General features: G+C 39.3%; 1 protein-coding gene and 2 long non-coding RNA genes across 3 annotated transcripts; all 3 read right to left on the bottom strand.

The window, feature by feature from the left end:
* Positions 1-30,104: 30,104 nt before the first annotated feature.
* LOC114016469 (uncharacterized) lies at positions 30,105-34,112 on the bottom strand. The gene is made up of 5 exons (XR_003560918.2): positions 34,022-34,112; positions 32,165-32,282; positions 31,312-31,497; positions 30,765-30,982; positions 30,105-30,253 (listed from the first exon to the last, which is right to left on the bottom strand). It is a non-coding gene; the product is annotated as an uncharacterized LOC114016469 (long non-coding RNA).
* Positions 34,113-35,702: 1,590 nt separating this feature from the next.
* LOC129736705 (uncharacterized) lies at positions 35,703-39,363 on the bottom strand. Its single transcript, XR_008733724.1, has 3 exons — positions 39,246-39,363; positions 37,652-37,682; positions 35,703-35,778 (listed from the first exon to the last, which is right to left on the bottom strand). It is a non-coding gene; the product is annotated as an uncharacterized LOC129736705 (long non-coding RNA).
* A 71,601-nt stretch (positions 39,364-110,964) lies between these two features.
* On the bottom strand, positions 110,965-264,131 carry ZNF804A (zinc finger protein 804A). The gene is made up of 4 exons (XM_055719457.1): positions 263,532-264,131; positions 146,328-146,471; positions 117,424-117,554; positions 110,965-115,028 (listed from the first exon to the last, which is right to left on the bottom strand). The coding sequence occupies exons 1-4, from the start codon at positions 263,640-263,642 to the stop codon at positions 111,740-111,742; spliced, it is 3,675 nt and encodes a 1,224-aa protein (XP_055575432.1). The 5' UTR covers positions 263,643-264,131; the 3' UTR covers positions 110,965-111,739.
* Between the last annotated feature and the right edge of the window lie 24,227 nt (positions 264,132-288,358).

Genomic DNA, 288,358 nt, shown 5'->3' with positions numbered 1-288,358 from the left:
ATTTCCTAAGATCATTATTCCATGATCATATGGGGACTACTTAATACTGTTATTCAGCATTGTGACAGTGATTTTGTAAAACCAAAAGGCAAAGGACAGATTACTCTTTGCTGTGTGACTTTTCAAAAATTAGATTCCTGAACACATTTAAGCTTGACAGCTCAGTGATCTATTCCTGTGCACAATCAGAGCAGTGACTGGATATGTGAAATAACAGAACAGGCTGCTAAAAATAATGCTTGGTGGTTTATCTTCTGAGGAGGGATTAACAGGCAAAAAGGCTTGCCATCCTCTTGTTTTTCTTTTCAAAACCACATCTGAATTATAAATGATTGCTTTCACAAGTTATATTCCTATAGTTAATTTACTTTAAAAATATGTACATATAACATATGATACAAAAGTGGTCTTATGTATGTATAATATACACAGATATCTATAACTAATCTTCATTTAACTAGCAGATTTTATTGGATGTTGTTTTACAATTCTGTTAAAATTTACATGATTTTTTTCATAAAGGTGTCTAATCACAGAACAGAAATGAGATTGTAATAACATTTGTGTTGCTCATTTTCTTGGTATTACAACACATTGCATTGGCTCCCAGTGACTTCTGACCTGGCTATAGACCCCAGCCTCATCAAGTTCCCTGGCCCATCCCGTGTGAGACTAACCATGGAACGTTACTTTCTGTATCAAGTTAGTTCACACTAAGAACCTGTGTGCATGCTGGAGGACAAGTCCTATCTTGTTGGCCATGTGTTTGTGATTTTTGGAGTATGAGTAATTATGTAGTGAAAACTGCACTGGAAGGAAGAAATGAGTGTGCTATTTCCAGAGTAAAGGCTCCTGTGGGATGTGCATAATGTGCAAAGTCATCTTGATGTATATGGCCCAACCATTCAGATAGGTCACTGAAAGGCCCTCAGGCAAGAGCAGCTGAAGAGTATTGCAAAATCTGCACCTTTTAATAACTGAAGTTCTGGACCAAAAATAATTTATTTTAAATTCATACCTTCCCAACCTGGAAAGCACATACTTAGCCAAGTTACTCTTTTATAGGGCCATGGTTACAAAACAATAGGGAAGAGAAGCATTACTACAAATGGAAATAGGCCTTATTACACGTGTTCTACAACTCCTCTGTTTGTGCAACTACTCTCATGACACCCTCATGCAGTACTTTTATGCCATGTTTTTATAGATTTGGAAAGCTGGGAAGTGCAAAGTTACAGTAAATTATTTGTCTGAGCTTCCAAAATGAATTGGAGAGTACTTGAATTACTGTCTGCTTTTTTAGATAGATGTAAGCTGCATAAGAACCCAAAACTTGTAGGCAGAAAAACAGTAAACAGATTTCCATGTTACACCTGTTTGCACCCACTTTCCAGATGATGTGTGAATCTGCATGTTGAAGTCAAGTTCCAGGAAGCAGAGCACCTTAAGTTTGCTATTTCAAATCTATTCTTACCATTTCCTTGAGAAGTCTATAAAGTATTTGTTTAGAGAATTTTTATCTTCCTCTTTCTTTCCTTCAGGAAAATTAGCAGGCCTTATGACAGGGCAAGAGAAATTTAACCTGCAAGCATCCAAACTATTCAGGGAGCAGTAATCTGAAAGAACTGTAGAAGCGGAGAAATTGCATGGGCTCAGAGGTTTTATAGCTTCTTCTTCCAAAGCAACGTGTGAGAAACGAGTGGATTTTACTGAGAGGGACGGAGTCCGGCTGATTTGGAATAAATAGCAGGGTGGATATGTCTGACACAAAAATGATTGGAGTACTAAATTGAAGGATATTAACTCTGATCAGAAGCTGCTTTATATGATTCCATCTTACTGAATGTACTTGGTGTGAGAAAACTGAACTAAGAGATGCAAAAGTGAGAGTAGCTGTTGCTGAGCAAGATGTGAAAATAAAGCAGATGAGCACAGGCAGGACAACTTTTGGAGGCTTCTGCTGGTTGTGACCTTCCCTACATGAAAGGTATCTGTTTACTTGACAGGTGAGGTAATTTCCTGGTGCTTTTGAATGGCTAAATGTGCTAGTAATGGAAGATTGTTTCCTGTATTTGTTTTTGTGATGGAATCCCTACTGCTGTAAAGGCTGATTTCTGAATCTTGCAGATTTTATCTTTATTGTTTTGTGACTCATGCAGATACATGCGTGCACACACACACACAAAAATCAGAAACCTTCTCCCTTGCCTCCTAGTAGTTTAAATGACCTAAAGATAGCAAGTGATCCTACTTAAACACAGTATGTGATGCTTTTAGGCTGAAGCCCAGTGAATTCAGGAAGAAAATCACCCCAGGAATGAATTGCTAAAGCTTGATGTGAATCAAAAATGAGTTCTTGGTAGGATGGGTGGAACAAGCAATGCTTGGTGAAAAGGACCATGCAATGAAAAGATAGCTGTACATTCCCAGAACAAGAAAACAAGCAAATTACTTGAAAAATGTATGCTAAATCGAAACAGAGTAGCATACATTGTCTAAGGGATTCTTTTTTTTTTACATATTGTGTAAATAGCTTAACTTGAAGCAGAATTTTGTACATGAGTGGACAGAAAATACCTTTAAATACTGAGGAGAAAACGTGCTTTCTACACTCAGACATTTCAGCATCACAGATAGCATGTATAATGTTAACTTAATGGTGATGACACTGGGTATGTTGTAGTATTCCATTTTATTTCCTCTCCATTGGTTTTGAATAAATGAGTGTGCTTTTATCTTCACCTAGAAAGCACAGCTTCTATTATACCTAGTTGACTTTCCCAACAACTTGCTGTTAGTTGCAATAGTAACTTAAAACCCAGCTGATTCTTTTAAGAATTTATTGCTAAACGTCAACAGTTAGGTTAAATAAATTTCTAGGAGAAGAACATCTCTAAATAAAGAAGTCTATCTCACACCACTTTAATAGGAAAACACAGAATAAATAACCCAATCAATAGAGATAAATCAGCAGTTCCCATTGAATGCAGCTCCAGCCAGTGACATCAGTTGGTTCTGTCTCTAGGTCTCTTTTCATTGCTTTACTAAAGATGTCACCAGAGCAAACCCTTGGTGACAATATGAATGAAGCTTCAGAAAATTCCTTCCAAGAGTACAAGAACTCCACCTTCCAAATGTCCTACATAACCTAAAAATTGTAGACAAAAAAGATCAATGGAATCTAAATTTTGAAACAAAAAGTTACAAAGAAGCTTGGGCAGGCGTAGTTGCCTTACTGCTGCTTTCTGTGTCTCAGACAAATGCAGGAATTTTGAAGGTTAAGTCATTTTCTAGTTATGGAAGGGTCTGGATCCTGCTTGTTTGTGTTTCTTACCACTGTAAGTGGTAACTCATGAATTACCACTCATAGAAAGTCATAGAAAGTACTGTAACTCATGAAAATATTAGAAACATTTAGCATTTTCCAAAGGTGAAAACTAAAAATTCAGTAGGCAGGTAGTTTTACAGAATCTACCATATTGTTTTTAGATACTGCAAAAGGAGAATTGTTTTCCTTATCCTACAATAAAATCCATCATGTTGCATTTTAGTGAGAGGTTTGTGTTTCGGTACGTTATTGCATGTAAAATGGGGAACGAATTTGCAAAAAGTGTGCAACTCTTACCTTTATGAAAGCGGTACTTTACTTTCTAATATGGTAGATGCCAACAAGGCCATGCTTCAGTTTACCTCAAGTAACCTGTTTGTAAGCCCAGCCATTGGCTATCCAGTTATTTGTGGCGTATGGGAAAGATTTAGTTCTGTTGCTCATCTGATATTCCTTAGAAGTAATACTGACTTCCTATATAGCATAATGCAGAGCAGATTTTGAATCTTAATTCCAGGACAATGGAGTTTTGGTACAACATAACGCTATACTGAGCTAATGGGTTCTACCAAAGCAGGCTATAACTCTTTTTAAAGAAAAATCATATATCTTACTAAAACATAAAGCGTGCATTAAAAAACAATGAAAATAACATATTAGTTTGCTCAGGGATGCTTAGATGTATGTAGCTCCAGGAAAACGGTAACAGTTGATTGAATGTAAAGGATCAAGTTAAGTTACTAGTTTAAAAAAGGTCTACGTCTCAATTACCTGGTTTTGTGATTAGCTGTAGGTTTCCAAAAGCATTAAGCCGCCACGTACCATATAAGGAAGGAACTGTGCAATTCATTCTTAATGTAAAAGTGTCAGAGAGAGACTAAGCATTTCACGAGAAAATTCTTTTCCATTTTGATTTTGAGCTGCTATCTTCAAAAGTCTCCAGTCTGATATCTCTTATGAAAGGAATTGGACCTGGTGGTGGATGGAGGTTTATCTGCACTTTAGATCTCAGTAAAACTTTAAATGGATTGTTGTTTTAAACTAACAGCTGTGGTAGCAACAGTATTTTCTAACAATTTAGAAGTGCCATGGAAGCATGTGCTTCAATGGGACAAAGTAATGAACGTCTTCCAGGTTTGGCTGATGACACACATATAAAACAGCCAGTGAATTGTTTGTATTGTAAGGGGTTTACATGAAACTAGGAGTTGAAGAATGTAATTTCCTTGTCTGTCTCTGTGTCTTTTGGGGTCAATAATACCAACTTCTTTTGAAAGTCTTAGCATTTGTCATCACCTTTGGTAAAGCCACGATTTTTCCCTTCAAAGGGTGTAAAATGCATTCTTGCACATTAAAGGCTGGGATATATGCCACTTTTGTCGAACAAAAATATTTAGAATAAATTCCCTAAATTTTTTGAACGCAATAAATATTGTTACCTTTTTTAATTGAATGGACTCCATACCAAGTAGGAAGTATGCTGGTATACTGCGATAGTGTTAGGAACGTGAAATGTGCATGTTTTCTTTGTGACTTTGAAAACATCCTCACTTAATATATATCCCATAACTTCTTACTCCATTATTGAGCTGAGAAAACCTAACATTTCACAGAGACTGAAAATATATTAGCTTATTTGCAGCTGTCATGCGTAATTTTGGGCTTTGTCTTTAATCTACAGAATAATCTGTTCTCCACTGCAGTCTGTAGAACTGTCTTTCCCTGAAATGAGACTGAAATCATGTTTTGTTGTAAAATTCACCTTGCTGCATCAGCTCAGAAAATTTGTCTGTGTTGATTTTTGAAATTTAGAAATTAATCTCTGGGACAAGCAATAATTAACTAGTATTAATAAAAGTGTGTGCGCGTGAGAAATCAATAAGGGAAGTTGGAAAATTTAAATACAGTAATTGCTCATACTTTTATTTAGACTCACTTTATCCGGAAATGTCAAGTAACTGTTTTTGAAACTTCTTCTGCCAGTGTATTACCTAGTAAAATCATAACCTGGGAATTCATTGGGTAAGTCAAAATAGCAGGCAAACCAAAGACAGGATTGGACACTACAGGTAAATGTGCAGGATAAAATCATTCTTTCTAGAACTCATTTTGGGCCAGGAACACTTCTGCCACGTATTAATGAATTTCATACAAGCTGACAAATGAATAACAGCCGCAGCAATGAATACATTTTTTTTTTTTCAGACTTCTGCCCACAGGAGGGAGGGAGAGAGAGAGAGAGAGAAAGAGAACAATTTTACTGGACATTTACAATGTTTTCTAGTTTAGCTGGCTACCTATGCTAGAGTTTTGGTTTGGTGTTGTTCACATTAAGTAGATATCTTCTGTCAAGTAGAGTTGATTTTTCTACATAACGAGGATGTAAAATGAAGTGATTATGACTTTAAGAGAACAATGGGATTATTTTAAATAGTCACAAGTTTTCTAAAGATATACAAAACTCTAAATTCATTTTGATATTCTAGTATGTTTTTAGGTATACTAACACAAAACAAAGAAAATAAACCAGATTTCTCTGAGATGGAATCTAACAACTTTCAGAGGTAAAGAGATAAGGCATAAAACCCATAGGATTACAGTCTTTACTACCAAAGAAAACAGAACTTCAAGATGAAAAGTAATGATTAAGATCTGATTATCTATTTTTAAATATACACAGGCAATAACAACTATCTGATTTAGCAGATAATTTCATATGAAGTCAAGCTCTCTCTAGGATTATTCAGAGATATTTGTTGTACTACCAAGATTTTAGACTTTATATTTTAAAAGTAAACTGTACAAAGTATGCATTACTAAATTAAAATAACAATCCAAAAACTTTTTTTTCATATAAATTATTCCACCCAGACCTCCATAGTTAACAGAGACAAGAACTCATGTCAGTAAAATGCTACTCCTCCAAAAGATTGACTCTTACCCCCAGGGTATACTTCTAACATCTCTCTCTGAAAATCCCACGAGATGATTAGTGGAGAAATAGCCATTGTTTGCTTGCACTTAGCATTTCTTTCATTTTGCAGCCCTTTACTATTGTTTCAAACTTACTTTCATCCAGAAGTGGATAAATGCGGAGTAATTAGATTTATCTTTTTATTCAGAAAAGTTTGGAAGTAATACTGGTGAAAGTATTTAGATACTACAAAGATTTTCTCTGTACAATCTTCTCTGCAGCCTGGCCACAAGTGCAGATATGTTACAGCACTGTAATTACATGATTGCTTCTTGAGGGGATGCAGTTTTAATTCTTTAAAAAACCAGTAGACTTCTCTTGTTAAGAGATGCTGTGACAATCTCCTTGTGCAAGATGAGTTCCTCCTGCAGCATCAGGAAAGGCTTGAGTTCAAGCCTGAGTTGCCTGTAGATCTTTTTGGCGTGCCTGGTGTCAGAGAGGTTGTTTGTGGGAAGTGTACCGTGGTATTGGTGAGGGCTGGTTTGACTGGCAATCTGTGCCAACACCTGGCTATAAAAGCCCCTGGTAACAGTTGAGCGTGTGTGTGTGACATCGCCATGCAGAGGTGTCTGGCACGGTGTAGAGCAGTGGGAGGCTGTGCGTTGGAGTCAAGTTTGTGCCAGCACCACTGGGGAGGGAGCGTGGGCTTCCTCAGGGCTCAGCTGGGCTGACAGGCCAAGCAGTGCTTGGGGCAGGTCCCAGTCACCCACACCTGCACATGTGTGCAAGTGTAGAGCTTTCTTTGATGCAGCCCATCTCCTACATAGCCCACTAAATACATGTCCGCTTGCTGTGTCGTGTTGTCCAGTGACCCTCTTTCCCCCCATTAAGGGAAAGAGGGAGGAAAAAAGCCAACCACAAAAGCAGTGCAAATTTTGTAGGACAGACTAGCAAAATTGTATTTAACCACCTGAGATGATTACGGATTATTCCAAAAAGCAATACTTATTCTCTCCTCTTAAAATGTTAGAATTGGGAGGCAGGCTGGAATCTGTGCCAAAATTTTAACAACAATGACTCTAGCTTATTTGCTTTCTTTTCCAAGTTAAGTGGTGGGTACCCTATGTAGTCCTTTCATGAGGTTTGTGTATACATACACATGTGTACATATATGTGTATATAAATGCACATAAAGGTTTGTCTACAGGGAGTGATAGGAATATGAACTCGTAAGTATGATAAGTTGGTATCTTCAGCACGCTGTTAATATACAGTGATTTTTGAAGTGTAGCAACATTTGTTTTAACAAGACACGAGCTGGTGTGCTACTTCGACCAGATACAGCTTTCTAACATACAGAAAGAACAGACATTTACAGATACCGGTCTTAATCTATAGTTAAATACATGTTAACCGAAAGACAAAACATAAATACGTTACACAGGATGAAGGAAGAGAAATAATAATTATTTATTGTTAGTTTAACATGGGTAGCATAAACGGAGAGAGATAAAGGGTATGCTCCAAGCTGCTCATTTGAAAATTAGAAGCACAGCCACTACGGTCATTAACCTAGACAGTTAGCCATGGTCTTATATTTAATGCATAATAGGTTTGTGATTATAAACTAAGATTTAGCGATGGCAGAAGTAAAGATATAACCTGCTACGCGTTCCTCTGTGTTCCTTGCTTTGTCGTTACTGGTTTTTATTTATTCCTAGTTCTACTTCTATGGCCTAATAAATGTGTTATTTTCAACAATATTTATCTTTCTTTGTTGTTTATTTTTTCTAAATATTTATAGTTATAGTCTCACTCAGTAGGCATTTAGCTAATCTATACAAATTAATCTCCTTTATAAATTATTCCTTTTAGCCCCTTGCCAGATTACAAGTAGCTGAATGCAAACTAAACGTTCTTCAAAGCTTATCAATCAGCAAACCAAGAAAAACAACTCGTCTTATTAAACTGTGGCAGCTTAAGCCAAAAGAATGGAAACAAGTTTTTCAAAAGAAATCATGAGAAGATTTGGCAAAGCCAAGCAATTGCCCGTTCCTGTGAGTGAAGTGCTGGAGTTGCTGCTGCTCATTTGGCCACATTTCAGTTCTGTTTGAGACCCAACCGTTAATTTGAACCAGGTTCACACAGATGAGCTGCCCTGTGGTGACTGGGAGCATTTTAAGCAGAAGATGCCCTTGTGCCCACAGAGCAGTAGATTAAGGTCCCCAGAAGCCCTGTATAGTAGCAAATGCTTAATACAGAGATGCATCTAACATTCATTGCTTCTTTGGTATTAGAGAATTGGTGGTGCTCTTCTGCCTGAGGGCAACCTGGAAGCTTTCTAATTATTGAGAGCCTTTGGATTTCATCGAAACAGAATCCATTTTGACGTGAACGCAATTACAGAATTCAAAAGCTTTTTTTACTCTTAGTTCTTTTGATCCTTTATCACAGCAGCAAAATGTGACTGAAAGGTGTTTGAGCTTTTTGAAGGGTTTTGTTGGGTTTTTGGGGGTGGTTGTTTGCTTGTTACTTTGGGGTTTCTTTTGTTGTTTTTTTCTTTTTTTTTTTTTTTTTTCTTTTTTTCTTTTTAATGGAAAGCTTTAGCATGTACACTTGGATTTTAAGTTTGGAGGTTTTTCTCGTTAAACAGATCTCCTGGGATAGAAGAAAAAAACCCCACCACAAATCCCTGAATTTTGCTTCAAATATCCACTGCAGGAGAAGATACATAACAGTAAGATTCACGCTTCATTTACTGACTATCAAGCTTACTTCTTGAGATTATCCCTTCTTAGAGTATTCGGGCTTAATTTGACTCAGTATCAGTTTAGCTGTGCTGTAAGTGCAAGAAAAGTTAAGCTGTTTCTTGATACTTAGGAGCAAGGGAGTAATGTCAATGATGTGGAAATAACATTTGTGGGCAAAACCTCTGAAATCAACAGGAGTATTCCTAAAAGCTTGTGTGGCTTTGGCTCAAACCTGTCTCTATAAGCCTGGGAGGAATTTTGCATGCACATCCATTTGCCCATGCAGATGTCTGTTCTGTATTCAGAATAAACAATCGCACACATCAGCAACTGTTTTCACTTGCAAATATGGGTTACTGTGCATATGGATTTTATAGGAACTTTATGGAAACAGACCCTGTAATAACCTAGTCAATAGCACCTCCTATTTCAGTGGTGGCATTCTGGAATGATCATTGCTGCCACAGTTGCCTAACAGTTGTGAAATTTTATTTCTGAAATTGCGTGTTTGTAGATTATCTAAAGTCAGTTTTGGGAATAGAGCAAGACAAACAAATAGGGGTTCAGTGATGAACATGATGTATGAGTTTAGAAGCTTAATGTGTTGTTAGGTTTGATAACTCCCAAGTTTAGGTATTTAGTAGGGTAATGTGAAACCTCCATATAACTTAGTCACCTACACTCTCAAGTTAACCAAATATGTAAGATATCACCAGGAGGACTTTATGGACACTGCTTTAAGATAGGTCTGTAAGACATCTAGTGGATCATCATTGCCTTTAGGAGTTCTTATCTTCCTCTAATTATCTAGAGGGCTCAAGGGACATGAATCCTACCTTTCATCTGGGAATGACCCTTATAATAGTAATTTCCTCTGCTACATTTCTCTGTATCAAATGGTTTTGTAACATCAGCATATGTTTCTATAGAAGTCTGGAATTTCCCTCTGCTAGAATGTGGGAAGTAGAAGGGAACAGAACAAGTAGGAGCACAAGAGAGACCTTACTTTGGCACGGCCTTTTGTTTTCCTTTGTTGCAATATAGGAAGAAGCTGAGCCTTGCAAAAAATGATTTGTTTTGGCATTGTCACTTGGAAGACAAATTTTGCCTTTTAGACATAGCAATAGGGAAGTCCTACACTACCAGAAGATCATTAGGAAGAAAGAGCAACTCTCCCCTGAACCAGCCTCCTCTAGGTCTCCTTCCATTACTCTGAGGTATTTGCTGTTTGCTGCTGGCCCATAAGACAGTTCGGGTGCTTTTGGTCACGCTTGGTCACTGATTCAGCTACGGTGAGCGGAGAATTGCTGCTACTGTGAGGCTTGAGAGCTTACAGCAGCGGCATGCCCACGCTGAGTGGTCATATTGCTTGCATTAGTGGATAGAGGCCAAGTGACAACTGAGTTCCAGTTGTTTAAAAGTATGTTTAGCTTGGATTCAAATCCATAAATATAAAACAAAATGGTGTTTTTTTTTCCTAAATCAGCTCACAGCTGCAGTGGTTGAATATCCCTGATCAGCATGCAGACATTACATCTTTCTTTGTCTGTTCAATGCCTTCTATCCATGAATCTGAACATAGAGGGGCTTTATATATCATTTACTCTCTCTGTTTGCTGGAAGCACAAAGACTGTGCTGCATTTGTCATACAGGTTGACAGAAAGCATATGGATATAGGTATTGTTTGTTGCAGGCAGACCTGTGCTGCTGATAGAACCCAAGAAAAATCTCTAGGCTGCTCCAGTTTTTCATACTAGCTGCGTTTGGCATTTAATGACAATCATAGCAATTTGGTTTTATTATGCAGACTAGAGAAGGATGTTTCATTCCATAATGTTTGGAATGGCTGCCTACTTATATTTAACATCTTGGGGACAGACTGAAAACCCTTATGCTCATCAGGTCTAGCCTAAAATTTGCAGAAAGCTAGTAGGTACTCTGCAGTGCAAAAAAAAAAAAAAGCACTCCAAGCAATTGCCTGGTACACAAGGCTCTCGGATGGCATGTCCCATTATAAAAGGCCTAGATATTTGCTGCTGTGAGTTAGCTGAATAGATGCAGGCTTTTGCCCCACCTATAAAATAGCCTAATTCATCTGGGGAAAGGGAGGCAGATAAGACAGAGAGGCAGATAACCTCAAATGATGTTGCAACTGCCACAAGATAGATGCCTGTGCAGCAGAAGAGAGCTTTGCATGCTCCCAAGGGGAAGAAAAGATCTTGGCTTGCAGCTTCCCCCTCCGCTCCATACAGGCTGCAGGGGCAGGGCACTGTATCACCCCCTGATCAGAGGGGTACGATGTGTCCTGGGAACGTGGGAAGCATGGGGCCCGTAGCCTGCTTTGGCTAAAGGTCAGGCTGGGCTGCTCTGTTCATGGAGCATGGAATGGGGGGAAGTTCGGGGGTCTCTGCTGCCATCCATTGTCAGCTACTGGAACGGGTCCTGCACTATGTTCAGATTTGAAAAAATTGGCAGCTGTGGCTAGAAAGGTGTTAGGGTGTTTTTTTTTCATTCCATTACCTGACCACGCCTATAGCTTAATGAAAAATTGAAAGTTGATTAAAAAAAAACACCAGGGAGGCTGGACATAGAAATTGCTGCAAACAGCAACACTAAGCGTCAGCCAGGTTCGCACTGAGGGTCTGGTGTGATGCTGCCTGGGAATGAACAGGCTTGGCTGGGCTAGTGTTCTTAGCTGTGTTAGTAAATGCTGTGTTAATCTTCCAGTCTTTGGCTAATTATTATATTTCAGCTTCTTTTTGCTGGTGACAGTAATCTTCAGAAAACCGTAAGCCTTTAGGTCAGATAACTTCCTTTAATTCCAAACGCACTTAAAACTCAGATAAAATTTCCACAGTCAAATTGCATACTCAGTTCAAATAAATGGATTGTCCCCTCACCAGTGTCTTCTACCCCTGTAATATTTTTTCATTCTCAAGTGCAGCAATCATTATGTGAAATACATATCGCTATGGTCTTGCTCTGAAAATAATTTACAAGACCACCTATAGTTTGATTTCTTTGCTATAGATTTCATAATGGCAGCGCTAAGGGGTAAAATATTTAAGAATGCAAAAACCCTTTGGCAAGTCCATTTTGACATTAATTCAAAATTGCCAGTAGTTTGATGGATACAAGGTTAAGAGGAACCTGGATCTCCAAGATACATCCTTTTGTTAGAGTTAAGAATGATATCAAGCTATTCCAGACTGATCTTAATTACATTCTGAACCCTTTCTGATAGGACTTCAACCAAACTTCGCCAACCACCCAGAAAACACTCTCTGATCATATCTGCAAACATGCTGTGCCAGATGGGAAGCCAACAACAGGAGGTGAAGAAGAGTTGTCCTGCATACCCCATACACGTCTGTCCCTTCGGTAGGACTGAAAAGAACAGGTAACAAACTCTAGCCATGAAAACTGCAACACAAACCTTGGAAATACTTACTCATGTTAGTGGTTCCTGTTGATGTAGGAAATCATGTTAAGGACTGTCAGAAACATCGGCATTCAGGAAAAACCCTGCCATTCTTCTACGTTTCATTCCATCCCAAAATGTTTGGGTAGGGCTTTTTCCCCTCCAGTTTTCTGTAGTTTTTCATTGCAGAAACTTTACGCAGTCTGAATAAAGAAATTAAATTATAGGAATCTTCTGAGGTAATGTTGAGTGCCTTGTAACATGACAATTTCTAACACGAAATGAAAGTGTCTAATATGATGTAAAAGCCCCAAGTATGTTATGCCATCTGCATCGTACTTGCAGACGTTTACCTTATTTGCCCCTGACTTTCAAAAGCATCCTAGAATTAAGCTCAAAACCTGGTTTGTCTCTCTTTCCCTCTTGTTTTCTGTAGAACAGTGACATTTTTCAGTGTTTCGTACATTCTGGATAGTTGACATTATGCAAGTTCTGGAAATCTGCAGATAAAGATCTTTCCTTTTAGTCCTTCCTTGTTATCTCTGGAATGGTTACTATACTGTAGATAATGAAGTAATTATATTGGATGTAAATTACGATGACAGTAATGATTTTGATAGTATCAACGATTTCACATTGGGAAGCTCAGAAGTTGTTCAGCCTGTGGACTTTAATAGATAGTCTGCGAAAGAATCCTTAGAACACATTAGCACCATCTGTGATAGAAAAAACGTTATAAACATTTTATACTCAGCAGCATATTCATGTTTTGAGTGTAATTGGGAAAATCTCACCAAAAGATACTATAAGAAATAAAAATGATGGCAGCATCCAAGCCTGTACATTTTCATTGACACAGTAATAGTTTTCTACAGTACAGTGAGGATAGCACAGAAGCTTAGCATTTCAGATTGTGACAATTTTTCATTCCCTCTTGCATTTTCTTCTGTGCATGCTTAGACAAAAAAGGCCAACACTTGATTAAAAGCATAAGCATGTTATTAATTGCATTGCCATATATACTCAGGGGTTATTTAAGGATTTTTGCCTCTCAAATTTGAGAATACTGATTTTTTTTTTGTTTTTTGGGTTTTTTTTTAATTATGATTTGAACAGATTAATTCCAGTAGTGCAATGGATTTGCCATACATATTTGGTTTGTTTCCAGTATAAATTGCTACTTATTTTAAGGTGCAGTGTTTTTGGATTGGTTTCATTGTATCAAGTACTAGATTATGGCAATATTATAGGAGTGCCTACATATGATGACATTAAATTTGCAGGTGTTTAACTCTAGCCTTTTCTGACTGCTTTTATACAATACAATTTGGCAAAAGAAAGAATCCCAAAACATTGTTTTTCTCATATATATGCTAGTTTTTTAAATGGTAAGCATTTAAAAAGTTTATTTTAACAAAAATGTAGTAGAAAAAACTTTGAAATATCTGTGCTTTTCGAGGTTTTAATATAACTACAGCATGAATTCTGTAACTAAGTTTTGTGTTCAAAACCCAGAGAGAAGCAGGGATTAGATACTGTATGAGAAATCGTTTTACATACATTTGATGTCATTGTTGACAATTCAAATTGGTATTTTAATTTTAGACACTGTATTTCAGTCTTCAAAAACATTAAAAACACAGAGGCAGCCTTGTTTTCCTTGTAATTCTGTTTCTTTAGCTTTTAGACGTGGTTTTCCTTCATCTTTCAAGCTGTTTCCAGCTCAGTAAAACTTACAGGAGTGGTAGTGTCCAATATCATACAGTAATATAAGAACATAAAGTTTTAAAATTTTGTGGAGTCTTTGTCTTGCAGTCTATATGATGTTGTCACGATACAAACATGGTGATGATATTTAGCTACATAAATTGTCAGGGCATTTGTTCAATGCTGAAGATGACTTCTTAAATTCTTAATGGATGGTTTGTGTAATTTGTGGTGTTTGTATCCAGTCAAGATGATTGTGTTCTTGGGGCTAAAAACTGTGAAAGCATGCAGCAAAACGATAATGAAGAGCTGACAGTTTAGTATTGGAACAGAAGTGGGGTATGTTTGCTATTGTATAAACACAACATGATGTGAAGATCATGCAGTGGCTTATAGTACTGTACATTTTAATAGCTTTTCTCAATGTGTATACAAAGAAATCACGAAGCTTTCCTTTCGAGGTAAATCTCTGCAATATAACTTCTAAGTCCACCTGCGCTTTGACTTTGTCCACTTTCAAGTCTTGTATAAAACTGAAAGGCAGAAGTACAGTAGGGGATTATTAAAAGGATATTTGGAGTTTAAGACTGGTTAAAATATTCACTAATGTTTGGGGCAAATTTTCTGTGTGTTTGAAATTTTCAACTGATGGTATAAAACAGAAGTCAGGGCTGTCTTAATAAACAGGGAACGAAATGCCTTTCAACTGGTATAACAAAAACAAGATTAACTTAATTATATAAGGAGATGTACTTTTGTTATGGTTTCACCCCAGCTGGTAATTAAGTGCCACGCAGCCTCTTGCTTACTTCTCCCTCGCCCAGGGCGGGGGACAGGAGAATCAGAAAGGAAATCCCAGACAAAATCAGGACAACTTTGGATCCTAGTAGTACAGGATGTACTGCACAAATTCATGTTCTGACGGACTGCTAGCCAAACTTCTGCAGTTCATCATTTGGAACTTAGGGAAAAGTGAAGAAAGCCTGAGTGTTATTTGCAGTTTACTATGGCTGTGACCCATGTATGTGCCACTGCCAAGAGAAAACTAGTGCAACTTTCACATGCCAGGCATGGTGTTTTCTGGCATAATCAGAGAAATACTGTAAAAGCCATTGGCGTGCTTTCAGTTAGATTACTGTAAGCAGTCACCTTAGCAATACATATCACTGGACTGGACTGGACGAACAAATGAGCTACTCCTCTGTTTACAGAAAGGACAGTCCATCTGTTGAAAAGATCTTTAAATAACTTTTCTAGGCTTGTTTATACCAACAAAATGAAACTTGAGGAACTACAACATCTTTCGATTATATCAGTGGAGAAAATACCAAGATTAGGCCATAATGATGTGGTTTAAAATACTTTCACAGAATTGAATGGATATAGATTAGCCATGAATAAATTTATACTTTCTATCGGTAGAAAGTTGCTGACTACCCAAAGACAAAACCTTTTTTTAAAAATAAAAAATAGGAGTCCTACACAGGCCTGTATGTAACATCAGTTATGCCTTTAGATCTGTACTGTGTGCGTTTTTGTTGTGTGCTGTGGCTTCCTTTGCAGTGCTTTGCTGTATTGCACCTCAAGCCTAGTCTAAATTTGTGCTTTGGAGGGTGGAGTCTTTTAGCACAGATACTTGGAAAAGCACGTGGTGTTGTGGCACCCGTGTGTTGCTTTGTAGCATCTTTGGGCATGAAGTGTAACCTGTACATCTGTATGTGGCGCCCTAGGGACCCTGGGACAAAGACATCTGGAGAAAGGTCATTGGCAGCAACTCTAGGAGGTGGTCTAGATTCCTCCATTGAGAAGAGTAAAGGGAAGGAAGGCCAGTACAGTACAGGGCTGGGAAAAAAAGGAATTAAGACAGCTGTTGGTAAGCCTTACAGTCAGTAAAAGAGTCCTGAAAAACCTGCTCACAGCAAAAGAGTACAAACCAGTTGTGTAAATGTTTCCATTCCAGCTCAGGACAGTGGACAGGCAGGCCCTGCTGAAGGGCAGCATGCTGATCCAAGAGCCCCACACAGCACCACCAGTGTTTTCTGTCTAAGTGGCAATTACCCTTCTTGAGTGTTGCTGTACCAAGGTTGTTTGCCAGTAATGGATATGGGTGTTTCTGGGCTGGGCATCAATCCTCCATCGATGGCGTGACTCCCAGGGTAGCCGTATTGCTGCTAAGATCGTTTTACTTGGACTAAATGAAGACCTATGATATTTGCATAGCTCAGTACCAACGTTCCTGTAGCTGCTGCGTGTGATGACAGATGTTTTTGCTGGCCTGAATTTGCCTTTTTCTTACATCCTTTGCCTTTAAAAGATCTAATAGCCCAGAGGCAAGCAGTCTCACAGCATTTGAGAATTGTGTGCCAGGTTCCGTACAGGTGAAATGAACGAATTAAAGATTACCTTCAGTTGCCTGTAATTACTTGTGTTTTGTTCGTCTCTGGTGACTCTGTACGAAGCAATGTACAAACACCCTGTTTGTACAAATCCAGCTGTTTCTCCCAAATTTACTTATGTGTTTATTCTGTCACTTCCAGATGCTTTTTCTTTAGCATCTTTTGGTGGTGGTGTTAGCTTTGATAGGCATTTTCAGCAATTTGACTGTAATTATTGCTGTCGTAGAACTATTTGTCAGGTGCTTTGTGTTTTAGTGAAACAGGAAGATTTAAGAGAGCACTGAGAATCACCTGCTTCCCTGAAATGCTTTCGGTATATTGTTTTCATGAGTGTCCAACCAATCTGTTCATCATGGATATGTGTCCCTTTAAAAGTGATAGCATTGCACACCAGACAAAATGCAGCAGCAGTGCAGCTCATGCTCCTGGGCTATTCCTTCAAAGGAGCTTGCTATAAAGAGAAATCGGAAACACCTGGCTGGCCTGTGAAAACACCTCAGGGATCTTGTGCTTCTGAGAAAGAAGGTGATTTATGTACTATTTAGAATGAGAAATCTACTGGATGTAGTACGTGTAGTCCTATTTGTCAGTGAATCTACAATTCAAACAGTGTTGACCTGCTTAAGGGCCAAACTGAGCTCTACAGTTATATCAAAGAACAGAGGAGTTGTGGATACTTTTAGGTGATTTTATTTTCACAGAACTGTTAGAAATTATAGTCTCTGATTCATCATAGGGAATACAAATACCACAATTATACAATTATCTGGTGATTTTTAAATTAAGCTTTGCAAATTTGAAGGCATCGTACCAATAAGATGCATTTAATCAGGCATGGAAATAGGCACCCCCGTAGGCTTTTGCCCATGTTGGCACTGCTTGCTGTAGTGTGTGCTTTATTTTATGATAGGGTGATGTTTTTCCTGCCCTTCCAGTCAGAGCAAGACTAGAGTTGCCTGTGAATTGTTTTAATCAACATCATTCTGAAATGAAATGATGTGCTTAAATGGTTCATAAAGACTGATCATCCACCAAAGATGCACTTGATACTGACTTTCTGCAAACATGTTTGAATAAGTAGTCAGTGACCGTGCAGAACAGGGTTTGATGATGAACTCTGCACAGAGTTACCTTTTTCTCATTCTACAATGATACCTGTCTCATTATTCACACTCAGAGATGGGTTTAATTTAAATGTTGAACCTGAAAAAAATGCACTGGGTGAAAATACTAACTGGGATTTGTTTTCCACTGCTTAACAAATGCTACAGATACTGGGTATTTGCTGTAGACTACCATCTTACTGGATTTTTTTTTTTCTCCCATCATTTTTATGTATGTTCATAGAACAGGTTTTATGAAGTGTCCCCACACCAGTTTCCTCTACTAAATTAAATGGTACCTTGCAAAAGTAACCTCTGTCTCTTTCTGAAATTAAAGCCATTGCCTATTACAGACATGATTGTTTTACAAGTAAGGTTGAAGAAAAGGAACTGCTCCCAGTGCCCAGCTGTTGTAGCACCTCCTGGACCTAAAACTAGGTAGTCAAAGGCATGTTTGTCTTAAGAAGATACGCTCCAGATTATGCACCAGTTACGTACGCAGCAATATGAGAGGACTGAATGAGCCAAAACCAGATTTTTCCCCATGCCTGGTCACCCAATGCCTGTTCGATCGATCTAAGCAGCGAGTATGTGAATTAAGTACAGAACCCAATTACAAACTCTATGTAACCTCTAATCCAAGATACAACTTTGGTCCAGAAACCAGAAATGTCAGTCATGATTTGAGCACTGAGATTGCATGTAACTGGGGTAGATGTCCGTGATTGATTGTAGCATTAGAGTGAGGACAGGATACAAGGACTGGAATCTGAAGGATGATTAAAGTGGACTGGTTATAAGGTATCTCTCTGACTCTTGCTTTTACCTTTTTAAAAACATGGAGGAAAATCATACCTCTTACATCACTTTAAGTATTTAATCAGTTTAGAATATCTTGCTGGAGCTCTGCCAGGTGTTACGAACTTGATGCGCCGCTTAGTCTAATTCTATGTCTTGTCTTATGTAAGGAAATCAGGTGAGATCACAAAATCTCTGAGCTTAAAATGTGTAAATTTATGTTACAAACCAGGAAGACAGTCTTGCTCTCAGTTTGATGCCTTGGTGGGCTTGGATTCAAAGTCGCAGTCAAGTTTTCAAAATATGTTACATTTTATATTAAATTGAAATGTTTGTTAGTGGAGAGAGGGAGGAATGCCTTGCTGGGCCATCACTAACTAATTTCCATAAAAATGAGTTGCTGGTACATACAATTTACTGCTTCATTCTAAGCAGAGAAGTTTTGAATGGTAGAAGTAGCTACAAGAGACAAAGATAAATGAGCCTTTTTCTTTGGAGAATGCTAGTACACTTTTATATGTTTTTAATGCATCCAAGTTCTACTATGAAATAGGCGTATTTTTCTAAACCAGTCAATAGGTGGTACTGAAGCAAAGCCGCTACAGTTATAGGAACTTGTGTTGCAAGTTCATCTGCACACAGGAAAATATATGTTTTGACTCTGAAAGATCCTGATGCACACTGGTAAAAGGACAGTGGGGCAGGAAAGTTACAAATGTCAGGGTGAGTTTAGATGCTAATGAAACTGAACTAGAACGCTGCAAGCTAGTCAGAGCAAACCGTCTCCTAATTTTTTTCCTATTAGGTGTCTTAAGGACTAGTTTTGTGCAATCCTGCTAAACTTTTAATTGAGTGGAGGGGGGACACACACAAAACGCTAACTTGGCTGCAAGAGAGGCTTCTGTTCTTGTGGGTCTGCTCCGGCTGTACCCAAAGCTCCTCTCTAGCCACTGCCACAGAGGGAGTTGCACATCTCTACTTTACTTTACTTTAGAATAGTGCTTCTCTCTTCATAGGCAAACAAGGCATAGCCCAAAGATATTTAGTGTGGAGCATCATCTCCTTGAGCTGAGCTTTCTCTTTTAGTGCATATTGGGGAAAAAAGGGACCTGAAATATGTGCAGTGTGTCCTTTTCTATTGTAGTCATAGAAGGATGCCTTAGTGATCTGAGGTGTGTGTGATTATGTAGGAAACCATTTTTGGTTGGCTCTGTCCTCAGTGTGATGGCTTAAGCTATTTCACACAGTAACCAATAGAAGGAAAGTATTTGATTGCACTGGTTTCCCTTTCTCCTGCTTATTACCAAATGGCCTGTCCCGAGTTTGGACGCAAGCCAAATTAAACAGTCTGTCATTTCCTTGGAATCAGATGAATCTGTATTTTGGCAGGCTTTACTTCTAAAAGATGAGTCTCTGTAGATGTACTGTGTCATTCATGGATCACCAAGCAAGAAGCTTGTCCGTATGCTCATCTCGACTTGTGCCACTGGAGGAGAACAGTCAAATACTCTGTGTACCTGCCCTCTCCCCTGCCCTCCTCACCCGGGGGACTTGGAAAGGAAAATACTTGCATCACCAGAAGGGTTGTGTCCTTGCAGCAACTGACCTTCTTCCTGTGAATGGGCTCTGTGAAAGAAGGGTTGTGCTGAATTTTCACTTTTGACTATTTTCTAAAATATGCAGAAGGCATTTTCTGTCGTCTGAAAATGCTTTTTCTAAGTTAATTCTAAAAGTGTAGTGTACCTGAAGGAAACTGTTAGTGGAAAAAAGTAAATCTGATTTACGCAAGTGAAACATTTGAAAATCAAGTTGTTATCAACACTCCATGTTTACTTACTCTTGCATAAAGGAAAAGCAAAGTCATGCAGTTAAATTAATGACTGTATTGGTGTCATCTTTTTCCCCAGCCCTGATGACCAATGATGCTGTTCTGTAAGAGGGTGCCATGTCTCTTTATGGCTTGGAAAATCAAACTGATTCTGTGGTGCTTCTGTAACTGAGAGATCTTGGTTTTCCAAATGTAATAACCCCTTTGGATCACAGCTCACTTATCCTGATGTTCATAAATTGTCAGAAATATTTTGCTTTTATGATACTCCTCGTGTGTCGGACTGTGGTTAATGTATTCCACTAGAGAGACCAAGTATACATGCAATTTAAAATTCTACAGTATTAGTGTGTCCAATAAGCACATTAGGCTGAATCTCTTTTCTCAGAAATTACTTTTCAGTTCAATATGAAGATGTTTGAAGTCTTGAACAACTATGAGCTTAAATAGTAACTTACTGCAGGCATGGAGTAGTACATCCACAGTGACAGAAACACAAAAATTATCAGTCTACCTACCTGACTCGAAGATTCTGAATTTTTATGCTGCTTTCTTTTAAACACTGTTGGATTGGGCGTTGTGTGCAGGCAGGACCTTTTGTCTGTTGCAGTGATCAGCAGAGAGACAAAACTAAGAGTCCAGGGGCAAGGCAGAGTACCAAAGCTTGCTGTGCTTAGGCTTGAACAAGTGTTATTCATAGCAGCACTATCAGTTATCTCAAACAAATGTCATGGGCCTACAGCCTCTTGTGTCTAGCCTCCAGTAAACATCTCCATCTGTCCATACCTTGAAAATGAAGGTGTGGGCAGCATGTCCTAACCCTCCTCTCCTAATGATGGGCACCAGCTATTGTCTGAGCTGGAGTAATTGCAGTCTGTGTAGATCTTGCTTAATCTACACAACACTGCTTTATAGTCAAGAGCACATTTTTTTAATTTCAAAATCTTGAGTAGATTTTCTTCAAGCGCTGTGGACAACAGCAGAAACCTTCTGCAACTGTCTAGATAGATGTTTCTGTAGATCTGTGGTGAGGATACAGCCTGTGATTTCCATTTGTTGATGAAAAATAAGAGTCCTCCTACAGCTCTTTTTAGGGTTTCTTACCATCCTGCCTTTCCTGTGTACGTGCCCCCTTTTTTCTACAACTTTTGCAATTGTGGCAAGTTCATGTATTTGTTGGCTTGTGATGGATGCACTTGTCTCCTACTTGTACTCAGGCTCAGGCTGACTAAGGAGCAGCGAGCCTCACATCCTTGCAGTGAACTTGGAAGCTGGAAAGCCCCTGGGTCACATATGAGGGAGTAAAGTTGCCTTGAAAAATACTTGGAAAGTGGTTCTGAAACCCAACAATCCAAGATAATCAAAGTGCAGAACGAGATAGCAGAGCTAAAACAAAGACATCTATCTATCTTGTCTATACTACTGACTAGCAGCCCACTACTTGACGCTGTAAATATTACCATGAGGATGGGCCCAGTCTGAGCTCTCCCTGAATTGCAGCTGGACTGCACAGCAGGTGACTCTGTGCTCAAGCAGGGACACCTCTTGGGGGTTACAAATTCCTTACCTGAGACTTAAGAGATCCTTCCCTACCCAAGGCGAAGAGATCCTTTATGTGTGGCCCATCCTTGATGATAAGTTGACTGATAGCATGCTGCAATAACACTACAAAATACTACTAATTCATGTAGCTACGGAAAATTATTATGAACACTATATGGATAATTGCACTAGATATAAACCATTGACCAACGCTGAGACCCAAATCAGACCCAGACGCACCTAGGGTCCAAAAATGAGTTTAGAAAGCAAGGGGGTCCACTCTGAGCTTCATGACTCAGTCAGAGGGTCATCCTTACTCTCTGTGTCTCTGGTTTGTGTGAATCATTCTAGCTGTGTTCTAACTCCTATTTTCCTTCGTCTGTTTCTTCCACACAGTAATTAATAAGGTAAACCTTGCCATCAATCTTACTGAACCTTGTCACACTACTGTTAAAACCACTTTCTAAAATTCTGTTGAACTTACTGAACTCTGTCAAATGATTACTCTACCTCAAGAAAACATCCTGTTGTTTCTCTCTTTAGAGTGCGGTGGATTCCGCTCATCTGCGACAATGCTGACTGCAGTGGTGGAATATTGTGGACAAGACAGCGATAGGATGGGTAAGTAAGGTTTATCTTTATAGTATGTTGTGAAGATTACAAAACTGGCAACCCCAAGCACACACAGCTTTTAACAGTACAATTTCAAATCTCCATCTATTATTATCAGTAGTAAAAGTGTCACTGTGTTTCCTGGATGTCTTCTAATTTTCCAGCTTTCAGGAGAAGCATTTCAGAGTGCAAATGCACTTTTAAATGTAACCCAGGATTTTTAGTATTGAGGTCATTAAATGGTTTGACAGAGTGTAAGAAAACTGTGTACCCAGATGTTTGCATATGTTTTCACCCATGTGAATAAAAAAAATGGCCAAAAGAAGCCTCTCCCAGGAGGTGACTACCAAGGTTTCAAAATGCTGGATTTTCACAGATTTTAGAGAACAGCAATGTTATTAGTAACATCTGTAGGTGCTACCTCTTCTGGGACAACACTTGTGTTAAGTAAAGTACTTTTAGGTATTCCATTTATAAAGGACGTCCAAAAACTTACTGTTTACACATACAGTAAGTCTTGTTCCCCGCCCTGCCCCAGAATGTAGTTCACGACCCAAAAAAATTACTGTCAGTCCTGCTTACCAGATCTTCCTCTGCTTGTTTGAATATGCAAACTCATCAAGCTGAAAATTCTTCACATTCATCCTGTTAGGATCTTTGAAAACTTTTTTGTCAAGAGGATCACGTGTTCATAGTCTGTGGTACCCCCTCGTTGTTAAAGGAGGTACTGGTAATCACAGCCAGATTCAAACTGCCATGTTTCTGCCAGTGTCTAGCTGTCGCTACCTCTGCTCTAGTAAAGCAGTGCAGAAAAAGAATACTTAGCTCTACTTTGAATTCTATAAATTTTACCACAGTTATGCAAGAAAGATCATACATCCTTGGACCATTTCAAAACTCCCAATAACAACTATATTATTAATTAACCGAGCTTTGTGACCTAGTGAATGGGCAATGTAGTTATCAAGCGTGGATTCTTTCCTCTTGTCTAGAGGCCACATTGGCTTCTCTGAATTACTTAATTATTCAGAACCGTGCATCAAATCATTTGCCTGCAGAAATAGCAGTATACGGTTTCATCTCTAAGTGGACCTCTCTCAGAATTTGTTAGCTCTGACTCAAGACACAAAGGAAAAAAATAATGTTCTCCTAATAACATCTTCCATGCCACATGGTGCGCAGTGATGCTTTGATTTTAAGCTCATTAATGATGTCAGTCAGCATCTCTGTCTGGGGTTTAGCTGTGAGCAAAGTAACAATCAATCTCTGATAGCTATTCAGTGTTGTATCTCATATTCACATTCTAGGAAAAAAAAAAAAAGTATGTTTTAGTGTTTTTTTTATTTCTTGCTATTTGATCACTTCATTAAAGAAGAATTTTGACTGTATTACCCAGATTGAACTTTCCTATTTAGGAGCTCTAGTGGTAAGTGGATCTTTACACACCTTGTAAAACTGATTTATGAAAAATGTGTGAATACTGTCCAGTGTGTGTCCACCTTTCTCATATCTCAAACCCTGTCTTTTCCACAGCTATCAAGACACATATGATGAAACAGATGCACAAAACAAAGAAGGAACTTGTAAAAACAAACGGCATGTAACAGACAAGTAAACCTCATGTGAACGTGAGTAAAAATAGTGCAAAATTATCAATCCTTAACTGTACCACAGCATTAACAGTTACACATAGTGTGGAGTATGTTTGGTTAGTTATAGTTAAAGAAAATCATATCATTTTCTGGCAGAAGTACTTTTTTTCAAACTTTCTGTTCTTTCAAACAGGTGTTGTTTTTCTCTAACCAACTTTTCTTAAGTAGAATACACATTGACAAAAACGATAAATCTACTGGAGAAACAATGTTCATATTGATAGCTCATGCAAAGTGAGGTTCACTGAAGTTTAAAAAAAAAAAAATAAATAAAAGGTAGAATAAAACCCAAAACAGCCAACACTGTAAGCAAACAGCGACTGAACTGAACTGTGCGGTGCTCTTCAGTCTTGCCCTAGAGGTTCAGAACTGCAATGGAGGTGGTTTAAAGAAATTCTGTATACTGCATTTACTTCCAAAGGTCTGGAATAAACTTTTCTTGTAAAAGAAAGTCAATTTTATCTGCTTTTAGTGATGAAAGGATAGCACAATAATAGTCTGGGGAGGGGGTTGCCATGCTGTAGTGCACTTCATGCTTCTTTTGCTTGTGCTTGTCTTTTGGAGACGGTTGACAGTGGTTTATTTTGTGTTAACAGCACCTAGCAATCAAAACATTGTAACGAGGGAAGCGTATGCGTCCTGTGAGGCTAGTCCCTAGAAGGAGGGGGACTATAGTCTGTAGCGTGGCTCACAGCCTGCCAGCAGCGACTGAAGCTGGCAGCAGCCGTGAGGACTGGCATCAGCCAGAGCAGACTATGTTGAGCCCTCCCACACTATTTGTATGCTAAGAAACCAATCTGTTTCTCTCTGCTCTGCACCGATGGAGTGCAGAGATCTCCTTGCTGTTAATAAATAAAGTGTAAGGTTTCGAGTATGCATTAAGCCCTGTCCAAATTAAGGAATTCCCTGAGCTAGGATTTGAAATCTGTGCTTCCGTAGATAGTGAGCCAAATTCTGTGCAGATGGTCACATAACCGTTGTATGTTCCTGGATGTCTTGTGGAACAACATTTTGTTCCCACCCTCCCTTTCTGTCTGTCTAAGCAGAGATTGAGGTACAGTTGTATAACCAAAATGGTAATGATTTTAATTCAGGCACACAGGCCAGAAATTAGATTGGACAGTTCGTAATACTTTCCAGTTTCATTACTGTTTCTGTCATTGTGATAATAAGATGCATGTGGTAGTATGTTCTCCTCCCTTTACAAACTTTAACATAGAGAAGATGCAGGGGTAATTTAATGTCTGTTATTTTCAGTCATGGGAGGATGGTAGCCTAGCCTGACATTTCATTTTCTGGTGCTTATTTTCCTAATTTTGGTTTGCTACTTTGTTTTCTTCCTATCAACACTACCTAAGCTCCGTTAAAAATAATAAAAAAAAAAAAAAAAAAAATCACGTATTTTAGAAAGAGAATAACAGGAAGATAAAAATCAGAGAAGCCACCTTTTGAATTTCTGTGTCTTTCCTTACATAGAAGTAAATGTACAGAAATTGGGAGGTATATGTCATGAAACCATTTCAGAATGAGTATAAGGAGAATTTAGCATTGCAGGAGTAATGAACGGTGTTCTGTAGTCTGAAACACTGATTTGACTCCCAGTACAGGGAGGGAGGGAGGGAGGGAGGGAGGGAGGGAAGCCTTCACAGCATCACCGCAGATCCCAGGCTAAATTCAGGTTTTGACAGAGAGCCTGAGATACAGGAATCAATCTCTGCTACATAATTGTGTTCTACAGCCAAGTTGAAAATCAGAACCTGAATGAAGCTGGCATTTCCAGCGTAGGGCTCACAGATTAGCTCCTGCCAGGAAGGATGATGGCATTTGTTTCAGAGTCATTATATTGGTAGAGGAAAATGGGAATACATTATGGTAACCTAAATGAAATCAGAGACATCACTCCAATATAACTACACTCCCTCTGATAACACAAAGCTGCTTCTTTGCTAATTGATTACGTTGAGACAACATCAACTTCTGTGAAAACTAGAAATGATTCTCACCATAGCATACTAGTATGAACCTCACAGACAGCTCAGAAGGGAACATTAAGAAAGCTGGACTTCACCCTGTGTTCTCTTGTAATAATGTATTTTTCTCTCTATTTTTTTTTCACACTCTTTTCCTCCCCTCTATGACAAATGACAGTTCTATGAAATAAGTAAGTAGAAGTAGTAATACTTGCTTGAACTTCAGTGCTTAAGTTTGACTTGCAGTGTGATCCTTTATCTTAAAGAAAAGAGAAAAAACATTATTTCTGGGACGCTTCACTTTCTTTACTGAGAGAAAAGGAAAAAATATTGAATGGTTTGCAGATTACAAATTAAAATCCAAACATATAAAAGTAATCCAGCACTATCTGTCTCATGTTTATCCATGGTCTGAAATGAATATGGTGGTTTTGACAGAAGATTTAAGGACTGGGCAGACAAGACGAGGAAATATGGAAAATACAGATTTAACCATAACTGAAAATTCCGGTCTTCCATTTCAAAATGTTGCCTAGAGATCAGCCTCTCAGAAAGACAAAAACCCCACCCCAAAACAACCAGAAACACATCATAACTATGTTACCTAACTCCTGACACCGCAAAATTGTAGAAATGCAGACAAAGAAACAGCTGCTCCTGAAAAGACAAATACTACTGATGGAAATGAAACAGCCACTCTGCAAGTCTGAAATGCCAGTGTCACACAGTAAGCACCACAACTAATCATAAGTCGGAAGAGGAAAACAACGTTGAAACCAGTTGTGATGTAAGTAAGTATTTCACTTTGTAAAGAGCCTGATGATACTTAGTGCCAGCATAACTTTCTGGAGTTTTTTGTATGTTTGGCACACAAAGGACTAAGTGGCATTTCTGGTTTCTCAAATATTAATTTGATCCATTGGACTTGGAATACTACTTATCGGCCTGAATCTCAGGTGCTGTAAGTTGGTTATTAAGAACAGACACCAGTTACAGTTATAAAGCATGAAGCATGCTTTCTCTGGAAGCGATTCCATTCCAGAGATTTTCCCAGAAATCTGGAGTACCTCATCTGAAGACAGCTTTGCGCCTGGCCCAGTGCAGAACAGGTTGTGGTAATAAAAAAGCACTACAGCTTACTCTAGTCTATGTTTTGGATCTCAAAGTTATCAGAAAGTCAGATTTAGGTTCCTTTCTTCACTGTGAAGATGCTTAGGGGAAACAGCTGTCCTATCAGTAGGCTCAAAAATAAGTTTTCTATGAAATATTCAGCATGGCTCAAATTGCATTTCTTCCTTCCTTATAATGTATAATATCTGCAAATGCCTGGTTATTTGTAGGTGCTGTTGCTATGCAACCAGTTCACCTTTCTTTCTTGCTTAAGAGATGAGCAGGTAGTAATTCCCCTCCAAATGTTTTAACCAAATTGCAAACAACCACCAAAAAAAAAAAGGTGGAAGCTATTTTGCTAATGCTTTTACAGATATGAGCATATTCCAACTAAATTTCAGACCTGTTGAAAAATAAAAGTCTTCATTAAATACTTTATCTAACAAAATGCCACTTATCTAAAAAGAGGTTTAAAGTTTTTACATTCAGTGCAGATCATACATCTCCTATTGAGATCGGCATAACTGATTGTGACTCTGAATACAAATTAACAACGATGTAGACTACATCAGATCCTTCCTTCCTATGGAAATACTCTCAACATAAAAAAAAAATGGTCAGGCCCTCTGCTCCATACAGGCACTGTTCTTCAATTGCGCCAAGATGCTTTACCTGCTGAAACTGACCTTTCCATGCTTGGTACTTACAACTTCATATGAGGTCACAGGCAACAGCATGTACATCTGTCAATATGAGTATTTAAAGCTCTGCATTGTTCAAAAAAGCGTGACATAAGAAGGTAAATCCAAAATGAGTAGACAACACTTACAGTACTCTGTTGCTCTCTGTTCTTCATCTGAGTGTAATTCTACACCAATAAAATAGTATTGCATAGGTCAATTCATGTTTGAGAAGTCCTTTGGTACTGTAGCAATGAGTGCTGCAAAGTGGGGAAAGCATGAGAAAATTAATAGTTCCACTTTCAGAGAGAACTGAATAGTGTACAATAAATGAAGCCTGGAGTCACTCAGATGGCACCCTTTTATACTTAGTTTAATGCCTTCTTTGTACCTAAGATTACAGAGAACCACGATTCTGCTTTTTCCAACTTGAATATGTGATCTGTTACCTTTATCGTTATTTGCCTTTGGTTTTCCTCTCTTTTTTCTTTCTATTTTTTCTCTATATTATTATTATTTTAACTGTGTCAAAATTTTAGTTGATTAATAGCGCATATTTATTTTTCCAATTCAACACATTTTATTGAATTTTCTTAGAAAAAGTGCTGGATGGTTTGTTACAAAGAAACACTCAACATCATCAGAAATAACAATGCTGAAGCTGGATAAGCTTTTCTGTTCAGGTTAGTAGTACAAGGTAAGCTTCATTTCTTTGAGGTTAAACAGATTATTTGGAGAGGTAGATCAAAAAGGTTTTAATGTCATTTCTTTGTACCTGTTTACTCAAATACGGATCATCAGCTTAAGCACGTGAAAAGATTTGTGGGAAAATATGGATTTCTGTTCTCTGGTTTCTCTTCAAACAAAAGGGACAGGGTCTCATTACTTCAAGTGGTTATTAGTTGTGAGATCCGTTAATTTCTGAATACCTGAAGAAAGAGGACAGCACTATGGGAACTGGATATTCCATTCAGTCTCACCATAATGTTCTGTCAGGCACTAATAAACATATAATAAACATTATAATAAACACAGGCAAGTATGTTGCCTGGATTGCACACTCCACAGAAAGTAGTCTTTGTCATTGTAGAACTTCTTATTTCAAGTCCGTTGGCTGGGATGAGACTTGTGCTTGGAGACTGATACTGGGTAGCATCTATGTGATTTGCAGTGCCTTAAGGTTGTTACTTTCATTAATTGCTCTGGATGTTAATGGTCATTTAATCGTATGTTGTGTAATCCAGCAACCACTATTTTGTAAAGGTTAATGAAGCCTTTAGGCAATTACGATCTTTACAAAATTCCTTGACCTTTGTATAATAGCTTGTTTCTCTAAAAATTGCTATTGACAGTAAGTGTTTCACCGAGGGTGAAAAAACACCCCTGCCTTAATAATAACCATTGAAGACAGACTCGGGTAAAATGCATCATTAAGCTTTTCACAATATATAAGCAGAAGAAGCATTCACAGTAAATGTTCACAACAGTTGATCAGAACCTCCACGTAACCGCCTAAATATAGTGACTACAGCCAATGGTATCTCTTAGCACAGGGTCCCACAGGGGATGCATTCCAGACAGTTTAGAAAAAATCTCCTACGGGCACCTGCTGCACTGGGAAGGGCTCAGACAAGGCACACCAGCCCTACTTTGTGCCAACTGATGTGTGCACCCAGAATTTACCTCTGCCCCTGCAGAAATACAGTAACAATAAACCAGGCATAACCTCTTTTGTGGCTTCTATATTCAGAGGAGCCCAGCTGTAAAGAGGATATTGTGTTTATGCCTTTTCTCATGTTCAGAAGTTAGGTTGATACATGTTACTCTTAGGATGCAAAGCAGATTTATAGATTGTTTTTTTTCGTTGGGGTTTTGGGGTTTTTTTGGATGGTTGGTTGGTGGTTTTTTTTTTTTTTGTTTTTGTTTTTTGTGGTTTTTTTTTTTTTATTTGCCAAAACTCCCTGGTAAGCTATTATTTGTGCTTATCACCCCAAGAATTAAAGTCACAGTTTTTCTGTTTGTCAATAATCTAATCTAAATTGGGATGTGTTTGACATATATATTCCTCAGTGCATCCAGAATAAGGGTGGGTAAATACCATGCTTACTACAATCCCTACTGGACTGCATAAGTAGCACCTGACAAATAGATGAGGACCGAGCAAACAAAATCCAGGAGCACTGTTGGCATAAGTGGCATTAACACAGTATTTTTTATTTAACAGTTTGTGGACCTTGGCATGGATTAGATATGACCTGTTGACAACTCACTTAAACACACCTTCTGAGCAGAGAAGCTGCATTCTGTTGGAGCTGCATGTCTCTATGGCTTCTAGTTTCATTTGTAGGATTAGCTGAGTATCTCCTGTTCTGCTGCCTCCCCAGCATGGTTGTTTCTTTCCTTTAGGCAGGCAATAGTATGTAGAAGACAGAGTACTCAATCTGTAGGACCAGAGGGTTAGGGTTTTTTTATACAATTGTGCTTTGTTGATAGAAGTAAAGATAGACATAAAATGTAAGGAATATACTTACCATCAAAATTGTCATTTGGGACATAATAAATCCCTTCAAAAATAATATGTCCTTCCACCTCTATTTAGTGAGGTTTGAAATGCATATATAATTATTATTAGGACTAGAAAAACTAGCTTGCTGGTCAGCTATTAAAGGCCTGATGCTTGCATTTCTGTTCTGCAATATGACAAAAAAAAATTATTTACTACCCAAACTGCCTGAACTTCAGATTCCTGGCTGTTGCAAAGGGCGTTTATAATTATTTTCACAAAATACACTACTAGGTAAAGCAGAGAGTGGTGACTATGGTTTGGCTGCTTAACAGACACTGCTATAAATGGCTCTTCTCTAATGTATTGTCACTTTTGATATGTGCCAGATTGAATCCTTTTCAGTTAAGGAAGTGTCTCTTTGTTGTCCTGTGTAATTCATCTCCTACCTTACTTGTTTTCCAGAGGAAGCAGCTCTGGCAGTCTGTCAAAAACACCAGTTTCCTGTAAAAGCACTGGAAGACCATTTAGTTCTGTGCAGCCTCTGCAGCAGCTGAAGTTGGAGGAGGAGAAAGACATCTGACCTGGCCATAGGAAGACACTGTATGACAGGAGTTTCACCTGGTTGAGTAGGGTTTTTTTGTTTGGTTTTTTTCCTTCTTTGCAGCTGTAAATTTAAAAAAACAAGTGCTCAGCAGTCTAACCAGAAGCTCCTGCTAATGGCTTTTCATTAGAATGTACTGATTTTTCAAAACTGAAGTGTTAGTTTTCACAGCAATCTAGTCAAACATAGGCTCACAAGAAACACCTTTCTACCTCAGTTTTCCCTGCCATGCTACTTGGGGCAGAGAAAGTTTCAAAAGTGGTGATTCTGAGCCAGAAAACAGTCAAATCAACAAAACTCTGCATGAAAGGGGAAGCCTGGGAACTGTGACAGAAGGCAGGGCTGCACAGCTCCAGTTGCCCTGGGGAGCTGGGTACCCAACAGCTTCATACCTTGTGAGCAAGTGACCCAGGTTTCCACATCCTTGCTTCTGTTTGCAAAGCAGAGAAACTCCAAGTTGGAAGCCTAACCTCTCTGGACACCCCTCAGCCAGTCACACTGTGAAAAGGATTTCAGATCCTAAAACCTTGGGCTCCCAGCAGGTTGCAGAAGTATTTCTGGAGAGATGAGCATGTGAGCTGCAAGAAACAAGATATTTTCATCCAACAAGTTTTATATCTAGACCAATTCTTCTTAAATAATGTCACTATTTTTTTATTAGTAAAAAAGGCCACTTGCAAATTTTTCATATGCTCCAGTAAAACCTATTTCATACACATGGTGAAATACAATCTCTGAAGCTGAAAATGTGTAGTTTAATTTGACTGCGCAGCTTTTTTTGGTCAGATTTTTTTTCATTAGAAAAGAAATAACTTTAGGTGGAAGGGACCCTTGCTGACAGCTTATCTTGTGAACCAAACCTTTCTGAGCCAGTTTATGAATATGTATGGTTGAAAACCTTAAAGCTTTCCACCTTTAAGGGTATTATTTTTGCCTAGTGCACTAATCCTCTGCCTCTGGAGAGCTAATCCAAATCTTGGCCTGGTCACACACAGATAACCCTTTTTGTTTCCCCGAGGAGACAAGTTACATGAGTGGCAGCTTCTCTTTAATGGGAGAGCCCCAAGTATGGAAGAAACTGGCTTCAGAGTTCTGCAGTACGCTAAGCCACTGCGATAAAGATAAGCCAACGTCTCCTACTGCTCCATCTTCTTCTCCCGACTTACTGAAAAGCAGCCCTACCCATGCACTTTTAAAACCACTGCTTTGAAAGTCTTTTTGCTATATTTTGTGGTTGTTGTTTACCCATAATAATGAAGGATCAGCTGCAGCAAGCAGGTGCCGTAACTTCGCTTGCAATCTCAGCACTGTCTAGAAGCTGTCAATGCCTGCCGCGCTCACCATGCTTCATTGTCTGGTGCCCCTGAAAGAAAGGAGAACCCTTAGGTGAGGACTGTTGACCATTTAGTCTACGTCTTTTTCCACTGCATACCAAATAAATACTAAAGTCTCTTTAATGTTCAGTGATTTTGCCACTTAAAACTTGTTTCTACTATGAAAAACAAAAAAACCCCACATTCAGAACAGCTAGACAATTGTAGCTTTTATAGCTTGCTGTTCCCTAGAATTTTCTTGCAGTTGCCTTACGTCTTCTCTTACACTGATTTGTTGTAATCATTAAATATAACTGATATTTTCTTTGGAGCAGGGGATATTTTTCTTCTCTCTGTGAGACAAGTTTGCGAAGAGAGTTAATATCTTTTATTAAAGAAACTGATAAAGTTAGGACAGAAGAAAAAAAAAAAAAGAGCTTTCACGCATACAAGCTGGAGGCAGCAACATTTTTATTGCATGCGCCTTTATGGAGAAAGCTTAAAACTTAAGTAGAGCCTCTGGAAAGTGCTATAAAAAATGGACAGGAATATAAACTGTGCTTAATTCAAGTAACATTTTTCATATCTAGACTGCCACTCAAGGATCTCTGTAGACTATAGATCTTTTTAAGGCAAAGAAACCTTCTCAGCACCAATTACCATTTCATAATTACTAGCATCTACTGCAAGACAGTATCTTACGGTGGTGTTTAATACAAAAAGAACATTTTTCATCTAATAATGGAGCAGAAGTGTTCAGAGATCTCATAATTTCATTTATGCGTGTGTATACATGTATGTTAGGAACACTCCTAAACCATAGTGTACTTTCTGATACTCTGCTTTACGGTGCATGAAAGCTAAACAAATTAGCAATACACAGAGTTGTGCCACAATAAGCTCAGCAATCATACCAGTTAACTGATTTTTTATTAGGATGAAACAGTGTTACATCTCAGTTACACACTGTTTTCTCATCGTTGTATGGGGCTTTAGCAGATGAAGGTACGGTACATAAAGGGCCAAGTTATCTCCTCTAAGAAAAGCCTAAGCACTCTCCAAATAAATAAATAAAAAGTAACATCAAAATCGTAATGAACTGCAACATGATGTACTCAAGCAGTAGCTAATGCAACAGTCGTATCCAGCTTACTGTCTCTGCAGTGATTGCTTCTGTGAGAACAACAGACCATAACTGAGAAGATAGCAGAAGGGGAGCACAGGTGCAAGAGTGGGGGAGGTCAAAAGGGCTGTTCCACAGCCGTATGTCAAATAATAGAAAGATTCAAGTGGCTATTTTTGCAGCACAGTGCTAAAAATACCATTGCTCATTGCTGCCTCTCTGTAATGCCTTTATACTTGCAAATGTCAACATCAAAACCAGACCAATCAATTGACAGACAAATGTCTGTCTTTTCTATCTGACTCCAATCTTTTTCTTTCACTCCTCCTCCCGTTTCAAAGCCCTGTGGATTTTGTGTCGTTTGATCCAGTCACAGAGCAAGCAAATGGAAGCTTCAAAGAACTTGCTCATCTGAGAAAACAGGAGGATGAGACAGAAGAATGGATGATAGATAACAGCTACTAAGACAAGACAGGACGTGTGATAAAGCTGTATACAATTTGAAGGTTTTATGGTTGCCTTGCTGTGACAAAACTTATAGATCACCACTTGACGTGGCTAATGCCATCATCTTAATGATCCATTGCTAGGAACTATCACATCATCATCATACACAGCAATTGTTATGAATGGGTACTTATTGTTTGTCCAATAATAGGTACCTACCTTTGTATGGAGATGTTGTGCAAAGGACTCTATTAATTTTGCAAAGAAGCACTGGCTCTGTTGCCATGGGTGAAAGACAAAAAAACCCCCAGCTATTGAAAAGAAAGGGGTTGAATAAAGGTAAGTATACAAATAGCAAAAGACAGCTGGAAAAAAATGATCCATGCACAATTTGCCTACAAAAATATTAAAGAGAGTATTACGGATAAGCAGGAAAAATACACAGTTTATAAAACTATGTTTCAGATGTCTCTTATGCTGTGTTGCTCTCCATATCAGCCATCTTCTTTTCCAAGACAGCCCCTTCCCTTAGCAGGAATCATATGGTTCAGCTGCTTCTGCCTGAAAATAATTTCAAATTGAACACTCTAGCAGAAGATTTCCTCCCCCTCCCTGGCTATTACAGTTGCAGCCCATGGTAGCACAAACTGTAAAAGCTAAAAACGGTTGAATAGGCACACAGCAGACCCACCGGGGTGTAAGGTTTTGTGTTACTGTCTTTTCAGAGGAAGAGACCTGTGCTAGCCCTCTACTATGTTTTTTATAAATACCTTTTTTTTCGGGTTTTGGGTTGCACCCCTCCTTCCAGCATGCTAGTCCTATTACCAGTACGATACTTAAGTCTGCTTCCAGAAAATCAGTCCCATAAGGAATTTCACAAAGAGATCCTCTAATGCATGCTTCCTGTAGTGATTTATTCTCCAAGATGGATCGGATTTCAGATCAATTTTTGGAGCATGACAAATACTTTCTGGATTTGGGATGTGCGGTAACCTGACCTTCAAAAGGTTGTTTTCTTTCATCATTAGTAGCATTACTTGTATGCACCAGAGCCATGCATTTTCTTTTTCCCAGATGCCTGAATGTTTGCTATGTATTGCCTGTTTTACAGAAAAAGATGAGACAGCAGAAAGCAATCACCACAGCAGTCGAGGAAGCTAAACTTCTGCATACTACTAAGATTAATAATTGTGTTTCTTTCAGATTTTGGAGATCACACCCAGACCGATGAATGGATTAAGTGAGATCATGCTAGAAATATTTGCTGAAGATAATAAATTCCAATCTGTTACTTAGCACAGGCCCTCTTTTCACCACTTACATGAAGTCTGATCACCCCAGTTTGCCTTCCCAATTTTTATGAATTAGGAAATGACTGTCTCAAGAAGAGGGGCACCTGCCCAGGAGCTGTCACAGTTAGAAGAGAACTGTAAGTGCGTGGCATGAAAAGTGGCCAGTGTAACAAGATCTAAATAATCTGAAGAATTACTGTAGAATATGGGAGCACAGTTGTAAAATACTTTGGATTTTTTCCCTGATTGTCAGGTTAAAAGATTTTTGTCACTCCATTTGTGGTAAGCAGGACTAATTTTAAGCTCCTTTAGATGCTGCCTGCTTCCACTAAATAGCATGCAAGCAATTACTATGTACAGCTTTTGCTACACTATAGCCAGACCCAGGATGAGCAGGGGGGGGGAAAAAAAAAAAGAAAAAAAAAAAGAAAGAGAGGAGGAAAAGAAATAGAACAATGAATAAAATCAGTCAACTCAAACATTTTGATAATACTGAAAAGGTAAGTGGCACATGCTTATTTTTGTCATAGAAAGTCACTGTAGATGGAAATGATAACCGTTTTAACTGCAATAATGCCAAGAAGAGGAGTAACACCCACAGAGATAAGTGTCTGCATCAATCTCTCCCAATTATAGGCCAGCTGTTCCGTTCAGCACATCTCCACAGAAGATTAAAACCAGAAGCTGGAAGGTAGAAGCAAGAAATCAGACCTTAAATCTCAAGAGTGCATCACTAACCAGTCACACCAGCCTGACTTTTGAAACAGCCTTTGAAATGTTACTGGAAAATCAGAGTCTCCTACAGCACAGAAGGGACAGCATAGAAGGACGGGGGGAATGTTTAATGCTTTGTTTCAAAGTGGGATGTGTGAGCCTCAGATTTTGAAGTCCAACATTTTAGTTATGTTTAGAAATACAAGTTACATCACAAAATTAACAAAAGTGAAGTTCGAACCAAACATAGTCATAGAACCAATCCTGGGCACAGAAACCCTTTCCTTTAACACCATGTAATTTCTCACCGAAATGAACACCATCTAGAGGAGTTCTTACAGCTTTTTAAAACAGCCATTATGACAGCTGTACTTAAAGTACCAGTTCTTAATCTGAAGGATGCTAGGTAGCTTCATTCAAGGTATTGCTGCATTTCTGGCATTTTACAATTGGTTATGGCCACCAAATAGTTCAAACCTATAAGGCAAAAGTATAGACCAGCCAGTCAGATACACATTTCCTAAATGACTACAGATAGAAACATCCCCCTAAACCTGAGTGTTAGTGGTTCCAGTGCCGATTAATGGTGGCACATACAGAATTTCCTTCGCTGAGCTAACACAGGTCAGTTTGAATGCCTTCCCCAGCTCTCCACATGGGCCTCCCCTGCAGCCCAACAGGGGCACGTGGTGGGAAGGAGGCTCGGAAACCCTTTTAAAAGAAACCTGCTAGCAAGATGAGGAACAAGATAATCCCAGGGAACAAGATAATCGTCACTGGAAGTCATTCCCACTTCCACAGCCTCTCATGGGAACAGCAGTAAAAGAGACTTAGCTGCATTTTGACTTTTTTTTTTCCTGTTTTTTTTTCTTTTTTCTTATCTATTAATTTCAGTCTAAAGAGCAGTGTAACACTTAGAAATAACAGCATTACTCTCTAACACTTCGTCTGGTGTGTGTTTGTACACCTCAAGAATCTCATTTAACTTTAGTCCTTGCTGAAGGAAAGGTGTTTCAGCTAGGCTTTATTTAATCAATACATTAATAATACATACTCTTTTTTTTTTTCCTACGGAAAATAAATCCTTTTTTGTAACCACACAATCTGTCTTCACTCTCATCCTCAAAGTCCCACTCAGTCCCTAAGGAGGAAATCTGTATGGCATTAAGGAGCTGTGTGGAGATTTAAGCCTGGCCCTGGTCACAGGAATGGTAGCAGTGAACTCCCAGCCGCAGGGCACTCTCCCACCATTCCCTATCAATGCTGACCAGGTCATACTGTGTTTCTGTTATAAGGCAACTGCTGTGCACAGCAAGGAATTTCTTGGATTGGGAAGGACTGGCAGAGGACATAGCTCTGAAATGCAAGCCGTATTCTCTGACACTTGAGAGTCACAACAGCGATTGTGAGAATTTAAAGCAGCTGAGTGAGTTTTAACTGCAGAGAATTTTTCCTTATTATGTGGACAGACATAAACATTCCAACCACAGCAAACGTATTAAGCTTGATCTTAGTTTGGTTTTCAAAGTGAGGAACAATGTTGTAAGTCAGAGTCCTGAAAAGTCCTCGAGACACTGGAGGAGAGAATGCCATGAATACACAACCCAAAACGCAAAATAGAAACATTTTGAGATTGCATTCACAACTCCTAGTTCCCAAAGGTAAAGCACAGTAAGTAAACAAACCGAAAGCAAAATGCTCTTCCAACTCCCTTTCAAGACAATATTACCTGTCTGAATCTCTCTCGCCATGCTAGATTTCCACTACACATCAGTACTTTGTCATTTTGTCACCATTTGAAACATTGTCATTTTAATTTATATGACAGTCACAAAGAAAGTACCTGGTGTGTCCAAATGATGAACCACCAACTCCTGCCAAAACCAATAAAAAGTGGCAACAGTTATTTTCTGCTGGGTAAACTGCTTCATTTCTGTATTACTGAAGACTCCTTTCATAGCTGAAAAATGGCATATTAGCAGCCCGGGACCATTTGCAGTCTTCAAGCCCTCCCTTTCCCCGTCCCCTTTATAGGCTCTCCCCCTTGCCCAGCCAAGTTTAAAAATCTGATGGAAGTTTTAATCTTTGCATTTCTTCCAGCATTCCTTCCAACAGTTTCTGCTCCCAAGTCATTCATGACTATTTAGCATGTACCTCAAAGAACTGTGTAGTGAACCATCTGCAAAAATGGTACAGATTATACAGACTGTGGAAACAAACAGGTGTTTGTCTCATCATCCCACTGAACATTTGAGAGATATCTGAAACAACAGCCGCCCATCATCTGTGGGAAAAAACACACCACGTTGCAAATTGACTTGGCCCCAGCGACACTTTAAAGCCAGGAATGGGGAACATGCGCTCCAAGCATAGGCAAAAAATGTTATTTCAATCGCAGAGCATAAGACTGTAAAAGCATAATACTGAGACAGAGTGAAAAAAACTAAAAACACACAAAAGAACAGAAATATTCAAATGTTCACTAGCATAAGTGCAAATTGAAGTGAAACACTTGAAAAACTGGTAGTGCCAAGGGATTTTACAGGTACTACTACAGGATTTAGTAATTTAAAAAAATCTCCAGTGTGAAACAGTCTGAACAAGAAACATGTCCCTGAGGTATCTCAATTGCTTTTTTAAACTATTGGTAAAATGCTTTTGTTTGTTTACCATGCACTTACAAATCGCCCTACACCAGACAACTAGCGATCTGTTACATGTACTACAGGAGTTATTTATGTCAAATTTCTCTGCAGCCTGTATTGTTGCACATGAATCCAGTCACCGAGAAGGCAGGACGCCCTAATCCCAGTGCTGGGTTCCCTACTAAAGCACAGGATGCCTGGAAAAAACAAGCTACCTTTGTGACTAGTCAGTCCTATGCATTTTTTTTTACTCCTGGCATGTAATCTACAGCTCAGAGATCTGCTTTCTTTGAGGACCATTGCCATGATCTCCCTTCTGTCCCAGAGTGCTGCAGAGTTTAGATTTTTGGGTGAGTAATTCTGTAAAGGGCCCCTTCCAGCAAGAACTGTTGAGTATAAGAAATTATTTTCTTTCTTTTTTTCTGTATAAAATTTAGTGCAGGTAAAAAAAAAAAAAAAAGATTTTTGTCTGAAGTGGTTCTTCTTGTAGCTGAACTAATTTAATTTAACAAACTAAGAAAGAAAAAAACCACCAACAGCTTTGGCCTGTGAGGTCTCTGATGCAATTTGGGGCATTTGCATGACATATCTACATGCAGTGTGGTTCTAAAAACAAGCGAGGGAATTATAAACTGGGCACATGCTTTCAAACTAGATTTCCTTAAAGTGGTTGCTACATAGCTCCTAAAAAAATACCTTATACTTTTTATTATTATTATTATTCTTTTCTCCTTTGTGAACAGAAAGATCCTGCTAGTTCTTGAAAGGTGAACATAGCATTTCACCACTTACCAGCTCAAGGTGATGGCCTACACTTGCACTCCCAGACCTCTTCATGTAACATCCCCTTAAGATGGTAGCTGCCACTTCTCTAGCCGAGAGGCTTTCCTCTTCCAAAAGATCTTCAGCCTCTAATCTGCAGAGTTACACAAAAGCAGATGAAACCAGTTAAAAAAGTTACGGCAGCATAAAGAAGCCTGATAAATAGGGTCACGCTGAGTTCTGTGCTGTCATGTCTAGACCAGTTACGACACTGCTCTCATCTGTCAGGTTACAGTTTGCCCTACGAGAGAATAAAACTATTGGGAGGTTCCTGACTGATTTCAGATTTCTGGCCATCATCTCTGTATTACAGTAAATTCCTCAGCAAAAAAGGAAAGTATTGATGATGCCACATCCAGAGCTGTAATACTCTGTAAGTGGGTTTTGCGGCCAGATGGTTTTCCGTGCCAGTTTTTGAAAAGCATCACCACAATGGACACTTGAACATTAGCAAGTGTTCCTTCATTTTGCTTTTGTGTCCCCACCAATCACCGTGGTATAACATAGCCCCTTTTAGTGGAAAACCATGTGGGTGCAAACCCCTTACCACGGTTGTTTGATTTGATTTAGCAGACCCAGAACTAAAGCTGTTTGATGAAGACCTTGGTTTTGTTACGCACTTAGAAACACGTTGCATGCAGCCAACACAGATAGTATTATGTTGTGACAAAACACGGGAGCAAACTACCAAGCAAAGCTGTGCTTTGATTGCAAGGTGACATGAAACCAGCAGTGAAACCGTAAAGAAAAACATTTTGTATTCTTGACAGAACTCATGATTCTAAGCAAGTATTTTGCTTTTCAACAACCACTACTAGGTACCAACAGCAGAATTTCTAATTTCCCATGCTGCAAAGCAGAGGTGTTCTGTGACATCTATTTCTTTTTTGTTCAGGCTGCAAAAGCATTGCCTTTAAGAGGTGTTGCATATGACACTTTTTACTTAGCATCACTATCAACATTGTTTTCACTACAGTTAACAAGAGGCCTTCTGCAGTTTTGTGAAGTCTTTCAGCGCTAGCAATTAGAAGATGTACATTAGAAAAAAAAGATGGTCTAATATGTACAACACTGGTGAAACAAGCAATATTTTCCCTGTTTCCAGTTCACAGAGCTGAAGACCCAAAAAAACCCCCAAAAGCCCCAAACAAAATAACAGAACTTACTGGACCTTCAGTAAAGGAAACAGAAAATGATGACCCCCTTCAATCCCAGGTCAGACCCAGTTTACCTATTTTCTGCAATAACTGGAAACTTAAACCAGTAAAAGGTACGTGCCCTACCCCCCAACACAGCTTAGAGTGTTGGCTATGCCAGCACACATAGAACTCTTTAGCATGCTTACTTCCCCTTCCTTGAAGTATGGCAGATTTTTATGCCATTTCAGGAAAGCAAAAAGACAATACTTGAAGATGCTTTAATGAAATCCTTAAACCAGTCATTGACTTTCCAGTTGACAATGAATTTTTGCATATTACTTACTAAAACAATTTTTAATCTAATTAAAAGCATGATTTACTGATATGCATACTACTTCCTTACTAAGAAAACATGCAATAGAAAATCCAAATGAAACCCTTGCAAAACACCACGTGTAAATATTTCCAGATGAAACAACAAAATAATAATAATATAAAAAAACCACTACAAACCTCCCCAAGAATACACCAAACACCAAAACCCCCAGAAACTTTAAACACCTGACTCTGTTCTACTTCATTTGCTGGGTATTTCTGAATGAGGTCACAAGATCCCCAACCATTACTGAACCAACCACTCTCCATGCAGCCTCCAAAGCACATTCCGATGTTCATTAACACAAAAAAAAAAAAGATTTCATTATCTTTGAAGCTTATCCTTAGAGAACAAATAGCCCTATCATTTTACCACCCACTCATTTTGGGAAGTCTGCATGCTGTCAGCAGTGATCCTCAGAACAGTCAGGTGAAGGGCTATTGATACAGCGCTGTTCACTTAATTTTGTTTGCATAATCAGGGGATAAGATGGGTGAAAAAAAAAAAAAAAAAGAAAAAGGTGGCTTACATAATTCTGCTTGGGTGAAATGTTCTAGCAAAATCTTGCCTTCTTCATAGGAAAGATTGTTGACATTATACTTGGACTGTGGCCAAATAAATAATTGTATTAATCAAGGGGCACATACAAGGGTTGGAGTTGCAAATACATTTCTGAACAATCCTTTTTGAAATACTATACTAATCAAAACGTAAAGCTCCTCCGAGGAAGGTATCCAGGATAGCTGTTGCTCTATGCCACTGGTGGTGAAGTGTTTATATGCTGTCAGTGGGGAGAGATGACATACCGAGTATTTTTTGATAATTTTAAGTGAACTACAATGGGCTGCTATCTCTTCAGAAGGAGACCAAGCATAAAATGTAAATTAGCAGAACAGCAGACTTTAAAACTACCAACACTACCATATTGAAATAAAAATGCCATCAAAAATCTTTTTAGGAGCTTTCACTAATAAAAAGAAATCTGGCTACTACAGTAGCAAAAAAAAATGGCGACTCTCCCACCCCACCCCATAAAACAGTCATGAAGATAAAGTGCTGATGCATCACGCCGCCATTTGTGATTTTGGAAGATATTCTGACCAGGTCCCAAGAGACACAGAGTATAAACCTTTTCAAGAAAATTATTCAAACTTATGCAATGTGTTTGAAAAAAAAAAAAAATTATGATACCAAAACCTTCCTAACCTAGTATTTTTGCATTTAATTTCTAGAGTTTGTGTGTGTGGATTTTTTGGAGGTGGTGTCTATATTTGTAGGGGTTGGTTTTTTCTTTTGTTAATCCCTACACTATTTTCTTTCCTTGTGTTGTAAAACATTGCTGATCCAATGGTAACAAAATTCATCTGGCAAGAGCCTTTTTCAAGAGTAAAATAAGAGGTAATGCCTATGAAGGAAAAGGTTTGTTTTTCACAAACATGACTGGAAAACAGGAACTAAGCGGCTAGAAATTTCCCAAAGGCAGGCAGTAAAAACTAGTAGCCAAGGGCCAACCACCACATCACCCGCCAGTCCTTCCCCGTCTGCAAACGGCAGGTCCCGCAGGGCATCTCCCCAGGCTGGCTCCCTGCCCAGCTGTGTCAGGGAGTATCTTCCACACACTCCAGGAACCTCCCAGGCTGTTTCCTCTCTGCTGTGTTGTATTTCCAGTGGACACCTGGTAGGTTGAAGTCCCCCATGAGAACAAGGCTAGTGATTTGATTCATACCAGTGCTCTTAGTGAGTTCTGAATGTTAGACAGTGTTACTTTTTTTACTGAAGGTGTTAATGTATGCTCCCTATTTTTTTCTCCATAGTATGAACTGGTGTGAGTTTTATTAATAAAATTTCAACAGTTATCAGCAATTTACTTCTCTTCCTCAGAATGTAGAAAACTTTTAGAGGGAAAACCCTATTAATATAGTTGTAAATCAGGACCCAATAGCTAGGCATATTCCTGACTTTCTACCATTTGAATGCATTACCAAGCGCTGCCTTTAAAAGATATTTCGTATTTTTTAATTCTCGTAACGAAAAAGTGTAAACACTATCTGCATACCTATGAAGGCTTCTATACAGAGAAACTCTAGGCAAAAGGAAAATTGGTGAAGCCTCTGATGAATTTTTGATGTTTCTGTAGTAACCGAGAGTCTTTTGCATTCAAATACAAACCCCGCATCACTTCTAAAGTGCCACCAGACCTGATCACAACTGAGCAGGAAGAAACAATATTAATAAAAACACTTTTAGCCCCACACCTTAAGTTTACACGTTCATTCATTTGTATTGCTCTTTAAAGGTAAAGGCTTTCCAGTGAAATATATCAAAAGTATCAAAGACATTAACCCTCCACTGCACTTGGTTTCACTTTCTTGGTGCCATCTTATACCCAACTTCTGGAAACTGTACATGAGGATATTGAAACAGTAAACTTGCCCTTTGCCTCTTCACACTGCTCTGGTGGTGTCATAATTTTTGAAACATTAAACTTTTGGGCCTAGTATCCCATTAGAATTCATCCACAAATCAAAACATGTCATGCTTCGTCCTTGACAAAACATGTCATGCTGCATCCTTGACAAAAAGGAGACTTCTAACTTTTCAGGGAAAACTACTTGCATTACAGCAATCAAATTCCAACTTGGTTCTCATCTTGATAAAGCAAACAAATGGAATTACTTCAGTTTATGACTATGAAGAACTTTCTTTAGCTTTGCAAATGTCAGTGTGGGTCTTTTTTGTTCTTTGCTCTTATTTCCAAAGTGTCCACATCAAAGCAAGACTGAGCATTTTAGTATCAGAGTATCATGACTTTGATTTTAGATTTTGCCATGTCACTTGCAGAGCAGAGAAGACAAATACTGCAACAGGTCTGGAAGGAAAATTCCCAGGCTGATAAATATTAAGCAGCACTAAAGCAGCACAGGAGCATGTACAGCATTACAAATTTAAGGCCCACTTGAATTCACTGTATTTTCAAGAGTCATTTACCTACTTCTCTCACTTATCGCCTTCACCTTGGTTTATGTATCATAGATCTGCATTCTGAAACACTTGTCTGGCTTACCAAACAATTTATGTAAATTACTTCTGAGAAAGGCGGGGGGAGGGGAGGGGAATTAAAATGATGAGCACAGTGAAATTTAAGTTTCGGATTCTAATTCAAATCACGCTTGCCAGCTAGTCCATTAACATTTTCAAACCTGACAAGGTACTCCTGCTTTTACAGAACAGTAGGATTGATTTAAAACTGCTGACTGAGCGAGCATTCACCACTCTCTCAAATCCACTCTAGAGATACAACTGTCATGTTAGATTTAGTATCTCCAGATGAAAACTGAGACCAAATGATTTCATTGTTGGTATAACCATCACACCACTGACATTTTTTCTTACAACATTACATACTCAGCTGAGGATAAAGAATCTATAGAGGAGAGTAACTGAATTCTTACTTATGACTGAGTAACTTGCCTTTAAAGTGTTACTGTGTTTCTGCAAAAAAAAACCCAAACACAACCAAATCAAAACAAAACCCCAAACCCCACAAAAAACCCACCCCACCCTAAAATAAGAGCATTCCAGACGTTCTGAATAAAAAACCTGTGGGTGCTTCCAGAGGCAGACTACCACAGCTATTTAAAAGCTGTAAACAGGAGATTTTAAAGGCCTCAGAAGTAACTCAGGCCATCAGTTTAGAGTCACTTGGGTTGGACAGTTGCTGCTAGAGGGTCAGCACAGCAATATAAAGTGTCCTTCCCACCCCCTTTTTAAACTGCAGGGCAGGTCCTTTCTCCCTATAAATTGTCACTAGGTATTTACCAGCCATTAACTTAAAAGTGGCTGTAATTTCTCAGCATGTAATTAGCAATGGTGACTAAACCTGATCAGGCATCATCCTGTCAGCTGTCTGGGATTATGGATGCAAGGCACCTCTCTCCCAGTCAAGACAATTCATTAGTTCTGCTGTTTGAGAGCAGCTGTACCATTTGAGATGTAATTTATCCAGATTCCTTCAAAATTATTGCTGAAACATGGGAAGATGATAAGCGATTTGATGAGGCTATGTATTTACTGTCAGGTAACATTATAGGTTGGACGTGCGGTCAGAAGCAATAGGAGATGATGTGTCATCAGAAATATTGCCCTTTTTAAGGGCGTTTTATGGATAACAATGCTTTAACACGTCAGTCATGTCTCATATTTTGTCCTTCATCTAACTTAATCTTTTGCCTTAAAAAGGGGCCTGTGAGGATGATTAAAATTTTACCTTTCTGTCTCCATTTATTGATGTATTTTTTAAAAAGCATCCAATTTCGTCAAACAAAACTGTTCAAAGGATAAGAAAATATCAAGTGCTCTGCCTGATTAGAAAATAGGTTGGGACAAGAAAAATTCAAAATAAGACTTAGGGGATTTAATTCATCCATTTTAGCTTGGCATTTATTTCTCAACTCATGCTCCAAGATACATCATCAATGCGTATCTTCTGAACAGACCTGGAACAAATTACAATGCTTAGAAAACTCAACAATGTAACTCACGTCTGTTTTTTAACCCCAGTGACAACACTTGTCCCATACCTGGCAGCGTGAAGACAGCTCAGAGTGAAAAAGCAGACAGCAGGGTTCTAACCAGGTCACCCCCCTGGATTTCCATTTTCTCATTGCACGTTAATATTACACCAGAAGACTAGCCATACAGAGCTGGACCCAAAGGCCAGTTTGCCACTCCAGTAAACTGCATGTCTTGGTTCTGCCTCCTGAGAACAACATTTCTTCTATTTCTTTAACAGTCCATACATTCGGACTAGCTTATGGCAGCCCCCATGACTGACTGTAACCAAGTGTGCTCAATTGCTCATGATGACAAGCTTTCCTACGGATTTGACTTAGACTTTGGCCCAGCTTTAGCATTCAAATACATACACTCATTAAGTACACTGATATTTTTCCAGCAATGAAATGTCACAAACACTGACAAACTCTTCATGGTCTTAAATCCAATATCCTGTGGCCTCACCAACTTCTGGATTTTAATTTGCTATCCCAGTGCACAGTAATTTCTGGTTATCTATGTCATACTCTTAAGCACATCTCAAGATGAAATTTTGGCAGGTTGTCATGTTTGTTAAAAGAAAGTGTTCTGACTTTTTTTGCACTCGTCTTTTTTCCATCTGCCTTTTAAAATTGAACATGCTGTGTGTGAATGTATAATCTCTGACCATCTGAATGTGTAGACCTTTTCATCCCCATTTCTATACATACATGCACAGACATTAATTTTAATTGGGGAAAGCGAGGATGAAATACCAATAAAAGAGGAATTGTTAGTCTTGACATTTCATTTATGGATATAGCTGAGAAGATTAATGCCTGAGCCAGCAGCCTGTCCATTACTACCTTCAGCTACTGGGAACGAAACGTCATGTATGACAACTCATTCCTCACTGCTCGTGAGAAATTCTTACCGCCATTTCATTCCATCACCCTTGATTTATCTACACAATAGTATTAATTGAACCATGAAATCCACGTAATTTCAAAGAAATTCCGCATGATCCCTTTTCAGGGTACACATGCATGTGTGTAAATATTAATTGAAAGAAAACACTCTAACATTTGACTTACATGAAGGAAATTGCATTTAAGACTACTCACTCCTCAGGATTCTGCTGACTGAAACACTTCAAAGCAAATGAATGTACCTATAACCTCAAAGGGAATTAATTAGTTCAGTTTTTGGTTGAATTGAGTACTTTGTGTGGCAAGGGGTGTGTTTATGGTTTGTTCACAAGCAACTGGTCACGTTTACTAATGGAGTTTTCCCTTCATGATACAGTTTCTGTCAATAAATGCAGTGTATCCAGCCAAAGGTAGCTGACTAAGCTGGTACTTCTTAGTTCACCTGGCACGGTAACAAACACAGAAGTGAGAAGCAAATACTGAGTCAGGACAAATTAATTGATTGAAAATGCTGAATGAATGGCTCTGCTACTATTTAATGTATGCTTTCACAAACAAGGTATGGAAAAATTTATACATCATCGTCTAGAAAGAGTATAGAACAACACAACAACGATCGATTCCAGTAAAAAACACAGTTGGAATATCTCCTTTTAATGGCAGCTCTCCTCTTTTAAAACCCATTCTGTAGATTGGAAACAGTGAGCTCTCTAGTTACACCCATCCTTATGCAATTAAAAACCATTACAGCAATAATGTTATTATTTCTCCCTCTGGGTAGGCACCACAAACTCGGCACAATAACACATCCATAGTGTGGTGATATTATGCCATTCTACCCTGTTTCAATACAGAGCAGTCCAGCTGTTTGGAGGCAAAGTGGATCTTACAAGGTCTTTTGGCAAGTTCAGTGTTGGAAAACATAGTAATGCAGGGCCATGCTATACGCTTGGAAACACAGAGTGGGTTCATTCAATAACCCAGGTACTGCTGCACTGTGCACTACCAAGAGGAAATGTGCTAACAGGAGACTGGCTTGTGCTGATTATCAGGGCACTGGTCTGATACAGGGATTGACCCAGGTACATTTGAGAAGGCCCACCCCAGGCTCAGGTTCTGAACATACAGGCTTCAGTGAACAACACTGAGCCATTAGGTTTAGCATGTGGGTAACTTCCTGTCCAAAACTGTAGACGGAGAAAGTTTCCATGATTCCACTGCAGGGGGGGTGGGGCAGAAAGCAGCAGCAAATCAAACCCAGTAGCTCAGGTAGAGAACAAGTCTATTGCTCCCCCCCCCCCCCCCGCCCAAATATGTCTATTTTTATGTGCTTGAAGGTGGGGGGGTGGATAGAAGGAGAAGAATTAAGAAACAGAAGAGAAGGGAGAATATAAGGGTGAAAGTAAAAGTAGCTTTGTTTGCAGACATCAATGCCAGGATGACTATTCTACAACGAAGTTAGGAGTCGATCCTATGTTTCTTGGGTCCTTTTGATTCTCAGAGAAAGAAATTTAATGTCTTGCTATTAACACTGTTACAATTAGACCTTTCTATTAACATAAAAATATAGAGAAAAAATTATTAGATATGAAATTCAACACCTAGAAATGAAGAAAATTCCGTTTCATTTTAATGCCTACTTCAATACTCACCTGAGGCAAAATGGAAAGATATCACCCTGTTTAACTGAGAAAAAAAAAAAAAAAAAAAGCGCTTTATCTAACTTACTTAGCACATAGGGATATCCCTAAAAGGAGTATTTATTTGCATAACAGATTAGAAGGAAAACAAAGTCTGAACAGGTTTGTTTGGGACAAAAGTAAAACATGGATATAGATGACAAAATTATGACGACACCTGTGTGTGTGAAGGGGCGGGGGGGGAAGGGAAGATTACTGGGATGAATTCATTTGCATTCATGGGGAAAAAGATAGTTAAGATGCCATATTATACTTATAACAAAACTCTTACTGCAAGTGCACAGATCAAGGGTATTTTCTGCACACTGTGGCAAAGTAGTATCTTGCACGTCCTAGATGATCCACAGGGATAACAACTGTGTGCTAACACAGGAATTGTTATCCCAGTAATCTGAGCTTCTCCAATTGCACACATGCATCACATCCATAATCCCTTATTAAATCTTATTGTGTGTTTTCCCCTGTTACTCAAAGACATGATTTGCATCATTCATGAAAGCTCCAAAAGTTAATAGATGCTGGGTGTTTCAAATCATTGTCCAGGACTACATCCTTAAATTGCGGATATTGTCCAAAAGACCATGAGAAAAATCAAACTTGTTCAAAATTTACTACTTGCTGTGCAGCGCATATGACTATGTATTAAGACCATCACTATCTTTGTCAAATGATATTTCTAGTGAAGTATTTAGGTAAAATATATACAAATAATCGATAAACACTTTTCTGTTTTCTAGCATTAATATCATTAAATTCTTAAGACAACTTGACATCATTTATGGTTTTCACATGGGGTAGCTTCACATAAGACTAGCTAGACTTCGGAGAGGTTATTATAGACAAATCACTGGAGAATGAATTGTTTACAGCAGCAATGGGCTTCTGGAGCTTTCCTCTTTGAGGAGATACATTGGCTACTACCACCAGGTATTTTAGCACACTATTTTCTGCAGTCAAGCACATTCTTTCTGCAACACCAAAGTGTCAGACCCTTGGCAGACAATTCCAGTAACAAGAAATGAGGCAAATATAAATTGTCTTTGGTAACAAAAGAGAAACTCAAAGGCAATTTTTCCACTAGGAGAATTTGTCATCTTTATCCTGAATTTTCCAAATGCTTTGAACATGGAAAGTGTCTACCTGACATACAGGTTGCTTCACCATAAAAGTGTCATTTCTTTGCAATGCCTAACATGCCGAAGCAATAAGGAGGCGGTTGTGCCGAAATGTTGACTCCTGTACACACAGACAAATGTATACCATGTCAAACATTTCCTTAGAACTATAATTTCCCTGTAATTCTCCAGGGAGAAGCTGTTAATGTACAGAGGTCATAAAACAACACTTTTTGAAGAAACTTACTTTGTAACATTCTTTATATCGATGCACTACTTGAATTAGGGAGATCAAGGAATCTCTACTTCCCACCTCACATCGGCACACTACAATGAGCATTTTCAGGTGTGGGTGACCATGCTAGGACCGTGTTGACAGCCTTCTGATCACAAACATCAGCAAGTATGTCCACCAAGAAGTTTTCTGCTATTCCATTAACGTGGCAAAAGCACACGATACAGTGACTCCAATTCCAGCGTATAGGAAACAGTCACTAATTCGAACAGGACACAGTATAGACAGACTAACACATTTACAAATGCAAGTAATCTACCAACAATAAAAGTGAGAAAAATAATTCTGATGGTTACCATCCAATAAAAATGCTCATTTCTGTAATTTCCAGGTATTTCTTTATTTACTTGGGTGGCTTTTTGCCTTTAAAATGGCTCTTTGTGCTAGAGCTATCATTGAAGGTTCCATTATTAGTATTTTTTGGACAGGAGATGATCTGCATATTTAGCAGTTCCCCTGTAAAGTTCCAAGTCAGGGACTGTCTTAACACCCAAGCCTCCTAGCAGAAAGACAGACAAGATGACAGAAAGGGGGGCAAACCCAGGCCACTACGACTAGGAGCTACTTCTTTCTACAGGAGACAGACGAGCACAGTTACTGTCTGGATTAACCACCCCACTGCCAGTCAGATGACTGCCGCACACTAAGTCATTTCTGGTCCCACTATTTCAATGACATAAATCTTCACAGTCATACCACTGTGCGGCCAGCACTTTATCAGAGAGGTATCACCCACCTTCATCAGCCTAACAGCTGGTGCCAAGCCCACTGCAATAGCTTAGGCCTAGTAGTAGGTAATCTCAACAACATTTGACGTTTAGAGCCTGTGAGGAGTCTTCAGGAATCCGATTACATTTCTTAATAATCTGTACGAAGTGCATGCCACTGGTCCCCCCTGCAATATACCTATGTCCATCCACTGGACTGTTAACTTGGTGCTTTGAGAAGAGTCACTATTCTAATATTTTTAAAGAAATCTGAAAGTTGATGCAATGTTTTCAAATAAGACTAACTTGACAGTTTTATAAGACACCCTCACCAAAACCAACCCCACAGCTTTTTGGGATTTACATCTCTACCTGCTTCCCAGTTGCACAGGCCAACAGGCTCACGGCTCAGACAGCGTTTGTGTCACCCATCAGATGACTCCCCCTCTCCCCCAACCCTGTCATTAGTCACCATTTGCTTCCAACATTCCTTCAGGGAAAAGCTCACCTTCAGGTTTTATTCCCGAGCCAAGCGAAGAAGCTTTTAAAGTTACCTAACATATACAAGAAGCTGTAGAAATAACAGGGCTTAAAAAGAATTACAACGGACTTCAATAAACAACTCCTTTAACAAAACCCTCAAAACAACAAAACACCGAAAGGGGAAATTTGTTTCTTTGTTTTCTGTTTTGCTAACCAAGCCATCATGTCTCATAAGGTGCAGGTGTCAAGGTCATTCCTGACATAGACTTCCTGAATAATTGTAGGGGAATTATTTGTGTTCTTTGTGCTTCAGTTCTCTATTCATTAAACTGAGATGATGGCACTTCCTTTCTGTCCTTTGGCACATTTCCTCTGAAGTCTACTGTACATTTTATTGGGCATGAACTATCCCTTCTTATGCCTAAATTCAGTATCTATTACAATACAACTTTGATTTGAGACCTCAATCAACAACTAGAGAAGAAATAAAAATAACTTACACATTCCAGCGAAAATGTCTTTTTTGTTTTCTTTTATACTGTCACTCCTCTTAAAACATCACAGCTGAAGCATGTTGTATTTTAAAACAGATATTTTAATTCTGTGCTTTGTAATGCCACATCACCTTGCAGGCATCCAACATTACATGTGGAAAACTCTCCCAGAATACAGCATATTACTTCTAGAAACCAAAGTAGCATTGATTAACTCATGCGTCGTTTTTAAGCCCTTAATTTTATAGGCTATATGAGTTATTTTTAAAACATTCTTGAAGACAGGGCCTTTTGATACATGAAGAGCACCAATCCTCTAACAAAGCCTGTAAACAATGAATATTTCAAATGTGACCTACTATTGTATCACGATTGATTTGGAAAAAAAATATTATTAGAAAATGAAGCAGCCACAGGCAGAAGCATCCTTTGATTTACTTTCTTAAATGTCTCTGGATTAAGTAAAGGGTATCTTGGAAATGAAAGCAAAGACTCCTGACTGTGCTTAGAGATGCATAGCACCATTTCAGAGCAAGGATGATGTTCAAGGATAAGCTGTTAGAGCTAATTTCCTGACACCTTCCCTCCCCGAATACCTGAATGCAAATGCTAAGTACTAGTCTTTCCTAGGATCAGTTGGACTATTCTCTTAACAGACAGACTTTGACCATAGAACCATGTTTAATATACATCAAGCAGTGAACAAGGATCATGGAAAACCCTAGATTAACCCACTGTCTTTACACGCTTAGTTTTACTACATTTCAGAACTACTGTTATACAGAAGGCCACTGGAAAGCTACACTCTCATGATCACAAACTCCGATGGATTAAATGTTCTTTGGCACTGCCTTGTACTACTGAAGAAATAAAAATAGTCTCAATGAAAGTCATGTCGTCCTATCTTCACCAGCAAGCAGGACTGGAACAGTCACTATCTTTGAAGCACAGTCCCTTCCTGCCCTACGCTGCTAAACTATATGACGAAAAAAATTATTTTTTTTTGCCTTTCTACTCTCATAAAATAAATGATAATAAAAAAAAAGACTCATCATTACCTTTTTCTTTGTTGCTCTTGCTTTCACCTTTGCCTGGATTCAATCTGTTTATGGATATAAAAGGCTTTGCAAATGCATCCACAGCAGTGTTCTACTAGTAGAGTACAAAACCAGCTGCAGTAAGTTGTTTAAAATCAATTAATTAAATAATCTCTGTATTTTTTTTTATCAATAATAAAAAAATGGATAATATTAAGAAAAACAAAGAGAGAAAGAGCAAGGGGATGGATAGGTTGCAATGTTTGCTATGACAACGCCGGCTTGTACCACACAATCTCCAAGTACACTGTTTCAGATTAAAAAGTTATTTATCCTAAAGTTCAGTTTAAATAATCATTAAAGAGTGAAATCTCACTAAGGACATTACCATTTTTGTTGCCAGCAGACAGAGTTTTGAGGTGAGATAAAAGGGGGTTGAATTTCAGAAGAGTTTCTACTTCTTCATGAGCTAATACTTGGGCCTCTTCATTAATTTGTTTGGAAAATTAACTGATTTTTATTAGTGATCTACTTCAAATCAGAAGTTGTCCACATTCACCTTATTAACTTTTTAGTAAGCCTTTCTAATATGTTTCTAAACTATAAAGAATATTTCAGTATAACAAAGTTCATTACTGTAACAGCAGTGAGTCTAATCCAGTCCTATATATTGAAGACATTATCCAGTTGTATATCTCCACAAGGCTGCAAAACACACACTACTGAAATTCATAAATTGCAAAGAGTTGCAAAAAAATCCAAATAGACAGGTAATTAGTACCTGTTGCATGGACTCATATAATTTCCTATATTTTTAAGGTTGTTTTCTGGAAAAAAAAAAATCAAGATAACGAATAATGCTTTTTCATCTGCATGTCAAAGACAAGACACTTGGAAAACAACATACCTGCTTACATCTATACATTCTTGTTATTACATAGTTACAAAACTAATTGCAATCTATATTATCTCTAGGCCCCTTATATAGTCAGAAAAAATATAAATATCATACAAAAATTAGAAACTACTACTACACTACCACCACCACCAAAAGCACTGTCTTTGTCTCCAAAGGGAAAGTCTTTAGCTCCACATCTCACCCTGCCCGGCCCTCCTCTCCTCTACCCAAGGAAAGATTTTGTACCCAATGAGATTCTATGAGGTAAAACCAAGAAAAGCCCACCAGGTAACTTGTGAATCACTGTGTTATATCCTAATACAGCAAAATGTCCTTCTAACAGCAGCAAGAAGTAGTCGGCAAATATCCGGAGAAAACAGCTCATTTTGCTTTACCATGGCAGCCATACTAACCAAAAGATTGGAGCGACACAGTCAGAGATAGGTCTCACTCAAAAGACAGGGAAGAACTTCACCTTTTGAGTACAAGCATCTAGAAGCATTAGAAAAAGTAGAAAAAGAGGTAAATTAGTGGATTACTACACAAATTAGGGGTAAAGCTGCAGCGAGTACATCGGGAATGCTACAGCCAGAGAGAGGAGGTCTACCAAAAACAATACTTTGGCAGAAGGAAGATCTTTTGGAAGCGTGCAAGAAAGCACCTAAGGCTGAGAACTGACAGCTAATTAGATATAAGCTTGTTAAATTTATACAACAGCAAAAAAGTAATGGTGATTTTACACCCTATTAATAAAGATTTCATTCTGTGGACAACACGGCTAATTAAATGTCTTCCATTGACAACTGGTGAGCCCAAGTTTACCATATTGCACACACGCAATGCAACCCAGACAGATACAGACAAACTGGGGCAGCAGGGAGGGAACGTTGCCAGCTATATGTGAAGACACATTTCAACAACATTAATTAGCGAGGTTGGACAAGCTGATCTCCAGGTGTCCCTTCAGCCTCAACCATTCTGTTGTTCTGTGATTCTGCAATTATTCAAATGGTTCGAGAGACACGAATAATGGACAAAAAAATTCTCAGCACAGGTGAAACTACATTTCACACACTAGAGAAACTGTATTTTGTAATAGTGAAACAGACTGGAAAGACAGAGATAGTATTTGTACATGTGAATGCAATACAGGGAATGCTCCATCAGTTACAGTACTCCTGTATCAAGACTCATATGAGGTTTGACCGACTGAAAAGTGTTGAACTCCTGCTTAAGGGTCTGTTCTCATTGGAACATTTTGTGGGAAATTCAGAAAGTTTTCTTTGACTCTGCCTCAATTAGCAGATGACCAATATAGTTTTTGCCAGGACCAAGGGGCGGGAAATACACATTTTCCTCATGTCTAACCTCAGTTCATAACTGAATCCTACAATGACAGTGACCCAATTACAATGCAAATCACTTTGAATCAGAAACATCTATCTCAAGATCTGACATGAGCACACAGTTGAAAATCACATAGAATTTTCATAGCAAGCTTAGTGATTACTTTGCGTTCTTTCAATATCCTGTCCTTGTCTCTCTGCATCAGGTGAGGAAAGGAACTAATCTGTTCAAGCACCATTGCACACACTCTAGGGAAAACAAAAAGAAATAATTCTCATGCAGGACCCCAGTTTATCTGTCTTCTCGTGCAAGAAAATTGTGATACCCTCTCCCTAAGTGAACTAGGAACCAAGTAAAAGATAACTTTGTTATCTATTTGCATATTTGACATCCTTATTACATATTTATCCTTCAGGGGGTATTGCTGAATGGGTTGTCTTGGCAATAATCTGGAACATGAGGGGACTAGCCGCTTTTCAGTTTTCAGAGATTTCCTTCAAAATTTCGTATTTAATTTCAGCCATAATGTCTTCTCTGTAAAAATCACTAAAATCAACGTATTAAAAAAAAAAAAAATCACTGTAAGTACTAATATATTATATACATTTATTAAAAAAAAAAAAGACCTGACAGTCAAACAGTCCTCAACATCCTTCTGTTGCCTCATAGATTTGAACCAGCACCTTGAGAAATAATGAAAGCTAATTACAATCCCACCTTCAAATGTAGCGTTTACTGTTGGAACATCCTTGGGAAAGTATAGGAAGCTTTCATGATTTCCCATGGAGGCCACACAATTTAACTGGTTAACAAGCGAGTCGTCGGTAAAAAGAAGGACCTCAGGCAACATGTGTAGCAGCAGAGCATACATCTACATCCTTTGAAGAAGCGCTTGTTTACTGAACATTAAACTACTTCAAACAGATCTGTTTAGATTTCACTGGACTGTGAGGAAGTTTTCACGATCCACTTTAGAAACATAAGAAATCCATATGCAAAACTAAAATGATACCAGATGACATTCTTGTTTATAATGATGCCTGCGGTATCATATCAATATTAAGAAACTAATTTCTCACTCTATTTCCCTCCTGTAATTTTTTGAGATGTAACTGATCATTCCTCAGCTGTAATTTTGAGCTCCGGTGAACTGTTGTGGATGTTCCATTTAAAAAAGGAAAGAAAAAAACACCACCACACACACACACACACACACATGAACTGCAGTCTTTCTTCCGCAGTCAAACGGTGCAACTGATCGTGTTCTCACCTAACAAGCAGCCCTCAAATGATGACTTACAATGTTTGTCAGATAAGGCAGAGATAACACTTCCCTGCTTTTTTCCCCGATTAAAAAGCCACAATCATGGATAGAAAAACAGAACCTGTGTATGTGTATATGAATACATATATATATTTTATGTGTACATCTGTGTATATGCAAGAGTTGTATTTTAGCTATTCAACCTTCAGATCGCATTCTGGGGAAAACGTGATCAAGAACTCAGAATTCAGGAAAAATAATAGCACCTAGTCTTATCTGATATAACCGCTTGGCAGTCTTTCGCAGACATTTATTTTTCCACCAGCTTTTCTTTAAAAAAAGTGGACTAACACATGCTTACGTTTTTTGAGATCCTTCATAGCAGGTAGCTACGAAAATCCAAGCCACATAAACCCAGTAATCACAGTGATTTATGGTATCTCAACCTGTAAAATGAGTTTAGCCATTTGTTTAGCAGGATATGGCTAGGATAAACTCACACAAAGCTATTCATTTAAAAAAAATATCATTGCAAATGCTTAAGGCTATGGTTAGAAGAAATTTTTTTTTTTTGCAGTGGCTATTAACCTGTTTTCGAACTAAAAATCAACTGTTTGAATCTTGCCTCAGAAAGATACACACGAACTATTTCTCCAATTATCAGAATAATTTTGAAACCTGTATTTTCCCATACTAGTAGGCTTCCCAATTCCATTGACTGTATTGCATATTTTTGCAGTGTCAGCTATTTGTGACTGTGGTAATGAAATGAAAAAACCATTCAGTTCTGAGGCCCCTTGCATTATATAATATCAAGAGGAGTTTTCTGAAGGAACATAACAGCTGCGGGAAGGAAAGGAATTCTCTCTTCCCCCGCTTATGATGTACTGTAGAGATTCAGATGTTATGAAGCTATCCTAAAGCTCCGGCCAATGTATTTGCCTAAGCGGGACGACCTCCAGGTACCAATATACTGAATCCATCCACCATTGTTAACAATAATTGCTGTTGATTTTTAGCCCTAGAAAAACACCGAATTGAACAAAAGCAGTGTAGCAGTATAGGATATAATAGAGTAATCGTAAGAGAATGAAGGGGTTTGCGGAAGTGGAGAAATCATTAACTAAGACAGAGAAAAGACTATATGGCAGCAGCACATACGTTAATTCTCTTGTGGATCTGTAATAATTTCCAACATGTAGTTTTGCTCCCCCCCACCCCCAAGTAAAGTTTTATGTTGTTTTTCAAGGTCGGGTATTTTTATTCCTTAAAATACAATAAAGAGACATTCCACTCGCTCTCAGCAGAAGGTCTATAACCTTTTCCATTCCTTCAACATTATAATTTAATTGCTGTGGAAACTCTTTGATTTGTGTTTATTAATAAACGCAGCTTGCATACATAATGTCTGATGTAAATTATTGATATGCTGTATTACCTCAGCTTTTCTGTACAGGTCCTAATGAAAATAATTTAGTTTTGACAGTCTGACTTCCAGGGTTTTGTACTACAGCTCTCAGCGGGACACAACCATGCATAGATGTGTTAACCATTAAATAAATTTTCTTCCAGCAAATGTAATCTCTCTGACACCAATCCATGCTTGGCCACATTTTGAAGGTTATATTTTAAACTGCAACTATTTTGTCTGTTTTCTTGCAATGAAAAGGCTAGAGATTGTCCAGAAGGAAGAAGTACTCAGCGTTAAAATATTTCAAGTTACAAAATAATAAGATATTCTTTAAGTGAAACTATTAATATACCTCTCAGAGTTGACCGACTTAGTTGCACACCCTCTACCACCAGCCATCCACTTGCTTGAAAAATCACATACATTTAAATCCCACTAACCTCTAGGTATGATGCACACCGGTTGACGCACATACCACAGCGTGGCAATATACCTACGTTCATACATACCCCCCACAGTGATGATGCATGCATATGAGCTTAGAGATACTATACACATTCCTGACAGTTGTCTGCACAGACTTTCATACTCCTAAAGACACCAGCTCCATCGTCCTGAAAATTAAATCCTTAGATGCCCAACATAAACATTCCAGTGATTTTTTTTAAACAATACTTTCAAGTAACTACAACATTTATCTAACCAGTCCACATCCAAGATTAAGCCGGCTAACCATAACTGTCAAAGATACTTCTGTATCACCAGTAGTACCTAGTCATTATAGTACCTAGTCATTATAGAGAAATGATTACCAGAAAGAATCTAAATCACAGTTAAGAGCAATCTCAAAGTACAATGTTGTAATTACCATTTGAATTTCAAATACAGAATACAGGGAGCAATATGCCTCTTTGGGACAACATTTTCTAGTCTTATTGCCTTTAAGTTTTGTGCTTTTTATTAGAAAATAGTATTTTCCATTATTCTTTATAACACAGTGATACACTGCCAATGCATTTTTACAGGCATAATATACAACACTATGAATATATTTACATTTACTCTAAATATTTGAAGAGGAAAGCCCTTGGTATAAACACATAAGGGTTATTTCTAAGCTGGTATCATTTTGCATTTTATCCATGCAGTCCACTGGAACTGCAAATCAGTGGAGAAATAAATCACCAGCACTTTTTGACTACGTATTCGGGCTTCTGTCATTTTGCCTGAAATGTATTAGATGATCTTTACTAATAAGAAATAATACATCTGGCCTAACAAAAGACCCCCCTAATCCTCCTGTCAGCGACTGAGGTACCACGCTGGTCCCAGGAGGAAGGGAGCACTCTCCGTGGGCGGCAGCAGCTGTCGCTGGGGGAAGAGCGGGCAGGCCCTGCCGGCAGCATCCCCCTGGTCCCGAGACCTGCTCCTTCCTCCTGGTCTCCTGACAGCAGCAGGCCCAGATATCTCTGCCTTCCCCACACGTTGCCCTTCCCTCCATTTGGTACAGCTAAGTTTAATTTTCTCTGCGCTTTTCCAAGAAGTCCCACCTATAAACATCATCCTTCAGACTATGAAGGCTACTTGGAACCGTGGATCATTACTCCGACACATCAAAACAAATGTTGAGTACACCAATTGCTGTCAACTTCTGGAAATATTGTAACTTTGGTGTTGTATAATCTAAATGCCATTGACTCAAATGGGAGATTAACAACTGGTATTATTTGGAGCACAGATAACATGGGTAAGATGAAATACAGATACAGATCTCCTTTATGCCCTACTCTCCAGACCGCAGTCTTTAATTTGCTGAAGGTAAAATTGATCCTTCCCTATCTGGATACATAAGTAGCACTGTGGAAGTGTTCTTTACAGCAGTGCAGGCTGACGGGGGCAGATGAGCAATTTATCCTCCACCAACTGAACAACTAGAGTACATATATCTAGCTTCTGAAGAACAGAATAGAGGGTTTGGGGGCTTCCCTATTCTACCATCTACCCCTGTTTTTGATGGGTTAGTTCAATTAAAGAGAGTTTTATATTTAGGCCCTTAGCCAAGATGATTTTTAACCCTAGCTCTTAAGAAAAACTGGTGGCGTTTTCTCTCCAATTGGAGTTTGTTTGAAAGAAAAAGTATTTGTGGCCGGGAATAGTTAGCACCCAGCTATGACAATGGCTGCTTCCGTAAAGGAGAAACTTTTTCCAGGAATATTGACAATCTGATATTTTCTGACCGTTACACAGAAGTATCAAACGCCACGTGATGATCAAAGCATTCCTCTGGAATGTCACCTTTGAACACGGATATTTCTCTAGAAAAATGACTGCTAATCCTCATAACACTTTTATCCTTCACATTTCAATTTTCTCATAACAGCATACCAATCTTCCTAATTAACAAACAAGTATGCAATTCAGTTTCTCCAGTTTAAAGCAGATGTTACCAAGATCTGTCGAGAGACTTCCAGGCATGCTTTGTTCTGCCAGTTTTCCCCAAGTTCTTTCTCTAATTTAAAGGCTTTCTGTTCTTATCATTGTTTGGTGGTTTGGTGTCGGTTTTGTTTTTATTTGTTCGTTTGGGGTTTTTTGCTTTGGTTTTTACATGCTATCAGTCAACTGTGCTCTGACTGGCTACATTTACATTCCTTTCTATCACCTCTCCAGAGACATTAAAAAGATTTTTCTTTTTTTCTACCCATGAACGAACAGATAAGAAATGAGACATATTGGAAGTAAAGATTATTAATCAAGCTCAAGGGATGCTTCGTGATACTATCCTGCCATCCTTTTTCCTTACCATGCCAGTACGGTTAATACCAAAGGACGTGCTAGCAGTCTCCAGAATTCATTACAATCAGCTTTAGCATCTTATAATTATAAGGACAAAGTAACCGACAAAACTGCTAATGCTTATTATTCCAACTCTCTTTTTTGAATCAAGTTCGACATGCATTTGTAGTAACGGAAGCACAGTAATTTAGTTTTCATTACCATCCAGTGCAGTGCATGTATTCCTGCACGCTGTTAGTAATCCAGTTAAGAGCTTCAACGGGGAGTCAGTAACTGCATACCGTACAGATGGTAAATACTACACCCGTCTGATCTTTTACAAGTGTTCTGTACTCAAACCATACCTACAACACGTCCAAGAGATTTAATACAGACTGTTCATATGTTGCATAGTCAAAACACGTGCATCTTAAAGTCCAGAACATCCAACACAGTGCAGCATGTGTGTGCTTAATTTCCCATTTAATTCCCGATATACATCAAGGTTTCTTTCTCGCATTCCCCTATTATTCATGCAACATAAACTATTGCAGATATATAGAATATCAGATTTAGTTTATTTTTAAGTATTTGGATCAGAAAATATACATCGATACAACAGGCGAGAGTGGCCTACGCTGGAGACAGGAGTTACATGAGAAGGAAGCAAATGCTGCAATAACTTAGATGCTAATGGGGTAATGCACTCAAGGCTAATCCGCACCGGTAGTAGATAATGAATTATTAATGCAAACAAAAACCTCAAGCAGGAAGCATTTTTGATCATTAACTAATCGATACTTACAGCAGTTAGTCACTTATAGTCAGCATGCTCCAGAACTTTATTATTTCTATTAGAACATATTTTATGGAGTATAAGTGTAAAATACTACACCATCTAGTATTTATGGGTTTATCGCCACAAAAACCTTGCTATACAATAAGATTAACTCTTTCAGAAAAATCTGGGTATCGGAGATAGAGTTTTAGTCTAACTTAGAAAGAAGTTGCAGATTTCTGAAAATTTTGTCCCAATGTTTCAATTTCTAAAGATGCAAGCACGGAAGTCACAAGACTTCTGCAGCAAAAGCTAAGTATATAAGTAATGAACATTTTGAAAGTTACAGAACATGAAAAAAATAAAGCCCACGCAACTTCTGAGGTTGGCTTGTCCCCTTCCTTTCATTGAAGAATATGCTGCCTAATGCATGACATTCTCGCTGCACGTATTGGAATGAATGTGAGCAAGATAGTCTGGGATTATCGGAAGGAGAATCAACAAGGCTGCACAAATAACTAACACACCGATCGCAAATAAAGTATGGTATAAAGACTATGTTATTTTCATTTTAGCTGTAATAACAGTGGTCATTTCATGTGGATTTGGAAAGACACTTGGGAAGCACATATCAGACAGAAAGAGCACTTTTGAAATTAAAGCAGCATTAAGTTTTGATATTTCTCATCCTCTTATTTGTAAGTAAAAAAGATGAATCAATATTATAAGTCTTCCAAGCTACCAGTTGGGCACAATTAGTTTTCCAATTTTATCATAAACCTATTTAGTGTGCGACATACCCTAACACCACTGTGTAATTCAAGAACAACCTAGTCCAGAAAAATCTTAGACAGTAGATTAACCCCCAAGAGGCGCTGAAGTACATTTTCTCACATGGACTAGGATTTCTCAATTCCAAGTTTTATTCTATTCTCGATGATCCAAAAGCATATTACTTCACCAAAGGCACCCAGGTATCCATCCATTTTTTGCACAGAAACTCTGTAAATACCAAATTTTCCAGCGATGTAATGAAGATACATTATATGGAAAGTCTCGTGAGAACTTAATATAGCTTAGGAAACCGTATCAAGAAAAAAACCATACCCTAGAAAAATCTGCTTTTGCATTTTCTTGTAAAAACCACTTAACAGTTATTTAGTACATTTATTGCATTTATAGCACTTGAAGTTAATGTTCCAAAAAATAAATTTGTAGTTTTCCATGAAAGTGATTAGTATTGTCCCTGAAATTTGCTGTGCGAAGAATTAAAGACATCAGAAAGCTATTAAAAGACTCTATATTTAAAAGAGAACAAGAGATTCAGGCTTTGATAAAAACGCATCTGGATCTCCCACCTAGTTCCTAAAAGCTGGACAAGGAGGGCCATTGGTCGACCGGGGAAGTTTCAGTCACTTAAGAACAGAGTCATGAAATATCTGAAGCAAGTGTTTCTGAATCCTCAAGAAGATACGCAACTATCCACACGGATGCAATTGATCCTGGGATCCAGCCATTGTGCCCTTAACTTGTGCATTTCTACCTTACGATCCACATACGTAAACAGCTCTTCTGGACTGCACAGCCCCTACGGTTCCCGCATTTCCTGTCATTTTTTCTTTCCATCAATATAACATAGAACAATTTCCTCTAAAGATCATTTCAGTTAAAACACTCATTTCTTTCACTTGAAAGACAGTATTTCTTAATTTTTGTATTATTTAGTAGGCCTTTCCCTTCAAGTAATTCTTCCAATGCTCCAGTTGAATGTCTTGCAATCTTTAGAGTATTTTCATCCATTTACTACAGAATATTCATCATGACCATAGCAACACAATCTTCGTGAGGGAGAGGGGACACAGACACAATGACACAAAACCAAACCAAACAACCTGAAACAAAACCCTCTTAAAGCCCTTCTGAAGTAGTCCAAATTTTTCTGTTCTATGCAGTAAACTTTATCCTGCTTTACCAGTGATTAAGGAAAGTCAATAAATTGAGAACAAAATGGGAACCGGTACCTTAACGCTTAAAGGCAGTAAACTTTAATGCTTCAAATCAGTTTGTGCTTCATGACCTTTACAACCCTTGGTCTTCCACATACTGCAATGCCTAGTTTAAGCCCTTTGATTTATCAAACCTGCATCCAAGTCTCTGACTTCACTCCAAGCGCTCAGATGTGAAACAGCAATCCCCTCTTCACTACCCTTTCAGAAGCATTAGAAGTTTGACAAAGTTCAAATGTTGCCTGAACAGTTTATCAAGAATTAAAGACAACTTTGTTACTAGGAAGCACAGGCATTAGGCAGATGACAAACTATCAGTCACATTACCAAACTCAACTACTTGTTGCAAAAGGTTGGCCGATAAGCATTAACAACTTCAGTTTGATACTGAATCTGCGTAACAGCGAAGACAGTCATCGATTAACATCTTTTCGAGAGCAGAAAGATTACCGCGATCATCTTGGCTGTGCTAGAATGCTGAACAAACAGGGCTGTTTGCACTGGCTTCTACTACCACGAGTTTAGGAGGTATATGTGGAATACACTTTACCGCTAAGAAGGAAACTCATTCCAGAAGCCTTCGATCAAAAGAACGCTTCAATCCTTTCCATGCTCTGCCAGAAGCCGATTTAGCAAGTCCAGCTACAACCTACACCATTTTATAACAGGAATAGTTTAGTGCCAGCCCATTACTCTTGGGACAGCAAAATGCCAATTTGCTCACAGTTGAAGAGCCTTGAGCCTAATCAATATCATTTATTCAGATCAGTATAATTTATTCATTACTCAGGAATATGTGATTTTTATGAGCTGGCAATCAAAAGCAACCCAGGGATTCCATGCATATTCAAGAGCTGGCCATCCTTTTCTTCCATATTGCACAAAAGCAATCCTACCCAGCCTACGTGAGGGCGTATCTCAGCGCTTGCGAGTAGATGGATAGGACAGCACGAGCACGTAGACTCGACTTGCTTAGGAAGTTAAATCAAAACCACACAGTCTCTAGGAGAATTTTGTTGCATTAAATGTGACCTCTGGAACAGACACCAGAGAACAACATGCCACTCTTGCCTTTCCCAACCTTACCATCTTACAACCTCTCCCTTACGTTTATTCTCCACTTTGTGACTAGAGACAATGGATGCCGGTGAGCATGCATCTGTCTATATGCGCATTACAATGGCAATAAATATGGACCATAGGTAACGTTAACTATATTCAAGGTCTCCAAGAGCTGGTATAATGTAAGTCATATCCCTTAACCTTATTAGCCAAGGTTTCAGAAACAAAGTTTTCAGGCCAGACATACAGGTTCTTATCCAAATACACCAAACATTTTGCATCCCTCATTATCCTCAGGACATAATGATTGCACATACCCGCATAGGTGATGTATTTCTTCCCTTCTAATGTACCTATATTTAATCGCTCTCAGCTAAAAATCTGTTTAAGGAGGTCACCTCAGGAATGACAGCCATTAGCCGCCCAATGCTTCATTGCAAGGAAAGTCAAAGCCAAAGTCAACGCTAGTCTTTTATAGAAATTTTGGTAATGCTCTCAAACACCCATACACATTTAACCAGTCTAATTGTATTTCTGAACAGAACTGTTTTGTCATAGTAGTGACAGGTCGAAGAATAAGCCTGTGTCCATGTTTAAGTTTCATCTGATTCTGTAAACACTGGTTGTAAATATAGCTGTTATTAGTTTACATCATGGCATAACAGGCAGCTAAAACACAATGAACCCCCAAAAACCAAAACAAAGGAACCAAAGGACCATTAACGCAGCTCCTTGCAAGCAGATTTTTTTCTACATGGAATCTTTGTAAAAACTTTGCTTTTACAGTAAACCATTTAAGGGCGCTGACGCAAGCCCAGTGACTGGGTAGGATAGTGGTTCTTTTCACTGAGGGAAGCCAGTCAGGTTAGAAAAGAACTTTCTTCAAATCATAAGGAACTCTTGTGCCCTGCGAGTTGTAAACAGCCTTCAGGAGAACGAAGCAAGCATTTACAGGCTCTTCTTTCAATTGGTTAGTATCGAATCTCAGGCCTGATGAAAAAAGCTACAAGCTGATGTTCAAGGATCTCCTCTAGATTAATATGCTAACTCTGTATTACAGTATTTTCACGCGTACATCTTCCCTGAATCCTATTGCCAGCCCTCTTTCCAAGCACCCCTTTGCCCTTGAACAACAGCTGGGCAATCAGGTGTACCTCTGAGGACCTAGACATTCTCTTGTACGGATGGCTGTAAGGCAAAACCTCATCACAAGAAGCATTACTGCTGTCCTGCCACCTCCTAGAGCATCCAGAGCTAACAACCAGCACCCGACATCATCCTGACACTCAGTCTCACGAGAGATGCAAGCTAGCTTCTAAAAATATGGAGCAGTTCAGTTTCCAAGCAAAAAGCCATGCAGTAAGCGATAACAGAGTCTGTGAGTTTAAAAGCTCTCTCTGAAGACTCCCCCCAAAAAACAGCACATGCACCACTCATTCAGAAATAGGGGAACTGCAGCCTCCTGACATTTTGCACTACGCAGCTCTCCGGAGGGAAAGCTCATACACTTCCCTACCGAATCAGATTCATTTGAGTGGTGAATTGAACCTGCAGACGCTAGGCGTAAAAACACTTTAGGAGGAAAAACATCATTTAAGATACCAGAGCTTTGGATTTCTGCCATACACACAAAAATTTTAAACTACTAAATCATTAAACCCCTTCCATAGCAATACACTACATAACCACACTTCATCTGAATTCACTAAAAAATTCCAGATAATTCATATTTCACCCAAGAAAGAGAGCTGTGTTACAGCGTTGGCTGAATTGCCACCAACTAACTGTTACCAAATAAGCGTGCTGAATTCCAGGTGGGGATTTAAAGCCTAAGTGCTTTAGTAGAGGCAAGACACATTTGTCTTCGCTGGTGCTTAGGAAAACCACAGTATATTAGGTCACGCCATCGCTCCGTCCATAAAAATACTGACCTCACAGATGGAGCCCCTGACCCAGGCAAGCAGAGCAGGGATGACGACAGCGACAAGACCCACCGACAGCCTAGCTATCCTCAGCAAAGACAAGGTTACAAGCCGGGCCCAAAAACAACGCGGGAAAGCCAAAGAAGAAATCAGGAACAGGACCAGGAAGAGATACATCTAAACCAGCTCAATCCAACTCCGAACGTTCGGGCTGGAACTTAAATGGGGTGATGGGCTGTAGGTGTGGGTAGAGGGCCAGGTGAAGCTGGTCAGGGCAGTTACAGCCTGGTGCCGCCCTGGAGTCTAACAACCAATGGCCCCCGATTTTGTCAAAGTCCCTTCTGAACCTGCTGATGCTTTCCCTCCTAGGCACCCGGTTTTGGCCAGCATCGGAGGCTTGTACAAGGCTAGACAGACCATTGGTCTTGCCACGTGTGGCTCATCTCAAGTTTAGTGATTTTCTTTTTATAGCTCCGTGTTCTGTTTAAATTCAGGTGGAGAAGGAATTGCCATTAACACGTAATCTTAGCCTCCTACTGCTCGCAGGGCAATCACCTGCAACAACGATGCACAGGTGGGACTTCTGCCCCACATTTACGACTATAGCTCTCCTGTTAACGCCCTTGAAAGCAAAACTAAACCAAAAATACTTGAGCAAATGTCTTTCGGTTCAGAATCCAGAGTAAGATCTGAATTTTACAGCACCGTCTAGAAATTAATTTGTGAAAGTGGGCAAACAGATGTCCGCAACAGCTTGAAAGTTCACTTTTTGAAGCTCAATGACAACTTTGCTGTAGCATCTACTGAAAGGATGTGTAGTAAGATATCCAGCTGTAGAAACCAGAAGGATAAAATGCAATTACATTGCATGTAATGAAACAAGTAACTTTGATATTTTGACTGAGACATAAGATCATATTTATGCCACTCATCTGGGAACTATTAATAAACATTTTCATCTACACCTGTACATTTACCTACAGAAAACAGAAAAACTACCATACAAAGAATTAAACCACTATATTACTTCTGCTCCACCTCAAATGAGCCTAAACAGGAAAACAATGAATTTGCTCCTTTTCCTTAAAAAAAATAACAAAGAGAGAAAGCAACTTTATATCTCTTAAAAAGAAGCCTTTTTCAAATGTTAATCTTCAAAGTCTTATTGTAAGCAGACAGTATTTCAGGAGAGAAGCTGTATCATTTCCTTTTGTTGTTATATATGAATATTTTCTCCAGTCTATCAAACATCTCAAGTATAAGCTGAGATTCCCAAAATCCTACAAGGCTTACTTATTTTTGAAGTTATTACAGATCATTTTTTCTGAGGATATGAAGATTACAAAAACAGACATCAGAAAAAAGGGATCAGCCAATTTTCTAAATTCAATGGCCACAATATTGCGTAAGCAAAGGGATAAAACGGTATCCAAGCTCACTATGGCAATGTTCTTTAAACATGGCAAAACGGTGGACAACTTCCAGGCCACACGCTATGGCCTACCACATTTGAAGAATGGAAAATTCTTCTAGCAAAACCAGCCAAATAGAAATAGCGGCATTACTGGTATTTGAAATTTGCGATGCACGTTTTTTCAGCATATATTTAGTTCCAGAATTACTTAGTTTAAATATTCAGCTTTAATAACACGTCTGCACCTGCTGCAGTGAACTGCAGATCGTGGTCTCTACTTACTAGGGTAGTCCAACACAAATGGAATGGATGCTCTCCGCTCATCTAAGGACAGGTTTCTTTTGCATACCCACATTATAACACGAGAGAAACTCTAAAATAAATCACTGATTGAAATAGATATGACTCTTGCCAAGCACTGACACAGTTTTAACTACAAAACCGACTGTAATTCCATTAACATTATAGCAAGGATGCAATCCAACCATTTTAGTGAATCATTTTTTTTCTCCATGAAGAAAATATTACATTATGAAACATGTTATGCATTTGTATGATGACTTGACACTTTTCAGAATGAACTCTATTCACCAGTAACATCTATCTCCTGAGGGTTTTCATATGCTATTGCACATACTGTAAGTACTGCAAATTTTCTAAAAGCTACATATGCGCTGTAGATCCAGCTACAGCCATAACTACTTAGATTCCGTTTTAGTAAGCACACCGTATACATGAACTAAAATTATTTATTAAAAAAAAAAAAAAAACACTGAAAAAAAGAGCTGCCAAATCTAATGTTGATAGATGTGTTTGTCTGTCTGTGCACCATTTCTACATTTGTGTATAGAAAAATATATGTCCGGAAACATTGTTCATGTTATTTTTGGCCATTGCACAGCACTCTAGGAACCAGTATCATTTGCTGTATGCTTCAAAAGTAACACTCAGTTATATATGATGTCTTTGCATCTTCCAAAGAAAAGTGATATAGCAAAGATTCCTGTAACTAATCCATGCTACCAAGACAGCCTCAGAGGCAATAAAACAACCCTGAAATCCTACCTTGCTGTATATTGTCCTTAAGATATTGGACTGAAGCACTTAGCTGGTGTTGGTTCTGAGGCAGCTATAAAGACTGGAATGATATTTCCCTCATTTGTTCATCAGCTAAGACAAACTAGCTGATTTTATGAGTGCTTCTACTCCATTTCCGCAGAAACACAAAACAATACATTTGATTCATTGCTGAAATTTTCAAGGGAGTACATGGGTAAATCATGACTCTGGAAGAGCAAATAACAGTTTTAGGAAGCTACTCCAACAGTGTTTTGGGCTATGCTTGGTGTGATATGTTATCACTAAGGCTGTGTGAGGAAGGCTTTTTGTTTGCTTCAACTATCAAATTAAAAATGGAACCACTTTTAAGGAGAGAGAGTTGAACTGCTGTGGCATTCTTTTCTCTGATGAAATAATACTTTTTTTTTTTTTTTTTTCAGTTCCATCAGTGGGATCTATAGCAAAGCTCTTGGCTTTCAGGCTCACGGAAAAAAAGCAGTGAAGGCAGCAAGTGGATTTTAACCTTTCATGAGCTCTACTTCCCTGCTAGACTACAGATATCCCTGTAAGCAGATATCAAGTTTTGTACGTGTCATACAAAAAGTTGTGGAGGACAAGGGAGCAAGACTAACTCTCCAGTACGATATCTAGTACAATTCAAATGGCTTCATTGATGAATTGCTCCATAACTTTCAGAGGGACTGAGGTAAGATTGACTGGCCGGTCATTTTCCATATCCTCCTTCTACTTTGGAAGACGGGCAGAACGCTTCCAATTGCTGTGACCTTTCCAGCACCGGAGAACAGCTTTACGACAACATCTCTGTCCTGCACCACATTCAGATGCATTCCGTCTCGTCTCCAGGGCTTATACAGGTACAGCTCACTGAAAGAGTAACGGTACTACATGATATTGCCAATTCTGGATATTTTATAATGGGAACTATGATTCTCATTGTCCGAAATAGTTTGTCACCTCATCCACAACCAGCTTCTCGGACTTTTCCAACAGGCACAGAAATGGGATATAATCTTTTACTATTTGTTGAATTGCAGCACTTAAAAAGCCTTGTGATTTTAAATAAATTTTTAACCGTGAAGCAAAAAAATTAAAAAAGCATGCACTTTGACATCTCTTTCCAGTGCTACATTACAGATGAAAAAATTAAGAAATGGGAATGCTTTCTCAGAGCCCGATGTAACATGTGGAGCATTATTACCATATCCCACGCAGATATTAACACCCACTGCGGTCATTTCTGCTTATGGAATCTCATTTCTGAGGTTCTGAGTCATCAGGTAAATATGAGTCAGAAAAATATTGCTGCTTTAATAGACACAATTGACAAGAGAGTAGGGGGCAGAGGAGGAAACCTCTTATTGTAACAAGTAACAACATCCTTCTTCATAACTACTGAGATTTATTTGGAAACAAAAAAGTTGTTTACTGCGTGAAATTATCAGCAATTTATGTGTAGCTATGGCAACATTCACAAGCATGAAAAGGAAAAATGGATGAAGCAGAAAAATAAATTTGCAGGGAGATTTGGAACAAATAAAATTTAAATTCTCCAAAAGTGAGTGTGTGTCCATTTAAAAAGGATCCTCTCAAAAGGAAATTAAAAATCTCCCAACAACTTGTTTTTTTTAGCCTACAATCAGTTTTTGTAACTGGAAACCCGCCAAGGAAAAATGAGTCCATTTTCTACAGCAAAAGAGAAAAAAGAGCTTCAAGAGATTTTTAACTGCTTACAAAACCAGGCTTTTGCTTCAGATTTAATCCTATAATCACACACAGTATTTACTTGTAGTTGAATTGACTGAGAAAAGTGTTACTGTTAGGCAGTTGCCTTATCTTAAGAAGCATTAAATCTGCTGGATGTGATGAAATCTGTTCCAAAGTGTTTATCAAACACTGTGAAAATCGGCAAGATTAGTAACACGGCAATGTCATCATTTGTCTAGTCAAGGGTAAAAGGTTCTCAGAAATGGGAGAAGTAGAGAATATTTACTTCAACGAGTACTCTCAGAAAACTTTAACATATGCTGGAAAAGCCTGGAATAGGGATGCTGTTCCTATCCACGAATTCTTTTGAATACACTATTACTATTAAAAACCGCATGGCTTTCAGTGCGCTTTGGCCAAAGTTCCAGATGGTGGAGTCATTCTTAGGGCTTATGCTTTGTAACTACTGCCCTAAACACAAGCTCAGTCTCACAACATGGTCAATGCCAGCCAAGGGAGGAGACAATGCCCGCTCACCTGAAACCCCCACTGACATGGGAAGTGGGGATGGAGCACGCTCCTCCAGCACAGGTAGCCGATGGACATGGGAAGAGGTGAAAGTCACCTTGTCATCAGCAAAGACACATGAATAGCACTTAGTCATTATGGAAGACTTGGATGGATTCTTCACGTGCATCATTGTGTGTTCTAGCTGAGTCAGAGATGCTTGATGGTCCAGCCTCCCCACTACCACCATTCAGTGTTCTCAGGCAAAACCTCTTGTCTTTGGACATCGCTCAGTGTGCTGCACAGAGCCTGCTATTTTCTGCAGCTTATTATCCCCCATTTCCATACTATAGCGGCATGCTTCTTCTAGGTATAGGTAGACTGTCTGGGAGTTTGTGCTAGAAACCTACTCTGTATTTTATAGCTCTGAAAAAATTTAGTCAAAATGTAATTAAACAACAACAAAATTGGCTTTTTTTCTACTTGTTTGAGAATCAGTGGAGGCATTCTTTAGTCACCACCATTTTCATGTTAAAGATCAGGGAATCTAGCAAAAGAAGAAAGTTACGAAAACATATGAGAAAGATAGATACATTGAAAAAAAAAACCCAACCAGGAGTAAAATTAGTTACATGTAAGAAATAACTAGGCTTGTCAGGGGAAAAGGCTAAGTAAAAACAGACCTTAGACAGGAAGACCAAATGTAATACTTAATTTAAAATAATGAAGGACTGAACAGGAATAGCGTGCAAAATATAGAGATTTCGCTTGCCTCTAGTTTCAAAAAAAAATGAAGGCACTTGAAAACATTGCTTTTTGACAAAAGGGATATTCATGTCCAACATTACCTACTACGTCTCAGACTGGGGGCCTGTTAAAAGTGTGCTGTATCTGTCTTACAAAGGCAGTAAGCATATATCCTTGGAAATCTGTGATGCTAGACATTAACCTTAAAAGCCTATGCTTTTCAGTGGATCCTTCACGTTTTCATTCCTTCGAAATATTGTGTGCTTGTGGAAAATGAGTCAGAAGAATTGAAAAAAAAAGTAAAATCCTTCTTAATGGCAGCTCAAGAGGTAATTATTTCATTAAATAGAGACCTCCAGGGCTGCTCAAAGCACAATGCCTTTGAAAAGACACTGCTGCTCCTCATCCTGCTAGCTCCACTGAGAGGGGGAACCGAAACCCTCTGCCCACTAACGCTCCTTATGGATTGCTCCCGAGAGCAATGCGCTGCGTCGTGCTGCACAGGATTGATGGTGAGCAGGCGGCGCGGCCCCCTGCAAAGTGAGAGCTGAGCACTGTCATCATGGCTCATTGCCACGCAGTCTGATAATGGATAGCCCAGCTCTGCGATTCCCAGTATGGCACAGCGCATTAGCGTTTGTTAGATCTGCAGTTGATTTGGCTTCAGAGAAATACAGTTGTGAAGAAAATTGGTAAACTGGTTTTAATCTAATCACGCAGCCTGGCTGTAATCTAATTTAACGGCACCCGTCAATAACCTCGCTGGAGAATAGTCTACGATACGGAATGCAAATGGAGCTGGTAACAAATAGGAAGGCCAGATCTGGAGATTTATCAATATCTTTCAAGACACAGATATTGGCTATACTCACAATGAGTAGTTTGGAGTATACCATCTTCATACAAGATGTAAGAAACACACGCTGGTTTGAGTCTCTGAGGATTTAATACTGTATAAAATCACTCCACAACGACTACACTTCTGGCTAAAAGCGGTACCTGCACTATTGCTTCATTTAGGTATAATGTTACTGGATTTTACCTTTTTTCTGAAAAGCTTTTAAGAAAAACTGAAAAAGTTAATCAAGATAAAAATTAATATATTGAGAATGTAATTAAATAATACTGGTTATTTTTTTCTTATGTGAAATAATTTTGTTGTAAAATGTAGAACAAAAACATAACTAAAATCCACAGCATATGAATAAAAATCCTTACAGCTGCATTGCCTTCTGGCTATGCAGATCTCTCCACTTCTGTGGCACAGATCTTAAAAAAAAAAGGAAAAAAAGAAAAAAAGGGGGAAAAAAAGGGAAAAGGGAAAAGGAAAGAGGAAAAAGGAAAAAGTGTTCCGCATCCATTTAACATTCATGCAATTAAGTATTTTGACTGACTTCTCCCAAATTGAAAGAGCGATTTTATGTCATAAATTCCAGCTGATTCAGTGGGTGGTGAAAAGTCAGTGATTTTTTCTATTCATCTAGAAAGCTCAGGAGATAGCTCTCCTAAAGACACTTGGCATTGCCCCTCATTGTATTTTAAGTTTGAGGTGCCTACTACACTGCATCTTGGCAGGTACAAGGTCCCACAAAAGCTGTTTTATTTGTCTCTCTTCCTTTATTTTGACATGGAAGTACCAACAAATGTCAGCAAAACAAGGATGTTTGTGATGCTATTGCAGTCATGCAGAATGAGGGCTCCTAATAAAAAATACAGTGCACGTTGAGACATACAGTCTGCTCTTTTAAAGCTACTGCTGCTTGGCACCCATGAAGTCCTAGTGAACTACTTCAACCAACCTATGAGCAGGAATGCACCATCCAAACAGATAGCTGCAACCGCAGGCAGCCAAGGGACCACGTGGTTTTTTTCCATGACACGTGGGTGTTGACAGCATTTCCAGACAGAAATCCAAATGGCTGTCAGTTCTGAGCTGCTTGTCTAAAGGGGATACGTCAGCACTAATCTACCTCCAAGACAGATTACCCTTCATAACAGAAAATCTTCTCCTTCTTTATAATTGGTTTACTCTTAACACTTGAAGATCTTTCCTTTCCCGAGCTGTTACATAGTAGGTTTTGGACGCCTTCAGCTACAGATCACCTCTGAGGCAGCTGGATGTCAACAATGAAAGACTAATTTGCATGTGATTTGGGGTCTGATGTTTAGTCCAGTACATAGGGCTAATTACAAACTAGCATAGAGGCAGGGGTACTGAAAAAGTAGGTTTTTGCCTTTATGCAATGTTTACACACAAAATTAAATACAGGCACATACTTGTTCTGTGTCTAAAACCGGATGATTTCACATTTGGTGTACAACTGTTACATACTGTCCACGTTGCATGAGGTGATCATGATCAGGAACATTCCTCATTCCCAACCAGGTCGTAGTAGAATTGCTACACTGGTTGTTAAAGGACGATGCCGATATATGTAATAAGAGCACGTGACCTGTCATGACGGAGTGATGAACTGTCAAAATCAGCTAGGTAAGGCTTAAGGCACAGCTAGTCTACACAGAATACGTGGAAGCTTTCCAACAACCCTTAATTAAATATAGAGTGGTGAACCAAGTTCCAAAAAGCTGATTTCAGCTAAATCTGCAAACCAATAGCTGCTCTGGCACTGCTCAAAACAAATGAAAGTATTAAAAAAATTAAAGAATGCATGTAGAGAACCACCCCTAGTCTGCCTCAACACACAAATACAGTTAGGTGGTGGTCACAATAAATCAGTTTCCATCAGCTTTAATTTGCACTTACCTTCTCCATTAGCTCACATCAGCCTCAAAATAGGTTTTGTTTATGCATTACATCCTACAGTACACTAAATTGCCACAGCCTTCCGCATCCCAGATCTCAGATGAACCGTTGACAAGGCATCGTCATTCCAGAGAAGCAATACCAATTCAGTACTATTTACATAAATGTGTATGAAAACTCTCAGTACAGTTAGTTCCATCAGGTAAAATGAGCTTTCTCTGGATCACGAGGCAATGGCAGGCCACAACAAAGCATGTTGTAAAGCTATCTGAAAATCAATTAAATAAAGGTGAAGATAAAAATCTATACGTTCCATTCTTGTTTTCTTTTCAACAAAGGACAGGTTGATTTGAGAAGGCCTAAAATGCTTTTATCCTCGTTGCCCACATGGCTTCCTTCATCCACATGCCATAGTAATACTTCACATTTGAATAGGACATGGGAACGAGGCAAGGCTTCCTAAAAATTCATGTTGCTTTTCTTCCTCTGTTTCATTCCTTGTTAGCGAAGCCTTTCATACCTCTTGGGGGTGACTAAAGGCCGAGATACTTTAGCTTGAGGCACCACAGAAGCATGGAGATGGTGCTTTGGTATCTTCATTCCCAGGTGAGCTCACAGACACAAAAAATTCCTATACCTTCCTCTACTAGAGACTGGGGTTATCCTTCTGTTTATTTGCCATGGTATCACAGTAATTAAAAAGCTTTATGAGTGTATTTACAGAGAAGACAATCATTAATAAGAGGCCTCCTGAGATCTGCCTTGGAAAACAAGTTACTCAAGAATGCAGCAAATGTTTCTGCCTGTCAGAGGGACGAGGACTTCACGGACTCATTTCTTCATCTCCGGGAGCCCACCCAAGTGTCGGGCTTCTGGCAGATAAAGCCTAGCCTGCCCAGAGGCACCACAGTTTAAAGTGCCATATTGCTATCATAAGCTTGCCACGGACAATTATACTTTCTCCTGTGGATGCTGGAAGCAATGTGTACAGGCTGCAAATTCAACGTGAAAAGAGGAGTAGCTCACATAGATTATCAGCAGCTGTGTATGAGGTACTCATCTGAAATTCTCCCATAATTGTGAAGGGCCCCTTGAGAAGAACAAATAGGCCCTGCCATGTTTCCTAATCTCGCTACACTAGTTATACAGAGAAATGTTCACTCCTAATGATGACACAAAAGCTGCTGTAAGCTTTTCTTCTGCAACGCCGCTGCTTATATCAGCTATTATTCAGTTATTCCATCCTAACAGCGGAGAATCATTTTTGGCTTTTCATTCTTCCTCCCAGAGGGCAACAGATGTAATAACTTATTCCCTGTCTGGCACATTAAAGCTTGAAAAATTAATGCAGTGCTGCTGAGATTTCCACTTTCTGCTTTACTCAGAGTGCAAAAGCTTTGAATTTCAGTGAAAAAATATTGAGTAATAAAAGCTTATTTTAAGTTTGTTAATGTACTTGTCTGTTTTAATGCCTTTCTGAGGTTTCCACATTGTAAGAATTCCACTGACTACTCTTCCTGAATTTCTTCTGCTTCAAAGTTATTACTCTACCGTCTATTTGAGTCCTCTCCCATTTCACAATGACGACATACCGACTAAAATTTAAACACTGTTATCAACCATATTCTGTTAAAAAAAAAAAATCAGTTAAGAATATCAAACTAATGTAGACATGCTTACTTGCAATATTTTATCAGGCTGCTCACAAAAAGTCCCTGGCCACATCATTCCACAACTTAATCAGTCACACGTTGCTCTGTACATTTAGCTCATGCTTTACACCCAGGCCTATCCATTCCTTCAAAAATACTGTCCAGTTACACGAATTTTGTAAAAGACAGTAGTAGATCAAAGCAAATTGCACTTGTGTTGTATTGCTTTTGCTCAGACCATCCCTTTGGAAACAGAATGAAAAGCAAACACTGCGGTTACTATATGAAGCTTGCCTGGGGTTTTGATAATCCTGCCACAAGTCTTACAGCATAAAACTCATAGCCCATCTAGTTGAAGATTTCATCACGGAGGGTCCAGAGGATGCTGCAGAGATAAACGCATTGTGTAATCCTCTGGTGAAGTGCAGTGGATAGGATTGTATGTATGTAAACGTGTGTCCCTCCAAATTAACGCTGTCTAATCATTCACATCATACATCTTTAACAGGTACATTACAAAATGGCTACCACTGCAAATAATAAACAGATCTGTATCAGGTGATTATAGTGAAAGAATAAATGGAAGAAAATAGTAACGTGTGAGTAGAAGAAGGCTGAAAACAAAATCAGAGCTGGGAGCTACTTCTCCAAAAACAGTGAAGAATTTTTTTCCGCCCTCTCCCAGATCTTTGCAGTAAAAGAGGTCAAACAAACCGTTCATTCAGACTTCATCTGTGCAGAAGCCAGTTATTAGTGTCAGAATTCTTACTCAAAAGGACAGGGTGGAAAGCCTCAAATTAAATATACAGGTTCAAAATGTATTAGCGGTTACAGGAAGAAAAAGTCCCAGGCAATTTTCCCTAGCACCGTGGAGCATTTGCTAATGCTACCGCTTCATATATTCCAAGTCTGCAGGCATGGGGACCAGCATTAACCACACATCATGTCAGGCTGTCCTTTCACTCCTACATACAGCTACTTATTTCTCTTTTCCTCCTTGGGTGGAAATACTCAAGTAATTCCTCCTTTGTCTTTCAGGCTGCCGGCTGGGCCCCAGAGAGTGCAGAGCACTAAAGAACACAGACTTCGTATTTCCAGTCTCTGGCAACAGTCCTTTCTTTATTCCACAGAGAGGTTTCTCTGTTTCCTTAAAAGCTGGCTTTGCTGATTCAGGCTTCCTCATCTCAGCAGATTTCAGTTCAGAGTTTGATCTATCAGCATCAAAGACATGCTGTTCAGAGCATGCCTCAGCGATCAGACAATAAGCAGCAGCAGCAAAGTTTCAAACAAGGCTAGTAGTTCCCCAGGAGACCGTAGGCAATTAATAACATGTTTTTCTGCAAGGAGCAAAGCTAATGAAGCCTGAGTTCCTACACATCTGAGACATTCATCTTCTACCCTGTCTGTAAACTGTTAACCCAGATACCACTGTGAACTGAGCTCCTTTGCCTTACGCCTCCAGCCTCACCTGTCGATCCCCTGTTACCCAACTCCTCCTGCATCTTACTGCGACAAACAATATTCTTTGACAAACATCCACTTTCCTCTTGTTCCTAGTAGGACCCCCACAGGGCCTTAGCTGCTTCTGCGCACCTTTATTTGATCCCTCACTTGCAAGACAACACACAGTGGCTAGCCCAGAGCCGTGGGGACAGTCAGGGGCCAGCAAACTGCTGCGAGGTAGAACGAATAACGTTTGCACCTTCAGCAAAAGGTGCGTTAAAGCACATGCCAAATTAGCAATTTTAATGAAAACCATAGGCACTTCACAGTTATGAGACCTCAGTTCTGGCAGAGTTGCCAAGTTTGGCTGAAACAGGACAATAAATACAGAAGTTATAGGGAAGCATTGGATAAGTATGACAGAAGGAGAAAGAAGAAACAGTGCGAGTGCAAAGATTTTTCTTTGAAAACCATGCAACCAAAAGAATAAAGTAGTCTTTCAGCAACTGAACTGCGATCCTGACTCAGTCACATATATCGATGAGGATCTGATATGAACCACTGCAGCCGTGACACTGACCATCTTTATTTTTTTGAATAAAGACATGGAAACTGTACTTTTATTAATACCTAGATCGCAATGGCTGACCCCCATTTTTAAAAAATGCAAAATGTTAAGCTAGAAGATGAATAGAGGTTGATCAGACTAACAACAGAGAGACCAGACTAAGTAATTTACTTCCCCTCAAGTACATGATTAAATTGGATTGTTCTCTATCAAATGATCTAGAAGCACACTTACTTAGAGAAAACCTCTGAGCAGAGCTATCCAGCTGTTCAAGGGACTCATGCTGTGGACTCTGGATGTAATTTTTGAATACATTTTTGAATTTGAATACAAAATTGAATAGTCCAATTGGCAGGAACACGAGTTGTTCATCACTTTCATTCAGAGTTGCTCACCAAAATTTTTATGCCAAATTCTGACCCAACCTAAAAACCACATCTGCTGTTAGCTGGGATTTAGAACAAGCCACACAGATTGAAGTGTCCAATATCTATAGAATTCCTTAATGATTTCTCTTACCTATGCCTACCTCTAGAAGATTAACTGGGTTGTAACTTGCCTTCAGTTGCATGCTATTACCAACGGTTTCAAGTGCGGACTAAGCAGACCTCGCAAAACACACTTTCAAGAAAAGAGTTTTCATTTAGCAGGCGGCAACTCAAGGAAACAGAATGGTCTTTATGAGATGCTGCCTACCTTCCAGTCAACAGCTCTCTTATAGGTATGGTATACTGTGATCGATGCTGCTTGTAATAAAGTCTGCATGACTTGTTTGCAGTTTTCTCTTCTTATTATGAAATCCAACTCTGCAGTTAAAAAAAAAAAAAAAAAGAAAAGAACTGAAGGAGCGTGACATCACTAAGAGCATGATAGCGGGCAATTTAGACTGCAGATTCAAAGAAGTTCACACTCGCGGGTTTTTTTGTTTTGTTTTTGTTTCCACCACACCCTCCCACCCCAGATACAAACTGTCAGAAGGATAGAAATCAGCTGTACTAATTCTATTCTGGAAAGGAATGGAATAAATGTCCTTACTATCCTCCCAGACATACAGCATTTATTAAACTGGACAAAGGCTATCCTGTCAATTTCTGCTTTATACAATCAATTAAAATTGATTAAAGAGATGTTGCCATTCTGATCAAATCATTTACATCTTTGCATTTAGTGCTCTAAGTGCAAGAAACTACAGAACTGCATCTTTTCCAAAGGGGAGAAAACTCCTGGTATAATTCGTGAACCACATAAACCCTTTTGTTCACACAACCTCTTTTTAAGAGATCTACTTGGAATCCAGTTATTTAACTTCTGTTCTTTTAACTTGCTGTTAAAGGGAGATGATCATGCCTTAGATTTAAATGAGCTGATCACAGGACCCGCAAATTAATGTCTCTTGAAGATGAATGGAAATACCATCAAAGAGAGAACAGTTTGTTGGTTGGTTTGTTTTATTTCAAACTGTGAACTAATTCTAAATTGAGGGGCAGAAGAAAGATGCTTTAAATTACTTCACTAAGAAGCGACTTCATAGTATAGGAAAAACATCCGGATAAAGAATCAAAAGAAAAACAAGGCGATAGGAGAAGAGAGAGACCACAAGTTAAATAATCATTTAGTTTACTTTAGTCATGTCCTAGGTCATGTCCTCTATCTAGTGCAAAATTGTACTACATTATAGTCACTGACTAGTAACTCTTGTATTTGTAGAAAATAAATGTTTACGAGAAGAAAAAGATTTCATTTTCAAGACAGAGAGCTCCTGCAAAGGAATTTTTTAAACATCCGCAAAACCAAGGAGAAATATTTCACAACAGTACTGATGGAAAAGCTCTGACTGAGGATTTACAAACCACGCGTGAAACTATTTCAGACAGTTCTTAATCACGAGCTTAAAAATCAGCAGGCTCTCTGAATGTCACCGGTATCAAGGTGAATGTCACACATACTGTAAAGAATTATGTATTTTTTTAATTGGCAACGCTTGAAAAGGATATGAAAAATTTTGTGGGCTATCAAAAAGGTGCAGACAATATAGAAGTGATAGAATGCCGATGCTGCACTGATTACAGATGGACCCTTTCACAAAACATTTCTTGAAACATTGGAAAATTTACAGAACATTTTGCTTTAATGGGAGCGTGTGGTGGTGTGGGGGATAAAAATATCTTCAGAGTCAACTCTCTCCAAACTGGAAGAAAATGAGTCTTCAAAAATGGAGAGGGAAGAGGAGAAGACACAAAGATGAAAAGGAAAAAGTAGGCTAAAGCAATTTACAGCATTCTAAAACCATACTGTGGAACTATTTGTGACAGACTCCAAACAACCTCTTGATTTCATAGAATCACAGAACAGTTTCGGCTGGAAGGGACCTTTAACGGCCATCTAGTCCAACCTCCCCTGCAACGAGCAGGGACACCAACTAGATCAGGAACTAGATTAGGTTGCTCAGAGCCCTGTCCAACCTGACCTTGAATGTTTCCAGGGATGGGGCATTTAACCACCTCTCTGGGCCACCTTACAGTGTTTAACCACCCTCATAAAAAAAATTCTTCCTAATATCTAGTCTGAACCTACCCACTTTCAATTTAAAACCATTATCCCTTGTCCTATTGCAACAGGGCCTACTAAAAAGCCTGTCTCCATCTTTCTTATAAGCCCCCCTTTAAGCACTGAAAGGCCACAATAAGGTCTCCCCAGAACCTTCTCTTCTCCAGGCTGAAGAACCCCAACTGTCTCAGCCTTTTCCTCATAGGAGACGTGATCCATGCTTCCGATCGTTTTTGTGGCCCTCCTCTGGATGTACTTCAACAGGTCCGTGTCTTTCCCGTGCTGACAGTCCCAGAGCTGAACACAGTGCTCCGGGTGGGGTTTCACCACAGCGGAGTAGAGGGGCAGAATCGCCTCCCTTGACCTGCGCGCCACACTTCTTTTGATGTAACCCAGGATACGGTTAGCTTTCTGGGCTGTAAGTGCACGTTGCTGGCTCTTGTCCAGTTTTTCAACCACGAGTACCTCAAAGTCCTTCTCAGCAGGGTTTCTCTCAATCCTCTCATCCCCCAGCCTGTATTAATACCAGCGGTTACCCTGACCCAGGTGCAGGACCCTGTACTTGGCTTTGTCAAACCTCATAAGGCTCACACAGGCTTGAGCTTGTTCAGGTTCCTCTGGATGGCATCCCACCCCTCAGGCATGTCTACACAGTCAACTGTAGCACTCAGCTTGGTGTTATCTTCAGGCTCGCTGAGCGTGCACTTGATCCCGCTATGTCGCCGACGAAGATATTAAACAGTACCAGGCTAAGAAGTTTCCTAGTGATGTCCTTAACCCGGGCCCTGGGGAGGCAGCAGACTTCCCTAAGAGGAGGGTCTGTCAGGCATAATGAACCCTCTGTTCCTCTCAGAAGGGAGTCACCTACAGTTATAACCTGTCTTTTCTTCCTCACGGAGATGGTCATGATATGGAGAGTTCTGACCCTGGCAACACCTCTGGTTTAGATGGACCATCACCCACAGCATTCGTTGACTGGCCTTCCACACCCAGAGCCTTGCACCTGTTGTACAGAGGCACCCGGGAAGGCAAGGTGGGCAAGGAGGGGGTTCGCCTGCTGCCCTGGGCACAGACTTGCCTCCATTCGCTCCTTTCCTTTAAGCTACTGCCTTCTGTCTGGTGGGGGGAAGATACAGGTTGCCCTTGATCTTTGGGGTTTTTCTGGTGGCTGTTTCTGCCTCAGGGAGGGCAGAGCATGGTTCTGCCAGTCTGTCTAGCTCCTTGACGCTCCTTAACCTTTCTCCTTCCCCCATAGCCCCGCCACCAGGCCAAGCAGAATGTACACTTGGTTGTACCTCACACAGTTGTTCCTGCTCCTGCTGTCTGCTACCAGTGTAAGGCTCTGGCACGCCCTGCAGCCCCAGACCTGCATGGCTGCACGTTTTTGTGGGAGCTCTGGGCTGCCACATCTGTTCTGGTGAGCACAGAGGACACGGCTTCATGCCAGATGGACACCACAGCCAAGCTCCTTCTGGGAGAGTCTCTCACGAAAGCTGGCGGCCCCTGGCAGGTGTCTCTGTGGCCCTGGCGTTCCCCTGGCTCACCTCAGGGAACACCCCTGAGATCTGCTGCCCTGCTGCGGCCCGGGCCGCCTGCCCAGTGGCTCCCCTCAGGGATGGCCTGCCAGTTTCCCTTACACATTACGCCGAGTTTAAATCTCCCGCCCTTGCTCTGAGGACACCCAGGCCTCGCCAGCACCTCCCTGAGAGCTGTTGACTCCTCAGGCAGCCCTGAGGAACATTCCTTTCCCTCACAGAGGCATGGTGTGCAGCACTGGTATTTACACCAGCTGTGAATCTCAGCACTTAGACATTGCAACAAACTTAAACCAAGCATGGCTATTTCTCTTCAAAAGCAAAATATTTCTTAAAATACGCCTGGCTTAGCTGGAATATCCTTGGCTGCTCCAGTTTCACCCCGTGAAGGCACCAGCTCTCTCCACGGAGCACAGCGGGTTGCAAGGACCCAGCTTGCACCCTACAGCAAACAGCCACCAGAGGGTCAGCATGGAGTACCTGCTCAAAACAGACAGCTTTAAAATGAAACAGCCGCTGACTGCTTTTGACATTACACCAGCTTTCCTTCAAGAACTTCTTAGAACAAAAATAAATAAATAGAATATTACCTACCATTTCAGTTGTTAGAGTAAAGCAAGCGCAGTTTTCTTGCTCCTTTCTTTCTCTTCTTCCTCCTTAAAAACATAATACATAAACTACAAGATCTTTAATGACATCCCTGTTTTTACGATGCCAAACGTGAAAATGTTACCTCAAATACCAGAATGGGCATGATTTCTGCTTAACGTGTTTCAGAGGAGACTAAAACAGTCTTCGGAAAGAGTAACTAGTTGTACATGCAATCATTTGCAATGTGCAGAGCATTAAGAAATAATTTATGTTTATTAGACTTTGTGGGTACAATAAATCATTGTTTTCATTTGTAGAGCATTATTACAGGAGTGATTTAACTGAAGAAATTCTTCCTCGTGGCCAATAGGAGTGAAAGGTTAATGACATAATGAATTCCTATAAAACAAATAGTAGACTTTTGCCATCCTTCAGCCAGCAGGTGGTAAATTAGCAGGTAATAAAGTGTGCATGCAATCTGCATTCACGGGCTAATAAATAATATTCAGGGGTTGGTTTTACCTGCTCCGGTTGACAGTACATTACTGGGACTGTATAGCTCCATAGCATCTAGGAAAGGTACACAGAGCAAAAGGCAGCTGGTTTTGCAGTAGCCTGACTTTTAGCCCTGATATATGTCAGATATTACCAGAGAGACATATCTAGAATATTATAGCGATGCTCATAAATTCGACATTGTGCTGTAATAAAGTACTGCTTCTACATGTGGCAAATACACATTCCTGTGGTCCCTTCAGCTTGTGACATTTACTCTGCCATCCCATTAATACCGGTGGCATTTCATTCCAGTTGTGGAATAGCTGAGGGGAAAAAAAACCTTAATATGCAAACCTTAATATGCGGCACCGCTCTGAAGGCAAAAAAAAAACAACCCACCCTCCTAAAATAATATGCTAGCTCTCACTATGAAAGTTAAATATATTATCAATGTATATCTATGAATGGGCATTAATTATCCATGCAGCCTGCAAGACACGTGCAATGTGTTGGAGCTGTCCAGCTACAAGAAATACTGCTACATTGCAATGCAATTAAACAAAAGTATTATTAAACAGGAAGTACTTAGTCGACTTTTTTTTTTTTTTTTTTTTCCCCCAAGCTGTGACTGTATTCTTTGCCTAAACCAGTCTCAGTTTTCCCTTTTCTTTCCAGTATTGGAGAACAGGCCCCCAGTTAATTCCTTGTGGTGTTGTCGATAGTTCCGCGGTACACAAGTCACGCTGCAAGGCTTGTGTAAGGGGTATTGTAGTGAATCCCAGTGCTGAAAGTAAATTCAGCAGCTTTGTTAAAGTTTGTTTTTGTTCTATATTTCCTGGGAAAATAAGTATTTTCTTAAGAGGTAGCCGGAGGTTTGGAATAATACTGGAAATCCATTACCCTGACGAGAAGAAAATGGGTCAGGTGTCTAAGGGTGTTAGGACATTGCTCTCTTCAGCCTGAACAGATCATACGGCGACTTTTGAAAAGCTCGTTCTGATTCTCACGTACCTGATACAAGAATTATTTACTTTTAAAAGGGGAGGGGGGGGGGGAGATATGTAAATATCTACAGTGAAAAACAAGAAAGAATTTCAAAACCAGAGGATGTTAGCTAAACTCAGTTAAAAAAGCATGGCCTTGGAAGAATGATCAGACACCATAAATTTTTCAAGCTGGGGCACAACAAGCTAAGCTCAAGGAGAACCAAATGGTTAATGAGACTAAACAAAAAATTATTTGAACTATGTGTGAACTAGCCTTACTAGCATACTAAGACCCACCCTAGAGCAAAGGGAGCCCCCTGCTAACAAAGCCCCCTCCTCAATGAACATATGCGGTGAAAAAACAAGGAACACTGTACCTTTAAATGGAGACGAGGCTCGTAAAAAGCAACAAAAAATAAGTGTGACTAAACGTAATTGTAAACGATTGTTCAAACTGTATAAAAAGTTTTACTATGCTTTAAGAGGCATGCTAGCTTTGTGGATTTATGACCAAACACCCATCTCTGCGGACTTGCAATAGACAAGATCTTGACTCTGTGTGCGCACTGGTTCTTGTGCACTGGGTGAAGGACCCAGATTTGCAATAACATACCTTGTAAGGCAAACAGCCTCTGTACTGTGAAATGAAACTGCTAAATTAATCCAAGTGGCACCAACCAAACAAGACCCTAGGTCTCCTCAGGGCCCCAGCGATCCTAAAATATAATTACTGTTTGGATTTGATTTTTTTTCTCCCTGAAAACTACCTGTAGCACGAAGCCTGCGCTGCAGGCAGAGTCGTGCTTTTCTAGCACGTGGAGGTGGCAGAGGGAGGGAGCCAAGGCTGCAGGGACAGCGCTGGGAACCGGTGGGAACAGCCCATGCCAGGCTTCCTGGCAGCACTGCTGCAACAGGACACCCCAAATTGCTTCCCAGAGTTATCGCAGAGATTGATACCACACATGAGTCAAAACTATGTTATAACTAGTTGCAAAGCCTCCTCCTAAGCTCATATATTTATACTTAATTTTTACTCATTTTGGTAACTGATTTTATTACATTCAGGACAGTTATTTCTATGTTACATAATTTTATAGATACCCACTGAGAGAGGAAAAATTTGTATTTAAACTCTTAGCATTATCCCAAAAGACATTCTCACTTGCAAGCTCATTACAAGAAATAAAAAAAAAAACAACAAAGAAACCAGATTAAAAAAAATGTATTAGTCAGGCCCAAGTATGTTATTTCTAGCTTCCAGGAAAACTTTGTATAAATAAAATAAAATAATAAATATACTGTTATCCTACTTAAAGTACTTGAGAGAAGGTACGAAACATTTAATTTCTTGGAATCATAGAACACCACGAACATAAAAATGCCCCACAGCATTACCAACGTGGATGAATTCTCTTTTGTGGAGAATAATAACTGCCTTGTGCAACAACTATACACAGATCAAGGACTACCATGCATTAGTCCATACCTTGTTGGTTTTGGGGTTTTCTTGGTCGTTGTTGATTTTTCCATCACTCCAGCCCTGGTTTAACATTAAGCTCATGCTTAAAGCAGTTTAAGCAACCAGAATGGCTGTATACTTGTAAGTTGATCATGCTTTCTGTATAGCAATATTTACCCAAAGAAGTCAGGAGGAATTGTTATCTTTTCACACTCTAGTCTTACTGTTGAATGGGTGTCTCGTTGCTTCCATACTCACATTAGTACAGATGCTAATTAATAGCAGCTTTTTAAAGAGTATTTATCACTTAAACAAGACAACGTGACTCAGTGTGGAAGTTCAGGGCTTTTAGCAGATGATAAAAAGGGACATTCAGGAGGCCTGCTGGGGCACAGACACTGCAACCAGCTTCACAAAATGCTTTACTTCTGCTTTAAAAATCACATAATTATTGTGATTGGTGTAAAAAATAGACAAGTAATTGTGGATTGCAATGTCGCTTTAATTTTGAACATTGCCTTTTCTACTAGGGCCATGCAACAAGTCTGGGTGCATTTACGTGCATATATTTTGAAATAGAACAACCTACTCCTTGTATTTAGCTTATGATTGTTAATATGTGTTTGAGACAGTTTCTAACTCGTTTTTTTTTTTTTTTTTTTTTGCTACTGAGTAGCTTCCACCTGTGTACAGTGTTGGAAAAAGATATTATAGTAAAAACCCCACAACCTAACCCCAAACAATGACATTTAACTCTTCATGATTTTTAGGTAACATTTGCTTATTTTTGAGAATGTGCTCCAAAACATTAGACAAAGCACATTGGTTACGGTATCGCACAGATACTAAGATCATACTTCCATTAGTCTGTGGGATATAATTCTAAGACCCTCGTATATAACTGTTTTCTCCAGGCTGAAATAATTTTTTCAACAACAATGTAACCATAGCACATTTTGAAACTTGGACTGACATCTTAAAATCTATCGCAGACTCTTTTAAACTGGAGCTGAAAGCTGAGGACAGGGAGCCATTTCAATGCTGCTGGCTGGAAACCCTGCCCTCAGACATGTGCACTCAGCGCTTGGACAAGGTTTCCTGAATGCCTCCCTTCACTCAGCCCCATCTGCTACAATGGCACGGTGCCTGCTCGCCCAGGGTGCTGCCAGTTTGCTCCGTGCCAAGCAAAATGAGTTTAGATGGGCAGTTTTCAAGCAGTATCTCTTCTATAGAAAGTCCCTCCTCTGTGAGGGCACTGGCACACAGGTGCCAAATGCCACTTTATACTTTATTGCATCTGCTGGTAATTACATGCCAAGAGCAGAGCACCTAAATGGAGATGGTAACAAAGATGGGAATCTACATTTATGCTTGCCAAAAGACTGCCTATGCTCAAACATAAAGTCATTAGAACAACATAAGGTTTCAAACTCAATGTTAAACTAGACCACAACCTCAGAAAATCCTGTGTTAAGACTAATTCACAACCAATGATGACGTCAGAAAACAAAACCATGAGGGAGAAAAAGTCCAAAGCACAGTTTTGCCCCTGCCTGAAGAACTATAAAGCACCTACAACTGTATGACCCTCATGCGTCCTCCAACATGTTTACAGTGGAAGAATTAAAGATGTTCTGTTAAGTTGAAACCAATTCAAATGCAAAAGTGCATAGAAAAAAAGTAACAACCAAAAGCCTTACTAGAAATTCCCTAGTCTGTCTTCCATTTGCCTGCATAGGTGTTTATGCTCTTCTTATCCTCTTAATGGGCCAACGTATTAACCAGTTGGCTATTCCAGACCTCATAAGCAGAAAAACGTCGCTTTCCTTTCCAAGGCACAAAATTAAAAACATTTAGACTCTCTTCAAAAGACAATAGGTGTTTACTAATAACTTTTTTCCTGCAGCTTCCTCCTTGTCTGACCTCACTTATTGCTAAGCTTCTGGGATTCTTTTTTTTTTTTTCCCCTTTTCCAAGAGGCTATAAATCATAATGGATTATAATTAAATGTTATTTAATTGTATTGTTTTTACATCAAGATGATGTTTCTGTTGCGTTAGGAACCATACACGCATGCAGAGAAACAGGCTCTCTCATAAAATGCAAAGAGTCTTGTCTAGACAAGGCTTGGAAAGGTGTCCTAGGTGCTGCTCATTGGCTCATTATTCCCCCCTCCAGAGAAAGATTGAAACAGAAAAGGATGTTGCCTCTAGCTTGCCACTTAGGTTGTGAGTCCAGGCAATTCCTCTTGTGTTTGTATAAAGAACCATACACAAAAAATTAATTATTACGCTAGAGCAGCTAATCTCTTTTGGATGCTTTGATTGCAATAACCAATAAACTCTTCCTAGTTCTTTCTCCCTCTCTCTCCTCTTCTTGTCCATCTGTCTGTACTCCATGACCCCGACCATGAGGATGGCCATACTGAGTCATGGCAAAGGCTCACCCACTCCCTATCTGTCTGCTCTAGCAGGAGCTCCACACGGCCTGTTTGAGTAAACACAGATCAACATGCTTCCTACAGCGCCCTACTGGTAATTATAAATCTAAATCTTTCAGAGAGCTTCAACGAGCTTCAACTCTTATCTCTTATGCTGCCTTTTTTTTTTTTTTTTTTTTTTTTGTGGTTAAGCTTTTCGGTCTAATTTGTGATTTTTCACAGCAACGTTTTTTTAACAGGGGAAGTGTATTATTTTGTTAACACTTCATATTTAAAGAAGAAATCTTAACCAAACCTCTTACTTTACTCTTGATGTCTGTAATATATTTAAAATGTTTGCATCTTGTCTGAAAGAAGTGTTACCCTATTCATAGATTAGGTGGCAAGAACACACAGAGGCAGTCAGAGCACATTACTCACCATTTTCTCACCTAAGCTGTTTATGAAACTTGCACCTCGAGGAGGAATCCATCTCATGATGTTACTGCCAGGACAGAGCAGGCACTCCCCTGGAAGGGGTGGATGAGGCTCCCAGGTGAGTTAGTTAGGGCCTGTTCAGGTGTATTAGTGCTCCTCCTGGCTATGCTTTCTGCTCCGCTGATATTGAATGGCATTAGTCATTCCTTCAGGGGAAATGTTTCTATCATTTACTGAGACTTCTGTAGCTCCATAGTTCTTTTCAAGAATAGCTCCAGATGTTTTCCTGTGCTGATCTTGATCTTGCAAATCCTTACATACTCCCCTGACTTCCCATAAAAGTATCTTTCTTTTCAGTCTGCAATTAGGTGATTTTTACCCTTTCAACCTCAGATACACCCATCCTGTCTTCAAAACAGCTTTGATCAGGTCCAATCTTAAAACCCATTTCCACAACCACATCTCATCTGAGTCAACCGCTATTCAACTCATTGGGAATATTAAAAAAGATCTTACTGGTTTTACTAGAAATTGAATAAAGCATGTGACCTTGTAACTGCTAAAACTCCTATTGCAATTAGCAAATGTGTCCCTTCCTAGCAACCCAGCCGTATTTAAGGAGCACTTAAATATTGATATTGTTTACGTAAGCGTAGCGGTTGCATTGCTCTCAGAAAGACTTTAGGATGTACTTAAATATAAGGATAAGATGAAATATTTTCCTGAGTCAGTAATGTATTACAACTGCTTTAATTACAATAATTTAAAAATATGTCTTTTATACTGTACTATCTATCACATATGTTGGCTTGCCAATAGCTACTAGCATTTTTCCACTTTCAGTACGCTGCTTTTTGTATCAGCACAGACTGTGCCGTTGTTTGTATTCTCCAAAACAGCCTGACTTTATGATTCTGTTCATTTCACACCTGGCAACACAGAAAATGCAGAGGTAATAGGGGGGAAATCCTTTCACAATCAGTAAAATGACTAGAACTGCAGTGGTGATACGTGTTATTTTCTCAACAGCAATAAAATGCATGTGAATTTTCAAGGGAACTACAAGTCATTGTTTGCTACAGTGACATGCCAGCATATGCTCACGTTAGCATTTAATAATATGGAAGACAGCACTCGTAATAGCCACCACAGAGCAAAATACCAGGGAGGTAGGTGTTGCAATACAAAGTAACTCAATGTGAAATGCATGTAATAACGCTGTTGATGTTAGAAACAGATTTTATGTAGCTATACATAAACGCAAAAGCTCACTAACACACATAGGCATACATACGCATGCTCTTCTGTGCCTTAGAACAGTGAAAAAACATGGCACATACTCTTACCTGAAGGATGATGTAAAGTTTAGACTGAAAAATAAGCCCAGTAATGACTTTGTAGAATTTCTTGTTTACTTGGTCACAGTGTCTTCTCTGGTGATTACACATTTCTTCCTGACACCGGAAAGATAAACTTTATGCTTTCCAATAGGTATTAATAGGAAAGAGACTACCAAAACCCCCACATCTGAACTAGAATTTTTTTTTCAGTATCTTCATCTAAACGGTGGCTTACGTAGTCATTTTTTATTCACCAACAGTAAACAACCTACAGTAGGAACCAACCTGTTGTGACGAATCCAGATACAATCCGTCGTGCTCATCTGTGGCTGGCAGAGGAGCGAGGAACCGGAGCATGGGCCACACTCAAGTTCCCCAGCCTGATTTTCTGCAAGATATCCAGAAGGAAATACCAGAAAACACACCTGAAACATGCAGTGAGAGGTCAGGTCTAGATAAATTCACGTGCCCTTTTCTTAAACAGCTTGCTGAAGACATGTAAGATGGAAAAAATATCCCCAGGACAGAAGATATAGAGTCAGAAGAGCATCACCACAACAGGGATTACATCCAAGTCCTATGAAGGACAAAGCAAAGGCAACCAACATGTGACAACTCTTCTTTAAAACTATTTTACACACTCCTGACCGTCTTTTAAATTAATTTTCTGACCTTTTTTCACATAAATTCCTCTGCATTTTTTACTATAACAATATACTTCAAAAAACCCTCTGGTGATTTTATATAGTCTAGAAATGTTGTCATTTTACTTATGCGAGCTAATGTTTCCCAGCGTTTCATCCACTTCGATAAATATTGAGACTGCAATGAAAGAGGAGCTCTTCCAGTCAAATACATGCCAACAAATTGTTTCACAGTACAGAAAGTGTCCCTGTAAAATAAGATATAAAGAAGGGACTCAAATGCAGATTAATTGTTTAATAAACCATAAATGATTAATAAACATTTAGCAAAATCAAACAGTAAACTGATTATGTTTACATAAATATTTAATACATTTTTGTTGTTTTAATAAAGTTATTTAAATTTGATAACATTAAATAAATTCATTTCTAAAAGCTGCTGAATGGTCACACAACAGACATATGTAAAAATATAAAACTTTTGGGAGAAAAATTTGGGGGTTTAGTGGTATTTTATAAATAACCATTATCCCATTGTATCTACTAAAGGCTCTTGCTTTAAAAACACCCTTCCAAAAATGTCATAGGAAGAGAAAAAAAGCATATACATTAATGACTTTATGCCTTATTCTTTCAGGGAAGGGCAAGCCTGTAGGGGCCTTAGGGAAGGCAGGAAACAAATGTCATCTTTCTTTTCACATCACTGTATACCCACGTGCTTTACGTAATCAAAATGAATACTTCAATTTGTTACATATTTAGCTGCAGGAACAGAAGGCATATGCAATAAAAGCCCCAGGGGCAAATGATCTCACTCACCTGAAAAACAATGTGTTTGTTAATAGAGTAATTTGTTAATTAAAGATTCTATGATGTCCACCAAAGCCATTTATTTCTGAATTACCACTTCCTAGAGTTAAACAAGATCCTGGGTAAAATGTAATCAGAAACTCTGTTCTTCCTCTGTCTCAGTTGTTTCTGAGTGCAATCAATTTGACAAGTATCCCAAGAGTTACCTTAGCAGCAGATGGTCTACGCACCAGCCCAATCGGCACAGCGCACCAAGAACAAAAAAGATAAAACAATTTCACGCCTGTCGCTAGAGCTCTAAGATACAGTGTTGTATTGAATTATCTTCAAATTAAGCTCCTCACTGATGGTGGAACACAAAACAGGGATGACCGCAGAACACAAATAAACACCCATTTGTAAGACTCCAAGCACAGTGAATTCTTTTTTATTTTGGAATGCTGAAAACATAGGTGGTGTTCCTTCAGCTCACAGTAGCAAATATGAGAACTTAGCCATAAAGATTTTGCCAGCAGCAGATTCCCCTGACACCTGGGAATACTTTCCATTCCAACTACGTGGCCGTCCATTACCAAAATTTTGCCCGTTTTCTTTAAAGAAAATAAAAAATAATTACTGCATTCCACATTGAGAACCCAAATAACTGTTGTGTTTTTAAAAAAGCAGAGAACACAAATGACTACCTTGTGCTTACAGTAGTAATATGAAACAAGGAGAAAAGTAACCCACAGGTGTGTGTTATTCAGGAAAGCCCTAATTTCTACAGCTTTCCAGGAGGCTCTTTAGGTTGCTGTAGCAGGAAGAAGGAAGAATTGTTCTGGTACTGTTGTGGTTTAACCCCAGCTGGCAACTAAGCCCTATGCAGCCACTCGCTCACTCCCCGCCACGGTGGGATGGGGGAGAGAATCGGAAGAGTAAAAGTGAGAAAACTCATGGGTTGAGATAAAGACAGTTTAATAGATAAAGCAAAAGCCGCATGCACAAGCCAAGCAAGGAATTAATTCACTGCTTCCCATGGGCAGGCAGGTGTTCAGCCATCCCCAGCACAGCTGGACTCCATCATATATAACGGGTACTTAGGAAAACAACACACCATCACTCCAAACACCACCCCCAGCTCCTCCCTTCTTCTTCCCCCAGCTTTACATGCTGAGCATGACACCATATAGAATGGGATGTCCCTTTGGTCAGTTGGGGTCAGCTGTCCCGGCTGTGCCCCCTCCCAGCGTCCTGTGCCCCCCCGCCTGCTCGCCGGTGGGCTGGGGCAGGGGCAGAAAAGGCCGGGGCTCTGTGTGAGCGCTGCTCAGGGGTAACAAAAGCATCCCTGAATATTCAGCTCTTTTGCCAGCAAAATCCAAAACAAAACCCCATAGTAGCTACTGTGAAGAAAATTAACTCTACCGCAGCCAAAGCCAGCACAGGTAGGAACCACTCTGGCCCAACTCCTGCTGCCGCTGCTGCTGCCTGTGCTCCCAGGTTTATCCCTATGTGTGGTACTCGGTTCTCCAGCCTCCCTGAGGCAGGAACCCAAACAGATGAAATAAACTTGCATTGCTCAGTGGTATTGGAATCGGGGGTTATACTTAAAGGCCCACTTCCGGGTACAAAATATATTAGGACGGTGGAACTAATAGCTTGCTAAGATACTGGGGAACTGCGTACTGCATGGTATGCTTGCTCCTATTCTTAATGGAGAACTTTGGTCAAAACCGTTGGCCGATGATGTTTGAATTATAAGTAATCACAGCAGAGCTTCCTTTTGGCAAGTTGCTAAGAGACGTATTTAAGATTTCTAAAGCTCCTTTGTCTGGTTCCCAGGAAAACTAGAGAAATCTGTACCAAAGAAAACTCGCTGTGTATAGTGTAATTAGTCTTGAGATTTCTCAAACAAAAGCATTAAGGAAGAGCTATTCTTATGGATAGGCTCATCTTAGATGTAGCTTATCAGATGAGTACTGTCTTACAGTGGGTGTTGTTCAGTGGTTCTTCACCTGTTTATTTTGTAAGGGATTGTCCCTTTAATTAATCAAAGGTTGTTCCTTTAATTAAACTTATAAATTTAATGTTATCAGATTTTACAGTTGATATTAAGAACAAGATGTTCTCTTTGCATTAATATGTGCTTTGCCATATACAAAGCTGTATTTATAAAAACATAGCTGTCTTTAGTTATTAAATCATATAAATACATATTTCCACGCATAAAAACCTAATTCTGCTATTTTTAATTTTTAAATCAAATGTATGTTATGCATCAGTCAAAGAATACACGGTGAATCTGGGTGCTCCTAATCATTTTGTTGTAGTAAGCATTTAAAAGCAGAGTAATTAAAGCTGACATGAAAACAACAAAGCAGGATGGCTGGTATTCTAAACAGGGCACGAGACATGTTAGTCCATGAAGATATATGGTAAATAATGCTATTCTGTATGCCAGATAATCAGTATTTCTGAAAAAAAAGTGACAAAGGTCTCAACATTGCAGTAGCAAAATGCTTAACATACAGGATTGATAGTTCATAGTACAGCTATTACTGATAGAGAGGTTTTATCTTTCTGTGTTGGCAGATGTATTTTCAAAGCTCAGCAATGCTGGTATTTCACCTCACTTTCTGTAATTACATTTACTTTTGGTGTTTGGCTTGATTTCAGCATTGGGAACTTTTAATATTAGTTCACTTTGCAGGTCTGAAGAGGGTGTTTCTTTACAGAGAAGAGCTTTCTTTTTACTTTTTCATACCTTTCTTGACTTTAAAGGAAGAAACCAATACTCCGCAAATGCAAGTGAGCCTAATTTTTTGACTCCAACGGACATAGAAGCGATCCAAGAATCCACCAAGCCCACCAGCTTCTCTATATCAAAAATGCAAAAGTTATTTCTCTCATTTCCTGCATCCTGCCTAAGTGGCCTTTCTGATGCCCATTTTGCTTCAGAACGTGGCTAAACAGAAGCTCTTTGCCTGTGCATCTCACAACCTCTTTCAGCTTGGACAATTTTTCTTAAGTCTGGCTGCAGAGAATATATTTAGTGCGTAACTGACACGAAAGTAACATGCTGAAGGTTTCCAAGTTTGTTTCTGTAAGGCAGACCAATACGTGAGAAGAAAGTATTTTAATACCTTTCTCTGAATCTTCACAAAGCATTGTCAGCTCATTAAATGCTACAGAATAAATAAATAGGAAATGTGTTTCTGCGAGGGTTAGTGAGTCTGCCTGTGTACGCCTCCCTGTCCCAAGCAAAGACTTGTCCAATACAATGTTTACGAATTATTTAAATATATTTTGTCCAATCTGGGGTTCTCAGAAAAGATTAGAGATACTGATGGGGTATCAATGAGGAGAGAATGCAAATTCGCTACTTTTGTTGCTCAGCAAGGAGCCCGTGGAAGTCCTTGCATTTCAGTTTTGGTTTTGGGAATAAACCCACCATCTGCTGCATTATTTGCTTTCTACAATTGCCAGCTCATGCCAAGGCAAATTAATTTGTTATTAGCTTGTATCACCATCGGAATCTCCCCCTGGTGCAGACTGGGATCTTCCCTTTTTCACATGGCGCAGAGTTTGCAGGAACATGGAGCTGATCAAAAGCTCTGCTGTTATGGGAGGGATTATTGGGAAGAGTGAAAGACTGGAGAGGGTCTCCCATGTTTATATAGGTATTCTGTCACTTCACTAGGCAGGGAACAAAGGGGAAAATACCAGAGGAAACAGAGTGGAGACAGAGTTAATGGATTTCCTAGTAAGCTGCACATTTCCTCGATAAGGAGCAGTGGGGCCCATTGCTGCAGAGTTCTATAGAGAATCCCATTGCACACTGCCTGCTCAGCGATCTCCGTCTTAGATATTTGTGTTGCAGAGTAGTATCGGCAAGTTCAGGCAGAAATCTAAGCGTATTGGTTTTGCACTAAAATGAAAAGGCTGAATACAATTACTTCCTCTAGAAAACCGATGTATGTGCAAACTAAAATAAAAAAAGCAGAATACATTACTGGGCTAGGATGAATCGGTTAATTCCAATTTCTTTGCCTAAGCTGTTTATCAATGGGAAATGTGCCTAACATTAAATAAACTTCCTTTTCTTTCTATGCAGAAATATTTTTAAAGGGAACTCTGACTGAAAACCATGGAGCCTACTGCGTGAACTTGGTCCGTGAACAGTACTTTGGAATATATTTTAAGGCTACAAGCAAACTCTGTGTTCTTCTGGCTGCTGGCAGAGCCGTCAGTAAATCGATGTCTGGCAAATCAATAAGATAATCTAATGGGACCACGAGAACAACTTGAAACTCAGGATGTTGAACCAAAGTCCAGAACGGATCTGCCACTGTATCTGAACTGTATCTTGAATTACTTGGAGGAAAGAAAGAGTTTTGAAAACCTTTGACCCGTTCTATTTGGTAAAATACAATTTAACTGTAAAATAATCAATAAAAGTAGTAATTCCCTTAACATCTACAAGTGAAAAGGTTTCACTTCATGTAGTGAATAAATACATAGCGTAATTGTGGTTTGTTAAAAACAAATCAACTCTTGATGAAATCCACAGGGATTAGAAAATGTCAGTCATCAAAAAGGAATTTAACCTATTATAAGAAAAGCATGAATAAAAATGAGATCTACTCCAACAGTGCACCCAGGGAAGACTGGATTAAGTTATTGGTAACTACACAAAGAATGAAAATTCTCACATTTTATGTCTTGCAGCGTGTCTTTAGATACAGCCACTTGTCGTTCTTTTGTTACACAATTTCACAAATTATATTGGTACCAGTGATAAAAGGTGAAGGAAAATACAAACAGAGTTGGATAAAACCTTTCTTAATTAATCTGGGATTTGTGACAGGGCCTAATGGAGATGCTGACTTATCTCTGCTCTGTGTATGAGACTTAGCGGTCCCTCGTAATCCAACCTCTGTTTGGGCTGATGTTTAGCAGTGCGCCCCTAATGAAATCACTAGGATCTAAAAGTCTTGCATGCAACTTGGCAAATCAGCCATGGCTCTGTTTACCTGACTCCTGAAAACCTCTCAGGATGGATGTTCCACCTCCTCTCTGAATAATTTCTCCCACTACTGTCCGAATATAAAAGAAAAAAAAAATAAAAAATGTGTGCAGCACTTCAAGGTTCAATAGAAATTTTCAATGAAACTCTATCAAAATGTTCAGACTTTATTCCCCAAATTTATGGACAAGTAAAAAATAAATTATAAATTTTAAATAAAATATTTTTGCAAATAAAAATTAGTAACAAATGTAGTAAGCAAAATATATTTTTCAAATTACATAACATTTCAAAAATGGATTTCATCTTCCCCCAAGCATGTTTAATTAAGGCTTTAAATTGTATCATTCTGTGATGTTCAGCAATGTTTCTTGACATTACTGAGCAATGGCTTCACGTCACACCAAAAATAAATGGAACATCAGGGCAGTCTGGCTTTCCTCACAGGTTTTGGAATGTTTGCATTGAAAGGCACTCATTGATTCGTTGATATTCATCTTCTGATATTTAATTATAAGAAATATATATGAAATATTTACCAGTGTTTCTAATATCTTCCAAAATCCACCAGAACTATTTTACCAATGACAAACTCAAAGAGTTTAAACTAAACCAGTACTAGCTACACTACATTACAATTCACATCATAATATATTTTACGACTAGGCTTTTCAGCCGTCCAGTAAGTTTTTCTCTGAAGTCTTAACAGCAAAACTCTCCATTCAAATAATGTAGAAGAACGTGGGATATAAGCATAACTGCATGAAATCAGCCATCCTGGTTAGTTCTGTTATTAATGAAGTATTACACTACTCTGAATGCTATTATATTAGGAAACAAATCACGCATATATATGCAATTTGCTTTACAGGTGTTTAATATATATATACTTTTGAGGCAGTTGTGCTGATTTCAGCTGAAAATTTTAGTAATTAGGGGTTTTTTTTAAATGATGATCTGTGCGTTGAAATTGATGTAAAAATGTGTATCTAAATATGAACCCGTACACAATACGTTATCTCATTTGGCATTCCATTATCACCACATAAGTCCGAGTAGAAAAAGCCCTGTCATACAGGTCACCAGATACCTAGAATGAAGAGTCAGTAATTTGCTTTACAGTCCTGATTGATATGTAAACTATAAGCCATTTACTACAGATGCTCATCACTGGATGCATTTATCGTGAGTGGCACCGAAATCCACAAGCAGCCTTGTTAAGTTCAAGAGAACTTTATGAAGGAAAGTGCTACTTACAGAGAACGTAATTATTACACTGCAACCCCAAATAGTTAAGAGGAAACACAAAAAATGTTACATGAAAAGTTTTTTACTCATATGTAAAGTGCACCTACCTGAATTTGCTCGGCGCAGAACTTTGTTAGACTTCAGCCCTGCACAGCTCTTTGGCGCCGAGCCAATGCAATTTCTGGGCGTTATTTCAACTGGGAGTTTTTCATCTTTATTCTATTGCTGGTATTGTCTCTGTACTACAACATTCACAACGTGAAGCTGAATTTAAGTTAAATGATTCAAATTAAGTTATGCTCCTGGCTACAGATTCTTAAACAGGATGGGATTTTGTCTCATAAGCTGCCACGATCGACTGTTGCTTTCCTGGCGGTTTCCCCATTGCATCGCGAGGACGTGGGTATGAAAGAATTGCACGCTACTGTAAGTGTAGAGGGGAAGAACAAAACTGAACCTCAGTAGCTGAAACAACAAGCAAGACATGAACAGCACGCTACTAGGAATAAACCTCTGTGGTACATGAAACCTAAACTCAGGCAAGCATCAGCAAGGATCTAGGAAACAAAAGGGCAACTAAGAAAGGAGAGAAATGAGACTATCCACTCTGTTCATAGACTGCCATGAAATGGCAAGGAATTCAAGAGAAAGTGGCCATCTACCCTGCTTTTTTTATCAGTACCAATTCTTTAGTTAGAGATCATGCACTTGAAATTTTTTTGTAGCTACCACGTGTTTTATTTCTGGAGCTCACAATTTCAGCTGTGAACATCTGAATAATAGGCAATGTGGATAACGAATAGGGGTGGAATCTACCCTCTGGTAAGGAACATTTCCAGCTAGTGGGTGCTCTATTTGTAATTGAAAACCTTTGATTAAAGTATTCAAAATGAAAATGTTTGCTTATAGTGTAGCCTCCTTGCAGATCAGAATTAAATTGACAACAGCTGTGACTATGATCACTCTTCTAACCCTCAAAAAACAATTAAGGTTGCTGCAAGGGAAAACATTAATCACAATAAAGCAGAACCGATGAAGAGTAGAAGGCAACGGGCATGAAAAGCTTGTTCAGATCTCTATCGACTACGTAGCATGCGCAAGCTGACAAGAAGCTGTATATATCCTGTAAGAGCAGGTTGTAGCAGAAAGATAATGATGCATATCACCTCAGAGCTATGCATTTACATATGGCTGGAAAATACTTGTCTTTTCTCAAGGTACGCATTAATGGGTTTTGTAACTTTTCTGGATAAAGCTTATCTCCAAATATCTTCCTTTTAAATATTGTATATGAAAGTAATTGCGTAGTGACATCAAAAGATATTTATTTAAACTCCAATGCACTATCTATTTAGAAGCTTCCTTTATGTACCATCCCTATTATAATCACGTGTACTTCATCCCATCACACAGCACCCACCCGGGACAGCAAGATAAAGCGAAATTATGTATCACTTAATTGAACATACTTTCACTTTCTTACAATATGACCCGATACAAGTACATTACAGTTTTTGTTGTCATTTCTCGATCCAAAAGACATTTCTACGCAGCAATGGCCTATTGCAGATTTGTAGAAAATCACTGGTCCTCATGCTCACTGTAAAGAGATTTCTTTTTTTAAAAAAGTGCAATTACTTTCTTATTTTGTACTAGATCAAACAATTTGAGAAAGAAAAAAAAAATGTTACGTACCACAAATAACTGATTTTTTTATAAGATCAGAAGTGTCTGATACATATATTGCTTGTTCAGCAGCAAATTCCAATACAGTATCTGAAAATCTGTTGTCAGTCTCTCCTTTCTTACACTGCACCTACAAAAACAAACATTGAAAATGAGCTCTGGGTTACCGACTTCAGTCCCCTACTGATTCAAGCAGCCATAAGCGTACCCATGAATGAATACTTTTTTTAAAAAAATCTGATGATTTGCTTTTAGAACTACTGACTTATCACACGATACCGGTTTTGCTACAGCTTTTTGTGACAGTTTTTTGGTCTGGTTTGTTGGGGGTTTTTTTGGTTGGTTGGTTTGTTTGTTTAGGTTAGTTTTTTGGGGTTTTCCCTTTTTTGGTTGGTTGTTTTTTTTGGGTTTTTTTGCTTGCAGTGTGTTTTCTTGGTGATTTTTTTTGTGTGTGTTTTTTTGTTTGGTTGGTTTTGGGGTTTTTTTTTGGGTGGTGGTGGTCAAAAGTAAGTCGCATAACCGAATACCTATTTCTGCACATTATAAACTCTTTGGCATTTTGGCTGCCTATCACTGATAGAGGCAGGTGTGCCTTAGGCAGTTACAGTACTGGATTACGGCTGATTACAGGTGTCACTACACTGCCTTGCACAGACCCAGCTTATACCAACTATCACTTTCCCAAGCGATTACCAGGCAAAGGTTTGCATTTCAAACAATCTGAGGATCCCTCCTTCACTGTTTGCACACAATTACCTTTCCTGGGGCAGTACAAGAGCCTTGCCACGGGGCCAGCTGCTTTCAGCATCCCAAAACATTTGCAACATTTGTTTCATTATATCCCAGTGAAAGAAAATGCTCTGCTTATGAATTCTGCCAGTCTATTAACTGTAAGGGAGTCTCCCTTGGTTATTTTTTCTTTCGCTATTTTTTTTTTTTTTTTTTTTTTGCTTTTCTATTGTCTTGCTAAATAGCATTTAGTGTGAATGGACAACTAGTTATATTTTGTAATTTCTTCTAAGCAAGGCCACACATAATTTAAAAACTGGGTTTTACATGTTCAGTTTCTCATTAAAGTATACAAACCTATCATATATGCACAAGGATCTATTGTTTAATTCCACTATTTTTTCCAGCTTGTTTTTCCACATTGCTTTTTATTCTTGCTCCATTTAGAAAAAAGCTGACTTGACTGTAAGATATGGTGAGATATCCATATATAAAAAAGAGAGTTACTTACAGTTAGAGAGCGCAACAGGTTCTTACTTTGAAAAAAAAACCGTAAAAATGGTCTTAAATTTCTTCAGAATACATATTTGATCAAAACCAAGCACTTTCCATTATAAGTGCATAGCTAAAATGATGGGTGAATCATTTAAACACTAACTGAAACGCTAGAGAAATATATGGTCCTGGACCATTCTTCAAGTCCCATGGAATGAGACGCCCTTTCCCATGGGCATCATTCCCTTCTATGTAATTTATTGCTCAGACTGAGTAGCACCTAGGTTTCAGGTTCTGAAAAACTGATTTAAAGTTGGATTAGTGGCACGGGTGAACGCTGTTGCTCCAAACCTCTGTAATGTTTATGGACCTTGTCCAGTGTTTGTAGTCTCATTAGAATCTGGGACCAAATGGAGCTGCTGCAGAATGCCTCCCTGTCGCTTCAACTACAAGCGTTATTCTCTGTATTTATTCCAGAAACTATTTCAATTTGTCTAAAAAATACACTAAGGATTTACATCATAAATTTTTACCAGATAATTTCTGAAATAAATAGAATGAATTTATAAGTACTAAAATTATAATAATTTTTTTTAAAAAAATCTCTTTTCCTAGGTAAAAACTTCACAAAACTTAGACGTTAATAAATCATATTTCATTTATTGATCAACTGTATTGGATGGTAAGTATATCCACTATACTAGAAGGTAATTGCAATTGCTCCAGTCTCCTAAAGGACGCAGAGAGAAATCATTTCTGTCCTAAGTCATACAGCATGTTTGTGACGGAGATAAAAACCAAATCTATGACCCTTTCTTTCTGTCTTCAAGTACACTGTGCTCCCCACAATATAACAACTATTCCGGGATCCTGCATATGTTTTAGCGTGTATACCCAGGGCTGTCTGACAGTAACAGAAATTCCTTCCTAACCCCAAAAAATAACCAGAATGCCATATACCGCAAGCCTCAGATGTATGTCAATGGTAAGCAGGAAAGGTTTTCTTTCTCTTCCTCTGCATTTTGCAATGCAAAATGAAGCCTCAGGAAGAAAGGTGTGTTTTTAATCTTCCTTTTTGACAGCTCACGTACCGACCGACAGCTTTAAAATACAGTAATCTGACAAGGAGCATCACAAGACACAGAGCCGAGAGGAAACAAGAATTGTGTTTAAACCCTCAAAGAAGCAAAGGTGGAGGGGTTTTTGCCTGAGAAAATATCTCTTGGGATAAATACTCATTCTCTTATTGCATAACAGAGCAAGTATATTAAAATTTCTGGATGACTTGAAAGAAAAAAAAAATTGAACATAAAATCAGTTCCTTATGACCAACAGCAAGAGAAAGCCAGCTCACAAAATCTTCCTTGCTTGCAAAAGGAGAACGAACGTGCAAATTATTGCATAGACTTTAAAATAAAAACAATATAGCCAGCATTTTTTAAATTATCAAATTCAGTTACTCTAGGCAAAACTTGGTATGCTGATATTTTCCAGGAAAATAATTGGATGAGATCCCATTTATGGTTGTTAGTACACAAATATGGTATGCTTGGTATGGTGAAACCTAAGGAAGTGCCTGAGTCAGTGAGGCTGGTGATCAGTGTGATAGGTTTGTGGCAAGAGAAAATTCCAAACAGTTCTTATACAGGCTCAAAAAGAGCATCCAGAACTGTTTAATGGCTTCAGAAATTCCCACCAGACCCAAAAAGCTGTCAAACATAAACCCAGTTCAAAAGTTTGCCGTGAATATCCCAAATTAAAATTCCAGACCTTGGCTTGAGAATTCTGAGTTAAATCTTCATAGAACCAAAAACTTATTAACACAGACTAGTTCAGACTATAAATATATATTCAGAGCAGCTCAATCAGATACAGACGTTGTAGGTGAGGATATGCAGATTTCCAGTTAAACCAGTACCTACTCATCACTATTTTAGCAGAATATTGAAAAGCAAAGGGTCCCTGTCTTTATATCATGTAGCTGTTACCACATAGTAAGAGTTGCACATCACTTAAAGGAATCATTAATTCAGTTCTAGGGTAAGATGCATATAATAATTCTGTGAAAGGAAAAGGTGTAATAATTTAAGAGAACAAGCAAAAATTATTTGAAGCTGAATTATCACAGAACAAACAAGTATTTATAACTAAATCACAATGAAAAATAGTGTGACACAACGCTAAACTGTGACTGTCTGCATCTATTGTAGATACGTGAAACTACAGGAAAAAGGGAACATATGTAACATATGAACATCTCAGGTCACCTGGTACCTTGACGTGTTCTTTTCTGATGACCAGAAGCAATCCACTGCAGAGAAGCGTTCACTGGGAGAACACCAGTAGGATGCAGCACTACCCAACTGAGCGAGCTCTCACTGTCCTGAAGAAGATTTCAATTTCTGGGGTTTGAAAAACAAAATTTCAGTCACTATTGAGTCTCCTGTTATTACCCATTTCTAAGCAGGAAAGAAATTCCACCTTTATTTTAAAACATATGAAAATAAGCTGCTTACGTTAGCTAACACTCAGAGGGTACAGACAATTTGCAACAAATTTCTGCCAAGACTATTGCAGATTGAATCTATAAGGTCCCATTCCTCATCATTTTTTCCACCTCTGCAATGCACCTCTGCCATCTCCACACTCCAGTCTTCCTCAGCGGTGGTGACAATGCGGATATTTTGCTCTGAAATCTCAGAAGCCACCCTCCATCCTGTCTTGTCACCTAAACATACTAAGTGGCCCAGCACCTAACTGAGCAATCCCAGACTTCTTGTCATCTAACACCCAGGTTCAGACAAGTACCACAAAACTGAATTTTGTCTCCCTATAAATTTAGGCCAGGATGATAACATCAAAGTTCAGCCTTACCGCTTACCTGCACTAGGGCCAGCCTTGAAGGCTACCCAGAGCTCCTGATAATGGGAGTACTCGGCACGGCAGCATTAGGATAAAATATGGTTCTATTTTGCACATTATTTAAATTACTTTACATTTTTTATTTCTACTATTATTATACTGTAATTAATTTATTTGTTTATGGAAGTGTGCACTGCATGTCTAGTACTATTCTGTAATAGCTGGATTTAAAGCCAGCCTCTGATTTCTAACCTAGACATCATTAAACAATTTATTTTCTGTGATAGCGGAATGTGCTCTTGGGCAAGAGCTCTCCATTAATATAAAATATTAACAATATGTATATGCATGCATTATGGATTTAAAAGACAAAAAGAAAGCTTGCCAGCTACTCTGTGGAGCTTTCTCCATCTACGAGGCCACTGAATTTCAGACAGCTGTCTGCTCAACTGTCATGGACAAGGAATCCCTGATGACCACTAGAATTCTACTTTCCTGTTGCTGAAGTTATACAAAATGTTTCAGGAAAAAAAAGTCTTTGATTGGCAATATCTGCTTAGCCCTCTACTTCCCACTGTAAGGTAACATTGTAAACTATCTGACAGCTCCCCAAATACCTACTCTTCCTCAAAAGGGGTCTCAGCACTGTCATCAAAATGCCTATAGTTTTATTTTAAAATATCTTACTAAGAACGATATTTTTGTAACTGCAGCATTTGAGAAAATTGTGTCATATTTAGATGTTCCTGCTGACGCATCTGCTTGTGATGTGTCAAATTGCATCTATCAGCTATGTTAAGCTTCATAACCCTGTGTGATAATGGAAAATGATGGGGTGAAGCAGCTTTGATACCATACATCACACTGCGCTACAGCAGCAGAAAGCCTGAAACACTTAAATCTCAAATAAAACCTCTTAGACATGCAGCTGCAGTGGTCTCCATTCATGTCTCTGTACAAATTTGCCCTCTGTGAAAAACACTGATAGGTGTTTGCTCCTCCAACCCTTCCAGGTAATTAGTCCTTCTGCTACTGCAGGATTCATACATCCCACTGCCAAGGCTAATGCCACACAAAATCAGGAAAACCCACTGCTTGGTATCCAGGGGTTAAAAAGTAAAAGTACCCCCAAGGGGAACTGAATAAAAGGAGGGAGGGGGGGGGGGGGGGCGGTTCTAGAGATTAATTATCACTACCCTCTCCAGGCTCAGTATTAAAGCTCTTTTTAAGAATCCTTGCAGCAGTGCCCCCTTCCACCTGGTCTCCCTTGTATGCCTTTGCATTGCCATCCAGCTTGATGAATATCGCCAGGTTCAATCCCCCCTCCCCCTCCTTTTTTCCTCTCCAAATGTACCTGCATTTTTTTCCCCATAACCACTTTCTACTGTCCTTCAAGACGCTCTTCAGCGTAGCCATTACTGCTACCCCTCTGCACAGTGCTCTATGTCCCATACAGCGCTGCCTCCCTCAATAACCTGCTGCCCAGAATACAGCCATGCTCCCAGTACCAAACTGGTGATGCACAGGGCTGGTTTACATAGATACTGTATGTCTAAGGATGTTTTATGCTGCAAGTAAGGTAGTATTATTATTGCTTTTATTCTTCATTATCAGTTTCTTGCTGTTGAGAATTCCCTTATGATAGCTTTGTGATTAACATTCTTTATCTCATCCCAACTCTTAGCTTCTATTTATTCTGCTTTTTACAACCTGAACAGCGTTTTGCCTGTTTCATTAGCCAATAAAAGATTTACTGCCCACATTGTTTTGTGGAAAATAAACCGCAAAATAACCCTGCATCCTACACTAGGTTTCCTCTTACAGCTCCAAGCCAGACCTAGCCCTGCCACAAGAACAGACTCCTGACTGACCTCTGCCACGGGCAGGTGACTGTACCTACATCACCAGACCAGAGGAAAACCAGTTGGAGATCCGAGTCTTTCCACTTACTAAACATAAAGCTGGTAGATAGCAGGTGGGTGTATGCAGAAGCAATGCATCTGCACCCTATGGGCTGTACGTGCTCCCGTACACTACTGCTGGCCCAATGCCCTTGTACCTCCCCATGCAGACTCTGGACTACCAGCAACACAGCAAAAGAAGGTCCTCCACGCTGTTCCACCAAACTATCTAGTCCAATGGGCATAAAACAATAATCTGCCCTAGGAGTGAAGCGTAATTCGCTTCCTTGCCTACTCAACCACTGGCCAATTTCTTGAGAGTTCTCACTGCAAATGTCTGTAAGGTATAGAACTCAGCAGGTCTAGAGCTGATGGACATCTAATGAGACAGTAAAGCACCTCAGATTATTAAATGCCTCGTTCACATAAACCACTCTGCCCCAGTGTTTCTACTCACATGCTTCTTTTAGACTGGCTGCAATTCATTTTGAAGTAGTTAAGACCTGAAGAATAAATGCCCAGGAATTGCGACACTCCTTCCATTTACGGTAACACCTCTGCTGGGAAGAACATGGTTAATCCTTCAACATGTTCCTCTGCACCCAGTACTGGATAAACTGGTGGTGCTAGAACACCTTCCTTTTTATTTCTTCTGCTTCTGGAGAATGACAAGTTAACAGAAGGAAGCAAACCGTGCAGCTGCAGGCAGTGGCAGAGAGAGCAACATGCTTATTTTGCACGCTGAAGGTTCATTCTAGTGAACAATTTCTCCAGAGAGAAAAAGGACTTTATTAGGAGTAAGTTGTATGCAGATCTTCTCTCACTACCCTGTCTTTTTTTGACACTGATGGATTGACAGACCAGCTAGCAGAAGGCATAGAGGAAAACAGCACTGCTAATTTAAGTGGTAAAAAGATACAACGTACAGCCAGCCAATGTAAAGTAGGTGAAGTAACTTGAGGCAACTTCCCTCTACCCTAGAGAGAAAAAGATAGGTTTATTACACAATAATCACTTTCTTTTAATTATTATTCTGTGTCAATATTCCTCCCTTCAATGGTTTCTTCTACTATGTACATTTCAAACAAGCTATTCCTACTGCTACTTAATTACAGGTGCAAAATCACAGCTAGAGAAAAAGAATCCTGAACCAGTAAACCTTGTATCTGCAAGCAAACACATACATGCACACCCGTATATGTATAAACGCTACAAGTCGAGTAAAATACTAGTTCCAGTTACAATTCCAGAAGCAAAAAGTATTATTTTTGGCATTGCCAGAATCAGGTTTCCTCTTCTCAGCGTGTCGTACAGTGATCACCACCTTTTTATTTCAATGGGCATTATTAACGTGAGAGGGGAGACTGGATTTTGCTGTTATTTTTGCCAGCACTCCAGTGACATAAAAGCCATACAGAAAAGAGTCTGTTACATGCAAGAAGGTTTGGTGTCAAATTAACCAGGCTGTTAAATCTGAGTTTACAAGAAAAAATTTGGACCTGTGCTGGGCTTCGCTTTCTCTATAACCACAGCAGTGAAAGTACACCAATTTAATATCAAAAAAATCTCTTTGATTTCTTATGATAGGAAAAGATTCTTGACCTTTTGATGTAGAACCTTCTATATTTTAGCCTAATTCTTCCTCCAGATTCCATCAGACTAAATCAAGATAAGGCTGCACTAGAAGTGCAAGTTGTTTCTTTACAACAAACATTTTGAATGTGCAATAGTTACTTGCTGTTTCTGATCCATGAGAAATGTACACAGGTACTACCTACAGATGATTTAAAATCTGTACTTCCCTCTTTGTTGCTCCTTTTGAGGGGAAAAAAGAAAACAATTTCTCTGAAAAAATCTCATCGATAGCAAAGAAACACCATTGCTGATTTAATAGTAACCTTTTTTAATTCACAGAAACAATACTATATCCATCATGGGTTCACATTTGTGGCTTGTTTAATTAATAACTTTTTCTCTACATGGATTTGCACATTTTGATCTTATCCCATCAAAAGTAAAGACTACCAATATATTATTTCACCTCAATATTGTATGAATGTAGTCCTACTTACTAAAACTTCTAAATGAGCCTGTACAGGTAGAAACCCCGAGATTTTCATTAACTTTTTTTCTTTGGCATCAGAATTAGAAGGTGCACGTGCATGTGTCAAAACACTGATGATACAGAACAGAAATTTTTAAAGATGTATCTTTATGGTCATTAATTACACAAATGCCTTTACAACAAAGGAGGTAAAAGACGGATTTAAAATGGATTCATTTTCCTTCACTGGATTGTGCTCCTCATCATACCTTATGAAATTATTATTCAACTGAAAGCAGCAAGTATTAAGGAGTTTTAATAAATAAAGAGCCCTAATGCCCCAGGTCAAAATAAATCCTCAGTAATATTAATGGCAAAGCTTCCTTAAACGTCATTGGTTTTAAGATTTCACCAAAAGGTCAAAATCCAGACTCAGGGTAGAAATCCTCCCAACTGTTTATAAAATCCATAAAGCTTGGAGCAAAAATAAGGTATCTTATAATGCCTGAAGTTGGTACGCCGACTCTTGCAGTTACAAGTAATAAAAAAGCCTGGTTCATATTCATAAATATATAAATTCCAATAAATTCTCAGAATCTTACTAGCAGAAACACAGGATATGATAAAACTCTGTAGTATTCCTGAAGTAAAGGGAAGGACAGACATAAAATAATATACAAAACCATGTCAGCTGCACACATTAAATCAAAGTGATCTATAACACACACATTTAGAAAGTAAGCCATGTTAATTTAAAAATATCAGACAATCTTTATACAGTAAAAATGTCTTTACTTTCAATAAAAAGAGTTAATATAGCTTTGTAAAATTTTACAGCTGGTAGGTATATTACATAAATATGTGCACTGGCACATATATATATATAAGTCTTTAGGCAACGTACAGTAACGGAAATCAGAAAATGAATGTATAGCGTTTAGAACCTGTAGAGTTTGAGCACCAAGGTAAAATACCCAGTAGGTTAAAATTTACCACCTAAGTTACAAACAAATAACTGTCTTCAAAATACATTCACATGGTCATAACGTATTGCCTTAATCAGAGAAAGTTAACAAAATCCTTAACATAGCAACATGAGCAATTTTTGGTCTGTACAAATCAATGAAATCCCACCAATGTCAGAAGTCGTACACCGATTTACACTCATTAAGAGTCTGGCCAAATATACTTAAAACTGTATTTTAAATACAGCGTATCAAGTAAATATTATCATAATGCAAAACATGTATCTTGAGAAAAATGCACAATTATAGAAAATGAACTTGACAGAATAATTACAGCCACGTTGTATGCTGTGTAAGAAGCATATTAACACATATAGTAATGAGAAATGGATGTCCCGATGGTCTTTTAAAAACTTAGTTTGAATACCAAATCCAAATGACTTTTTTCCAAGCGTAAAAAGTTTATGAGTTTATAATAAAAAGTTAACATTGCAAGTAAAGAAGACATTGCTTCATAATGGTTTAATTGTTGTTCAGTTACATCAAATGATAAAAACATTCTCACTCAATAATACTCTGTGAAAGGTGTTTCTTTTGCCAATGTTTGTAATCAGCAGTTGCTCAGTATGTGACTACCCACCACTCACTCCTGTAGAATCTGAAATCTGGTGATTTCTCCCTAGCAATTACAAGCTTGCATAGCTTCCAGTTTGTGAAGGAAACCAAATAAACCATTTGATTCTTTGCATGCATTGGTAGCATTATAAAAAAAAAAAATTTCTATGTACTTACAGACCAGAGTCCAATTACTCCAAACTGCCCATAACAATGCGAGACGATTATGTTCTTCAATGCTCAAAAGCTCCACTAGACCGCTACTCTATGGCTCACATTTCCTGAGAAATGGTATATCCCCAAGAAGGTCATAGACTGGACAGATTGCAACTTTCCAAGGACCAAAAAAAAGACACTCTTCTCATCTCAGTGGAACACATTAACTTTTCAGGTATTTCTCTGCAAAGCTGGTCTGGGAAATCACTCTAACAAAATCTATAACCTCATTTAGACTTAGATCTGAAGGTTTAATTCTTGCCGTTCAAGTGTATCACTTCTACTGTTTACAGTAAGAAGACACCCCATTAATTCTAAAAATTGGCAAAGTGGCTAGGAACATCGACACATGAGATCTGCGAAAATTTGGAAATTCAAAAGTAGATCAATTAGATTTAACAAATTTATCGGCATTAATTTAGAATGATTAAAAAATTCAATTCTTTAGCATTTTCAAGAATTTTTACTTGTAAATTAGACTACCAAGTTATAGAATAAAAATACACATTTAATCTACAATACCAGATAAAACATGAAAAAGAACTACCCTTATATAACTTACTATAAGTTATATAATTAATAATAAAACAGAAACTCAAAAGATTATTTTATTAGGTCATTTAATTTGGAGTGCTCAATTTTAAACGTAATTTGTGGTTTATTTTTATATTGTTTTTTCTTTTACATAAGAAGTCACATATACAAACAGTTCTAGCACTAAAGGCAATACCATATTAGAAAATTATCACATTTGATGGTTATTAGTCTTTTATTGTAAGTAGTTTATACACTATTGAAAAGCAGTTACAGTTGATAATAAATAATTGTGCAATGTCTTGAAACTGTTTAACAAATAAAATACAAAAAAAATAATTTCATTTGTAAGAAAAAAAGTAAAATCCAAAGCTGTTGGAACATTTTGTTGAAAAAATGCAGACTTCTAAGTTTATAGATGGGATTTTTCAATGAACATCACAACTGAAATTTTGAAATTGGGGATTTTTAATCTCCTGCCAGATAAAAATGCATGGATATGATAACATGCACCCATAATTGCCCTATGTGGTTTCTTTTTTCCAAGTGTAGCGCTCTATAATCAAATGGATTTTGTCTTTGATGAGACATCAGAACCCAGGGGACCATCTGCACCGACTACCGCAGAAGAGGGCAGAAATGCAAAGGCCAGCTCAAGTCAGCTAAGGCAGGAGACGAAGCAGCTAGCGCACACCTTCCTGCTTCGGACAGAGATTCCCATGCTTAGCGCCTGCTTGGCACCTGTATATTACAGGAGGTAGCGGAGACATACAGATTATGTAGGCATACTCTTGAAATAAAGGAGTATGAAGTTACTTATACGCTATATTTTTCAGGTACCAGATAAATAGCAATGGACATTCACCTGAAGTTACAACTAGAGAAAATATACCTTCTTTATGGCATTACAGGGAGAGATGCTTAGCAACATCCTGCTCCATGCCACAGCCTCAGGCAGGGGAGCCCAGCTGCTCTCCAGAACCTGACCGATCTGCTCTTTCTTATCAGCACTTCACTTATTAATATAGTTTAGCCCTTTGTAACTGCATGACATGGAAAACTCACATCCCTTAAGTTGCTGACACTGTAATCATAGTGGCAAGATGTTGTTTGTTATAAGTTGTAATGTCACATTATACTACAACTTACAATATTGATACAGGTAAGTTCTAACGCTACAGATGCAGAAAATAATATCCAGCTACATACGTTTTATGATATTACTTTCCAAACAGTTAATATGCAATGTATGTTAATGATACTCTAAAATTACTATCCTTTCTGTTCAACTGTATATAATTTTATTATACTATATAAAAAGGTGAAAAGAAGCAATTAATTGGAGAGCTAGCACCCACCTTTCATTACGGAGGGCCTACTTCTAGCACTAACAGCCATGCTGCAAATCCTTGGCTTCACTCACACGGTAAAATTCATTGTAACTCTGAAGAGATGGCTCCGGCTCAGAATGACTTCTGGTTTTATTCTGGACCATCACAGGTATGGGTCTGATATACCTCATACTAAAACAAATGAGAAGATTTCACTGGCTAAAGCTGGGTGAGGTTCAACAGCAATAAAACGGTTGCAGAGGTAGGGAGAAGTCTCTGGAATACGGTTCGAAATAACGGCAGCGTACTATTGTTTTACTGACTGTCTATTCTATGGAGGAAAGAGGGGGGTGAAGCAAGGTATGGATTTGTATGAAAGCCTGGCGGGTTCCCCATGAGAAACTCCTCGTGACCTCCCCTTCACGCTCACATGTTCTTGCTATCTTCCCACATCGCACAGGCAGCAGAGACCTCAGTCTGACAGATCTGTCCGCCACCAAGGGCTGTGCGCAGAGAGAGCATGCCTGGTGGAACCGAGACCTTCCCTACATTCTGCCTTTCCGCTATAGGCAATATTCCCTTGAAGTTAAAGTGCCATTGAAATTTTCCTCACCCCCGCCCCCACCCCCCACCCCCCATCACTGATGTTATTTTTGTTACCTTGTCTTTTTTGGTTTAGAACAAAAGGGATTAGCTCCAACAGTCAGCAGTTCATGCGCATACTACAAGTAGGCAAAATTTGTCACGGTGACATCAAACCGTTAACATGAACACATCTATTACCCTTTCTCTCCTGTTCGGTAAGACAGCTGCCCTCAAGGTATTAGCCTCTGAGCCTCCCTGATAAATCACTGATGTATAGGAAACCTGATTATCCCAACACAGCAGGAGCAGAAGATGCTATTCAGCTGCAGAAGAACATGGAAGAACAACATCCATGAGGCTTATAATGAAAGATTTTTTATATACTTAAGTAGTTAACAAAAATTTATTGCAAGAGATAGTTTGTCACTAGATTTACAGTTTCGGAGAACATAGTACAAAACATAGTGCATCAGCTTTGTCTAAACATTAAATAGGTGCAAATACACAAAGATAAAAACCAAAAATGAATACTTTACAACATAAGTTATAGAACTATAAATATATCTTATATACATTATACATATTCTAAGACATGATTTTCACTTTATATACAGAGAGAGTTCATATTAGTATCAGACTATTCAGTGCTTTAGTTATAGTACAGGTCTGACCTTCGCATGAATGTTTGCATCGTTACACTTACAGTAAATGCCTCCCAAGGAATAATGAATCTTAATCAGTATATTTCTCAGGACCATTTTGCAAAGCCGAGGGGACTGCAGAAACAGCAGGACCATTTAGCTGAAGACTCCTTCCCCCATCCCCAAAAAACCTGTCTTAGAAGAGAGGCTGCAGAGGAATGACGGCCGGGTGCGGGGACAGCAGGGATGGGAAGACAGTGTGTGGCAGCGGGGGAAACGCCAGCTGGGTTGGGTGCAGGACCGAGGGCGGCAGCAGCGGCAAATGCGGCGGGGCGACAAAAGCTGCGTGGCCCCCCGGGCAAAGCCGCGGTCCTACTGGTAGATGAGGTAAAGGTGCTCTGGAAAGAGCCGGGACCTGCGAGAGGAACTGCTGGTGGGGCTGGAGAACCTTCAGCGTACTGGCGGCAGCGTGCTGCTGTAGGATAGTGTGATGGATGGTGGTTACGGAGGTAGAACACAGCGGCGGCTGCAAGGGTAAGGGCTGCAGCGGGGAATTTGGGGGCTGCATTGCTGGGGGAGGGAAGGTGAACTTCACTTTGCTGGCCAGCATGTTTGGCGGCACGATCTGCTGATACGCCTCGGATGGGAGATCTTTAAATTTTTCATGGTTATCTGGAGGGAATATCAACGTCTGATCGGGCAGGGCAAAGGGGGCTATTAACTGCTCAGTAGTTAGAAAGGTGTGATTGTTTACATGTGCTTCTTTGAATGGCAAGGGTGGCGGGCTGCTAAATATGCCAGGATTACACTGTACCCATTCACTGGTCATCTCATTTATTTTCTCATGCGGTAGAGACTCAGCCAATTCATAATGGCAAAGATAGGATTTAGGAGGAACTTGTTCCAAATGTCTCTTAGGGAGGGGAACTTTGTAACGAGCTTGATTTTCACAGCTGTTGACGTTTTCTTTTTTCTTTTCATCCTGCAGAACATCCTGTGTGCTGGCAGCTGCCGGAGCACTGTGCCCAGGAACAGAAGCAGCAGAACCTGTGACGATGTCAGAAAATGTATTTGGAGCGCTCTGCATCGCTGCACATGGCATCAGTTTGTCATTTTCCAGCATGTGTGAACTATCTGTTTCTAGAGGTGACTTGCTTTCCTCCAGCTGCATTGTTTCATCCGTATCTTTTGCATGATCAGCTTTGGGATCCACGTCAGTTTCCTCTAGACTGGCTTGAGTCAAGAAGTCCCCCAAAATATTTAATGCAGAATTTGCAGAATTTTCTTTGGAAGGTCTGGAGGTCTCACTTCTTGTGTTCCTGTCAAGGTATACATGATGAATTCTAGTTTTTCTTCTTCTGCGTTTCCCTTTTGCCTTGTGATGCGTACCTGAAGTATGCGCTTGCCTTAGATATTCCTCTGATAACGCCTGTCCATATGAGCTTTCCTCCGACGAAGAGGAATAGGTATGCTGTCTCCGCTTGCGATGGGATTTTTCAGGTTCCTCTGTCAGAACATTGTAACCTCTCTTTATGGACTGGTTGTGACTCGGACTCTTCTCCTCACTGCATTGTCCTAAACATTTATGCTCTGGGCTACAGCTTGACCTCCTGACTTTCCAGCTACAACATGTTTTAGAGTACCTTAAGCTGTGCCTCCTAGAACGCGGAGCCAGCTGCTCTGCCTGTCTCCCAGAACTTGCTTTGCTCTTTCTGTGTGGTCGTTTACAACCATGGTGTTGGCCACTATTTTTTGCACTCCAAATATCACACAAGCCTCGGTCCCCGTGTACATGATCTGATGCAGACGTGACTCTCTTATAACTACTTTCAGTGCCAAGCTTTTGATGCGACTGCTGTATCTCTCCTGTAGCTAGCCAGATATTCCCCGCAACTTGTCCGCACTTATCTGGATCAGTTTGGAGGTGCTGATGCTTATTTTCATCTCTGTAACTAATTTCTTTTTCAGTCACTGAGGACATCTCCATTTCTGCTGCTGTTGTGTCCCCACAGTGATGATGATGACAATGACATAGTTTTCTTCTCCTTTTCCGTTTTCTACTTTTGTGAAGCCATTTTTCATGGCTTTCTTTGATCCAGACTTTGTTATATTTCTCATCTATCACAGTGTTTTGTCGCAAGTAATTTTTAGAAATGTGGTACTTTTCTATTTTTCTAATCCTGAATGACTCATCCAAGGACACTTTATTTTGATTTTTTGCAAGATCACAATTTCTGACAAGGGGAACATCACTTATGAGGGGTATTGTATAGTTGCACACATTTTTATTCATTTCTGTTTCATAATCACCACACTCTGAAGTAGGTTTATTTGTAAAATCCGAGACTAAGCTATCGTTGGATTCAGTTTTATGGTGCAGATGAGGTATGCTTGGCTGATGCTTGGGCTTTTCTTGGCTGTCACTTGCTCTAGATGACTTGAAATCAAAATACAAAGGATTACAGCTATAAGAAATCGATGGGTCTGTACTCGTGTAAGTTAACATTTCTGTTGGCCACTGAAGAATATTTGATCCATGTTTGCTACGAACAGGAACAAAGGGTTCACAAGGTCTCTTGCGCATGTCCTGTTTGCTTTGTGGCGTTCCGCTACTGCTTTCTTCAGATGGTGATGGAACTAATATGTCTGCCCCCAGCTTTTGTATTTCAGTTTCAGTTGTGGATGAATCACTGTTCCTGTCTTTATCATTTTCCTCCGCAACATCCTGCAGAGATGAACAATCCTCTACAACCGCTTGTGCAAGAGCCCTGTTTGCCTGCAGCTCGTAACCGCTGCAGTCCAGGGGCAGGACCTCAGCACTCTCTGCAACCGCTGGCACCGTTTGGTCCGCAAAGTCTGCTGGACTTACATCAATACCACAGCCATCCATGTCCGAGGACATCAGCTGCTTTGAATGGGACACAGAAGGAGATAATATGGGACTCTCTAGCACCCTGGTTTCTTCACTGGCCAGCTCTTTTGACTCCTGAGCTTCAGGAGCTTCTGCTGTGTCGATGCATTTTTCCACCAGTGGGTGAAAACAGTCGTGTTTCTCCTCAGGGCACAGGACTATTTCTGCCACTGAAGGGGACTGAAGGTTACACGCTCCTGGAACAAACCTACTTCTCCTGCTCAATCCACGTTCCAGAGATGTTTCATCATTATATTCATAGAAAACAGCAGCTGAAGACTCCAGTTTGACTGCTGCTTTCTTAGGAAAAGCAAAAGAGAACCCAACCCTATGTCCTTGAGCTCCTTGAACCTGATCTCCACGTTTGTTAGCATCAGATTTATTACTACATGCATTTCCAGGAGAAGAAGAAATAACAGAAGCAATGTCTTTACAATTCTGCGCATCATGCATTAAAGTACAGCTGAAATCCTGTTTGTCAGCAGAATCTACAGCAGCACTTTGTGGGATATCATTGCAATGATCTCGCACAGTCACTGTAGTGGACTTGAACATAGGGCCACTGCCAGGAGCGCTAGGAAGGAAAACAAAACTCAGTCAGCATCTTTCAGAGAACGGCAGACAGAAATACAGAGTTACATCAGTACCTATGATTTTTTTTTTTTTTTAAAGAAAGAGGAAGAATCTGTGGATACGTAGATTTAGAATAAGAAAAAAATGTCATCTTGTATAAGATCCATTGACTAGTATTAAAAAAAAAAAAAAAAAAAAGAAGAGTAAATATATTTTGCCCCCAGTTTCTTTGTGTGAAGTTATCAGCTGAAGGGCTAATAACCCTACAAGGTAGTTCACTTTCCCAAGACATACTGGCTGGCCTAATAACAGATTGTGTATCTCCCTAGAAATCCTGCTTCTCCTCCCAGTAGACCACTGTGGTTACAACACTATTACCGCAAATAGCAGAGGTTTTACATTCCTTTGTGCTACAAAGTATTTTAAACCAGAGAGCACCTCACAGACCGCTTCCCTCTTAGCCATCACCCCAGTGACTGCTGCTCTGCCCACGGGCGGTCACCCAGCAGCTCCCATCCTATTTGTGTTCACAGACCAAACCCTTGCAATCTCAGCAATTTCTTTCATGGAAAAATAATACCAGGGGGAGTAATTCAGCTGACAGTAGTGCAGTAAGTGATTCATCCCTCTTGAGAAAAAATTTATCACTGTCTACTTCTGTTCTTCAGTTCATGTCCTCTTCCCATCTGTTCTATCTGACTTAATAGGAAGTAAAGAGAAGAGTAAAAACTGTTTAAGCTGCCAATTTTCCAGGATCCACAGGAACTGCTCAGCACTAGGAGTAATGGAGTTACGTTACAACAGTATTTTTTTTGTTGTTGTTTTAACCAAATTATTGTGTGCTACAGTGCAGAGCAATACTAGATGATGGGTCACTTGGAAAACTTGCAAGTGTCATTTAAGACCCCAAGAAGTGCTGAGGTAAAGAATGACAAACTTGATCTATTTGGTTTAGAAATTAAGGTAGAGGTTTTACAAGAAAGGAATTCCTCAAGAGATTTCCTGTCTTGTAGAGTTCTTCATAAATTTAAAATATATATTAAAAATCGCACACAAATCCTTTCTTTAACAGAATAAAATTTTGACTTCTACAAAGGCAACCTAGGAAATACCAGTCTAAAAAATCCCGTGTGTCTGTCTATATCACACTTCTAAGCATGCAAAGTGGTAGTAAAAAGCAATTCTTAAATAGAGAAATAAAGCTCAGAGATAAATTCTCCTTTGGGAACTAGAAGACTACTAAAAAAATGAACAAACCAAACCCAAAACAGAATCAACAAAACTCCGCAAAATCTGGGCTTCACTAGCATGGAAAAAGGGAAACACTAAGCTCCTCTTTCTCCTGAAATATGCTAAACTCAGATTTTGGAGTATATTTAAGGGGAATATATCTAATATCCTCAAGTATTAAATTTGGACAGTTAAAACACTAATAGAGGAGAAAGTGTCTCGATAAGAGTTATCATAAAATGATAAAAAAAACCCCCAAAACTAGGTGTAATTTTGCTCATGTCAAACAGATCTCACAACATTCATGTCCCATCCACCTACTTAGACTGTTTCAGCACGCTGCCCACCATCCGAACTACAGAGAAAGAGACTATTACTGAACAAGAGCATCAGCTTGTTTAGATTTCTCTGTTTACATCTGGTGAGAAAAAGGCTAGATAAAAAGAAAACATTTGCACTTGAGCATCTACTTTTTCACTTTTTTCCCCATAGATTCCACTGTGAAAAGGTGGTATGTATATTTTCACTGGCTTGTCAGTATCATAAACGTATCATATTTAGGTGAGAATATAGTCACCACTAGCAAGCTCAATATTAATTTAAACAGTATGTGCAGATGCACCACTAAAATGTATGATGAGCAAGGAGTCACTTTTGCAGAGGGAGGTAAACACTGCTGAGCTGGGGAAAAGGAACACTTAACTTTTAATATAAAAAAATGCCATTATTGAAATTTAAAACTAGATTTCTGGAAGCTTTCCCAGGCGAGCAGTTTGAAACCTAAATCACAGAGATCTGTTACATCCTAGAAAGACTGACTGTATTCCTCGCCTCATCAATGAAGCAGTGTCAGCCTGTAAATGCATGACCTAGTTCACTCAGCTTTCAACCAATGTGCCTGGTTTTATGAAATATATATGAAACACATCTTTTTTTTAAACTAAAAATACATGTCATTTTAGCTTCACTGAAAAAGCAACGTTAAACATTCATTTCTGCACATAGTGTGAATCAAGTTACTGTACACATACTGCTTCAAAAATGCCATAAACACGCATGTGGGGCTCCAGCCGAGAGACTCCAATTGCCTTGTGCCCCACAGCACCAATTAAGAGTGGAGGGCTTATTTTAAAGTATTTTTAATGTTTCAGCAGCTATGCACTTACCACGTTCTCTCCTTCCTTAGCTCAGCTAGCTTATGCAAACGTTGAAGGGCTTTTTCCTGTTTCCTTTCATCTTTTCGTGACTTAGATGCTACATTTCGAGCAAACTCCCTCTGTTTCAGTTCCTTCAGTCTCTGCAAGAAATAGTCATATAATGCACACAAAAACCCCAGGGATGCTAAACATGACAGTTACTTTCTGGTAAGCACTCATGGCACAAGTTATTTTCAGACCTAACCAAAGTGACCCATTCAATAAATTTATACATTTCAAGTGAATAACCAAAACACACAAAGATGCTAGAGACAGGTTAGCCAGGTTAGAGATAATGTAAAAAATTTTACCGTAGCTTTTGTAGTTAATGTAGACCACCCTCAGCAGGATGACATAATGTTCATCCAGAATTTTGCTTAAGAACCTTCTCTACAGCCTGATTGCTCTTTGAGACAATAATAAAAAAATCATGAGACCACCCCAGGTATTTTTCTGCAAAGTTGCTCTGCAGCCTGTTGACCCCGCAGCCAGCATTAAATCTTGGGGTTTTCTGCCCAAGATGCTGGGCATAGCATTTGTCACCGCTGAACCCCCGGAGAAGCCTGTCAGCCCTTTTCTCCAGCTTACCAGGGTCTCTCCAGACCTGCCCTACCATGTTATCAGCATGGTATCACCTGCAAAGCTCCCAAGAGCGCGCTGTCCTGCCATCCAGCTCATTACTAGAGACGTTAAAAGGGTCCTGTCCCAGCGAGGATCCCCAATGGCCAGAGAAGTCTTGTATTTTGAAATGGGAAAATCTGCCCTTTGAAGGAGCTTATCTTCTGCTCTTGCTGGTGTCTGATGCTGCAGTTAAGCAGACACTAAGCTTTGATCCAGCACCACATCGGATTTCATCTCCAGCCTGTTTCTTTTTGGGGGAAATTAAAATGCAGAGCTCTGACCCTCCACACCAAAAGGAGATTTCAGGGTTTTTTTTGTATCACAGGACAAATACGCAGAGACTTCTCTAATCATTCATGTCAGTGAAAAGTATTCCGGTAGGTCCCAACGCCCATCAGTCCCCGATATGGCTCACAGTCAGGTGACATCATTTTGTAAGACTGTAACCTCACGATTCTGGGGAGGACCCAGTAACCTGCCACTGTTTTAGTGGCCAAGGGCTAATGGCTGGCCATGAATAGGGGCCACGTGGGTTTGTAAAAGCAGTAATTCTAACTCCAAATTGTCTGAGGGATATCTAGAGCTTTTCTTATCCCTGGTGGCGCATAATACACATGGAAATAGAGTTTGCAGAACTCTATCAGCACTGTTCTCCTGCTCCTTCTCAATTTTTTATTTCACCCCTATCGTGATTTTTTTTTTTCCTATTCACAGAAAAATAACCCCCCATATACTATCATTCACTTCTTCACTGAGAGGGTGGTCAGTCACTGGAACTGGCTCCTGAGGGAAGTGGCCACAGCACCCTGTCTGCCAGAGTTGAAGGAGAGTCTGGACGATGCTTTTTGGTCATATGGTTTAGTTTTAGGTAGTCCTGCGCACAGGACTAGATGATCCTTATGGGTCCTTTCCAACTTGACATACTTTGTGACTCTATGATTCATTTACACACTTTCTTTGCCATTTCAGGTGATGCTAGTGCTACCTTGGCAGTCCATTTAATGCCAAGAAACATGTATGTACAAACCTGCTGAGAAAGCAAACAAACAGTTGCGGAAAAATGAGCACCACTCTCTATTTTCAATTTTTACATTTTTTTCAAATAACTGGACACCCTTGATAGATACAGAAAAATAATCTGAAATGTAATCACCTCTTCTACCATTTATATTTTCTAGATAGAGTTATCAAAATTTGTTTTATTGTACTAATACAGTGCAACGTTATAAACACAATCAAAACTGGATGTACAGCGACTTTTTTCCAAGAAAAAAGGCTTGAAATGTGAAGCACCTTTGTAGAACGTTTTTTACCCCATGCGTTCCTGTTTTACTAAAGACCCTGCTTCCCACCAGCCACTCATGAAACCTGAAATATTTCATTTCATAGGTGACTTCTGAGTACTCAGAACACAAGAGAAGGGATAAAGTTTGCTCCTTCCCCTCCCCACCTCCAGCCCATGGCATTTGAAGAGAGGATTTCATTCCATTTTGTGGAGCTCAATAATTTTTCAGGTCTTTTCCCCCTCCAATGCATAAAGAAAAGAAGTATGTGATAAAGCAAGAGAAGAAAAGAGAGATAAAAGGGTGCCTTTTTCACAAGGTTAAAAAGGAGAAGCTGAGGTATATACAAATCCATAATCACCCTCCAGCAGCAGCACTTTACTGTAATTACCATAATGATTATAATTAGCGTTTTGATTCTGACCAGATTTTGACCCCTTTAGTCTTAACTGCTGAAAGTTAGTGGGACTCCGCGCCATCAGGAGTGCCAAGCTAATGTGACTCCATGGTTCAGGGTGCAAGTAAGGTCTCACTCACAGCGAATAGGGGCAATGCTGTTAAAGGAATTTCTACCTGACCTTGGAGGCACGAAGATGGGTTTCATGCCTGTCATTGCCAAGTAAACATCATTCTACCCATCAGAGCCTCCCGTCAGTTCGATCAGTCATTATCTGTTTAGTATGTACCAGATCTGGTACAGAAGAACCGTTCACAATTTTTAATTAAATTGTTCTTCTTGATTGCTACAAGTAGGTGTCACACAATCAACGTGTGAGACAGAGGAGACCGGCAGAAGTTTTGTGTGCACAGCCATCATGTCGAACTGCCTGCTCTTCTCTTCTGGAGAACTACTTGTTCCCAAGCTACCCTTCTGTCAGACCTCCTGTCAAACACACCTCCCTTTGCCTGTACAGAAAACCGGTCTTAGCAGAATATGAACTAGTTATACAACGCGGATGGGTTTTTCTTCTTACAACTGCTGTCTGAGTCTTTTTCATGGACAGCTTTAACGATCTATAAGGATTATACCTCAGTAACTCCTGAGGTCTTTATTCGGCAAATACATATGTACAAGTGGAACTTTTCTTAGTTGTAAGCCACAAAACTTGCACCTAGTGCAAGCTGTTTTGAGGCCTGCTTGGGCAGTTTCCAAAAAATACTGTTTCATACACATAAAAGGTCATCTCAGTGAGAAAATGTGTGTCCCTTTTTGATACTGTAGTTATTTTCTGTATTTTCTCTTTATTTAGCCATCTGATAAGCTATCACTTGCACTTCCTTACTGCACTTTGTCATGCGAGTGGTTGCTAGCACTGCATTTATGTTGCCCTATACATGATTTTGTTGGTTTTGCTTCTATTATGCAAATTAAAATGAAACATTACCCAATTATACGCAAAATTATTACACCCGATTATATGTAAAATACCATTGGTCCATGCATTCTGAGTATCATGAGACCTTCCCCCAAATGCTGTTCAAAGTAAATGGCAGTAATAAAAAACCAAGTGTGCTTTATTCTTAAAAAGCATCTTTTCCTTAATGTTTTTATGCCTTTCCATGTGGCAGAGGTATTCACTAATGCTAACTTCTATAGTTAGTTTAACGCCTGTTATGTTTGTTTGTTTCTACGGATCAGTAAGCAAATAATTAGAAGGCAGTCATACAGTATTTATGTACGATTCCCTTCTGTATTTTGCTCTGCTTACAAACCAGCTCAAAACATATAAGTCCTAGCAAGTAGAATTCAACAAACAGTTCACAATGAATAATTAAATGGCATTTCTCCAAGAAAACTAAATGCCTTCATGATTATCCTGATACGCTGTATTGCCACTTTGAACAGGCTGAGCATGGACCATCATCGGTTTGCAAATTACTTCCCCAAACGTGGAGCACTGGGAAGCCTCACCCTGACCCTCCAGCCTTGCAATGGGATTCTGACATTGGCTTGCTTTCGCTTGGGCACAAGCTGAATTATTTTAACAAATCTAACTGTAACACTGGGCCTGAAGCAGAAATATTCCACTTATTTCTAACAAACTCAGCCAGGAATCTTACTGCAGGCCCATTATATCATGCTGAGCTGAGGTATGCAACTCCAGACGAAAAAGAAGACTTCACCAGCTCCCACACAACTATGCATGGATGAAACTATTCATTGAGAAGGCCACATGAGGTCCAAACTCAGGTGTGGTATTTCACTCAGAGGCATACAGCTCAGGTGTCCCCAGGCTTGCTGTGGAAGACACTCACCAAAAAAATCAAAGAAATCCTAACTGGACTTCCAACAGGACTCCATTTCTGGTTACTTCACCTATGTCTTCACTTCTCCATTTTCCACATTAGACAATTAATTTCAGCATGCCGCTTCTCAAAAAGCTCACGATGACTTTTCTAATTCTACCTGCATTTTATAATACAGGAACCACAAGCCCAGATCCTGCTGCTGGAGCCAGCTGCCTGAAGACCTCTGTGGATCAAAGCATCTCGAAAGACATTACGGCATTAAGTGCACTTCTTACATTACTACTACAAGCCTTCTGCCACCTGGCAAAGTAGTTGTTGGTTTTGTTTTGTTTTTTAACTCATGATTTAAGCACTTGTAACAACAGCACTTCAAACTAATAGGTCTTCAAAACAGAGAAGACATTAATTAATAAATATACCCAGGACACCAAAAGCACGTAAAGGCTTAATAGTGTACCTGAATACCATGATACCAGGTCATAAAATGTGTGTGTGGGGGGAAAACAAACAACCCAGCCTCAAGTAATTTTATCGCTTGAAACATATCATCTAATGTTATCAGAACTGACTCTGAAGAATAACAGTGAAACTTTTCATACAGTTTATGAAACGGAAGGGGAAATCATAACTAGCATCAGCATTGACACAGCCTCTCTGTATGGCCTTAGTAACTCATGTAAAAAACAGTCATTCCTCCCCAGCACAAAGGCACCCTCTAAGGACTGCTTATTCAGAGAGGCTTTCATAGACCACCTGTGCAAAGCTTATCTCCCTAGTCTAGGAACAACTTTAACAGGGTCAAGAACCAGCGGGAACAGTTCTAACAACAGCAGGAGCCAGAAAAATGTCTATCGGGGGATTTCAGGGAAATGCAGTTCAGGTATTACTATGTTAATTTGCTTTTGCCCTTAGATTAACAATTAAATTACATGGACTTTTATGATGCTGAAAATATGTAGACCATAAATTCATTTTCTGATCAATGGATGTAAAAAATTACAGAGCTTAACAGCCATGACATCAAATTTTGCTGCTTTATTGTCTTTTTCTTTTACCAGAAAAAATAACTGTATTGTCAGTAGCCACTGAGTCATGAATGTATGCGATTATTAGCCTTTAAAAATAACTCATCAAAATAAAACTTCCTTTTCTTACTCTGTAATTTTGAAATATTCGAAGCTGCAGCACAAATAGCATGAGCAGGTTGCTACAGCCCTTTGTATGCTGAGCACTAAAATATCAAGTGTTTGTGTTATACCTCAAAATTTTGGTCGTAGCTCTTTTTCAAGTTAGTTGCTTCTGAAAGATCGAATACAGCAGAGCCACAGCTGATGTGGGAACTTTTGAGAAAGTAGATGAGTGATCAGGGAAAGAGGCCAGGGTATATTTCAGCCCTATAGCTTTACGTTACATTAAGAGAACCGACATACTGTCACACCTATACCACACAGCAGAAAATGCAGCGGCTGCTTAACTGGCACAAGGACTTTGAAACTGTAAAGGGAGGTGAAGCTAAAAGCAGTAATGGAGTCAAATTTCCAAATTGCCCACGTCGGCAGAGGGAGGACGAGCATCAGTCTCTGTTTTGGCAAACAACCTGCCAGACCAGGAGAACAAGGCACAGGTCTCCTCCTACTCTAGCCTCCAGCAACAGCAGCATTAGGCTGAGACTGTGAAGACATGGGATATTCGGTCCTACAGGTGTGTTCTAAATCCAGCATAAGCTTCCCCAGTCTGTAACTCCATTTGCACCCTGAAAGGAGCTGGAAGTCCACTGCAGCTCCCTCCTGCCCTTCAAAAATTTGCTGATAACCTAAACATGGGGAACACAGGTTGGTAGTTCAGCGATGCTGTGGAGGTGACACAAAAGTGGCATTTGGATTTATTCAGAATAAATCAAATATCTCCTCTCTCTAAATCCGTATATGAGATAAAACATATTGTAATTGTTAATAAAGAGGGGTTGGGGGCTTGAATTCAGTTTCTTTTTTAAAGAACTTGATTACTGCTTAATACGGGGATTAAATAAGAGTACTTCTTAGCTGCTGCCGATTCTTCTAGAAGCTGTGCGTGCTCCCCTTTCTCTGAATACTACATGACTACTGTTGATACACTGTCACATAACTGAGATGGTTTATTGCTTCTTTATGTGAATTATGGTACGACAAACAGAGCAACAACGTGCTCATTAGATAAACACTTGTCACATGAAACCAGTTTTGTATACCTTCACAAAGAGGCTTGAGCTTAATCAAAAATAAATAATAACAGAATAGATCAGAGCTCCTGTAAACACTCAAATGGGGAATGCATCATGCTATTTAAAGCAGAAAACATTGCTTACTAAGATGTAAAATACACCTTCTCTGGTGGTTTCTGTGAGCACATATATTGTAATGTTCTGCGACTGGAGCCTCCACCACTTAGCACAGCACAAAAGGGCAGCATCTCTTCACTTGTGCTCTGGTCTGCAATTCCACATATTTTCCATGACCATATCTTTTATATTATTTAAAAAAAAAGAACAAACAACCCTTTGTAAAGACTACAGAAGAACTTAAAACTCCAAGAAACAAATAGTGTAATACAAGAAGAACTTACCCTGTTAATGCTATAGTCCTTCTCTAGCAAAGTCAAACAAGGCAAGTTACTTCCAGAGAAAGGAGAAATGTCAAGATTTCTCAACGGAATTAGTAACTCAACCACTCAAATAAGCAGACTAAGGAAGAAATCAATAGACAACAATTTTTTTTCATGCTTCCAGTATGGAATTAATTACTACAATATGTTCCTGTAATAGAAGAGGAAAAGGGGGAAATTTTCACAGCAGCCTACAACTGCTTGACGGGAACTGCACAGCAGATGAGAGTCACTTGTTGCTAGCGGTGGGGAAAAGTGCCTGCTAGGGCAGTGCCGCACTGGAACATGTTACCCAGGGGGGCTGTGGAATCTCAAAGCCCTACAGAAATTCAAGGCATGGCTGAAAAAAGCCCCATCTTCCTTGATGATCTCATGTTGGTGAGCCGCTAGCTCCTTCCAACCACCATTTTTACGATTTCCATCTTACACAGTGAGTTATCCCATCGGTACACTTTGTCAGTGTACAGGCTACACTGGCCACTTGCTTTGGTTTTGAGAGGCCTTTAATAAATAACGTTGAGGTATTGCTGAAGTAGGAATAACTTTCAGTTTGTTGCAAGTTATAAGCTGCTTCTAACTGCCTCTGCTTATAGCTGTATGTATCTCACTTTAAGTTTCAAAACTTAAGCTTTTTTTAAAAAATTGAGAGCTCCACCGATTTGCAACAGAACCCCATTTTATGTGATTAGATATTAAGCTCTACAGATAACAAGGAACATGCAGGTTGTGAATAATCTGTTCCTCTCCTATTTCCACCACAAACCACAGCCATACTCTCCTGACAGTCTTTTAATATTAGAAGAAATCTAACATACGCAGATATAGATATATGCAGGATTTTAAAATAGCGAGTCCTTGGAGCCCATGAGATTGCTGAATAGATAGATATAGTTGAAGTGAAACTGCTCTTTCTCCAGCACTGTCAAGAGCATCAACCCAGACTGGGGAGAAAGTGGGGATTAAGAGGAACAGAAGGTTGGGATTGTTTTACCTGCCAGTCATGGGCCCAAAGGAGGTGGGTGACGAGCAGGTGAGATTCTTCATGATGTGGGCGATTTTGATTAACTTTAAATGAAGACATATAACATTCAGAAACAACTATAACTTGCTCATAAGCACACCTGAGCAATACACAGCAGTTCAGTCTGTTGTGTAGTCTGCAGAAAAGAACTGTTGAACCAGCCTTTATATTCAGGTCCTACAAATATATATTCAATACATGTATTATGTTATACAACTGAAAATTCACAATGGTCTTTTCTACTTTTGTAATATAAAACTTGAAATTATCATTAAATATAAATAAGTTTTTGAGACTACTTCAGACTCGCATATGAAGCATTTTTCTTGTAAAGTGTGTTTGAGTTCAGATAGATCTTCCCATGTGCGTTCACAGGGAAAAAAATAATGAAACGAGCTTAAAATGAAAACCAAACCCAAATGAAAACATTATTGTTTTCCAAATCATGGGGAAAATCAGAATATTAAATATTTTGCACACTTGCACCTGTAATATACATGAAAGCTAGTGGTTGTCTTTGGTGAAGATCTTAATAATTACTCTTGATTAGGTGACTGCAAAAGAAATATGCTGAAGCAATAGCAGGAAAAATCAATCCTTCTCAGCTTTCTATTCTTTTTAACGCTTTTCCTTCAGAAATTATCTGCCAGAAACAAACACATACTTCATTATATGATGATTAATGCCCTTCCCAGCACAATAAGCCTCATGTTTCATTTGACATCATTCCAGTGCCTGCGCATCTTCTGCTCTTTTCCAGTATCCTCTGTTGCAGGATTCAGATAGCATTATGGCTTACAATTGAACAAGGCTCCAGGACTTTAACAAGTAACAGGTTACAGAGCATAAATTAAGAGTCTTGTTGATTTCGTTTGAAGATAATTACATTTTTGGAAGTTCACTAAATGGCCGCAGCATTGCCATTGTGCAAAAAACCTTGTTTCAAGCCTACAGAATTGCTGAGCACTGCATACTGAATATTTCACTGCGATAGCTACTAACCACGTGTGTAACAACAGCCTGATCTTATTGCAAGCTGTAGGATATTTTTTTGTTAGCTTCAGCAAAAATCAGCTGAATACTCCATAAATATTAAGGCCAAGACCGAAGAAAACAGCATAGACATACAGAATTAGCATCTCACCTATCAAATTAGTTTTACCAGATAATGAAAAGAACATAAAGCTGACACACACTTGTGCATCTGGAAAGTGGTTACATATGCTAGTCTCTAATTTAAAGTTATCTGTTTTAATGATCCTAGGCCTAATTCCGCTTCTCTTGAAGTCAATGGAGAAACTCCTGCTGAGCTCAGGGAGAGCAGAGGTTTTAAATTCACCATGGAAATTTTCAGCAGCGCTTAAGGAAGCTTCTTCAGTCACAAAGATTAAAGACAAGACCGGTACACGTCACCTCTTTAAGGATCACTTTACCTTTGCACCCACTCCTGCACCGTTTAGGATTCTGATTCAAAAAGAACATATGCAACATTGTAAATCCTGTCAAGAAATGATTATTCATAGGACTGTTAGAGAAACAGGCAATGCTGTAGGGAAAAGAACTCAGCTCCACACTGCTGGGAAAACGCAGGTGGCCGTAAGCGTGGGGCTGCCCTCAGAGGCCACAGCTCCTCTTGCTGCTCCAGGGGGAACAACCCAGCATGGACCATTTCAGACATCATGTGCCACTCCCTGGTCCCACAGAATTATCCACCACTTTCACTCCAACAGTGAAATTTAAGCATCCAGAATAATCTGTCTGAGCATAGCATATACAAGATTTTCAAGTTTGACAGTTCTGCTGCAACCAAAACAGTGATACAGGGAGGCACTTCCTCCTGGTATTTTCAGGTGGGCACCAGTCACTGAGATCTAAACATAGATGAGTGCTTCACTCTCTGGCCAGTTACAATTTCCCATGCATCAATAACAAAGAGCTCCACAACATCCCACCTAAACTCTATCTGGAAGCTTTAAGCTATTGGGAAAATCCGCATTTGAGCTGCATTCATCTTCCATAAATCATTTCACAGGAGCAACGACTTCCTCACCAAGAACTCCTTTCACAGAAAGGTCACCTCTACATCTCTTTGCAGAGGGAAAATTGGATTTCTCTTCTGAATGACTTTCCAGTGGGAGACAATAAGGCCACAAAATGGATAGCTCCATAAACACACAAGTGTTGGATGGCTCAGCAGTTAACGTTGTCTTCTGCTCATTTTGGAGACTGTTTTGCTGTTTTCTGCATGAATAATGTACTTGGCAGCTCTGAGTTCTTCGAGACTTCATCCAACAACTCTTCACTCCCGTGCCCTCCAACACCTACCAGCGTCTGTCGTTACCTACCAGCTTTTCACCTTGGTCAAGATGGTTCACTGAAGTTCTCTTCAGTGGAATCATGCTGCTATTCTGATCTTTCCTCCTCCTTCCTTACTGAAGGAGGACACGATGCCCTTTCTACAAGCATGTTAAAAACTGCAAGCGGAAATTTTTAGTCTATGTTTACTGTTTTAACCTCCTTGGTCATTGACATTCTTAGGAAAGACTGCCACAGAAACAAACCCGCCAAATCTTAAATCTTTCCAGCCTCCACAATATGCACTATGACTGAAAATGAGGAATTAATATTTACAGTCAGGTCGCCTAAATGTTATTTTCTGTAATCTTTGAAGGATACGCTAGTAACTGTGATAGGCTGAAGGAGATACATGAATTCTCTCAAAGGAAGCTCTTTATTTTAATTCTTTATGTCAGAGTTAAATCACAATCCCCTTCTCACACCAGTTTTATATTGGATCAGTCAGCCGTTCAAAGCCTCTGCTCTCAAATTGCTTCTCATCGGCAGGATCTGGTCCTTGCCAGCGATTATCCCAGGACCATGACAAGCTTCTTTAAAATATGTATCAATTTGACCAATAAAAATTGAGATAAGAATAGGCCTTTGCTAATTTTGACACATATGTCTCAGCCACAGCTAACCGGCACAGACAAAATCTGAGTTATCCTTAAGCCAACCTTTAATACTAACCACACAGACTGCTCTGAGAAAAACACAAGACTGCAGAAAAAAATATTAAATATGAAGTATGCATCTTGCAAGGCAAAATGAAAACTGTAACCTGGCATTATTCTTTCATTTTCACCTATGCAGATGAAGTGTGCTGTAAAGTAACTCTGGTAACATCCTGGTGACTTTACCACAAATAGCAGTTATTGGTAGCCAGCAGTCAGGAGAGCACGTGTCTGCACTGTGTGTGTCTTCTACTGCATCCTTGCTTTTGCTGACTGAAATATAAGTAACTGTAGAGCAAGGATGTATGTGTCACCACATTACACTAATAAAATATTACTTAAGTTATCAGTAAACCACAGCTTGGTGGCTGCTGAGGGAAACCAGCACTGCAACAGAGACCCCAATAGGACAAGCACGAGATCATAGCAGAGGCCTTGAAGGTGCAAGGAATGGGATGACAGCAGGATCCCAGCACGATAAACAAGTCATTAGTGTTCAGTTACTGCTTGCTAAAGGAATGAAACTTTAAAATATGGATAAAAGTGAGTTTAGGGATAAAAGAAAATTAAGAAGTATCCAACATATGTAAAACATACTATATGTAGCAAATTTGACTAAAATATAGTGAACCACCGAAGAAAGAGCAAATAAGCGAGGCACATATTTGTGCTAGTAAATACATAGAAATGACCCCAAATGAACCTCAGAGTGACCAGAAGGAAGCCATCAACATTAACTTCACCTTCCTCCTGGTAAAAAGGAGGAGGAAACCACAGATACCAACATCATACTCCCCCACCACATGAAGAATTCACCGTGTTTATAGCTTGTAACGACACCTTCCTTTTCTTCTTTGGGAGGACTGTAACACCAGAAAAGGATCAGACACTAGAAAGCTTATGTGTATCTGTATTGTTATCAGGAATGAGCTCTTATAATTAGATAATTTGGACTATAAGCACCATCATTATAATCAGCCTAATAATAATTCTTTCAGTAGGCTGTTAGGACTTCAGCTAAACAAACAACAAATTCTTGGCTTTGCACATCGGGCGTGTTTCTTTCACCCACGTAACTGCAGAAGGTGCCTGTTGGGGTACCCCAGCCTCGAGAGCCAGCTGAACACCTGACGGAGCTGATGAACTGTACAGCAGGTCCAGTCTTCTGGTTTCATATAAACCAGAAGAAACTCATGACAACATTCTCTTGCCTCAATCAGATACGAAGCTTTCAGGAGATAATTTGCCCTTGATTAAGAATCACTAGGAAATTAATAAAAACAATAATTAACTAATAACTTAGAGCTCATTACTGAATGGAAATGTACCCAAATCTCAGTCCACATTCTTACAGGTAGAAAGCAGTTCCTAAGGAAAACCAGCAATATCCTTTTTTACCTTTCCTTTCTGATAACAACAGCCAGGATAGAAATACATCCACTCTCACGATACAAATTCTGATTAACAGGTGAGCATCACGTGAGGAAGACAGCACAGAGCACAACCTATGGCACTGACCTCTGAACTGCTATATGCTTAAGCTTTGATGAGATGAAGAAAAAGAAGCCCATAAAAAGCTATCTGACACATAAATAACAGGTAAATTAACTAGATGGACCTTCTGTATATCTTAGCAGAAGATAGATGTAAAATGTCTACACCCCATGTGAAGGTATTTCTGGGTAAAACACTGCCACAGAAAATGGAAAAGAAGAGCAGAAGCTTCATCATCTCAAGGTCAGCATAACTGTATGTTCAGGCAAGTTAAAAAACAAACCAACAAAAAAGTGCCTTCCTCTTTCCCTACACTAAACTCAAACTAAAGTACTCTGCAGCTCAGAACTACCGGTGAGAGCTATGAAAACCTTGCCCACTCTTCCTACAAAGACCAGAACAAATAATATTATTCTGAGAACTCCCAGCTCTGCAAAGAAACCTCTTAAAATCCTCAAGCCCTACACAAGGATTGCTACAGCACTCCACAATTAATAAGTATTTACAGACCAGATTCTCTACTTTTGCACAAGATCTACATCATTCAGCAGAAACAGGTACCTTTGTTGGTCTTTAACTTGGCAGGAGAACCCTCTGGGTGATCACCATATTTTTCTGGTTCCTATTCACCAAAGTTGTATTTTTTTTAATTTTGTCAACTACACAAATCTCTCTCTTTCTAGAAAACCTTAAGGGCATTTTTAATGAAGAACAGAGGAAAAACTTTCCACAAATTTGGGTTCAATTTTCTTTATATACTTCTCCTACAGATAGCTATAAAAAATAGAGAAGCAAATAACGACATTTCCTTCTAGCCTACCAAAAAATGGGCTATTTTCTCCACAAGTTATCTTCCCTGGAAACCTAGATCTTTCAGATACTGCTTTCAGTCTTTATAACATCCCTTAAAGTAGGCTGGTCTTAAAAATGTTGCTTCTGTCTTAAGGTTCCCACATTACTGCTCTGAGATTTCTTAGCAGCATGCTGTACTGCCAAGTGGACTGGGATAAGAAAAAGATCTGTAAGACACCTGTTTTTCCCTCTCACATCCTCTCTGTTTTTTGCAAAATTGCCACAGATGATGCTTAAGGAAGGTTTGAAGAACACTACTTTACACAAACAACACTTTCTCCCTCTGCACATCCTGGATATATTGTTGGAATTCTGTCTCTTAATGGCATCAAAATGACTCATCCTTTATGAATGTCTTCAATCCATTCATCAAGCTGTCATCCCCAAAACTGCTTCTTGCCTTCTTGTGTAGGATGCAACCACATACTCACAGAAAGACTCAGAAAAGCTTAGAAAATTTCTCAAGTTCCAAAGCTTAGAAACTTTCTGAACAAAACTTACACTCTTACCTCTAACACAAATACACATGCACTAACATTTCTTCCAGTTACTGTAAAAAGTGCAATTCAGCAGAGAATAGCATCATTTCTATTATGCAGTACATAAGCTGAAAGACCTACCGTCCTTACCAGCGTGCCACAAAACCGGGCTACATCAGCAAATGAATGCATGGTACACCGGGTGGTGAGCACATGTATAATTAAAGGAAAGCATGGCCAAATAGGCTTCAAACAAAGACAATCAGGAGACCCATACACCACTTCTGGCTCGGACTCAGATTTATTGTAAAGCCCCAGTTGCGAAACAAAACAGCCTGTCCTTCAAACTCTGCCTGCAAAATGGAGTTAGTGTGAAGCAGCTGCCATGAAAAGCATTGCAGAGTACCAATACTTGATCTGATTTCTGATCTGAGGATATTTAGAAGGGGCTGCAATCCACATGACCCATTTCACGATGTTTTTGGGGTTTTTTAATTTATTACAGAAGCATAGATATTAGCAAAGTCATCGAACACTGCTAACGTAAGGCAGGGGGATGGTTCACAGTTTCATCAGTCAAAACATTTCTTTAGATGGAGTGGCAGACAAACACGTGACTTCTTTCAGGACCATTTGCCATTTCACCAGTCTGCAAAGGCAGTGCCAGCACTCTGTGCACCAAAACCTGCACCTGGGCTTGGTAGGACATTCCCATATTTTGAGGAATCATGTCCCTGGGTAAGCTGCTAGCAGACAACTAAAGCTCTTCCTTGATCCCACTGCCCAGATTAGAGCAGTCTGTACTAAAATAAATAACTTGCTAAAAGATCACTGAAGATGGAACTAAAGTAATAGCTACTTAGTTTTACTAAGTTGGTTGTAACTTACATAGTGTTTTCTATTCTCATCAAATCTTGCTAATGTATAGCACTTTACTGCTTAGAGATAAACTGACTGTAGCTACGTTTTGAACTAACAGCTAATGCTAGGGCTTTAGCACTTTTTTTCTCTAAAATCTGAGAGTGCTAATAAGATTCCGGGTGAAAAATTGCAAATGGCCATCTTTATGAAAGAAACCCATCTCTTTTAACTCTAGCCTTCCAAAATGTATACTAATGATTGCATCGAAAATGGCAACAAATTAAAATAAACAAAACCAAAATTAAATAATAGTAACAAAGCAAGAGAACTGCTTAAGAAATTTTGCATAATTTTAAGTACCTCTTGTATTCAAACATTAATATTTTGCAGTGTTAAAACTTCAAGCTTTCCTTCAATGGGTAAAAGATGGTGAACTGTAAATTTGGGTACTTGGCTTCCCACCAGAAATTCTGAGCCTTCCCTGAGACTCTGCATATACACAGCTGCACCTGACACAAGCACAAAGCGGGTCTATTCATCAAATGCAGGCACATTTAAGCAATGCAAGTCCCCAGTACTTCTCACCGCTGAAACCAGATCTAGTGTTCTCCACAAGGCAATGAAGAGTTCTGATACAGTTACAGGTAGCGGTCTCACACCCCTACAAGCAGATAAATTAGTGCAGCTTTGACTTGCTTTCTTGTCTTAACAGATGCTGTGAAACAAATCTCATGTGCCTACAAAGTGTACGCATCACTTTGATGTTACGAACTCTCATTTCTGCCTGGGGCAGTATCACTAACAATAAATCATGCTGTTTGACATTTCTACTGACCCTTAAGACACCAGCTGGCACCCTGCATGCAGCACATCTGCAATCTGTGTCCAGATTCCTGCTTACTGCCAGGGAAAGCATTCCCTCTCCCACTTCTACTCTGAAGGAATTCTCCAGCCATTGACATGTTAAAGCTTAACTTAACACATTAACGGGTGTAAAATTTAGGGAAGACTAAGTCATGTTACTTTTAATGTCCATTCACATTTGAATTGGTTGATACTTCCTCTACTACAGTTCTTCAACTATTTGTGGTCTTTTGTAATGGCCCTCCGAATTAGGTTTACAATGGAAATGTCTTCCATTTCACGTTCTTAATCCTAAAGGTAATGGGAGAACCTGGGGTGACAATCATATATGTTGAAGAACTGGTCTTTCTAGTGACAGCTCCCAGGGGAGACAGAGTTGGCAGCTTGGTTTTCCAGGCTCAGCCCAACTGGAACATGAAACGAAACTCTATTTTTGTTTTAACAAAACTACTGATTTTGATAGGTTTGCCTTTCACTCTTGAAGATCCTGAATGTAGTGAAACCATTAATTACAACATCTTAAAGAAGTTACTATACTTCAGAGTCAATGACCTGAAGAGAAACAGTTTATTAGCCTTTTCCAGATCACTGTGTGTTCCCTAGTATTACTGTAACTTCACCATCTTCCAGGTCAGAGGGAGAAAAAAGTTAGATTCTAGAGCATGTCAGAGAACACGCCAGGAAAAGGAAAAACAAACAAACAAACCCCCCAAACAATCAACCCCCCCCCCCCCCGCCATTAAAATTCATCAAACTCTCCCAAATAATATTATGCCACTGCACTTTCAGCAAGTGGAAGCAAAAGTGTTGCCTTTACCTTGCATTCTCTTCAATGTGATCTGATTAGTGCCGCGGTAATTGCACCATTCATCTGCTGACACGTAACCCAAATGCAGAAACCAGTGATTTTTGGTGACTCAAAAACTCAAACACAGAAAGTAGTATTTTTCCCTGGCCAAAACCTATCTTTCTGACAGCAATGAACTCTACGGTGTAACTGCTTTTTATTCTTTTACAGGTGCTAGGCTTAAGGAATACACCGCACCGTTCATCAGCACAGCACAACCACTCGACTTTGAGGGGGGCAGCAGCTGTCTGCTGGTGTGCACCAATTACACCGAACGGCAAGGGTGGGAAGAGAAGTCGCTATCATCAGCTGAAGCCACAGGGGGCATTAATGTAACAGAATCTAATTACCTGCCTGGATTTTGGCCAGTGCACGACTGGAGTTCCCACCCTTGCTCCTAAGAAAGCAGTCTGGGAACTTCAATTATCCTGGTGGTCAAGGTCTCGGGTTTTGTATCTCGAAGGCAGCAACTCCGGCAACACAATTATATTGCTCCAATACTGAATCAAAGGAAAAAGTGCCACCCGTTGAAGTACCATCATGTCCTGTAGCACATAAATGTTAATTAGCTCTCTTTTTTTTGAAATTATGAGATGCTCTAGTCTTGCACAGTGTGAGATTTGATGAGATGAGAGCACCGGGTGGTACAGCTAATAAATCAGTTTACTGTACTACCTCATTTCTTTAATGAAAAGCAAATACCTGAGCCTTAGTAAAGCAAGAGCCCCAGGCATATACTTGCAAACCCAAATGCTGGATTCAATTTTTTTGCATTCTCTCCGAAATAGGGAGTGCTGACCTACTGCTAGTCATTAGAGAACACTCTCCTGTCAGGGGGCAACACTATAGCATAAACTTTGATGTCAGAATTAAAAAACACAGAAGAGATGACTGGCAAGGCCATTATGGGAGAATAACCAGTAGAGGTATAGTTTTCATACGGGAATAACTTTTAAAAGCTGACAAGAGCTGTCAAGGTGTCAGGGCAGGAGAAGAGCCAGCACAATTAACATATACCAGGCTTCAATCTACTGGGAGGGGAAAAAAGCAGGATTTATTTTGGACAATTACAAGTTAATAAACGGAAGTGTCAGTTCCTCTGTAGAGCACCCATTAAAGCATACTAAAGGTCAAAACCTCTTACAGTTTCTGTCATGGTAGGCAACACACTACCATATTTTATATTTCAAGCAATTTTATTGTCAATGACAGCAGATACAAATGTCCAAGAAAGTATTTTCCTCAGCAATATAGTAGGCAGTTTACTTTGCAGAAATCACCTATACACCCAGAAAAGTGACTACTATTTTGTTTTTTTTATTATAAGCACTCTGTATTTTTTTAAATTTATTTTTTATTTTCCAAAGCACACACGTATGAGTGCGTGCTTGAAGTGGCGTGCTCAGGAGGGCACGCGATACCACTTCTTTACATCCTCCAGCTACACACAATCCCTGCCCCAGGAGTGACGGGCACCTATTCAGGGTGTCCGTTGCTGCCGAGAGCTGAGCAGCCTCCTGCATGCCTCTAGCCACCTCCTGCAGCAAGGTCAGCTCTCCCCTCAATAAGTGCAAGGGCAGGAGGGTATTGTTCCCTCCGCGACCTCACTGCCTGCTGTCTCCCTCCCCTCACTCCTTCTTCCCATTACATTCAGACCTGTGCTTCTGCTTCTCTTTCCTTTCACTTAAAAAAAAAAAAAAATCATCAAAATAACTGGGTTTGCTTCACCTGCAGAATTGCTCACCTTCTGCAGTGGACCAAGAAAAGAGATGTACACTATCTGAACCATGTTATTCTCAGTTGCCTACTTAAGAATAAATTACAGATCAAGGATCTCCAGTTCAGGTGGCAATTTGAAGGATTTGCAAAGGAGTCAGTCCTCTCTGTGCAGACCCATTTAGGAAAGCACTGAAGCTCCTTTGTAGTGGGTGAATCTCCATCCTACAATGAGCAGCTAGTGAAGCTCTACTCAAATGGGGCCATAAACCTGGAATTTTACACTTTCTTACACTGAAAGAATAAAAAAACCTTCCAAACCTGGCACTTTTTAATACACAATATTTTCTCCTCACCATTGCTTAAGGAAAATGATATGACATTATATTTGCCTTGTTGATCTTCATGTTAATCGAGGCTGACAGATGAGTCATTAGCTAGTCCAGCTTCCCCTGGTTCATAGCCAGGCATGTGTGCACAGCCAAAGTAAGATACCTGAACAGTGCTTGTAAAGAAAATCTAGTACCTGCAGAGCCATTTGAAAAAGCTATCATTTAAGACCATTACTTAAGTAAAGTAAGCCTCCACCTCATCATCATAAGTGGTTATTCAACACCTGCCATTTTAAGGATGCCCAGCAGCTCTTACCATTGCAAATCCTACTGCTCAGCTGTTACGAGAGCTTTGCTTGGATGGCCACTCCTCCTCACTCCAAATATATATATTTTTTGGGGGGGGCATTAGGTGAAAAAGAAGGATCCTAAAATAGGCTTGAGTATAGCATATGCCCCTGCAGGAATTTTGGCATGGGGTGGATGGACATCTGCTTCAGGGCTGACCTACTTCTAAGCATCTGAACACAAAATCTCCTCGCAAATATTCTCTGTATTTTTTTTTTAGCTGTTCATACCCCAGTGATTTTGCCTGCCCCCCAGAAACCTTCTTTGCTCTTTGAGACATGAGTTGAACTCATGTTATATTGGGTCTGGCCTTTTGAAGATGTTGGCCGTGTTGATCACTATGGAGTAACTCAGAATAGAGCTTCCACTGTGCAAAGCAAATGCCAAGTACTCAATGAAGAGGTCACAGGCTTTGCAGGCAGAGCAGATGTGAGAGACAGGTTAGGAGTCAAACATGTTCTTATTTAGTGAGCATATAACACTCACAGGTAGACTATAATAACTTATCATAGATGGTATTTTGAATATATTTCGCATTATACAATACATAACTTTTAGCCAACCTTATATAGTATGCTGATGACAAGAAAATATACTAATTGGGGTATTCCTTAGAAATGCTAATCATGTAACTATGGGCAGAAATTAGGGAAGAAAATGAAGTAACCCACATCAGTAGCATGTGTCGTACTCATATCCAAACAAAGGAAAAAGAAAGATTCATTAAGCATAGAAGAAAAGTCTCCTGCTGAGGCAGAGAAGTGGGACTGCAAAGAAAGAGGAGACAGAAGGACAGGTGGCAGCAGCCTCTGTCTCACAAAACAGAAGAAAAAGAGAACGATTTATGTTAGCTTTATGCTTGCTTAGCAAAAGAGAGTGAAAACTAAGGATGAGTGTGATAAGCATCATTTTAATGCTTCACTTAAATTTTTCTATTTTGTCTCATTTGTGAGTTCATTTTCAAATTAATATAGCCTTCCATCTTTTATCCTACCTAGTGACAGCAATGTCTCATACCACAGCTTTTGTCCGTGAGACAAAGGCTATTGACAACCTTAAGTATCCTTAAACTGCCCTGGTTTTGCAATGCTCACTGGAACCAGTGTGCCTCCAGGAAAACCCCTTTGGCTGGGGGACAGCTGCTTTTCTTGCAGCCAGGAGAGGGAATACAATAACAGTAAGGGAAGAAGTTGCACAGAGGTGAGGAGGAGACAACCTGATCTTTAAGGGAGTCTGTGACAATGATCCCTAACCTCCAGTAACCCTTCTCTTCCATGCTGTCACTGTGAGTCTCTTGGTTTGTTTCTAGTTCTCATCACAAAAAAATTGTAGGCAGAAAATAACTCTCTGTAGTTACAAATCATGTGACAAAATGAGATCCTGTATCAGATGTGAATATACAGATGCCACTGCAGGCAAGCACTTAATAGCTATACAAAAATATACAATAAAGGTGGTTAAAAAGGAATAAATACAAATCAGAATTAAGTAAGGTGGAGGTTTTCATTTAGTAATTTTTTTTTTAACATTCTTCATTTTCAGTGCTAAAAAATGAAAGGTGGGTTACAGGTGCAGAGCCACCTTTTTGTGTTCTTTCTTGGTATCATTGAGTATATCAAAACAACAGAAATAAGTTACATCAGAGAAGCCGGGAATTTAAAAGTAGTAGCATTAATCATGAATGAAGCTGAATTAATGTTATTTATTATTTAAATTACAGTATACCATGGGTCTCTTGTTGGTTTTAATTTAAGAAAAGATGCAACTTGCATAACAGAAAATTCCGGGAAAGACAAGGATGCCTGCAAGAGGGAGGCACAGTCATGTAGACTGCTTGCATTTATATTGTCTTCGGCACGTTGAATGTCTTAAGTAAAATAAATCATTCAACGAAAAGACATCAACACTTTCAGTCATTTGATGTTGAACCACTACCCTTCTGCCACTCACAGAGACTCTGGAAGAAATTGAAAGGTCCTTTACAGAATAAGTCAGGTTTGTCACAAGGATGTTTGTCATGAACAAGCACAGGTGAAAGCATAGTGAGAAACTAGGAGGCATTACTGGAACATATGTGTATGGTATCCTTGAGATGAAGGAAAAGGCCCAGCTGAATCCGAAATGCAAACAGGACTGAAGGCAGGGGCACACTTTTTGCTTTCCTCTACTCCGACTCTTGAAATCTTCTTCAATGAGGGCTACTGCCTGTCTGCCTTCAGAGGTCAAAACAGACTGCACGCCTGCTCGCCTAACCTGTCCCTTCAAATGCTCACACAGCCCTTACTTCAGCCTTTCTGATTTCATCCATGTGCAGTGTGAGGGAGGGGAAAGTTTAAATTAGGGAGCCACTCAGACCTTTACTGGACAGCTGCAGTGGTAGCACTAACTAAAAAACAAACCAGAAAAAAAGCCAAGCAGCTAACCACAGCAGCTCAAACCCAAAAAGCCAACCAGGAACACAGAAGAGGCTCTCCAGCTGAATTGTCCCAAGACTCCACTGATTGCATGTGGAAAAAGGAAGAAAAACCTGAGATCATATTGTAGACTTTGCTCAACGCACCCAGAGTGGTTTAGGAACTCGAAGACATTTCTGCATAAGCCGCTACTGAGCTGCAATTAAAACATGCAGAACAGTAATTATTGTTTCTAGAGTAGCATTAGCCTGCCTAAAGAAACCACAGCACTAGTCACCTGCTGCAGGCGTGCCACCTTTCCTTAGATGTACCGTCAGTTAACGCCTGGCTCTGCAGACTTCCCGACGTCCTACTGCACACAGCGCATGGGCTGAGCAGGTGTCATCACTGGAGGGAAACCCACTACCACCTCCACGTAGTTCCTGCGATTTGTCACATCTCTTCACAAAAGGCAACATTATTGCAATGCTATGTTTTGTCAACCGGTCAGAACTACCATAAAGAGAAGAACCAGCGTTTTCTGAAATGAATGAAGGATTGATTTTGCACGGATCAGCAAAGACTGCAATAATAACCCTAAGATTTACTGTGGCTTGTACTGAAAAGGTTGCGCGGTTCTTCCCGATGAAGAATGAACTCTCACATATAAACCAGCATGCACAAGCTGTAGGGTATAAAATACAATTCTCGCAGAGTTTAGATGTGTCAGTGCATGGGGTTAATACTCTGTTTGCAAGCTATTAGTGGGACAAATAGGGTATATACTTCTCTACTGTAATTATATTTCTTCTAAAAACACTTTTTTTCAGAAAAAATAAGTCAATTTGTTAATCAAACATTATTACAGAACAGCATTTCCCAAACATGAAAGACAGAAAATGTTATGCAGTATCTTTTCTGTTATAATTACTAAGGCAGGAACATAGTGATATGTCTTTTTTGGTAATGAGGAAACAGAATGTTCATTGGCAACAAAATTGCATTTTCAGTATTAATACCTTACTCAAGAATATCCTCATCTAACCCATCAGTGCAAGTTTTGAGCTAAAGAGTGCTTAAATACTCTTTTACACTGATAACAATTTCTGGGATTAAATTTTATAGGTAAAACAAAAACTGGAAGGAAAATATTTTTTTTCTTTCATCCAGGAAACAGTGTGTGATGTTTCTCCCTAAATATACTGAAATATACGTAAAGAACAGAACTTAACTGTTTTATTTTAGTATACATTCTATGAAGCAGAATAAAGACTACCATCGGCAGCCTGCCAATGTAGATGCAGTACTAACAGACCAGCAAAACTCTTTCCAAGTGTCCTTGTGCCTTAATGCAACAGGGCTGTATTTCACCTTTTCCTGCAGCCTACACTTCGTGCTGTCTACACCAAAACCTACCCCAAACCACCTACCAGGGGTGACCCAGAAGCAGCACTCTTGGCAGCCCACAATCCAGAAACGGGCTCCCCCTTGGAAACCTCTCCAGCGTTTGCTCTGGACACATCCTCACACTGCAACGGGGCAGAGATCCCCACTCCGTTTCCCTCTTCCTTTGTGGCCCAATGTGCTCCTGTCATGCTGGCAATTCTGCCTTCCTCTTCAGAGTAACAGCAAAAGGTTTGACGTTTTGTTTATGCTTTCTTTTTTTTTTTTTTTTTAAAAAAAAAGGAGTTGAGAAAGGAAGAACAGAGTGTCTGCTCCAATGCTACCAGCAGTGCTGAGCTATAATTAATAGGCCTGGTGATGACCCGTATTAGCATTACTGTCAGTATCAGTGCTTAAGACTTCAAAGGAAGCTTTTTACCAAAAAAACAAACCAACCCCATTCCAGACAGAAAAGACCATTAGATAATGCAATAATCATGGGAAAAAAAACCTGAAATACAGTGATGGAGCAGCGTGTGTTTGGAAGAGGAGGGGGTCATTTCATGGTTGTATGTGCATTACAAATATACTTATGTATAGGAAAACACAGCTGAACATTTGTTCATGTTCGCTTAATATTTAAAAAGGCTACAAAGATTACTATCTTTTCCTGAGGGGGGGGGGAAAAAAAATATATATATATATAGGAAGAGATGCTAAGTTACATTCTGGGAAACCAATAACAGTAAGAAAGAGCTACAAAACATCAATTCAAACAAAAATGTTTAAATCTTCATCTATGCTTGCTTAATATTCAGAAAGTTAAGACTGCCTGCCCACAAGGAGACACTGCGTCGTTCCATCTTCTAAGGTGAGAAACAAGCTGAAGTAAGGGAAGGAATGTACAATTTCTCCATTCCAGAAAACCCACTGCAAGAATCCTGACTATCCAATATCAAAAGGGACAAGTCACTTAGCTACAGGGATAGAAAAAAAACACAAAGAAAAAGAGAAATACTGAAATGTACTTGAAAGAATTATTTTCACTTGCAAGGAACAGACAGAATGATGCTACACGTGCATCCCTGTGTCCCACAAGGTCCATCGAACGGGATACGCCAGGGTCACGCTTTCCCCACGAGGGCATGAAGCAGCTGGCATTGCACCTGTGCTCCTGCTGCCCGTCACCACGCTCCCTGCAAACACACAGTCACCCCCTCAGTCACGCAAGGCACTGAGGGCTCGGCACCAAGACATCCACACGGGCATTCTTCTGATCCAAGACCAGCTTAGGTGGTGTTGAAGAAGTGATTTATTTTATCACTTTCAGGGATTTTCATGGCCATAAATTCTCACCATGGCCCTCCTGTCTCTTTCGTCATCTTACACGTCCCTCCTGGCAGGGCTCAGTGTGTTGCAAGGTCCAGGAAATGCAATGCTGTTTCAGGCTGCGTTGAGCTGCACCGGGGCTGTCGGCTAGTGGAAAAGGTAGGGACCCAGCTGAGAGCAGCCGACCTTCCCCCTCCTCCCGCATCTCATCAAGCAGAGCCTGGCAAAGCTGGACACAGAGCGCTGTCTTGCTCTGCATCACTGCTCGAGATCCCCTTCACCATTCCCCTATCAGGTAGCCAACTCCAGCTTTCCCACAGGAAGGGCTACACTTAAAACTTGTGAAACAGAAGTTTTAATATTCTCATCTTATGAAGTATCTTAGTGGTGAATATATCCCTCAAAACTCTGACCCACTATTCTCCCATTTGTTTTGCTTATGAAGCAAGTCTTCATTTTTCAAGTTCTTAAGATTTTATTCTGCAGTACAACAAAGTTCTTTATTGACATACTGCTCTATAAGTATGTCAAAGATGACACTTTTTTTGAGAACCACCATTTCTGCATTTCCAAGATGATACAGAACACATTGCCTCTCTCTGATTCCAATAGCTCCAGGGGAGCCCAACCTGCAAAAAGCACACCTGAAAAACATGACATAAAATACTGTTGGCTCCAGGCAGTTAAATTCTTTCACTTTGTAATTCTCACATTATGTATCACGTTTCCCTTCACACAGGTATGAGCTGTGTGGCTACGCCAGGAGCTGCAGATGGCCTGGGCACAGACCCACCGCAGTGTCTGTGTTGTGTTACGCTGGCCGGCAGGCGCCCTGCGGTGTGCTCTCCGCAGGCGCCAACCAAGCAGAAAAGATGGGATTTTTTTATTTTTTTCATTTTAAGAGGTAATAACTTTACAATGAGATATTTTTAAAAAGCTGTAATGATGACTACATGGATTCACTGCCTTGTTTTTAAATGACAGAATCAAACAACTGCTAACACCTATTTTGGCTGAGAGTACTGGCATGCCCAAATGTGCTACACTGCTCTTACTTTATAGCTTATATGCTTCATACCTCATAGAAGGTACAGCATTAGTAAATGAAATATTTACTATATACTATATACTAACAGGGGTTTCATTATTTTTATGCCTAACTGTAGCCTTCCACTTCTGAATTTCTTTTTCTTCACCCATATTCCATGAAATATTTATTCAATAAACACACAAAGACAACTAAAGTTTGGACTTCTGGTTGGCTACAGATTGATATTCTCTAGCTTATTTGGCACTGATCTCTAAAAAACATGCAAAGAAGAAAAACATGTAAGGAGAGAAGAATGTAGACAGGAGAAATCTGTGTCTGGACTAGGGCAAGGAGACAACTACTAATTTAGCCTTCCTGCAAAATTTCGGCGTTATTACCTCCCTACAATAGTAAATACATTTTCAGAGCAGGGAGATCATTTTCATCCAGGGAGACACAGTTTGAGAAATGACCTCTGGTTCTGTGGGGAAAATTCCTACTTATAATTTACTTACTTGATTTATTTGCATATCTAGATAGAAATACATTAGGGCTATTAATTTTATTTTTCCTAACAGCTTTTCTTTTATTGTTGTTGTTCGAAATTTGGAAGAGCACTCCTGGGAGAGGAAACAGCACCAAGCCCCAGTGGGCTGCCGTGATATTAGGCAATTAATCAGAAGTTCTGGCATGGAGAGGAAGACTTTCAAATACAGGAATAAAACATCTTTGCTCTTGTAGCGACAAGAAGTCTCTTGAGGAATGACTGTTGGAGGGAGCTAGCTGTGTGATCCAGCCTTCTTCACCAGTGAGACACCACAACTCACCAGCTCTGAACGGCTATGAGACAAAGGTCGTTCAGAGCCCAGGACTTCATGCTCAGCCACATTTATCAAAACTGCAGTGTTCTGAGGAACTCAGGCAGGACTTTTTTCCCCCTGCATAAATACAGCACTTCAGAGAGCTCCTCGTGCGCTTCCAAATACTTAAGAAATGTTGCATAAAACCACACAGATGTTTTTAAATCCCTGGCATGGGTCTCAAAAGCTGCATTCTGTGATTTTAGATCGTCATCATCAAACAGCAATTCTCTTCTTACTATATGAAATAATAGTGGTTCTGCCTTAGTTACATTTCTCTCTGTATTGAGCCCAGAACATTTTACCTGCATTATATTTTGGTGGTTTTTTTCCTTTTTTTTTTTTTTTTTTGTCTAAGTGCTTGCAAGTTGCTTTTCCAGAAGTATTTCATAAAGGCTACAGATATTGCTCTCCAAACCACATTGTCAAAGCTAAGAACGAGAAAACACTAACAGAGGCAGTGGAGATCTTGAGAAACTGCTCTGAACTCCTTCAGGTCCTAGGAGATAAAATTATTTCCCCCCATTTCTACCCTTTCTTTCTGGACTGGTCAGAAGGACCTCATACTATCTCAAAGCGAGTGTTCAGAAGCTATAAGGCACAATAAATCAAAACACAACCAACCCCTGACAGTACAGTGCCCCCCACCCCAAAGAGGAAAACTAAATAATTAGAAAATCTTCTGTTGCAAATCCTGTAAATTTTCTGTGCTAGCAACATTTGAATCAATGGAAAGAAAATCTTCTACAGTAAAACTGAGGTACAGGAGCTGTTACAAATATTTTCACCGGTACACCATCCCATGGCTTAGATAGGGTGCTAACAATGCTCAGTTAGGACTAAATATGGCTCTTCAGAACAGCAGGGATGAATTCAGGTTGTGGCAGAGCTTTCATCCATTTGATCATACAAAAACCACTGTCAGGTGCTGGGAATGAGACACTGAACTGGCTGCTTACAGCTAATTCTTGGATCATGGGAACTTTTTTCTAGTAGGTGCTTTCGCTTACCTGTCCATTATTAGTAGAAAGGTGTGATTGAAGGGAGAAAGTTAAGAGAAAAAAATATGAAGCACAATCCAAAACCAGATTATCTGTTCCTCTCACCCCTATTGAACTGCTGGAAAACTTCTGCCATTGAGGTAGGAAGTTTCAAAGACAAATTCAGAGCACTCAACAGTAGCATCTGCAATGGCTCTAGCACACTTAGCAAAATCAGGTTACTCAAAAAAAGCAGGTGGTATGAACTTTCTTGAAAAATGAGCAAATCTGAGTGAGCTTGCATTGCAGCATTTGCTGCCTGCCCCCTTTTTCACCCAAAATACAGGAAGAGGAATGGGTTTCCTTTATAACAGCCGTGGAAACCACCACACAAATAAAACCCAACAAAACCAACAACAACAAAACAAAAAAAACTTCAGAAGAGTTAAACTTGACTTAACCTTTTAATCTCAGGAATCAATAGTCTAATTTGTCAGTAATACTACAGAAAATTATTGCTCTGCCCAAACAAACATCCATACTGTTTTTTCTACTGGAAAACTAGAAACTTTTGCCTGATTTCCTACCAGGAAGATCAGAGTTGTGGAGGTCTTACAGAGGAAGATGGCTTCCTGTGTGTCACCAAAACCATCCACAAAGCCACATGCACACACATACACAGAGGCCTCACGCAGAAAAGATGGAGAGGTATGATCTGCCATGCTCTGTCAGACCCTTCTGCAGTGCCCACCGCCTCCTGCCTAAAGCCATCAGGAAAGAAGAATAACCATATGAGCCATTGGAAACAAGCCCCAGGTCTCACACCTGACCTCAGTTTCAAAATCAATTTTTCATCAGTCCTGAATAGAGGAACAAACACTACAGCCTTCAGGTCTTCATTTTTTAGAAGTGCTTCAGAACACTGAAAAATTAATAAATAAACATCTTGAGTTCAAGTGAAGAAGATTCTGCCCATCACTTTCTTTTTTGCTGCCTCCATCAATGAGATGCTGCTGTATGGACGTAACACCTGAAGAATCAGTTCCAGCTTATTTTAAATAAAAATATTTGCAACTCATAATAAACATCTATAGGATGCAAAGAAGCTAGCTGCTGATTTCTCATCTAATATATCTTTCTCTCCAGCTTCTCACAGACTGCTATTGCTGCTGAAGTCCACATCTCCATACTTCTCAAAACTAAATCTAACACACTGACACCGTAAATTATGGGCTAAATAAAAATACCAGTGAGAGAGAGGGAAGGAAGTGTTTCAGGGAGGAGCACTGAAGGAAAGAATGGCAAATAATTGGCTTACATAATGCAGATATAAAACACATACAGCAATTAATCCATGTTCACTCTGAGCAGAATTACAGGACAAGGGAAGATTCAATTAGAAAGAAAAGCAATCAACCAGATCCACAACCACATGATTTCACCAGATTAAATAATTAAAAAGAAATAGATACAGAATAATTGTCAGCTAAGTGGACTAAGTAGAAATTTCCTGCACACATATTACATATCTTTACATTATCATAAAATATCTCTATAGTACAGTCAAGATGCATTGTCTTTTCCTCCAAATTACATAGTCCTGACTCCTCAGGCAACCAGGACATTACCCTGGGATGCACTGCCTCTCTTGTTATGTGGAAGCACTGCTTTTACACTACCAAAGCAGGACACACAACTTGGAGGTGCAGTGATAAAATGCGGTGGTAAAAATGCAAATGCCAATGTTTTAAAGCTAACATGTATCTGCTTGTGAGCTGAGCCAGAAACTTTTCATAACTGCAGTTTTCTAATATTCAGTATATTTAAGTAAAACCATATAGCCCATTTCAGAATGGTATCTGCACTAAAAGAAAATTTACCAAAAATTACGTTGAGTTTCTTATCCACATCTGTTATAACAAATGCTTCCCATAAGTCATCTCTTAGGTATACCACAGTATTTATGTGCCAAATTAAATCGCTAACAAGGAAACTCTACATTAACACTCCTAATCATATTTTTTCATCATTCCCTGTTCACCTTCACATTTCAAATGTTCACATTTCCCTTTCTTTCCATCTCAGAGTTTTCAACTCTGAGTTGTTACGTGAAGCAACATCTTCATGTCAAGATTTCTTTCTAAGAAAACAGTGTATTTTGCTTCCCAGAACCTGAATTTTGGGCACAAATCAACCCTGATTTCCAGGCTCACCTGAAGGACATCTTACTTCATTATTCCACCTGAAACTAAGTTGAAGTAGTGAGCAGATTCTTCTTACCTGTTTGTGAGCATGATCGTAAGAGTTAATGTGATTGTCAAACTCCTGGTGTTTATAGTACTGCTTGTCACAGAGTTCACAGTAGAAGTTGGCTTTAAGATCTTCCAGAGCTTTTGCTATCGTGTTTTTCTTTTCAGCATAATCCTGGAGGGGGGTGGGAAAAAGTAATTTTAGTTTTGCCTTTGATGCTGCGAATGGATTTTGTGCTCTGCAGTTAATCATATTTGTAAACATTTACACACCTCTGTAAGTAAAAGCCTTCACATATTTGCTGTGTTACACTGCACATATTTACTGTATCTGCTGCGAGGCTGAAGATTTGCACACATCAATTTGCTATACAGTTGCCAGCTCCCTTTAGGGGCTCTGTCAGAGGCTAGAAGGATTTCCCCAGGTTCTGTCTAAACACACATATTTATCATGCTGAAGGCTATTTTCTAGTTAATTTCGATCCAAGACTCACTGCTCCAAGGATCTGCTAGGTAATATACCCAAGCAGAATAAGCATGAAGATACAAACGACAATAATTTAGTTATCAGGCTTTTACAAGAAAGCAGAAAGCACACTTACTAAACAGAAAACAAAATCAAAGAAACCCTGCTGGGTCCTTCTTAAAGGCACATACGTATATACATTTCTTGAAGGCATATACGTATACACACTTCTTGAAGGCATATACGTGTACACATGAAAACACGAGGAACATTTTCATATCTGAGATGTAATGAGCACCCTTCATAGTTTTGTTATTTGTCATCCAGTATTAGAAGGACAGACACACATCTCCGCTTACCGTACGTCAGCAAAGGCATTTCAATCCACCTTGCTTATCATTTACGAGCAAATTATATAAAATAATATTATTAATTTCCTAAATACATTGATGGTAACATGGCCTGTTCTGAAAGAGCATGGAAATGGTCTGTCATCTCAAATTACTTTAATACCAGTTAAACATTGAGCATGTATAATTTCAGTGCAACGACTCTTGCTTTTGACAAGTCTGCCTGGGATAGAATCACACCCTGAAATCCCAAATGCCACAAATACCATTAATACCCCTTTGATTTGTTTAAAGAAATTTCAACACTGTGAGCTCTTTGCAACTGACCCTAAATTCTCCTTGTTTCTGCCTTTTTACTTGTTCTGTTAGATTAAGATAAAACATGATCTCATAGCCAGAACACCTTAAACTGAGTTAATTTGGGGGAAAAAGTCCCTGTTTGCTAGCAGTTTTCACAGCTTAGATCTCATACACCCAATATAATTCCAAAATGGAAACTTTATCACATTAGAATATTTTAGTCACAATTTTTATTTTAAAAAAAAGGGAGGAATAGTCATACAATTAGAATTACATCCACAAAGTACTTATTTAAAATAGTACTCCAAATATAATTCGGTATGATTGGACTGCTAGCAAACACCATTGATTCATACCCAAACTGAGGTAATACCTCCTCAAAATTTTGTCCGTTAAAAGAATTTTGAATATTTGCTGACACGTGAGAAACTCACACATTTCTAAAGCATTTCATAAAATCTGTTCTGTTTAAAACCAAAAGGAGTTAGCATTTCATTTCAAGAAACAGAAATATTTTATACTTTGAAATAGTATATTTATGCTGTATGGAAACCTAGCCTGGGAACCTTAATTCTTGCTATCAAGTAGTAAGAAACTACAGGTTTTGAACCACTTAAATTATTACCAAGATGCCTATGTTTAGGAAAACAGTGGAGACAGCATATAAAGACCCTAAGGAGATACAGTCCCTTGAAACACTTTAAAAACAATTCTCGTAGCCTACAAAGGGATGCCATCTAATTTTGCTTTTTTTTAAAGAAATCTGAAATATTATATATGACATCTGTGAAGGACGAGGGTGGGTGTGATGGATTCTAAGACAAGAACAGTGAATCGAATATAAATTTTCCTTTGTAAAAGATGTCAAACCATGTTGTTGATTAACTCTCAAGCAAAATTTTGCAAGGCTTACTGATATAGCAAAATAGCTTGAAAAAAAATTACGGAACTTCATTGGTGTTCCTTTTGACATAAAGCACCATTTTTGAACCAATACACTTATTGTATAGCAGAACCCAACCTGAATGCAATTATATTTGATGTGCCAATGCATCCTCATAGAGCAGAGACACTGGAATACTGCAAAGCAATAAAATTTCATCATGATCTTGGGGGTTCTACTATTAAATTCCTTCAGCTAGGGTTCTTTTGAGGGTAGGGTTAATTTTACATTACAGCATTACACCACGGTTTCGGAGGCAAGTAAAAAATGTCATCACATCATCTAAATTAGGCGCATGTAAGTAGATGAAATATAATAAAGGAGTTCGATCATACACAGGGAAGGGGAAACCCAGGACTTTTACATGGTAAGAACCACAAATATTTGACCTTAGGAACATAAAAATGGTTATATTGATTCAGGTCAATCTTTTGAACCCGTGTAAGATTTTATTCTGTGTAACTAAGGAAAGCGACTCTTAACTAAGGACCGTTCCCTCTGCTTTGCAGCTGCATTCTGCTACTTTTAGGTTTTGCATATTGGAAAAGGTCATACACACACATTTTTCATTCCCTTTGACTGGCTCATTCATAATTATATACAATCCCTACCACACTGCCTCTCACTGTCGCTCTCTGAATGATATAGTTCTAGTTTATTCAGGCATTCCTTGTACCAAGGCCACTTCCCAACCTCTGCTTGTTCTTTTCACCAAAAGAAGACATGATAACACGATATACCATTGCGCTGTGCAGTACTATATTGATATTCTCTATTTTCTACCCTATTCCTTTTGTACTGTCTTAACATAGGAAATTTTTTAAATCACGATAGAGCACTAAACCAACATTTTTATAGAACTCCTTTATCACCGACACCCTTTGCCACTGTGCAATATTTTGCTGGCAGAAGACGTTTCTACCCAACTACTACACATCACCTGACTTCAAAAACTTCACGTTTCTTCAGTGGCAGCAATGGCCATTAACAAACCTCATGGCTGAGGTACCGGCTTTGGGGTCTAAGCATGGGCAATAGCATTAACTATTAATTGTTGACAATGAAGTATCTACCTCCAATAGGAATACATTCACAGCAAAAACTTCTAAAGGAACAGTAGCAGAAATGTTTATTTTTGCACAATTCTGCATTGCGTTGCACTTCAAACAATCATGAAACACACAAAAAAGGTAGTTTCTTCATGTTAGCTCCTAAGACTACCTGATGAGACTTCACAATTTTCTTTTAATCTGGTGGGAAAAGACACTGAACCACCTCTCCAAACATCTTTGTTAGTCCTTTCCGTGACTTCACCTTACTGCATTGCACATACACGCACAAAAATACCTTTTCTAACACCCTTAATGGAGGGTGTTGAGGAGATTCCCTGTGGCCGTGGGATCCCCAGGGCCGTGGCAGGACTGAGGATACATTCCTGCTGCTGCTTTAGTGCTGGGAGCCAAGGGAAGTCCCATCTCAAGGGTGAACAGGGAATGGAAAGAGGAGCACACAGGCTGATGGTTCTCTGCCTGCTAGGCTATTTCTATCGATTTTACAGATAGATACACTTCTACCTTGGAAGAAGAGGCTTTTGCTAGCTCTATCAATTTTCATGAGGGATAACTGCCCAGAAACTGACAGTAAAAAATTACAGTCCTTGGCCCTTGATAGTATCGGACAATGGACTGCAGACAGAAATGACCTGGAAAATCATTGGAGAGGAATAGCCCTGGAGTAAAGTAGCAGCCAAAAAACTCACTTAAACAGGTTAAACACGATCAGGTTTAGTCATGATTTCATCAAGATTTGAAAACTGTCCTGGAAGTTTTACAAGAACTTTGAATTATGATTCAGCTTGGTAATGAAACTCAGAACTGAGTGTCGCTTATTTTCATTATTTTTTTCCTGAAAGGCTTATTATCTGAAAGCCTACAGCTATAATTCACTGTAGCTATTTTTCATAATTTATATGAAAGATCTCTAATAAGTGATCACATCTATAAGCTGGCTTTATTTCTCTAAATCCATCTTCTCCATCCTCCAAAGCCTTAAGCCTGGGCAAATACTACTGCAAACATCTGATAAATTGGATTAGGAACAGGCTTCATCTGCAGAGGGGCTACCTGTCACCAACTAGACTAGACTTTCTGCCCCCATTTTGGGAGAGAAAAAGAAAGAAGGAAAGCGACAGAAACATTAAACACTACTTGGATAACTTTGGAGAGTTGTCTGGATGCGTCAATCTAGTGGATATTTTTATGGAGCGCACTTCAGGCCATACTTCTACTGTCTGCAGAAAGGTCAGCTAGGAAAAAAAAAGGTAAGAATGTGAAATTACAATACGTTATCTACTCCATGGTGACTGCCAGTGTGAAGATTCTTACTTTACAATAAACGTGAGCTCCTTTTATTGCAGTAAGCTATTCTGCATTTACTGTAGGCTTAAAAGGGTCAGGCCTACAGTCACTGCAAAGTAAAATGTATTACAGAAATAAACCCCTTCTTGAGGATAATTTACTGGTACAGTCATCCCAGAGAGGATTAGACTGCTCCGGCCTGATCCTCCGGATTAGATCACATTAGACCCGACAGATGTTCCAGTGTAACCTGGTTTCACAAAAACTATTTAAAGCATTTTTTTTCTGTCCCAATAACTGCAGGGGAAAAAAAGCAAATTAAAAAAAAAAAAAAAAAGGCGCAAAAGTGTATTTTGAACACTGTCAAAAACTTGAGCTAATACTCTTGATGTGGCAAAGCTACTCTATATATTAGCTGTATTTATATGACAGAACCTGCCTAAAAATATGCTGTTACCACCCCCCCACACACACACAAACCAACAAACAAACAAAAAAACCCCAAAACCAAGGGAAAAAACTGGCCATAGCTTAAGAACACCCTTCTCTATAGTCAATTAACTATGATACCCATGGACATGATAAACAGCAGATTCCCTTAATTTGTGGTATATTTACTAGGTGTTATAAAGACAGTACAAAGAAGCAGATTTAACTGAATAAGATGTATGATTTGCTAACATCTCCTCTACTATCGTATTACTTGGTACACATAATTTTTTAATACCTTCTCATATTACTTATTTTTTCTCATGTAAGCAGTCTATACATCATTCACTGATGCACTTGAAGGAATAAATAAAAAATAGATTGCATTAATAATGTTAAAGCAGTCTAGTACCAAATCTAATTATTTATAAGGTTCTTGTCCTTATCAAGCCGGTGAGATCAAAGCAAAAGCCAATGAGATACATTGATCAAATTACTCATTGATCTTAACAAATTCATTTCCAAGCAGTGTATAGTGAGTTTCAGTTTCATACCAAGGAGTCTGGCTGAGAAAATATATACCAAGAATATCATCAGACCTTTTTGATTGGCCTACCTGAAACATTCCCATTAGTTGAGAGATGTGATAGCAACCTAAAACTCACAAGGCCATGAACATCAGATGCTATTTCCTTGATTTCTTGATCCCTTCTGACACTTTCCTTTTAGGCACAGGTGTACCTACCAGCAATGACCTCATTGTTTCACTGCAGTGGATGAGGATGGGCTCAAGAAAGGAGTGGTACTCTGAAGACCCCTACATTAATTGAACATCAGAGGCTGAAAAAAACACACGCTCTGCCTTTATTTTCTCTTCAAGATTAACTGCAAACAACCAGTTACAACCAAAACACTTATTACGTACAAGAGAGTTAATCAGTATTCTGCTACGTGTGTACTTGAAAATGATATTAAGGACATGCAAATTATTATAAAACTGGTTTCTCATCTTCCTAATAAACACACAGAGAGTATTTCACATTTAGGTAAACACCCTTAACATTAGGTTAAATAACATAGTGAAATCAGGAAGAAATAGCAGAATTTATTCAAATTAGTGCTGTTTGCTTCCTAATGCCATCATTGGTTTTTGAAACACCAGATTCGTTAACCACACACCTACTAAGGCAAACAGCTGCATTTTGCCCCCCCTGCCCTAAGCGGGGTGAGATGGATGTGACCAGGGACAAAGCTGGACTCAGCAGAGAGCAAAGCAATGCAGAACAGTGTCCTGCACTGTTAGGATGGATTGGATTAACTTGAAAGCAATCTTATGATGAGACAGCAATTTGTTATCAGATTTGTCTGTCTCATTAACTTACTTAAAGTACTTATACCGTATAATTACTTTTAACTGGGTCTCATGAAATCACTTGATTGGGGTTTTTTTTGCCATTAAAACTAACTGTTGTGCCTAGGTATGTAGAACTATTTAATTTATTCTGGTGCTTTAAAAATTACTTCCAGGCAGAGCATGCACTCACAAGGCGAGAATGCCAGACACACGTTTGCTTGGATACTAGTATTAAGAAGGAACTCTTCAGCAGTGCTTACAAGAAAGTGTGGGTCTAGTGATAACGGAAAAAAAAAAAATATTTACCCCATGTCTACTACTAATCTTTTGACGTACACACACGGTGGAATTGAAGAAGGTTTTTCTGTAGAAAAAAAAGAAGGTTTAACTCTAGATATCTTCTTCACTAAATCTTCATCGCTGTTTAATGTGTCATTAAGTAAGGGAAGGAGGAGGAGCCTGGTACCAATCTCCTTTACTCTCCCATGTTAAATAGTTCAGTCACACACTTTAATTAGAGCAGAATTTTGATTTTAAAACATCATGGGGTTGATTTTTGGCATTTCATTTCCTCATAGCAGGCATGTAGTCATCTAAAGACTTTCGTAGCTACTTAACGTAATGTCATTGACAGGTAAGTGTCTAATGTAATTAGACTCTTCAGGAAAATCAAGTTTTCTATTTGATCCTACCAGCGGCACATGAAACTAAATGAAGTGCCTTTTAACCCTGCAGAACTTGCAGCCCTGGAGATGGACTGAAAACCCCTCTTGAGCACAAAAAACAAGCGCTAGAAAAAATGTCAATATTCAGGGCTGGCTGTGCTCAGACCGAGGGGTATGACAACATCTTTTGCAAGGCGCGGCAGGACCCCAGGAAGGGCAAAGAACAGGGCAAGGGCAAGCTGTTTATTTATTTCACCTCAGGTTAACTGACTGCAAATTGACTGGCTGCTATTAATTTGTATTAAAAAATTGCTCTGAGCTCTTCAAGCCTTAATTTGTTGGTAAACTTAGGTTTTGGTCTAACAAAAATTGCCAGTCAAGCTGGCCGGGGCGCTGAGGAAAGAGAAAACTGGACCCCATCTTATGAAACTTATTTAATTTTGAGCATATGGTTGATCTACGGAACAACTTACAGATTAAAATCTGCAAACCTGTATTTTCAGGATGAGAGTTCTTGGTAATTATCGAGTTCAGTGTTCCTTGCTTTGGCTGCTGTGCTTGACTAATAATTTTTTTTTCTGCAAGATTTTTATCATGATAAGTCTATAGTGATTTTTTTATGCTAAACTTTCAAAACACCATTTTTCTTGTATTCTTTCTGCTTCTGCTCATATTTTTTAAGGAATGTTTTTTTAAGAGAAGCAAAAGGAAATATCATAATCTTTGAACTGAAATAAAGATGTTTATGTGCCATTTTGTTCCTCTCAAGAACACAACTTCTCCATGACTGGTTAAAATTGCAATCCATTCTACTTTCAAACAAATCTGAAACTTTGTTATTTAAATATAAATCAGTGTCTCAAAACTGTGAGATTATATTTGCCCTATGGAGGAAGTTTCAAACTGTATTTTAAATTCAACAAGTCCACTGCAGGAGCAGGGCGCTGCCGAACAGCGCATGGAGCCTGCTGAAGTCAGTGCTCCTGGAAATCCCCCACAGCAGGATCAGGGATTTTTCTTCACAGAACCTTTCACCAATTCCATTTTACTATGGCTTTCCAGACCATTAAACTTTCCATGCAAATTTACTATCTTTTTTATAGCTTCAGGGACCCGTCATGACTAGCCTTACATTATGTGCATTGAAGTTACATGCCACAAGCACTTAAATACCCAGCCACGGAAAAAGAGACCTTAGAACTGGGCCAGGTCTGAAACACTCCTAGGCAGGTTAGTGTGCCTGCCCAGCAAGTCCTGGACACAGACAGGAACCAATTCCAGTTGCAAACCAGAAGGATGGTCTATTCTGATACATAGCTGATGGTCTGTATCAGCTTATCCTGCTGGAAAGAAGTATCTCCTACATCGGCATTTGGTTATTAAATGGAACACATCCTGTACGGCTGGACCAATGTACTTTTAATTTTAGTTAAAAAAAACACCACTAACAAAAACCCCCAAACCCACTAGGAATTACTCTCCTGAGCTTCTTCAGTTGTCTAATTATTAATATGTACAAGCTTAAGATTTGCATTATAGTGCAATACGATGCAGTTAATATTTATTTTCCTAAAATTAATCCTCAGTGTTACCAGTGTCAGAAAAACTTTATCTGAACAAAAACAAAAACAACAACAAAAAAAAATTGGTGGTGGTGAGCAAAGGCATTTCTTTCGGCATCTTTAAATAATGCAAATAAATCTTTTTACTCTGAGAAAAGCCCAGAGAAAAAGTTAGTCCTCATGGGAAATGGAATTAAGTTTAAATTTCCCATAGAGAAAACTCCTTGAAAAAAATCCTTATAAAGACTTCTACTTTTAGGATGATTCAAAATACTCTTCACAAGCAGTAATTGAGCGTGATGCTCAGTCTAAGTGAAAAGACAGTAACACTACTTGGACAAAGAGAAACAAGACTGTAAGAACAGTGCCTTGCAAACACGCAAACAGGTTTTGAAAATCCTGTTCTTTCATTTCTGAGATTGTTTTGCAAGTTGCCAAAGCATGAGAAGAGCCCTGCAGGAGCCCTGATTTACCCTGGCTAAATTACTACACTACACTACACTACACTACACTAGCTAAATTATAAGTGACCTTATTGCGGTCTTAAACACAGATATAGCATCTTTGAGATGAAATGGGCCTGGAGATGAGATGGGCAGGGTCTTTGCTCTCTCTGAAAAGATGATAAAAAATGTTGCAAATGTCTGAACAACCCTAGGTTAAAAAAAAAAAAAAAAAAAAAAAAAAAAAAAAAAAAAGGTGGATGGGAAAAGGAAAATAAAGAAAGGAGCTTGGAGTAACAGTAACCAGTGACCCATGGCAAATGTCTTTTTTCCAATGACTTTTAATGAGTTTTTCTTACTTTTTGATTTGTGTGAGAAACAAATGGCCAATGGAGCACTTATCATTGCTATGAAGCCCACATATACAAAAAGTTACTTGAGTTACTTGAATAGATGCAACTCATGAGAATAATTACTTTATGTCAATGATAATACTTAAGTTTTGAAGCTTTTAGGTCATAAACCTTGATAATTGACAGTCAATCATTTCAATAAAAGGAAAAGACCCCTTAAGGCTCATAAATGCATAGAAGTCTGATTTTTAACTCCACCTCCTGGCCAAAGGGGGGAAGGAAAGATTTCAGTTGATTCGATACTTTTCACTCTTGTGGTGGAAAATGGAAAAAAAATGAAAGACTGTGGTACAGCCATGTGTCAAGATACACTGTTGGGCAAACGCTTCTGAAGTTGAGACTGTCAGATATAGAAAAGACACGAGAAAGTGTTTTTATCATCTCTTCACTGTCTACCTACTCAGGCAAGTGTTCAGTAACAGCCAGCCCTGCAACAAGGATGGCCATATTCAAACGTCTTACGTCTAGTAACTGTGCATGAGCTGATGGAAAATGCCAAAAAAATTACTGGCTGCTACCACCAATGACATTTCCAAGGAGATTCTTAGAACGGCATCAGGACTATGGCCGTGCCCTGTGTTGCTCTGATGCCAGCAGTGCTGTGTAAGTGACACCTTTTGCTGCAAGATGAACACACACAAAGATGAAGCATTTACACAGCATTGCCCAGAATTATTAACTGCATTCAAAGAGATGCAGAGAAAATGAGCCACATTCACAAAATAGCCAAAGCTTCCTCAAAAATATCACACTTAAACCCAGACATTGGCATAAATGACACATTTAGGCTGATCCTTAGTCACGCTATTCCATTTTTCTCCATTTTCTGTCCTGTTTTCTGCTAGCAAATGGCCAAAATCCCTGAAGTTGAGCAAAAATGAAGAGAATGACATGCTGTCGTGCTGTCAGGTAAAGAAATAAGGGGGTTAACACATTTGCAATTCACACTCACAAAAGCTCAGGACCACATCAGAGACCGAGATCTGACTGAAGTTCGAGGGACTCTCGCTGCCCATCTGTCACACACTGCAGCATTGAGAGGAGCTATCAGAGAGGGAGGTTGCTAAACCACAAACCTTACGTGAGCAGTGCTAACATGCTGGTCTTGATTTTTCTAATAACAGGGACATTGCAAAAGCCATCAGGTCCAATTTGAAACTCTGGCATGAAAAGTATTCCAGATATCTTACTGACCATTTCTATGAGAATAGCGCCTATAGGTTCCCATTGCTTTAGGGAGGCTGAACAGCATACAAAAGACAGTTTTAAAGTCTCCAGAAACTGAAGTGGTACTTTACAGGTACCTCCTCCTCAATACACGTGTCTGTCTGGCTTGTTGTGCCCTTATTTCTGCCTTCCAATCTATTTTTCTGGCTGTACTGGAGGATCCTTGAGCCTCAAGGTCATGCTGCTTCTGTAACCGGTGAGCAGTTCAAGGCATTCAGTAAAAGAAACAGATTTCTTGCATAAAACTGCTGGGTTTTTTCCAAAGGCTTCATATTCTCAAATTATTCAATTCTTTCTTAGCCTTAAGCCATCCCTGCCCAGCCAGAAGGTTTTAGTTGAAAGGACCTCCAGCTGTCTTGAAGAAACAAACAGCAGACAAATGCCCCATGCAATGGAAACTGTTGGATGCACAACAGGCTTTCCAGCAGGAATCATCGGTGGAACATATGCAAAACTAGCATTTCTGAACCTGCTAATTGTTTTTCTTAAAAAACCAAAAGTATCTGCAATATTGCTGATAGAGGAGTCAGATGCACAGGATTCCAGCTAGCTACAGTTAATAGTGGAAAAGAAAAAAAAAGGCCAAAATTTAATATTGATGTAAAATGACTTTTTATAAAAGACAATAAAACTGACATTCTGGATGCAGAGCTTCGCAAGGCCTACTTAAAAAACTAATCCTTGAGTAGCAGTGAGCCGACAAAAAGTTGTATATATTGCCAAACCTCAAAAGGGCCTTGGATCTTGGACTTTGTCCTTCAACACAGCACAAGTCAGCCAGCAACTGCAGCAGCAGTCGGGTTTTCTCAGGACTTGAGCTTCAAGTGTGGTTCCTACAACATTTGTGAATAATATCCTCACACTGTGGACCCATTTTCCTTTTCCATTAGATCCTCCACCATTGCAAAATAAATAAACCCTTGAGATTTTTACCTCTCTGTTAATTTAGACTGAAATGGCTTGACCATTTCCTGCAGACATGTACATTAACACGTGCACATTCAGAGCACGGCAGCATAAATCTAACTTTGGAAACCAGGCTTAAGATACACTACCTAAAGTGCAAACCTGTAGTAACCAAAATGGATTTGGGAAACTATCAGGCCAGGTTTAATTTCACAAAGAAACAACCCATAAACCCCAGGGAATTTAGGTAAATAGTGTTTTAAAAAAACACAAGTCAGCATAGTGGAGAGCCTGAAGTCTGAACTCAAGGCAGTTTTAATCCTGACCTTACCAGAAAGCAGTGTCAGGACTGTCTTTTCTGCTTTTGGATTTTCTGCCAAATTTTGCAGGGGGAAGAGCACAGAACTAGTGAGAGCTGGAAGCAATAATGCTGGTACCAGCAGATCTAGTGCTCTGCTCCCTCAACGATGCACAGCCCTTCGCTGCCTCTCACAGCAGCTCTCATGGACAGCTCTTATGGATCAATATTCCTGTGGGATTTTAAAATACATTAATATAGCACCTGTTTATCACACAGAGAAAACGACATGCTAATGTACTGTCTCTTTAAAACTGTGCTAATGATTACAAGGAATTTTCCTGTTTATTACTACTACAGATAGATTGTATGTATTCTGGGCATCCAGTGAAAAACCAACTATTTCTGCAAAAAAAAATCTATCATATGGTAAAATACTTCATGATGATTAAGTTAGATTAAAGTCTTTTAACCACTCCAGACAAGCAATTTATTTTTTCCAAATAGAATGGAAAGTACTCAGCAGAGGATGCTCATGTTAAAGTTTTGTGTCGAGATGCTGCCAGGAGGCTTTAAATGAAGACAAAGCACTTAGGGTTTTTTCTTCCCATTTAATCCACAACAACGCAGATGAAGCTTTTATATATGCATATTTTAATGGCTTCGTTTTAAGCATAGTTTTAGCAACATTTTTGGTGTTTATTTTGATCCCTTTGCATGTTATGAATTTCACAAGCCAAAGTTTAAAATGATATGCTTAAATATACACATATGTATACAAATACATGTGTATAAAAAATAAAGTAAATGGGAAGGAACATCATTCATCGTCATTAGCCTTGCTTTTATAAACAGATTTTCAATGAGTTTTATCTACAGAGGCACATTAAATCAAGTAATGACGATGTCCCCGTGTACAATAAGACTGCGCTGATAGCGAAGGAGCTCGCTCAGCTCTCAGAATATGAGTCAGCAATTGTTCCTTGACTTCTTTAATTTGTTACAAGCTACATCCCCTTAAGAGCGCCTGCTGGAATTCAAAAGGTTGGACAGGAAAGTGGCAGAAAATCAATACTGACAGCTTCTGTCACCCTCCACAATCTATATAGCTCTTTCTAAGCTAAATTGCTTCTTTCTAGTATTTGGCTGCTTGAGTCTTGCTTATGTAAGAGTTTTTTTTTTTTAAAAAAGTTACTTTCTGGAAGAGACAGTTGTTACTTTCAGCACTAAAAACCAGAACAAAACTGGCTCTTAGTTGGGGTTTGTGCAGGTAACTGTTGTGATCAAAGTTGCATTTTCATGTGAAGACTGTCCAAAGCCATGACAAAAGGACTCACTGCACTCCTGTACCAGCTGGAACACTTTTGAGGTGGATTAGCCCAAAATTTGAAAGGCAGATTAATAGCACTGGGCCCATTTGATTTTCTTACAGCTCTTTAATAAGTAACGTTCCTCTATTTACATGCTTATAAGGGTTAATATAAAAATGCAGTGAAATACAAATGCCAGAAGCTTTAGATCAAGCCTTAAAATGGTTTTCTTACCTACTGTATTTTAATTATGAATAAGTACCAGCACTAATAATCAATACATGCAACATGGAGGAAAACATTAATTTTTCAAGAAAGGGATTTTAATATGAGGCAAAGTAAAGGTCATTCTAATCTAAACTAGATTAAAAGTAAAGTAAATTAAACATCCCTTTGATATGAGAATTTTGCAGGTGCTGCAGCTGTTAGCAATCTTCTCATTAAAAAAAAAAAACCAACATAAAAAAAACCCCAAACAACCTTAACAACAATAATAGGAGAAAAAGATTTTAGCAGACAGGGAATGACAATTTATGCCCTTGAAAAGAAAGCTGAAAATACATAGAAAAGAATCAATGCCTAGCAGTATCCTGGTTTTACTTGGCGTCTTTCCTTGAGAATGTGAGACAGGTCTGTTGATTATATTATTTTTTCTGCATCCTGAACTTCTGAAGTTTTTCAAACATTTTTTCAGGATTGTGTTCCTGTCGCCTTAAAATTGGGGGTTATAGTTCAGTAATCAGAACTGAGCAAGTGATGAAAGTATAAAGATTCTGACAGTGGCCAATCACTTTGGATTTTTAAAATAATTCTGCTAAACGTTTTCAAAGAAGCTACTTAAGTGTTGATTTCTGTCCTTATTAAAAGAAAAGCTTTCTTTGGCCAACTCAATACAGCACCTACCTGCATGGAAACGTAAGCCTTCAGCAACTGCGATTAAGAGAAATTAAGATCATGCCTACAACACTAACATTTCGTCACATATAAAAGACCCCCTGAAGCCTAGGACCACTGAAGCTCCCCAACAGTAGCTTCAGACAACCAACCATGTACAGCTCCTGGCCTCCAGCTCCCCCCTGAACCACCTGCTGACCAAATGCCTTTGCAATGGGAATGGAAGGTGAGATGCCTAAGATAAGGTGAGATATAAAGCACACAAAGCCCTGTAACACAGCACAACACGGAGAAGTTATGCATTTTCCCTGGCTGACTTCCTTTAGGGGTTTTCACGTATTCAAAACCATCACAAGATTCATCAGAACAACCTATACGAGACTGAATCTGACACTTTGAGAGGCTAGTGTTGATGGTATATATACATGTATATTCTCTACATACAAACTACTTCCATTTTGGAAATGTCTTACCAAAGGAGGTGGAACTAAAATTATTCCTGTGAATAATTTCTGCAATACGCTGCAATAGCAAGCGGAAGGAAGCAAGAAGGAAGAAGCAAAAGCTCTCACTCCTTTCTCTTTCTTGAGCCAAGCGTTTGACTTCTGCTTTAAATGGCAATTCAGCCGCTGAACACAGGGCATTTAATGTTGACCTTGCATGCTTACTTTTAAAGGCAATGAGAATAGAACAATTTAATAGAAATTCATTGACCTTTTAAAAAGCTTTCCTACACCATTTTTTCTCATAAATTGGTAAAATATTTACTACCATGAAGCTTTTACTTTTTCCATTAACAAATACTCTTTTTACTGCCTACTCTATTCTAGTCATAATATTCTTCATGATGTAACTATGTGCCATGCAAATAATTATGAAATAACGTATTTTTAAATTGCATTTTAAAGTAATAGAGTCACAAAGAGAAGCAGTAGGCAAAATAGTTCAACAGCATGTAAGTGAAAATGTAAATTCTTGTAATGCATATTTAAATGGCTGTTTGCATAATCTCAGAGCTCCCTGGCTTTAGCGTTGCTTGCTTCAGTCTTTATTCCAGGCAGCTGAGCACTCCAAAGGGATGAGTAAAGAGGAGGACAGAGAAGAGCTGACTCCTAGCAGATGTTGTCCCACATCCAAGTAACCAACCCCAAACAGTCCACCCGCTACACTCAAGAGCCTAACCATTAATGAAAGAATATCTAATCACTTGCAAATGATTAGGTCACCACTTAGGAGAAGACTTCATAACTAGTTCACATTAATGAAATTAACAGAAGTTTCTACCGGGAGCCAAATAAACCATGCTAGGAGAAGTTCCCAGCAGAAAGATGGAACCTGGCTCCATCCCACAGGTCCACAGCTGGTGTGTACAGCAAGCAAAGATTGACCTCAATAGAGTACATTTTTTTTCTGTCCTCTTTTCTTATCCATATCTTCTGAAATCATGACACAGAAGTTCAAGTGTACATCCCCAACACATTCTTTAGTTTTAGGCAGCAGGACCCACATAGTAATGACCTTGAAGACAGACTTGAAAAACATTTGCTGTCCAACAAAACATGGCATTTCCTTCTTCAGTTCAAAAACTTTCCTGTATCAAGAATTTTCTGTACGCACACACACACACACTCAGGTATATATTTGTACCTCTGGTTTTTCATTTCAGTGGTTCTCAGTTTTCCCATACTCAGTCAAACAAGTTGACTTTGGGTGAAGAATCTTTGACCAGAGGATCACAACACCCATGTGACCTTTATTAATGGCCGAAGAGACCTTACAACTTTCATGCAGCCCTAGCATATATTAACATATAGCAAACTAGCTCTAGTTGCACAGGAGGACCAGACGGCAAAACCATCCTATTGTACTTATTTTTTCCAGCAAGAAGGGAGTAGCTCTTAACCTACTGCTGAACGCGTTGACTTTACGTGAACAGAAAGGTGACCCAAGTATCATCAGTGGGCAAGACCAATGGAAAAGTGAAGCAGCCGAACAATCCTACCCAAATACAAGAGGACCACATTAAAGCCACTGTAAAATTAGATAACACTGATTTGATTGAACAGTGTGGAGGAGAAAACATGATGTGTTGGGCTAACAACTTCATTAACCAATTTAAAACTGTGCTTTTCAGATTTGATCATCAACATAGCTGTTTGGAAACACATGTCATCACAGAAAGAGCCGCATAGGATCTCTCCAACACTACGTAATTAAAAGCAAACACTGAGCACTTGACTGTTGAAGCCAGAACCTCTGTCAAATAAACTTTATTGAACAATAAATTCAATTTCAAATTAGCTTATTATTTTAAGATTAAAGCATGCTGTACTACACACACAGAGCTACATACTCTGAACGCAAGTGGAAAGTATTCATTACAAGAGCAGTCATGCTTCAGTGACAGCAATTATCATCTTGCACTTGTGAAATGCCACACAAAATGAGACTTGCTTCAGATGGTTTTATTTCAGCCCACCTGACCTGAATCAAACCAACATACTGCAAAAGCTACACGCATATAATAGCCAACACCACCAATTGATTGCCATGTGGTGTTTTCATGGGTTTTAGTGTGAAAACATCAGTGTCAATACAAATAACATCTTTGATTTTACCTTACTTAAAAAAGGAAATCATCCATGCTTGCATTCATGACAGAAAAACAGTTTCACAAATCTCATTTCAACTGATGTAACTTAGCATCATTTTAAAGACTCGGTTTCAGACTGGGGTTACTCCACACTTACAATATTGAATTAAATATATTAACAATAGTTGTTTATAAGTGATAGTTTTGGGATGAGATGATTTCCTTATTTAAAATGTGTAAGTACCAACACTAATAGTACCTAGAAAAATGGCTTGAATCTGCACGTATATAAGGGAATTTAAAATAAAATCTATCAAGTCTCCTATTCATGCTAGAGCAATGGTTTTCAACAGATCCTTTCCATCTGATTTAGCTATTTATGTTACAGACTGCAAAATGCCTTTTCCAAAAACAGTGGAAGAGAGTCTGCGGATTGCCATGCTCGAGACATCTGTCACTTTTTCTGTCAAGGTTTTAAAAAAGCTCCAAGCATGCTACAGCTCTCTTAATAAATGACAAGAGAAAACAACACATGAATGAAAGGCTGATTAGCTGACAGAACCCACCTACAAAACAGCATTTACCTTCCAACTAATTAAAGCACAAAAACCTAGCTGCCTTTCTAGCAGTCTCCACAGGGCTTGCACACCGTGGGCTCTCAGCTTTTCTGAAATGCAAACCAACTGCATGAAGGAGGTGGTCTGACAACGTTTCTTCCCTTCTTTCACATACATTTCTAAAGCCCACCGGAGCGGATTCTTCCTTGCCATTTACACCCAGGTAACAGGGGAGGGCTAAGGGCTATTCTCTCAGCAGCTATTTCAAGTGTTTGGCAGAGCACAGGGGTTTGTCCATTTTGAACAGCAAAGGAAATCTTCTTCTCTGTATATGGGAACAGACAGTTAAGAAAATGAAAGGGCTGATGAACTACAGAAACTGACATCACTTTTTTTAGCATATTCTAACAGATTTGCTCAACACTGATAAAATCTGTAATACTTGAACAATAACAAAACAAAACAAAAAAAAAAAAAACAAAAACAAACCTCTAACCTCTATGTCAGTGGGGTTTGTTGGATTACCAAACTTCTATAACGTTCACATTTTCTTCTCAGCTCTGTATGCATGAAATTCCATTTAGGAGTTTACATAACATTTTTTGGGGGAAGCAAATTCTTTCTAAATTGCATCGTCTAACCCAGGGGTCCTCAAACTACAGCCCATGGGCCGGATACGGCCCCCCAGGGTCCTCAATCCGACCCCCGGTATTTACAGACCCCCACGCACCCCTGGGGGTTGGAGGGGGGAACCAAGCAGCCGCAGATGACTGCCTGCCACTTCATCTGTGTGCTGCCCCCCTGTTTAAAAAGTTTGAGGACCCCTGGTCTAACCTAAACAATCAGCTCTCTCTGGTAAAGTATGTTATTTGAAGGTAAATACATAATTATTCTCATTTTCACATACCATTTGTGGCTTATTTCTTAGTCTACTTATTCCCTTAGTATGAAGGGAATAACTGGAGCAAAACATTCAATCTCTGAAACACTGTCCAGCTCTAACATATAAACAGTATTTTGGCCAGTACTACCCCACTGCAACACGATGCTCGCAAAAAGATGATGCAGTATTTGCTCTTAGATGAATTTAGCCTTCTGAGGGCAACCTTAAGACCCAATATGCAGCCCCTTCTGTTGCTCTAAGATGTGATATTACATATTTGGGAAAATAGCTGCAGTTTGGGGAGCTTCAAGATTACATACAAATATAGCACTGGGCTATTTGCAGTCAAAAGTAACAACTGATTTTGTTTCCGCAGATTTCTGTGTTGGCTCCCAGGGATTGTGGAACTCTCTCAATAGTCTATTTTAAAAGATGTGATTGTGTTGAAATGCTGATATTTTTCTGAAATATTTCTGAAAGGGCATTCTGTGTTTCCATAAAAGTACAGAATTCTTGTATTACTACATCACCAGTATTTCTTTCATAAAACTTGTTAAATTAACTCTATTCTAAAACATTAAATTCAGCCAATAAATTGCAGAGCTTTGCAATCTATGCCTCCACGGCTCTCCCTGGCCTGGAAGTTAAGATTAATAATCACCTGGCTGAAAACTTAACTCTTCTCCATTTATATTTTTTTCTCCCCTCCTCTCTTCCCCCACCACGTGTGTCTTTTTTACTTTAGCTCCAAGGAAACCACAAGATTTGATATTAGACTACAATACAGCTAGAAATTGGTGAAGCAAGCAATTTAGATCTTGTCATGCTGATGTGCCACTCCATGTGATGTGTTTGACCTCTGTAAGAAACCAGCCGACAGGCCACTGTCTTTAACAATGGCATTGATGAAATAAGGAGGACCTGCCTGCTCCAAAATGTGTCGGGGTCAAGTGGTGTAGAGGAGGCTGATACACATAATCAGCTTTGGGCTGTTTGCCTCAGACAGCTACACTCATGCTTCAGAAACTACTGCTCCTCTTGGCCATTTTTCAATATTCATATTTCTAACTAAAGCTGAAGAGAGACCAAGCAAGCATCTTGAAAGCTAAACCTAAATTAATAATTTACTATAAGATGACTTTTTGTTCCAAAGCAAACGTGTTTTGAGATGCTTCAAGACCATCAAATTACAGCTAATACACAAACTTGTGAACACAGAATGAACTGGTAAAAGGAAACAGAAGATTTGTTATCCCTTTGCTTTCTCCCTTCCCCAACATTTCTAAGAAGGACCATCACAAAGAGTAAAGGCAAAGGGAAGTGCAAGAGATGCCACATTCAAATCCATCACCCCTGCTGTGAATCAGAACACCACTGAAGTCATCGGGCCTTTCAAAGCGTAATTAGATTCCTACAAACGAGACTTAGAAAAGCGCTGAGGAACCCAGAGACAGATATCCCTCTTGCGCTCACCCACTAACGCACCTCTCATCCTTTTCTGAACCAGTGACTTGAAAGTAATTTTGAACTTTTTCTCTATAACCTCTAAATTCATATAACCAAATACGCCATGCTAACAAAGTTACAACTTCTACCGGCACCGTTGCACCACCTGTTGTTTCCCAAGCAACTTCCACCCTCCCTGATCCAGCCATGCCCTTCTATTCTGCCTTTGTTTCACAGAACCCAAAGGGTAACTCTGCTGGTAACAGTTCATGTGATTTCCTAGGTACAGGCTGAACAATTAATACAAATGTAGTTTGAACCTAATGAAGAAAACCATAGCACATCCTCAAAACCTTGAATTTCTTTTTCCTTCCTTCTGAAGAAGATAGGCACAATTTTTCAGTTATTTGCTTCTGTATAATTATAATCTTCACGTGATTTTTGTATTAGAATGAAGTTTTCTATCAGCTGAGAGATAAAGGGAAAATTTTATCTCTGACAGCTACTCACAGAAGCTGCGAATCAGCTTTCTTAAATGGATGTCATAGGGCAAATCCTAAAATTCATTGTGGGCTGACTATGCCTGCAATTATATAAGAAAAGTCTGCTACTTCCATCCCTTCAATAATGACAATAATTTACATCTATATTGACATAACAACACGAGGTCAGTAGGGTCCATCCTCTAGGATCAGGACTGTACAAACATAGAGAAAAGGACGCCTCCAAGAGAGAAATCTAAACAAATCACGGAATCCCCAGTGAAAAAATGACATAAATCTTCAGGTACGTGGTGATGTAATAGGGAAGTAACCAAACGGAACAGTTTCTCAAGAAGTAAGAGATATAATCAAGTAATATGTAATTTTTAAACAAAGGGTTTTTTTAAAAAAAATCTAGATAAAGACCTAACACTTCAAGACATCTGCTGTGTCATATTGTTAGTGGTTTTTTAGTGGCACCTCTCTCTTTTTTCAAGAGATCAAGAGACCTTCTGAAGCATTTGGAGGTTGCCTCCAGATAAGGGATCGTTACAATTCTTCTTACATCACTGCTCAGAACATTGTACAGCTCTTCTTGCATCACCACTCTCACATCAGAGAGTAAAAGGGGAGCATTTTGTATCAGAAATGTTGGTACTGTGGCCAGCTTCTAACAGTCATCATTGCCTGCTTTAATTGAATTTTTTTTTAAATAGGTTGTGGGTTTGTTGTTTGATTTTTTGGCATTGTTTTGTTTTGTTTTTTAAATGTGATCTTCTGGGAAAAAACCCAAACCAAATAAAAAAACCCCAAACAAAACAAAAAACACAATAGCAGTTTGAACTTAACAGAAGTAACATCAGGTCTGGGTTGATTAGCATCTTATACTCCTGTTTTTTACCCACAAACACTTCCTAGAGCCAAAGTACACAAGCAAACTAGACTTTGTCCTGTGGGGTCTTCTCAAAGGTCATAAATTTGGAATTAAGATTCAAAGCGGTTTCATCCTCAGTAAAAACCCCAACCACTGATTCGACCTTTGTCTCTGCAGAAAATCTACCTTTGTAGAAAATTAAGGAGATTGGAAGCCTTCTCTCTGTCCAATTTCAATATTATGCACAGACATAAAACGTAATTACTATATAAGAATTTTGTCATCGCATGTAAGATTTTGGACAACACAGATTGAGTTTGACAGCCCCTTAATAGAAAGTGAAAATTGCGCACACCCCTGCCACACACACCAGCAAAGCAAAAAATCCAAAACACCTAGGAGTCCTTCACTACATCTAGGTGGGATGGACCACATTTAGTCTTCCAAAAAACAGTTTAAAAGGGCTTAAGAAATCAAGACTGAAGGTTCCTGTCCCTCACCACAGAATATGTGTTAGGTGATTTAAGTATGCTTTCCCTCTAGTGCTTAGTACTCTAACACCATATGCAAAGTACCTTCATGAAGCTATTTTTAAAATACTTTCATAGAAATAAGCAAAAAAATTCTTTCATTCTGAAGGTGTGAATAAGCTAATTTATATAGCTAATAGTCATCACAATGTCCACTCTGCTCACCTCCAACTAACACTGCTTCTGAACCACACAAAAGCAAGCTCCCATTGGAGTTTTTTGAGATAAGCTTACCCATCTAGCCATACGAGATGAGCCCTGCAGATCTGGCACACACCGAAAGAAGTAGCAACGTCATCCTTTTCCCTGCCATATCCAGTTCAGAGGAACCTGGGCAATATGCTCCGAGTATTTAAAATGCACAGATACGCCTATGCTTCCTTAAGCATTTGGAAGAGCACAGTCAACAGTAAATGAGGTCCCATCAGAATAAAGGTGATGTGAAAAAATAGAAACAAAAAATAGGTCCATCTGGACAACGGCACATCTGTCACTGAACCAGCTACAGACTTAAGGCTTGAATGTTGTGGCTTTGTTAGGAAGAATAAAACTAATTCCATTTAGTGGGCAAGCGTATCAGCCTGGTGTTGGGCCTTGGGGTTTTGGGCAGGGGGGTTGCCAAATATCTTATTTACTTTGAATAAGAACATGATTTTTATGAATATAAGCATTTGCTTGAATTAATTACGATAGCATATCACAGTAGGGAGAGTATCCAGAATACTTTGTTTAGATGAGTGGGTATAATAATAATTTCTACCCATGTGTGTTAACTGGTTTTAAACAGAGACATCTAAAATTAAAGCATAAATTCATAGAAAGTTGAAATTCTTCTATGCAAAAAAGGGATGTGTGTTGGTACAACAAACGTCCTTGTGGGAAAAGTACAATTAATAATTACTATAGTTCTACTATAAAGTCTTATGGGAAAAATATATGCTTTGGGGCAAAACAATAGTAGCTTAATCCAAAAAAAGACACAAAGTATAGAGAGAAGGAAGCAGGTATTTCTTACTCTATAGGATCCCTAATTTTTAACCTCCTCCCAGACCAACCTACTACCTGGCAAGTAGGGAGACATGAAATAAATAACCATGACGCTACAGTAGCTAAACACTTTCCTGCTGGACAGAACATTGTATTTGAATTTCCCAGTGTTCCATTACGTAAATCTAATAACATCTCATTATAGCCCTGGTAATGAACTCAGTATCACCTTCCATTCTTCCAAACAAATGCTTACCAAATCTACAGATGTATCTAGAGTATGCAGTGCCAGCAACTCCCACGGCCAGGGAAGCAAAACATACTATACCGATGCTTTCAACACATCTAAACTACATTCTCTTCAATAAATTATCCTCAGAAGAGGATATGATGCACATTTCCTTTGGCTTTGATCTTTTACCAAAGAGTACACAGGTAGTTCAACTAATCCTATTGTGACATGGCAAGAATTGCCAGTCAGGAAAAAAACTGCAACTAGTGAATGCTGCCCTCCAGTCATATTTCTCCAGTGCTCTGAACTCCATAAAATTAGATTTGATAGAAAAGAGATAAAGTTTATTTTTTTCTGGTTTTTTTACACATAGCAGAATTCGCAATGACCTCTACAGACTGCAGAAACACACTCAACAAATTATTTCAGTATTTACAGCTTATTTTTCTGCATTTTTCTTGTTTGAAAACATAATAGGTAAGCAAGAAAGACTGACTGTCCTCCAGTTCTTAACTAAAACTGAATCTGAATGGTGAATATTTAAAAATAACAGAAAACAGGTTATTTTCTATAATACACCTGGAAAACTTAGTGACTGTGCGCATCATTTAACAGCCTTCAATGCTCTGGAGAAATACAGTTCCGTCTCCTTAGTTGCTATTTGGTAAATTACTACATCCCAAATGAAGAAGGGTGCCCTTGGTAGGTTCTGCATCAACAGCTTTATTTCATGCCCTGTGCAGGACAAGAAAGAAAAATATCCAAATTTTGAAGAAATGAGACAAACAATACAAAGAAATACAGTAATCACAACTTTATGTTATTGGGAGAAATTAGGTTTTCCTTGTTCTTTACTTCTTTTTATGGGAACAACACACAACATGGGGTACATTTACTCTTCAAAACTAAATGGTTGAGGGTTTGGGGGGGCTTGGTTTTCCTTTGTTTGGGTCTTAATTTGGTTTTGGTTGGGTGTTTTTTTGGGTTGTGTGTGCGTGTGTGTGGGGGGTTGGTTTGGTTTTTGTTTGGTTTTACCCCCAAATTTATATTTTGGACATTGTTCGGCTGCTTTATGTAGTTACTGTAGCAATGCTGTAAATTACTGGTTTATCCTCGAATCATGTTTCAGCCTTTTCACTGCCAAGTCTCTAGTATGACAATCAAGAATCAAGTTGCTCCTTACACAAACACAAACCTGAAGTAACTGCAGCTGAGTTTCTCCAGCTTTACTCCAATGGGAAATTACATTTGGACACTGCACCCTAAGTATTTTAGACACTGGTTTTGGCTACACCAGTTCATTTTAATATGATTCCCCAAGAGAAAAGTAGCGTCCATAAAATGATTTAAGCTACAAATCCACGTCAGTGTGCATTGTGTTGTATTCTTGGAAGATCTCAATGAAACCATTTCTAAGCTACATAGGCAAGCAGGCAGCTGCACCTCTAATACCCTATTCTATATTCAAAGAATAAGGTGTTATTGATCATATGCTTAATTTACTCTGCAGGAAAAAAGTTCTTTCAGAGTACCTTGAAAACACACTGTTCTCTCCACTCCCACCTCCCCTTCTGCCTTTCTTTCACTCATTATAAAATATTGAGCAATTAAGCAGCTTGCTATATTTGGTGTGTCTAAACTTCACCAGTTGATAACATAATGATTTTAATAACTACTTTACATGTAACATAGTGACAAGCTGACATCCGAGGTTTGCATTTTGCCATTTGATTTTTCCAGAATTCTTTTGTTATGCCTCGGAAATAGTAATGTGATTAGGAATAATTTCTTGATAACGCTTCTTACTTTTAAATGTTTTTTCCCCTTCTTTTTCTCCTATTATAAACATTGCAAATCTACTAAGTACAGGCTCTCTGGTAGGTATCAAAAGCTGACACTTCTGCACAGACTGGCACTTGCTTTATCAAAATGAACGAACTAACGCTACTAGAGACACAAATCACCAGGTAGCCATAACCTATATGAAAGTATGACCATTGATACAGGTTCAGAATAATGATATTACAGTATTTCAGTGCTATAATATCAATAAGGATCTCGGAAAGCACTTGCAGAATTATGAGCATCAGTCTGTCTCCGTTCACAACTAAGAATCACACCATGGAAGGAACTACCATGTCCCTTTGCCCTCAGAACATGAAGCAAAATATTCTTGAGTGCTTTAGTCAATGTGAAAGCTTAAGTGTTCAGTAGACCCAGATATATATATATATAAAAAAATTGAACTCTTACTCACACATAAGTTGCCCTCATTTCTTGGTCAGAAAAAACACCATCACAGGAAAAATGCAGAATGATGCTTAGCTGTATGGCATACTTCAAAGACCAATCCTGTATCAGATGCTGTGTATTGCTACAGCCCTCTAATACATATTTTATGTATTATTTTTCATTTGATATTTTATACAGTACTTTTTCCAGGTTTTGTGCTTTTTGATACAGCCTTGTATCTTGAAACCAGCTCTCAAAATGCTGTACAATGAACGTACTGAAAATTACTTTAATTGGAAGTGCAGTCTTTAGAGAATAGGTATTTAGCACGTTCCTGTAATTTGCAGTAAAGTTCAAAAGGTGTGTTTCACTGCTGCATTTTAGACAAGAATGAATGGACATCATAAATTCTATATTTTAAGAGTAGACATAAAAAAACCAGGGAATCACTAAACTATATTCCCAATGCAATCTTTATGTATCCATCTTTGACAGGTTCCTGCCTCTGAATAGTGTTTTGTAAGTTCTTAAATTCCCCAGTTTTTACATGGACTAAGTCAGACATGCAATTTGGGTTACTCAAGTAAAGTCAAAGGAAGTTCAGTACTTCGGAGTCACTGAGCACCAGTTAAAGAAATGTCTGGTTTGCTATGATTTTATGTAATACTTACTACCAAGAATATCTATCTACTCATCTGTTTTTCAAGACAGATAAGTCATCATTGAGTTTACAATGTTTAACATCCTCACATACACAATCACTATAATTTCAAGACTGTATCATGAAAAACATAACAAATTCCGAAGGAATACAAATGATACACATTGAAAGCATCTTTCCATCACCCTGATTTTCATCATCCTTAATGAAATTCAGAATATAACTGAGCAATTCTCAGTGATGTAAAAGAAGTAGCTTATGGCAAACATTTTAAGATCTTCAACTACTGAATATGCATCAATGTTTTTCTGTATGCAACCTTGAAAAAAATATGGTTTTTGTAATCCCAGAATTTATCTGGAAGATTCAGAAAACTGATAAAAAGTACTCAGAAAGTACTTTTATGTTGTTTTCATGTTCTAATGATGATTAACAAGGGCTCTTTTATATGCAGTATGTAATCTGAAAAATTAGTAAAACTCATACTCATTCAAATTACATTGGGCAAAGCACAGTCTCCAAAAAGTAGCATTTGCTACTTGCATACAATGAAATAGCCCTCCAGTCTAAATTATCTGCTTGCTCATATATTTTTACATTTTCAAATGTTCTTAATGGTATTTCATTAATGTACTGAAAATAATCAGTCAGGCATTAATTGTTGCCTTTAAAATGTGTTGTAATGAACAGCTAAGGGGAGAACACTTAAAAGGTTCTCTACTTCGAGAAAAAAACTATTTTTTACCACATGGTGGGATTCAGTTGCCTAAGCCTAGAGATGAGTCAGTGTTTTTTATTCTCTAGAGTAACTATGACATGACAGACCTACAATACACCTGCACATTTCTGGAGCAGTAGCTGCCGGTCAGACAAATTATTTTAGAGAGCACTGAATACATTAGATTTTTCTATTAGTAGACAGCTAAATCCACCCACATTTTCAATTTTCACTTTAGAAGTCAGTTAAAAATATTTCCGGCAACATACAAAGCTCTTCTTGACTTACCAACACTAAAAAATTTGGAAGACAACATTTGCCTCAAAAAAAGAAAAAAAAAAAAGAGAATTGTAGCACAATGTCCTGAAACCCCTTGCAGCTAGGGTTATTCTCTTCTAACAGTCTGCTGAGCCTAGCTGAATTTTTCCCTGAGGCTCTAGTAAAGCCTCTGACTAGGAAATGCCTGGCCTTGCCAGGGGAAAAGGCTTGATACCTTATTATAAAATTTTGCTTCAACACACTCTCCCCACTTACCTTTTGCAATAAATAAATTAATGGCCATACACAGCAAATATTTGCAGGTAAACCTGCTAGAGATTTTCTGTGGTTTATTCTGTATAATATTTATCTTGGCTTATAAATTAAAAAAATATGTTATTGGAGGTGGTTATTATTAACAGGTGAAGTCTCAAATATAAACTCCCATCCCACATTTTTATCTCAGAACCACAAATCTTTGCAGTCAGATGAATTTCGACCTTTTGCAGTAGTGTTTGCTTAAAAAAGGCATGCTACTTCAGGTTTAAAACAAGAGTTAGGCAACATTTAGATCACTCAATGATTTTGCTCTGCAAAGACTCAACTAACTGACATAAACTTCCCTCTCATGCCAATGCCCTGTTCTTCAGGTAGAAGGCAGGTGCTCGTCCCTATTGCATGGAAGAACATCCTTCCCACCTATCTCTCTGCACTCCACAACATGAGGGTCAGGTAATATGCCCATTTCAACCCCCCATTTTTTTTGTCTTAATGGTGATTTTCAACTACTTCCTATTTGGCCAATTCCAGGCTGAAATTATGGATCAAATAAAATTTCCTGTTAGCATAAATAATTCAACTAAACACTTAACGTGGATTCTGACCTACTGTAGAAGCACCATAGGGAAGAACTGCAGTGCATTTAAACGCTAAATTCAATCTATACCCATGCACTGCAATGACATCCACTCTCTTATCCATATATTTAGTCAAATCTGATCACTATTCTTTAAAATACTGTTGCCCTCCCCTTCTCCAAATTAAAATGGCAGGTGTACTATAAAACTACAGGTTTATATATATAAAAAAGCCTGCATGTACCAGAAAGGATGGGGCTTGGAGTACAAGTGTGAATGGCAGTTCAGTTGAGAGGCTGGTGCTTCTGTGCTCCGTCAAACAGCGGAGACTAAACAGGAAACGATTATGTATCTTGTAATCTCAGAAATCACTGAGATTGAACTGTTTGTCTTGAACAAAGTACAATATATAGAACCTTTCCGTTTCAAACATGTGAAAAGTAGATGTAAAGGTATTTAAAGGTATGGTTCTCCAACTGGAAAGCAAATACCTTTATTTCTGTCCTCAGCTAGGAAGACGCTTTTGTATCTACTGATGTTCAAATGCAACTGCATTATAGCCTGATCGTAACTCTGCTATAGATGAAGGATGAAGTAGCCACGCACTCCTCTAACACTCAAAAACACTACAATGGAATAAAAGCAAGAGAGATATATAGCGGAACAGAGTTAAAAAAGCAGTATTTGGCAGTGCTAAGATGCAAAGCCTTGCAACAGACGTAAAATGTTACAGGCATCCCGAGTATAGATTAGAGCTCAGAAACGATGCAATGGTCAAATTTCTTCTAGCTAATTTACCTGCGGCACTCTGAATTGACTGCAACCTATTCAGACTCACATCGTTCTATTTAATAGCAAGAGATTGTAGCTACGGCAGAGGTATAGATCGGTATCAGACCGCTAACAACTGCAAGATCCCTGGGACCGATTCCTGCACACTGCTGGGCACGAGGCTTTGTGAGATCATTTATGGGGGTAACACTGTTCTTCTACCTGTTTGCAAGATCAGATCCATAGAGCCTGTAAAAAAAGTCTGTGTCTAAAAAGAAATATGGTAACAACACAATGAAAAATACTCTAGGCTGCAGGTCTAATTATGATTTGAAAAGGTTACAAAAAGAAATATATTTTGCCTTGCACAGCAGGTAGCATGCTGTACATCTTCTTGCAGCTCTGGACAAACACATTCAGCACATCTGGTTGCCACTGTCTATCAAATCAGCAGAAAAAAATGTCTCCGTGTAAGAAATTACCATACACAGGAAAGAAATCATTACAAGTAAAGGGTCCACCAATTAATTTGCTTCCATCAATAAACCCTTGCTTATCTGAGTGTAGCACGGGGAAATGGCTGTGAGTCACGGAAGCTTGAGCTTCAGCTGCTTGGAGACTAAAGATCTGAAAAAATTATATATATTAAAAATAATCAATGAGAAGCAAAGGCTATGCACTTTTCATATGCATGTATTTTCACCTGTATGTTAGTAAAGTCTCCAAACTACACCACAACTTACAACTCCAGAGAGGCATGACGGAAAGCCTTTTGCTCATACTAGCCAAGCGCAGACTAATAAGAAGGTAGGAAAACACTGTGCATTGCAACATTTCTTGTTCTGCTGTTACATCTTTAATTTCAAGGATTTAGAATTATGCAGGAATTAAAAAAAAAAAAAAAAAAAAGCCATCATCATCAGAGACTGGGCCCTACCCCCAAGCCTGGATTACTTAAAATATGCAAGGGAAGAAATTGTGTTTGCTTTGCTGTGGAAAGCTGATTAATTTGTTAAGAATTAAGGCCTTAAAACTAAACCTCACAGAGACACTGTATGGATAAAAAGAAGAGTACTTACACAGTTTATTAAATACTTCAATTATAATGCTATGCCAAGCAACTAATCATATTAGGCATTTTAAAATAAAGATACTGTATCTAGATGACAATTTCAAATTATGACTCTCTTCAGATGAGAGTTACATCAAGGGCTTAACTAAACTTTGAAGAAAAATTCCAAGGAATTTATTTAGCCTAGATTATACTGTGTGTAAGCTTCACAGAAAGAAAACCAGCCCCCTTTTTTAGTTATAACAACTTCTGCCTTCCATCCTGTAACACATTTTCATCAGATGCTTTTTTTTTAACAAAACATCCACATCCCTGTAACAAACATGAAGGTGGTGTTCAATGTCAGCTCTTGTCCAACGTTATATTTGACTGAATCACACCCGGATTTACTGCTGGACCCTACTGTTACCTACAGACCCAAAAAAGGATACAAGCTGAAACTGACAAAATCAGAATATGATTCAGGATCAACATTAAAAGTTGGATTTAAGTTCTAGAGGTAGTTTGAAAATGACATTTTCTCCCTTCAGGAAATTTTCCTCTGAGGTAGCAGCACAAGTAGATATCTTAGAAAAAAAGTGGAAGAAATTTTGTCCACAGATGAGGATCTGAAGCTGGTGTTCCCTTCCTCTTACTGGCTACAATGGCCCACTTCACCTACGCTTCCTATGCTGTGCGTGCAGGCACAAAGCAATCATGTTCAGCTGCTAGGCAATAGCGTAACACATATAACGGCACATGTAGCATCAGCCAAACAAAATCTAAATGCCAGGACATGGTAGAGAGAAAAGGCATCATTTTTCACATGCCATTTTCTTTAAAAGTTTTTCTCAGGCTCAAATATAACTATATATAAATATATAATTTATATATAAACTATTTTACATGAGGTACTTGCAGATGAGATTAACCTAAGCTGACAGCTATGCTTTAAATGTTTAGGCATTCTGTAGGAGGAAAAGACTATTCACAGAACAAATGCAGCCTCATATTTCATCACATCTTTGAAACCGCAGTTACCTCCCAAGGCAAAAGCTTCTTCAGTAAAACAATACTACTGTAAGGGTTGCTTTACATGTCTATGAATCTGGGTTAGGGACTGGAGATTTTCTGCTTTTAAAAGCTACAGACAATAGCTGGGGAACAGAAAAAAAAAATTAACACCACTCAGTTAGACCTTATTTCTTCCCTGTATAGAGTAGAAAACTCAGAGCAACAACCTCAGAAACTCTCTGGGAAGCCCTTTTTTCCCTCCAGCTGTGTAACAGCACAGAGGAAAAAAACAGACTACGATGGCAAATACATTTTGTTTCAAAAATTTCAGGCACAATGAAATAGAAGATAGAAGAGGCAAACAGGAATAGGCAGACCAAAAGGAATTTGAGAAACAGAGATGATGTGGAATAACGAACAGCAGGAGCACAGCAAAACAGCAGATGCTATTGTCCAAAAGGAAGAGGACGGTAATCTTTCTGCTCAGCATCCAAACAGCAAAGGGATTCTTGGGATAAGGACCACTGGCCGTTCAATATACGCCTGTACCACCGCAACGCAACATCCTGTATTCTGCACTGGGGTTCCTACGCTGTATCTTTCTAAGTTTTCTTCCTTCCTCTCTCTTGTTGAAAAAGCAAAGATCTTCAATCCTGTACAAACAGAAAATGAAGACATCTTCTCTGTTAACTCCGTTCTGTTCCGATTAGTCCCACAAATTGACCTGGCTTCCCTGCTTTTCTTCCTAACAATATTAACATCAAGAAAAATAGGAATTTTTTCCTGAGCTGAGTTAATGCCTAGGGAATTAGTATATTTAATATGAACAGTTCAGTGAGTTTAGCATGTCTTTAGATAATTGCCTTCAGCAACGCTTCTAACCCTTCTCTCCCGAGTCTCTAACATTAAGAGCATAATTCTGTATTTTGATTTCTAAAACAGTATGTTCCTTTATTCACACAGTTTCCAGACACACATGCACAATCACTATACTCTACTGAAACAGATCCCCAAATTATAATGTCGGGTTTGTCTTTTTTAAAAAAATCCAGTCAGCTATTAAAAAAAAAAAAATACAGAGAAGAAAAAGGCTACATCTCCATACTCTGAGAACTGTATTTTTAATGTATCAGAGTACTTTATTCATTTTACAAACACCTGCAGTATCCTTTCTTGTATGCTGCATTTATACATATTAAACTTCATCATTTAGCATGATTATAATTTATTGTTGATTATAACCATTGCTAAATCAACTTAGAACATCACATTCCTTTGACAAAAGCAGATGCCTTTCTTTCAGTGAACATCCCAGTACCTCTGATATATTTATTTTTGCAAATGCTTTTGAAAACAGTTATCTGAAAAAACTGTAAGCTATTTTAGTCCACACTGTCTTGTAGAATATCTCCCTATTTGGCTGCTAAATTTTCTGTAAGTGAAACCCAGAAAAATGTCACTATATTACATTTAGGATTGCATCTTAGAAATATCTGAGTTTTATCAGATTAACATGGTACTACAATTATATAAAACTTGAATTTTTAAACTGCCTATATTTACTTGGAGACGAATTCCAAGATTCTTTTTCATGACCAAGGTTTCAGTAGGCACTCTAAGAGCTGCATGCATACTATATCGAGTTTATATGTCAATACACTATAGTACCATGGAGTACTACTTTGCCACAAACTGCAAAGTTTAATGCAGGTATCCATTTTTTCTTGGTTGTAATTGCAAATTCTGTGGGTTTTATACACTTTCTGAAAATCTTCTACTTAACTCCCCAATAAATTAAGGGAGAGAAGAAGAATGATTATATCAGGACAGACCAACAATACTTCTAATTTAGTATCGCTTCACCAAAAGTAACAGATCTTTTCAAGGTCATTAAAACCATTTCATGGAAGATGCTGGAAAAGTAACTATTTCCTACGAAAATTTCATTCTCCTCCTCTTTTGGTAACTTTATTTAAAGAATGAGGGATTTTTACTTCCGTGTTCACATTTCATCTCCAATAATTGCAGATCTAAAGAAAGAGATGCTCTGATTTTTCTTTAATCATGCTCTTGGCCTCAGTGGTATTCTGTCATACTGAATTATCCATGACTTCAAGTTCCTTCTCTCAGTTCTAGACGTCACGTCCTTCAGTTTCAATGACTGTTCATTCATTGCTGGATCTGAACAATTGTAAAATGGCCCCAATTGCTTTAACTTGGGGGTTGGGGAGTGGGGAGTAGGAGCCCTCATTCCATGGGGAAAGGAATAGACTCTTCCGTCCCCTCTGCATTTAATATAAACTACAGAGAAGCCTTTTCACATCTAAAATTACTTTCAGACTTTTCTCACCTTGCACGCTTTTTTTATGGACTCAAAAACTGTTAATGAAAGCCTTTTAGAGAAACCAGAACTAAAAATATAATTAATATAGCTACATAAATGAGCAATGGTATCAAACAGTAAGCACTTCAGAAAGTCGGTACTGGAGTTTTTACAGTAGTTCCTGCAGTACTATAAATTTTAGAATATGCAGAATTTGAAGATCTAGAGTGCTTCTCTCCATCCTAATCAGAGACTTGCCATGTTTTCAATAAAAACCTATCACCTTTTTGCATTTCCTTTGCTTATTTGTTTTCAGAAAGAAATTAATGAAGTTATAAAAATGTTTTCAATGTCATGAACCTTCAACAAGGATATCTGGTTCTTTTCCACCTATAGCTCGTATTATCTGAGGACAAGATACTGACTTCAGGATAACTGATTTGCCCTGGATGGATTTTACTTACTTAGACCTAAAAATCTGAATTTCAATAGATCAGTATAAATTAAAAGAGGGGAAAAAAAAAATCTAAAAGACACATGAAGCAAAATTAATTATTCAAAATTAATTTTTCAAGCAACTACGTGTTTAGATAAGCCCCATCTACAGCTCATTAAGACTTGATTCAACTTCAAAAATCCTTTTGTTTTTCATTTTTGCATAAAGCATTAATAAAACTTGAACAAGATCACGATGAGAAATGAAATGTCCAAAGTAGTTTTTAAGTGATTTTTCTAATGGAGAACATCACCCCACTCATATGAAAGTTCTGCAGTAAAATACAGTTGGACTTCCCATACGAACTTGTGGGCAAGACAAATGTATGAAGATTTCTTGCAACATTGCTCAGCAAGCTCTTCATCAATCACAGCTGATGGGAATTTGGAAGTTTTATTTCTATTCTCTGCTCTCTCATCAAGATCTGAATTCTTGTAAGAACAGAAATTAATGTTTCAGGAAGCTCGAACAACCAACCAGTATAAAAGAAAAAACTCTGATTTAATTAACCAGACCATAGAAAGCAAAACCAACAACTTACATAAGAAGGAAAGATTGAGAAAATTGTAGCAGAACTCTGTAAAAAAGGTTGTTAAATTTTATCTCCATATGTGCTAATTACAAATTATTATCTTTTAGCCTTTGTACATTTTTTTTCTGATAGTAGAGGCTGCAAGAAGAAAATTACTTCATGATGCTGTTAAAAAAAATAAAATTGCAAAGTTCCCATTTCTGGGAAGTATGATGCACCACTTGACTGTGCTAGGTGCTGTACATGTACATTAACTAGCATACCCAAAGAAATCAACAAAAGGACACAGCTGGTCAATCCAGCAAAGAAAAACATAAGATAAGGAAAGAATAAAAAGATGATATTGTTGTCCCCTACCATCATTACACCCCTTCAGCCTTCACTCACCACACTTTTCATCCGTAGCTATCAGCACCCTTCTTTCTACCTGTAATATGGGTACCAGAGGGCACTCAAGCACACTGCTCACAGCTCACCATCTGAACCAGAAAGTTTTTTACCAGTAATTGATTGTCTGTATTATTTTTGGAAGAATACTGGGATCCATCATGCTCTAAGGAGACAGCGCTGTGTAGTAAGTATCTTTGGTCTCTGGCTCAGTGGAAAATAAACCAGTGGCTACTTTCAAGTTACAATGCTCTCCATTATAAGCAGTAGAAAAGTAATTACTATGCTGTTAACCATAAAGCTCTGAACTTACTCATTTTCCTTCTACACTGCAAAATAATCACGTAGTTTTTTCCAGTTTTTCATCAATACTTTGCACCAAGTCAATGACCTACAGAACTTCATTACATCAGCCAAATTTGTAATATCATAAAAATGATACCAAGCTAATTTGACAAGGTCTGTTTTCCATAAACCCATGCTGATTAGCAATAATTATATTACCCTTGTTTAATTCTTTATTAATTGAGTCCTTTAGAAACCATTCCATTATTTTGCCCGAGATCAATGTCAGGCTGACAGACTTATAATTATCTGGGTCGTCCTGCTTAGCCTTTTATTGGCACAACATTAGATTTCTTCCCGTCATCTGGAACTTCCCCAATATTCTATGAGTTACTAAAAATCAACAGGAATGAATCAAGAGAATGACTCAAGCAGATTTTTTTAAAACTCTCAGACTTGTAATTCAAACCTGTTGACTGCAATATGCCTAGTGTTGCTAACCGTTATTAAGCATCCTTAGTTACTGTTGTAATTAAATTTTGTCATGCTTTTCTGCTAACTTTCTTTTCCAAATACACAACATCAATACTTGCCCAGAATTTCTGACATTCCTATATTATCATTTCAAACTCTTCTACCTTTCATTTCTACGGTGTTATTTAGAACTTTTCCATTTTCATTACTAATGAAGTAATCTTACCTTGAGGTTAAGTTTACTTGTTTGTATATATTATTTTTCTATATAATATTCTGGTATAATTGAAAAAAGAACATTTTACAATGTTTATTCTACCTCACCACTGATTTATTTAGGGTCGTATCTATATACATATACAATGTATGTGATACATAATATGCGCATTATAGATACATATTTATGTGTGTGTGTGTGTATACACACACACATATTCCTCAGTAGCTTTCTACAATTTCTGGATGCTGATTTATAATCCATTAGCATCAACTTCCTCTTCGCTTTTTTTGGTTATTTTAGCCACTCTTCCTTGCCCTCAGTGAGTTCTCCTTTTCATCAGAAATGTTGCAATTCTCAAGAACTGGCCTGTTCAGTGCACCAAGCACACACATACCTATATATGCATGCACACAAACATACACACACACAGAGATTTTCTACAGTCATTCTTGCAGCTCAGAATTTAGCTAACTCATATTCTTTTGTACTTTGGTTAATTACTCCCTTTGGTACTTAAGCCATCACTAATTTTGTCTTCATCTGCAAAGATGAGACCTAATATAGAACTCTCTCAAAATCAGATTTTGTAGAAGGAAATTAATCATCTACATTTATGTACATTATATATACATACATACATATATATATAAAAGAAATTCAAACAGTACTGTTAGAAGACACTGTGACTCCAGTAACATCATACAAATTAAAGTCTCCCACGATGGTGATTTTTCTTCCTACACATTACAGGAGGCTTTTAAGGAGCTGGCCATGTTGCTCTCTGCTGGTGGCCTACTGCACACAATGTGTTAGATTTCCATTCGCAAATTATATCTTAGAAAGTGGCATTGTGAGTTATTCAAGAGAATTACTTCATAAATTATTATGAACACAGAAAAATTCCACATATTTGAGCCACTTCTCCTCTCCTTCCCTCTCAGTGCTATTTAAATACGTTTTCAGCCTTTCAATCATTTGAATTCTCCCATTAGGCTACATTATTAGCAACCTGTTCAAATTTATTATAAATGAGGGATTTCATTACTTTTTATTTATTGCAGGTACTTAACATTTGCACAAAGGCAAAGCGTTCCTTCTTTTCATCTTCTTTGATGTATTGATTAATGTTGTTTTCCAGTATCTTGATTTTGTGCTAAATTAATGGTGTTTCTCCCTTTGCATCTGTTCTTTTCACTGCGCCCTTGGCCACATTCTCCCTTCTAAAAGACCAGCTCCTCTTAGAATAACCTGCAGTAAACCTCCTTCCACTGCAGACCAGCCCTATAACATGTCTTAAATCCTGTATCTTCAAGTATTGTCCGGGATAACAGTTCATGTCCAGAATGTATCTTTACCTATAGGACAAAAGGTCGCTTGCATGCTAGTTTCCTTTGCCCCTTTTCCAGTTCTAATGTGGATTTGCATAAGTGAGTAATTCACCAATATGGCAGGGCAGAGAGAGAACAATTTTGGTATTCTAAAAGCCCAGGGAAGACAGAATTGTAGGAAAGGATCAGTCAACAGTTTTGAATATGACTAACCAAGCAAGATATGTGAGGACAAACCAGATAAACAAATTGCGAAAGGCAGATCATTAAAAATTTCAGTAACAGAATGTAGAGAAGTACCAGCTGATGTAAAAGGTGCAGGAAATGCGTTACAGGTGAAAAAAACTGACGACCAGTTAGTCATACATGAAGTGGTTTATTTCATGGATATGAAATCAAAGTGGAAATTGAAGTTTGATGGAAAAGAGATTTATTACCCTTTTTAATTTTTTTTAAAGATGATGGGATAGTTGCTTGTAATTTCTCTTATAAAAAAAAAAGTGAAAAGCTAGTGAATGGCTAAGTACACATGTGAGACTGCAAGGTGATGAAGGGGGACAAGGTAATAGTTTGGGCAAACAAAGATTAAATATACTCGGGAAGGAACATTAATCAAGCTTTGCCTATGCCTGCATTAGTAAACCATGTGGCGCAAAGGGAGCAAGCAGATTTCCCGAGGCCTGCCTTCGGGTTTCCTGTAGTCTTTCTCCCACCACTAAAGGCTGTGTGGTCCATGGGAGCAGACGAGGGTGCACCCAAAGGGAGGTCACTTGAAAACTGCTCTGTGACATCAACAAACGCATGGTAAGTGGCCATGAGCCAGAGGCCGGCTTTGAAATCACACCTCTGATCCACGCTACAGTGCTCGGCCACACGGGTCAAGCCAAAAGCTCGATAAACCCTGATCGGCTTGATACACCGATTATTTTGGCATGTTGCAAAATATTCCAACCCTGTTGCGGTCAGACGTGTTTAACACCACGACAGCAACATTAGCTTAAATCAGTTTGTGCTTCCTAGATTTTAATTGTAAGAAACTTTAGAAAACAGTAATTTGCATTCAGAGAGATGCTGACATTCTCAGTCCATTCCTAAGTCTTCTGCTTTGGCAGTGCAGTCAAGTGAATGATTGCTGTTTGTAAGCAGGATATAAATGCCGTGAAGAAGTTACATTGCCAGAAAACGCATCAGTTGTACAACACAAATGAAGATGGATAAATCCACAACAGCTCCTAGTACATAGTGCTCATAATAAATACCTGAAACACTTCCCTATGCTACCTTCCCAATCAACAAATACCTTAAGTGTATTTCTACCTATTCCCATCTATTTCAAAGAGTGCTTCTTGCTTCTTTAAGACTAGAAAAATATATATTGATTGGAAAAGAAATAGCTTAATTTTTCTTTAATACCTTCACAAAATACACTTTGCAATGTATGCAGAGATCAACACATGCAGACAGTTTCTCCACAAATTTCAAATGCTATTAGATGTTAAGCAAAATCATTGCTTATGAAGTGGCACTACTGAATACTGCCTATCACATTAGTGATCCCCGCTAATAATTTGTACTTCTCACCAACTGCATCATTGAAACACTGTATCTTTTTGTAGAACATTACACCTTTGTCATTTCTGATATTGCCAGATAGATTCCATCTCGTGGCATTTTAAATTGCCTTTACACCTTTCTTGTTTTCCTAGTTGCAAGATTTATTTTGATCTTTTTCATAATTTTCTATAGCTCCATCAAGAACTGTGATAGAGCCACACAGGATTTTAGTATTTTTCCAATCATGCTAAATCATGGCATTGTATAAGTTGTTATCAAAATACCATGAAAGCAAAACCTACCATTATTCTTGCTTTTTCATACACAGCACTTACGAGACCTGTAGAAAACAGCTAATGCACTTCATACATTAAGGCAGTGTGGGAAAGTTCAGCCATAGGCACAACTGTATCAAAGGACCAATCTCACTGATAGCAAAACCAGGACAAAGATTACAAAACGAGCCCCAAATACAGCCTGCATTAAGTGAATTAAAACATACTCTCAGTGACTTGAGAAAGTGTTTGTGCTACACTGTTAATAGGTGGCTGTATGCCATGTTTTGTATTTTCACTGCAAACAAAAAGAATAATGCATACACATGAATCGTAGAATCATTTAGGTTGGAAAAGACCTTTGCAATCATCAAGTCCAACCGTTAACCCAGCACTGCCAAGTCCACCACTAAACCATGTCCCTAAGCACCACATTTATGCGTTTTTTTAAACGCCTTCAGGGATGGTGATTCCACCACGTCCCTGGGCAGCCTGTTCCAATGCTTCACCACCCTTTCAGTGAAGAATTTTTTTCCTAATATCCCATCTAAACCTCCCCTGGCACAACTCAAGGCCCTTTTCTGTTGCCCTGTCACTTGATATCCAGGAAAAGACTGACCCCCTGTATACAACCTCCTTTCAGGTAGCTGAATTCATAATAGAGTTATTCTACTTTGATATGAATAAATGAATTTTGATGCCCAGTAGGAAAAAAAAATATTTGGAAATTAGCATAAAGACACTCCTCTTCTCTCTTGCTATCAGCGTAGCTGCCTCAGACTTTCTCCAGGTATTCAAAAGTGCTGGGTAAGCATTTTGGTACCACAAAAGTCAATGTCAATTCATACAGACGCTAACAAGGGCACACACTTGGAAAAAAACAATGCTATCTCATTAGACCACAGAGAACCAAAGATAAAGCTATTTGTATGCTTCAGAGAAAACCTGTGACACACTGAAATTATGGCACATCCAATCATGATGTTCTCAAACAATTTTAAATTTAGCATATAGTGAGTACAATCTATTTAGCTAAAACCCAAGGCAGGAAAACTGTATTATAAAAACAGCACTCCTGGGAAACTGGGGATTTTGTTATTAACATAGAGAATTAGCCTTCAAGGTGTTTCAAAAATTTCTTTTTCTTCTTACATTGCTTTGTTGAATGCTAGCTAAGGGTATGCTTTGCTTTACAATAGTCATTTTCTTTGCATGATGCAAGACTGACTTTAGAGTTTATTTGAGAAACTGATTTTTAAAACAGCAATAAAAAAAAAAATCACGCTAATTCTGTATGACAGATCCTATATACACCAAGAGGAAAAAAACCCACTAATTCACATACTGGCAAGATTTTCATTAGAGACGTTGCATAAATGCACTTGTTTACCCCTGTAAATAAACAGGCTATGAAATCCAATCATTATTTAACTGCAGAATTAGTCTATTTGGCCTCCAGGCTATACAGATGTATTTCAAGGGTTTCTTTCTGTTCTGGACTCAATACATTTTGCACATTCCTTAAATTCTGCTATTTTAACATAAAAGGTATGTTACCTAAAAATTCTTATGTATCATGAATGTTCTTTTTTTTGCCTTTTCAACTGTAAAATACATATAAAGTCTTTACTTCCCACTATTGAGAAGGTCTGTACAAACATAAAAGCCACAGGCACAGCTTGTTCCCTTCCACTTTAAACCTGCTGCTTTTACCCATGTAAACAGTATCTTATTCAGCAGAGGAAGAATCTGAACTACTCAGCTGAAATAAAGAAAATCCAACCTTAACTTTTTTCCTAGCTAAAAATATGTATGACTACATATATTGCAGAATATGGAACAAGGCTGTAAGACTCACAAAACCTATATATATGCGCTGTAGTAATTCCAACTAAAATCAGGGAGCAATTGTTTTAAACACATGAACGGTGTGGAGAGGATGAATGAGGGGCAATTTCTCGTTATTCTAACACAGGAACCAGTCAGCAGTTAATGACATCAGCATTAGACAAGTTTAAGACCAAAAAAAAGGGAGGTGGTTCACCACACAAGGTGGAGTTTAGCCATGAACTTAATGCTTGCTGCAGGATGCTGTGGGTGCCGAAAATTACAGAGGGCAGATTAGAAAAAATACTACAACAGAAATCTGCTAAAGTTTTTAAAAATTGGTATGAACCGTGCCTGGCTTGGACAGCAAATGAGCTTTTTTTGGAGACCGAACTGCAGAAACTGCATTTGGCCACCGTTACTGAACATCGTGCAGGGTTATGACCCAGAGAAGTCCTCACAGATGTTTTTGGTGTTTATACATTTTATAAAGCACTTGAGAAAGTTTAAATCAAAACAGTTGCATATATGTGGAGCTTAGGGGCATGGTTTAGTGGTGGACTTGGCAGTGCTGTGTTAGTTAATGGTTGGACTTGGTCATCTTAAAGGTCTTCTCCAAGCTATGTAATTCTGATTCTATGATTCTAAAAAGTACTGTTATTATTACCCGTAAGTAATGAATAACAGCACATCACAAATGTTTTCGATACCTCATCAGAAAAAAACTGCATCACTCAATAAGATGAGCTGTAACAAACCTGAAGAGCTCTGCCTCTTCTCTGGTACAAATAGAGCGCACACCACCCGGGACACAGAAAGAAAGATGTGACAGGAACTGATCTAAGACACACGGATTCTTCTCACTTCAGCCCACAGAGACATAAGCCTTCCCCAGTTTCCACAAACACATCTGATATACTGCATCACTGGTCAGAAAACCCCAACAGTTTCTCATTTAGTCAGGCTTTTGGTAGCAACTGTAATTATTCATAAATCAATAAAATCTGAATTTCTGCTAAATGCCAAGGCGAGACTGACCATTCAAAGCCAGAAACCAGTATGAAAATGAGTTAATGTGCACTTGACCATTCACAGGATTGCATTGTAACATACACCATATATCATATGCTTTGCCCTGAATAAAAAAACCACAAGATTATTCACTTCCAAATATAAGGAGTAGGCAAAATTTTACCTGGCCACATTAAAAGAAGAAAATTATTCTTCTGATTTTTAATTATATTTAATTTTTCTAATGTTTTCTTTTACAAAATTATTTTTAATCAGGCTGTTTCTTCTATAGCAGTAGGGAAATTTGCCTCTAAACATATTACCTTTACGGAGTGCTGCTACTTAAACCTCTCCTCCTTCATTGCCCACATGCAAAAAATTCTAACAGGCTTTAGTCAATACATTTCCATGTACTTGCTGCATGGTCCGATTGCACACGGCCCAGTGTGGAAACCAAGAGTGACAGTCACCAGGCAAGATGACAAACCTGCCAAGAAGCCCATTTCCCATGAAGCTAGCTTCCCCCCTCACTGTCGCAAGCCCGACCGCCTGCAAATACTGTGTTTTTGCATCACACAACATTACTTTTTGTGCCATTTTCATATTTGGAAAAGTTGCTATTACAAATCATATTTGACTTCCACAGTTACCAAAAACTTTTATATTTCTCCAGGTTGATGCTGTCTGATTAGAAAGGAAGTTTCTACATGACAGTTTTCATCCAAAACCAAACGAGTTTCTTACCCTTCCCATGCACTCCCAAGACACCTTTTGCAGTTAGTGACAAAATGAGACAGCGCCAGTGGTCTGAATTTAGCCCTTTTTAATGCAGATGGCTGAAATGGGAGGGCTGCACTGTGCACCGAAAGCACATGAAATGGAGCCAAAATCATCCACAGTTTGTAGATGGCTGAAGTTATTGAGATAAATTGAACCCACTGTCTGCACAGTCATATGTTTCTAACACTACATTTTTTCCTTCAGACATGTTTGTGAGTTCCTTTTGGCTAACTTTATTTATTACTGAGAAGCAAACAACTAAGTTATGCTTCTAAATGTAAAGGAAAATCTGATTCAAAGATTTATAGATAATAATGATCATCTCACCCCCACTTCTGAAGTCAAATAATTTTGGATTTATTCTGAATGGCACAAAACATTGATGCTAATGAGCATAAACATCCTATTACTGTCTTACAAAATGCAGCTTTGTAGCTTCCGCAGGACACAGAATTGTATTTGACTCAACACACGTTGTGTCGCTCCTCTCTTCCTAAATAATGTGACTAGTGCTCCAGTTCCTTTTTCAGTTGGACTAGTGATAGTCCAGTATTCCAACAGCCAGTCCTGGCAATTTGGAAACTCCTAGGTAGACATCAAAATGGCAACTCCAACTGAAGCTAAGCAGCGGATGACGACAATTCATGAAATGACTGTGGAATACGAAGGGGGACAAAACCAGAACTGGCATAACATTGCAAAGAGAAGAAATACCATACAAAATCTGATTTTGTAAAATCCGAAGTTTAAAAGCTTTTTGCATGAGCCTTATATATCTATTGCACCTCTGCTGACTTTGGAGAAGGTAAACCAAAATCTGACACAACATCTTTTGATTTTCTGACAACCCACACAGATGTCCACCATTAAGTAGCACCTCCATTCCCTGTAGCGAAACTTCTTCCATTATAACTCTCCAATACAAATCCTTCATCCCAGTGACACTGCTGGTCAGGTTCTCTGTCTGCATTTTCTACCCCCTTTGAGAGCTGTACTCTTTAAGGTAGCCTGAATGTTCCTCCCAGCTTCTTTGAGACACTGAGTTCTCAAAGCAATGGCCTCACAGGTACTAACATTTTTTACATTCCCTAGCCCTGAAGAGTTATTAGCAGCCTTCTCACAGTACAAGAATTTTGTTCCTGTGGTGGCTGGCAGAAAGGTCTGAAAAAGCCAATGGCTCAGTCTCGCCCATCTGGGAAGTGAATTGTCGACCAGGGTGAAGCAAGGAAGATGCTCAGCAGGGAGTGCTCTTCACAAAGCCCTTCAGTTCCTACCATCTTCCCAAGCGGAGCTGGTGAACATCCAACTGCCACGTCCTAACGTTCCCTCAGAAGCAGCAGCGAGACAGCACAGGCACACAGCCACACTCAAGGTCCGCATCACCCACAGTGAGGCAGGATTTGGCCTTGCGTGAGCTTGTGCTACACAGCTCACAGCTCCTTCAGACTACTTGGCGAGGTTTTGGTGTGTTTTTTTTTAAGTGAAGGGCAAAATAAGGCATCTTGTTGAAATTGTTTGAAGTGGATTGACATTTTTCAGCTGAAGCCTGTTGTTAGTTGCACAGCAGGCCTAATTTTTAAATTTAATGTTCTAGTGCATATAAAAAGGAAAGCATCCTAGGGGGATAATAACTTTTAGCAATCAATTGATTGCATATAGCTGTGTTTTTTGCAGGTACAATCTCTTTAAGGAAGCTGTAAAATAGGAAAATTGTAGCCTTCAGATATACAGATTATCTGAGTTTGCAAGAAAACACTGATGTCAGGACTATTTGCTGATACAATTTAGATATTTTTTCTTTCATAATAAATATGTCACAGTAAATAAAGCAGCAAATGGTCACCAGGTCAGAATACATCATCTATTTTATACTATCACTCTAGGGGTTTTGTTGGGGTTTTCTGTTCAGATTTTTTTTTGTGTGTGTCTCTGTAGCCACCTCTGAAGAAAACCTGTTTGTAATTTAACTTGGGGAAAATAGTAAGACTAATCTAGACTATCTTAACCACATAGTTCTACCCAGTCAACTGAAATAGTTTAATATCCTATTAATACTGCAGCAATGAACACATCCATGCACCAACATTTTTTCCAGTTTTCATTAGTCCCTCACCATTGCCTGCTTTTTCCTAAACACATGTATTTATGTTATACACACAGAGTAGTACACAGAGGAAAAGATATTATTAAAATTTAATACCAGTGTGTAATAAAAACCTGTATCACATTTTTAATGTAAAATACAGCCTCTCACGTGGAAAAGGCTTTCCTGAAACTATCTTCAGGGTTTTGTTTGTTGGTTGGTTTTGGGTTTTTTTACATTAAATGAATATAATTTAGAATAGTAAAGAGAAATTAAATGGTGAGGGACACTAGCATTAACTTACATTACCATGTAGTTGTTAAATATACATTGTTATATGCAATATATTAAATTTGGCCATTGGAAAAAAACTAAGCTGTTTTCTAAATGCACAAAATACTCTTCTAAATTCACAAAATTTTAGCACTGGTGAAAACTTAAGTTTCCATATATGCAGGCGTGATGATGCAGTCACAAAATCCCCATTACTTTTGCATAGATTTGGGGTTAAGGACTTTTTTCCAGGCACTTCTAGGTTCAAATTAGAATCAGTAAGCACTAGACAAACCCAATGAACACAGAAATATGGAAGTCATCAGTGATGTATCTAAAATGAGGCCTGTCCCTGTGTCTTGCATCCAAAAAATAGGTAAACATGGGTACCTAATGTCTGCCACAGATATTGTGAGAGATGGTGCTGTAGCAATACAGCTACTGTTATTAATGAAAAGTTGCTTTCAAGATAAGTTCTTGTTTGTAAACTAGTTACTGTAAAGCATATTAGCCTGAAAGCAAGACTTAATTTTAAATTTCCATTCATACACGCAGTTACTTATGCAATATCGGCAATATACAGTCTTGGGGGTGGCTAAGTTCACAGAATTCAGAAGCACATTGCAAATGTTAAGAAATGCAGGTTTGTAAGAAGATTCTTAAGTGTTTAATACCAGACCAGTCGCTTCCTCTTTACCTCCCAGTATTTGTTTCTGTCACAACTGGAATGACCAAATCCATTCTCACTTAGCTCTATACCTGCCTAGCCAGGCTTACAAATAATAATAATAAAAAAAGGTGATAATATACTTCCACATGAACTGAATTCAGTGAAGAAGTCTTGAAGTTGCTCTAGCAGTACCCCTGACACAAGACTGCCAGCCAGACTTCCAGATCCAAACAATACATGCATACGAAGACCTCAACACAGGCTCTAATCACAATCAATCAGTAAGCTAAGTTTATGTTATTAAAAATATATTGCATCTTTTTATTTAATTACTTCATCACAAATACACAATGCAAGAGATGAACCTGCATTTAAAAACTCAAGGTTCTGGACTGTTTGAGCTTAATAAGGACAAAATAATCAGTTGCAGATGCTTTCACTTAACATTCAAAAATATCCCATGGGACAGCAAGATTTAATTTTATGGTCATCTGCCATTTTAATGATGTGCTTGTTATAATGCAGAGCATCTCTGTCTTACTTGCCTGGTTATATAAAACATACTAAACTAAATTGGGAACACATTTAGCTGAACTATTGCTACCTTGTATCATTAACAAATAATATATGTCCTTGGAATATGAATTACTAATATATCTACTTTTTTATTTAAGGAAAAAACATAAACCCTTGCTATTTAAGCTTCATCTAAGTCTGTCAGTTGCTCTTATTTACCTTTTTTTTTTGGCTTCCAATCTTGAATTTCATGCAACCAAAGTCATCTCATACGTTTTTCATTTTTACCTTTCCAGTGCATTTCTTTCTATTTGGGATGTGATAGAATATAGAAATTTTCAGAGACCACATGTGTTGCGGCTGGAATAACATAAACTATTTCATTTTCAGTGAGCGTGTTTATAAAGATGAGCTTTTCACCTCCCATTCCCTACAAGGCAACCTGTGGATTTTAAGTAGTTATAAAAGAAGCCATAAAAGAAGAATTAAAATTCATTTGCACAATATGTTACAGGTCAGATTCTCTACAGCCATATATAAAAGCCCCTAATGTCTACTGAAGATGGCAACCTAACCAAAGGGAATGAGCCAAATACATCCCTCCTAAGGGTCAAACATGCATTCGTGGACTGTTTCTGTTCCCTTGCAAAAACAAACATAAGACAAGATTAAGTTTTTCTTGTAATGTGTGTAACAGACCAAAACTACAGACTAAGAAACACTTTTGTGAGAAGGGAAAAACTGTCATACAAATGACTGTATGTTTTGTTAAGACCTAAATAATACTTGGCATATACTAATGCTTAATTTGAAGCTAAATAGCGGTAGTTCCCCATATCTTTGCTCAGGAAGAAATTAACGCAGGAAAGGAGAAGACAATCTCCGTGTATAAAACAGCCATTTCCTTCAGGTTTCAAAAGTCCAGCTGGAATTACTGCCCTCACTGGACTCCAGCCAAAGAAATGCAAAGACCAAATCATCTTATCACCACAAGTACCAACATTAATATATATGATTACTATATTTAAAATTTATATAATTTTAAACTCATTTATACCATTGTAAGTACCTTGTATTCTTCTTGTTTTGCCTCACTTTCCACAAAGAAGCTATTCCTATGAAGGTTAAAACTCTTTTCTTAATAGATCTTTCGCAGATAAGAAAGAAGTAACTAACACTTTCAGAAAACTGCAAATGAATTCTTATTTCTCTGCTTCCTTCTGTGTTAGAGATTGACCTTTATATTCAGAGCATAAAGCTGTTACAGAGCAGCTAGAAAATGACCAAGAATAAGTAGAAGAGTGTCCATGTTCTTCAAATACTTGGCACCTTTGATACTACCTACAAATACTAAAGCGCATTAGAGTACACAAAAAATTATTACAGTTGCTGACTGTTACTCCTGGTACCACTGCATCACTTTTCCATGTACTAAGAAATAGAGGTTCAGAGAGACATGTCCAAATTCATGGACCAAGCCAGCAGGGAAACACAGCACTCAGGTCCTGATTCAGGTCCCTTTTCCAAAAGGAACAACTTAAGCAAACATTTCCTTGCAATACCTCTTCTTCCCACCAAGATAAAGGTTGTATAGCTATTAACACTTCACAGATGTCTCCACAGTACTTCTATAAAACCTTTTATGACAAACCACGGCATGCTGTCTCCAAAGTCCAATCTATCATACGAACAAAACTCTAATTTGCTCATAAGTAAACTGCAACTGGGAATCCCATATGCTACAACTCATCGTGAGGAACCACCTCAAATCCGCATCAGTCTGGCACAAGCAGCAGCAGCAGCACCCAGATGTGAACCCGGGATAAAATCGCAAAGACAGAGAAGCAGGCCCTCAATCTCCAAGCAGAGTTATCCCTACCAGCAAGTCTGGGGCTTGCACGCTACCCTTCTTGCTTCCACTGACCTTGACCATTAACGTTTGTATTCTTCTACCAGAATGAAATTTTAATTTATCTGCTCCTAGGCAGTGAGACTTCAATACAAACCTATCTTTCTCACATTTCTATTCCATCCACATTATGGAATCCAGCTCGGCTTTACATCAGCAGCTTCTAACAAACAAACTCACTCCCTGTAAAAAGTGGTAGCAAGTATTATTTACTCTACTACAACATGTTGTTGCTCCTGAGTTCTCTTTTCACTAGACCTGATGGTAGGCACAACAGAGAATATTTCAACATTGCCATCTGTCTCCTTGGCACTTCATACCAAGTGAGTTGCTGCCACTTTGATGGCAAACCAGAATTTCCCATCAGATATATTAAGCCAGAGGCTTCTGACGGATTGCCCTATCTCCCTCGATACCTTCTTCCCTTAAATCTATTTTTGATATTGAACAATCTGAGCATGTTAAGAACAAGCTTCTACATGGCACGTATTAAGCTGCAGGAATCATCAATAAAATAATAATATGTGCTCTGAAAAAAAACCTTTTATAAAAGACTTTTAAAGCATCATTGAATTTACTGCAATACTTCTAGCACATCTCAAGCATTCTCACGAGAGATGGTCACAAATAGGTTAATGGTAATGCTTGGGAGGGAGGAGACGGATGTGGTGAACTCATAGACCAACTGCCAGGGGAGCTGGCAACAGTAAAGTGAGGATCAGCCCATCACTGCTGCTAAAACAGCAATACTACATTCCGTGTGTTCTCTTAAATCTAGCTCCCTTCCAAGATAAATCGCTATACCCACCTTTACGAAAGTTATAGTCCCAGCTCCTCACCACTGATTATGCTCTTGCCCGAGACAAACTAATTCTTTATTTCAACTTCAACTTTTGTAGTTTAAGATGTATGACTGTACTTGACAGCTGAGCTCAGAGGAGAACTGCAGACCTTCCACCTCAGTACTGCAGGGAGAGTACGAGTAGGTACCTTAAATGACCAGAAATGCTGAAGATTCATTTTGTTGTTGCTGCTGCTGTGAGGTGAGCCACAGAAGATCATCCTGAAGGTCTATCCAGTTTAATATGAAGAAAAACATATTTCCCAACACCTTTGGGAACAAAACATATTTCCCAACATTCTTCCAAACACCAAAGCCACACTTTTCAGGTCAAGTATGTTACTTAAAAAAATAAGCCCATTTCAACTCCAAACAAAATATAGTGTAAGATGCCAAGTTACTTCAGGGGGATGTAGATTATGTCTAGGGCAAGCAATCCAGCAGCAATTTTTTAAAAATAAACCATTCAGAACAGACAGACAAGCAGATAAAATAGCACACATTAAGGACAGGGACATGCTCTCCAGTGAAGCCCCTCGGAATAGCCATGCCAGCAGTGCAGAGCAAAATGACAGAATCCACAATGTGCTGAACTTCATTCATACACAAGTGAACTACAAAATAGCATTTATTATGTTACACTGTGCTACTTGAAGAGAAAATAGGATGCAACACCAATTTCTAGCCTGGTGCTGAGATAAATGCAAGGGAAGGGTCAAACTAACACTACCACCAAAGGTTTCCATTCCTGACAAAAGACATAAATAAAAATTTCATAGTCTGACTGAAATACTACTTTCAGTCTTTCAACATACTTTTATGATTATCTTGTATTTCTTACATCAAAAGACTCAGGCATATAAAAGTGTAATAGATCATTCTATTTCTGAACATGAAAAATGACGGGGACATATTTTAGCATCATTTTATTTAACTGATCCTTAACAGGGAATTCAGGGCACTTACAGATTTTCTTAGCAAACTGAAAATTTTAAAAATTGCAAATTCCTCACCTGATCTCCACTTGACACAAAGGACGCTCAGACCAGGTAAAAACATTCTGTAGATGTAGCTGCCTGATCCTAGGCAGGTAAACATCTCTGCACATGTAAGTGAAAAAAACCAAACAAAACCAAACATAAACCTGTTGTCACATTTGCCATGCGTGGCTGTCAGGAAGGCAGTTGCCTTCGACAGACGCCTCTCCCTTGACAGATACTCACTGCCACAAGCAGTAAGTATGAAGCCATACTTACATTAAAACAAAGATTATAATACTAATAACAGTTTTATTAGGTAAACAGCCTATGTAGTTGTTGATTTGCCCCAGGCTAGTATTTACACAGGCTTCTTCCTATTTTGAAATGGCTGACAGCTCCTCTGGAAGATGCTGAAGTAGAAGTTGTGGATTTACCTGGACACCAGAGACCACCTTTGCCCATCCACTCAGCCTAATTCAGGATCTGTTTAAGCCCGTTTGGCACATTATACAACACAAGCTGTTAGTCAACATATCTGCAGAGCAGAGAATTTATTTTCCTCTCTTTGCTACTCATCATTCGCATAAGAACCTCAAGGGGATTGCCTAATGACTTCACTCAGACCCAGAGTGCTGCAGCACAGCCTGGCCAGCGCTGGAAGGAGGGAGGGCAGCCCTCCCCTGGGACCTAACACCGTGTATTAACATCTGTTCTTATATCCTTAGGATGTAAGTTTCTCTTTGGCCACTTACCTAGATTTCCTTGTCCCAGTAACACGGCATCCTTTGTGCTTCCTCCCCCACCCCCCCCCACCCCCCCACAATCCTCTTCCCAGATTAAAAGAAAATACAATACAATTAATTTACAGGGCTCAAATTTGGGGGTTTATATTCCAAGTTTCTATCAACAAATTTGATAAACAAGCTGCCTTTGAAGATAAATTGTTTGACACTAGGGAGGGGTTTAAGAAATTAATTATTATAAACTATTATCTCTATACCATAAGTACCAGCAGGTCTAAGTCATTAACTTATCTAATTAAACATAGAGAAGCAGCACTTGCCAAAGACAAATGCAAAATAAGTTTAACTTTCTGACAGGCACATTCCACCCTCCATCAGGTCTAAATAAACTCTGGACACTTAGGTCTAAACTCTGGACAGTAATTCCTCCTGAGCTGCTATGGTCCTCCTTAGCACACCCTGTTACACCCCAACACCTCTGCCTGGAGACACATGACTCCAGAAACATATTAAGCTCCTCTCTTGTCGTGGGCTAAAATCACACAAGAAAATACAGGCAAAATACCTGCATCTTCTTTTACAAGATTTGCTTTCTTCTAGTTTAAAGCATTCATAAACTGAAAATATCAAGCAATCCTTGTAAGAACTTCATAAGACTCAACATTTCTACAGTAAGCTGGGTCAAATTTACATCTGACTCTGAAGCAATTTAGTAAATAGGAACCTTGGGTTTGCCTTCCAATAATTTGGATTTCAGTTAGTCTCTAACTCTCAAAACAAAGCAAGAAAATGCTCAGCTGCCAAGGGAGCCAGGAAACAACTCTATAAGGCAAAGCAAAAAACAAAGAGGACAAACAACTACAAGATAAAGTGAAAACAATGTTTATTATAATTCTTCATTAAACCCGTGGTTTTTCCTCTTTCAATGAAAATCAAATACTTTTCTTTATAACTGAAGTTAAGAAACAGTGGTGTTTGAATCAGCAAAATTTCAATAGTTTGTAATAACTTTGGACCGAATGAGTATGATTCCCATCTTCATTGCTGTAAGCATTTTGAAACGTGCTCACATTATCCTCCACAACTGGCAAAAGTACTTCATTGTTATTAAACGCTATGTGTTTATACACACAAATAAAAATATCCAAGTTTTTATTAATGGAAAGGTAGAAGGAAATAGCTATGTAAACTCTTTTTCAGCTAAAAATCAGGGATTCGCACAATCATAGAGCTCGAGGTATCCCAGATGTTTAAGAGTGCCAATCTGACTGCTGGTCCACTGATTTAAACTCACTTTAATTAGTATCTGAAACCTAAACATGACTTAGTGTTTTAGGAGCATATTTTTAATTTCTCTGTATTTACTGATGAATCAAAAAAGCACCCAACAAAACCTGTTCACCACCTACAGTACAAGTCATTCCAATCTATTATTCACTGACTAAGGCTACTCTATGGTTATATTTTGGTTAGTCTGTTTCCTCAACCAAACACTTCCATCTTACAAATTTACAATGTTCCATCCCATGAATATTCATGCCATGAATATGAATTAATATATTCCTTCCTTTCTCTCCACTTACAAATGTCCTGTGTCCTTACACTGATTCTGTCTCAATCAGGAATTCTGAGTGGGTAACAATTCACTAATACAGTGAGTGCATGAAATACAGAAGGAACAATAGTATGTTACTATGAAATTACTCTTTCCAGACTGTATTTCTTATTACAATGCCTTCATACACTTGCTATTCTCAACTAGTATTGCTATTTGCAGCCACTAATATTTGTGTCTTTCTGGAAATATGAATTGTTTAGAGAATATATCTGAACAAAATCATGAAGGTCTCTCACTCATTCCTTGTTTCTTAAAAATCAAACACACACACACACACCTTTCTATTTTCCTGCTGCTAGCCATATGCATCATGCTCATCCATAACGAGGATTCACACAATTCCAGTGTTTGCATCCAGCTAAGCAAAGCCTCTTCGATAAGCCAGCCAAGATGCAATGTGGGGAAGCAGTTACCATAGTAAATGTGAAACGCCCCAAAGTCACCAATGTTCAGAGAGCATGTATAATCATCTTGCAATTGCTCTGAGCATATTCTAGTGTCCAAGGAATTCCCTTTTTCATCTGCTGCTGCTTATCCTTCTTAAACAGAAGCAGTAGTACTACATTTGCCATAAACCGATGCCCCTTTTGTCCACCCTTGCTGTCCTCAGCCAGCATTAACACCCCTTGGTTGGGATTAAATTTCATTACCCGATGTTATGATAAAAAGAAAACTGTGACAACAAACATAAACAGTGACTACTTGTGGTTGAAAAGTATCCACCAAATTTGATTTTTTCCCCGCTCTAAATGGAAGGTTGTGCGTACTTCATTTATTTTCTAAAAATAAACTGATCTCAGAACAAAAGAGATGCTCTGCAAATTTAAAGTTTTGATTCGGACATAGTATCATGAAGTATGAGCAGATCTTACTTGGGTTATTTATCGGGGGGGGAGGGGGGGGAGGGAAAGCGGGGGGGCAGGATCTTAAAGAAAAAAAACCTCTAACAAACAAAAAAACCCTACTTCACTTTTCCTGACTAACAATAATGTTAACTCATTTAATAAGGCTCTGACATTTGCTTTCAGAACCACCTGGGACCTGGAAATAAAGTTTAGTATCTAGCCTGCAGTCAGACCTATTATTACAAAAAACAGAGCCCATTTCTGTATGTCATAGCAGAAGTTTTATATTGAGAGTTTCTCAGTAATCTGTTTTCTCCAGCATACTGTTCAATACATGTGACATCCTTGCAAAAATCTTTTCTAAATTGCAGTAGATCATTGCAGACATTTTCAGGTAAGATACAATTATATCCTACAGAAAACAGGAGCAGGCAAATGCCTCTGAGCTACATCATAGCATCAAGAAACAGGACAAAGGCGGAAAAGGGGATCTGCCACCTTCACTGATTAGAAATAAAAACAGTTAGGAATCAAAGACTTAGATTAAGTTGCTTTCTTGTACTGAAGCCAATTGTTTAATAGGATCCTTTTGACCCTGAGGTAACATAAAGATTAGGATCTCATTTCAATAAATGTAAATGTTGCATATTTTGCCAGGCTTCTTCCTGACTATAACCACTGGAACTCAAGACACAGTTATAGTTCTGCTTACTGACACAGAAATTAAAGCATAGGCTAGTAGCTAAGAATTAGATCACAGAATTGTGAAATGGTTTGGGTTGGAAGGGACCTTAAGGAACATCTAGTTCCAACCCCCCCTGCCATGGGTAGAGACACCTTCCACTAGACCAGGTTGCTACATTCATACACTAAACATTCACCTTATCTTAATACAACATGAGAAAAGAACCAGGGGGTTCGGAAACATTAACTTAGCTAAATTTATGAAGATGCATTTTAAAAATCATGTTTATCCCTTGTTGTATCTACTTTACATATTGTTTCCCCAATATTTTTCAGCTACGCATTCAGTTTAGATAAATCCTGCGAATTTTGGGGGGGTTTAGCATAACGAACACTGTGCCTCTACTAGCCTCTTTCTCCTTTGTCTTGATATTTATTTTTGTCCTGCAATTACAGGAATGAAGGTTGACTGCTGTATTTTTATTTTCCAAATGTATTAGAACATTAGCTGCCTGGTGAACTAAATGCCCACATAGTGGCTGGATTTTATGAATCACTGTACAGTTATGAGTAGAACCACACGTGAAAAAGTCACTGATCACCATCAGATAGTGTCATTAGCATTCTAAACTGGCTGCAACAATTTAAAAATGCAGAAACTTTAAAAAGACCTCACATAAAGTGTGAAAGCCTCCTCTGATTTTCCACCAGCAATTTCCATCTGACCTGCAGCCACCAAGTCTGCTCTGAAATCCAGAGCACCAGACCCTGCTCCAAGTGACTCAGTACCTGAACTTAGAACCTCTGCCTGAAGAATCTGCAGCTGAAAGGCAGCACCACACTGATGCAACGGTACTGCTTCTGGGACCTGGCGTAGAATTTCAACACTTAAATGCTTCAATGTTTAAAACTCTGTGTGGACACACCAACTCTGGACATACCCTTTATCACTTTGGCACATGCTTCCATTAAGTTGGAACTATTCCTCATATGAAAATCCGTACTTACACTATATAATATGTTTGGATTATGAAAAGATTGAATATACTTTGACAAATTCTGGTACTAACTTTGAAATAGCTATAAAAGTGCATAAAGTAATACAATAAATGAATACCCTGTGGCCATCAGATTCAACACAACTGCTGACATTTGAGGATTAGTATTTGCCTCAGTTAAGTCTGTTACCTTGCTGATGCTGAAGCAGACATCAGAACCCCCTGCCATGATTAAGTGTTTGGTGAGAAATCTTGCACATGAACGTTTTTCTCCTTTTCCCACTACTGTCCTTTAGGTGTTGGCTAGTTCTTTCCACCCAAGGCCAAGGCTTTTACACAACTGTGGTAAGTCAAAAGCAGCAGACACTGCCTGTTCAGTTCAGTGCTTGGAGACATTACTGGTTTTTTCCTGAAGGAAAACCCAAGTCTCTTTAAAGAATTATGTGCTGTACCCTGAAACTATTAATACAGACACCCATGATTGTCTTGATGGAGTTTTGGTGTTCAGACAGTTTTTTCACACAATATCTACTACTTATTTAACGAATAGCGTATTATTCCTTAAAAAGTCTCTTCTGCGTAACACCTAAATGTGTTAGAAAGGTTAATATGGCATTTTACAACACACAGGCTGATGACAGAAAGTAGAACTGCTATTCTGAAAAGCAGAAATGTCAACACATCTCTAAAGACATAAAATGGCACAAAATTAAATGTTACCAACTGCTGAGTCTAAAGAAAGGCTGCTTGAAGTTAAGGGATGAAATAAATAAATAAAAGGCACAAATATTTTAAAAACATAATAATCTACTTAATGAAACTTTATAGAACGCTTTTTATACACATAAGCTTCTAGAAATACTGCTCATTCCTTTCTACTGCAATAATTTTGAAGGGTCCAATAACAGAGGGGTCCACAAACGCCCATCATAAATCACTCACTAACTTTTTGTAGTAATTAATATCTGAGTTTCCATATCTTTTGGCAAATTATAAATCATTCCATGGAACTTTGGTATTTGGAAGGACATTTTGCAAAATTATTCATGACTTTATATATAAATAGGGATGCATGCACGTATATATGCAGACACACACATTCATGTCTACACAGTTTTGCACTACGTATAAACACGTACACATTTACAGAGACCATACATCAACATCACTGTGTGTGGGCACACATTTGTAGACAGACAGGTTTGCAAATATGTACTACCAGAAAACAAATCGCATTTTTAATTGTTAATTCAAAACAAATTAAGTTTGCCTGATGCAATCCTCAAAGCTTCAGGGGAGGACAGGGCTATTCTGGAAGGTGGAAAAGAAGGTTACAGCTTCCCTGAAATACAAGGACGCAAGAATGAAAAATACTTGTTTGAAGTGACCACTTCAAAAAAATCAAACATCACCAAGCTCTAATTATCCCAAGCAAACATATGGGTTAAATATAAAATAAGATCTGCTAACATCCTGGGTGCCCCCAGTCCAGATTTTAAGACTAGTTCATTAGGAAGGTTTTGCAAAGCTATGAAGCCGCAAGGGAAACGGGGTATCTACGCCTTATCAACACCAGTAACCCACAGCTACAGTAACACAGCCATAGCACCCTACTGATTTCTGAATTATCAGCGTCAAATCTTGAGCTCCTCAAGTTTTTCACTTGATGCTTTTAAACTAACATGTCCAAGGGCTAACATCTGTAGACAACAGCATAGCCCAAGGTGTAAGCCTGCAAGGAAATGTAAAACAGCAGCTTATACTCCCAAATACTCAGACAAAAAGCCCCTGGGAGCAGAAGCACAGCAATTAGCTTTCAGTGAAAGCTGTGGTACACCTTTATTATTGGCTCAGCACTACTAAGTTGCCAAACTAGCCCCAGGAAAAAGTAAGGAGCAGAGCTCTGTATGGGTACCCAAGAGGCAGGAGGGCAGTAACCAGCAGACTGGGTTTACAAAGCGAATTTTTACGCTGCAGAGTCTTGAAGCCCTGGGCCATTTTGCGATGCCAACTTTGAACCACACTTGTCCAAGAAAAGTTATGCCATGCTTAATTTTATTGATAATACAGCGTGTTGGTTTTTTTTTTTTCTTTCTAATTTAATGCACATAGGTGGTCAGTGGCACTTACCAAGCCAGCTTTGTGATTCTTTCTTTTTTTTTTTTTTTTTTTTGACAAAGTATGAGTGAAACATGGGCATAAACAGGACAAGATGAGCACAGTTGATTTTTACAATGTAGTTCCTATAGAAAGTACAAAATACACTTCTCTGCACAATAATAATGATGCTACAATAACCATATTCCTAGCAGATATCCAGGAAATGTGGAAGCCAGTTTGGCCCTCTTCCTTTATGACTCTTAAGTTAATCAAACCAAAATCTCAGCCAAAGGGAACAGCCCAGTGAAGAAAGCTCATCTACCTCACTTGGGAAGAGCTTGACTCAAAATTCATACTTGCCTGCTCGTTTCAAAGCTCCAATAACCAAGCATGGATATGCCTACCATACTGCACCAGAAACAGAAGCAGAAAGGAAGGGGAAGAGAGAAATGTAAACAGAAAGGAGGGGGGAAAGAGAGACAAAAGATAAAGGTAATGTCTCTGCCTGATGTTACTAGTCATTATAATGGGAAATGATGGCAAAACATTTGAAAGACAAATCCATCCTAAGTTATTTAATCCAATTTTTCATTATGTTGGACATCAGAGAAATTTTCATTTCTGCAAGACAAATATGGTATGTGATAGTATTTTTAGAGGCAGACAGAATCAATTTGAAGGTATACGGATGTCTACAAACACAGATGTTGGTGCAGGTTCCAGCCTAGGAAGGATATTTTAATCTCCTGTTTCCCATCAACAGCCATGATGCTGAACAGCTCCAGAGGGTAATAATTTTCTTTCTCCTTCTAGAAAAGCACTATGAGATGGCCCACTAAAGCACTGACAGACTTTTAAAAGAAAAAATAATAAAAATGATTTTTTGCCTCTGCGTGTTTCTTCCATCAATAGTGGTTGGGTCAGACCCTGGGAGAGGGATGCTGGCAGGATTCCAGGCTAATTGTTATTTCCACGGACAACATTCACATCTAGCTAGTATTTTTAACTTTGTTTTTTCATCACAACAGTTTTTTCTTCCTCTAAAAGCAACTTCCAAGTGTTCAACTCTGGCAGCTCAGAAGAGTATTACCAACAGTAGAAAAAGTTTCAAGAGAAGTATTTCGAAATAAGGCCAAAGTAGGATAAATTACTTATTTCTGGGGGGAAAAAAACCCCACACCACCATGACAAACATGAAGCATATCCAGAGCACAATCCTCAGGTCACAGATACACTTCCTTGAAGGCTCAGTGGATAAATGGATTTAGTTTACTAAAAATGTCCATTGTGAATGCATATATGATTTTGTCATTGCTCAAGATTAACAACCTACTACTATTACACTGGCATCGTTCATAAATGTCTGTGAGTTATGTGGACGGATTTCTTTTAAAATCTCTGAACTGTTCACAAGTATGTGCATAGGTTTATAAAACCAATTTAAGATAAAAGTTGTAGATGATACTGCAGCCACCACTGTTTTCCATAGAGGAGTCCTACTTTTCACAGCCACAGAGATTTCCAGTTGGGTCACAGGAATTACTTTTGGAAGATATCATAGTTTCAGTGTCTCAGCCTGTATATTAACACAACGATCACGACCTCCAACAGATTAAAGCACTATGGTCTTTAAATGTCAAGGTGACTCGTGTTGCTTATACGATATGGAGATGCCCACAAATCCATTCTTAGTGCAGACTCCAATAACCTCAAAGCAGACAGCGTAATCTAAATAACTATTCCAGCTTTACCAGTACTTAGACACTTCTTTATAGTTATTAGCAGCTGCACAATCTCCTTGTTTACTGGACACATTCCTGTTAAGGTCTGATTATTTCTGCAATGATCACACTTGCTATCCCTTAGGTACTGTCTATGTGCAACTCCATTCACAGGCAAATCCCTGTTCATCACATTAACACCAGGCTGGGAAATTCCAGCACAGCCATAACAGTTCCTAAGAACGGGGCCATGGTCATTCCCCATCTTCCAACACAGCTGCAACAGCTGGGGAAGGCACAGACTGACTGTGCTAAAGCCCAAATAAACATCTATTTTCCAAGACCCGTGTAAGCTTTCCATTTCCAACAGAGTCAAGAGATATTCCGTATCTACTCACCAAAGCAGTGGACAAGCAATCACAACAAAATTATTAATCTCCTACTTAACAGGAAAAAAAAAAAAAAGCTATGCTTCCCTTCCTGCCAAAGATCTCTTCTAATAAACCAACCAACTCTGCCCTACAAATTCATCTTTCATTGGGTTTTTTTTCCTAGCTCTGTGCTAGCCCAGCTGGTTTGCTTAGAGCAATGAGCTGTTGAATTAGATAACATGTTTTTAATAAGTCAGTCTAGTAAAGCAGTTTTGAACGGCTTCACAATGCACAGATGTCTAAATTGTCTGTAGAGTAATATTAATACTAAATTGTAAAAAGAGGGACTTATGATTCTGTCGAGCCCACTAGTGATAAATATGTATTTTCTCAGCACAGCTATCAGCTTTTAATTAGTGTTTTAATTAGTCCTAAATAAAATTGCACATTTGGATGGCACGAGGAATCATATCAGACAAATCATAGGTTAACAGGAATAAAGCATCCACCTGAACTCAGACCTCAACCAAATGCACAATGAGGTATGCAATCCCTAGCTAGTGGTGAATAAACAGAATTTGTGCTACAGAAGAGAAAGTTTCCTAAACTTTGTACTCGACTTTTACTGATCCCAAGAAAAGAATCCATAAAGTCGTAACCCTGGGGCATCAGGTAAGCTCAGGGGTCCCACATGCTGCAAGACGCCTCTCCGAGAGTCCTACTAGTAAGACAAGACCTAAGGAGGAGAGGTTCTCCGATAGAGGATTTTATTGCTGCTGGGGAGCAGATGCCTGCGGCATAAAGCTACCATGACATTCAGGGGTACTGCGGAATGAACTGAATAGTTACTCAGGAAAGAAAGATGCTGGGGGAGCTCCACAGGACTGGTGTGGCCTCATCATGCCCCCAAAGTGAAGGGTCTTGGCCACTCCATCTGGCAGCCCCTGCACAGACATACTGACACATAAATGCAGCAAGCTTGGGTGAAAAGCCTCTCCTGTAAGCAGCTGGAGTTGCTGCAACTGACATGGATTCTCTCAAAACACAACAGCGTACCGAAATTATTTTTACAATAGTCAAGAAAAGCCTTTTGATGTTTTCCATGTAGCTTTTCAAAAAGCTTTCATTATTTTTGAGGCAGGGTGCTAGCTAAGCTATTTTTATGACTAAGATTAGTTTGGATTTTTATAAAGAAGCACTCCCAGGGAAGACAAAGTTACTTCTAAATTTGCAAGTGCATTGCACTATGCAATGTATTATAAAAAATAAGTAACTGTAAAAAAAATAAAATTAGAAGATTCAATGAAAATCCAATAAAGAAAAATGCTTTGTTTCCAGAAGCAAATACACATGACCTGGAAATCAATGAAGTATTTATTCACTAAAGTGAGATTTCTTTTATAGCACAGCACTTAAAAAGTAAATGTAAAGCTTAAGTAATAAAACACACACAAATATACAGCAAAATAAATCTTTAGATAATAGATTACATCTACGTAGTGTTTTACAGTTCAATAAACTTTAACAAAACCCAACTTGTTTGCAGCAACTGGGAAGTTCATGGCATTTGCTAACCTGTACAAGCAATGCCATTTGAGTAACTTAGTAAAAAAAAGACATGTTATAAAGCCATGCTAGGCATCATAGAGTACGCATTTACATTATTTACTAGCTCATTACATCATCTAACCGCAACAAGAATCATCTCCACAAAGGCATTCCTCTTTGCATCTTTCTTTGTTCTCAGCTCCACCAATTGCGCAATTCCCAAAGCATTTTTGCATATAAGCTGTGCAAGCAATCCTCATCTGTTTATGTCAGCTCGCTCCAGAGGAGAACTTCAAGATCTCTGCAAGTTGTGTTACTCCCCAGCCATTCAGTACGATACACTCTGACAAATTAATTCCTATTTCCTAAAACTTGACTCTACCTTTATTGTCCACCGTTCTGGTATATCGGGCTGTTCCAGCTTTCTGTTGACTACAGCAAACAGAGCACAGGGTATGCTATAACATATGGTCTTAATAAAGTCAATGGGAAAAACCTTGTAACTTGCCATCAGGGCAGACATTGGGATCCTTGTGGTCCCCAAGCTGCCCAGCAGCCAGCGGCACGCCCCCATGGCAGAGGTGGCCAGCAGCATTCTGCGATGCATTAGGTAGAGCATTGCCAGCAGGTCGAGGGACGATTGCACAAGGTCCCTGCCAACATCAACCAACCTGTGATTCATTTCCAGGACCGATATGCTTCCAGAAGAATCATGTTTTTGAAACTCAATGCCATAGCTGTAAACTCCAAAATGAATTTGTCTATTTTTAACTAATGGTGGAGCAACTGAAATCAAAATCTAGTCCATCAGCTTCTGTAAGGGGAAAATTCAGCTCTGATTTACAGTCGGTGGTGTGTGGATGTTAAGTGAGTACAACAGCTTCAGCTCAGGAACTTCACGTGACAGACTGAAAACAGAAAAGATGAGATATAATGACAGATATTAGAATTCTTTGGTTAGAAGACAAATCCTTGTCTTCCCAGATTTGAGGGATTAAAACTGAAAGAGGCTATTTGGCTTGCAACTGTAAATTCCTCATGAAAATTTGTTTCACAGTATATAAAAATATCCTAAGGTATACAACCTACCTGGAGCAAATTCCAAGTGCATCACAATAATTTCAAAGGATTACAAAAGCCAAACTACTATAACCTGCTGCATTCTTGAAATATTCTTCCTTCTATTGTGTCTAAGACTTTCAGTATTAAGTTTGTTGATTAGGTTTAGACCACAATACAACTCTGTCAAAAGCTTAAAATAGCTCCAAAATATTTAATATATATTATAAAGTACGAAATGTAATAATCAAGGCAGAAATAAATTTTCTCTAAAGTAGGTTTTGTATCAAGTACCAAAGTTAACAAGCTCAATCAAGACATTTGTTTATTTCCGTCAGGCTGTTACATCCTAAAACCAGCTCCTAAGGGAGCCTGGAATTGAAGAAAGGGGAGAGGAAGGAATAAACCCATGGCTGAGAGAATAATAATGGAAAGAGAGAAACAACTTGTATTTCCTGTTCCTCATGAAAACTCAAATAGAGAATAAATATAACTTCACAGCAACACAGGCCTATTGATCAAACCAAAATACTGTTGAGCTAGGGTAAAGGACTGTCTCGGAAACACACTAGAATGGCACAGAAGCTCATAAAACTTCCAAGCAAAAGACAAATAAATTGGTTTTTTTAAGAGAACATGGTCTTGGGGAAATAATGGCTTACTAAACCACAGTCCTTGGGTTTGGCTCACACTGATGGCTCTTAGCTCCAAAGGTTATCTAAAATTCAAATACCATTAGGAAGTATTTGTCCTGTGTGATCATTTTCCCCCTCTCCAAGAAGATTCAGTCGACATGACTATGAAGATGCTCAGAACTTCAAGTATTATTATTAGCAAATTTGAGATTTATCAAACTTTATCCAGTGATCCTCCAATAACTAAAAGATCACTAAACGTTTAAATCACCATGCTTAGCCAGTACAGCTCACTAAACCCCATTCATGTTTTATTCTAAGCTGTGAAAAAAATCAGGAGTATCCAGAGGCATCTAGATTACAGACTTGTTACAGAAATGGAACCAAATCCATAGGGATCCTCCACTCCACTAAAAATGGACATTCTATGTGCATTAGGGTGGGAAAAAAAGGAATTTAAAATACACTGTTTACAACTGTTTATAAATGAACTCGCAAAGTAATGTTAAGTGTGTTAGAATAAGAACTCGCACAGACATTGTCAAGCCTAGCTCCTAAATCATCCTTGCAAATTGCCATGGATACCAGCTCCAGAAATGCAATGTAGATGAAGAGAAGTAATTCTCAAAGAATGAAACAATCTTTAGTCTCCTGTCCAATTCTGCCTAATCTTTAGAAATGCAGATGTGCAGACAAGGCGATACCCCATTCATTTTTGTCCTGGCTTATCACTTACTTTTAAAGCATACTGTCTGGCAGTTCCATATTATAAATAATTCAAGGGAAGCCAACTTTCAAAGCCCTTGTGTTTTGAGTTCAAAATAGCTGAGTTCAAAAATAGGCTTGCTTTTTAATACTGCAGAGACCTTACACACACAGAGACACACACCACATTCCGACAGTTCTGCTGGCAAAGAACATATAGCACCCCTAGATGTGCCATGTATATGCAGACAATATTACAGAAGCACTTTGAAATGTGTCCAATTCAATAAAATATGAAGAGTTTTAACTGTACTTTCAGCTTTTAACTATTTTAAAATTAATTTTCAGCTTTTAACTATCTTAAAATTAATTATATTTCCCTTAAAAATTGTCCAAAGGGATTTTAATGTTATTTTATCTATTTAAATATAATGTATATATATACACACAGAGACACACACATATATGTATTAAAGAATATGTATCTTCGCACGACACCCAAGACTGAGACACACATCTTGTTCCACTATCAGTTTTGATGTCTGTGGCAACTGACCTCAGTAGAGACAGAGAGCTTTAGCTCGTGGGATGCAGTCACAAAGCACCGCCATAGACAGCTGAGCCCAAAAGAAGTGCTATCCGGATCAACTCATCCCTGTTGATGAGAAGGATGACAAGACAAGAGACTCAACAGGGAAAGACTTACTCTAGCCTTATTAGTGGAAGCCACGTATCACATCACAAAGTGTTTAGTCTTTAAAATGAGAAAAGAAGTAAATACTTTGAGTGCAGAGTTTGGCTAAGCCTTAATTTTAAAATAGTCTCAATAAATTTTATAGTCTTTGTGGCACTTGAGCGAACCAGATGTGAGAAGGTAAGTAAAGTCTGAATCACCTCCTCATTCACCCTAATGTTGGGGTTTTTCCTGTCCCCAAATTTTATCTCAAGCTATAAAAGATCTGAAAAACTTAAACAGAAGAAATAATTCAATTACATGCAATTAAAATAGCAGTAACAAAAGTCCGTTTATTTTGCGGGACTTGGATGATTATATTTATCACTGCAAATAGTTTATATTTCTACTAGCATTCAGCGTGCTACTCAAAACATGTAATTATATACCAGAACTATAATTTGCAGATGTCCTTACTTCACTGAGCACAAAGAAATTAATTGCCCTTTTTCTAAAGAGGATAAAAACTTTGCATATAGGTCTTTGAGCAACGCTCAGAATGTTAAAAATATTACCGATATAATACAATATTACACAAAATGAAACTAGTGGTAAAATTTCCACTTCACACTAGTAATTAATCAGAAGACTGCCAGTGTAAGTAAGCAGTCTCATATATTCATCCGTAGCCAGTGTCTTTCCAAAATAAATTACAAAAAATATTCAGAAAAAAGAACTGGTTTTTGCAGTGAGTGGGTGACTACGCAAAATCCTCTGATGGGCAGATTCTGACACTCGAAGCTTTACTTGAAATGTACCAGAATCCAGGATTCACCCAGTTTTTAAAAAATAAAAATAAAAATGGCCCTCCACTGGCTCCCCTTATTTCAAACTAGTGCATTACACCTCGTTCATACAGGCTCATTGTTGAGTGTGATGAGGTCCCTTGGAAGTTTGGCATCAGCTTGGAACACCAGCACCTTCATTTCAAGACGTGACGTACGCTGACTCTTGGAGGAGCTATCCCTCCACCAAGTCTCCTTTCCTTCTGGTTATTTCAGGCACTTAGCAATTGGCTGACTTTCGGGTTTGCAAGGTAAAGTGCGTGGTTAGCAGTTTCTCTTTGGCTGCAGTGGATCACTTGGAATCATTCCCTGAGAAAGAACAGACTCGAGCGCTCACAGCTTTTCTGCATTGCCCCTGAGTTTTTCTAACATTTCTTGAGTCCCTTACAGAATCCATCTGCTTCCTAGATTCCCAGAAGAGCCCTGCCGTGGTAGCTCCAGAAGAGCCCTGCCATGGTAGTCTCTCCAGTGTTCGTGCAGTCTCCCCTTTCCAGCCACCTTACACAGTTCACCTTAATTTCACCTACATGATCGTAACGCCTGACCCTCCAACCAGTCACACCTCACGGCAAATCACATCACAGCCCTAAACTGGAGTTGCAGCAACTTTATCTGATTTAATTTCTGTTTCTGAATTACAAAGAACACAGCAATTTTACCTTCTTTGACACAAGCAATGTCCCAAATTCTTCTGTGTCATCTTACTTAGTTCATCATACACCAAGTATTTAAGAAATAACTATTTAGGGAAGGGGGTGGGGGGGTGGGGGGTGGGTGTGTCTGTGTGTTAAATTTAAGCTATTGCTGGCTACCAAAAATTATACACAAGAGACTTTTAATACATATATCTATATGTACAAGGAAGGACAACTGACCTCTGCAAGACAGTGGGACATAGTGACAGGTACCAATGCTTACATTTGGGCTTTTGCTATGGCCCAGGTTAAAAACATGTTGATTATTTGGCTCACAAGGACTAACTTGGCATTTAACTAGACTTTTTATCTAAGATGTGCCATTTAGCTTTAGGATATGTTGCTGTTCTGAGAAATGAATGCTGACTCTGCACAGACGATGACATCAACTGGGAACCAGAATCAGCCACCAGCAAGCATCGAGGAGCACCTCCCAGCTGGCAGTAATGCTTCCCAGGTGCCTCAGTCCAGTCTCTGGGCACAACTATTCAACCATTATTCAGTCCTGATAGCACTGCACTACTTCTTTTCTCTATTATGCCAAAACTATCTGAGAATTAAAATTAACAAACTCCACTAGCTCCTCCCGTCTCACCGCCAGGACTCATGCCAGCAGGTATTTTGGTGCAGGCTCACCTCCAAGGCATCACAAACTGCTGCTATTTCTGCTCACACAATGCACCACAATGTTAGAGTCCTTGGATGATCTTTACTCTTCCTCCTGGTGGGGGCCTGAAACTAAACCCCTTGGTCTTAATGCTTTGTAAGGAATCACTTCACTTGGTCATTCCTCTGCCTCATCGGTATTCTGCTCTTGAGGAACCTCATTCTGCCTATTTATGAAATTGGAGGCTCCAGGACCACCTCAGGTGACAGGCAAACAGATCAGAAGGCACCAGAAAATTAGTGTCTGCAACGTTGCTTGTGATGCTGACCACTTTTTCCCTAGGATTGTACCTTTGTGCCTCCATTCCCCTCTGTAAGAGGCCAATTACGTCCATACCTCCCAACCACACAGCAAAACTGAGGCTTTGCAGAGCACACCACTGCAGCACCAGGCTATGGAAGAACATACCTCAGTCCAGTTCCTTTATGCAGTCACAGATTCCTTATTCCAAAATAACTTACTACTTTCTGTGAGCAGAAGTGCCAGGATCTCCCGGCCAGGCTCGCAGCCTGCCAGCACAGCTCCTCTCGGGAGGAATCATTATTCATCCCAGCTGAGAACATATTGACTTAAACAGCTCTGACAATTATTTTACCACTTCATACTGCGTAAGGAAATGCTTTCAAATACAGATTTGTGGTGGCAGGGAGGTTATTAAATGGGCATTTTCCCTTTTGCCATTTTGCTGTAATGAGCTGAGACTGCAGATATAGCATTGCAAAGAGGAAAAAACCCCACACTTTACACAACATTTATTAGTTTTGTATTTTATACTTTCATCCTCACTCCTTTAAAGCTTTAGCACTATTTTTCTGGAAGCAGGTTATAAACACTGTCACTTATACTGAGCTATAGAAAAACACTGGAGATCAACCTCACTTTATTCCAGAGACATGTAGTTTCCAAATAACTTGTTTCCAGTACCCACAGACAGCAGCATAAAGTCAAATAAGAACAAGGTTATGTGAAAGTCTTTAGCAAGAAATGAGAACTGAACACACTGGGGAGAAAAATATATATATATATATATATAACAGAGAACTCCAGTTAGAAATCTCCATTCCCATACAGCAGAATACTTCCTTTTGGACAAACTGTTTCCCCAAAAAATTAGTCTTGAGCAAAAAGCATCCTGTAACTCCTGCTATTTAGCATCTGTGTATCTGAATCTAGCTGAATGCCAAGTAAGCCAACCAGTTAGCCAACTGAAAACCAAAATGTTAGCAAATAAGAAAATAAGCTGGTTGCAAACTAATGCTTAGTTTCCCCAACACTTTCCCTTATTTCCCACCACACACATTTTTTTTTCCTTCTAATGCTTAGGACAGAAGAAATCTTACGGAAAGCCACAGCAGAAACAGTTTTGAGAACTGTGTAGAACTACTTTTGCAAACAGACCTAAGAGAAAATAAGTAATTTTGTCCATATCAAAATAATTATTAGATCTCTTTCATTGGGAAACTCTAGCCATTTTACAGTTTAGGACTGCAACCGAAACTTTACAGGGAGTTTACCCTGGTATTAAGATGCACTTTTGCCACCCAATGAAATTTAAAGAAATTAGAAGCCACACACAAAACCAAACCAAAACACACCAAGAAAAAGCACATCATGCATGATTCTTACATGCTCATCAGTATCGCTAGCTAATTCTCTGAAAAGGCCTTTTACAGTACATACGTACAGATGGTAAGATCAAGGGGAAATATTTTTATTTGAAAAAGAACACAAAGGAGAAAACAAAAATGGCAAGGAAGAATTCAATTAACATCCTTGCTCTTAATTCCCACAACAAAGCTAACATACTGCTAAAGAACTTATTGAAGAATGACTAATTGCAATCCTGCCTCACTGCTGTGTCTGAGCAGGGGGTGGGAAGAAGCATTTCTTCATGAGCATCCTCCAGCAGAAGGCTCAGAGGCTTAAACGAGACATCTGAGCCAGGCATGCAGAGGTCTGGGGTTACCTCAGGTATGTCTGAGCCTGGAAGGCACTGTCAATACTTCACATTTATTTGTCTTACACATGAAAGCCATAATCTCGCCCAGCAGAGGGGCCTAACCTTGTAAGAGGATGCTAACGAAAAGGACCCAGGTTTGTAAGAGAATCTCTTCTGTGATCAGGCAAGGCAGTGTGGATTTTCCTGCTCATCCAGAGCCGTGGGAAGAAAGAGGCTTTTGTACTTCTGGATGATAGGAAAGGTTGAGCTGCAAATCTGATTCTGCTAACCTCCACTTTCAGGGTAATTGAATACAGTCAATGCTCTTGGCACAAAAATGGGAAGTAAGAAACTAGCCTTTACAGCTCATGGCTTAATTTGAGCATGTTCTTTTAACATACCAAGGTTAAAAACTTTCTAAGCAGACTGTTTTTATGTCAAGATATTGCTAATTTGCTCAGTCCCCATAATCAAGTTTCTTTCACCTTCCTTTTTCTGAAAACAAAGCACTGAGATGCAGAAGACATCCTAGCAGGCATATCTTCCACTACTACTGCTGCAGCAGAGTGCAGCCTCACATGATTTCTAGCCCATAGCCAGCACCAGGCTGCTGTTCAGGCCAGAGATAACACCGACGGTGCTTTGAGAATATCTAAAGGCAACACAGCATCTCTCCTTACAAAATTTATATTCATTAATTTTAGTTTGTTCTTAATTGGTCAAAGCAGAGGTGGCTCTTGGGTGGATTCATCACTGACCTGGTTAAACACATCTCTGGGAAATTCAGTAGAACTGGCATTTGGTGCCAGCAACGCAGACAGAAGTCAGCAGCTGTGAATTCTCTGAATTTACTGCAAGATATAAAGGGGAGATCAGGTACCGCTGATAAATCTCCAGGGCTGCCACGAAACCCCAGTCAGATGTCACAAGCTATAAACTTACAGAGAGGGCAACTCAGAATAATTCTTTCTGGGGTTAGTTGCACTGTCATGAATTATTTCTGTGGTGGGGTTTCACCTTCCTGCCGACGCAGCAGGGCTGAGCAGATGCTTGTGAGCAGGCAGCAGGCGGCTCACACCTGGGATGAAGCTCTCCGGGTACCCCCCGAAAGGCTGCAGCACATTCCAACACAGGGTGCCAGTCCTGAGCGTGCTGCAAGCCTCACCATAGTAAACGGCAAGACGTTTCTCAAAGAAGCAGCGCTGACTTGGTAGCTGTAAAGTACTGCTACGTCTAATTGCCGTGCAAAAAATAAAATCATTAATTCAGTGCTTTGCAGCAGTTCTCGCAGGGTAACAGTTATCCCCTTTCACGTTCTTGCTGCCTTTTTAAACCACATTTTCCCATCCAACTCTCTTTTCTTTTTTTTTTTTTTTTTAAGGAGGAAATTAATTACATCTGAAGTAATTAGAAATTTAAAATCCTTTAATTCACTTCTCTCAGACACACAGCTTTAGAATATATTAAGATGATGTTAGGTCTAATACTCTCCTCAGAAGCCTGAGAGACTAATCTATTTCGATGGAAGGCACACATGCCTCTGAAAGCAAATATAGCCATTAACTCCTTTAATCCCTGCACATCACAAATGATCTATTTTGTTATTTAACTACTGAATCGTTAAAATGTTGACTAAGAAAGGTTCCAGTATGCTCAAAACCACGGATGTAGAAGATGCAGGCTAAATGCCTGCCTTGCCTTAACGTGCCCCTTATACGCTGGCAGGCAGCAGCAAAGCACATGGCAACGTTTGCATCCCAGCCTGGAAACTTCTGTAGGCTGGCGCAGTGCTGGCCCAGCACCCTGAACCTGCCCTGGCACGAATGCTACTAGAGAGCTTTAATTCAGTGCACCAAGAGAAACTGGGCAAAATGTATTTTAAAACAATAGGCTTGAAACATTTAATTGACCATGAGTTTCCTGATTTAATGTCTGCTTACAGAAATCTTCACTTTACATGTAATTTATGTGCTTACTGCTGAAAAAAAGGGCACATTGCAATATGATGCATTTGGGTTTTAGCTGTAAGAACATTAACTCACTTTGCAAAACAAGTAGCAAATACATGGATAATTTTATGCCACGTTGCTGAAGTAAATTGGTATTAAATTCCAGCTTCAGCACCAAATGGCGAGTTAACAGGCTGAACAAGCTGAAACCCTGATGGTGTCCTAAGAGGATATACCGGGCAATGCACAGGGCAGCACTCGGAGGAAGGCACTAACGTAAGCTTTACACTAGAGCATTTCATACCAGACCCATCCCCTGTGCATTCTGGCTGCATTAGATGGTTTGGCCTGATGGCTATGTACAGTCAATGGTCACAATCTGTTCTCCTAATCTAGCAGATTAAAAATACATCACAATGATTAAGGGAGCATGATGATTTTTTTTTTCTAATACTGTAAGTACTATCTGACATAATAGCCTGCAGTAGGCAACTTGAATATTAAAAGATTACCTATATAAATACTAAGGAACACAGAAATGGATATGCAAATAGACTGGCTGCAAAATAAATGGGAGTTTGACAAGTCAGAAGTATTTTAGAGAGGAAATGTTGGTACATCAGTAAAGTTACCTAAGGAAAGAACTGTAGTATTCCCATACCCAAACACTACATTTCAAAGTAGCACTTGCAGCGCACTAAAATGCATCAACCCTCAGTAAATATCTACTTCACAAGTCACCTACAAAAAGCCTATAATGATTGTTTTTTTCTGGAGCTTTAACACGGAAGATTGGCAAGTGTTTAATCTTATTTTTTTTACAGCAATGCAAAGCAGACAAAGCAGCCTAAAGATGATGAAAATCAAGGCGTGAGAGGATACTTTTAGAAGCCTGAAGATTAAGGGCTTGTTATGTTGCAGAGCAGTTAACACACTTGAACTTAAGCAGGGGATAATTTCTTCCAGATGAGGAAGCGAGGTGGACAGACAACTCGTGATTAATAATTCTCCTAATCTACTTTCACCATTGCTGCACTGAGGTTTTTAACCAAGTGGGATTTAGCAGCAAAGCAGGATAATTTGTGCCTGTGTGCAGAGGATGGCGGCGCAGAGGGTTTTGCTACATGTACTCAGTCAGGGCTGGCTTGTTCAAGCTCAGAGTTCCCTTTCCATATGCAAACCTCATCACCCAGCTAAGAGATTTGCTGGCAGAAATGCCCTAGGCTCTGAAACCATTTGGCTAAACACTAGAGAATGGCTTTTAAGTGTACACAACATCCAGCACTTACTAGTAGGTTACCTTGAAAAGGAAGGCTGCGAAACCTGAACTGCTTCAAAGGCATTCCCTAATAAAGGACGACACTCACAGCAAAAAAGGCAAGACTTTTTATTGGGGACAAGCTTGAGGAGCTCTCTCCCCACTAAGGAACACAAGCCGTGGTGGGCTGACCCCGGCTGGTGGAGGTGCCCCCCGAGCCGCCCTGTCACTGCCCTCCCCAGCCGGGCAGGGGGAGGCCATGTAACCAGTGGCTCGTGGGCCGAGATGAGGGCGGCAATCACTGTCACGGGCAAACCAGACACGACTTGGGGAAATTAGTTTGATTTATTACCATTCAAATCAGAATAGGGTAATGAGAACTAAAAGCACCTCACCCCTCCCTTCTGCCCGGGCTGAACTTTGCTCCCAAATTCTCTCCCTCCACCCCCGGAGCAGCACAGGGGAATGGGGGCTGCGGTCAGTTCATCACATGTAGTTTCTGCTGCTCCTTCCTCCTCACACTCTTCCCCTGCTCCAGCATGGGGTCCCTCCCATGGGAGACAGTTCTCCATGAATGTCCCTAAGTGAGTCCTTCCCACGGGCTGCAGTTCATGAACTGCTCCAGTGCCATCCCTTCCACGGGGCGCAGTCCCTCGGGAACAGCCTGCTCCAGCCTGGGTCCCACACGGGGTCACAAGTCCTGCCAGCAAACCTGCTCCAGCCTGGGCTTCCCTTGGGTCACAGCCTCCTTCAGGCATCCCCCTGCTCCTGTGTGGGCTCCTCCCCAGGCTGCAGGTGGGGATCTGCTCCACCGCGGACCTCCCTGGGCTGCAGGGGCACAGCCAGCCTCACCGTGGGCTTCACCAGGGGCTGCCGGAGAATCTCTGCTCCGGCACCTGGGGCACCTCCTGACCCTCCTGCACTGACCTGGGGGCTGCAGGGCTGATGCTCTCACATAGTCTCACTCCTCTCTTCCACTGCAATTTGTTGCACAGCTTTTCCCCTACTTCTTAATTGTGTTATCCCAGAGGCGCTATCACCATCACTGACAGGCTCAGCCTTGGCCAGCAGTGGGTCCCTCTGGAAGCTGGTGGCATTGGCTCTATTGAACATGGGGGAAGCTTCTGGTAGCTTCTTACAGAAGCCACCCTGTAGCCCACACACACACACATACTACCAAAACCTTGCCACAGAAACCCACTACACAAGCAAAAAATAACAGAACATGCCTAGGGAAGGTGGATGCATAGGGTATATTCTCTTTTGGATCCCTGCATCATTCTGCATTCTGCAGACAGCATACTACAGAGTGGGATTAGGGGTATGGTCTTTGTAGCCTGAATTTCCAGATTACATTATGTGCTGTACTGTATTATATTGCCATATTTGCAACCATTCAACAAAAGCACCATTGCTGTGGCACAGTAACCACCAGAGCCATCGTACTGGCAGCAGCTTAAACCAGTAACTTGGGGAATGCTTGCAGTCTGTTTTGTCAGGTTGAGTGGTAAGAGAGTCACCTTGGCATAGCTTGTGATGCTGTTGAAGACTCAAACACATCGTAAGAAAACTGTAACAAAGACCTGTATTGGTATTCAAATGGAAAAAATAAAAATGCCCTGGGAAATAAGTACTCATGTATGCCATGAGCAGCACAATCCCATGACAGATGTAGCAGCAATCCCCTCAGGTACATCGACTGTAGAAAAGGTCTGCCAAAAACCGCATAGGGCTGTTGAAAAAATAATTTGTCACAGCTGGCCATAGCTGGGGGAGGGGAGTCAAAATAGAAAAGTCATGCCATGTTAAGAGAAAACAGAAAGAAATTAAAAATGACAAGAGTGAGCAAATGGCATCTATCCAAAGATTTTAGGAAGCATTTGAAAATAATCCAAATACAAATATTTGATTGAAAAGATCCATTTTCACAAAATAAATCCGTGAGGGTGATTATTTTGAAGATTTGGTATTAAATGCTAGCAATAATGTCCCTCCCTTCCCATGGCACAGCTCTGAACAGGTTGTTGACCACAACCCAGTGTCTTTGCTTTTGCAGCTGTAATGCAAGCAGGTGAAGCAGTGAAGAGGGAACTCAGCAAATGAGTTAGATTACAGTAATGAAAACACCATTTTCCTATTTTTATGTCCTTGAACAGATAAAAAATAGTCAAACAAAACTTAGACATTACCTTTTTGATGGATTACCTACACTGTACTTTCTTCTTTTATAACTACATATACAAAAGCCCATAGCTAAACCAGAATTCTCCATGTGAAATACAGGAAACTAAAATATTCAAATATCTCAAGCATATGTTATTAAAAAAACTCACCAGACTCAAAACCTCTAAAAGATATGTACGCACATCTTCTTTCTGAGAGCTGCCTTACTATCATTCCTATTGGCATTTAACATTCACAGAAGTTGACAAGCTTTGCAAATTCTTAAGGCTCTGCAGAGTCACCTGCCATGAAAAAACAGCCTTCACATACCTGACATAATTAGTATCTAGAAGAATTGCCGTACTTAAGTGTGTGAAATGCAGAAGAAACACAACAAGGACAACCAAATACAGAAGTGAGTCCAGCCGAAATGTGCTGTTCATATGAAGGCTTTCTGAAGCTTCGTAATGCTGCTGTTCTCTTAGTTGCTACAGAGAAGTTTTTAGCATACCAACGGTAGACGTAGCATTTTATCATACTAAAACTGGGAACAGTGATGTGCAGATAGAAAATTAGAGTTAAAAATGGTCTGAAAATGCAGATATTGCACCTTTATCATAAAACAGAAAAGAAGCAACAGATGGAAAACAAGATGGTCACTCTGACTAGAAAACAAGAGAAACTTGAGCAGCAGAATTATGCCAGAGATTTTCAGGGATAAGGACTCAGTTAGGTTCTCTTTTTCTGTGAAGTTACGCAGGACAGAGACCGCTTTCTCCCTCTCACTATAAATCAAGTAACAGGATACATTTACACCAGTCAAAACCCCGGCACCTGGCTTAAAGATAAAAAAAAACAACTCCAGTGAGAAAACAGTTTGGGTTGAAACTCATACACAGACCACGACACTGATCAGGTCCCTGCAATAAGCTAAAATACACAGGAATGTGCAGAATTTGCCACAGTCCCTGCTAATAAAAAAACATGCAGATCACTAAGGAGTCATTTTTTTGTAATGAAGAAAATTCATTAAGATATTGTGCTTGCCGGATGCAGGCTCCTAACTAAAAGGATGAGAATCCATCAAAAGGAGTTTGGACTAAAAGGTCTTTAAAAATAGTGCTGACGTCATACAAGATGCTTTAGACAATACTTTAGACAAGATACAAGATAAAAATGAAAACATTTTTATCGTGTTTTCAGTGCACTTAAAACATACCTTAAAAGTAAACTGGAGTAATTAAAAATCTGCATCTTCAAGAACTATTGCATCAGTGACTTATTTTCAGACTAGTTTTAATAATTTTGGTTTTCATAAAATAGATTCACTCACTTTAAATTTTAGAAAACTGTAAGGAATCTTACATGGCAAAACTTCATAAACACTCTTAATAAACGTACAGATACTTGGCTTTATTTTTATTTTGTTTAATTGTTCTTAATGGTTTACCCTGGGAAAGCAGGGCAAATTCCTCAAGACTACCAAAAGAAACTTCGCATCCTCAAGCAAACGAACAGTACTGACACACAGTCATGGTAGCAAAAAGGATTTTTGGAGTTTTGTTTCTCTGTTTAGGAAGCTCCTTAATATAATCTACAAATGAGCATGTACTGAAATAAAGAAATGTGAGAACTTAATATCCTAAATTAGGTGGGTTTAAGCTAAACAGTGAAAGAATCAGTGTAAAGAAATACACAGGCAAGATAAGCTGGACTCTGCCATCAACTTCCACATGCTTAATGCAACACCAAAAACTATGCTGGGGCCTCTAAAATGTTTATCAAAAAATGGATGAAATTTTACTTACAAAAACTGACTTCAGACAACAAAACAGCAAATGCAGGCCAAATTTTCTCACGCAAATGGCCTGAGACTTGTAACCCAGACTTTAAGTGAGCTGTGGCAACAAGTAAAATAATACTGGAATTGCTCACAGTGTACATTGAGAATTGAACAGTATGTTACTGCTTCCCTCAATAGCTTTCCCATAGTGCTCGATGCTAATACATTAAGCCTCCCATCATTCCTCAGAGGTGCTCTGTCAATCCCAGTTGGCTGACAAGAAATTAAAGTACAGAAAGATTGTCCAACAAAAACAAACCAAAAAACACAGGAAAAAAACCCCCCACAAATAAATAACCTCACCCCCAAACAGACGCTTAAACACTGATTTTTATTTTTTACGCCTTGGAAGTGTAATCTTATGGCAGTCACAACTATCGCATTTGCTATATGTTTACGTAGTAAACACAAGCATATTCCTACAGAACTGTCTGTTGCCCTTCTTTTTTAATTAAAAAATCTGTTTGCTTTGATGCGTAGGCGCCATCGCTGCAGTCACTGAATTCTTGAAGCAGTCAGTCACACCTCACCAAACCCAGGGTTCTCTCTAACACGATGTAACTCCTGAAATAGCCAACGATCCGTGCTGTACACAAGGAACACACTGTATGCATGTGGACTCCAGTACTACACCTCCAATTCATTCACAAAACTTCGCTGAAGCTAAGCATTCACCATAAAAATAAAGAAATAATAAAAAAAAATCATTGCCGAATATAACTTACACCAAAAGGTTTCATCTTGTATACTACTTTACAAAGACCCTTGGGAATAAAATCTGCAAGAAGTTCACATAAAAAGATCAAGATGTTCAAGGTGCTGTCTCTGAATTTTTAATTAAAAATCCATCTCAGTAATCCCAAGTATCTGCAGGGATTTTCTTTATGGTTTTGCATATTCTGAAATGACATAGAGAAGGTGAAAAGGAAACGACTGTTTAGTTTCTTTCCCTATGAAAAATGAGTAAGTATGTGACAAAACCAGAAGCCTGAAGCAGCTGTTTTGAGACCATATGCAAGTACCTTGCAGGACTGTTTGTCACGGAACTTTCTGGGTACTACAGGTGACATAGGTTTAATAAAGGGGCTGGGGGCCAGAAAATAAATCACTTGGGGCTATTAAACAAAGGTCAGTCATGCTCTGAAAGGAAGAGTTAGGTAGAGATTACCTATCCAAAGAGAATGTTTTGGAGACCTGGAATGACAAATAACAAATACCAAATTCAGAATGTAGTGCAGAAACCAGTATGGCTACCGAAGACAACGGTAGTGAAGAATCAACCATTTGAACCAGCATTTTGCCCCAAGTCAATGTACTCATTCTAGAGCTGATCCAAGCAGAATCCAGCTTGCTGAAAAAACTGCCATCATCTTTCCTTAACTAAACTACATGGAAACAGTTAAACATCTGCCTGGTAAGGACAGCACCAGGCACTACCAATGAGACTGACCCAAGAGAAATGTTAGGAGATTTCAGTTCTTCAGACTAAAAGCCTTCTCCCTGCACTCTGTGCATGCACTTATTGACATTCCTCAGCAAACGGATCCTCCAGGCTTGACCAACTGTAACATCTGCACCATCCAGGAGAAAGGAACAAGCTCAAAAATTTGAGTTAAGCCTGTTACACCATTCGTCCTCCACAGGTTTGGGTTGTTCTGGTTTTTTTACATCTACAGAGTTCAGAGTTAATCTTGTTCTGTTTAGGGCAGGTTAGAATCAAACCCTGAAACTCTGCTATCTTTTTCCAAGCCTCTCCATTATCCACACAGCAATCTGAAGTGTAACAACATCGTTATGTATTTAATCCTTCATAAAGGCATATATTCACTGCGTACATATAATTACAAGCACTTGACACAGAACTCCCACTAAGACAACAAGGTCACCTCCCCATTGAGGGCTACTAGACATGAACATCTGTCACTTAAACAAATGTCACTGAGTATATCAACCTGAAGACTACACTTATCCACACAGAAGGAGGGTCTGTGTGTGTGTGTTATATTTTCAGGCTTATGGGGTGACAACTGAGTGACAGATGCCTGTGCCACAGGAGTGCTGAACACAGTGTCTCATTGAGAAAGTAATCACCTCCAAAAGACTTTACCCAGTACAATAAACTAAGTGTTCTTTCTTTTATAAGCTCTTTTCATACTTATAAAATCCCATTTATCAGGGATTGGAGTTGCAACATTTAAAAGAGCTCATACATTAAAGTAAGGCAGCCTAAAGCATTTAGAGACACTGTGTTATTTGTGCCTAAGCCTAAATCCTGCTGTTTAGATCTCATTATCTTGGTTTGACTGCAAACAAGTCATGCAAATTTGTAAAACATTCAGTGTAATTTCTATTAGAATTAAAGACTGCTTTGGGTATGTACAGTTTTGGGATATTTATTTTTACTGCTGAATACCACACTAATCTGCAACCGAATTGATCATTGTATTGAATTAGCTATTATTTGATGATCATCTCAAGCAGAACAAAACAACTCCGAACTAGCAGGGAGTCTTTATCTAAAAACAAAATCACACAGATTAAAACTGTGAAAACACAGCTTTATAATTTAGTAATTAATACTTTTTAGTTTGTTTCATTAGAACTTAAATACTTACTTAGTCGAGGAGTCTGTTCATTAGTGGTAGGATGCTGTAATCCCTGTAAAATATTTTATCAAGGATTTTGTTCATTAAATTATCTGGACTGCTTGAACAAGGATCTACAACAATCTGTTGTTTCAACATCTTTGCTATTACATACTATTTCTAAAGTAAGTAAATTTTATATTCTCTTACTGAAACAATAATTAAAAAAAAAAAAAAGCCACAGCCTGAGAAGAAAGATCAGAGATTTGGCAAAATATGAACTAAAACTCTCTATGCAACATACCTGTGGGACAGTTGAATCAAATCCAGCTGTCCCTTAGGAGGTACAGCAGAGCTACTGGAGACTTCACCATCACATGAAGTCTTGCAGCAGAAAATGAACTCTCTACCTACTAGATCATCCAAACCATAATGTAACTCCTTTCTATTGATCAGAAATGCCTACAAAAAAGAACTAAAGCCTTTAGTTTTAAAATAGTTTAAGGAAACATCGTGAAGCACCTTCCTGTTTCCCAACATCTTCCAGTCCTGTCCTCTTCTGTGGGTGGGTCTCTCTAGAGAAATGGTGCTGCCCTTTGTTCGGCAGCTCCAACATCGCTCCTAGATACACGCTGCATCAGATTAATTACATGCAGAGAAGCTGCACATCTGGATATATTATCAGAAAATCAGTTTACCCAGATGGGAAGTGGGTCACCTGGAACTGATGGGGGAAACACACCTTGGCGGGAAAGCTTAGCACACTACAAACATCTATTTTTAACAGTTGTTTTGCAACTCCAAGTAACACATTTATATTTTGAAAACATCAAAATAGGTACTTCCCACCCCAAACAGGCTCATCAAAGCTACATTTTACAAGAAGTCATTCAGAAAAAAGGAAAAAAAAATAAATTTCAAACTTCTCTGGTGTCTGGGAGAAAAAAATTGTGCTGATACACATACATTTGTCCAACATAATTTATGAATTCTCCACAGATATACAACTTCACAGAAACCTAACAGATTTACTTTCCATGACTAGTGAACCTTGCCCCCAGGAGTGCTGACTGTTCCTACGATGGCTCCCTGGACACCCAAGACCAACGCACCCTTTCATCCTACCTCCACGAGACAGGTGAGGGGCCATCTCTGAACACCAGGATGGACCAGGGAGCTTCTGCTGCCCAGTAGCTCTGCAATGAGAGAGCGCCTGCTGGGGAACAGTGGGCAATGGGTACATACGAACGATGAATTTGAGAAGATGTGGGGTGAACGGCACCACTTGCCTGGGGCGAGCAACCTGGCATTGCAGAGAGGTGGGGCCAGGAGGTGAAAGGGCTAAGGACTTTATAAAGCTGAAAGTAGGCTGCAGAAATGGAGCCCTCTACTCAGGCTCCACAGGAGACACTCCTCCATGACAGTACTTTCTGCAAAGCCAATTTAGTGCCACAACACCAGGGAAATAAATCTAAAGCCAAAGTTGTCTAGATCTCAGCTCATTTCCAATCAAAAAGGATCATTTTTCAGATGCTCACAATTTCAGTCTTGTTTTTTAAGATATATTTAGCATTTTTATTCTTAACGTTGTAAATCATTTTTTTAAGCTCTGAAATAAAAATAGAGGGAAAAAATGCTTGAGGGAAAAAATGCTTCATGCTTATCAGTATATAATTACCTGCAATCACGCAGATTTTTTTTGTAATAGATACTCAAAATGTGAACACTAACAGAAGACGTCCGTCAGATTCCAGCTAAGTCTTCTGGTTGACCAAAACCAGCTATAGAACTTTCTAATTTCTTCAATTATTTTACAGTATATTTAATATTTTTTAAAAGATGCATAACCTAACTGTGAAAAATATTATCATTGCAGTATGTTTAATGTACACAGCAGATAGGATAGGACCAACTCCTTACGTCAACAGACAAAAATTGGTGTCCTGTGCCACTAAACTTTACATCAATGTGCCACAAAGTTTACTTTCCCAAACACTTAAGAAAAAAAATAAATACATAAAATAAATGAATAAAATGTTTCTCTTCATCTTTTTTCCACAGATAACTGAAGCTGAGTACAGTCCAGAATATTTGATGGCCATTAATTGTGTTCACATCTAAGCTTTTTTGAACTCCCCTGCTCAAGGTCAAGGATAAATTCACGGCTGCATCCAGATCAAGTCACTAAGCCACAGAAATCAAAGCCAAAATCCTCACTGAAGCACAAAGTAGCCTTACATGGCCAAAAGCCATAGGGGGCTGTTAAAATATTAGCATGTTCTTCCACTCTGGGCTATTACACCACAGTCCCCATATGTATATGTCATGTTAAACACCAGCATCAGAAGAACGGTATCAGAATAAAACCTGACCATATGCCTTAATGACCAAGTACAGCATTTTAATTCAAAGACAGAATAAAAAAAGCATAAAAGACCTGCTAAAAAGTTCAGTAGCATCATATCATGGAATCAGCTTTACAGCTATTATAGGTGCTTTTGGTGTAATAAGGTTATTGTAACTTATGAGCAAGTAACAGTGAAAAAAGTAGTTTTCTTAATCCCCAACATCCAACCGTCACCTTATAGACTTAGCTGATGAACGGGTAAAAGGGATTTAATTATCTGTGTAGTCCTAAAACACTCCGAAGAACTTCAGAATGAAAGGAAGTATTCCACTATAAATATTTTAATGTAAAAATGTAAGATTAACTTGAATTAACTTCTACTTTACAGTTAAATCAGTCCAAACCACTGTGGTTAGAAGAGTTAGCTATTTTAGGTATGTTGTTGCTGGAAATTAGTCAAGTAATAATTTTCCCAAAAAATTCCTCTGCCCTTCTCATTTTTTTTCATATTATTTCAAGTTTTTCTTAGTTATGCACATTTCACAGTCTCTCTCAAGTATTGTGACACTACAGCAACAACTTATACTTCAAAGTATTCTAAACCACTAGTGTATAGAAATGAACAAAGGCAATCAGCTTATTAGTATAAAAAGAAACTGAACTAAAGGCAAACTCAATTAAATTAAATTACATTCAGATCAAACTAATGAGTTTTAAAAAGGTGTACTTCATGTTAATGATTTTATTTATTCATACTGGTTACACATATCTCAAACACTGTACAACTTAACACCATACCTCACAAAAATAAATTTAACAGATCAAAACTGCACAAGTGAGATTTAGAAAACTGTTCAAGCCTGTCAGCATACCCCAAAGCTGTCAGGCCACAGCTGCACTGTGCCGAGGAATGTCCTGTCCCAACCACGTGCTGGCAGGCTGCATCACATGGACCTAAGTCTCTAAGGACCAAGACCAAGAAAATTATCATGGCTGGACCCACCGTACACAAGCTTCAGGTATTTGCCTTCTTCCTCTCACCCTGGGCATCCTTCTGTCTTGGCCAATAACCAAGTTCACACACAACGATACACATCAACTGGCCCTCCTTGCAAACATCTGACTGTTGTATTCTTTTCATTAAAACCAGGGGGGCGAAGAATACTTTTCCCCTTGGCAAAAGTTATTTTATATACGATTTCTCTCTGCTTCCTTTCCATGCGGTGTTCTTTCTCTTCTCTTCCTTGTAAGAGACCTCCCTTTTTTGCTTTGTGGTGGGAATTCTGTGGGGTTCAAGCCCATACTGCTTCTTATCTGCTTTGCATACAAAGGTCAGCCTGGGGAAAGTCACTGCTTGGTGTTGGTTTTAGTCTTGTACATAACAAATGGTAATGTGGAGATCTCTCTCCTAACCCTTCCCACAGTTGTCACAAAACACCACACACAGTAGTTTGAAATGTTCAACCCATTGGCATGCTCAACCATCAAAGTCTTTCCCAACTCAAAAAGAGCCTGTTAGGAGCTGTTAAGGACTAGCTAACGTTCAGAAAGATTTTCAAGAAATATAAAGCAAAAGCAGACCTACGTTATCCAAGCATGGTACTAAAACTATTTTTTTTTTCTTTTATCTTTCAGCAGCGATTTTTCTTTAGCCAAAAGTATATTAAAAACAAAAGCAGTCATTCCAAAACTTAAGGAGCTTTAACGTCTGTAAGGAAAAAAAATGTATCACCAGATACTTCATTATTAATTTGTTCTTTTTGCATAATCCTTGAAAACTTATAGCTGGCAACAGTAAAAACTGGGATATGAACCACTTTATGTAAAAAAACACTTGTAAAGACGTGATTTTTTGTTTATTTATTATCTTAAAGAAAAGCTATTAAACTAATGCACTGTGAAAGCACAAGAACTGACGTAAAAGTTACCAGGAGTTACCAACTTGAACGGTCTAAATCATAAACGTCACAGAATTTATGAAAATAAGGCAATATGTGCTTAGGCACTGGTCTAAAAATCAACAATGTTGGCATTAAGAGAAACCCAAAAGTACTACTGAATTAAACTGATAGCATACTAATGGTTTGAATACTAAAATTAGTTCTGCTATAAGCAGAAAAAGAAACATTAGTACCCAGCACACAAGTACAGAGGCAAAATGGGTGGGAAGAGTTTGTCTGTGACAAGTGATACACTATGAAAAAACATACATAAAAAGATAAAATTATTTTTCATTTAAAATAAAAATACTTTTTTCCCATTCCTCCTGCCACTCCTCCACCAATGTTTGGGTATGGCTTGTAAGAGCCCCAACAGAAAAGCCTTGCAATGTTCAACTTGCCTTTTCACTGAGAAAGCTTTTATTCATTGTGAAGAAGTACAAGATGACTACTTTTCTTGTTACCAAAAATCTTGGTAAAGCTCAGCTGGACTGCAAAGTTTTCCCGAGCATTTTGCAAAGTACGTTCCTCCATGGATTCTTTTCTTCTGGTGTTATGCTTACTGTAGAGTTTTTGTACTCATGCGTCGAGCTTACAGTTCTTCTCTTTTTTAAATTATTATTACTTAAAACAATTGTGTACTACATGCATAAAATCCAGACTATCTCACTCCTATCTTAAACTGAAACCCAATTTTCAATCTACCAATGGCAGATTAATGCCTCTAGCAGGAACCCTGGGATTTCCCACTTCACTTGGCTCAGAGTAAAACCTCCAGTATGAACACTGAGATTATCCAGTTCCCCAAAGCCACACCAAATGATGCATTCCTGAGGTGCTGCAAAAGATACACATATATAGTACAAACTATTATATTTAACACATAACGAGGAGGAAAACAAAGGTGAAAAATGACTTCAAAAGCTCTGTACTCATAATGACAATGTTGCAGAACTGGCCACGGTTTGGTCTCCACCATCCAGCACATCTGGGTAAAACACCAGAGGGCTTAGGGCTGAGGGAAGCTGAAGACGGAAAGAGAGAGAATGAGTGGCTGCTTCACCATCCTTTGCAGAATTCTCAAGAGGATTTCAAGCAAATTACAGACAACATTAATGCCAGCTCCCTGCCTGACTGCTTGAGTGACCACCATAGAGGATAAGAATAAATTCATTAGGTGTCTGCTGTCATAGTACCTGAGCATGGAGCAGATGCCTCCAGCCCCCCTGACACTCAATGGTATGCAGAAATGGCACAAACCTCTTATTTCTGTGTCTCTTGATGCTCCATGTACATGGCCAAGGATTTGACCCTAAACAAATAAAAAAAAGTGAATGCTGTAGTACACACCAATAAAACCGAAACCTCATGCAAAACCAAAAGAAAACAAAGTCCCCAAACAAATTAAAGCCCCTCCTCATTAAAAAAAAAAAGAGTAACAACAAGAAGGAACAAAGGTGTTAAGGAGGAAAAAAAACCCCTTAAAACCTGACAATGACCCAACAACAAAATCAGGTCAATGGAAATATAGAAAAAAATATGCTGCTGAGTTTATACAGAGTATCCAAGCTCTGAAATTGTCTTCTATGTATTTTTTTTTAAAAAAATATATTTTCAAAGGATCCACATGGATATAGTTATAGCCACTCCCATAGTCCAGTAATCACAATGTTTAATCCCATCAGGAGGATAGCAAGGTTTACAACAAAAAAGAACTTAGGATGTTTTAAAGAAGTTGAGAAATCAATTGCAATTAAAATAATTCACCAAACTAAAATTCTCCTGATTTAGCACAGGTGGTTCAGGGAGGGTTTACCAATTTTATTCACTTCCATGTCTACTAATAATCCCAAATTCATGTATATGACATACTGGAAAGATGATTTCAAGTTTGTTCCAGAAAATACCACCTTGGAACTGATCAGCCTTATCCAATTCATCCTTTCTCCACTCTTGAGATGGGGCTGAAGGTACACAGAGCACCCCATGGCACCATGTATTTTAAAGAAAAAAGACATTCATTTTACTTCTACATCCTTGCCTTGGTCTTCTCCAAGGAAAGAGTCAAGTTTCCAAAAGGTGCTTAATGACCTCAATAATAACTATTTTTTAAAACACATAGCAACTAGAACATTACTCCTCAGATCACTGATCAGAGGCAATGAAAAACAAGCATGGGAAGATAATACTACAGGCCAGCCAATGCTAAAATCACAAGTGTAAGGAAGTATCACGAGTCTGGCCAACTGCTTGTAGAAAACAACTCTGCTTAATGCATTTGCCGTCACTCTCGGGTAGAAATAGCTAAGCCTCACTGCACCGAGAGAGCCAGGAGATGCGATTAATGAGGTCATTGTCTACCAGAGATCTCCTGGCAGGAACCAAGGCTGAGGTTCCTGGCAGGAGAACTCAGGACCTGCCAGAAGCTGCAGGAGTCAGATGAATCAGATTATCACACAAATGTCCAAGTGCGGAAAAAAAGAAAAATCCTGCAATGTGAAAGCCACCCTACTTGTATGACTAACTACATTAAACTGAATGTTGATAGCCAGTGCCAGAAGACATTTCAGTTGTGTTTTTTAAAGCAGCTTTGAGGAGCAACATCTGTTGTTTCCTAAACATCTGTTTCCTAAAAACGCAGTTCAGCTCTCGGTAGAGCTCTCCACCACTAGATCACAAATCACTATGCAGAGAGTCAATATCCATCCCTGAGGTTAAGAGACTGGTAATAGAAGGAGACTTGTGGGAGGATAAAGCTTGCCTAATACCAAACAAAATTACAGGAAAAGGATACAAAAGAAAGACACATGGGAGGTTATTACAACTTAAAACATTTTCGTGGTGACAAAAATAATAAATTTTCTTCCATAATGGAGCACAGTGGTCCTCTTAATTTGCTAGTCTTATAATTGATAACCTTATCTAGAAATTTTAAATCCCAACCCTCCCTACAATGGAAATGTGCAAACCTAATCAATGCAATTATGTGATTAAGGAAAATACCAAGTTTTCTTGCAAAAAACTACATTTTTATTACTAACGCACTTGTGTCACTGACCTTGTCTACTTCCTTGAAAAAGCAAACAAATTAACATAGAGAAATATAGTGTTGCCCTGTTTACTCAGGATAAGAAGAAGCAGTAGCCCTCCTGGACACAAACAAACCCAAGCATTTCATCTGTGAAGGTATTATTGGCACATATTCAGTACATGAGGCGCTGACTGCCCACGCAGAACGGACAAGACTAAATTATGTCCACATAAAACTGGAATTTTAGGTCCTCAGACTTCAAAAAATAACCACCTTATAATAAAAGGTGTATTTTGTGACAATTACAATCATTAGTTGAGTTACCCTACTATAAAATAATTTCAATATAATATGTTTACCTCCTTGAAATTGTCTTTGTAGATAGTCTCCTACTAAAATATTTTTTGCAGTAAAGTAATTTACCAAGAGCCAAATTGCTTTGCTCCTATTAGAGTTTCTCCTTTACCTATTTTATTTTTGCCTTGACAATGTATTTTAAAGGCAGTAAAGCAGAAAGCAGTAGAAGAAGCAATAATGAAGGAAGAGACACACAAAGTGATCCTTAATGGATTGTCAGCTCATGAAGGCAATTCACAAGCTGGAGCAAAATGAGTTCTATGCACAGAAGAAATCAATACTCATTGTAGCATCCTTCCTGCTACACTGCAATTTATCAGCTAAGCAGAATACTGTCTCATCTCGTAGGCCTCAGAAAACTCTCTGCTCTCAGAAGCAATATTTATTCTCTGCGGGTTTCACCCCCGTTGAATCAGATCCACGTGTAACACCCATTTTCTGACTGGTAGGAGACCAGAACAAGGCCAACATCTTCAGCAATGAAGACCAGGGACGTGCCTCTGTAACATGGGCTCGGGAACCACGCGTGGCACAAGCCACTTCTGAAGTGCTGCCCATCCCTCTTACTGCTGCTAATGTCTTGTTAGTTGCCAGATCAGTATTTACACAACTAAATGTACCATAACATTTTTTATTTAGCTTAAAACTAGGCACATCTTTAAACTACCTGAAGTTTATGCTTTTTAAAGACAGCCAGGAAACACTTTCTTAAAAAACGAATATATACAAATAACCAAGGGACCATCCATATACTTACATTTATGCATCCATTTTGGAAGCTGTAAAAAACAGTAATAATGTTGCCCTCGGCAAAACTCATAGTAAAAACACTACTACATCTAACCTTGAAATGCAAGTCCTAACATTTGTCCTCACTTATTCACAAGCCAAATTTATTAACATGAAAATTTTCAAATGCAATTCAAATTCAGAGGTATACAGCCCTGCAAGCCTATTAACGTGCCTGGAATAACTAAGACTAGAGAACCGAGCCACACAAAGGTCACAAACTCACCATTTACCTAATGGAGCATATTTCTGCATTTCAGATTATCTGAAGTCTTTTAATGAAACATAATGGCATTAAATAAGATAACCTCCCCATTAAAGAAGTGCTCACATCAACTCGCTGCTGTAAGAAGCATCCTCAACGCACCGACAGGCTTCGATAGGGCAGGAGCGTTGCCAGCAATTAGCAGTGACACAAACCAGGATTAAGTGGGCAGAAATCTTTTCCTGGGGAGCAATCGTGTGGAACCACGTGCTCGTCCATGGGGCAGACTGGAAGATGCTTGGGAATTGTGGATAGGTGTTTTGAGATCGGTTCTGAATCGCTCAGAGGTCAATCCATGAGTTTTCAGTTGATAACTTGCAATCCTGCCCCTGGGAAGTCTGAAAGTGTCTACTCTCCCTCCTCCCCCTTCCTCCAGATTGCACGGCCAGTACTCCAGATACCTTTGGCATGGGTACAATAACTGCACTGTCCATGTCCCCAGTAGCTTAGTAGGAAAAACTAGCACAAAGGAAAAAAAGCAGAACTGAAATGGAAATAGAACACACCATTCTTTTTCATCAGACTCCTCCATGCGCACAAAGCACCCTGGATACTGGTCAGATACTGAAACACGGGCAAGGATGGCAAAATCAGCCTTTGCAGACCTGCCCAATTCCCTCAAAAGATGGCATTTACAGTTCCCTTAGAAAAAAATAATAAACTTAAAGGTAATTACTCAAAAACACAGTCATTTCATGTTTCCAAATACAAGCTATAAAATTCCAGAGCTGAAAACTCCAATCCTTATTTTAATTACTTATTATAAACAGGATAACCAAAACACGCTTTTGGTTGTGTATTGTCATTGGCAGACAGGAAATTCCAGAAAATATAAAAACACATCTCTGATGTGTTTTCAAAAAAGATTCTGATGAGATATTTCTTCACCTCCTTTTTTATTAAGCAATCACAGTAACAAATCCATGAAGCAGAACTGAGCAGTAACACTGAAGTTACACGTTTTAAAAACTTTCCCTTGAGCAGACAGGCATCTTCAAGAGCAGATCAGTTCTTGTCCTGGTATCTTGCCTCCCTCTCTCAAAGAAAGGGGAGATTTTGATCAGAAGACTTAAGAAACTGCTACGATAGACAGAGCACACCGGGGAAAAAAAAAATCTTGGGAAGATGCTGCTACAAGATTCTGGTAATCTTGGTCATTTCTTTCTCTAGAAGATGTCCTACTAATTGCAATGGAAGTACTCAGAGTAAAATATTACTTCATGCAGGTAAAGGACTAAAGTCTAGGTCTCTTCAGCCAACATTTCTCAAATACAAACACAAACAAGTCTACCACAGAATTTTCTGTTGAGCTTGTACCAGCTAAAGAGCCTTGGAGCACCACATGTTAATGTCAGGAAGCCCATAGAAATTTAAATGGTATGTGAGAGCGAATGCAAGAGCATGAGACAGAAAAAGACAGAGAGCATATGAAAGATATGGGCTCCTAAAAATATGAGGAAAAATGCTTGAAGAAATCCTGCGAACATAGTTACAAAATTATTTTTTCTTAAGAAGCTCCGATATAAAAATACAGCAGACAGACATCTTTTCCTAAATTATCAACATTTAGTATCACTTCAATATGCACAGAATCCTGGAGGGTTTGTGTGGCAAAATAGTTAAATCCAACACACACAAACCTCATAATTTAGTGGCGGGGAAAGAAAGGACTGACTGCATGAAAAGTTGCTACTATCTGCTGAGCTACGCTGCAGAAAGCAAGCTATGAAATCACCTAGAGAGCCCCAGACACAGAACTGCTAACCTTGTTTAAAAAAATAAAAACAACACTGGCAACAGACAATGAATTTCAAAAATAGACAGTGACGATCCTCTGACAAAACTCTCAAAAAATAAAGGAAATTTACAGAGGATCTTGCTGGACTTTGGATTTATTTCTAAGACCTTTATTTTAAGAGCAATGCAATGAACAGGAGGACATTCAGTAAGAATATTCTTTTACTGGTTTAAATAGCAGCCTTTGCTCTGGTCTCAGAAATACCAGGACTTTGAAATATCTCTCTGCATATCTCAAATTTCTACAGGACCTTCCAGTTGCAGAGCACTGGAACAGAGCTCCTGTTTGCAACAGGAGCTGGATATAAGGCTTCAGTCAGGGCCATACTCAATAAATAATTGCCTATAAACTTATTTAGATGAGGATGTGTTCGTTATCTGGCACTTCCTACCTGCTGCTGGTGAATCTCCACAGAAACAATGAAAACATTTATTGACGGATTAAGGAAACAAAGACTTTCCCTTAACGAGTCAGTAGTTTTAAAAATAACATTAAACCATCCATGCACCTCTTCATCCTTTCCTCACTAATCTCTACCAATCCCTCCTTTAAACCACCACAACCTGAAAATACACATTAACCCCAGACCCTTCACACACAACCCCACTTCCAATATATAAAACTCAAAGGAAAAAAAAAAAATTACGCAGTACACTACTTCTACACCCTCTCCATAGTTCATCAGACAGTCTGCAGGTCACCACTTAAGACTTAAAGAAGGAGAAAATTAAAGATTAAAATATTGTATCATCTTTTTATGGGCAGAGGCATTTTTCTGTCTGATTTTTTTTCTCACTGGAAAAACAGTTACATTTCACAGGAAGAATAAATACCTTGGCCATTTGAACCTAACTGCAGTTTACTGATGGTCCTGGTTTTGAAGCAGTGAGGAAGATTTCTTCCCAGCATTATTATAACATGGTTTTTAAGGGCTCAACACATACAAAATAAAGCAAGTTGATATGCAGGTAGGCCTATAAAAATAAATATATTTGTGCAAATAGCTCAGGTATGTGTACCTAAACTACGGAGCTGAATGTTAAAGTTGAGCCCAAACCCTGCACATATTTAAAAAATACATACACATACCTATGCACCTGTATATATTTTACATACACACAAGTACACACAGAGTACACATAGATGAATAAAAATCAGCGGTCAATATATGTAGCCACTGGACTGAAAAAGCATCTTTAAATTATCTCTGTAATTACTTGAGGAAGAAAAAACAAAACAGGAATGGATAATTTATCCCTACTTATTGAAAGATTTTCATAAGTTACAGAGTAATATAATATTTGAACAATTTTTAATAGACAGAACAAGCTGCATCACCTTCCAGTAGCCAACTGTGTTACGTACTTTCGGATAAAATACTAACCTTACTGATGTTTCTATGCATATTTTTATTGACTTCAGTATAACCTTTATTCCTTTTTCAGCATCACATCTGGTAAGACCACTACACACTCTCAGTATTTTGAGGCTAAAACCCATTCAATATGCCAATCTAATATATAGGTTTTGTCAGACACACATACAAGCTGACAGCTCAAAAGAAATTCCACCTTGAAAAGAACCCCAAGATTTATTACCAACAAGTTGGGCCTCTTACCAAGACATGGAGGGATTAATTAGTTTATCTATATTACTACATTTTTCCTCATGTTTGTGCTGCATTTTTCTCCATAATATTATAACCAGATGCTTCAGTTCTACTAGGTCAGACTTGTTACTGGCTCCTTGCCACGTACACGTGTACGTACAAAAATCAGATCTTTATATATGGAAATAGGAAGTTGTCTGTCTCCTCAACATGTCAGGCCTGGGCCAGAAGTCACCTTTTCAGGTCAGAGATACACACTGCCACGCACATCACGTACAACAGAAGAATGTGCAAAGGTACCAGAACAAGGATGGCAGAGAGCAAGCGCAGTGCTGCCTCTCCAAAAAAGAGGATTAAATTACTTTGCCTCTGGTTATCAGTAGACTCAGTAGAGCTTTATCACTCAAAAGAGACTGGTATTCCTTCCTCAGACACTCCAAGCATACTTAACTGTACACATGAATTTTCAGATTCTTACGCATTTTCATTCCTTTATCAGACATATTTCCTTCCACTGCATGACCGAATCCATCAGCTGAGAAAACATCAGGGATAATCAGGGCGTTTCAAAAATGAATGATCACAGATTATAACAAAATCATCACCTTAATGGGATTTGTCAACAATATTTTAAATTAACTCATTCGACCTACAGAGGATAACAATTTCTTAAAATATAAGGACCCAAACCTGAATCAGTCATTAAGTACACCAAGAACTCTATCGATTCACAAGTAAATCCCAGGCAGCGTGCTCAAGAGCCTGGGTTTGCATGTTTAAGCCAGAAAGTATATGCTGCAAAATACTTAACCTAAGACTTTTACTTTTCTCGTACAATTATTTAAGTAATTTAAATATTATAGAAGTCTTTCTTGTATTAAGGTATCTACTACACTGTGAAGAATTGCGATCTGCTATTGCTTCTTGTTTGGGAAACAGCATCTCCTTTACTCCATTAAAATCAGTTCTAAAAAGATCAAAATAACTGATTCATCTCAAATAAATAAGTACTTCACCAGTTAGGCCAGCAGAACGTTAGTGCTGTTGTTTTAAAACAATTGAAAAATAACAGACCCAACACTCTACTGATACCCTGGCCCTTTGTCAGTGAGGTTTGGGACTTGATGAAGAGCCAAAGGAATGGAAGGAGCCTCTGGACTGCTCTGGAGCCTGCAGTGCATTAACTGCCTAGCAGGCGCCTACCCCATTTGCTCTAAACATTCAATGGCACAGAAGCCCACAGCTGCCACCAAGAGAAAGATTTTGCTTTCATGAAAGCAATATGAACCTGGGGGGAAAGGTCAAAACTAATGTAGCCTGTAATGCCCGTAACTGCTTTCAAACCACAGGTTATAGTGAGAAAATTACCGTTTTTACTTCAAATAACCAAAGATGGGGGGAAAGGGAGAATTTAAAACATGTGTCATCGGTAGATAAGCAGACATGGCTAATTTACTACGTGCATATTCACAACTTGCTTTTCAAAATATGAGAGAGACAGGGATGCTGACAGGAGCATCAGTTGGTAATACATTTCTTCTTTAACCTTTTTTCCTCTTCATACACATCAACCCAAGCAGTTAGCAACTCCTACTTCAACCTAATCAGAAGATGTCCATAACTGAATTTGTCTCAAAAGAAACCACACGAAGGCATTCAAAACCAATTGCCGGTCTCCTCCAGAATGCCAAATACTTAACTCTCCTGACATGAGGCTGGAGCTCAGACAACCTATGCTTGCTGACTGCTGCCCCAGTGTGGTGCATGTTTTAACAGACATTAGTATCTGGATTGAAAAAAAAAAAATAAAAAAATCCCGATTTATACTTTTCTCATATTCCTTCTTTCTTTTGGGTTTCCCTTTAAATCTCGACATAAGTAATAGCAAATAGTGTGCTGACTGAAGGTTGTTTGTGTCAGACTTCCCATGTACTGGAAAAGAAAAAGAACCACCCGAACATACATTTATTTTATTTCCCAGTTCAACTGTTCATTAATTTTACCTTAGGTTTGTCAAGCCAGATACACAGGCAGCTTGACATCCCTGCCCATCCCCTCAAATCAAGGATCTAGGAAAAGCCTGACTTACACAAAAGAAGAAAAAAGGTCAAAAGTAGAAAGTTCAGGGGAACAAGTAAACACTGGAGAGGAAAAGACAACGTGGGTCTAAGGCGGTCCAAAAATGCCTTCCTCAGCCACAAGCTGAGGTATTACCTAACACCTGGAAGAACAGACACCTGAGCCCGTGATGAACTAGGAACTAAGAGCCTCTTGTTGAACCGCATCCTATTTTACATGTTGGTTTCTACTTTAAATAAAAGACTAAATCAAATACGCTAAAATGTAAATAATAAACTAAACCAAATACACTAAACTATACTAGGAAATAATCAGTCTAGGCTGCTCAAAATAGTGGTATCGATAACAACAAAAGATTAAATACAGCAGAATTTAAATTCCTCAGGAATTATAGTGACTCCATTACTACACTGCATTAGGACCAGCCAACTAAGCTGTCAGGGGCTGTTCCCAGATGTAATTCCCTCTTCTGGGAAAGCACCCCTCCGGCTAAACCCATGACCAGACCATTACCTTTAAGGTGCTGTAACTATAACCCTCAGCCAGGTCACAGCCAGCTCTTTCCTGGCACCTCCACACTCTCCTCTGTGAAAATAACTGGTGTGGCAGACTCAGTCTTTTTAATTCCCCTTTGCAACAGCCCTAAAGAATTCAGTGTCCCTTTCCTATTCCACTGGAACAGTAACAATGACCAAAAAAATATACAAATGTTTATAGGTTTTCTTTTTAAGTCCCCAACTTACTGATGATAGTTAACACGGTCAACTCCCCCAACACATTTTCACCTACCCTGTCTTATCTCACTAGTGAGTATTAATAATAATCATTATTTTCCATTACACTTGTCCCTAATCCAACAGTACTCAAAGCCTTCAAAGAACTCATTGATAAAGTGTGCAAAAATTATTAAAATTGAAAGCATAAGATATGGACATAAAATCAGACTAATTATGGTTCTCTTAACACAAAAATCTTTCCCACCTCCCAGACCACCAATACCTCTTATGATTTCATCACACTGGATTGTTGGACATAGTACAGATGAAGATAAACTACAGCTCATGCAGACACGAGCCCTCAAGGACAAAGCTCCTATTTCCAACCTTCCTCTGCTTCTCAGAGATCAATCTTCTACATTTTTCCTTTGCATAGTCTGTAAACCAAGGATAACACAAGCAGACCTCATCCAAAGCGGACACCCAAGTTATGTTCACACATGCTTATGGATGCTGAACCTACATGCCATCAGATTACTGCTGGAGCTCAAGCCTCGGTTAGGTCAGACAGACAGACATATGTGAAATGGATTTTATTCTGGATTAGTGCTGCTGGCATGACAGACAACAGCAGCTCTAGTTTAATGCTAACACAGACAGGCTATGTGTGATTCTGTGTAAAGTCCACTGGCCAAAGCTAACATTATCCCAATTCAAATAAACAGCAAGACCTGTGCTACCATCCAGACATTTCTCCAAGTTTGGCAGTGAACTCAATGGCACGGGTACATAAACTAGAAAGAGAGAACGGTGCCATACTCCACCCAAAAACAGCATTCTGTTTTCTGTTTGTTTACTGTCTATACCTAATATCTATCTTCTCCCAGACTTGATGTCCATCATCCAGCCCACTGTTCAACCCCACTGTGCTCCAAAGAAACTGCATTTGAACAGACATGTCAACACTCAAATAAAAAGCCCACGTATGTAGTCCAACCAGAATTGGTAGTGACTCTCTATAGCCTACAAAAAACTTTATATGAGGTGCACTGTGTCTGTGTGTTAATTGTTCAGTAATAAGAGACAGGAATGTAAAACACAAGCATCTATTTTAAAGTTCTGGGTCGTGGATGAGTGGTAGTGTGCTCATACAGCACGTTTCCTGGAATACTGACTTTAAATTTGCTAAGCAGACTTGTAAGATTACCTTACTTCCAGGCTGATTTCTTTGTAAATTGTCAGTAAAATATTATAAATGTAAAATATTCACTACTATTGAAACAATAATTAACTCTTCCATCCTTAGTAGACCTCCACAAAAAATGTTGCGATTTTATTTCTCTTACTAGGCTAATTCCCAAGTGAATATATGATGTTAAAAGTTGCATAAACAGATTTTTGAATAGGAGCAAAGTGATGCCCTTCTTGACAAAATTACTATGCCTGGAAAAGCTCTTGATAATCTATCCTTCTTAAAATTACGGAGGGATCTAGGGGGAGGGAGAAAAAGAAAGTGCTGTAATTTTAAACTAACATATAAATGCTACGCACCCTCAATTCCACAAGTAGATTTTGAATTCCAATTAAAGCAGAAAGAAAAATAAACCCAAGCAACCAAACAAGGCCATGGGAGTGACCTGCGAGCAGTAGAACAGGCCAAACGCAGTGGAAGTCCCGGGCAGAAGGGGCAAGCAGGGCTCACACTCAGACAAGCCTCCCTGCATTCAGAGGGAAAAGGGAAAATTCTCCACTTCTCTGGCCCAACCAGATTAGAATAAAGGAGCTGATGAGCTTTCATGCTTTTCACTACTTTCCTATGTAAACATCTTACACCATGTAATGGACTATCTTGCTGGGGTTTGAGGGGTTTTGGTTGTTTGAGGGTTTTTTGGGGGAATGATGTTTTGGTTTTTTATTATTATCAATTTTTATTCTCCTACCCCTAAAAAACATCGACACCTGTCTCCCATGGGACTACAGATGCACCTGGGCTGGAGATACATCAAGTTTGGAACCAAATTGGTAGGGAACAAGAAAATTCTCCCTTTCAACTTTAACAGTGAAACTACAGTTTAAACACAAAGTACCATCATTACGATTTTTATCACGCCTTTGCAGCTTTTAAATCATCATGGAAAATGGCAAATCTCTCCACGTTTGTTTTTTTTCATACTGAACTGCCTGCTTCGGTACTCCAGTGCTCTTCCATGATGCCAAAATGACAGCGGTGCTTTGCAGAGACAGAGGAATCTCTTCACTTTGCCATGCACTTGCTGCCTAAACCCCAGGCACCAGGCTCCAGTGTGTACCCAGAGGCACAGATCAGGTACTGGGAATTCCCATTCTCTCAAATGAATTCCTGGTATTTAAAAGATACTGGAAACTTGTAAGAAAGTGAGATGCAAAGAAAATTAAGCTGGGGTCTGTTGCTTAAATATAGTCCATGCCTTTCATATATCTGTATGCTCTAATCAAAACTTGTAGTCAAAAAGATTAGAGTCCATTCGATTGGTAGAAAAGATCAATATTGAGAATTATCTCAAAGAATTAAAAAAAATAGATTCAAAAATCTCCTCTCATAAAATACTTGCATCTTTGAAATGAAGGAGAGGAGAGCCAGAGAGAAGAGAGTAGCAGGGAAGAGTATTTATTATACATTTTTTTCCAAAGTAAAATCATCAAAAAATACAAGGCATTAAACTTAATTAGTTTTTCCTCTAATTATCTCCTCTACCACACCACACCACTTCCCCCCCCCCAAACTGACTATCAAACGGATGTATTCAGGATACAGATTAAAGTTCCTTTGTTTCAATCACAAGACTTTCCTCACTGAATCTCAAGAAACTGCAACACAAAAATACAAAAAAAACCCCTCCTGCTTTTAATAAATCACTTTTTGGCAAAGAAAATAAGATCAGCTCAAGGTTTCTCCAATGTCACGCTACAAAGATGCTGCAGCACCCTCCCACCCTGCCTGGGAGTCATCTGATCCTCGCTCTCGCCTGCCAGGACCGGGCTAATGGCTATTTCCAGGCTTTGGCTTCCCGCTCCCACACCCAGCTGTGCTGAACTGCTCTTGTCCTTATGCTCCCTTTGAGTACGAGCCAACTAATCTTGCTTGGATGTACCTGGCAAAAGCGAGTCCAGTCATGAGTCTTTTTCCCATCAAAATCTAAATCTAGAAATGGAAAAGGGGAAAAACCCACCATATTCCAGGTTTTCGGTACCCCTATAACCAAGTGGAAGAAAATGGGTTGAGTGGTCATGCTCACCAGCCTATACTGAAATATACAGCACTACCCATGGCTTTGCACTGGAAACGTGCATTTACACCCCACACAATATTTACTGAAGCCAAAAGGAGTTAAGAGTTGTTTGGTCTTGGTTTGCCTTTTTTTAACTGAGCAAGGCCTGCATGTACAGCTCGTGACATTCTCAAAACTCAGTAATTTTTTCCCCCTTCTATCTACATTATTGGTTCATAAGTGACTGTGTCTAGCTATGTGACTATTAAACTTCAAGTTCAGATTAAAATTTGCATACTATTCTTTCACCTTACACACCTATTTGAAAATTAGCTCGATCATTCTTCTTTACAACTGAGAAAAGTCAATTCATTTTGTTCCCTACCTTTAACTATACAGATAATATTATTGAGTCAATGAACAACAGTAAATGTTGGAGGTAAAATAAGGAAGGTAGTTGGTAGGGGTTTTAAAAAGATCACTCTGTGCCCATATATTTTACTCAAGTTTTATTGAGCAATTTCTAGGTGGGCAAAATGCCAGCTGAACAGAAGGACCCAGCACAGGCAGGTAGCAGTCACCCCATTTAGGACTATTATGTCCAGTTGTTAAGAGGAGCTGTCAGCTCAGGTTATACCTCAGTAACAACAGGAAAATGCATCACTGCGCACCTAGGTACCTTGTAATTTAAAATATATAGAAGGGAAAATACAAGTTACCTGCCTGTATCTCATTCCATAGGAAAATGGTATCATTTAAACTCTGTGTAAAATATTTCTACACCCAAAACATGCTTGGCCACTTACTGTTTTCCCCTGAAAAATTCAGGAGTCTACAAAGATATTAAGCTTCCTTAATTGCACGAATATAAGTCTCCTCGTGCATGAAAAGGTGGATATTCTAACAATTATTTTAGCTTTTTATACACATCTCAGCATTCTGCTGCAGCATTAGAGACCAATAACGTTCCAAAGTTCACATAGTACGCAGTTAATCATTTACTGCAAACAGTTGCACATATTTTACATAATCGGGGAAAAAGTCTCATACAAACAGTCAACGCTATGAGAAAGGTGCTCCAACACTGAACTCCACCAGCATTTTGACACCAGCTATGATAGAAACCTTTGCCATTCAGGTTACCAAAGCGAGGAGACTCTCAGACACGACAGCGTACATCACAGAGGTAACGCTCGCTCCCTTGGCCACCTAAGGAGCTCTTGCAGGTAAGAGAACTCTTGGCCATGTCCCACTCCAGAGCAGTGCCATATAAACAGCATAAGATAGAGCAAGATCAAACAAACCTTCCAAACATCCCGAGCTGTCCCCCTGAGTCCCTGTCCCAGAGACACAGAGCAGAACTCTCCCAATTTATTTATTTATTTATTTAGAAAAATTCTTAAGCTAAATCATTTTTTCTGAGTGCTCTTTCAGAAGCCTGGATCTAAGTGAGGTGATTAGAGAAGGCTGAGCAGAAGCACTGAGTTATTCTGACGCAGTGATGTTGGCCCAGCTGCTGAAGGCATGCAAGAGGGCAGCCCTGCTGCATTGGTGCCAAGCTACCCTTCTGCATGTGTAGCACAGCACCTGGTGTGACTTAATCACTGAACTTCTACAACAAATCCTGCCTAGCATCAGACGAGAAACTGTAAGATTTTCACCATCTTTAAATAGCTTTTCCAGATATTCTGCCTTGTTTTCCTGGCCCAGTTCATACAATCCTAAATGGAAAGAGATTCAGGAATTAAACATACACAGTGCGAGAATAACAAGATTTGTTTTGCGAACTTAGCTCAATAAACTGAAAGGACAAACTCCTTAAAGATGAGAGAAAAAACACTGAGAGAAAAAAAACAGAGAACGTGAAGGGAGATAGTGAAGACATAGCTCCTCCTACTGATGATACTACTTCTAATGAAGCCAGAAGCCTGAAACACGTCTAAGGGGAACACAGAGGGAGGGACATGGCACTGACTCTGTCCTCAAACGCTCAGGAAAAGCTTGAACTTTTCTTGCAACCATAGTACTTGGGTGTTTACTTAAATGATATCCTCACTGATTTTAATGATGACCAGACCAATTATTTTCAAAGGACACATGAATATTCTGCTGGAGGAAAAGAAAACCCAAGAGCAAATATAAGTTAACTTCATAAAAGCATTATGGGCTTTCATAAACAGAACCTCAACCTCTCTCATACTTTCATCCCTCACCTGAAAAAACAAACCTGCTTCTAGGACATGCTGTTTGGCAGAAGTGAGCATGTGAGCAGACGTGTCTACATTGGTACTTCAGTTCCCGAAGTGTTTGCCCCTGCACATCCCAACCGCTCTCATCTACCATGTTTTGATTCAAACCATGGAGAAGTCCTGGAGCACACAAGGGAAACAGGGAGATGCACTCCAGGACTTGCCTAACACACTCTACCTGCTAAAGGCCTTTCAGTCTGCTGGAGCGGATCAGAGCTATCAGGAAGGGAAAGCCCTCAAGTCCATCCACTGCACATACTGGGGTTTGATGCTCTTGCCCTACAGACCTGCTGCTTCCCTTCTGCCTCCTGGCTTGGTAAAACAGACATTGACAATCACACGGGCAAGAAATTTTGTGTGCATCTGGGCAAGAGGAAATGTTTGCACGCAAACACGTAATACAAAAAGATGAAGTATTTTATTCTTGTTTTGCTTTATAACTTTATACACTGTAAAGGAAACAATATAATTTTTGTAATATCTAATTGCACTTTCGTATTACTGAGTAAAATGCTGATTCTGGACATAGCTCAGTCTATATATAGACATATGGTCATGTCTACATTACAAAGAAATTGCACAAGAGGATGGATCTCTACATTGACTCAATTACTGTAAACAGCCGTGTAACACAAGCAGATCAGGAACTTGACTTCAAACTAGATATATTGCAATTCCCACGCTATCTAAATTCAAAGCTATCCAAAGGCCAGTCATTGGTTTGGAATCCTACTGATGGCTTAACATACGTTTTGGTAGACTCACGGAGGGAAGTTTCATTTTCTCCAAAAGCAATCTAGTTCACCTGTCCCAGCACCGCCGTGCAAATCACACCAACACATGCATGGTGGAGGGAGAAAGGCAACTCACTTCAAAACTACGGTATTCCTCTGAAAATAATTATAATGCAGGTGCTGGCAAAAATAATTTTACAGAGCTTAAGCCACCTCAGTGCAGCTCCTACAGCTCAAACGGGCAACCCCAACTTCCCACAAGGTTATGTAAATCAACGGTCCTCATTCCTGCCCTTAACTGCAAGCCAGGTAAGGCAATTCAAATTAGCTTGGCCTAGGAGAAAAGAAAGCTAAGCTGAATCGATTTACTCATTGTTTCTCAGGCTAAATTCATGCTCAAATAACACAGGGTAACATTCCTAAGCCAAGGTAATGTGATCATTCCTGCATCCCCACGACTGATTTAAACAGCCCCCAATTATTGCTATAGGAGGCATACGTAGCTCTCTTCCGATTCCCACTCATTGCTATGGATCAGGGAAGAACCTGTGGAGATGCATAGAGACTTGAGTAATTTTCAGGTTGTTCAACAGGTCATTTATACATAAAGTATCCAAAGGCACACATATATTAAACATTAACATCAGAATAAACACGTGATTCAGTCACGGCTGCCCATTTAAAGCAGAACCTACAAGATGTCTCGTTTATGGCCCGTTTTAGTAGTGGAAAAGCAAAACATGACCCTACTTTAAAATATGTCACTTACTGACAACTTGTAATATGTTGCTACAAACACTGAAAATGAGTGAGACAGACACTTTGCTTCAGGAAGAATGAGATAGGAACCACTGGTACGTGTCTAGGTCTCAACACATAAGACTTAACAAGTCTGATGATAAACAAATGTTTCCAGGACCAACAACAGAAGCTTGACAGTTCGATTGAGGACACATAGGAATTTACCACAGGATTAATTCCATTTACTTCTGAAATGCAGGCAAGATTAAAGGAAACAGCAAATCTATCACGTACAATAAGAAATGAAATATAACAGTGAAAACTAACACTGAATATAGCTTAAGGAAGCAAAAAATACACTGCATAAGCAGGAACCTTTCTGAAAACCCCACTTTTTGTTCACATGAAGAGAGACAGAATCGCAATGTTGAAGTGTCAGAAAGGCTCATGATCCCTGCCTGCCCAGCGTTTGAACGTACTAAATTATTATTCTAACATGCTTAGTACAGTGTAATGAAGCCAGTTCTCTTCTGCTATCTGACACTTTTAAACAATTAATAGATTTCAGTACAAGCTGTATTTCCAGGTAGTAAGTGGATCTAAGTATCTAAGACTGTTACGTTAAAAGACAGTAACATTACTGCGTATGAACCGCTCAGCTTTCCCCTGAAAGATGCTGGTCTTGAAATATTTCAAAGAGTTGCTTTTTCAGGCTTTGAGTGGCACTAAATATTTTTAAAGATATTACCTCCTCACTGAATGTGTCGTTAAGTGGCTTTTTCGAACAAGATAGCTCTTTCCAGCCATTTAGCTTCCCTACGTACTCCAAACATCAGCTTGATGAATGGTGCGTGCAGGTGCCTGACTCCTTGCAGCTGACCATTTTCCATGCGCATACACAGACCAGCAAGCAGATGAGTCCATATGCACAGGCAGCACTGATTTACCGTATATATGCTTATTAGAGTACTTGATTATTATTGTCATCTGGAGAGACTGTTATTGTGGGAGGCAAGCAGGAAAAAGCTGAAGGGAAACCGTTCAAGGAAGCTTTAATGAGGTTTGACAGTTAGGAGGAGTCAAAAGCTTCACAATCTTGTTTTAAATATTCTTCTATGCCTTTCAGAAAACACAAAGTTTAAGCAATATTAAATTTCAGTATATGCATTTTTAGTATCTTCTTGACTTTTTGACTTTATGTAGCCCATGAGTACAACAGAAGGAGCAACTCCCAGTGTACCTCACTATATACCTAAGCAAAGTGACGTGCTGCCACAGGTCCTTGAGATCTGCTCAAGAAATGGCCAGAGAGTCAGACTTCTCTGGGAAGTCCATCCTTCTGCCAGTATGACCACTGCCCTCTTCCAGCTACCAGCAGTTGAACCCACCTCAGCATTTCTAGCAATGCTATTGAAGGAATCCATATGCTTTGTTACCAGCCACATCCTCCTCTGCTTCCTCACACCCTCTCCATTTCTTCAAAATAACTTTTTCATTACATCTTTTTTTTTTTTTTTTTTTTTTTTTTTTTTTTTTTTTTTAAGAACAGCAGCTCAGGTCTTTATCTTAAAGATCTGAAGGTGAATTCACATCAGATTAAGTGTTCACCATCATGATGAAGGCCAGTTTAAAACAACACACTTCAGTTTTGCCGTTGTCTCCTTGTCCAAGAAAACAAAAAAAAATACAATTGCAAGAAAATTTTACAAGAGATTTCTTCATTTTTTTTGTGTGATCACACCCTGCTTACTCAAGTCTACCTGAACACAGCCTCCATCATGCTGTTCACATTATAAAAGGAATAGTGAGCCTGAAAATACATTTTATATATCTATACTTATGTGTGCATGCACACAGTCACTCCGGTGTCCTAGTTGTTTTTTATAGAAATAAATAACAGTAATAACCACATGCTCATTTTGAAACACAAACTTCTGAGTTCCACCTAGTCAAGCTTTAAGAGGTCTTTTCCAACTTGTAACTGCTCACAAGAACCAACGTGGAGTACCGCAAGCATAGAGTAGCATAAACCAGGTTTACCATTCTCTCATTTGCAGTATCTGAACACAAATATTACCATGTTTTTCCAATCAGCTAAATGCCAACTGCAACAATACCATTAAATCTGTACCAGATTTAACAAATTAATGAGCAAAGCAATTACAACTGTATTAGAGACCTTGTACTTAAAACATAATCAAAAAGGCCTGTTCTAAAAAAAAACAACAAAAACACAAACACCAAAACCTAGTCAAAACAAGAGCTCAGACCTTGAATTCTCATTTTCTGATTGACCAAAGGCAGTTAATCTAGTTCTAAAACGGCATCTGGTTTTGCGAATTAACTTGCAAAGACCTAGGATATGAAATGGAACAAAGCTTTTAAAATACAAAAAAGAAAGAAAACAGCATGAGGAAGGTTTAGGCAGAAAGGAAAAATATGCAAAACAGAGCACAGAAGAAAGAAAAGCAAAGTAGGAGCATGGGACAGAGAGACATTAAAAAGTACACAGTCTAAAACAGAGAATTACATTTAGCAAATCATCTTTCCAATTACAAGTAATGCAGTCGTAGGCAGCCCCTGTCCCTCCAAATGACGGATATAAAAGAAATGGAATGGGGGAAATGGAAAAGGCACCAAGAAACATAAAATACTGTTATGGTTTAAAAGAAAAAAGAAAAATCACTAAATCTGTTTATCTTCTTCCAGTATTTCTCAAACCCAGAGCTTTGTGATGAAAATGATTGCTCACCAGACAACCCTGGCATCCCAGGATTTTATTTCATTTCTTTAAGTGTTCAAGCATGCATATTAACTTGTCAGCTTGTATCTGAGAGTTTTACGATGTTTTCTTTCCTTCCTTTCATTGCCAAGTTCGGTACTTTAACAGGAGTGAAAGCAAGGCAGCCCTGCTACCCCAGCTGGCAGGTCAGCTCCGTCCTACAGGCACCCTGGCGCCCAGCACAGCGAAGGAGGGGACAGAAGAGAGCAGCACAGTTGCCCCAAAATGAAATAACATGGAATCTCACATTACTCAAGTTATGTCCTGTATTTCTCTGCAGCAACGAAGGGTAAAAGAGAACACACAGATGTAAGAGCTAACCCTGTTATGAAAAAGCTGACAATAACTGGTACTTCTGCAGCCTGGCAGGCTACAGCATCCCTGGGAAATGGATGTTGCCAAAGCAGTATGCTTCTTCAGATTAATAAAACACACATCTTGACGGCTCTCATATTTTGTTACAAGTAAAAATTAACTTAGGCTTATTGGTGACTAGCGTTTGTCTGCTGCAAAGCTCACCTTCATTCAATTTATGTCTGTCATTTAAAATTTGAGTCTATAAAGAAATAATGGAAGAACCTGAATTTGTGGTAGATGGCAGGTGATGAGGATGCCAATCTAGTCAGGCAGGTAAAACAGAGAAAATTAAATTGTAGAACTGTATAAGAGAACCGTGAGATCTATGTTCAACACAATGCAGGTATTTCCAAATATCTGCAGTGGAAGGAGCGAATGTGACTTCTTCCCCCACCCCAAAAGAAAACCTTAGCGGATTCAGATCATCCCACTAACCAGAAAAAGCACGTAAGGAATGTCAGCTAAAGCAGACCAGGAGGTCAACGACCCACAACAGAAAATGGACATACCCACTGAGATGAGGTTTGCACTGAGCAGGACAACAGCGAAATTCTAACCAAGCTACGTAGATTTTCCACTGATAGGGGAAAAAAAACCCCACACAGGGGAAAATAAGGCAAAAATTAAAAGACAAAGAGATCAGAAATAAAACTTATGTCTCTAGCTGTGTAGAAATACATCATATTTATTCCTGTTCTTTCATACACATACAAGTTCAAGCAATTAATAGTGCAGAAGGAAATAAATCTGTCAGCTTCTGGCAAGGATCACATTATTCTTACAAAATATAAACAAGCCTCTCTTACAAGTGTTATAATCAGGGATTTATCAAAGCATCTTCCTGAGAAGTTGAAAATTGTATCTGATATACTGAAGGCAATAGAGAAGTCACAGCACTACTAAAGACTCCACAAAACTAAAAACTCTACCCACAGCCAAATGCTGCATTTGTGGGAAGGAGTTTAAGGAGTGGAGGGGGAAATTAAGGAAGTCATAAGAACAGGATGAAGTGAGTGGTCCTAGTGAGATTATGTATAGAATAAGCATACGCCTCTATAAATACAGACTGCACAATCCACCCCCAAGTATCTATGCATCAAGGAACCACTAGCAACATCCATGGAATTCTTCTAATTTCACCTTTTATATGGACTGCTAGGAACCATTTGATAGATTTATGTTGAAACGCTGGAGCGAGTTCAAAACAAACAAACAAAAAAACAAAACCAAAAAGCCACAGCATAATCAAGACTAAAGGAACTGATGTATGAAGAAAGAGGAAAACAGCTAAGCATGCCAAGCTTGGAAAAGATGTAAGGACTGAGGATTCTTACAGTTTACAGATATCTGAAGGATGTAACCATCAAGGAGTAAAAGCAAACAGTCAAGACAAAATGGGCTTAAATTCAAATAATGCAGAGAAAACACCACTGCAAAACCGTAAAATTATCAGGAAATGAGGAAATGCCTCCTGACAGAAAAGTGTAACAGTTATTTTGAAGCATAGAGCATCCTATATAGATGTGCATGTTAGATCATCTTACATGGAACTACCTGTAATCTGTGCCTCCAAGAAAGTCCTGATCCTGATCCTACTAGATGGCTGTGGACGCAGGGGTCAACTAAAGAGGCTTTCACTGTTGGGTTTTTTTATGTGAATGATGATGCCTTCTATTCCAAACTGAAAGGCACAAAAGGTTTGTATGGAAATGTAACTACATTGAATACTCAGGACTATTCATTTAGATGAAAGGTTTTGAGCGATTACGGCTAATAAACATGCTATTTCTAAACCTCTGAAGTGATATTATGATTCTGATAGACCATATGGTTTCAGCATAGTTATACTGCGATGAGCTCCTTGGAGCCTTTTTGCACGTCAGCTGTGACTGAGGAAGGTACTGGGGACACTCAGCAGGTTTGGGGGGCAGGGGATGTGGGGGGAACGTGGTGGACCCCGCACCCGTTGTGGTTGGCCATGACACTGATGTGAGTCACCCACTTCCCTCCCCCAGCTTCACTGCTGCCAAATTTAAGGAAGCATTTCTTCAATTTAAGTCTTCTTTGCCAACCCCAATACACAGTTCAGTAATCAAAAGTTGGTGTTAATTGACAATGAATTAAATTAAGCAAAATTCCCTGTGTTGAGACTGTTTTACCAGCAACAGGAGCAGATGCTTTTTTAGAGGTCAGTATTCGATCTAAGACCCCGCTCGCAGCATTGAGCTCAATCAAGACCTCCCGTGTCATCGCGAAAGTCGCAGCTGCTCCAAAAGCCCCACCCCCCCCCAAGTAAACAAGAAATATTACTGAATAATATGAAATCTCATGAACTTCTTGCACCATCAGTCTTATTCTTCAGAGGTTCTCCTGTCATCCCTCTAAGCAGAGCGGCACTAAGCACTTCTTTTTTATAGGTCACTAAGATATTAATACTTTTTACTCCTTTTCACTTTATTCCCAGAGTTATGTCATGAGACAGAAGTACAGTCACATTAACCCTATTGTAATCCTGCCATTCGGTTGAAAATGTGGCCTATTAGTAATTAATCTTAGAACTGAAGGTAATAATAGCACTCACCACTTCACCGATAGCACTGCTCATCCTGCATTTATAGCTCGTACAAGGACCCTTGACAGGGGAGAGAGAGCCAGGGGAATGTGTTAGCTACTGCGAAAATGAGATAGAAGCTATTGACTTTGTAACCCGTAATTCACCAAAAGCTTTTCCTTCATTTTTTTCTGCAGTTAAACACATGCTTTAAGAGACAAAAGGTCCTTTTTCTTTCTCTTGATGCACACATGTGAGACTCATTAATGTTAATTGGATTTATGAATGCCTGTTGAAAAGAGAAGAAACTGTAAAGATTTCACATTTGCAGGGAAACAATCAAAGGAACAATTTCTTGTGCATCTTGCTGATGAAGAGATGAGGAAATAATGGATGAGTCACTTTACATTATGATTCAAAATTCTTAAAATAGAAGAGATGAAAACACTGATTTCTGTATGGGTCATATTCATGTAAGGGACTCTTTCTAAGAATCCAATTTGAACCTTCAAGTGCAGTCCTGCTTCTAATTACCTAACTCCGAGAATAAATCATGGTCTCTGAATTGTAATTATACAGATTTGTTGCTGTAATTCAATTTGGCAGGTGTAAAATACAAGTGTAATTTCCTCTACCCCCCTGTAGTCTTCAGAGAGACACTGAACTTGAGCCATTTGCTAATTTATTCCATATTGTAGCTTTCACATTTACTACGCATCAAACTTCTGACAGATTTTTTTAGAAGGCGATTATATATGGCTCCGGTTACTCTACTAACCGATTTGAAAATAAATCCAACATTCATCCCTTGACTTCAACATGGTCAGCATTAGCCGGTACCTGGCCTGCAGCGACCAGAACACTTCAAGGCAAGCACTAGAATTCTACTGCTTGTGATGGGGATGAAGGAGAACATACTCAGTCTTCACATGCACAGATCTGCTCTACGGGGACTTCTGCAAGGTTGGTCTTCTGCTCAGTTCCATTCCAGTAACTGAAAACTGTCTGTTCATATCAACTAGCCCCCTCTTACAGAAAAGAGAGATTCAGCCACTCATAACGAGCTTTGGCACTGCCCTCCCTCAGAATCATAATTGCTCTACGTAAACCATGAACTATAGGAAATGAGTATGATGCCATACCACTGTGTTAAACACGGGTCTGCATATACGTAATATAGTTTTAAAATATAATAAAAAATAATTGTATATGATAATTATAAATATTATATGCATTATGAAATATAAAAATCTAATATAACTAAGTATATAAATATATAAGAGCAAAAAAAAAAATCAACCCATAAACAGACCATACCTGCTGTATGAAGAGATGCAAAATACCTGACCGATTTCCTGGAAATACTCAAACTATGGAAGTATACACTGTCCATCCCACAATGTAAGAGCTCTGTGGGCTGAAGAATGTCAGTTTTATGGCTTGTTCCTTATTTTACCTTTTTGCAACAATGTGCGTCTCCAGTAATGCAGGAGTGCACCACACAATGCCTTTAGAAAATGCTCAGCTTGACTTTTCCTTGCCTCTGCATAATGCTGTTCTAATAGCAAATCAATTCCTCTATCAGCAGTGCTCCTGAGTACCTTTTAAAAGCCTTTCTAAAATTAGAGATTCTATACTCCAGCAATTTTTAATATGAAAAAGTGTAATCAATAAAATACTGCTGATAATGCATATGATTTGTGGAGAGTGAGAGCTAAATATGAATTCGTTTTGGACAAGTTCCGAGTCCATCATCTTTCTTAATTATAAGTTGGGTCACTGACTATGAAAACCATGACTCAGCTTAGGAATCCCTAAAAAGAAACTGTAAGTAGATTCAATAGTTGCATTTGATTTATTTGTTACTGAGAGCTGAAACAAGCACTATATGTCAGACCTCTGACAGATTAGGAGATCCCCAGAGAAAGTCAGCTAAGACATGGCTCCTGCCAGCCAGCCAGCACCTGGAATGTGAGCCACGAGCACCCAGTGGTCCCAAAAGGCCGTAAGCAGGACATGACAGTGACATGCCTCGCTCCCCAAGGAGCTTCATACCACAGAGGATGACATTAAAAGCCCCTCTCCTACAGATCAAACACAAAATCATAACATTGACTGAAAGGGACATTACACCTTGCTTAAGAGCACAACCAGGCAGATTAAGGCTGCTTAGTCAAACTTTGAGCATCTCCAAGGATGGAGTGCCCTCAGCCTCTCTGGCAACCTCTTCGAGTGCTTGACCACCCTTCAAATTTTTTCTTTTTCCTTATCCCTGATCAGAATTTCCCATCTCTTAACTTCAGCTTGTTGCCACCCTCCACATACCTCCAAGAGGAATCTGATTGACCAAAAACTCTCCAAGTCTGTCCGGTTTCTCAATGCAAGAACCCGAACAAACAAAGCAGATATACTGCCACTGCCACCATGAACATGCTGACAGGCAAACCTTTGTCATAGTCTTTCTTCAGTTCCACCTTATCATTAGTCACTGCAATAGTTTGCTATCGTTTGGTGACCCTTCGTTTTCACTATATGAAATAGCTTGGGTATTTTTGCTCCCTTCACATACCTAGCTGAAGTTTCCCTTCAAATACCAGCACGCTGGGAAACTCCATTTTTCTTCTTTACTTCCCAGTTACTCATAAAGCAGGTCCACTCTGGGCACACTCTGCCACCACCTGCAGCTGCCGGCATAATGCTCCAGCTACGGGGATTCACTAGGCTTTCTCTCACGACATTGCCTTGGCAATTCCACAAGCACTCACAAGCACTCAAAGGTGTTTTACAAAGAAACTCTCAAGTATTTTGGACATCCCGTTGGTAGTAAGCTCTTGTCTCTGCTCAACAGACCCTGAGTATTACAACTCCATAAACCTTTGGAAGTGGTCCTTTAAAACTGTTTTAATCTCTTTCTGATCATTAATGCTACCTGCTAGTTCACACACATTCACTTATTTGCCAAACAAATAGCTGTCAGGTGATTTAGTGGCTCCTTTGGAAATATTACCTCAATTTTTCTCCCTTGTAAAAGAATATTTTCCTTAAAACTATCACAAAACTGACATTACTATCAGAAATATCAAAGCAAAGAACCAACAAGTCCCAAATCTACTCTGCAGTTTGCTTCACTGCTAACCTCAGAGTAGTCTAAAGCATCAGCTAACTATGTTTTAAGAATGTATCATAAATAAGCAACATAAAAGCTATTAGCAACCCTGGTTTATTTGTATGAACAGTTGTTTACAGCTCATGTGAAAAAGCATAATGTTCTTCATGTAATTACACTAAGTTTCCAGAGTCTCACTTCTAAGTAAACCTAAACTTTTTATCACTTTTTTTGACAATAAAGAATACTTTGTAAAAATAGAATACTTTCAAAAAAAAAAATACTGGAGACTGTGATCTAGTGTGCTATGCTGCAAGTTCATAAAAAGTCCAAGATCTCTGGTATAATGTTATTTACGCCACTTAGCTACTTTGTAGTATTTTTTAAATTCAAAACCAAACCAAGCCATAACATCTGGATAAATACCTTCCTGTGCTATTAACAATGGGGAAGAACCCTTGCATTAATGGAACGGGTAAGTCGTTCATGGTGTCTCCTATCAGCTGCTTTGTTTCCCTTGGTATTACCGTTATTTTATAAAAACAAGTTATCCAAACATGAAAAATACTAACACAATAAATAAATAAACAAATAAAAGTTACCTTTGCTGATTAATTCAAGCCTGTTGGTCCAGAGAAGCTTATTACCATCGCCATGAATACACTTTAGAAGCCCCTGCCTTTTTCAAAGGTCATACCACCCGACGACACGCTCACTCCTTGCCCGCGGGGAGCGGAGAGGCAGAGCAGTGTCCCGCAGCAGGTACCACGTGCTCCGCAGGTCGCTTCCCCATCCATCCTCCCTGCCCACCCTGCTCAGGCACTCCTCATGGCCACCCCCCCCCCCCCTCCTTCCCAGCATAGCCAGCAGCTAACCGTTAAGAAGCGAACTGGATGTGGTATTGGCAGACCACGGACCTTTTTTTCCTACCACAGAAAAACAGTGCTGCTGAACAGGCCAGAAAGCCATCCTGTGAACTGGGAGCAGCCGAAGAACAAGTACCAAGGCAGGGACAGGCAGGTTTAGAGACTGGCAAGGCTTTCGGCGAACATCTTTGTCCATGCTCTACCCTTTCATGAGACAGCAAAGCCAACTGTTTCCAACAGAGCAAGGCCAAACATCTTTAAAAAAATCAACACATTTATGCAAACTTCCCTAAATAATCATATGTTTCAATAATAACTAATTTAGAATCAATAAATAAATAAAAGCATTTTTCTGTACAGATTCAGGCTCAAGTTGTGTCGCGGACTGCTTGGCTAGACCCATGTATGAATCATAACCCTATACAGACCCAAGAGCGTCCCCAAGCTTGAAGTCCAGACATTTTATCAAAATCCATTTTATGAAGTAGTAGCTGATACGCTGTTCTGTAACGGGTATTGTGCTCTCCTCTTAAAAACACTTCCAACAGAAATTAAATACTTAGAAAATGCAGCTGTTTACACAGAAACCCTAAAAGAACAATTACATCCTGCCATGTAAATCAAGTTGTAAGTGTATTTATGGGGGGGGGGGGGGGGGGGGGAATCCACAAACTTTATGGACACCCACACACAGAAAAGAGGGGGGTTTGGGGGTTGTTCTGTTTCTTAAATTACAGTCTCACAGATTTCAGAAACATTGATTTGTATTTGCTGTGGATATATGTTATCAGTAAGCTGGAAAGGAACCAGTTTTCCTAATCCAGAAACTTATTTCTGTAAGGTGAAGAGTCAAATTCTACCAGACACTTTGCACTACAAAGTTTTAAAGAAAACAACCTGACCAAGACTTGGCCAATGTAAGCAATACAGCTATATGTAGCTGTGAGAAATTCAGCAACATGAATATTGGAGTTGAGCTGGGTCCCAGAGGAGGCAGTCTGATCACTCTCTATTTGAGGAAAGAAGTCTCTCTAAAAATACCCTTTTCACCAAAACCTAAAAAAATATTAAAGAAATGCAAAGACAAGTTGCTACAAAAAAAAAAAAAAAAAAAAACTCAGTTCCTCAAACCAATTTTAAACATTTTCCAAGATGCTTCCAGAATTCTAAGTCAAACCCCTGTCCTTCACTGTATTCAATGAGGAGAGCAATGGCAGGCAGGAGAGCTGGAGATTACTCTCCAGGCATTATTTGAGGATTTGCTCTTACAGCTGTAGGGGAACAATTTGCATGTCCTTTCTTACAAAACTATCTGTACAACTACCACCATTTAAAATCCCACATGGAAAATATCTGGAAATTTACTATCTGAAAGAATTAAAAAAAATTGAAAAAAATAGGGTTCTGCAGAGATTCATGTTCACATACAACTCAGATGGTTCAGAACGAACATCTGCCAAGGGAAAAACAAAACCTTCTGCCCAATCTGTACCCCTGCCATGGCTAGTGGCACTCCCTTCCCTAGAGGAAGGGAATCGTAAACATACTTTAACAAAATAAATTAATTCCACTATGAGTTTAAAATTCCAGTTTCCTGATGCCTTCAGGCAGTTTCTTATCTCTATTGAAAAAACAAGGTTAAACATGACAAATATTGTGCCTCCTCGTGAGTAAATGTTGTTTTGTTTACTTTGGGGTGGGTTTTTTTGGTTAAACAACATTAAGTCACAGCTCATCACATACCAGCCTCTCAAGAATGCTGGAGGAAAAGTGTTTGTTCTCACTCCAAAAATGCGTGGAAAAATGAAAGGGTCTGACTAGGATTTGTTTATTAGGGATTGGCCAGATACAGCTAAATGAGGAAGGCTCACTCCCTCTCGTGTGTTTACATTTGAATCACAAGCAAGCAAACAAAAAAAATCAACTCACTTTCCACCACCACCAGGCAGTGTTAAAGAACCTATGCTATAAATAAGGCCGCCATCATTAGCAACTGTATTAAGGTATTATATAATAGAAAATGCTCTGGATTGATTTTGTGGGATTATCTTGGTCCATCCCCACATTTCAAGATGCATCCATTCAATATTTTTGACTCTTGCAGAGATTAGTTGTTCCTGCTGGCATACTTGGGTGCCATTCAAAAAAGGAAATATTGCAATTGTCACCAGATAGGGGCATCCAAGATCTTGCAGCTATTTAGTCAAGTCCTACTGGAAAACCCAATGTGCTAAACTAAAAGGCCACTACTCGGTGTCCCCTGGATGTCCTCCTCACAGTTAACTGTTTTTTTCAATGGTGAATCCCTGATGATAGGAAGGTCAGAAAACCCACACGTTCCCACAGCCTATGGGAAAGGTGAGACTTTTAGAACTGCAACCTGCACCTTGAGAAGGTTCCGTAAGTTTAATGAATCCAAAAGTATGTATGGTTTTGAAAATACAGAAGCCAACTTGCTGTTTGCCAGTTAGCAACATGTTAAAACAACATGTGCGCAACAGAGTTTTCCAGACTGAGCAACGCGTTAAAATTAATGTTCTGTATCTCTGAGCTCAGAGATTGCTATGGATATTTGCATTAGAAAATATTCAAGGCAACGGCTCTCCTCAGACTTACTCTTTAAGGCCTTGATCTGAAAAAAAAATAAACAAGTGTACTAATTTAACCATGGTAATAGTCTAATTACGTTCAACAGAATACCGATGTGTTTGAAGCTTACCATGCATTTAATAAGCTGTTACAGCACAAAAGTCTGCCTCAGTACTAGCTCTGAATCAGAAGCTGTCCCAGTTCAAATCTGCTGCATGTTGGGCTCTAGCTCCCACTGTATTTTGGACCAGCTGATGCACTCATACAGAGCCTGATGGACACGAGTGCCCCGCATCTCACTGCATGGCACCTGCGACCCCTCAGAGTTGCCTTGGAAATGCACATAAATTATGATAGACTTATCTTCGTTCAGCTAACCAAAACGACCCTGCTGATGGTGCTTTCACTCAGGCCTACTACCAAGAGCCTTATTTAAAAAAGAGTCGCCTGTGTTCAGACAAATGAACTCTAGATGCAGAACACAGATATGATTTCATTGTTACTTCCCTTTTACCGAATTATTTTGTTGTCTTCCAAGTGGTTGGTTTTCAATCATGATTTAAGTGACACTGATTAACTATTCAAATCAAATTAGGTAGAATTTGTTTTGCATTTTAATATTTTAATGAGTTAGGGCTGTTCAGCTTCTCTCACAGAAAAGATGGAAACATTATCGAGTTCCAAACCTGGTTCGTGAGCACAGTGAGACGCCACAGACACCAGCACGTTCACAGGGGACAAACCCTAATGGAAGTACCAGGTCATTTTTCTCCCTTAACCAAGATAACTCAAGCCTAACAACTCTACCCTACAAACTCCGCAATGCTAAAGATGAAAAACGTATAATACATTGCAATTTTTTGTAAAAATTTTTTTCTAAAAAAAAAGTTTTATTAAATCCTGCATGTATAAGACACAATTTTAAAACTACCCTCGGCTACTGGCAATATACAATATGGCAAAGAGAACTGCAGGACCTGTTTTTACCTGTATTTAAAATAAACCTCTGGTAAGTTTTGTTTATTTCACACGTGTTAAATGACTCGAAATCAGCAGGCATTTCCATCTGACCATGCATGAGTACAACAGCTAGAAGATTTTTCATCAGGAAAGCCGATTTACAAGTAGTTTACTGCTTTCTTACTGTAGTAGGGTACGCATAGTTGTAATAAAAATCCATTTTATGAGAATTTCTATGACCACAACAACATATTTACTTTAGTTGATCTAGAAGCACAAAAATATTCTACAAAATGTAAAAGAGCTAAAGACAACAGACAGCCTGAACAACAGATGGCATTTTCAGAAGACACTAGCGTATCAGCATCTGAACTCTGTGGAGTTCTTATAAAAGCAGAACTAAGCCCTAGGACTTGTAAAAGAAGTTGTAAGTATTTTCATATATATACACACACACACACACAAAGGTTTATAAATAAAAATTCAAAGCAGTTTTGTTCAATAAACCTAAGAGGCAAGATAGCTGATGGCAAAAACAGCTGGATTAATAAAATATGGTCTCAATGGACAACCATCAGCTTTTTAGACAGACCTGTACCTACGCTGTATTTTAAAGGTCAACATGTACTCCCTGCACCTACAACCAAGCTGACTGGGAGGCATGGAGCTGTACTACATGGTAGCCACCTGAAGTTCATGTGATCTTCCTCTCCACACTGAGCTCAAAGCCTGATTCCAGTTTGAGATCATTTGTGCCTGTCTCCCTTGGAGCTGGGGACCACTATTTCAATTCTTCCCCTGAAGTCCCCTGTGCATATATAGTTATAACCAAAGTATAAACCTATATATTTACATGCATATAGAGAGGTTATTGTTATACACAGTAACAGGTTACTGTGTTTGGTAGATTTGAAACAGCAGTCTTTAACCAACTACTGACCAGGGAATTCTTGACCTCACCTACTTTCTATTAGTATCAACAAGACACTTAAAACCACAACTCCAGCAGCAATTCATACCATATAAAGGTCTAAACTTTTCACTGACCTCCTTGGGCAAGCAACTGAACCTTACTCATTCTGATCAGCAACAGAAAAAATGTACTTGTCCAATTGAAAGACGTGAACGAGCCCTACATGGCTAATTCTCCACCACTGCCATTTACACCAGTAGACTATCCTTGGGTGAAAGAGCAGATATTCAGTCACCAGTCACGTACCAGCTACTCAGGAGACCAAGAGTCAGTTCTCTTGCTGACAAACCAGAAACTGTACATGTAACCAGGATAATGCTTGAAAATGGTTTGGTTTATATTCTGAAAGACATTTTAAGGATTTAGCAAATCACTTGTGGTTGTGAGTCTGAACAACTGATTTCTCCCTCCAGAGAGCTATTTTTCCATACAAGTTTCAATACTTTTTGAGATTATAAACTGCAAGACAGCAGCCACAGCAAGGAAGATAAATTACAAAGACAGACTAGTGTAATTTGACATCAATAACATACGGTATAGAAAAAAATAACACTGTAAGTGCATGAAAACTTCAGGAGATCTGTGGACAAAAGAGTTTGTAGCAAACAAATTTCTACAGATTGCTACTGCTAAAAACAACAGCCTTGGGAAAAGCTTCAAAGTCACTAGATATGAACCCTGACAAGACATGGCCAAGCAATCAGGCCTATATTCATTGATTAAAACACCAAGGCATAAGCAATATTACATTAAAAAACAGAAAGAGCATCAGAAATTTGCAACATCATTACACATTACTGACCCACATGGTAAGTTTTGAATTTCTTGTCAAAAACGATCTGCCATGCAAAGATCAGCAGTCGGTTCACTTGAACAGTACCCCACCAACAAAGCATCCCTTCCAAGGAGCTGCCCCAGAGCACCGAAGTGGTAGTTCCATGATTGTTATGAGGCTTTACGTACCTGAAGGGTGTTTCAGACAGTAGAAACTGCAGTGAGGGAGGACAAAGCCTTACCCAACAGCCCAAACACCACCAGCTCCTTTTAACCAAACCGCTGCATTTTCTGAAGGAATTTTAAGAGTCGGGATGCTATTCTCCCACATGTGCTGAGTTTCCCATCAATTCATTATTCAGATGCGCTCTCCTGGTAAGGAGCAGCACATTACAATCAGGTACACGGGTCCTGCCCGCACGGAGCTGTTACCCGAGGGCGTACACTCTGTGCGCCCTGCAAAGCTGTACTGTCAGGTACCCGCAGCTGTACACAGACAAGCGCTCCTTCATCCTCCCCCACCATCTCACTAAAGCTTCATTCACAAGCATTTTTTCCATATCTTACTTAATTTAAAAAGTGGGGGGTTATAGTAGCCTCTTATCTCAGTTTGCTTAAATCCACCCTTTGCTTTGTTCCCTCTTATGCCTTTCACTTCTTTCCAAGCTCAGGTTTTCCCTCTACATCTTCCCTTGAGGAACAAAAGCATGGCCATCCCCTCCTTCTCCTACACTTCACCTCATCCTTTTCTCTCCACCCACACAATCCCATCTCAAAGCCTTGCACTCAGTAGGCACTACAGGTAGATATGACTTAGAAAAAGGCCGTGGCTGGGAACTAGGCAATAGAAACACTGTTATTCCATCTTTTTACCATAAACTAACTCTCTGATGCTCTCCACTGAGAAAGACTTTTTTGGAAGGACAAAGCTTAGCGCTTTATGTTCCCTACTAGGTGAGCAAGAATTTGTAGCTCTTTCTTCCAGCTACCTTCTGTGGACTTTGAACCAAAACTTCGTAAAGCTTTAGATGATTAATTCTGTGTGAACCAGGACATAGGCAGAGGATGAACATCTAAGGATCACCTGCAGGGACAAAGAGTTGGGAAAAGTGTTTCTCAGTGACCTCTCTTGGAGAGCAGGGCAAAAAAGATGAGTTGCCGGTGAACAGCAGGACACTTCAGTGTGGGACAGTAGCCAGAAGCTCCAAGGACCTTCCTCCCCTGAAACCTAACTAGCTACCAGGTTTGAAGATACACTACACGAAATCATCTTGAAACCACAACTTCATCATTTGACTAGGACCAGTACTTTCTTAATTGCTGTGAAATTCTACTGTAGCATGTATAGTCATCTTTCTTTCCAGATAGAGCAGAGTGGCAGAACTGTTTAAGAGAAGCATAGCTTAACAAATATTGCGAGTTTTGCATAGAAGCAGTTCTATGCTGTACAAGCAGAGGCTGTTGTCAGGTTCTCCTCAGTTTATGAGGAAACAGTGATGTTAGAAAGCTTGGAGCACAGATGAAAACTGGTGGAATGCTTTAGAGCAAAATAGGAAGGTAGGTCTCAGTCAGAGTGGCTCCAAAATATTTCTGGGGTTTAGATTGACAAATTGCTTTTTCTCCTGGTCTTACTCTAGGATAGAAGCCACCAAGAGCATATTAAAAGGCTGCATTCTTATCGGAACTTCTACAGGCATATTCTACTTTGTATTAATAAAGATTTTAATCTTTTTCCATTTGAAAGCCTATTTACAGGGAAAGTGACCGATCCTCTGTTGGTTTCAGCCTTTGAGCTGGCTGAAATGTACTTCAGCACCACAGAACTGTTAGTCTGAAGTATCCAATCGCCCTGTATCACAACCCAATGGTATCTCTCCCTCCTTTAAATTAAAAATCAAACATAAATAAAAGTTTGACGTCTGCGTATGTAGCATTTATTTCATAGCAAAGGACTTCATTTTGCTGTCCACAGAGCCAGCATCGAGAACCCTCCCTTTTTAACCCAGCAAAAACTTTTGCCAGTTACTCTGCCCACTGCCCACAACAAAAGCTTCTGAAAGGTAAGGTGTCCCATGGGAAACCCAAACCCCATCCTATCTCTTCTCCCTTCACATCTACCCTGTCTCGCTGAAGAACAGGGTTGAGTTAAATTTCTTTCCAGAGCAAGCATGTTTCAAAGCCTACGCAATATTTTTATTTGATTTTTAAGTTAATACCAGTCTTCTCCAATGTAATTTGGTCACTAATGTTTTTACTTATTACTCATGATCTCATAAATAGACCAATCAGGAATGTTGAGAATACAGGGCTGCTTTTTTTGCCAGGGTGGGGGATCAAAAAGCCAGAATAAAATGTTATTGAAGCAGAATCATTTACAAATCACAAGATAAATACACAGCCCAAAAGTTACATCAGAGTATTCTCGGTCCTGTCAAATGCATCTTTACTAAAATTTTTCAGTAGAGAGAAGGTGATGCATCATGCAATTATTTTAAGTGTACCAAATATTTCTACAGTGGGTCTTGGGTTTGCAACTGTTACAATGAAATATTACATGCATATTGCCATCTCATGGATACTACAAATACTTGTTTAAAATTCCAAGAACGTAATCCCTAACAGAAAAATATGCAGAATCCACAGCATGTAAAATTGTGGTAAGATTTACAACGTGAAAGCAGGAACTTTACATTTGCAACAGTCCAAAAATCTGCCTCAGATTCTCTCGTAGTAGTTACTATTTTTATGACTTGGCTCAGACTTGCTTTAATCTCTTTATTTAGGGAGAAACTGCAAGCTTGCCAACTCCAGCAAATGTTAAGTACTTTAGTAAATTCCCTATCAATATAGGTCATGCATTCGAGTGAAGAAGAATGTGGCAAGTTCTGCTCCATCTCCTCCAAAGGGGATTTCGGAGTAAGACGGCGATGGGAGAGAGTGATAAACAACGTGGCTAAGCCCCTCTTTCAGCTCCATCCTACTCTCCAGACGTCTGTCCGCACTTTGCTGTGCGGCGATTGAGATGTTACGTGATGCAGCTCACCCAGCCCGCCGTTATCCCACATCCCTTTCATCTGAACGGGCGGGAGAGCACACGTATTGCCAACACTGGCGCGTCGTAACTCTGCCATTGAAGTTCAGTAATAGTAGCGAAGCCAGCCCAGGCAAGTCAGCAAAAACACGTAGGAAACCCAACAAATGTAAAGATATCAAAGCAGGGCACGTGTACACAGAAACAGTTTTAAGAGCCTTAAGATGCCGACTTGCCGGAGCACCGAGCAGTTACCTGAAGCCATCAATTCCTTCCAAACGCGGAGTTTTGCTTTGAAAAAACTCGGCAGCCCAACCATCACACCCGGGTGCCGCTCCCCAAGCTGCTCTCGCACAGCCGCATGTCTGAGCCCAAACAGCTCAGACCCCAAGTAACCAAGTTTGGGGTCCCCTCCTCACTTCACCCAGCCGCACTTCCAGCCCCCCCCCCTCCCCGTCCGCAACGGGAGGCGCCCGGTGCGCGGGGGGTGTCCGCCAGCCGCCCCCCTCCCCGGGCCGAGCAGCCCCAGCCCCGCGGCTCCCCGCCGAAAAGGGGCTTCGGGCTTGCCGTTCACCGGCTCTCCACAACCAGCCATGCAAGGGACATGCAAGCGCCCACCCTGCCGCTGCACAGACCGCCCCAGGGACGCGGGGAGAGCCTCCCCAGCACGGAGGGGAGCCGGGCGGGCGGGAGCCGAGGGCACCGCATCCCCGCGGCGGTGCGGGGCGGTGCGGGCACCACCGACCGCGCCGGGAGGGCCGGCACCCCGGCTGCCTGCGGCGCCGGCAGCTCACCCACGGCGGCTGCCCGCCAGCCGGAGCCGCTGCTGCGAGGAGGGGAGGAAGGAGGGAGGCAAGGGAAGAAGCCATTACCAGAGTTTTGTTCCCGTTCTTGCTGAGGGGGCCACGGAAAACTCCCTTGATGTTGCGAAAGTGCCCGTTGCTGAGGTGCGCGGAGCTGATGACAATGTAGTAGCACTCCATGGAGCCGGGGATGGGGCCGGGGCCGCCTCCCCGCCACCGGCGGGGCGCTCAGGCCGGCCTGGGCTCGGCGGGGAGGGCCGGGGCCGGCGGGGCCCCGCGGCATGTGCGGCGCCGGCGGAGGGGCGGGGGGCGCAGCCCCTCAGGCGCGGCGCGGCGCTGGCTGCCGGGGGAGGAGCGGCGGCGCGGCCGCGGCGGAGCCGTCTGAGCTGCCGCCTCTGGCAGGCATAGTGTTATTATAGCGAGCAGCCTTGCCGGTCGGCTGCACTGAGCCAATGGCAGGGAGCCACTGGGCTGATACCGAGAGCTGTCAGAGGAGGACATCTGTCACACGCCGCCTTCACCGCCACCCACAGCCCCCACGCCCCGCTGCCCCCGCCGCGGACGGGCCGACACCCCACCCCGCCCCCCCCCCACGCCGGGGAGGCGGCAGGTAAAGGGGCAGGGGCGGCACCCCCATGGCGGCCAGCGCCGGAGACCCGCATGCAGGCTGTGCCCCCCGGAGGGGCTCCCTTGTTCTGCCGGGGGGGGGGGGGGGGGGGGGGCACGGGTGCGGCTCCTCCGGGATTCGGGGGGGCAGGAGGGAGTGATGCCCCGGCGTGCACCGCCCCCAGCCCAAAGCTCCTGCCCTCCTCCGACCAGCCTCCGCGCGCCGCCACCGCACCCTTTTCTTTTTTATCTTATATATATATAGTTATAATATTTTAATGCGTGACCCGGCAGGCACCTTAACCTCGGCAGGGCGGAGCAGGCCCCCCGCGGCCCCCGCTCCCCGGGCCGGGGCGGTCAGGAGCACCCGCCGCCGCCCCGCCCGCCACCTTCGGCTCTGCTGGCCCGTGACGGCGTAAGTGGGTGACACCGGTCACCTCGCACCGCCGCGCAGCGCCAGCTCCATCCCGCCCCTTGCCGGTGCAGCAGCTCTCCGTGCCGCCGTAGCCCATTCTCGTGGCATCCCGCCGGGCCATCTTAAAAATCGGGAGCGTGCTGGCAAAACTTCTGGGTCGCGGCGTGTTTGCGGTGAGGATGGGAGGAGCTGCGGGGAACCGCTGCGCCGGCATCCCTGCCGGGGCGGCCCCGCATCTCTCCCGCCGTTGCCCTACATCTCTGCCGGGGCGGCCCCGCATCCCCGCCGGAGTGGCTCCGCATCCCTCACCCCCCCCGCGGCGGCCCCGCCGCTGCCCCCCCCCCCGCGGTGACTCACGGCGCTCACGGCGCGGCGGCCCGGCCCGGGGGTCGGCTGTGCCCGCCCTTCCTCGCAGGGCCTGGGCGGCTGCAGGGGAAGCGGGAATCACCGTGGTTTGTTGCAGGCTCTGGCGCTGCCTCTGCGAGCCTCAGCCTCAGCCTTAACGTACGTATAGTGTACCCGCTCCGTTTTGTAAAGCCCCTAGCAGACTATAGATTAAAAGCCACCAGATAATCAGCACGTGGCAACTACAATATACACCGTACGCCTTCACGTTGTGTCTTTCTCTTTGCAGCACACAAATCAGAACTCGCTGCCAGAACCAGAATTTCTCAGTGTAAAGACATGTTTAATAAAGATGCTTCCCCCTCCAAGAGATCTGTGATTTGCAGCTTTATCACTTAAGACTTAAAACTGGCTCATCTTCCATCCAGCTCTACCTTTGCTCTGCATTGCAAAAGCCGAGATTTTAAAGGGTAAAATTCCAGTGCCAAAAGAGAGAACACCTTAGAAAATAAGCCCAGAACCATGATACATCTGAAAATGTCTCTTAGTCAGCATTCACTGCTGGCAACATAACACCACCGTCCAATCATCTTGTCCTCCAAAATAATGGAACTGCTTACAGAAAACCGGGCGGGACGCGGGGAGGAACACATTCCTGGCAGAAATTTGTGTCTTTGTTGTTTGTATCCCTGATGAAGGAAGCCCCAATTTACAAGAGGTGCCTTCCGCTGATAAGCATTTTCTATCGATACAACCCTTCATACACAGTGAACAGTAAATTTTGACAGCTGTCCCTCATCCTTCAGCATTTTCAGTGCTTTGGGAGGAATCACAGAAATGGCAAAAGTGGGAAGTTTTGACAGCTGAAGCACAGGTAAGAGATCTGAATTTGCTGCCGCTTGTTGCAGCCAAAATAGAGAGTGAAAATGTACATCCACACAATAACACTATATTTGTGCTGATGAAGACGTACATGTACACCCAGAAATAACCAGCAAGTTTATTACAGTGTAAAAATGAAGGCGGTATTATAAATATTTGATAGGTTTAACAGCATAGCACATTTAAGACCCAGTTCCCATTTAAGACAGGACCATGGGTGTGGCTCTCTTTCAAAAATGTCAGAACTTTAGGTAGGACAGAGTAATGAAAAGACATAAAATTATGAAACTCCTTTGTGGGAATAATGTATCCCAACTTGGACAACAATTTTTTTCCACCGTCTAAACATAACATTAGCGATGTGTCAGGACCCTTCTGCCTGGGAGTGAAACTCTTCACAGTCTACTCCATACATCCACCATTTCAAAGAATCAGAACATTTTTTTCTCTGAAATCCTTGTGCTGACCATTTCATTACACGTTACTGACACATTTATTTACACTTGCTACAATTGTACATGAGTCTTTTCAGGGTTGTACGGCCGTTCTCTGGCCTTTCAGAGGCATGCAGGCACTGCTTGCATGCTCCTGCTGGACTCCCACAACTTGGGAGACATCAGAGAAATAATCTACTGCCATAGCTCAAGTTTGAAAGGATTACTGTGCTTTTTAATGAATGAGAGTGCCCGAAACAGCTTTGAAAACCTACTATAGCTGCTGCTGCTGCTATGGGATTGTTGTCCTCCTCTATTAAAGGAGGAAAACCAACCCCAACTAAAGACCTCTTGATTCCTCCAAAGCCCTCTATAAATGATAAAGAAAGTTCTGCTAAACATCACCCAATAAACAAAATACACTTTTTCTACTCCTACTTATTCTGGGTGGCCTCTTTTTTTTTTTTTTTTTTTTTTTTTGGCTGCTTCTCTGATACTTTGCTATCTCTAGTTTTCCTTGTTGTCTTCCTTTAATCCTTCAGTGTACTCTTCCTGCCTCATTCTGTTTCTCTGTTGTGATCACACAGGCTCAAGATGCTGCTTCCTTCCCAAATCTTTTTTTTATCTTAGACTGCTAATTTCATCAGCTCCTACATACCATCACTCTTACCTATGTCTGTCTCAGTCCTGTTGCCCTGGATAATTATCTAGGTTTTGAGCCATGGATACTGTTATTTATTCAAATCTCTGCCATATAATAATAACCAGTGCTGCCAATTAACTCATTCTCTTATTCTCCCTGTTACTTCCTATTTGGAAAAATCTTCAAGGAGTTCTTTCTCTATAAAACTGCAAATATCAACTCAAGAAACAGGCTATGGGTTTGAAAGACTTTCTGGAAAACTTGTGAACTGGAAGCCAGTGAATAAATTACACTTATTCACATGCACTATACTGTTTTTCTGCCTGTGACAAAACTCAGTATTCTGCATTTTAACATTTAATAGTATTCATCAATCAAGAAATAGTCCTAGCATAATCCAGGGAAAAAAATTCAACAATATAAACAATTGACTTTTGGTTAACAGTCTTTAAAGCATGGCACAGAGTATGTTACCAAGTGAACGTATCCTGAGAAATCATTCACTCACTACTGAAACATATCCATCAAGTATGGAAAGAAATATCTGCGCTGTAAGTCACCAGAAACTCAATTCAGCTGCCATAGCAATTCTTATCGAATTCAACAAAATGCAGTTTATCCTAGGAATATCTGCCTGTAAGTAATCTGCTGAGGCACACCTTTTTACCCTTACTTACTGTCTCCTGCACTATCAGTCTCCTTTTATTGCACTCCTCCCCTTTTCCTCTCACTTAGCCTTGGATATTTTTCCCCGTTTCAGATGTCTGTTACCCTTGAGTTAAGCGGAAGGAAAAATGAGAGTATCCCAAGTACATTTTAAAGGCCATTATGGTGTAATACACATTATAGACTATATTACAACTGCATTCATTCATCAGCTGTGGGGGTTGTGCAGCTAGAAAAAAGGAAACTGGGACACTGGCAGCCTAGTTCCTCAGCACATCCTTCACTGTATGCAAAGAGTGACAGAGTGGGCTCCCTATTTCAGTGCATGAGCTAAGCAGAGTTCCGGTATCACAAAAGCTAAGGAAAGGCAATAGTGACTTGAAGCCCTGTAGTATGCAGTCAAATTGTGAGCTGTACCTTGCAGCCCTCAAAAAGTCACAGGGAGAAGACTGGGAAGGCTTAAACTAAGATTTCTGCTTGATCCCCAAAGTAGAAAAAAATTATTAAAACACACTGTATATTTTTTTTCCCTTTTCTTTCCTCCTTCAGCCCTACAAAGCACATCATTTTAGACTACAGCTCTTGAAGAACAGCTCCACAAAGAAGCTGTCTGTCAAGAATTACCCCATCCCTTTTTCACATACTCACATAGCTTTTGTAGCCCTGAACAAATTCATGTGGGTAAAGAGGTAGAAACGCTTTTTTGCCCCTTCTCTTCCAAACTACCTGTATGACCCCTTTCTACTTTAGAATACTGTTGAGGAAAACACTTTCTGTTGTTATTGAACCTAATACACTGTTCTCTGTATCTTCCTTTATTAATGTTTGTGTTGCAGAAGTTCCCCAACAGCTCTTGCACATGCCTTCTCTTTTCCTTCCCTAATCCCTCCCTAACAAAACAAAACAAACAAAAACAAAAAAACCCAACAAAACACTCAAAACCCCAAAAAACCCTTCCAAACCCCCAAAATTAAAAAATGACACTCATTTTCAGAGTGACATGAACAAGTAACTGATGTACCACAAGAGCATTAAATAGCAGGAGGCTTTTATAAGGGCCAGAAAACACCTGGTGGTCCAGGCAAGGTAAATGAACCCTCTGCCAAAGCCACATTACCCGTTTCAAACACTGAACTCTGCTGTGTTAAACATTATCTTACAAGGAAATCCTTCATCGTGCACACTTGAAGAGTGGCTGTACATGAAAAGCAAATTGGAGCCACTAACTGGTAAATGGATCCTGAGAACAATCTGTGGCGGAATTAGAGTTTCCAGGCTTCCACTCAAACCAAACATCCAAGTTAAAACCAAACAGAACAAATGAAATCAAATTAAGAAAGATCATATGACAAAAATCGAGTGATATGATCTCACCAAAGGCAATACCTCCATTTTTTTACAACTGACTGCTATATAAAATCCTCTTCAGCTGCACATCTGTAACAATCTAGCACAACAGTGCAAGGAACAATCTTCCAGGAATAGCATGGAAAAACTCAGTGAAAAATATACCCCTGCATAAATCAAAAAGCAAATGCAGGAAGACCACAGAATGGGAGCACTTCCACAGAGCTACCAGACAAAAATCCCTAAACTCCAGCAGACAGGTGACGTAGCTAGCACAGTATTAAAGCCAATGACACATTAACTCCATAACCAATATCCAAGAAGGTCTCAAGAAGCCCTTCAGTGTCTTGTACTTTTTTGGAAAGGGAGTTGACTACATAATGAGCACCAAATTTTAATTTTTACCAATTAAACTTTTTTTACTTAATTTTAACCAGTTTAAACTTGCTTTGTTAAATTATATAACTAAGATACTTACTTAAGAAATTAAAGAATTTTAACTAAAATAAAAGAGGCGTCAAGAGAAAACCTGGTTAACAAAAGCAAATCAGTGAATAAAAAGGAAAACAGTACATTTTGAGATCTAGGATAGCAGATCAGTCATTGCCATTTATCAGAAGCAGATTATTTCCCTTACCAATGTGCAGACAACTTTTTCCAGACTTAAAATATCTGGAGTCTAAAGAATTGATCAAAAGTCTGCCACAGTCAATAGGAAATTTCACCTTCAGTGAGCTTGGGCTCATTTACGGAAGCAGTAGGTATTTCCCTGGGAAGAAGTCCTGAAGTTCATATCCAGACTTGGCATTAGCTCCAAGCTTTTCCACTGGGTGGTGGTAATGAGATCAAGAAGTACTGGAGAACTGATAACAACTCAGAACAAAACCAATATTAATTCGTTCGCGTACTCATTCATTCTATCTCTCTATATATACACAGACATATCTTTGTGTGTGCGAACATGTATACCTACCTACGGGTACATATGCAACACTGGAAATTTAGTGCCATAGTAATGAAAGGATGAATAAAATGTTTTATTTCATCCCTTGAAAGATTTTTGAAGCTAGTTAAAACATATTTTTTTGAAAGGGCTAGCCCTTAAAATTAATCTAAAACAGTTTGCTTCTTTAGCATTCAGTTCAACAACATGATGTTTTTCAATATAAAAGCTGAAGAGAGCTGGGCGGCACTGATGACAGGCCAGAAAATAGCAGTATATCATTCCCGAATGAGCCAATATAAATTAGAGACCCACTGGGGGAAAAAATGCCAGTGATTAAGATAAGATAAGTTCAATATATGACACACTATTATGGCTTCCTTTTTCACGTGATCTGTAATAGTCACACAAAAGAATGGAAATGAAATTAAAAATTATGTATTTACTTTCCTAATGTTACACATTTCAGTGAGATCCTATTTTTAGAATGGGAATGTTTGGCATCATCTGAAAATCAAACCCCTTTACAGTATTTCTGATTACAACCTCCCAATTTAGGACACTGTAAATCACATCAGGCGATGGTTCACTTTCACAGGGCGCTTGTTCCAACACCACCAAAACACAGCAGAGTATTAAGTACCTACTGGGGAGGGATATTTCTAATATTGTATAATATGACATATTGCTGTGTAGAATTTAGGTCAAACCGCTTTGCAGCTGATATAAGGAGCAGGTAGTAGCTATATACATATATAATCAAAGAGATTGTTTGAAACCTTCAGCAGCAGTGGGATCGGCGATGGTAATTAAGGCAGTCCTATGTTTACCTTGTGGATCCTGGGCATTACATACATGCATTGTCATCAGCATCACAAGGCATGCTCGGGAAAATGGAGGAAGATGCAGAGGCTGTCAGAGCCACACATCTATACTGGTTTACTGTTCTGCACCAGTTTCATCTCCTGATTTTATCTGAATGGACTTTTACAGTTAATTCACCTTTTAAACTGTACAACTTAAAATGGCTGTAGAACTCCTCACAGGAATATGTATGAGCTGCATCATGCATCATAATAATAATTTAAAATCCCCACGATTTTTAAGAGTTAAGGATTTAAGTACAGGTAGATATATGCAGCATGGTAATAGCCTTGAAGTACTCGTCACAGTCCTCCTGAGTGGTGCTTAACACTATCAGCTTACTGTGTGAAAGGCCCTGTTTACTCATTAGAACATTTTTTTTTTCCTTAATAACTAACGACTTACCAGTCTGTCTGCTGTAGTGAAATAATATAATTACAAATAGGCATGTTAAAAATACTATCAAAAGAATTTAATCCAACTTTCAAAATATTAATAGGTTACACGCTTAACTAAATATAGCCATCTCAAAACAGACTTGAGTATACTATAGATTACCAGCCTGAAAAATTTCATTATAAGAAACAAAGTCAGTATTGTTCTAAAAATAGAGAGGATTTCCAAAGCCCAGCATATCAGTTTTGGCATTTTGACAATTAAAAAACAGCTACATAATTCATTTAATTAAGTAAAAACTTACTCATTAGCTCAAGCTATATAAATCATGCTAAGTTTTATCTAAATGTACATTTTCTTGGGTATCTGTAAAACCTGTGTAATCGGAAGGCAAGGCAGAATACTGTTAATAGCAGTATCAACACAACTGTCATGGGTAAGCTGAGAATCTGTGTCCAAGCAGACAAGCAGGGTTTTTTTCATCCCGTTTTTTAGTTGCTTCAGAGTTCTATTGCTCCCGTATGGCTGAACCCTGAATTAACAGCCCTCCTTGTCTCCAAGATGGGAGGATGAAGTATTGTTACTTTTAATGACTACACATTAATTAAAATAATAAGCATTCTGACCTCATTTATTTATTGAATGGAGAAAGGTTCCAAGGTTTTTCTGCTCTACAGCTATGTTCACACTTCCCTTTAGATCAACAGTTCCTGGTGCTAAGTACATGGATAAGGCTCCCAAAAATAAACCTTCTCCAGTTGTAAAAGATCATCTTCCACTTCCTTTGCATAATTGTGACACAGTGTATGCACAGAGAGTTAGGAGCTTAATTTCCCATTTTTGTTACCACTATGTACACTGCAATGTCACTTGACAGACTTCTAGAAGTGTTTATTACACTTTCTCCACACAAACCTGAATTTAACACAGGATATGTATTATCTAGATGTACAAACATGCAAAATAACGTATATTTTATTATATAGAATTTCAGCACTGACACCTCCTAAATATATTAAATTACCCTTGAACTAACCTTAACATTGGCATTCCCATTAGAACCAATGATCTTAATGCATTTGAAATGCACGAACAGGAGAAGAAAGTATAAAATGTTTTAAAGGTCAAAACAAAACTCAGCTGTTTCCTGGGAGCTGGTGTGCTGTATACATTTTTACCGAAAAATGCATTTACTGTGAAACAAAAACAATAAAACAAAACATGCAAAAGAAAAAAGTAAATATCTGTACTCAAATTCTCACAACTTTAGAAGAGATAAAGTGTGTTTTTAAACCTGGTGATCTGGAGTCAGTTTGAAAACAAGGAAAAAGGCCAACAAAATACCCAACAAAGAAACCCCAATCCTACTTCCTTTGAAGCAGATCTTGAGATTTGCCAGGACAGTTCCTCACCCCCTCACACTGTCTGAAGTTGCCACTTCTAAATGTCTTCACTGCTACACTTCTGTCAGCTTGAAATCCCCATCAATTATGTGACCTAACACTGAACTCAAATAATTTTCAAGCTTTTTTTTTCCTCTTTCTCTTCACACACACTCATGCATTACTGCACGACACTGAAGTCCCTGTATCCCTGTAACTTCTGCTGGTAAAGCTTTGCTGTTATTACTTTAATTCTTGAACATAAATTGGTTCCTTGAGCTTCCCAGTCCTTTTTGTACATCTTGTCTGACTTCCTTCCACTCACTTTCCAGAGCAGAAAATTCTCATATAAAAGTATTTTTATATCCAAATGGCCAAAAGTGTAATGTACTTGCAGGCAAATTATGTTTAAAGATCATCTCTTAAAGACAGCAATGTAAGTTCTTTGACTAGATATTCATCCCCGTTATGCCCTCTGCGTTATTTTTGGAAAGCAAAACACGGAATTTATTTCATAATACCACCATAAAGGTTGAGAAGCAAGAGCTGTAATAAAACCGTCTCATTGAGACACTTGTAACCTTCAGAAAACACCACTGCAAAATGAGACTGACTGCAAACACGTGGGGCACACGTCTACCTCTACGTCTCTGCTCCTTGAGAGTCTCCTTCATCTTTCTTGCCTTGTACTTGTGGAGGTTGTCCAGTAAGGGCTGACATTGATACTCCAGCCTGGCCTCGCGCTCTCCTCCCTTCAGGGCTGGCAAGCCCCTGCTCCCGTATCGGCATCGCAGGCTCCTCACATCTGCAATTTGTTTTTCTTGTTGCTTAATTTTCAGTACAGTCAATTCCTTGACTGTAACTGATGTTTCATTTTGCAAAATATGTTTTCTTATCATTTCTCATCTGCAGTTTACTCACCCTTCATATGAGGAACTAATGAGAAAGCTGAGAGAAACCCAAATACTATTTGTATTAATTTATTAGCAGGAAGCCAATTTTTGCTCAATATTGCAACCGTGTATTTTGGATTTAACAGAACGTTCCTCAAGCTGAAGGCTAGCAGTGAAATAAGTGGATTTTGGACAAAGCATTTTCTGACCTCATGAAAACAGCAGCAGGAAACCAACTCCAGTGGTCAAAATTGGATCATAAAGATGAAAAACCGTATGTGTTTCTGGTCTTTAAATTGCTACTCTACAGAGTGATAAGAGACATCATATAGAACCTTATCAGGATTTAATTTCCTAACAGAAATGAGAAAGGAATGTGCAAACCTCCTCTTATGTGATCTAACATTAGATTGCAGTACAGGATAAAAATATCTTGACAACGGGTGTATACCTAAGGAAGATAAAATTCCATCTTTTCTTCCTGAAGGTGCTTTCTAAATACAAATCCATTTAAAAATAGCATGCTTCTGGTGTGCTGTGCACGACTGTCTTCTCCAGGAAATGTTTGGGGTTTTTTTGCAAAATCTGCTCACAGTTACTGTATCTTTTTAGTGCTTCTTTAATGATATCTCATAAAATGCTCCTAGCATATGAGATTTATGAATGAAACCTGTCAAAGTATACATAGTACAAAAACATCATTGATAAATTTGTTTGTAATTTACTTCTTGACTGTAGTCTAACTGTATCATAAAGGGTCTATACTACAAGGTACCACCACTATATGAAATATCTCTGGTTTGTACATATTGGTATTTTGTACGTGTATCTTTTCTATGTCACTGTGCCTCTCCTCATTGACTCTTGTATCCTAAATTATATTCAAAAAATCCCCCACAATCTATTACATTTCCCAGCTCTACCAACTACGGAGGTTATTTCCAGATCAAGTCAGATTTCGAAAGGGTTCACAGTGAGCAATGTTGTCCTTTTGATCACGAAAAGGAGCAAGTTTTACCGCAAATTTTATACTTTTCATACTGTGACATATTTACTGCAATATAAAAAGCATTTACAAATGATGCAGGCATGGTCAGCATCCCCGTGTGGCCTCTGGGAAGAGCGGAGGCAAGCAGCACCCTGCACTTGCCAGTACTTCCTCTGCTGTACAACGGGCAGCATTGTCTCACAAGTGGCCATAGGAAATAGGAGCTCCCTCCCTCAGCTTCATCTGTTTTTTTCTGCTCTGCAGCTTTTGCAGTTTCACTTCCCAGTTTTTCTAAGCTAATCGGAGATTAAAATCTGAAATAATTGTTACAACAGTCAGAATGGGCTTATTTACTACAGTAACTATATATACGCTATGCTGTAACCTGCACTGTTCTCATCTTGCAGCACTATTATTAGTATCGTTAAAAGAAATAGCTTTCCATGATCATCTTATCTAACAAAATGTTAGGTAAATTAAATAAGGGTAATGATTAATAAAATGCGGTAAGATATGTATTCCTGAACACTCTGAGGCTGTGTCTATCTATCCTGTCTTGCTTTAACAAGTTCGGAGTCCCTGCCCACCATGTTTCCAAAAAAAATTTTTTCACAGAAAACATTTATAGTATATATTCATCAGATCACTTCCTAAAAATGTCTCAGAGAAGGTTTGAGGGTTGTTTTTTTCCCCCTCTCCACATCGATTGGATGATGAAGCAGATAGGATTTCCCACTTTTTTTTTCTCCAGTATGTCTTCTGCGTCAGCCTGTTCTGTGACTCTGCAAAGCATACTATATATCTTGATTGTGTGCCAAGTCTGCTTGGGAAGCCAGACTTTCAATGGGTGCTTCATGTCACAACCAAAATCATCCAACCTTATGAAAACACACAGCAGCTATAACATTAAATACATTTGGGCATGAAAAAGCTTCAGCTAAGTTTCAGCAAAGCCTGACCTTTCCCTGGACATACTTCAAGACTTACCATAACATTATGTTTTGATAATAGAAACACCCCAAATGAATAAGCAAATATTTAAATTCTACAGATATCACCCTAAGGAAGATTTTTAGTTAAACATAAATGGCATGATTACCTAATGGGCACAAGCAAAATGTTAGGAAAGCGGAGTGTTTGGATAAAACAGCTACGATTAATTTTTCATTTAATTTTTTGCTCAAAGATAACATGCTTCTGGAGATCATACTTAGTGAACATACGCGTGGTTCCAGGCCCACGCAGTGTTTTAATTCCATAAGGTGCGTAGGAGGCTTTTTTAAATCCACATAATTTTGTGGGGGTTTTGTGGGTTTTTTTTTAACATGTTAAACTATTATCATCAGATGGAGGGGAAATTAAACATTCCGAACGTGTTAAAAGCCTCGGTCTTCTTGACTCCTATTACCAACTGCTAACTACTGCTAAAATTCATCCATTTTTGGAACATGAACAACCTTGATAACATCAGATGAAGACAAAATAAAAATAGAGCTTTGGCAAAGCCTGTGAATTGAATTCCGGTATTTCAGAACACCGTGTAAAGCTCTTGATTGCCTTTGCAAATGTAACTCACTACATTAATATTGAAGCTAACTCATTTCCTAACTTTCCTAAGAGCAGCCAGAACTATAGTCATGCTGGAAAAGATGGGAACTAAATAAAATCCAGGCTGTGTAAACAGCTGTGATTTGTTTTTTCCTGATGGGTAACGAGGGAGACTGTAAGCTGACAGGAAAGATTTCGTGAAAATTATTCCTAAACAACCTTAGATATCTAGTTTTCCTTTCTTTTTGGCACATGATATACGTTGTTTCTTCCTCTTTCCTTTTTGCTGAGAAAGGACAGTAAAAGCAATCCTCTTCATTGCCTTAATTATTTGGCTTTTAAGATGACTGGAATTAAAAAATGTCCTGTATGTTTTCTTTCTTCATATAGTCCTTATTTTGACATATAGTGCTATATACAGCATTTGGATTTTATTACTATTCAGACATGTGGTAATAAAGATGTTTAATGAGCAGCAAGCTCAGTTTTTGCTGTCTGGGTCCTGTTTACATGACGCAACCGTGCATCTGACGCATCAAGAAGAGGTCCCTGGAGCACAGCCCTGCGCAGAAGGGAAATTCTGTGTTGTTGAATAGGATGGCACCGTCTTGACCCTGCATGTCTCTGCAGGATGTGCTGATACATACAAGGTGGCAACCACATTTTTGCAATCCCTCCAGCAGTACTGAGAGCAAATGTGTTCTGCACAGACCTTCAGCAGGACAATGCGACTCCCATCACCTTCACATCACAAAGCACAAGACTGAAAAAGTCTGCTTCAGAAATAGGGCTGGCTGGGCTCGAAAACCCTACGCTCCAGGTCTTCCGGCTCCTGCCCTCAATGCCTGCCTCTGCCTGTCTGCTTCCTCATCTGCAACGCACTGATAAAGCCTCTGCCAGACCACAGCCTCATAAGGATGCTCCGATGAGGCAAGTACATAGGTACTCTGGCATCACACCAAGGTGCAATGTCATGGGGGTGATGTGATGAGAAGGCAGGTTGTTACATATGCAGTCTATCTATGACCACTTTCCTCCCTTTCACAGATGAAGAGTTGCCTGAAGTCAGGCAGATGAACTGAGGCGGCTGCAGGATGCACTTGTGTTTCCAGAGTGTGCTGAGTGGTGGGAGCAGCGATGCCCCTGGCAGCAGTGGTGCTGGGACAGTGCCGCGGGCTCCAGCCAGTGAGCAGCACTGCCCAAAGCGGCGCAAGCATCTCCCACCATGCAACCAAGGTGGTCTGTCCGGCTCCCCAAGGTCCAGCTGAAGAACAAACGCACAGATGCCTGGGCTGCCCTCGGGCCCCAGCTGGTTCTTCTGTGACTGCCGTTGTCTGACAGCAGGCCCACCATGTCTCAGCCCACCAAAGCTCCTCAGCTGCATTCTTACGTATAAACACGTTAAAAACAGTGAGCATCAGGAACACCAGTGACAGCATCAGGGAGAAGCAGATGTAGATTTATATAGAGAGGGATTTATGCTGATGTAGGTACAATAAAAAAACATTCTGGTATATCTCTTATAAAATCCTTTACTAGTCAAAATCCTATCGGGTCTAGAAAAGCACGTATGTGGTGTCAACAGAGGGTCCGTCACCTGGATGTGGTGCTTCAGAGGGCGTAGCTGCAGCCACCATCCACAATTAGGGTAGAAAGACACAAAGCAAAATTCTGCTTTCTACTGCTGTGGAAAACGGGTCAGGGATCCAAAGAGGCATTTGTTACCCCTTCCTCCCTCCTCTCTGATTATTTGTGCTGATTTATCCCCTCTCCATAGCGTATGGATGTACTGAAGCCATTCTGCTGATGAAGAGGGCTCTGCAACTGCTGTTTGTGGCAACTGCAAGCACAGTCAGCACAGGACAAAGAACCATATGGGTTGGGGTTCCGTATGGAGAACATATAGGAATGGGTACTGGTGCGTGCATAAAGCAGATCAATTGCGATAATGCATCCAGCGCATGGTTACAGTCAATACATGCTGCAGGGGACCAAGCACGGATACAACCAGGGAATGCTGCTCAGCCCGAGCCCCCAGGAACTGCGATCAAATGATACATAAAAGTCTTGCAAACTGAAAACAAGGTGAGAGTGAGGGGCCATTTTAACAATCCAAAATGTATCTGAATTCCAATCAAATATAACACAGGCTCTTGACCAGAAACACCGTTTTGTTATTCCTGCCTTTAAAATTTCTATATCTGGTTAATTTACAATGCTGAACCTCAGACCCTGAGAGGAGTCCCTTAGAGGACAGTTGTTGAGCCTAGTTGTAAGTTCATAAAAATATCAACAGAAGTCAAATTTATACCTCATTCACTTTTAAAAACATAATCATTGCATTATCAATGCCATCTAGAGTACGTTACTAACAGCTTTTATTTGGTAGAGCTCTATATAGGTCTTTTTGCTGCAAGGTGAGAAGAGATAACAGATAGTTTTTAAAAGCATGGAATACTTTAAACATTAAAAACCACCAAAGACCCTGGATTAATTCAATTTCCGATTAAGAAAAAAAGCCCCAAATGTCAGGTGATCTCACTGCAGTCATAAATATCTGGAAGTTGTGTAATTATTTTATGCTGTCCTCTGTTCTTAAGCCTCTTAAAACAGAAGCACATTCTCCAGAGATCATTGGCTTACTGTGTACCTAAGGAAATTAAGCTACAGTTGAATTATGGTAAATATATTTTCTTCCCCCTAGGAGCAGGTAGGTGAAAGTGCTTAAATTCAAATGGAAGCTAAATAAAGTTGCTTAACCCCTAACATATACAACAAGGTCCTTACACAGCTTTGCAGGAACATGTCCTCGCAACCAGTGTAGCAAACAAAGTACATAAAGCATATATGTTTATTTTTGTTAGGGATTTTAGATCCATTTTCAAATCCTGTCATTGAACAATCATCTTTCATTCAATAACCATGTATTCTCTGAAGTTCTTTAAATAATAGTTTTAAAACTTAAACTAAAATAAGCAATATGCAGCATTTGTTGGTATCCATCTGTATCCTATATTACCACACAAAGCACAAGGTACAACTCACCAGCAGAAAAGAATGGGTAAATGCTTAGTGCTTTGGCTACAGCCTTTACCATCCATTCACCGATTTAATTTCACCATCATTTTGATGGCATTCCCAGATGTGGGTGGTTTTGTTGTTTTGGGGTTTTTATCCTATAAGGTATCTTATTTCTTTTAAAGCTCTATAACATTTTGAGTATTATACTAGGAACAGTTCTGCTGTTGCTGGTTTTGCCTTCAACTACCTTGCCATTTAATGATCGGTAAAGACGTTGAGGACATACTTTCGGAAAGGGCTCTCACATCGTTAAACACATACCACTGAGTGGCCCTAATGAAGTCAACAAGACCACCAATCTACACCAATTGAAGTCACTCAGTCTTAAAACCTCAAAAAAGAGTTTACTGAAATAGAGATACATAAACACAAATGATTCCTAATGAACAGAAGCAGAAACTGGAGAGCTGAATGTCTTTGCTGGCTGCATTAATATCAAGATTAATTCAGAGGTTGTCTACGAACTAGGATACCTGCTTTCTTGATGGAATATGGCACATCAGAAAGCCATTAAATCAAAGGCCTTAGAGTTTATTTTTGTTTCAATGCAGTCAGTACCAGCTATTGCCCAATAATAGTATTTAAATAGCAAGCAAGCTGTGTCACTACTGTGCAAGAAAAATCACCCAGCAAAGATTAGGAAATACACACTAGTGGGAAGACAGCTATGCACAGACATCAGTTATTTAGGGATTCCACCACGCCTGCTGCCCACAACAGAAGCAAACCCGTCCACTGTATTTTCAGAAGTGAGCTATCTGCCAACAATATCACAGTAGCTGCAAACTTTGCTAAATATTTCAGCTTAATTACGATGAAATTCCTCCAAGCCTTGCTAAGAGCTAACCTTATGATGAAGAACCATGGCTCTGTAACAAGGTGTCCAGCACCCTCGCTTCTCTCTAACAAGACAGCTTAGATGAGAAAAGCTCCATTCAAGCAGCTGAAATGCTTGAAAGCACCACCACTACTGTTCAGTCTCTTTCCAGTTCAGATACTCTCATAGACCACAGACAACAACGCATTCTTTCTTATGGTCTGTGCTGTGATACTCCAAGTCCATAAGGAGCCTCTCGCTCAAGCACACTGCTGCATGTTTGTTGCATCCTCCTGCTCTTGGAGTTAGTCAGGACTACAGTATATGTTTCTACAAGAAGGGAACCTCCATTATTCAGCTGAGAAATTTATATATACATATGCATATCTTTTACATATACACATGATGAGATATACAGATACCTATTGCAGAACTTCCACCCCCAGGGAATGCATAAAGTATTAATACTTTTACAATGTATCATTAGATTGTAATGTATAATTTTAATAAAATATCATATTATGATTATCATAGTAAAAAGTTATAGACAAAAGAATCTGAGGCGGATAAAGAGCACAGTCACTCATTTTATGCCACACAATATCCAAAATAATACACAGACCTCTGCAAACATAGGCAGGAAAAGCACAAAGCACTTTTGATCAGCATGGGGATAAGCTGCTGCTCAAGGAACTCCCTGCTCATGCTGGTAATTTCCCCTGCCATATTCCCCATGATTGATTTTCACAAGGAGTAAAACAGAATTATGCAAGCTGTGATGCTGCCTAAAAAATAAAACTTCAAATTAAATGGACAAAATGAGTCAAACAGCGATATCGTCAGGACCACAATACAGCTGAGGTCACCTTCCCAAAGAGCAGGAGAATCTAAGTCAGGAACCGCACTGAAAGAAGAGCAGTAACTGTTGGCAAGATGTGTTTTTAATGACAAATAGTGCCAGGCTGGGTCTGCTGGTACATACTTAATGACATAAGTTAATGCTGTATCAACTTCAACCCCACGAGATTCTGCACCAATAGCTCTGGGTGACGGGAAAGTCTTTATATGCTACTGAAACCAAATGACAGGAAAAGTGAAAATAAAAGGCCCAGGTTACAAACATATCTGAAAAGGAAATTTAATGGGCGAAATTCACTGTTCCTTTTCTTTTCACCACTTCTTGCCAGTTCATTGCCCATGTCTTGCTCAGGGCTACCTTTTGCTGACTTCAAATGGCCTTGGTGTTTCATACCCTCTGAATAAGCAATTTTTAGCTACTACTTCACTGTTCTTTGTTGTATTATTTTAATGAAGAACCTTCTTAGTTATCACAAGGCTGTTTTCCATTTAAAATTAAAGTGCCTGGCTAATCAATACTTAGAAGTAGCAGAACAACCCTCTGTGTGAAGAGCAAGGTATCATTCTGACTTCTTTTATGATCCATTCTTTGTTTTTACTAAACAGTGATAGCTTGCACTGCTCTCCCAGAGAGTACTTACAAACAAATTTATATATAAACTTATAACCAAGATCATCTCCTGAGGTTTAAGTATAGGAAGTTTCCTAACATTAAACAGACTTCATGGGGAATGGATGAACAATATCCCAGTGGGCATCTAAACATCACACCTCATGTCTAGTTCTCAGTGTTATTCCAATATTTGCCATTGCAAGTATAAAGTTATGAATGTATTTACAAGCAAACATGCTCTGACAGGTCACATTTGCAATACATGGTGCTATTGGAGTAACCCAACACATAAAGCATTTTAAAATTTAAAACCAATCTGCCATGTACCTAAAAAGTCATACAATGCTAATGCAAAAACAGACATACAACTTCCCCTCACCCCCATTTCCATTATGTCCTGTTAATGTAGTGCCCTTTTCTGCTCCTTCTAACACACAAACCTATTTCCCAAGCTCACAGCCTGTATTTTTTCATCCCTTGCTGGTCCACACATTGCAAAAGAGATTACGACTTGCACATGCTAAGTTTGCATCATGATGCTTATATGTGAGAGTTATTTTGGGGAAGAAGAGAGATAGCTGAAGGGGCAAATGTGTAGTGTTTGCCCCAATTTCATACACTGGGTGAAATTACTACAGAATAGAGAAATTGCTGAAAATGCTATCTGATGAAAAGGATGAGAGAAAAGGGGAGAGTTAAATGGGATTGGGTTTTTTTGCATACAGAGGTGAACACTTAAAAAAAAAAAGACAGCTGTAAAAGTCAAACCCATGCATACAATTTTTCCAGGCAATTCATTCTCAAATCTGCCTTCATTCTTTTCCAGTAATTTCACAGAAAAATTCATGTGCATCCAGAATAAATAATCAAAAGTCACAAATAGGGTACAAAGTCAGACGGCACACTTTTTTTTTTTTTTTTTTCAAGAATTAGTGCCAGATAAAGGAGCCAGAGAAACACTCCAAGCGATCAAGGCTCTAATTTCTGACTTGGAAACCTGCATCTCAAATCTTTCTCCTCCTTTCAAAGGGAAAGAAACCAACATGGAAATCTTTTACTGATGGATTTCCAGCCCTTCTCTCGAGCAGGGAAATCTGGACAACTCTGAAAAGCTGACATACAGAAAGTTGCTCTATAGATCCATATACAGGAAGCCCTATAGGACAGTTCTTGGGATCAGTTGGTGAATTTGCATCAGCGTATGTATTTTTTGTCTGTTGGACAGAGTCAGGATTCACATGCTCAGCCTCAACTAGTGCACACATAGTGCCCTGGGCCCACAGAGCAGCTAAGCTGTTAGCTCACTGCCAGACAGTCAAATTTCTGTGAAACCTGATTTTCTCCTTGAGGAATTCTATATTCCAGTACAGTGACCCTTTGTTTCTATCTTTATTTCCTCCATCCAATCGGGGATGCCTTTGCTAAAGCAGGCATTCTCTCTTTGACTTCCAAAACAATAATATTCAGTAATAACACGCAAAGCGAGGCTTATAAAGCAATCACTTTGACTGTACAATCTCTAACATCAGAATTTACAACAATTTCCTTTTCCCATCCTGTTTCTTCTCACTATAGAAGTCCAACTTTTCATCAGAGAGATTCTCCTGTAGGATTATCTGGGAAGAGAGACATTCTCTGGAGAGAGTTTCCTTCTTGCTCATAGCCACTCCACCACCTGAGACTTGCTATTGCCCGGTCTCTGCAAGACCTCATTTCTATTGCTATCCCAGATACTCTACGTTACACAGGAAGCATCCCTTTATTTTTCAACTTTTTGCTTGTCCAGAGTAGACTTCAAACAATGCAGATGCACAAAGTAACTGCTAATACCTGGATTTCACATTTATGCAGGGCAGTGCTCTGATATCATCTGGGAGTGCTGCACCAACGCAAAGCACTTCAGGATTGAACTCAAATAGAAAATATGGGGGGGTTTAGTAGCGATCAGTAGCTTCTGCTTTTTATTTGCATCACAAGCACATATTTTGTGTTGAACATAACAGTTTTTCCTTCTGCTCAGTGAATGGATCATAACAAATCATCTGCAAACCTTTACAGCCAGCAGATGTAAGTGTGCTTTCTCTCCAATCGAGCTGTGTCTGTGTTCCATGAAAGTACAACCTGTTCTCCTCCTGTCTCTCACAAATCTCAAAAATAAAGTGGTATCAGCTGCTTTAGAACAAATAACAGCAGCATTCACTTTTCCTCAGACAAATATCACTTGTACACCACTAATAATGTTTTCCCACTTTTCCTATTTTTATCTCTCAGCATAAAAGAATCTCAAATATCATATGGATAACATAGGAGGGAAGAAGTATCCATCGCCACTTACCAGCGGTAAAGACCTAAGGAAAAGAGGCTAAGTGACTGAAAGCATCACAAATCAAGCTATGCTTAGGTTAAAAACAAAAAAAAACCCAACCACCTGAACTTCCTTCTTAGGCCAAATTCCCTCCATCCAAGGTTTTTGTCTACGACATAAGCCCATGCACACCTGCAGAAGCCAAAATTTTCTGTTCTTCCCTTTCTGTTGTTGCTTACTGGACTCAATTCAACACCATCCTAACAGCTCCCCACAGCCACCCTGACTCCAAGACAGGCAGCAGCCAGCACGTGGCATCATATTCTGCAGCTGTTAGTGCATCCAGTGAATAAAAGTGGAAGAATGAATCAGCTGTTTTAGCATTGTAGTACCTCTCAGCCATTAGCAGAATAAAACTACAGGAGATAGTGCTGATTAACATGTTCCTCCTTTTTCTGCTTCTCACTTAAGCTTACAAAAGTTTAACTGTTAACTCCCATTCTTTTAAATCCCAGTATACATAGGGCTTCCTATGATAAAATTATCAAAATGCAATTTAAAGAAAAGTTTTCTTGCTCTTTGACACCAGCTTTATTTGTAGAGAACATTATAGCTCAGGGAAGAGGATGAATAATAGTAGATCTGTGACAGTAAGGACAGCATTCTCATAAGCAGTAACAGTTTTATTTTCCTTACCAAGAATGGTATAAAATTGTACCATAGGTATTCAAAGGAGGCTGAAGAAGGGGGTGAGCAAAATATTTCTTCTCCCTCTGTTAAAAAGACAAAAGGTGTCTCTGATCTTAGGGAGTTAGCATGGGTTGCAGAACAACTACTGCTCACCCAGTCCCAGCTCCGAAATGGAAAGCACCGAAATACCCATTTACGGTCCCCTCCAGCTACATCACTTGGGAGCTGGAAACATGTTTCATGCTGCAGCCTCTCTCTCAGTCTTCTTCCAGGCATGGCTGCGGCTGTTGGCCACCCTCAGAGCAACCAGTGGCCAGGTACGCCTTGAGGAGGTTTAGAGAGAAGCAGGTTTGGTGGCAGGGGGGATTAGGCACTAAGCTCCACTGGCTCCTAGTGTATCATTAGGATGACTCATGCTGAAGAAGAATTGTGGTTTCTGGTGACTCACATGATGGCTAGTTTGGAGCTTAAGCTCTGTGTTCAATCCTTAGCCTGCAATCCCTTAAATAATCTTTTAATATGAAGTTTAGTTCATATACAGGGCCAGCAGAGCTCCCTTTGCTAAAATTAATTGGAAATGGATTGTGAAAAGCCACTCATATTAATCACCAGGAACGGTAAAAAGAAAATACAGTTTTTGGGGTGGTATTTTTTTTTTCCCCACTATATCTTTCTAAAGCACATCAGGAGGCCTGCTAGTCAAAATCGACACTATTCAGTCAGAACAAGCAAAGGCTTTTTGGAAATCTTTGTAAGCACACAGCTTCCCTGCATCAGCGAAGGTAACAAATATCCCAACTTGGGCTCAGTCAGAAAGCGGCCCTTCATGCAACGTGTCCCCTTGTCCCCCAGCCCAGCCCCACCTTCCTCCCTTCCCTGCAACGCAGCCAGATGGCTTCAAAAATATGTGGAATATGACATTTTAATTATAGATCACCCGCAGGTAGACCACGAGAGTCCTCTCTGAAGAACAGGAAAGAACAATAAAAATAAAATTACAGGCTGCTTTCTAATTTTCTGTCTTCTCAGATGGCATGGTGAGAAATGGGAACAGAGAGCAGACTGAATGACAGGCCAATTGAAGTCATTCTTCTGGCTAGGGTGGTGCTGGCACCGAGCCCAGATCTCATGCTCCTGCCATATCCTTTGTGTCCTATGGCACCCTCCATCCAAGGAAAAGCACCTCCTGCATCCCTGCCGAGCCAGCTCAGGGCTCCAGCCGGCATGTGCCATCTTCAAGTTTGGCATTTGCTCCAGTGCCTTGCTGGGCTGCAAATCATCTTCCACCACAACCAACAAAAAGATTTTTAGTGCAAAGGACCTGACTCAGCATGCGGCTCAGCATGCTGCCGCTGGTCCCAAAACAATCCCCAATGCACCAGCAAAGCCAGTAAGATTTTGGAGCTTTCTGGACAGCTGACCTTAGATACGAGAGCTGTGCATCCACAGGGGCTGTTGGACCACATTCGATTAAAAGTTTGAGCTTCCCAATAGATCTTTGCTGTCCACTTTTAGTTAAATTGGCCTTATCTTATTATTTCAATCCATACATTTTATTGACATTACCGGTAAATTGTTTCATTCTTTGTATGACACAGTTATTTCACTTCTGAATTGCTCCCGATCAATTGGCTTGATTCCATCAATAACAACCTAATAAACAAACTTTAATCTTGCAGTAATGAATACTAGCAGCTTACTCTGGAGTAGCCTTTAATTAAAGCAATTTAGCCTCAGCACTGGTCACAGTCGAATAATAACCCACACCACTGAGGTTTCATGCTTGAGATCCCATAGCTCAAGCCTTTAGAGCAACACATGTAAGCGGGAAGAAATTTTATTTGTGGATTAAAGTGAGAAACTGCTCCCAAAGGTTTGCAGCATGCCATCTTGCTCCAGATTACAGCAAAAGCCAGAGAACATTACCGAGTACAGCCAGCTTTTGGGGCTGCCCTGTGGAAGATAACAACATTGGCAGTTTTGCTTTTAAGCAGCAGTGTTGGACCCTTGGCTGTCCACGTCCCTTCTCTCTGTCCTGCCCAGTATTTGCTGCAGCTGAGAGACTTCTGCTGCTCATTATCAGATGACACTAAGGCGTTTGTTAATGGATGACTTGCTAAAGGCTCCTGAAAGATTTCTTTAGCCCTCAGCAACAAAAATGGTCCATGCTATTCTTTTTTTAATACGCAGCTTGTTTTAAACAAATAATTTTTTATAAGTGAAGTTTGGTTTCAGAAAACAAAAGAGTTCTCTATCAAAGATACCAGTAAAGGTTTAAGAAATAGTACAAGGTAACAATACGTCTCTGTTCCATGAGTATTTCCCTGGATTTCACTGCTCTTCAAAAGAAATGATATTTTCAAATAGGTCTGACTTCAGACAGGCTCAAGAATTAAATATTCCCCTTTTTTCCTGTCCTTTCTTGAGTTCTCCACGTAACAGACAATGTGACAATTTATCACTGCTGTTTTTATAAGGTCCAAAATTTTTTGCTCCCTCATCTTCAAAGCGATTAATTTCTCTTTTTATATTATTTATTTTTAAAGATCTTTACTATCACACTGCAAAAGAAGAGTGCAGATTGCACTGGTGGTCTGGGCAGCCTTCAGCAGCCTAAACAAGCGCCTGCTCTAAGACAACTTGGACACTGCCAGAACAAATGCTCAACAAGTCTGGGAGAAGACAGATGCTGCCATTTTATTAATAACTTCTATAAATGAGGCTTGTCATTAAATCCAGGAAGAAAAACAAGGACTGGTACCATATGATAAATAAAAAGGCAAAGTATTTTGGGGAAAAGCAATTTAAAATTTAAAAAAGTAGAGCTGTTGTAAATTTAAAGTCTCAAGCCAAGGTAAAAGTACAGTTAGGCTTAAGGTTATGTAGAGAAAAACCTTAATGTTTTCTTCAAAGATGCGCATACCAAATTTTTCTATACTGATGCCATATTTGACCAATGTTAAGTGATCAGACTGTAAACTGTTTAACCAATTAACTTCTTGAAACATTTCCTAGCCAGAGAAAAGTTATGCTGAGCTGTAATACCAGCCAACTCATTTCTAAACTGATAAGTTGAATTAAATACTGCGGACATTTAAATTTCATAGCGCAAGATAAGAACAGCAATGTTAACATCTAGATACTTCTATCAGCCGAGGGAAGTGCTAAATTTTTCAAATCAATACTCCCCAAGGCAACTTTGTTACCACCAGTGATGTATACAAGACAATAGCCCTCATTAAGTGTGTAAGACACCAGTGAGAAAGAGTATCTAAATGGTTGCAGATTTTGAATTCGCAGAATGTCAGAAAATAATAGATGCACATCTACAGTGAAGAAAATGCATGCTGTATACAGCAATCCCTTTGTATCCAGTGACATATACTGGAAAACGTTACTCAGAGGTTATGGAGTAGTCACTTCTATTAGATTTCTAAATTTGAGAAGATAGCCAGCTATCTGAAACATGTCTAGCAACAGGGTAATCTCACACGACACCAGCATATGGGCTAGAGAATGCATCTCCTTCAGGTTTAGGACTGCCCTCTTGCTGTTCCCACAGACAGGGTCCTGCCTGTGCCTATAGACTTTTAAAATGGAAAAATAAATTAATGCCTAACTCGATGCATTACTCAACCTTCTTCACGTGTATGTTTTATGGATGTATAAAACTTGCAAATACATTTTAGGAAATTCTAGAAAATAATAATTAAAGTTATATTATTAACAGGCATTTTCAGAATTTGTCTTTTGGTCTAAGATTTCCATTTCTTCCAGTTTCCTACTCTAAGCCATTGCCAAGCAGCCAGCAACTTTCTTCTGTGTTAGTAGAAGTCTTTTGATCTTCTGCCTGATAATCAAATTAGAGTTCTCTTTCCCACATTACTACAAGTTCATTTCCCTAAGAGACTCAAACATAATTACCTCATGCTGTAAACTTGAGACATTTCAGAAACAAAATCTTTAAGTCAAATAATTGTCTGGGGATAGATGCATGTAACTACTTAAAAAAAAATTAGTACTTTAACAAACATTCTGTAGGAAAGATCACAAAACCTGCAGCATTTATTCCCTGTCTTTGGGTATCTGCTTATATCTTTATATACAACAGGTAATTTTTTGGTCCAGTGAAAGCAGCTTTTTATTTTTGTTATTAAAGAACAATAACAAGCCCAGATGA

The sequence above is a fragment of the Falco cherrug genome, chromosome 8, assembly GCF_023634085.1.
Source record: "Falco cherrug isolate bFalChe1 chromosome 8, bFalChe1.pri, whole genome shotgun sequence".
NCBI classification, from domain to species: Eukaryota; Metazoa; Chordata; class Aves; order Falconiformes; family Falconidae; genus Falco; species Falco cherrug.
This window is presented reverse-complemented; position numbering and strand designations above follow the sequence as displayed.

Excerpts from the sequence above, each read along its gene's own strand:
- ZNF804A (XM_055719457.1), bottom strand. The coding sequence starts at position 263,642 with ATGGAGTGCTACTACATTGTCATCAGCTCCGCGCACCTCAGCAACGGG. Across the intron at positions 146,472-263,531 it reads AGAACGGGAACAAAACTCTG|GATTATGCTGAAAAGAAAAA; the intron begins GTAATGGCTTCT and ends ACCCCCCTCCAG. Across the intron at positions 117,555-146,327 it reads ACGATCATGCTCACAAACAG|AGACTGAAGGAACTGAAACA; the intron begins GTAAGAAGAATC and ends TATTTCTTGCAG.